Source organism: Canis lupus, chromosome 36, assembly GCF_011100685.1.
Source record: "Canis lupus familiaris isolate Mischka breed German Shepherd chromosome 36, alternate assembly UU_Cfam_GSD_1.0, whole genome shotgun sequence".
Taxonomy (NCBI): domain Eukaryota; kingdom Metazoa; phylum Chordata; class Mammalia; order Carnivora; family Canidae; genus Canis; species Canis lupus.
This window is the reverse complement of record NC_049257.1, coordinates 6,908,349-7,168,166: the sequence shown is the minus strand read 5'-3', so window position 1 is coordinate 7,168,166 and position 259,818 is coordinate 6,908,349. Positions and strand designations below refer to the sequence as shown.

Below are 259,818 nucleotides of genomic sequence, written 5' to 3'. Positions count from 1 at the left end.
TTACGCAGCTTATGAGTATTATAAATATAGATCTAGCACAAGAAAAAGGAAAAATAGGAAAATATTTACTCTTTAAAGTACAGTGAATTAATTTAATGTATAAGGCCAATAAAATAATTGTTACTTCTGCCAGATGGTATTTTACATTTTGATAAAAAGATATATTCTTAATCATATATGTCAAGGAAAAGCGACCATATGTTGTTAAACACTTCCAATTTGTCATTTGATTTAAAAGGCACTACTGATGTTGCCATAAATTTTTTTGGTGATGTGGCCTAAGTATCCTTGGTGTCAATAAAATTTAATCTTCTCAAGTAATTTCCATATTTCTCTTTGACTGAGTGAATAATTCAACAAAGAATTTTTCTTAGCATCTATGAAGAAAGGACACCATAAAGAAGATAAATTAGAATCTGGAGTTTATATTCAAGTTACTACAGTATAACCCCTGTTTTCAAGAAACCTCTAAAATTTAATTTACTGTATTCTAGCAAAGTAAATAAAATAAAGACTCAAATGATTCCAAACTGATGTCCCCTCAGTTTAGAAACCCAATATATTCTTACAATAAAAAAGGTGATTATTTACATTACAAAATTATTTTGCACATTAAAAAAGGGTTTCTAATGAAAGACACTTTACAGAAGACATAGAAAATAGTATTCAATCTCTAATGGAAAGAGGGAAATTGGTATTAGATGATTATTAAAACAAAGGTTTGTATGCCTTTGTTTCCTGGACCTTTTTGAAAAGGGAATTTGTTGGTTCCTCTTACTTGCCATTTTCCACCCATTTCTCTTTCACTCTACAAGGCTTTATGTATGATTTTATTCAGGCTTAAAGTTTAAATTACTGGGTCATCTGGGTGGCTTGGTCAGTTAGGCATCCAACTCTTGATTTCAGCTCAGATCCTGATCTGGATTATGGGATTGAACCCCACATCGTGCTCCAAGCTCACTGCTTGTTCCAAGCAAGGAGTCTGCTTCTCTATCTCTTTCTCTCCCTCTCCCCTCCCACCTTCCTTCCTCTCCTTCTGCCACTCCCCTCCTCTAAAATAAATAAATCTTTTTTAAAAATAAAGTTTTAATTACTATGTACATTCTGAAGACCTGCAAATTTCTAGTATCTGTGCCTATCTCTTCTCCAGGTTTTTCATTGTCATATGGCTATATTATTATTTATCCATTCTCCAGTTGATGGACATATGGATTGTTTCCAGTTTTTTGTTATTACAAACGGGGCTGCTATAAATATTCTATGTTTTCCATGTCTATTTGCCCAAAAGATTCTCTCTATTTTTTTTTTTTTTGCCCAAAAGATTCTCAATGATATATACCTAGAAGTTAAATGGCTGGGTTCTAAGGCATGCATGTTGTCAATTTCAATAGCTAATACTGAACTGTTTTCCAATTTAATCTTCAAACTTTCTCATCGCTTTACATTATCACCAACATATAACTTTGTTAGACTTCTTAATTTTTGCCAATCTAATGGGACAAAAATGATATATTTTTTTGCTTTAATTTGCATGTTCCTGACTGCTAATAAGTTGAACATCTTTCATATGTTTGTTGGCCATTTACATTTTCTCTTTTCTAAAATGTCAATTCATGACTTTGGCACATTCTTTACTATGGTGTTATGTGTCCTTTTCTGCATATTTTCAAACTCTTCATTTTGCACTTCGGTAAAATGAAACCCAAAGAGCATACATCACATGGGAAAGGTCATATTGTTAGTAGAAAGTCACAGTCATAGGAACCATTGGGTTTTTTGTTTGTTTGTTTGTTTGTTTATTTTGGTGGAAAAGAAACTCATGTGCAACTAATGGCATTTCCTTCTATGTTATAATTTTATTTTTCTAATGTGGAAAGAAATATAATATTAAATTTCCATGGCACTCTAGATTACATTCTATACTACAGATTGCATTTGATCACATCCTTTCTGAGCCAGGCAGATATACAGGCTTAGAGGTCCACTGAGATTGGAGTGCTGTCCCAAGGATGCAACACCCAACAGTAAACATTAAGAAGTCATAGATTTGTCCATTATATTTTATTTTATTTTATTTTGTCCATTGTATTTTAAATAACACGGAGGGGATCCCTGGGTGGCTCAGCGGTTTAGCATCTGCCTTTGGCCCAGGGCACAATCCTGGAGTCCCGGAATCGAGTCCCACGTCGGGCTCCCGGCATGGAGCATGCTTCTCCCTCCTCCTGTGTCTCTGCCTCTCTCTCTGTCTCTCTGTCTCTCTATGTCTATCATGAATAAATAAATTAAAAAAAATAAATAAATAACACGGGAAATTTATTAACAACTATCCTGGAAACTCAAATTTGGGGGATGGAGTGAGGGAAGTATGTAGTGTAATAAATCTTCTATTCATTGTGATCTATCTACTCATTATCTAAAGTGATTGAGAGGTAAAATCAAAATGCAGTGTATTTTTTCTTGTTTATCATGAGTTTTACAGGTAGTATACAAAATAATTTTAGATAGTCCATGGACAATTATCACAGTAATAGGTATATACTTATCTTGATCCATACTAGAAAAATACTTAATAGCATATTGGATCTGTGGTTTAATGGCTATTATTGCTTAAGACGGCACTCAATTCTTTTAAAATCATCTATTAAAGAAAAATATTAAGTAAGCAATAACACAAATAGGATGTGAGTGGGAAAATTGTGAAATGGTGAATAAATGATAAAAATTTCAAAAACACTGATAGTTATCCTGGTCAGAGGTAAACCTGAATTTATAAATTGACTCCAGGGGTGCCTGGTGGCTCAATTAGTTAAGCATCTGATTCTTTTTTTTTTTTTTTTTTTTTTTAGCATCTGATTCTTGATTTCGGCTCAGGTCACAATCTCAGGGTTGTGGGATCAAGTGGTACATCAAGCCCCACATTGGGCTCCACACCCAGCAGGGAGTCTGCTTCTTTCTCCTTCTGCCCCTCCCCTTGCTTGCTCTCTCTCTCTCTCTCTCAGATAAATAAATAAATAAATAATAAATAAATAAATAAATAAATAAATAAATAAATAAATAAAATAAATTCACTCCATCACTTTCTATTTGCATGAAATTGGGAAGTTATTTACCTTCCTTGACTATAGTGGTTATTTTAGTTATTTTTTTTTAAGATTTTATTTATTTATTCATGAGAGACAGAGAGAGAGGCAGATACACAGGCAGAGGGAGAAGCAGGCTCCAGGAAGGGAGCCCGACGTGGGACTCAATCCCGGGTCTCCAGGATCACACACTGGGCTGAAGGCGGCGCTAAACCGCTGAGCCACCCAGCTGCCCATTTTAGTTATTTTTAGTCGCTTTAGCAAATACCAAAATAGTAATGGCTTCAACAAGCTATAACATTTTCTCCTATCTCACATGCAAGTTCAAGGTGGTGAGGGAGTCAGGGTGGCACTGCTCCATGAAGTTCTCTAGAAACCTGGAATCCTTCAGGACAATGAATCTTGAGAGACAAAGGAAAGGAGCTCTCTAGTTCCCCCAGTTGTCCCAGCTTACTCTCTGGAGAGTTTCCAGGTCTCAGTACAGGAAAGTAGAACTTAGTCAAAGCCAAGGGTCTACCTGAGTTGAAGAGATAGAGGTGAGAGTTGGGGAAACCCGGTTGCTAGAGTTCGCGGGGCTGTGTACCAGAGAGAAGAGAGGTTATGGGGAGAACACCAGAGATATGTAGAGAGACTGCATTTAGTAATCAGTTAAGTGTTAATCAACAGTGTGTGTGGCTAGATAAAGAACAATGTGAAATGATTAGAGGGACAAGTGACAAGTTTGTAGGGGCTAGGAATAATACCTATTCCCAACAGCTAGACTAAGTTAAAAATCTTCAGTTGCATCAGTGAGAGCACCCAAGAAGGGGATGCTTCATTAGTGGAGAATAATTAGCCCTAGACTAATTGTGGGTCTGGTCCTACTTAAAAAGCTTAAAGGCAAGACCCCAAAGGATCAAAGTGTTTCTACATAACTGAACCAGATTCACTATTAAGATATCAATTCTCTCTGAGCTAATTCTAAAATTCATATGGAAATGCAAAGGACTTAGGTGAACCAAAACAACTCTGAAAAAGAGGAACAAAGCTGAAGAACTTATACTACCTGACTTCAAGTCTTACTAAACAACTGTAATAATCCAGACAGTGGTATTTGACAGTTTTAGAATCAAATCTCAGTTCTATCTCTTACTTATATTGTACAAGTCACCTAATTTCTGTAAGCATCAGTTTTCTTACCTGTAAAATCAAAACAATAATATGAACAACCTCATAAGTATATGTGACTAAATGAAATAGTGTATATAATGCCCTTAGCACAGTACTGAAAGGCTGACTTGTTATGAATAATGGTTGATAAACAAGAAATTTAATTTTAATCTTTAAAGAAAGTCTAATTTCCATTTAATCTCCATCATGTTTTCTCTGTTCATTCCAAGGAGCTGCCCCTTTGTCCTACTTCTCGCCACTTTCATGGTTAGATTTGGTGTTTAGGATGTATTTCCCTCCACTTACACCTACCCATTGTTGTAAGGCTCACCAAAATCTCCATCTTTTCCATTTGTATACTTCCTAAAACCCTCTCATTCTGGTTCTAATAAGCGCGTGCAAGGAAGTAATGTCTTCCTATTTTTGGCATTGACAGGGCCCCTTTTGGAATCCAACTAGTCTAACTTTTATCACCACATTTTAAGAAAAGAAAAAGCAATAGTAACCATTGTTTAATAATAGAAAATATGAATAAAAGTGAGAATAATTTGGGAGATTTTCAACCTAGAAAAAAAAAACCTAAGGATTGAATTCAAATGAATGCTAAGTTATTTCAAGAAAAATGTTGAATGTCCTCTATTCCACATTAGATACAGAATGATAAGTTTAAGGAGCTTTATCAACAATAAAGATTTTATCAACTGTAAGGATAGCATGAAGCATTTCTGTTTTGTTTTTTGTTTTTTTTTTTTTGTATTTCTGTTCTTAATACCTTTAAAATAAGATGTACAGGCAGATACCCAAGATTTTGAGTGATAATGTCCTATCTTTCATTTACTACTTGGAGAGTTTGTAGATGAAAGAAGCTAAAGCACCTCCCTAAAATTGTTAGGGTGCAGAGTACCCAAGAAAAGTAGGAGAGTGAAGCCTCTGGATTTCTACACTACAATTTTTTTCCTTTTTCTTTTTTTTTTTAAATTTTAATTGCAGCACAGTTAATATACAGTGCTATATTGGTTTCAGGCGTACAATACAGTGATTCAACACTATGACTTTTTTTTTTAAACTAACTTAAGTGATCATTTAGAGACATTATGTGTATTGTTGCTTAAGAAAATTGCCTATGTCCGATCAGTACTGAAGATTAACTGTTTTTTTTTTAATTCCAGGATTCAAAAACATATAGTGCTGTCATTTACTATTTGTTTCAATATGTAGAATGCTGTTTACATAAAATTTTACTCTCTTCTTAAGGATTAGAGTAAAATATTTTTCTTAATTTCATAAAATCCTCAAACTGACACTTAGATTCTATTTTAAAACTAAAAATATTTAGTGACTCATTGGTTAGGACTTATATAAAGCTCTGAGCCTTTTATAAAATAAACCTGATCCTCTTACAAATATGAAAATTAAATCAAAATGTGTGAAGTATTAGAAAATGTTGCTCTAGTTAAACTTCAAAAGCTTTCTTAGCCTCTAATGAGGTAGCTTAAACAAGATCATTTTTGTTAGATGTCATTAATTGGGTCTATAAAGAGTTCTATTATTAGAGTATAACTATTTTTATAATAAACTTATTTATTTGTAGATTAGTTCACTAAAACCCCTTTAATCTTTGTATTAGTTTTCCTGGCATTTCGTGATTTCTCTCTATAATTATTTTGTTTAATAAATCAAGCAATAACCCTAATGCTTTAAAATGTTAGTGTAATAGATGAATTTCCTAACAATTGGGATGAAAATGAGCTCATTCATGGAGAGGATTTAATATTCATTCACAAAATGACAAGAGTTCTTTACAGATAGATGGTAACATTTTATAATTCTTTTTTTTTTAATTTTTATTTATTTGTGATAGTCACAGAGAGAGAGAGAGGCAGAGACACAGGCAGAGAGAGAAGCAGGCTCCATGCACCGGGAGCCCGACATGGGATTCGATTCCGGGTCTCCAGGATCACGCCCTGGGCCAAAGGCAGGCGCCAAACCGCTGCGCCACCCAGGGATCCCAGATGGTAACATTTTAAATAATTCTCAGCCATTGAGTAAAAAGTTTGAAAGTGGTAATTCTGAGACTACAAATAACTTGATTAAGGATTAAATAAAGACCAGATTATTTTTCCTTACCAGGAGATAATTTTTTATTTTATTTTTCAAAGCATTATCAAGCTATTAGTGCTTAACAAGAGCAATTGAACTATCATTGTTCTGACCAAAAAACATTTTAAAATAATATTCACATACAAAACATCAAATCACATATAAATATATAACCTTTTATATTTTTTATAGGTTTTGTTTATTCACGAAGGTTTTATTTGTTTATTCATGAGAGACACAGAGAGAGAGACAGAGACAGAGACACAGGCAGAGGGAGAAGCAGGCTCTTCACAAGGAGCCCGATACAGGACTCGATCCCTCGGCCCAGGATTACGCCCTGAGCCGAAAGCAGAAGCTCAACTGCTGAGCCATCTAGGCATCCCCTATATATAACCTATTAGATAGATAGATAGATAGATAGATAGATAGATAGATAGATGATAGATAGATGATAGATAGATAGATAGATAGATAGATAGATAGATAGATAGATAGAAGATTCTTTTTTTCATGAAGTAACTTTATGAGACTGGCAGGCAAAAAAGGCTTTCTGGTCTTGTAGTAATAACCAAGATATCTCTGCTATAGAATTGCCTCGAAGGTGACATCTCCTTATACAATATTTTGGATTTGGTTATACAATATTTCTAATGAATTGTTAATTGTTTGGAGTAATTTTCAAACCTAAAACCACACACATACATTGTATATTTCTTTGAAAAATCTATTTCAGGGATCCCTGGGTGGCGCAGCGGTTTGGCGCCTGCCTTTGGCCCAGGGCGCGATCCCGGAGACCCGGGATCGAATCCCACATCGGGCTCCCGGTGCATGGAGCCTGCTTCTCCCTCTGCCTGTGTCTCTGCCTCTCTCTCTCTCTGTAACTATCATAAATAAATAAAAATTAAAAAAAAAAAAGATTTCACAGCATAAAAATTTCTAAACAATCATAACTTCCTTCTTCAAAGACTTTATATTTAAATCCTTGATCTATCTGAGGGCATCTGGGTGGCTTAGTCAGCTGAGCATCCAACTCCTGGTTTCAGTGAAGGTCATGATCTCACGGTGGTGAGATGGAGCCCCAGGTCAGGCTCCATGCTCAGTGGGGAGTCTGTTTGAGTTTCTCTCCCTTTATCCCTCTTGTGCTGTCTCTCTCTCAAATAAATAGAGTCATAAATAAATAAATAAATCCTTGATCAATCTGGATTTTATTTTATTTATTTATTTTTTTTTTTAAGATTTTATTTATGGGCAGCCCAGTGGCTCAGAGGTTTAGCGCCACCTTCAGCCAGGGGCGTGATCCTGGAGACCTGGGATCGAGTGCCACATCAGGCTCCCTGCATGGAGCCGGCTTCACCCTCTGCCTGTGTCTCTGCCTCTTTCTCTCTCTCTGTGTCTCTCATCAATCAATAAATAAAATCTTTAAAAAAAAATAAAAAAATAAAGATTTTATTTATTGATTGATGAGAGACAGAGAGAGAGAGAGAGGCAGAGACACAGGAAGGGGGAGAAGTGGGCTCCTCGCAGGGAACCCAATGCGTGACTCTATCCCAGACCGTGGGATCACACCCTGAGCTGAAACAGGCACTCAACCGCTAAGCCACCCAGGCATCCCTGGATTTTATTTTTGTGTAAGGAGTAATGTAGGTCTCCAAAATAATTTCTCAAGATTACTATCTAATTATTCCTCCATTTATTTATTTTTTAAAAAAATATTTTATTGGGACACCTGGAGTACTGGGATCAAGTCCCACATTGGGCTCCCTGTGGGGAGCCTGCTTCTCCCTCTGCCTATGTCTCTGCCTCTCTCTGTGTGTTTCTCATGAATAAATAAATTTAAAAAAAATATTTAAAAATACGTTTGTTTGTTTGTTTGTTTGTTTGAGAAAGAGTGAGAGAGCACAAACAGAGTGAGAGGCAGAGGGAGAAGCAGATGCCCTGCTGAGCAGGGGACCTGATGTGGGACTCAATTCCAGGACCCTGGGATCTGACCTGAGCCGAAGGCAGATGCTCAACCAACTGAGCCACCCAGGAACTCCTTTTCCTGTGTTTATTAAGTATTTGTGTTTACCCTACTGATTTGGACTGCCACCCTCTCCTGTAATAAATAAACCCATTTAATGTAATAAATAAACCCATTTCTAGTTTCTGGTACTTTAATTTTTTTATTTTTATTTTTTTAAAGACTTTATTTATTTATTTATTTATTTATGAGAGACACAGAGAGGCAGAGACACAGGCAGAGGGAGAAGTAGGCTCCATGCAGGGAGCCTGATGTGGGACTCGATCCCAGGACCCCAGGATCATGCCCTGGGCTAAAGGCAGCACTAAACCGCTGAGCCACCCAGGCTGCCCAGTACTTTAATTTTAGGGATAATTCTATCTCTCCCCATCCTTCAGAATAAATATTATATTAGAGTTCTGCCTTTTTTTTAAGCTATGAAGACTCGGTTCTATATTACTAATTGTTAGCATTCTGTGTATCTTTTCATACCACATGTATTATTGCCAACTGTGTAAAAAATATTGACATATATTACAGCTGTAATCAAACAAGAGATATGAATTCTGGAGCCAGAATAGGGCCAATTATGCGATTTAGTCAATAAGATTGTTGTGAGGATTAAATGACTTAATATTTGTAAAGCACTTAGTAAATGTTAGGTGTTATTTATTATTAAAATTATTGCATATAGGCCAGAATTCAATTGATTTATATTATAAATCGTATATTATACATTTAATCTTTTTAAAAATTGCTACCCTTACATTTACATGAATATTTAACTTACCAATGTCTAAATTTAGTCAATATCTCACTTCTCCCAAACCACAGATCTTAACATACTTGAACGCCAATAAATTCCTCTTCTGTCTACCATGTTATTATTGTTCAGTTCCATCTTACTTTTGGAATTCCCACAATTAATCCCTATATTTATTTTTTCTTTTAAAAAAAGATTTAATTAATTAATTAATTAGAGAAAGAGATAGAGAACACAAGCACAGGAGCAGAAGGCAGAAGGAAAAGCAGACTCCTCACTGAGGAGGGAGCCCGACGTAAGGCTCCATCCCAAGACCCCAAGATCATGACCCGAGCTAAAGGCAGACGTTTAACCAACTGAGCCACCCAGGCACCCCATATTTACTTTTTTTAAAGTATAAAACAACAAAAAAAGTTTCAGTACCCTTCTTCAAATAAAAGATTCAAGTTATTATTTCATCAGTTCCAAAAAAAGTTCTCAGCCCTTTTCTTTTCCTTGCCTTTCTCTCCAATCCTTTTATCTTGGAACTTCTATTGGTTGCATGCTGTATTTCTCACTTATTCTCAAACCTCTTAATCTGTATATATACAGATATATATATATATATATATATATATATATATATTTCCCATGTTTTTTTCCCTCTGTGCTAGATTCTAGCTCATTTTCTCATTCCTATCTTTCAATTCACTACTTCTCTCTTCAGAGTCTAATCTTTTTCTTTAAAGAATTTGTTTGTTTGTTTGTTTGAGAGTGTGAGTGTGTGAAGAGGGGCAGAGGTAGAGAGAGAATCTCAGGCAGACTCCCTGCTGAGCAGGGCTCAATCTCACAACCCTGAGATCAGGACCCGAGCCGAAATTAAGAAATCAAGAGTGGGTCGCTCCACTGACTGAGCCACCCAGGCACCTTCAGAGTCTAATCTTTCAGATCTGTTAGTTTTCTTTCTTCATGGCATCTGGCACTTTCCAGCTGTGTAAATTCAAATCCTATGACTCTGCATGGTTCAGGAGCATAACATGTACTCTAGGTACTTATGCTTCTGTCCACTTGGCTACAAATTCCAGGGTGTCTACAACCTCTCTCTTACCCTGGAGAACTACATCAATTATAGTGATCTTTGAGTGACAGAGAAATAATCTTTTATGTTTTAAATCACTAAGATTTAACCACTAAGTGTTTGTTACTACAACATAAAACTAGCTAGCTTCTTCTGCCTGTGTCTCTCCTGCTTGGTACATATTTCTTTTCTATCATTTTCTTGCTGGAATTTTGACTAGAAGCCTTCTGTCAGTCAGAATCCCAGCGGGAAAGAGAAACACATTCAAAAGGTGTCATCAAAAGACAATTTAATGAGGACTCTCATTAAGACATGTGGGCAAGTTTAAAGGAATTCAACTAAAGCACCTGCCAACAGGAAGCCATTACTATCCCTAGACTGGAAGGAGGAAGGGGAAGTAGCAGTTACCAGAACCTGAGATAAGATCTGTAGCTGTAGGGGGATGGGCCATCTGACAGGAACTATGGTCTTACTGGAATTCAGACATTCTCAAACTGAGACTGGCTTCCAGATGAGTCAGTCCTTAGGGGCTACTCTCCCAGGGCAGAGAGCAGGGTCAAGAGCAAAACATATCCAGCAAAGCCTCAAGTCCTTGCATATCCTGCTCTAGAATAACGACTCAACAAATGATGTCTAAGGAGAAATTTCATGGCCAAATCACATCTTGACAATGACCTTGAAAATTATAAGAATCAGGAAAAATGCACTGACATCAGGGGACCACCATGGGATCTTCAACCAAAAAAAGCCACATGCACATTCCCCATGATTTGTGCATGTGAATCTGAAAATTAAAACTTGAGAAATGAAAACATGAAATGGATATATTTACATATAACTGAATAAAATTCCCAAATAGAACAATCGGTGTATTTCCTCTTAAAAATCATCTTCCTGCTAACACCATAGGCTATAACTATGGATACCAAGCAAACTATTCACCCTAGTTATTTTGGGCTCCTTCAGTACAGGGAACTAACTGTATCAGTCTTTGGAACCCGAACATCTAGCACATTTTTCAGGAAATTGAATGAATGAATGAATGACCACTAAGTATAAAACAACTATGAAAGATGGAGAGTGACAGGAATTTATTTCAGATATTGCTTGGATAGTTTATATCTGTGCTATTAACAAAGCCAGCTCTATCCTAAAGGATGTAGATAATTCATAGGAATGGGAACAGAAGTTTACTCTAGCCCCCCTCCCTTTTTTTTTTGCTTTTAGGAGTAATCTCTTAATTCATTCCATGTCCTTAAGGTGGGGGTGAGGAGAGGTGAGGGTGGGGAGAGGTGGGAACCTCTGGGTGCATGTGGGGTAAAATAAAAATTTTTAAAGAATTATCTGTGAATTCAAGTAAGTGAGAGTTATATCATTATACAGATAAATATGAATGTGCTGTAACTTTATAAAAGTAAATTATTTGTCAATTTTGCTGCTTTTTAAAAATTAGTAACACACATTACTTTTAAATTCATTGTGAGACACAAACCAATGGATCTCAACGGGAGAGTAAGATGGGGATTAGGATTGGGATGCCTGGCTTGACCAGTTGGTAGATCATGTGACTCTTGATCTCAGGGTTATGAGTTCAAACCCCATGTTGGGAGTAGAGATTGCTCAAAAAAAGAAAAAAAAAAAGACAAATGCTCTGGAGCATAAATAATTTAGCTAATTATTTATTTTGTTGTAAAACTGAGTTGTGAAGTTCGCAAACATGAGAACCCATACAGCTAGTTTACAAGGGTTAGGGAAAGATTATGTATTATCAATTATGTCTATGTTCTGCTGAAGGCAAACTGTAATCTAATGCTTCTTGACAGGGTCTACAGTGGTTTATAATAATTAAGAATCAATTTATTTAAAAAACAATTAAAAATAGTTTTTTTCTTATATTTAAGTTATTTTTCTAAGACAAGTCACATTCAAGTACTTTGAAGAATTTTAAAGTGATAGGTATCATTTGATATAGAAATTTTAATAGCAGAGTTTAGAAGGATATAGATGGATTAATGGTTTTGACAATTTAAGAACATAAGCCTATTAGATACTTTGTTTCCAGATATCAGGAGTAAAGCTAAAGAGGTTCTTAATTTTTCCCCCCAGAGTTTTGACAGAGTTATTCATCAAAACTAAAATGTAATTATGGCTTAGCTTTTTTAAATTATCAGGAAAAAAGAATAGAAGAAAGAAAGAAAAGAAAGAAGGAAGGGAGGGAGGGTGGGAGAAAGAAAATGAAAGAAAGGAAAAAGAAGGAGAAGGAACATGCCATGATTATATGTTGAATACTATGGATGTCTAGGGGGAAAAACTGCTCTAGGAAATGTTTTAGAAAGATTTTCCTTCAAGGTTTCTGATCACTTTCAGTAACTTATCTTCTCTTGTTTTCCTTCGTTAGAAAGACTCACAAATAAATCACTGTGCATTTAGATTGAGTCCATTTAATAGTAAAATAAGGTGGTAAATCAGCTACTTGAATGACGTATTTCACTATTTCACAAGAAAATATCAGGGTTCCCTATTGCTTAACATAAAATAAATCTTTGAAAGATTATTCCTTGCATAATGACCTTAGTCATTCTTGTATGATATCTTCTTACTTTCCATATTGACCTCGACATCAACACAGCATGTTAACTTCCATTTTAATGCTCTTAGCTTCTATGCCTTTTGGTTCCCTCTTCGTCTTTTTTTTTTTTTTTTTAATAGGCTCCACACCCAGCACAGAGCCCAGTATGAGGCTCAAACTCACAACCCTGAGACCAAGACCTGAGCTGAGATCAAGAGTCAGGTTCTTAGCTGACTGAGTCACCCAGGTACCCCCCCCCAATTTTTTAAAGTAGGCTCCACACCCAGAGGCCCCTCTTCTTTGTCATTTTATACCTATCACTCTGTTCTAGATCTTACTCAAAACATCGTAAATTCTTCCGTTTCTAATCATACCTCATTTAAAATATTACCCTCAGTACTTACTCAGTTGTTACTATCAATTAGAATTATCTATATTAATGAAAAGGTCAGAGGATTAGGAACTAAATATCTACCATGGCCAGGCAATGTCACATAGAGTTTCAAATAATTGACATCATTAATTCTTTATAGATGAGAATGTTGTGGCTCTGAAAGTTTGAACACTAAAATAAGTAGCAGAACTGGGATTCAGGGGATCCCTGGGTGGCGCAGCGGTTTGGCGCCTGCCTCTGGCCCAGGGCACGATCCTGGAGACCTGGGATCGAATCCCACATCGGGCTCCTGGTGCATGGAGCCTGCTTCTCCCTCTGCCTGTGTCTCTGCCTCTCTCTCTCTCTCTCTCTCTGTAACTGTCAGAAAGAAAGAAAGAGAGAAAGAAAGAAAGAAAGAAAGAAAGAAAGAAAGAAAGAAAGAAAGAAAGAAAGAAAGAAAGAGAAAGAAAGAACGAACGAACTGGGATTCAACCCCAGGACCATGTATTTCCAAACCCTATCTAGTCTCCATCCAAATGCCTTCTACTGGCTCTTAATCCAAGATGGAGGCTAATTCAAAAGGAATTACTATTTAACTTTGGAAAAAATTGATTTTGTATTTACATTTGAATATAGCAGTGTCAGAAATTATAGAAAGATATATGTCAAATCAAATTATGAACACACACAATAAGCTTTTAATAGAGATGCACAAAGCACCAGGATAAGCAATAACACCTCTTCTTGAGCTTTTGATTGGGCGGTAGTTTTAGGTTTGGAATGACATTTAAATTATTTTCTCTGCTAAATATTTTCTGCTGTAAGTAATCTGTTGTCATATCAGCTGCATTTTGTTTAATTATAAACAGAAACTATATATTTCTTCAATATTATTCATTCCCTGAAACGTTTAGTTATGAAGAATACCTATTTAATAAATATTTATTGGTTAACTATAACTAAGCAGAAAACTCAGGTTTCCTCAGTCCTGGCTAATTTCTGAGTGTATGATAATGTTACCTGTAACTACCTTCATCAGAGAACAAGGACTTCTCCTGCATCTTCATATTTTTAAACAGAGCTCTGACTGTAAAAACAAAACAGAGCATTCCCCACAAAATGTATATATGTGATAAATAACACATCTATGATCAATGTTCAATAAATTTTTCTCTTAAACTGTATTGGCACTGATTTTTTTCTGTTATATTTCCCATCTCTCTACTATTTATGTTGACACTACTTTTATCATCTTCAACTTCTTCCTCACTTTGTGATCTTCATTAGTCTCAGTTCTTTTGAAATTTAATGAATATGTTTCATTTTAACGTGTACTTTTTAAAATAGACATTTTAAAAACTTTTAACAAATCCTCTGTATGTAGCCAGTTCCATATTTTCCTAATCCAGGGTCAAACAATTACCCTGAAACTATCGCTTTTTTGCCAGTAGATGGCGTCTATGCCTAAGTAACACAATCTCTATTTTTTTATTTTAAGTTAAACTATTTGGAAAAATCCTTGTCTTCCTTTGAGGTAAATCCCATAGTGAATCTTCATGATAGGTACAATTTATCTCTTTAAGATTTAAGACTTGTTAATTCCAAACAATCTGGATTAAAACCTTTCTAAATGGAGCTATATGATTATCTTCCTTCTTAAGCTAGAGCATATAAGCCTGTTTCCTGATGATTAATAATGATCACCATAAATATGAATTACGGTACTACATAAGCATATAGAGATTATTCTAGTGTTTGTACATTAAATGGCTCCAGCTAACTATGTTTTTTGAGCTTACCCTTTATAGTATTTTAGTACAGTCTAGTATTTGGGAGCTTGTGTTTTAATAAGCATTTTTTCTCTTTTTTCCAAGTATTAATTCTTTATTTTTTTTTAAAGATTTTATTTATTTATTCATGAGAGAGGGAGAGACAAAGGCAGAGGGAGAAGCAAGCTCCCTGCGGAGAGCCTGGTGCGGGACTAGATCCCAGGATTCAGGCATCACAACCTGAGCCAAAGGCAGACACTCAACCACTGAGCCACCCAGGTGCCACCCCCCTCCCCAAGTATTAATTCTTAAAAGTGACTGCTAACACCAAATGTCTTCCTTCCCCAAACATTGTTTAGAAATATTACTACCTTGGGGCACCGAGGTCAAATACAAATCCTATTGTTGAATTACGTAGCCTTTAGTATGTTTTATGGCATCCATTTTGAGAACTGAGACACTTTGATAGTTCTATTTGCTTAATAAGTGATTTATTTTAATATATTGATTATATTTATAATTAACAATTTAGTTCTAGAGCATTCAAAAATTTGAATGCTATTTACTATACCCTTTGACTTCCTTCTTTTAATTTTAGTATTAATATATTATTGACCCCATTAAGAGGACTCCAGGTCTGAGAAATTATTTATTATAGGAAATTTCAGGGCTGCCTTTTTACACTTTGCAGAACTATTTTTATATGTCCAATGAAAAAATATTTTTGTTTATAAAAGGAAATAGTTGAAGAAATTTGCGATGAGCATGTATATTAATCCATAAAGTCATCCTGAAACTTTAACATGCATCAGAATCAAGTAGATTTTGTTACACCTGCATACACATTCCAGGGCCTCACTTCCAGAGGTTGTATTTCAGTTGGTATGAGATAGAGACCAGGACTCTGTATTTTAAATAAACATCTCTATTGATTCTTTTACCTCCCTGTACTTCTGAGTTCTTAGCTGACACTAAAGAAGAAATTCTCATTTGAATGGATGCAAAGTTGAGTGTTTTATTTTTGGATTCAAAAGTAAGGTGTGTAAAATCTTAAAAAGAAAAAAAGAAAGTAAAAAACAAAGGGGTGCCTGCCTGGCTCAGTTAGTAGAACATATGACTCTTGGTCTCAGGGTTTTAAGTTCAAGCCCCACATTGGGTGTAGAGAGTACTAAAAAATAAAATTTTAAAACAGAAACCAGGGATCCCTAGGTGGCGCAGCGCTTTGGCGCCTGCCTTCGGCCTAGGGCGCTATCCTGGAGACCCGGGATCGAATCCCACATCGGGCTCCCAGTGCATGGAGCCTGCTTCTCCCTCTGCCTGTGTCTCTGCCTCTCTCTCTCTCTGTGACTATCATAAATAAATAAAAAAAATTAAAAAAAAAAAAAAAAAAAAAAAAAAAAAAAAAAATAAAACAGAAACCAAAAATTCCCCACAAATTAAGATGTGTTATACAATTATAACTTACGTGAAAGGATATTAATTTTCATATCAAATCCTCTTACAAAGTAGGGTGATACTGAACCTTCCACTTCATACTTATTTTCTCGATAACGTTTGCAGACATCTCTTCATAATTCAAGTCACATTTATTTTATTTTTTTTTTCAAGTCACATTTAAAGATGGTAAACTAAAATCACTTCAGGTTATTATTTATTAGTAAGATTTTCTAATATGCAATTATAAGAAATTAATTAAAATTAAAATTACTACCTCAGTGTTTTAAATACTCATCCTGACTTTAAAAAAACAAAAAACAAAAAACAAAAAAACGCTCTTTCTAAAAATCAACTTTCGCCCTCCTTACCTTGTAGTAACACTTTTCCACGCCTTTTAAGTGACCCTGTTTTGAGCAGTGTTAACACTTCAGAAAAATTTCCAGATATGTGTCATGTATCTTTTGGTCTACTTTAAAACAAAACACAGTCTCCTTGTTATCCTCCCTTGCTCAACCAATATATATTCCTGCCCCTGTGTTTATACAGTACATTCATTAGTGGTTTTTACTTGTCTAGTCTTTTGGGCCATAAAACTTGAGTTTATTATCCTCCAGGTGATGAATCTTATTTACAAATTAATTGCAGATCATGTGTGGGCAGCATGATTGCTGATCCTGCCTAACGAATACATTTAGTGTTTAATTTTTTTTTTCTGTTGCTATTTTCTAATTTGAAGTGGGTAGACCAAAACCAATTAATTCTATTCCAGTTTTTCAGTACTTTGCTGCATGCTTCTTCTGTCACTACAGATGCTTATGACTCTTAATGTATGGCTTTAAATAACATCGATATTAGAGATGAGCTGGTATTAAGCTACATGCTCCTGATAACTGCAGTTTTCAGGTAAACCAGAGCTGCTAATTACCTTAAGACATTTTAGGTCACATACTCATAATTTGAATTAACTTATCTTGAACAAAAGTGCTTATATTCAGATTGCTTTAATAATAATCCTAATCATAGAACTAGACATCCCTAAGAACATTAAAAAAAAATAGCTTAAAGACCATAATACCTAGTTGAATGTGATTTTCCCAGAGGGAAGTTTTCTAAGGTTTTTCTTATTTTCTGAATATAAATTTAAGAAATAGACGTGTGGGATATTTTAGATGTGGAAATTAGTAGGTTTCTGTACTTCTCAATACGTAGTCAATCAAGAGGTGTGGATGAAGTGGAAGAGCAACTTTGCACACATGAAGACAAGCATTTACTGAGGCTATCATAAGATGCCAAAATATCTGGAGATTTTTACAGTTTTTGACCAAGATTTTAGCAATGATGAACTAAATGACAGATAAATATTAATATAAGTATGTGATAACACAGCCATAACCCTAAGACTATAAGAATCTAGTTTATAATAGAAGTATCTTTATTTTTTTCAAGTCAAAAAATTTTGAACTGGTTCCATTTCATAATATTAAACTCATGACACTCGAGCACCCCTAACCTTCACATAAATAACAGACCACCAGATAGCAAAAAACTATGTAATGTTAAGTAGCACTAGATACTTGAAACATAAGGAGTAATGTTATAACATAAGGAGTGTGATATAAACAGATTTAAATATAACCATTGTTTAACATGCATTATATTTCTAACACCGAGCTAGCCATGACTATATAGGTTATTTCATTGAATCCTCAATCTTATAGATATTCTGCAGATGAATGAATAGAAACTTATTGCTGGTTTATTAGTTTTCCTGTTCCCAATTATATATACCCCGGCAGAAGTAAGCATTACTATCACTAGAATTATTAACTTTAAGGCTGTGTGAGTACTGAAGAGATCCAAGCGTCAGATGGGTGCTTGAACTGGATGAAGTTAAAATTCATCCAACACCAAGATTCTCTAAATTTATGTAACACTGGTCTGTTTTAGATTGTGGAGAAGCCTTAAAAACCATACGGCTAGGGCACAAAACCAGCAGGATAACATGGATATGAGGCAGAGACCAGGTTCTGGTGCTCTTAGGCCACATTCATGGCAATCTGTCCAAAAGAGTTTGGAGTTGATTATGTATACAAGATTAATTGTTTGTCCTGAATTGTCCACATTATAGTAAAATAATCACCTAATACATAAAACATGAGAAAAAATTGGCTAGAAAGGACTCTTCCTCCCCAATTTTTTTAAGCAGTCAGCTTTATACTCTCACCTACAGAATGAGCAGAGGTTAGAACATTCTAATTCTATTTCTCTGTAGGACACCAAAAATAGAAGCAGCATTGAAATAGTGCTGTGACTAAGCCTAGCCTCACTGTTGCATGTTTCTAATTGCATGCACTTCAAGGTTTGAATTTTTTTAGAAAGCTATTAAAAAGTAGGAAAGTAGGCCCTACAGTATGACTTAGAGTTTACTTTTCAAAATTTCAACTACTTAAAATTCATTAGTATTTAAGGCAGTGTTATTTTTCACTTCTTTTTACTTTATTCCTTTTCATTTTTATAAATAGTCTCACAGACAAGTTATATGCTCGTGTGCATGGGCTTTAAAAAAATAATAACCCAGAAAAAAAGATGGCCAGTTGGGAAAAAATATAGAGGAGAGACTAAAAGATATGTAATAAACTTTGTTTTGCTTTAATATTATCTTTTAGCTACTTTATGTGATAATCTGTGTTTGAATAAATTCCAATGGCAAAGAATTCTTAAGTGTGTGCTCCAATGAACTGGGAAAAAAGTTCGGTTTTCCTGCTTAATCTCACATGTGTTTGCATCCTTTCTGAAGGAGAATCGCTTCTTTGTGGAGCAAGTGGGTTCTTGGAATCAGTCCTTAATTTCTCACTCAAGTTCATAGTAACCACTATTTTTTGCGTGTGGTAAAATTTATATAAAATTTCCCACGTTAACCATTTTCAAGTATACAGTTTGGTGGCATTAAGTACATTTACACGTACAATCACCGCACCACCATCCATCTCTATTCATCTTTATTTAAATAGTTTAATAGATGGTTGTTGTTACTAGAAATGTAGAACTGGGCCTTTGTTGCAGCTTTCTTGAGCCCTGCTTGCCCTTTCTTAGCTGGCTTCCATAAACTAAGTTTGCCAAAGGCCTTCGAATCTAAAAGGCGTCATTTGTTTATCTGTCTCTGCTAGCAACACTTACTAACAGCACGAGAGAGATAAGAAGTGATGGTGTGAGAAAGCGGATGGGCCAAAGCAAAGTATGAAGAGTAATAAGGATGTTGGCAGGCTCAAAGATGTTTTGAACTTTCTGTAAAATTACAATCACATATTTGAAATGAGGAGTTTAAAAAAAAAACCCTCTCAAGCTAAAAATTAAAGTTTAAAGCTATGAAATACAGCAGCATAGAATTTTTTTCCTCCAGAATATGAAATATAGCACAGAAGATGTGAATTTATATATTGGGGATAAAACTTGTGAAAATGTCGATTTTTTGTGCATTAATTATTTGTATAACTGAACGAATTACCATAGATATTGAATCTCCAAAAGAGCTTCATTCGCTTGTTCTCACAATGTGTGTGTAAGATAAGGCCAAAGTGACTCTTCCAGTAAACATTCATTCCGTAACTCAGTTTTCAATTGAGCCTGAACATATATCAGGTGAAAATAAGATGATCCAGATCCGTCAGCATTGACGTACATGTAGGTGGTTCTTTTATTACAATTTGTGAAATGCTAGCAAGTGGCCTTGGTGAGGGAATCTCACACGGAGAGAGATAATCGAGGCACAAGATGGCAGAAACAAGTCAAGTTGTGCAGTTTCGTGAAGTGACCAAGTATGATGTATTTTAAATAAACAAGGCAAATTGTTGGCCTATTCAAAGGCGAGGTGCTACAGTACAGCATTTTAGTGCAAATTATTTGATATCTTAAAAGCTATTTCTTATTACTTCTTTTCAGTCTACAGTGACTGACAACACTTCTGAAGTCACTTGTTCCCATTTGAGTGGCATTTCATTAAAAAATCCCAAGCTAAGACCCCTCCTAGTCCATTATTAAGTACTGCAGTCTACATCAAAACTGTCTACAACCATGAGTCGTGTGTGTTTATGTCTTTACATTAACTGCTTTTCGATTGTATTGAGAAAATTTACTTTTGTTTTTCAATTACTTATTGGATTCTAAGAGAAACAGTTGTCAGAAATAAGTTTACAGTGGTGAATGGCTGCCTCAGTAGGTGTAAAATCAATTTGTGATTTTTATTTAAGAAAAGGGATATGCCAACTACCCACTGTTCCTTTAGTTACTGGATTTGGTAGTGACGGTATACCTAATTCCAAGGATAAAGTTTTGTTTTGTTTTTTTAAAAAAAAACAAGAGTATGTACTTTATCACGAAGGCAATCGTATCATGAGCTGTGGTGACTGACATTTTTGAGGAAAGACTTTTCCCCCCAACCTTCTGGCTTCATGTATCTCAATTTACTTCTTGAAATGATAGGATCCTCTTTTTATCCCACAAGTAAGTCTATTTCAGAATCAAAGTCCACAGTGGAGAACCAACGAAGGAGCATATTAAGTGTTAACGTGGAAAAATGACCAAGTCTACAGAGGAAGCTGAAGGGCCAACTACCCACGCAGATGTCACGCTAAAATAGAGCTTAGAGTTCTAGGGTTTTCACTTTTACATCTCTCTCGAGGTCAACTTCTGCACTTCCGAATCCCTGGCTAACGTGGCACAAGCAAGAGCAGCAGGTCGACGGACCGTCTAATAGGGTCGTGTTGATGCCAATCCTCATTGAGGCAAAGGACCTACGGCTAACCCGGCTAACCCGCCGAGACTCCAGCAGGGCCACCTGAGGCGTGTGGGCTCCCGCCCCAACCGCACCAAGCGTCGCGATGAATTTGCCACGTGGACGATTTTGATTCAAGTAATAACCGGAGAAGTACCAGTGCTTGCAAATCCCCAGAAAACAATTTAATTTTTACCCAAGGCACAGTCCTCACGGCCTGCATCTGAAAACAAAACTGTTGGGTTGAAGTGGAGCCAACTAAGCAAAAACAAATGGTTGCGGGGGGCGCGGGCCGAGGGGTCAGGTGCTCGGGGCCTACCTGAGGAGGGCCGAGCGGCGACGAGCCGCTGAAGAGCAGCTCTGCTTGCTGCCTCTTTTGTTCTTGCCAGGGTGCCCATTTTTAAAGTATTCAAACAAAGAACCACAGACCGCCAGTCACACCATAATACCAGCTTGTGTTTACGTTTTCAGCTCTCCGGATCGTGATCCTATTCAGTGCACACAGAGCGGGCGCCCGCGAACGCGCGCCCGTCCGCCGTCAGGAGGCCTGCGACTGTAAACACAAGCTGGTATTTTGCTGTGATCACGCTAATATGGCGGCTTGCGAGGTCGAGGGGCGGAAGGTGAGGGACGGATCCACAGCTTCCGTGCTTTTGTCAGTTTGAGGCAGGCTGCTGACGCAGGGGCTGCCTGTCAGGCTCCAGCAGCCCAGCTCCCCGGGGGTCCGAGGGCCCGGCCCAGGCAGGCGGCGGCGTCTTCCGGGCGGCGGCCGCGGCCTTCGCGACCCGCCGCGCCCCCGACCCGGAGGGCGCTTGGCGGCCTGCTCGGGACGCGCCGCGAGTCGGCCTGGTCGGCGGCGCTCGACCGCTCGGCCCCTCCTGCCCGAGGAAAACCACGTCGGGGCTGGGTTCACCACTCGGAGGGTCCGCCTCACCGAGAGAGTTGGGCAACGACTGTGTCATCGGTCAGGGCGCTCCAAGGAGAAATGGACCGAGTTTGAGAAGTGACTCAGAAGACTTCCCCCCCCCCACGTCTTGTGGTTCAGCGATTGAGGTTGCCCCCTAATGACAGACACGTGAGGCATCTTGAGCGGAAGCTGTGTTGGATGACATCTGGATTCTGAAGTACTAGGAAGCACCCTCAGGACAAAAAATGGTGCCCCAACTCCCCCCAACAAGAATGAGAGAAAGCAGATTTACTAGAGCTCAATGCCTATTGAAACATAGGCTATAAAATACAGATGAAATTCGTTTTATAGTCTCGTTTATACCTCCACGCAGATGCAGGTAAATACGATCTTTTTAGTCTGTTAATTTTTTAAGAGTATGATCTTACTAAAATCCTCAATGTTGGAAAAATAAATGGTGATTTCAGTACGTGGTATACATTTGCCTTGCTCTTGGCTCTTTTTGAATGCAAGTTACATGAGGACTGGTTATGTTTCTAGTCAAGTGACTTAAATTTTCCATTTTGCTGACAACACAGACGTTTCTTTCGATGTATATTCTTTAAATGTGTGTGCAAAATAGTCCTGAATAAAAATTGGTTGTCAAACTGTGTTTCTTTGTTGTGTGTGTTTGTTGTTCCGTGTACAGAGATGGAAAACAGAAAGAAAGGTTTCTTCATACGTCCAGTTATTTCTAGTTCATCAGAATCAAGCTTGAAACGAAGCTCAAAGGAAGTAAGTGTTTTATTTTGAAACAGGCCGATAATAATTGTACATAATAATATAAATACATATATATATATATATATATATTTAGTTGTCCCCGTAGACAGCAATTATTCCTGTGACAACACTGCAATCGTTAGAGTACAAAATTCAGGTAGCCCTTTGGTCCATTATCATTCATATCATTATCTTCAAGTTGACTCCAAGCATGGAATTAGTATCTGCATGTCAAGATATGTGGAGTCTCCTTCTCTTAGAAGCCTTCTCTCACCAATTCAGAGCAACTGACCACTCTGTTCCCTATATGTCCCCACATGCAAGAACCTATTCAATAGATGCACATAACTATCCATATAATAGGCAAACCTACAAATACATAACAAGAGTAGATAACCCATATTAGCTTATTTTCACTCAATTCATTTCAGGTTTATCTTGTCTCTTCTACTAGACCATCAGCTATTTAAAAATTTGAACTACATTTAAACAAGAGTTTGAGCTCCCACTACATCATTTATTCTGCTCATCTTATAATTAATGATGGCAGTACTGATTAAAATGGAGGTGAGAAAATAGAATGTAAGGAGAGGTCAAAAGCCTGAACAATGGTTAAGACCTCGGTAGGATTTTCCACATTTTGACCGAGATCAACACATCTTACCTGGTCTGCGGCAATGTCAGTGACTTGAGAAACACAACTCTTGTAGAAGGAAAGTATATTTAAAGAATAAAGAAAATAATGTGAATGATTAAAAACAAATAAAACACCGCATTATTTCCTGCTGTGTTTTCCTGCTTTACGGTTTTACCTGCCTCTTTTTTTTCCTTGGAATGCTATAATAGAAAAATATATGAAAGTAGCTTTATTTTCTACTTTTTTTTTTAAAGATTTTACTTATTTATTCACTAGAGACACAGAGAGAGGCAGAGTCATAGGCAGAGGGAGAAGCAGGCTCCCCGAAGGGAGCCCGATATGGGACTTCATCCCAGGACCCCGGGGTCGGTCACCACCTGAGGACCGGAGCCGAAGGCAGCTGCTCAACCACTGAGCCACCCAGGCATCCCTATTTTCTACTTCTTTAGTTAAAAATTTTCCTTTCTTGGCAAGATGGATGACTACTGAATTTGAAAAGAGCAGAAGGGCTTGACTATCATTAGATTTCTTTTCATCTTATTAGCCTAGTGCTCTTTCATTTGGAAAGTAGCAATACATTTTATGAGATGATTATTTGATTAGTAGTTCCACTGACCAGATCAGATTCTGTGGAGGATAATGGGACATGTGATGCCTCCATTTTCTTAACAGTCTTATAAATTAGCTCAAAATGGCGTTAAATGAGACAACCTTGGGCCTCAATCTTAAACAAATTTTCCTCTTTTCAAGAACAAAATTTGTTCAGATTAAGTTAGGCTTCAGAGAAAATGCAAGACATGGTTTAAATATTCAGAGTTTCGGAAAGTGGAGATCAAATCTGTAGCTGACATCTACATGAAAGTTTACACAGCAAGTTACGTGTAAGCATTTGTAGCATTTTAAAAATTTATCTTTTTTGGAAACAACTTCTCATTATATGTAAGCAATTTTCCTCCCTATTCATTATTTAAAATATTTCTTATGTGCTAACATAGAAAAGAAATGAATTAATAACTATGTGTTAGATTGTATACAAATATATGTAAAAGTAGAAAGAAGTGACTAGCGCTAAATAGTGCTTTTGTACTTCTTTAAAAAAAGTTTTTTGGGGGGCAGCCCAGGTGGCTCACTTGTTTAACGCCTGCCTTTCGCCCAGGGTGTGATCCTGGAGACCTGGGATCAAGTCCTGCATCTGGCTCCCTGCATGGAGCCTGCTTCTCCCTCTGCCTGTGTCTCTGCCTCTTTCTCTCTCATGAAAGAATAAATAAAATCTTTAAAAAAAAAGTTTTTTTTTTAAGTAAACTCTACCCCTAACATGGGATTCAAACGCAGGACCCCAAGATCGGAAGTCACATGCTCTACTGACTGAGCTGGCCAGGCATCCCTCTTTGGTGCTCCTAATATTTGGTTTACAAAGGCATGGACAAGTTTAGTCTCAGAAATAAATAATGTCATGTGTGAGGTAGACAAAGAAATAAGAAACAACATATCACAACAGAACATACATTAATAAATATTAATCTCTAGTGAGATTAAAGCCATGTAACATGTCCTGAAAGAAAAACATTAACCTCAGTTTGATATTATTCAAAATAAGATAATCAGATAAAATGCTAACATAGGATATATCTACTCATTTAAAAGCGTTTAAGAAGTGTTCTGTCTCTGACTTTTGATAGAAATGACCAGCTGCGGGCAGCCCTGGTGGCTCAGCAGTTTAGCGCTGCCTTCAGCCCAGGGCGGGGTCCTGGGGTCCTGGCATCCAGTCCTGCCTTGGGCTCCTTGTATGGAGCCTGCTTCTCCCTCTGCTTGTGTCTCTGCCTCTCTCTCTCTCTCTGTCTCTCATGAATAAATAAATAAAATCTTGAAAAAAAAAGATGATCAGCTACATCTCCCTGGAAGTTTACCAAGAGAGACCAACAAGCCAGGTTTTCTGGTGCTTTCAATACCATGTGTATGAACAGTATCCACTGAGTTAAATAGAAACTTGGGGGTTTTCTGGTTTGTTTGTCTGTTTTTTTGCCACTGAACAAAGAGAGGGACATAATCTAAATGAGGCATTTTCTAGGCATATCTTTATTTCCCTTTTCCTGTTTTTAAAGAGGTTTTAGCTTTTTGTAGCTTGGTAATGGGTGGGATGTGTGAAGAGCGGAATGGCAGAAATGATGGAGAAGTGGAGAATAATTATAAATGTTTTACCTTATACTTTAACAATTGTTTACCAGGGAAAAAGTTTCTCTGTGTTAAAAAGTATTCTTTAGAAAGCTCACAGGTTTATTTAATTATCCAATTCATAAATGCATGCTTGTTCTCAAAAATTAAAACACAACACCAATACCTTAGAGTAAAAACTGAAAACCCATATCAGAACCTTGAAACATATGATTTTATCAACATACCTCTGTATCCCAGAGGTAAATAATATTAAAAGTGTTGTGCCTATCATTTCAGAACATATGCTTATTCATTTACATCACATAAATTATTTGGAGAATTTTGTAGTTTTTTTTTTTCAACTCTCAACAGTACATCTCGGCGATCTCTCCATGCACTAATGCATGGACCTACCTCCTTCTTTAGAAACCGTTGTGTAGTATAGATGTACCTTAATTTATTTAACTATCTGCCAATGATGGGCATTTAGTTCCTTTCAAATATTTCTGTTGAAAACAATGATGTGGTGAGTAGCCTTGTATACCATTCTTTGCGAGTATGTTTGGATATTTTACAGGATAGATTCGAAGAACTGGAATTACTGGGTCATGTGTATTAAATTTTGATGAACACTGCCAAATTGCCAACTATAATGAACGAAAACGCCAACTAAACACTTGAACTGTAGCTTTAAAAACAGCAAAGCTATGTCTGTAGCTTTAAAAAAGGCAAGGCTATGTCCAAGTTCAATGACTCTGCAAAGGTCCAGTTTTGATACCATCATATTACATTGTCAAGTTCACCCACCTGATAAATAGTATCGAGTGCTGAGATGATGCTGAGATGCCTCATGTGTTGCTCAGTGGTGGACAGTCAGTTCCAAGGGCAGGATAAACACTATCCTCACCCTTAAAATCATAGTCAGTCCTGACAGCAGAGTCCTAAGGATGCAATTTTCCTTTTGTTTTACAAAAAAAGGAACAAATGTTTGAATAAAACACGAAGTGATATAAAAGCAAATTGAGTTTTGAAATTGAAGTAGACTTCCTACCTACCTTATTTCCAACTTGTGCATATATGTGCCTGCATTGGTGATTCTCTGACCAGGAAGCAAGGCTGTCACTTTTGATCACATTCTTCTCCAAATGGGTTGATCTGTCTAGATCCAATGCAAAGAAAACCTTAAGGGATTTTCAAAACTAACACAGACATCAATACACTCTGACAGCGTATTAATAATGCAAATAAGAAAGTATCAATAGTTGGAATAATGCAATTTTAAAAAAGTGGAACCAACTGGAAAGCTTTCAAGCAGCGAAGGCTATTTAATCATGTAAAGATGAGTAAGCCATCGAAAAGTGAAAATAGGCCTTTGCTTGGGCCAAAATGCAGTCAGGCCTAAGAATAGCAGTAGTTTGAAAAGAATATTTATAAAAAATTAGGCAGGATTAACTAACCCATTTATAATACTCAAATGCACTGCTTCCTTACACATAGGTTACTTCACTAAGCTGAGACTTGGGAATAAACTGATGTGTTTTACACACACACACACATACACACATGTATTTCTTAGAACCATTGGCAGGGGATTAAATAAAAACAAAAGCACTGTACCTCATTCTTGCTTTCACCAAAACACATTTCTTATCACTGGATCTAAATTAATTGACAGGTTTGCGCTATATTTTTGAAAACCGACATTTACTCTTTCTTAAAAATTCTCATCACACACACACACACCAGCCAGTGCTTCATCAGACTGAAAGCAAAGGATATCTCAGCTCCTCCCAATTGCCCTTTTACAGAGAATTTCTTGGTTTTTATGTTACAGACCCCTTTTAAAATGCATTGAAGATGCCCTCTTTGAAAAAATCAGTTTTACAACACTAACAGATAACATTTAAAAGGGCATTTCAGTTCTAAAACCTGGGTCTTTGGAGGACAACTTAAAATATATGACTCTAAAATTAAGCCTTAAGGCAACGCTTAAAAATACAATTAAAACTCTGAATTTCTATGTTATAATCAAGGATAAATGGGTATAGTTTTGGCAACATTTTGTTGGATGCTTGTGAATAATAGCCTAAATTGATCCACAGAACATAACTAACCGAATGTATTTCTAATATATCTATTGCTATTTATTAAGAAGAAATAAAAGTAAATTAGGCAACTATGCTATATTGTTTCACGTTCAAAATGTGCATAAATATGTCAGTATATTGCTATGATTAAACTACATAATAAGTATTTGAGTTAATTTATTAAAGAATACTACAGATTAATGTGTTAGGCAACTTAAGAAAAATTCATAGGCTTACACTGGTTGGGAGGGTTAATCTGGTCTATCACTTACCTTCAAATGACAGTTTTAGCCAAAATGTAATTGTCTTTTACTTAAAAAATAAAATATTTCTCTTTCTAGAAAACGAAATAAAAAAATCTTTCTTGGTATTTATCTTTAGTGTTTCCTTGATCTAACAATCACTGCTACCTTATAAAAGTCACATGAGGAGCACCTAGCTGGCTCAGTAGGTAGAGCACACAACTTTTGATACTGGGATTGTGAGCTGCAGCCCTTATTGGGTTAGTTAAAAATAAAAAGAGGTTATTTAAAAATATAATCTTTTAAAAAAAAGTCACATCAAACTGTTGTAATAAAAAAAAATTATGTTCTTATTTAGACATAGAGGACTCCTGTTCAGCATCCTTTCTCTGAAAATAAATTTTGCCTTTGAATACTAACCAAGTCACATGTTAACCTTTTACAACTGAATAATGCCAACCCCTTTAGCTTTTCTCAAGGACTTAAATTAAATCTCTTTAGCTTTTTTCTGTCCTTTGAGTTCTCATCAGTTTTGTCACTTCCTTTACAGATGTGATCCCAGAGGTGCCAGGGTGGCTCATTTGATTGAGCTTCTAACTCTTGATTTTGGTGCTCAGGTCATGATCTCAAGGTGATGAGCACTGCCTCTGGTGCTCAGCAGGGAGTCTGCTTGAGATGCTCTCTCCCTCTGTCCTGCCCCTTCCCTCTCCCCCCACGTGCTCATGTGCTCTCTCTCTCAAATAAATACATACATCTTTTTAAAAAATGTGATCCTAGGATGCCTGGGTGGCTCATCGGTTGAGCATCTGCCTTTGGCCCAGAGCATGATCCTGGAGTCCTGGGATTGAGTCCTGCATCGGGCTTCCTGCATGGAGCCTTCTTCTCCCTCTGCCTATGTCTCTGCCTTTCTCTCTCTGTGTCTCTCATGAATAAAAAAAAGTAAAATCTTTAAACAAAATGAAAGTAAATTTAAAAATGTGATCCCAAACAGAAAATGATTTTCAAACAAAAATGTAATTAACATATGATACAGAGGAGAAAATTTCCCTTCCATGTTTAAAAATATTTAGGAAATCATAAAAATCATGTTTGTTTTCTCCCACATTGACTATTTATACTTTTAGATAAATCTTCAAGTCTGTCTCTTCTGTCCTTTTGCCCTGACACTCTTTACAATCCTATATTGTACTGAATGATTATGAATGTAACTTGCACTTCCTTTGAGTATCATTTTCAAAAACATGATCATTATCCTAAGTTGAATTATAATTTATTTTTCCAGGATACCAAGCACCATAATTAATTTAATATCATTTGAAAATTTGTGCGGTATTGCTTTGACTTTTTTTTAATAAACAGATAATACGTTGATTATTATGAGTCTTAAGAGTAATTCCTCAGTCCCTTCTTGGTAAGGCCTTGAAACAAATGCTCATCATTCTAAAAGTAGTATGATTGAGATTTTTTTTTCAGTTATTAATGATCTGAACACATGTGAAAGAATGAAAAGATTGTTTATTTCCCTGGAAAAAATGATGTAGTTAGAAAAATGCTGTTAAAAAAGAGTGACAGAGGGTAGCCCCTGTGGCGCGGCGGTTTACCGCCGCCTGCAGCCTGGGCTGTGATACTGAAGGCCCAGGATCAAGTCCCACATCCGGCTCCCTACATGGAGCCTGCTTCTCCCTCTGCCTGTGTCTCTGCCTGTGTCTCTATGAATAAATAAATAAAAATCTTAAAAAAAAAAAAAAAAGAAAGAAAGAAAGAAAGAAAGAAAGAAAGAAAGAAAGAAAGAAAGAAAGAAAAGAAAGAAAGAAAGAGTGAGTGACAGAATCACTTGGATGGCTCAGTGATTGAGCATCTGCCTCTGCCTCAGGTTGTGATCCCAGGGTCCTGGGATGGAATCCTGATTCAGACTTCCTGCGAGGAGCCTACTACTCCCTCTGCTTGTGTCTCTGCCTCTCTGTGTCTCTCATGAGAATAAATAAATAAAATCTTAAAAAAAAAAAAAAGAGTGACGGTGTAGGAGGTAATCTGCCTTTTTACATATTAAGGTATATTGAAAGCTATAGTGTATGGTGAGGAAGCAGGTACACATTTATTGAATTACTAGATGCCAGTAATTTATGATTTATATTATTGAATCTTCACAATTGACACATTTAACAGTGAAAAACCTGGAGTTTTAAAAATATAACTAGCTCAGTGAGGTATTTAGTATTTTTTGTTTATAAGTTTTCATTTTCTCCAAGTCCTTAACATGCCTTTCCTGGGAAGGCAATATATTTTCCTTTGCCATTCACCTAGGGCTTGGACTGAGCAATGGAGTGTGGATGGAAAAGAGAATACGCTGAGTTGAGATTTAAGGAGTATGGCCAAAATTTTGCCAGCCTTCTTGAGCTCTTGCCATTTATCATGAGAAGAATATGCACTAACAAAAGAGGCATGTGAAATAGTCATAAGGCTGACCAGAAGCCTGTAGCAAAGTCCACATCTAGCAGAATTCTGGAATGTCACAGTTAACCCAAAGACCCATGAAAAAGAAATAAATGTTTGTTGTTGTAGACCATTGAGATTTGGGGGAGTGTTTGTTACACAGCACTATTGTTGCAAAACCTGAACAATATTCTCAGAATCTCATGAATACAGATCATGCTAATACAGATAAATGAAACTGAAGATAAAAATAAAATCTGGAACAACTAGATTACAATATATCTAAGAAGTTAGAGGGGTGCCTGGATGGCTCAATAAGCTAAGTGTCTGCCCTCATCTCACACCATGAATCCAGGGTCCTGGGATTAAGCCCCACATTGGCCTCCCTGCTTAGTGGGGAGCCTGCTTCTTCCTCTCTCTCTGCAGCTCCCCTTGCTTGTGCTCTCTCTCCCTCTGTCAAGGTAATAAATAAAATATTTTTTTAAAAAACAGTGGGAAAATTATTGGTTGCTCAAAACTGTGGTAACATTAATCATTTGGAAAAAATATGGTTAGAGCTCTATCTTAAAAAAGAAAATCTAGATGAGTTAAAGATGTAACTGCAAAATATGAAAACATAAATACAGTTGGAATAAAACATATGAGAATCTTTTCTTACTAATCTTGTCATACAGAATGTCTAAGAATGATACCAAAGATATTAAATGAAATAATAATTTGCAAATTTGATCACATAAAGAGTTTATATGCCAAAAATGACGCAAAGAAGGTAAAAAGACTAATGATATACTGAAATATGTGGATATAACAAAGGATTAATCTTCTTAATCTTAAAGGAGCCATTTACAAGTCAATAACAATACAATATATGCTCCAGAAGAAAACCTGGAAAGGATAGAATAGCTAACTCACAAACAAATATGGAAATAACAATAGATCATAAACATGTGAAACACAATAAGTCTCCTTTGTAATCAAATTCTGGAAATTAAAAGAACAATGAAAAACCATTTGTCACCTATCAGATTATAAAAGATTTAAAAAATATGTCACAACATTCAATAACAGAAAGGCTTGAAAGCAAGATCACTATGACATTTTGGGGGCCAGTTTGGCTGTATGCATCAAAAGTCTTAAAATTGTGCAGACTTGTTGATCTAGCATTTCCACTTCTTAAGGAAATTATGTGTCAAATGTGAAAAGATGTTTTTAGAATATTCGTTGTAAAATATTGGAAAGTGCCTAAGTGTTAATCGATGGAAGACTGATCAAATTGTGAAACACCATGAGATAAAATATACATTTTAATGGCAGCCATTAAGAATTATGAAGATCTGCATTTATGGACAATTAAACGGCAGCAGTAATTATACATTACAAGAAAAAAAGGAGCTATTAAACAATATGCACAGTATGGTCTCATTTTATAAATATATGAAATATATATGAATAAAATTAATTCTTGAAGAATAGGCAAAATACTATTTTTTTTTAAGATTTTATTTATTTATTCATGAGAGACACACGGAGAGAGGCAGAGACACAGGCAGAGGGAGAAGCAGGCTCCTCGAGGGGAGCCCGGGGATGTGTGACTCGATCCCGAAACTCTGGGATCATGTCCCGAGCTGAAGGCAGATGCTCAACTGCTGAGCCACCCAGGCATCCCAGGCAAAATACTAATAATAGTATTTTTTTCTGGATGATAGGTTTGTAGCTGAATTCACATAAGGAAGTCTCTTTTTTTCTATAATATTTGAATGCTTCTTACAATGAGAATATTATATATTTATAGTCAGGAATAAGAGCAATAAAACACCTTCCTTTTTAAAGAGAAAAAAATATTTAAAATGGCAGTATCTTCTAATACAAATATGGAAAAAAGTCTACAGGATTCAAAATAGGTCATATCTCTTATTTCTTCCTTGTCTAGGTCCTCATAAATTATTCATGGAAATCCTATCTATACTAATAATTATTTTTGTTCATTACTCCTTTGCATTTCATTTCAAAAAATGACAGGTATTGTATTCTGCAGTCATTTATACTTTAGAATATTCCTCATAATTGCAATTTTCTTAAGCCATGTTTACATGATTAAAAAAAAAAGCATATAAATAAAAACAATTACATTGAGTAAAATCAGAGTATTTGTACATAAACCAACCACTTTAGCCCAAACTTAAATGGACAAATTGAGCTGACCAATTATTTTAGGATTATTTTTAAAGTTCAAGTTAAGAAAACTAAAGAAATCAATTATTTAAAGAAAAAAAACAAGAAATAGTCTTCAATGAGACAAATTAACTTTACAAACAATCACAGTTATGTAATATATATTTATGATATTGTATATTTATATTTCTGTATATCAATCTATAGATATAGATATATAATTAGGTATGTATAGGTATATAAAATCAAGGTAGGGACTCTCGGTGGCTCAGGGGTTGAGCATCTACCTTTGGCTCAGGGCATGATCCCAGGGTTCCAGGATCGAGTCCCACATCAGGCTCCCTTCATGGAGCCTGCTTCTCCCTCTGCCTGTGTCTCTGCCTCTCTCTCTGTCTCTCATGAATAAACAAATAAAATCTTTAAAAAAAATCAAGGTATAATAAACCACAGAGCTTGTGTAGGATCCATCTGAGAACAATTAAAAAACTTACCTGAGGGACACAGAAATTTTTACAAACAGTTCCTATGTGGGATAATGACAATATTATATAAAAGTGTACCGATTAATCATTTATAAGTTGAATGCAATTCTGGGGCGCCCGGGTGGCTCAGTTGGTTGAGTTTCTGCCTTCGGCTCCAGTCATAGTCCTGAGGCCCTGGGATGCAGCCCCTCGTCGGGCTCCCTGCTCAGTGGGGAGTCTGCTTCTCCCTCTCCCTCTGCCTCTCCCCCCAGCTTGTGCTTTCTCTCTCAAGTAGATAAATATAATCTTAAAAAATAATAATAATGCAATTCTGTTTAGAACTTCAGGTGAGTTTTTAATTCCAAACTGCCTAAAAGGACTACTTTGTAGTAAAAAGGAAAAGTTCCTCTTCCCCACAATGTTCATTCCCACACCCCAAGGGTAACTATTGTCAAGAATTCTTTTTGTTTATTCTTTCAGAAATTTTTTATGTGTCTATAAGGCACATATCTACATATGCATGGGCACTGCTATACACGTCTATGCTTTTGCTGACTTTAAATACAGGAGGGATAATATCATCTATACTGTTCTACAACTTGCTTTTTCCACTTAATGTATCTTGGGCATTTTTCCATAAGAAAACATATGCTCGCAACTGATTTTTGTAACTTGATAAAGTAATTCTGAAATGTATAAAGAATAAGTAAGCAAGAATAACAAAGACTACTTTTGGGGGGAGAATACTGAAGAGAGACTTGCAATATCAGATGTAAGAATATATAATCAAAGTATTGTGATAAAGGTAGAAGAATAGAGAAATCAGAGGAGCAGAAATTAATCTTGGGAGTAGACTCTGGAACATAAATTCTTTCAGCTTGATTTGAAATCTTTTTAAGTCCTTAGGAAAGAAGTATATCATTCAACAAATATTCAGGGACAGTTGCTGAACAACCGGAAAGAAATGATCAAATCATCACCTCATATGATAAGACAAAATAAAGTGCAGTTTGCTTAAAGCATTAAGTGCATGAAATCAAAACAAAAAACAAACCAAACCAGAGTTATCAAATATGTAGCAGCAAATATAAATGGAATATATAATCTTCATAAGGAGTATTTTCTAAATCCACAAGCATGGGCAGAGAGTTTAATGAAAACTTTTGAGAAATTGATCATTTAAAGATGAAAAAAATCAGGACATCTAGCTGGCTCAGTCTGTGGAGCATGTGACTCTTGACCTCTACACTGGGTGTAGAGTTTACTTAAAATTTTTTTTAAAAAAATGGAAAAGTTAATGACACAATATTACCTTGGATAAATAAAATGTATGGCACAGCGTTATTATGCTTATTATATAAAAAACTCTCAGAAATTAATTAAAAATAAAAACATCTCCAGAGAAAAAAATGAATGATGTAGAGAAAAAAAGCAAGCCACTAAGAAACAATATAAATAGCAAATAAACCTAAAATATATTAAAAATCTTTGAGCCAAAGTAAAAACTAGAAGAACAAAGATGTTTTTAAAGCATCACAGTAGATTAAAAACCTGGTAACATACAGATAAATAGACACCTTCATACCCTTCCATTCTGGAAGATATTTAGGCCTTATGTATTAAAGCTTCTGAAAAAATTTCGTGACCCTGAAATTCCCCTTTTGGGAATTAGTATGGAGGATATAATTGTAGATGTATGCAAGTATTGTCTACAGAGATGTTCATCGTAGCATTGTTTATAATGTAGGAAAATTAGAAACCACTAAATATATAGTTAGAGAACTTCTTAGGTAAACTATGGTGTACTATATAGTTATACAAAATAATTTTGGTAACAAACATTTAATGACATGGGAAAATATTTGTGATTTATTTTAAGTAAAAAAGTATAGCTTACAAATAAGATGCCATGTATTCTAATTATTTTTAATTACTGCACAGAAAAATACACTGTAATGATATACTTAAAAATATTGACAATGACTATCTCTAACTAGTTGGGCTATGGGCGATTTTTCTTACATTATTGCCATAATTTTCACAATAAACACATTAGTTTTATACTCAGCAATAATGTTATAAAAATACAAACCTGGAGCACCTGGTTGGCTCAGGCGGTAAAGGCAGTGACTCTTGATCTAAGGAATGTAGGTTTGAGATTACTTAAAAAAATAAAATCTTAAATAAAATACTTTAAACAAGTGTTTATGATGCAGACATTGAAATTTATGTCTTTTCTCAAGTGACTGGTTGCTTTGGGTCACTGTGTTTAGGCGTAAGCCCAGGTCAGTTTGTCAGCATTTCAATGAAAAAATGTACCAAGTAAATCATGAGAATAAAATTATATGGCGATTTTATAAAAATATCACGATTTTTTGTTAGACAAAATCATAGAGTTAAAATAGGCAATATTTTCATTTTTTAAAATGAAATAAATAGGGCAGCCCGGGTGGCCCAGAGGTTTAGCACTGCCTTCAGCCCAGGGCCTGATCCTGGAGACCCAGGATCCAGTCCCGCGTCAGGCTCCCTGCATGGAGCCTGCTTCTCCCCCTGCCTCTCTCTCTCTCTGTGTCTTTCATGAATAAATAAATATAATCTTTAAAAAAATAAAATAAATAACTATAATAATTAAAAGAATTCAATTAGCATTATGCACCTTTAAGTAAAGATTAAATGGCTCCTCCCTAAATTTAATATGTAATGCAACCTCATTTTTTAATTAACGGGAACACAAATAAGTACAGTTATAAAATTTAATACTCAGCAACAGATCATTTTTTTAATAAAAAATTTCTAAATATTTTCCCATAGACTTTCCCTAGGGAACAAATCATGCCACAGAATATAGTAAATAAACTCTAGGGAAAATTCGTCATTTTTTATTTCTAGAAAATGCCAACTTGTTGATTTGGTGACAAACGTATGCATACATATTGTATTAAAAATAAAATTAATATAAACCTAGTGAAATGTTAAAACTGTGAAGCATTTAGCAGCTAGTTAAAACTACCCATTCTTGCTCATGTATCCTTTCATTTGCCATTTGAGTTAGTAGCACAAACTTTGCATAGTCTTCGCATGGTTAATTAATATAAAATTGTTATTAAAGACCCCCCAAGTAGCAAATATTGAACAGGATACTATTTTAGGATCTGGTTGTAGATCTGACTACTCTGGCGGGCAGCGTGAGAAGCGGCAACCTGAATGACATGCAAGCAGGAGGGTCAGTTCCCAGCACAGCCTGAATGAGAAGAGCAACTCATCTTCCGTGAGCCAGACGCCTTTTGAATTTATCAGTGCGTACTCCATCGGAAACCAGGTGCTGTTCCCAAAGGAGAAAACACTGCCCTCCAGTGGTCTTCCCTGGTGAAATGGAAGTAGCTTCAGGTACCATGACTGCAGCACTTCACAAAACATTGTGTATGTATCTAGTCTCATTTCTGGCTAGGTTTCTTAAGCTGAAATCTCCATCTACAACTGAGCATAAGGACAAAACCTCCAGAGTCAGTTCTAGCATAAGAACAGTTACTCTGGTTCAATAGTCCTATTGGCTAGAAGGAATGGCTGTGGCCTTCTGGCCCCCAAGCTGACCATTTATCTGACAGTCACAATTGGATCACGTTACCCACCTATAGCTTCTCACTTCCCAGATAAGAAAAAAAGAGATTTCATCTCTATGTTTCCCTTGTTGGCCAATTTTTTCGCTAAAAGACATTTAAAATTGTACAGCAGGCAAAACCCCAGGGGACTGAACAGTGTTCCAACATCCTTAAAGGCTTCCCATCACTTGAAAAACCAAATTCTTCCTCCTGTTTCTTAAACTAACCAAAGTAGGCAAAAGCAATTTTAAAAAGTCTTTGTGTCTAGCATTGGAAGTTTCTCATATTTCACACCATTATATAAATGTCACTCTAACCTATATGTATCACAAATGCTACGCTAAATTAGGGCCAAATTTGCAACCTAGTTTAACTGGGTTTCCTCTTTTTGCAAATGCAGTTTTTGTGTCTGCATTTAGCAATGCATACAAAACTGTCCGTGTAGCTAACTGCTTCGAATTGCTAAATTTGAGGATGGATGTGTAGATCGCCTGAGTCTTTATGCCTGTGCCAAAGCAATCCTGTTTCTAGGCATATAAAGACTTCCTAATCAAATGGACCTCGATTACACTGCTAAATTCTTGGACTACTTCATTGAGTCTTTTGGATCGAGTAAAGGAAAAATGGAATTTTACGGGGGCAGAGATGGTTTCCTAACTTCCCATCCCTCTACCCTTCAGATGCCAGAATGGAAGTGCCTCACAGAAGAGCAAGGGCTAGTTCCACGGCCTTAGGGGCTCATCCGTTACCAGTTATGTGACTTAAACTTAGCCTCATTTTCCTCGTCGGTGAATAAAGATAATAATGACCCTCACAATCACCAGCACTGCTTCGACTATTAAAGCCATGCCTATTTCTAAAAATATTACTCTTTTACCATCTTAAGTAAAGGCTCCTCATTCAGTTTACTATCTAGAAGTAGTCCTGGGTCCTCCAGATACATTCTCCAAAGCAAATGCCCTGTGCTATTAAAATATTAAACAAAGTATTTTAACATCATATTGTTCAAATATGGCATCTTTAAGTAGGAATCAAGATTTTTCTTCTTTTCAGTCCCACAGAAGGTGGTATCTATTATTTTCACCTGGATTCACGAAGCACTTCAGAATAAAAAAATGACAGACATAAAATCATAATTATTGTGAAAATGGCTTAGGTATTAGACACATTTGGGGACATTGGACCGAACTACAAAGTCTTTGGTCTGGAGAATATATAGTTCCACAGCTATGCCTGTTCTGGTTGTTTACTCAACTTAGAAAATGTACTCTTCAGAAAGAAATATTGCTTCTTTTAGTACATTAATGTACCCTCCTTTCGGATGAAGAAAAACTTACAAACACATTTCAATACGGCACATCGTTTCCCCCGTCACTAGCTGTGGTAATGAGTTTTTACTGAGCCGAGGCCCCACATCTTCATCTGTTCCCATTGTGTACACCTGCAGCATTATAAAACATAGTTTCTATCCAGATAAATTAATCCAGTGCTGTCTTCACTGTCCATGACATCTCACCAATCACTGCATTATGATACTTTGTGTCATATGACAGAGAATCTTTGATTAATCAGAAGTTTTTATAATAGTACAAACTTTATGATTTAAAACAGAACATATTGAATTGAGACTATAACAATGATTTGATAAATATGCTATATTAGAAATTTTTGAGATGAAGTTCCATTTACAGATGGAACAAAGTACAGCTAGGTATTCCAATAGTGTATATATGTTACATTGAACCCCTGAATAAACATCATCTATGTATTAATAAATGCAAAGAAAATAAACTATGGTTATAACAGTTAAAACTAATCTAAATTAATCTCAAAATCTGACAATGTAACATATGAACTTGTGGCATTCTGAATTTTGAAAAATGCATCATATTTGTGACAGCATCAAAATAATCTAAAGTCAGAACACCTTTCCTGGATATAATTATATTATTATAATTCTCTACCTTGACAGATGACATTTTTAGAAAACTCTAAATACAACTTCTAGTATATGCACTAAAATAAAATGTTAACAGATAGACAACTCACCATAGTATAAGTAACACATTCAAATTTAGTAATTTATTTTCCAGGTGGAAACCAGGCTTCTTGGAAGACTTCAAACTATGCCAAATGGTCTGATTTTACCATAGAGGTAGGCACTAAAGGACTAAATTTACTTCTGTGTAATTTTTGTTAACTACATTTTACATGCAAATGTCTATACAACCATGTTAATGAAGTTATAGAGAAGGAAAGAAAGTTGGCATTCCCATTTTTCTGTTTTATTCAAAAGCAACTTTTCAGTTGACTTGCTATATCATTTTAAACCACTTTCATTTTGTCAAAAGAAAATAGAAAAGCCTAACAATGCTTTCAAATTGGATCACAAGTCAAGGAAAAGAATACCTTACTTATGAAAAGAATACAGGCCTGACGATTTTTTCTCCCATACCGTAAATCTTCAGGACATAGGCTACCTCTTTTGGAATCAGACCAAAAAAGTTCTGTTAATCATACATACTTAGCAAGTGCAATCTACTGACCCAGAGTTGGTCACTCAGTGGGAAAAAAAAAATATCCTTTTTATTAGGAGCTCAAAATTTTTTGCACCCAACATGGGATTGGATGTTTACTTGACAGTTATCAAAAATCTTCTTATCCAAGAAATATAAACAAATATCTTTACATTCTACGTGGGTGAATTTTCTATAGACATTTTGGTATTCGCGTATCAAAGCTCATATTCGCATTGAAAGTATTGCTTTCAAGGGGGATGTTAAGCCCAAATTTGTGTCCCTAGGGTCTAACACAAAGAATGTGTTTAAAATAAAGGCACACTTGACTTGTAATAGACCTGAGAGTGATAACATCAGAAGCGTAGGTGATAAAAGGAGAAAAAGGCAGCGGTAATGGTCACAGCTCTGCATTTATGGTCCATGTTACAGCTAGGACCTATGCAGTCTCACCCCAGAACATCTCGAGAATAATAAAGCAAAATAAAACCTCCTTCACTTTCACCCATGGAAGGGAATCAGGATCCTCACCCAAATTTCAAACTTCTGGAACTTGGAAATATCTGTAAAACCCCCCAAAAGCAAGGTTTCCAAAACCTGCCACATCCCAGGAATAGACAGACAGATCTTCCCCCCTGGAACTAGGACTATTAAGAATTCACAGATTATCTGAAACATTTACTAGTCACCCACCCCCATGCTAGAGGGAGAGGAAGACTCCAAGCCCTGGAGAAAGCCTGCTGTGAAAATGCCAGGTCCTTCTTAGGCCTTGGGTTGTCAACTTAATTCCGGCCACAGCTATTCCATGACTGTATCAGGGAAAACAGTGTACTTGTGTACTTGTGTGTATGTGTGAGAACTGGGGTGGGGTGGAGGTGGGGGACCAGGATGTCAAGACATGTAACAAATCCATATGATTTTTTTTTTCTTTAAACGTTTGAGAATGTTGTGTTTATACGTGCTGGGCAACATAAATCATAAATCTTGCTGGATTTCTGCTACTGCTGCGTGAAGCCCAGAAACGGCATTTCTGTCAATGGGCGGAAGAGATAGAAATCAAGACCCAGACAGGCAACCCCCCCCCCCCCCCCCCAGGACGTGAAGCTTGTTCCCACTGCAAGCTGGAGTGGAAGGAGATGATGACATCCAGAACAAAATGTCTTTGCCACGAGGATGCTAAAGCTCTGGCTTTGTGATCTCTGTGTATGAGAAAGCATGATCAATGGAAGGGACTTAATTTTCCCCCTTTTCTGGGATCAGAATATAAGGGTTTTTTAGTTATTTTTAAACTTCTTCCTGTAGAGTCCATTGCTGTGTTCCATGGAACAGACAAAACTCAGCAAGACAACAAAGACTTGATCTGCAGGAGAGAAGGTAATAAAGAGCAAGTCCTCTCCAGAGGGTAATTAATCCTTAGTCATTCATCCTGGAAGTCCCAGTTACCGGGAGGTTAATGTTCAGGTAGCTTCTTTCTATTTTCTTTAAAATTTTTTTAAACATTTTTTTTTTTTTTTGCAGAATGTTATACTATTAATTGCCAATTTGCATATGTGTGCAGCTGCTGTTTTGGCTCTGAACTCAATCCGATAAGCTTGCTGGAGGTATCGCAGAGCACTTGGCAGCTTTCCTATTTGAAAAGAAAGCCTCTCCCCACTACAGAACAGCTGATCGTCTATCAGCGATAGACCCTGATGGCGTGAATTACAATTACACTACTTTTCACACTAAATCTGGGTGATAGCTACTTGGAAAGAAGTTTCATCATTTTTTACCACAAACTGGAAAAAGAATTACATGGTCATGCTGTGCTTTTAAAGGCAGTTTGGTTCACTTTTGTCTATTTAACACCTAATTCCAAGAAGTCCATAGGCATCCAGAGATCTGAATGGCGCGTAATGAATTCACTGTTTAGATTGAAGATTTTTAAAATCTACCTCAAATTACATTTATTAACAAGGCGACCAGGAAGTGTTAAAGTTGTTAGACGCTTCATTTATTAAATAATTTGTGGGTATTTTCAGTTGTCATATCTAGAGTCATGGGGTTTGCTTATTTTTTTTTAATTAGCAATCCAAAACAATGCTACTGCAATTTAACAATTCATCACATAATCCTGGGCTCTTCAGTTCAGCTGTTAATGTTAGATAATTCAGATTGTTATTTTGATCTGTTTATAAGTGATTTAGGTTGCATTGTGCGGTGAGGAGAGCTGCAGCAGCCGAGGCGCCGGATCTCTCTGTTCACCGCGAGGCTCGGGATCGCAGAGGGCACTTCCGAGGCTGCACCTGGGGAGCTGGCGTCCACCGGAGGGAGCAAGCGCGGGGCCAGGGCCACTAATAGTGACTTGATTTGTTACCAGCCCTTGGTTCCCTTCGTCATTAATGTACATTTCCTGTCTGCGTGGAACACCGAGGAAGGCCTCCTCGCCCAAGTGCCTTCATGGGAGCCTCCATCTCTCGCATGGGTTCTTCTTCTTCTTCTTCTTTTCTTCTTCTTTTTCTTTTTCTTTCCTGGGACATCAGAAAGTACCTTCTTTCCTCTTCTTGCAAGAACCGACCACTCCTCGGAAGCCGTTAGGAGGCCCCAATCCTCCCCCCCCCCCCCCCCCACTGGCCATCCTAATCCACTTGCTCAAAACACAAGAACAAAGCAAGCCCCCGAAGAACCAGAGTTAGACCCACCTCGAGCAGCGCAAGTGCAACACACTCATCCTGACGTAGCTAACCTAAGAGGAAAGTAGATTGTTTTCCTTTTTTAGTCGCTAGCTTTATTAGATTTCTCACTCTCACAGATTATCCGAAGACTACCCATTGATTGATCGCCCGTAGAGCTGCATTTGGTGTAAAGAAAAAACTCACAGCTTTATTGGCTCCCAGGAGACAAAACAAACAGAACAAGATATTCATATTAATGCAAACAATGCAACAAATGAGGGGAAGCCGCGCGGGGCTGGGGCGCGGCGGGGCGGCGCGGCCGGCGGGGAAGGGCCTGGCGCCTCCCGCCCCAGCCCGAGCCCCAGCCCGAGCCCCAGCCCAGCCCCAGCCGGAGCCCCAGCCCAGCCCCAGCCCCAGCGGGAGCCGAGCGGGAGCCGAGCGGGAGCCGAGCCGGAGCCGAGCCCCCCCCACAGCCCCCCGCAGGCCTCCCCCGCAGGCCTCGCCCCCCCCCTCCCGCCCCCTCGCTCCGGGGCCTGGGCCCCGGAGCGCCCACCCTGCAAGGCAGGCGCAGAGGGGGGACCCCTCCACCTGGTCGCCCTCACCCCCCCCCCCCCACCCCCAGACCCACAGGGAGCAGAGCAAAACCCAACGAAACAGAGACCCTGGAGGAAAATCTGTTCAGTAAGACCTGATTTCACATCATTAGGGTCAAGGAAACACTAAAACCCAGGTTCCCAGGTAGCGCACGGGGCATCCGCAGAGTGCAAATGACTTGTTGTTTAGCTGAAATTCAGATTTAACTGGACATCTTGCATTTTTACTTGCCAAATCTGGCAATACTCACTACAAAAAAAAATCGCTTTTTTTTTTATTTTTTGAAGAAACCCTATGAGAAGCAAGGCTTGCTGTCTGACGCAACTTAATATAGGATAGTCAGGACTTTGCAATGGGACTTTGCCTTTGAAAGGAAACGAGTTGCCCCCACAGGGTGCACCCTGCAGGTGGGAGGAGGAAGAAATGGTGGAGACCCCTGGAAGTGCCCCTGTAGGTCCCAGGAAGTGGCCGTGTCCTTGCTGACTTGACTGGAAACTGGGCCGGGCTTCCTGCCTTGAGCGTGGCTCCCCTCAGGCCCGGGCAGGGTAACCCGATTGTGCCTGGAAGGAGGGGGGCTTCCAGCGATCCTGCCCACGTCACATCCCATGTTTCCTACCCTTACTATGGAGCCACATTACTCGTTGGTATTTATTTTATTTCAAAAGAAACAAAGTCGGGACTTGGAAACTTAAAGGCCGAAGGGAAGAGCAGAAATCTGCCTTAAAATGTATCCAGTGCTCTCCCCTACAAACCCATCTCATGCGGGCCTTACAGATGCTGAAAGAAAAGACTTTCAAAATGCCTGTGGCAAAAACCTCAGAAAAAACTAAACCGCGGGTCTTTGCATGTTGGAATGTGTGTGTGTGTGTGTGTGTGTGTGTGCATGCGCGCATGGGTGTGAGGGAATCGAAAAGCTGAACAGTGAGTGGAGCCTGCTGCTTGCATTTCTCCCTCAGTCCTGGTTAGTGAGAGCTTTTTCCAGGAAGCTTTATCACCCTCCCTGATACTTTGGATTCCCAGGGAGCTTGCCTTCCTTTTAAGCCAATTGCTTGAAGTTGCAGGAGCACACCCACCCGGCCGCCCCTCCAACAGCTGCAAGGGGGGCAACTACTGTCTAATGAGACCTGTTTTCAGAGTCCACCCACCAACACCAAGGGCAGATAATATAATGCTGAGACCTCCTCAGGGGCCTCAGGCCCATCTTGAGGCAAGTGAAGGCCAACTCTTGAACCGATGAAACATGCCTTTGGTTTAGAAAATGTTTTAGTTCTAGTTTGATAGTTCTAGAAAATATACAGGCTCACTTCCAGTTCATACTGGCTTCCCTTTTTTTTTTTTTTTTTTTTTCTTTACCAAACAAACGGTAAAGTGCTTGCTTCGGGAGCAAGTGTAGCCAACAAACTGTAACCCTCGGTTTAGAATTTAGACAAAGTTAGCGTTGTGGTTTGGGTGTCATGGTGAGGTTTAACTCTAAGCTTTAAGTTTTGGAGATACAAATCTTTTTTACTTTCTCTTCTTAGTTTGTGTCTCAAGCTTCAGAAATACATCCCAACACTCGCTGCATGGAGCAGGAAAAGAGGAAAATGCTTGGCATTCAGTGCACTGAAGTGTTTCTCCTTCCCGGCAGAAATGTCCAGAGGCCTGTGTTGGGGTGGGGGCACATGGGTAATCCCTAAGTAGTACACCCCACCCATGGTCAGGTAATGGCAGGCTCCCCACTGTCCCTGTGGTTTAGTATAATGGTTAGTCTCTTTGTGTACAAAAGACTCCTGATAGAATGATTTAAGCTTCCTATGAAGCCAAGTACTAAGCCAGTGGAAAAAGTGTACTTATTTTAAGGTGAAGGATTATTTCAGGAAAAAATAGTGGATTGAAGGGAGAGCATGAGTTGGGTTCTAATGATTTGAGTGGGTTTGAAGGACTCATTCATTCCCTTTAGATGCAGTTTATTTGGGGTTCATTGTTTGTTTGCTTCCCCCCCCCCCCATCCAAACAAAAAGAAAATTGGATTAGGCAATCTCTAAGATTTTGTTATTTCGAAAACAATTATTCCTTGAATTAATTAGTAAGTGATGACTTATCTTTTGTACACTGCTTCCAAAAGATGTAAGTAAGATATTTAGAGAATTTATTCATGATCTAACTCTAAACAACAAAGGAATCATGGGCACACTTCAGGTAATCCACGCATTCCAGATTCCAAGGGGTTATTCAAATGGGGGAGACCAGTTCAACATCAAGAGATACCTAAGCAGGTGCAAATATTCTGGAGAAGGGTAAGGGACTTAACCCTGAAAAAAACGGACAAGGGGATAACGTGTTCGAGAACTTACAGTTGAGTCCTCTTTGGGGATTGAGAACTCAGAAAGGAGAAGACTGCAATAAGGAGAAAGCTAAAGTTATTTAGTAAATATACGTAGCATCGTCATTCTCAATAGTCTAGTGTTTGCTGCATTTTAAGTGTATTAATTTATCCGTGAGGTGCTCTGAGGCCGGAGGAAGTTAGCAATCCAGTTGTAACTGGTTCTAGAAAAGGCCCAAGAAACTCACTTTTTACATCCTATCGGGGGGTTATAAAGTGGTATGTCTTTTAATTTGAGGCCCTCCTTGTACTGTGAGCTCCAACAAGCTTTCGCTAAACAGACTTCATTCACATTCTGAATCTGGTTTTTGTCTCACACATATTAAATTTTACAAAACAGAAAGAAACAATAGAGCTTATTAGGAAAAACTTGTTTTGAATAGTAAATTAAGCATAATGGAAATAGGCACATGTTTTAGCACGGTTTTCCCCCCTTTTTTACCAATTGAACATTTACATCTTTTTCAAAGTGCTGTGATTTTCCCCTTAAGTCTTAAGCTGGCATCACATACTTTCAATAAATGAGACTTACATCACTTGTATCTACTGAGAGGACTCATTGTAATATTGTGGATTCCAAAATGCGCAGCCTCCCTAAAAAGAGTTTTAAGCAGTCTCCCCTAAACCGTGTTAATCAACTCATTGTGGCGTTCTAAGAGTCCAGAGAACTACCTGATTTCAAAGATAGTAAATCAACTATCAGTTCTGACCGGTTTCTAATTGTACCCTGTTCTTGGAGACTGGAAACCGGTACATTCCGAGGGAGGTCCACCTGACTGGATGGGTTGTTACTGAGAGATATGCCCCAGGTGGAGGCATCTTCAAAGCCAATATATTTTCTTTATAACTGGTGTCAAATTGATGTATATATTAAAAAATCTTGGAAAATGATCTCAAAAAGGAAGTAACAGCCCAATGAGCCATATGTTCAGGGAACCTAACAGGTTTCCATTGGGACCAAATTTCACTTCACCTTTTTGTCCTTATGTGCAAATAAAAACTTATCTGTAAATACACCATTAAAACAACCACGCAAAATCGTCAAGTCTGTGGACTGAGAAGAAATTGCCTTACACCCGCAACAACCAAGACATTGGAAGATAAAGATTTTGATTAGATATTAGAAATACATACACAGCAAGCAACTGAACTAAATGTATTTGAACTCTGTAGGTTTATCACTTAAGAGAAAGATTTTGGTGGTATAGAATTGGTTAATAAAGAAAAGCCTAGTGAATAGTTAATGAATTAGTTAATTTTGATGCCGATGGAGCACCTGAATCTCCAAATTTACATTAATAAATGTAAAGTCAATTTTTTTTCCTGCTAGGTAGGCTGCTATTTTAACAGACTCAGGTGCTAGAGAGTTTGCCAAATGCCAGATAATGCTCTAGCACCGGAAAATCTCTGAGGCACTGAGGGCAGAGAGGCCTGCTTACTGGTTTTCCAAGGAGTAGAAACCCCCCTCCCCCAAAAAAACATCATACAAAATTCTTGAGGTAACTCTTGTAAGAATTCTCAATTTTAAAACTTTCAAACATTCTGTATTTTTGTGTTGTCGATCCCAACAATTTTGCATTTAGCTATTGTATTGGTATGTCTGGGCATCTGCTAAAAGGAAAAACGATTCACTCTGTGTGTTTGTGTAGTTCTTCATCTGATTAGATCAATGGTGATGATATAAAATACCAAAATTTACTCAGGTCATTTTTATTTTATTCTTTTGTGTTGTACTTTCATTATGACCCATTACAGAGGAGGGTAGAGAGAATAATATAAGTGAAACTCTCAGGTATAAATGACAGTTTTATGGAATCTTCTTCACATTTTAAATTGATCTTTTTAAAACAAAACAGTTGTGTGTGTAAATCGATGCAGTGGTAAAGGTCAGCAGAACAAAAAATTAATACTGGCTGGATTATCTTTCAGGGGCTTTCGTTTTCCATGTACGGTTTATGGGGGAAGGAAGTTTTATGATGTTAATTTAGACACCTGCTTAGCTAAATAGCACAGAACTCGTTGGAAGGAGCTGCTTTCTTAGTTCTGGGAAGCTGGGTTTCCTTTATCCCACTGAAGCCACAACAGCAGTGTTTCAGTGTTTCAATCTGTAAGGGTAGTTTATGTAAATGCATAATAGTAAAATGTAGGGTATGGGTAAAAGTGTATTTTAAGCAAGAGCTTCGAGCTCAACAATCAGCTTTTAAACTCAGAAAGTAGGAGGAGACGTTACTGAGACCTCAGGGCCCGGGCCGCCTCCCTCAACAGGCACAGCAGAGGCTCAGGGTTGGGGGTTCTCCGGGGGAGGCTGCAGCCCAGCTGGCTGGGAGGGAGGGGCAGAGGCCCGCGCGCCCGGGTCAGGAGGTCAAGCGAGGGCCCCTCGCCTTCCCGGCCTAGCGGGCGACGAAGGCTGGGGGCGGCCGCGGGGCAGAGCCTGAGCTCGGCTGCCCGCTCCCGGGGCCTTCCGGGCCCTTCCTCGCCCTCCTGCCTGCCCCTCGCGCCCCTCGTCCTCCGTGGAGGCGCCGGGCTCGCGGCCCAGGCCCAGGCCCAGCCCCGCAGCGGCGGGCGGCGTCGGCGGGAGCGCGGGAGCGGGGCTCGGCGCCCCAGGAGGGAGGCGGGGGCCGGAGCGCGGGCCTCGGCCCACCCGCGGGGGGGCGCTGGGGGGCGGGGGGTGCAGGGCTCAGGGCGGCTGTGGCCGCGGGGGGGCGCTGGGGGGTGCAGGGCGGCGGTGGCCCGCGAGGGGGTGCCGGGGGGGGGGCGCAGGGCGGGGGGCGGCGGTGGCCCGCGGGGGCGCCCGAGGAGGGGGCGCAGGGCGGACGCGAGCAGTGGCCCGCGGGGTCGCCCGGGAGGGGGGCGCAGGGCGGGGGGCGGCGGTGGCCCGCGGGGGCGCCTGGGGAGGGGGGCGCAGGGCGGGGGGCGGCGGTGGCCCGCGGGGCTGCCCGGGGAGGGGGCGCAGGGCGGGGGGCGGCGGTGGCCCGCGGGGGCGCCCGGGGGCTCCCGACGCGCGAGGGCCGCGGAGCGGTGCTGCCAGCGGCGGGCGGGCCGCGCGGGAAAGCGAGGGAGCAGGAAGCGGCGGCGGCGGCGGGCCGGCTGGAAGGGAGGGAGCGCCGCAGGCGGGAGGCGGGGGCGCGGGGAGGGAGGCCGGGGGAAGGAGGGAGCGCGGCGGGCAGGCGGAGGGAGGGCTGATTAGCATGCAGCAGCGCTCGCGCGCTCGGCTCCATTGTTTTAACACCTCCCCTCTCCTCCGCGCCAATCTGTCACCGTTCAGCAGGCGAACGCTGCTGCCTCAAATGCTGCTCTTCTCAAATGAGACGGATAATTAGTTGCCCCGCACGAATGCCGCACTCTTCTCACCCCTGATTGCTATCACCTTCTTGCTCCTGGCAGTTTTGACACCTCGTAATCAGCCTGCTGCTTTTCTCTTTTCTTCCCGACTTCTGCTTCCCTCCCCACCCCACCCCACCCCCCTTATTTATTTATTTATTTATTTATTTATTTATTTATTTATTTATTTATTTATTTATTTATTTATTTATTTATTTATTATTAGTTTAAATGCCACCCGGGTCCCCCTTCGGACGAGGCCTCCGCGGCGTCCGCCCGGCGCGCAGGGTGTCTGCGGGCGTCGCGGCGGCCTCGCAGCCTTGCGGGGAACACCGCTTCCGCGCGGAGATCTTTCCGGGCCGGGAGGCGTCGCGGGGGGTGGGGAGGCGCCCGTTCCTGCCCCAGGCGCCCCTGCCCCCCCGGCCGCCCCCCGCCCGCAGCCGCCGGGAGCCGCGGAGCCGAGGCCGCGGGGAGGGGCAGCCGGGCCAGGCCCGCACCCGAGCCGCGAGCGCCAGGCGGGCCTGGGAGCGGCGGACGCGCAGCCTCCCGTGTTTATAAAGTCTTTACCTTGAAGGTTAAAAGATGTGAAGAAGAAAAAAAAAAAAAAAAGGAAAAGGAGGGGCCTCGGGGGTGGAGAGATCCCCAGCTTGCCTGCAGCCCGCCGCCCTCCGCGAGCGGACCCGCGCGCCCGGCTGAGGGGGCGGGGAGCGCCGGGCTGCAGCGTAAGGAAGCAGATGTCCCCGCTGGCAGCAGCCGCGGCTCCGGGGAGGCTGCGCCGGGGGCCCTCCCGGGGACAGTCACCTCCCACTTCTCAGGCGTCCCGCTCACAACTGCCTCGGCGCGGCGGGGGCGGCTCGCTCAGGCTCGGCGTCCCGCGCGCGCAGCCTCACCTGGGAGCTGCTCCTGCCCGGCCACGCTCAGCAGCTGCCGGCACGCGGCCCGCACGACGCGGCCCTGCGGGGCGGGGGGCCGGGGGGCCGGGGGGGCCGTCCCGGGGAGCCGGAGCCGGGGACCGGCGGGGACCGGGCCTTGCCCGCTCGCCCTAACGCTCGCCCTCCCCGTGGCGGAGGGGGACAGAGCGCCGATGACACCTTGCTTTGAGTCACTTTCTGGGCTAGACTCGCCTTGGGTTGGCAGCAGGCTAGTAGATGTCAACTGTGTGAGAGGGGCTCTCTCTCTTCTAGAAAAGGACAAGGAAAACGAATCCCCGTTCACGAGATAGGTACAGTGGCATATTCTGGGTGGCACAGGCGGAGAAGTTTTTATTTTTAATCCCGTGTGTGCGTGTGCGTGGAGTGAGAGGGAGGCTGTGGGTGCGAGGTGGGGCGAGGCTCGGAGAATCCTCTAGGTATTTCCATTCAGCCCCAGCGGCAACGGAGGAGAGAAGTCCGCGCGTCTCAGAACCCTTCACAGTGAATACCTAATAATCGCTATGTCACCTTGGTGAAGAAGATGTCAATGTGATGTGCTTGGCACCCTGAGAAGTCGAGGCACCATTTTCATTCTTCCACGAGTTAAGGCTTTTTACTGGGGCACAGGGGCCTCTCAAATTCCCCCATCCTAAAATCCTCCAATTTTTAAAAACATTTCCTCCAAAGAAGGCTTAAATTCCTGTTTTGAAAGCTGCAAATCAATGTGCACTTTATAAAATGGAAGCCATGCCTCAAAGAGTTTTAAAAATCGGAGGCAAAGGGAAACCTGAAAAACAAGCACCACAGGGAAGAAAAATGAAAGAGACACCTTATTTTAAGAAATATTTTGCAGCCGTCGGATTTGGTATCCTCTCTCTCAAACGTCTTCCAGTGGCCATCAGGCTGCTGACAATGAACCACACATTTCTGAACAACAATGTAAATACTTATAAATCAATCAATAAATGTGGATACTCCTTATAGGGCTTTTTAAATTTGCTCCCTGGAAATACAAGTGTTTCTTTAGCAAGTTTAGTTTGAAAAATAATTACTAAATTCAAAGTGATCTACTACTCGTAATTAAATGTCACCAGATCTGATATCACCCTTCTACCATTAGAAAACATGAATGTTATAAACTTCCCCCAAATGTAATTTATTTCTTTATTTTTTTCACTCAAGAACAAAGAACACATGTAAAGATCACAACATAAGTAACTTTTTAAATATTTAACTAATTTTCATCATGTAGCTATATACATAGCAAAATTTAAAACCATGTATATTATTTAACAAAACAATCTAAAGTATTTAAATAATTCTAACCAGTGATTTTATCCCTGGGCAACAAATGTCTTAGGTTTGGCATTTACCTAGGCATTTATGTTGTCTGCTGTTCTGTATTACAGGTTTACTTAAAAAAAAATAAAATCGCCTATAGCATAAATAATCTAATTTTAGGTGAAAAACCCCATAAACATTTGACATCACCAAATTCAACAGATCTAACTAGAAATCCAAGCAATAAGCTTAGATGTTTGAAACAAACATAAATTAAGGCAATAAACACTGTAAACATGAATACAATGAACTACAGCTTTGTACAGAATGATCTTTTAAAAGAGAAGAAAGTTACAATGTAAGGTTAGAAAAAAAATTCATAGCTATTATTCACTAAATGATCTTGAACTAAGTTTGCAATCAAGTATCTATAGTATTACAAACCCAAGACCATCACCCAGACCTGGATGATCACATAGACTCATCCCACAGGACTGTCTTCAAGTGCATCTTAAGTCTCCCCATTAAAGTGGGAGTTCAGGTGCCGCAGGAAATCCCCCCTGGATGTAATGGATGGTGGGAAAACAGCTTGACAGAATTCACAGACCCGAGGGATAGGCAGCTCTGAGTCCCTGCCACCCAGGACCGAAGATAAGTCACTGTCTTGATTAGGAAAGGGCTTCCAAATGGGCTGCAGGAAACAAACAAAAACATCTTCTGTTATTTGTACTTACAATCAACTTACAGTGAATTTCAAATGCGGGGTTTTCTGCACGGGGTATGCGCATAAACACAAAATTCCCTCACAGGAAAGCAAAGTACCTTTCCATAGCATTAGCATGAAGACAGGACTCTGGTCTCGGTTCATTAAGGGCACAGCTGAACTTTGATTAAGAGTCACTGAAAACACATACATGCGCTTTATCTTCATCTAGTCAAAGATTTTCCAGTTTTACCATCAGCAAATTTTAATGTCTGTTATCATAATGGCAGTAGTTTTTGGAACAGTCAATAAGACCTTTTAAAAATTAAAATTTCTCTTTACTATTTTCCAACAGAAACCTTAAGTTATAGGGCTCTTATTAATACACAGTACACTAGACATGATGTGTGTAAACATGCATTCTGATCAAGAGCCATTTAAATTTCGCTACTTATAAGCAAATACACAATGAATAAAACATATAGGAATAGTGTGGTTTTGGTGAAAGAATTTTTAAAGTACTAAAATTCCACTGATCAGTTGTTTTTTGAAACCTCAAAATTTTAATCATTCAACAAATCTAACATAAGATGCATTCTTTTGACTTATTTTGCTCTTGCTATATATACTGCATAGTTTTGCCTTCTTTACTCTTTCTTGTGACTGAATACAGTGAGACTTGTCAATAGCTGCCTAATTAAAGAAGTATGAAAAATTCAAAGGGACTATCTCCATTATAAGCAACACATAAATACTCTGGAAATACTGCATTTATTCTAAAAAATCTAGTAGGGCAAGAAAAAGCATTTAGTTCAATAGTAGGTGCTCAATAAATGCTTGTTGACGGTCTTATTTTCCTGAATATTATAAACCAAATTATTTAAAAAATTCACGGGGATCCGTGGATGGCTCACAGCAGTTTAGTGCCTGCCTTCCGCCCAGGGCATGGTCCTGGAGTCCCGGGATCGAGTCCCGCATCGGGCTCCCTGTGAGGAGCCTGCCTCTCTGCCTGTGTCTCTGCCTCTCTCTCTGTGTCTCTCATAAATAAATAAATAAAATCTTTTAAAAAAAATTCACTTTCTTGTATACCTTGACACAAAGTAAATTACCTTCACACAGCTAATTTCTGATACTTTGAGGAGAATTACCTCAAAAACTCAATTTAAATAAAGAGACCCCTTTGGCCTCCTATGACTAATGTGTTTTTAAAGTAACAGCCTAGTTCAACACCTGATACAGTGTTAGTTTTCATTCCCTTAACCAATCTCCCATTCTAGTTAACCAATCATTTACAATAAACAAGTGTATTACTAATTGAAGCAATTGAGTTTCAAAACATCACTGTCTTCTTAAAAACATTTTACCGGACAGCTGTGTACAGTTGGTGTAAATATACAAAGTCTGCTAGGCACCGAGATATATTCAAATAGCAGAACAGAGGCTTCTAATAACACTGACTCAATTCCCTTTTTAAGAAGTGACAATTTTATCACAAAAACAGTAATATTTAAAATATTTTAAAGTTTGGGGTAAGATAATTTTCTTTAGAAAATAGGATTAAAAGCAGTGATAACTGTGAGAAATAAGCAAAAATAAGTTAGAGTTAACCAGATTTAAATTTTACTGTTTTCAGTTTAAACAAGAAGTACAAGTGATTAAGATGATCACTTTCATGGGAAACTGATATGGATATAAATAAAAGATTGTTCCGTTAAAGGTAATTCTTATTAAGATCTATAAAATAGGAAGAAATAAGCTTAGAAGCAATTTAGCTTCTAAATTTGGTAAGCCAACCTTCTACTGCCAATTTATCTTCAAAGTCCATGTTTATCCTTCTCTATTAGGAGTTACTGGTTCAGATTTGATCTTTTCATAGAATTCAGTTGGGACCCCACTCACTGACTCAGCAAAAGTAGGAAGAAAAGAAAATCACATACAGTAAAAATAAGCAGATATATTTTAGGCTTTGTTATGATAGCTGAATGTATAAAAAGGTATTAAGAAGTAGTGATTGATATAAAATAAAAATCTGAAATATGTAACCCAAATTTTTCACTTCTTTGTCATTATCAACAATTCAAGAATTTTGTATTTATCATACTAGTTTTATTAATACAAATAAAATGGCAAAATGTTCTTAAAATTTTAAGAAATATTCTTTCAATCCTAAACTGCAACATGGCCTTCAAAACAAACTAATTTCTTTGCCTTTTCTGCCAAAATATCAATTATCTAACCTTATGCCCCATGTCTTGTGACAGCTCAACACCAATTCTTCTGCATTTTTTAAGCTGAATACTTTTCCATCAAGTTGTAATCACATACCAGCTGTTTCCCTTGCTGTAGCATAGAAAGCAAATGCACAATGCAGGGTGCCATCTACTGAAACATGAATGCACAGACTAACTAGTAAAAGAACAAGCAAGAGATATAATGGGGGAAAAAAGTAACAAGCATTAGAACTGATGCACTTTACAGCTCCACAGGAATTCTACTTGCAATAAAAGAAATTGTTTAATTTGTTTCATTTAGTAATAACTATACTGGGACTATGATGTGAAATAAGGCACAATGTAGAACATAAGTGAATTTATAATTAAAGCTTATTGTCAGAGATGCCTAGTTTTTCCCACTACCAAAATATACCACAGCTTGACTACTGCCTCCTTTGTATGCTGATTTAGAAGTCTGTAACCTATACCAGTACTTAGAAAGGCAAAGGCTATTCATCAAGTTGTTGGATTTTTAAAAATAAGTATCTCAAGGCAAAGAGAAATTACACAAATGTGTGCAAATTATATAGATATTTACACCATTGTGTATTTTCACAAGCTTCTGCTTACTGTAACAATTATATATTTTTCACTTGCTTTCAGGCATTTTTTTTTTTTTAAACTAAAAGCATCATTCTCTGATAGAACCTGGATAAATGAGAGAGTAACTATGGACTGGGGGCTGTAAGTAGTCTTCAAGCTTTAGAAACATTGAAGTGTTTGATTAAAATCATACATATGCAGAGACTATTTGAAAAATATATTAGGCTGCATGTTCATTGCCAGATTAGAAACCAAAACCAAACCCTGCGGATCTACGTACTGTATAACTGAGAATGTAATGGAAGTATTAGATGAAAGACAGTTTACTTGTTTTGATAAATAGGAGTATATGATGCAATTATTTACTTATGAAAAACATCTATTCTTGTAAAGAGGAAAATGACAAACTTTTCAATAAAAAAATGCCATTTGTTTCACAGTATGAAATTTAACAAAGGATCCTACTGTAACACTGATGCTGAGTAAAAAGCTTTGAATAAGGCACTAAGAAAATGACATACACTAGGTATGGATAAAGCTACCATGTATTTTAAAATGTGCCCTACATTTTAAGGTACTTTATGATAGAGCTTAACCATATTGAGCTTCTAAAATTTCATGACATTTATTATAGGGCTTAGCTTTTTAATTAAAGTCCTTAACTGTAGCTAGTCATTAGTTTAAAACAGGATGTCTGATAACCTAAAAAGGATGCATATCTGTGCATGTATGGCAAAATGTGTGTTCACACATAATATATTTGTTAATGCAAAACGGTTACCTGCTGTGGTCCTCGGATAGCTTTTCCCGGAGAATCAAATGAAGCAAAAGGTACATCAGATGGGTCCTGAAGTAGTAATGTATTTACATATAATGCATTATGGTTTCCAGGTGGCAAACACAGAACTCTATCCAGAGATGTCCTGATACACGTGTTTACAAGATTGGAGGGTTTTGTTTTGTCAGTTATTTTAAGATTTTGTATAGCTGATGCTATGGGGTCAATTCCCTGAATTTGAAATAAAGTTTCTTCTGTTTTAACAAAGTTTCCCGGGTTGTCTCTGAACTCCTTATTAAATTTATCATGACATGATGTCTCAGTTACGACAGGACCAAGGATGTTGGGTCTTTCTGGAGTACTATGTAAGAAAGTAGAGTCATTGTCCGTAGGTGGAAACTTGACATTGAATTTAGAAAGTGATTCAAAAGAGGTATCTTCCTCATCTCGGCCCAGTCCTCTCGGTGTGACAGATGTGACGCACTGTGCACCTCTATTTATATCATCTTTAGCCTGAGGCTTAAATAGCGCTTCTTGTTTATCTGTTTTATCCGTACACTGTATAGGAAGAGAGCACTGTGTTTCTGCAGGGAAAAGAGCACAAAAGGAAAACAGTTGCATTCCAATCATTCTTAAAAATCTGAATGTTCAATGAGCTTTGGACAGATGAATATTATTTTTTCTATTAGTTTTCATAGCAACTGAAGGCAACTAGGATTTTTTACATTTGCTATCATCTTCCACAGGAATATTAACAGTCTCTAGTGGGTGAACTGGAATGTAGTTTATTAGTCACAGTTAAACTACTTTGTCTTTTCCTAGGTCTTTTGCTGTAAGCTTTGCATCTCGTTCACAGTTATACTGCTCTATGCTCAAAAAACATTTGCTTGTAGTGTATACATTTAAACATTTTGTCAGTAATGGAAGCTGCAACTGTGAGCTTGCTTAGACAAATAAGTTGTTAAAAAGGAAAATCCTTACTAGGCATATATAATATTATACAGGTTAAGAATCTACATGAATCAGGCCATTTATTACCCCTAATACCACTGTGTTACAAAGTATATCACCAATCAATTTAGCCATTGTGTACTCTCAGTAATCCATGTGAGGGAGTAGTAGTGGTGGGGGTTGGGGAGAAAGAAGACAGCAGAGGCAAGAAGGAGGAAATTTTGGGATGCGTGTTCAGAAAACTGTATGTGAATACATAATTCTCTCATTTTATATATAGCCTCTGAAACTAGTCGGTAGATACAGGTAGATACCATGGCCTCTGCAGCTCATTTAACTGGAAGCTGCTTATCTAACAAATTCAGCTCTCTAGAACAAATTCAGCTCTCTAGGACACAGGCAAAAGCTAGAAAGTAAGTAAATAGAGCTTCTGAGTCAGAATTAGAGCCAAAAGGCCCACAGATACATGCATTTTGCTCTTATTCTCTTTTTAGATTTATTCTAACAAGCTTGATGATATTTCCCTAGCTCGGAGCTGGTTAGAAACAGCAAATTAAAAGGTAGGGATGGGAGTTGTTGAAGACAGATATAGATATCAACAAGAGCTAAAAGCATGAGAGGAGACAAGAAAAACAAAAAAGCACATATAAGAACTCAGAAAACAGTATAGTCTGGGATAGTGCCAATAAGGGCTACATTTCTCAATGCATAGAAACAATGATCAAAACACTCTCCATGTTGATGATCCCGAGACATTAGAAAAAGCTAAATTGTGCTTCTGCAATCTTACCTAAGAAGACCATAAGGTTGGAGATTGGTAATATGTGATTTTCATTAAACAGACAAAAGGTAGAAATTTTTAAAAATCAGCACTTTAAAAAGGTCCTCAGAGAAGTGCCTTCACAAAAGGAGACTTTCCCAAGGACACCAATTTAAACAGAGAGTACCCTGTACAATGTCTGTCCGGCTTAGTAGGCACTTAACAAATATCAGTTCCTTTCTCTCTAGTCTTTACAGTCTCATGACACCTTTCCATCTTTTGCCACAGCACATTCCGACAGAAGGTATTTTCTGCTTGGACATGATGGTAGTACAGTGCAACCAACTTTTTTGGTTTACCTCCGTATATACCTACTACCTCTCTTTAGTACGTAGCATCTTATCTTAATGGTACTGAACTGCTTCTTTGCCTTTAAATTTAGATCATGTCCAATCCATTCTCTACATTGCTCCCTATTTTCTTTCTAAAATACAAATCTGGTCATGTTACCTTCCCAATAAAATCTTCTCATGGCTCTCCAAAGCTTCACCCCTCAGAAAAGTCATATAAAACTGTTCGTGTCTGGCCCCTGGTCACCTCTTCACGGTCTCACCTTTCACCACAACTATAATGGAGGTGAACTTTGTACAGTTCTCCAAAATAGCCATGTTCTCCTGTCTTTGGGCCTTTGCACACACTGTGCAGACTGCCTGAAGTGTCCTCTCTGCTAATCTTTACCTAACTTTATTTGTCCCTCATTTCTTGGCGTAGACATTAATTTCTCTGGATAGCACTCCTGGCTCCCCAAGACTGGTTTAGGCATAACTCTTGGGCCTTGAGGGTTAAACACTTTGCATTGTATTTGCAAGTGGGAGACAGAATAGTCTCCCATTAAAGCAGGTTTCTTAAGATCTTCAACTGTGTTTTGTTTCCCACTTAATCCGAGTCCCCTATCTAGTGCCTGGCAGATAGTATGCCCTCAATAAATATATTCTAAATGAATTTGTATTCTGTTCCCAACAGAGCCTAGTAATGTACATTTGCTAGATAATTTGTCTCTGACTAGGAGTGGTCTCAATTGAGACCAAGCTCAATTATCTGGCAGGATTTCTTTGTCCTTGAAGGTATCTTAAAGTCCATTAACTGTAGTCATTTTTTCCTGATAGTAGACTTAACAGTAGCTAGAAATTCTAGGAAATACTACTTTCTTTGTAGGTGACATTTGCTAACTGCAAAAATCAAATCAGGAAAATCAACTGTTGAGGTAACCAAATTCTATAACATGTGAGGAGGAAATGCTTATCAAAATGATCCTCACAAGCACAACAGGGAGATGATGAAGAAGCTTCTGCTGCTGCTAATGACAACTATTATAATAGCACTTCTATGTGCCATGCACTGTTAATACCATTGTTTGTGCCTTAATTCATTTCCTACTTAAAATAATCACATGGTAGGCACTATATTATCCCCACTGTACTTGTGAAGAAACAGAGACATGAAGAGGTTACTTCCAAGGCTAATCAATGAGTGGTAGATCTGGCACTGGAACCCAGGCAACTTAATTCTAGAGCCTGTGCTCTGAACCATTATGCTAAATCAAGCATGCTGGTTTCTATATATACAGAAGAGTCCCCAAAATGATAGAAATGTGTTCTGAATTTTTTTTCCCCAGTAGTTGATCTATTCCCCTTGTGAACAAAATCTACAAAACTCAAAACAGCTAAAAAAAGGCAGGTATTTTGTTTTTGTATAGCTAGTGGGCATACCTCAGCCACATTAAAATAATTTTCTGAATTAATCTGTTTAAGCAATGAGTTACTATCAAAAAAAAAAAAAAAAAAAGATTTTAACGAGGTGCCTAAAAGCACTTGTCATTCTGACACTATACTGAGAAACATAATCAGGTGGAGCAAATTGCTTTTCTATTTTGTTTATTTCAAGAACATTTATTTTTGCAAGGAAAAAAAGCAAAATGAGAAACATTTTTAGATTTCCAAATTTTAAGTACAGGCTGTCCATTTAGACTACTTCTAGCTTAATTACCTTGTATACTGACAAAAGAAAAAGATCTGATGTGGTTGTTTGTAATCTGCAATCCTATATTCTACTCTCTTGATCTCCTCTGAAAAAAGATCCTCCTTTATGCATCAAATAATACTTTTTATGAAGCCACATTTGCTTAACCATACAACTTATCTTTATCCCTTCTCAAGGCTATTGCTGTAAGTGAATGAGAAGAAAAAAGAAAAAGGGAATGTACACTTCTACCAACCCAGCAATTTTCCATGAATTATATATTTATCTAAAAGTTGAATTTTCACAAAAAATAACATGGGGACAATAACGCTAAATATACTCTTTTCAGCTGTATTATGCAAATCACATTTGAAATAGCTTCTTGATATTTTTATTCAATATAACATCCATCCTTAAAAAGTCTGAACAGGCATCTTTTTCCAAAATGCCTTTCTTTTTCTTTTTGACCTACTACTACCAGAATAATACTTAATATTTTGGTTTTTGTCTGGACCCAGGACAACTTCACCGAAGTTGCTGGGACAACAGATCTAAAATATTTCAAGAATAATCTTGTATTATTATTTATGACACATTTAATATAAAACACACACAAAAAATGTTAGGAAGCAGTTTTGGTGGGGAAGAAATTGAAGTTAAACACTCAGTGTTCTAGTTGACAGATACATACTCAGATTTAGACCTGTGCAATTTAAAAATGGTCAAAGTATTAAGCCATTGATAATGGGGTAGGTTCTCTGTATAACAATGAATATATCACCATTACAATGTTTTGATAAGATGCTGATGTTACAAAAATCACGTTGATGAATTCTATGCACTACATCTCTATAGCTAGTACATTTTAAATGAAAATAATTATTTTACTTCAGAAGTACTTAGTGCCTTTAGGCTACACAAAAGAACAATTTCTCATGAAAATAACAAAAATTCAGGTGAAAGAATCAGTTATTTTGGGGGAGGTAGAAGGGAGGGAGGAAAAGAAATAAATGATGTCTATCTATACAGATTGTATTGTTTCTCTACCACATTGTGTACCTTTTCTGAAAATAAAATGGTAGTAGTAGGCAAAAAGTGAATTTACACTGTAAAAGGATTTCTAAGTAGCCTAGATATAAGAGCTGTTAGAAGTGGAAAGTGATCTTTAATTAAAGGGGTATTAGCACTGCTGCAACATCTTTCAGAGTGAAAACTGTAAATCACATCTCTTGGGAATTGTATGCAGAATATCTCAAATCACAAGGGTAAAGGAGAATTTATCATTTTAAATGATCAGTTTACCTTTCCTTTGTTTACAGAAGTGCCTAGTAGCCAGATTCAAACCCTTGCTATTCATATGAAACTACTGAAGCAAACCCCAGTCTGGGGTTTTAGGAAAGGGTAAAGGTTTTAAAAAACAGACTCTAACACATCTATAAAACAGATGTTCATTTTAAGTTATATTTTATACTAAAATTTGTACTTTGCATCTCCAACAGAACTGGCCTCATGAAATGTGAAATGTTTACTTCTTAAATCAAATTATAAAAATCTATCCATAGCGTTCAATCAACTTTCAAGCAGAAGTTAAAAAACTGGTGTTATAATTTTACTTAGCTCATATTTGGTAGTACAGCTTCAAGGTTGCTTACTAACTTATGAATTAATGTTTAATTAAACTCCCAAATAGCTACTGAAGACTTTGAGAGGTATTTCCTATATTTATTTTGTACTTTTTCCAAGGTGGGACTTCTCATTAAGAAGATTAGTAATTACATCACTCATTTCACTCTATATACTCCCACAAACAATAAAGAGAGAAGGCCAATCATTAGATAACGTAATACAGTACAGAACTTAGATAGCACTTACCCATTATAAGTGGTAGGAGGCACAAACTGCGATCCTTAGCACTTAATAAGCATTTAGAAATATTTTTCCAATCAAAAAGAAATAAATTTAAATCAATCAAATTAATATTACTGTGTGTTAAATCAAACCTTACCAGTTGCAGTGGCTGGTACATTAAGTTTGCTTAAGTGGTCTTTTTGTGCTTTTGCTAGCATGCATATTCTATGAAATTCTTCTTTTAGATCCTGGAAAGTCTTCTCTATATAAGCCCTAAAAATAAATATTTCAAAATATAAGGCTTTATCGTTAGACATTTTTTATTATCATTAAACTTAAATAGCACCGTTTTATATACCATTATATACCATAAAATAATTATTGAAAGGTTAAAGTTTAAAAATTACTTCAAAATCCTAGAAAATGTCCCACAGAACTACTCTAATGTTTGGAGAGCCAGCACAAAGGCACAAAGTAAGTGATAAATTAAAAGTTCTAATACATACAGGTGGCACAGACTAGGATATTTACTTATTCATAAGCCGCTCTTTGGATGGCTGTCTCATTCTTATGCTAGAAATTCAATGATTTTTGTTCTCAGTAAACATCTTAAAAAGAAAAAATTAAATGTCCCTCATTTTGATAAGGTTTACATTATAATCTGTCCATATAAAATAATGTGGCCATAATACTTTGTCTATTAAATATTAGAGCTTTAAGTTAGTTTTCAGATCCATCTCTGCTATTCATTGTATGACTTACATACACCATTTTAACATGGAGGAGCCTTGGGGCAGTCTCTTTTAGTTCTAAAAGGCTGCTATTTTGTTACACTTGCAAAATTTTAAAATACGTAAATAAAAATATATTTCAATATTTGTAATTTTTAGAGTTGGCAAAAAAGAATATAGAACTACCTTTCATGGAATAAAGGAATGCCAAGACTCCTTGGTGAAGTTTCTTTTCTAGGAGAAGAAACTTCTTGTCTTCTTACCTTAAAGATACAAAATAATCACCACTTTAAATTGCTTCTAAACTCAAATGAGAACGGGTTAACAGAAAATACAATGGAAAATTCACCTTCCTCATTGAAAAACAAATTTAGGTAGCTTACAGATATACAGAGATTTTTTTTCTTTAAATGGGAACAATCAGAGGAAAAGGAAAATTAAGGTAGAAAAATAGGATGTAGACGAAGTGTTTCTGGTAACTTCTGTAATTACTATTTCCAGTAGTGACAATTCAAGAACTTTCCCAAATTCAAGTACTGAGGGCAGCCTGGGGTGCCTCAGCAGTTTAGCACCACCTTCAGCCCATGGCCTGATCCTGGAGACCCAAGATCGAGTCCCACGTCGGGCTCCCTGCATGGAGCCTGCATCTCCCTCTGCCTGTGTCTCTGCCTCTCTCTCTCTCGGTGTCTCTTATGAATGAATGAATGAATAAATAAAATATTTAAAAATAATTCAAGTACTGATTGAAACTGTTGCTCTGATTATTAAGGCTTGGTATCACCAGCAACGAGGGGAAAAAAAAACCTGTGTATATGTGTGTTTACTTCTTTCCTGTTATTGGCCTACGTTTAAAGACATTTAAATCAATGTCTTTGTATTCTGTTATAGATTCTTGGCTGAGGAATGCAGTATATTTAGAGGAAGAAAGAAAACCAAGCTACAGCACCTTAGCATTTAACAAGCAATTTTAAAGACCATGCAATGATGTATTTAGGCTACTTTCTGAAGCTAAGTTCTTGCCTTTCACTCCCACCCTGTGGCTTATTCTGGTATTACATTTATTCTGACACTTCAAAGTCCACATTGAAGAACATGTAATAAATCCACTGTATGGCTTAGATTTAAAAAAAAAAATCTTTAATCATACCTAGAAAACTTTGTGTATCTTCTAAAGGCATGATAAACTGAAAGATGTGAAGATGTCCTAATATTATACAATCATAAATTATAATTCTACCCAAAGTTCATAGGTCTTATTTAAGTTCAAAGTGAAACCGTGAACATTTGTTCTTAGCAACTTTTTAAGATTTAAAGTCATTGTAGCCATCATTAAAATGGATGATTTTACCTCTTTCTTACCATGGTATAACCCCTTTTAATTTGCTTTTCAAAAAGTTCTTTCAGTTTCTCAGGAGTTTCATTTGTTAAGAAAAAGGCTTGATTCCAGGTTTGTTTTTTTTCTAAATTAGTCTCTTCTCCAATTTATTTGTTTATTGCTCTACTTTTCTAGCTTTTTCTAAGAGTGTGTAACATTTCTAAAATAGAGTATTCCTTTAATTAGTAAAATAAAATCTCAGCAACCCAAACAATTTGTGATTTTATATATTATGTTGTCAGATTGAGGTAAAATGAGTATCATTTGCTGCTGCATACTTTTGTCTGGCAAACATTTAGGCCGTGTCTTCTTTTGGATTAGAAGTGTTTTACTGAGCTTGTAAAGCAGTCACATCAAAAGACATTTTCACACTCGTAGTTTGTTTTTAAAAGCAGTTGACAAAATTTTTCTTTAGTGTTACGTGCAATTAAAACACTCAATGGATTTTAGTGTGGACTAGGAAAAAAAGCAACATCTTAAAGATAACCAACCATTCAGGATGCCCCAAGTATGGAAATAAACTGTTAAAAGATACTATATTAAGGGGTGTCTGGGTGGCTCAATCAGTAGAGCTTGTGACTCTTGATCTTATTAGGGGTCATGAGTTCAAGCCCCATGTTGGGTAAAAAGTTTACTTAAAAAAATGGTATTAAATCTGTATCAACAAAATCAGAGAAGAGGTAATATTAAGAGAACAGAAGCATTTGACAATTTAATGCTAAACAAATCATAGTAAAATATGTGATTAAATGAAATCATTAATCTCCTTTTAAAATTTACTATGAGAAATCCTCAGTACAAAGCAAAATTATTTTATTAGGAGCCAGAAAGAACCAAAAAGTTCTGTTGACCCCTGAACTATGTGGAGTTAGAAGTGCCAATCCCTGTATATAAAATCCATGTATAACTTTTGGCTCCCCCAAAACGTAATTACCAATAGCCTACTACTGACCAGAAGCCTTATGGATAACATAAACACTCTATTAACACATATTTTATATATTATATACTGTATTCTTATAATAAAGCTAGAGAAAAAAAATTACAAAAATCATGAGGAGAATATGTTTAGAGTGCTATATATATATATAAACTGATATTTACTTTTTGTAAATATATAAACTGATACACACACACACACACACACACACACCACATAGAAGTAGACTCACTCAGTTCAAACCTATGTTGTTCAAGGGTCAGCTGTGTTCTGTAATTTTAACCTAAAAATGAAGATATTGGGCAGCTCGGGTGGCTCAGCGATTTAGCACCGCCTTCAGCCCAGGGCCTGATCCTGGAGACCCGGGATCGAGTCCCACATCAGACTCCCTGCATGGAGCCTGCTTCTCCCTCTACCTGTGTCCCTGCCTCTCTCTCTCTCTCTCTCTCTCTCTCTCTCTCTCTCTCCTCTCTGTGTCTCTCATGAATAAATAAATAAAATCTTTTTTAAAAATGAAGATATTTACAAAAAGTAGTAAAGATTATTCCAGTTTCCAAAGTACTGATTTGGGAATCATTACTTGGGATGATTGCTTCAGATGTTAAAAAATCTTTAAAAACAAAGGGCTTGGGGGTGAAGATGAGGAGATGAAAGTGAAGGAAAAGGTAGGAAAAGAATGACAGACTTTTTGTGGTTTGGCAAATAACCTGAGTCAACCCATTTCTCTAGCATTTAGATTTTTTTTTTTTTTAAAGATTTTATTTATTTGAGAAAGAGAGAGAGCATGAGTGGGGAAGGAAAGGGAGAGGGAGAAGCAGATTCTCCACTGAGCAGGGAGCCCGATGAGGGGCTCAATCCTAGATCATGACCTGAGCCAAAGGCAGCTGCTTAGCCAACTGAGCCACCCAGGTGCCCCCTGACATTTAGATTTGATAACTAGTATGTGTGAATTTATCCAGAAAAGATTCCTCAGGTAAGGGCTAATGGGAAGACTATCTTACTGAGAAATTTCCATGAAGTATGTAACACAGCCTTGCTTACTATTATTATTGAAGAAAAACATTACAGTTGTACTCAGCAGTACACTGCATCTTCTATCATTCACATCAAATACATCTCTTGATATAGGCTGAATGAAAATTTTAGGTCTCCAGCACCCTAAGAAAATATTTCAAAGGGACCTTTTAACATGTCAGTTCAACAGATGACAAAAATGGCAAGCAGTTCTCTGACATTGGGAAGCAGGGTTTATCTAGAATGGGTATGGCATGTCAATTCTATTTTCCATTGTAGCTATCTGATGCAACTTTCTGAGAACAATCATTTATTTTTCAAAGGACATAGAATTAGTATAGTCAATAGTAACTCCAATACTTTTCCCAGAAACTCAAGACTCACTTTTCAACGCTAAATTACTTAATAAAAACTATGCAGCTCTCTGAACATCCCAGAGAGTCAGTAAACATTAAAAGACATAACTTGTATTTTTCCTTCAATTCTCAAATATTATCCAGGCGGACCCTGCACTGCAGGAAGCTGAAGTTACTGCAACTTCAAATAAGAAAGCAAGGGAACTTTGAACGTTATATTTTAGGAGATTTTAAACGTTAAATCATTCAACAAATGAGTTTATTTTGAGGTACTGAAACTTAAAATACTTAACATTATAAACTGTTCCAAGTACTAGTTTGGAAATGCCGAACTTGTGGAATGAATACTGAAATAAGAGCTTTACACGTCGTACTTTTCATTTACACTTCCACTATGGCGCTGGATAAGTCATTCAACTAAATCATTAAGATAAACCCATTTAAAAACAGTTGAAAGATGTTGTGAAATGATTCCTTAAATTGCCTCTTATGTGAATTGGGAGAATTCTGTTTTAGTGTAAATCAATTTAAGTTTCTCATAGATGGGTATCATACAAAAAATATATGTTCCAGGGCCAGTTGAATATGCAATGATATTTAAGGAAGGAAAAGAAAAAGTGGCTAATATTTTTGTTAGTCCCAAACCAGATTTATTCTTAATGCAAAGATAATGGAAAATGTTTCTGTGTCTGTGTGTTGTGTGTGTGTTGGGGGTCCAGGATCTGTTAGATATCTACATCTTAAAGAAAGAAATGTAGGTTTTCCCCAATGCTTGCTATTTTTTATATTTAGCACTTGAAGTGAAAGCATTTTATTCCTTTTATAAACCAATCTGAAACATAAAGAAATGACTCACAATAACCAAAATATGGATTCAATCTAAGTGTCTGTAAATGAATGATTGCATATAGAAAATGTCATATACACACAAACACAATGGAATACAACTGACCCTTGAATATCGGTTTGAACTGTGCAGGTCTACTTCTATGCAGATTTTTTTTCAGTAAATAGAGTACAGTTCTATAAATGTATTTTCCTATGATTCTTAACATTTTATTTTCTGTAGCTTATTTTACTGTAAGAAGACAGCACATAATACATATAACATAGAAAATATGTGTTAGTTGGACTGTTCATGTTATCAGTAAGGCTTCTTGTCAATAGTAGGCTACCAGTAATTATGTTTTGGGGGGGGTCCAAAGTTACATGTGGATTTTCAACTATGTGGGGAGTCAGTGTCTCTGACAATATATATGTGTACACACACACATGCACAGACATACGTGATGAATATATCAAGCTTAAAAAAAAAGAAGGAAAATCATGTCATTTGAGACAACATGGATGAAACTGGAGGACATAATCCTATGTGAAATAAGGCAGGCACTGAAAGACAAATATTTCATGATCTCACTTATATGTAGAATCTAAAGAAGCCAAAAATCATAGAAGTAGAGAGTAGAATGGTAGTTGCCAGGATTTGGGGGGGGGGTGGGGAAATGGGTGGGATGTTGGTCAGAGTACAAATTTTCAGTTATGCAGGATAAATAAATTCTAAAGATCTCATGCACAGTATTGTGGTGATTATAGTTAATACTGCTACACTGTATACCTGAAATTTGCTAAGAATGTGTTCATCACAATGAAAAAGAAAGAAAACTATGTAAAGTGATGGATATGTTAACTGGGTTGACTATGGTAATCATTTACTAACGTATACATTATCAAAACATCATGTTGAGGGTGCCTGGGTAGCTTAGTCGGTTAAGTGTCTGACTCTTGACTTCGGCTCAGGTCATGATCTCAGAGTCCTGAGATGGAGCTTGGCTTCAGTAGGGAGTTTGTTTGAGATTCTCTCTCTCTCTCCCAGTCTGCTCCTCCTAGCCCTTCTTGCTCTCTTTTTTCTCTCTAAAATAATAAATCTTAAAAAAAAAAAATCACATCATGTTGTACATTGAAAATATATACAATTTCTAATTGTTAATTTTACCTCCATGAAGTTGGAGAAAAATGCAGTAAAATTTAAATTTAAAATCATGTTTTTTCTTAAAACATTTTAAGCAACCAAAGTTAGGAAATTAAATTGTGTTACGAAACTTTTAAAGATAATACTACATTCGTTAATACAATGTACACTCTCTCATATGGAACTTAAACTTTAAAAGCCTAACACTTAATAAAGGTGGTTAAGTTTGCAATGACACATTTTGAACTGCAGCAATGACTACCATTCTATTCCAGTATTCATATAAAAGATTCTCTCTAAAATGTAGTTAAGATGCAAAAGGAATATTTATTTTTAGGTGGCTCAGGCAACTGAGTGTAGCCAATATTTGATTATGCTTCTGGATGAGGCTTAGTAGAATTATGCCTCTTTAAAAAAAAATGGTTTTGTTTATTTTTAAAGATTTTATTTATGAGAGTGAGAGCAAGCACGGGAGGGAGGGGGGAGGCAGAGAGGAAGACACAGACTCTCTGCTGAGCAGGGAGTTCCATGTGCAGTTTGATCCCAGGACCTTGAGATTACGACCCAAGCTTCCGCTTACACTTAACTGACTGAACCACTCAGGCGCCCTTAGAATTAATTATGCTTTTAAAACAGAAAAGAGACTATGGAACTACTTGGAACAATGTAATTCAAGAAATAAGCCAAGGTGAGATAGGATAGATAGTAAAGGAAATATAACTGTGGAATAGTTATAAATACTAGTTTGATAAAGTTTTCTATAGAAAAAGAAATAAATGAGCAGTGGAAAAAAAGTAAAAACAAGAATTCACTTATCACTTAGATTATTGAAATTAAGAATGAAATGTTAAAGAGAAACTGAGTTTGAATATTTTCTTACGAGCTGTAGATATATTGAGACAAAGATGTCACAGTAAAGTCAAGCACTGAATACTGCTGAAATAGGGAGAAAGTGAGAATAGGGCTAAGACAAAGAAGAGATTAAGGTGGAAATAGCAACAAAATAATTACAAAAAAAGAGATTTGATGAGAATATAAAAGCATAGTAAAAGAAAAGTTTGAGGACAAAAGGCAAATAAAAAATACAAGAAAATTGTATTTGTAAGTATTTATGGCTGTGTGAAACCTACACTTCTCTAAACATCATTAATATTACTGAAAAGTGGAATACAAATCCTATGATTCTTGTCTGTTCGGCATGACACAGTGTGCCAGGCAAACCCACTGCCAGTACAGGAACAATTTCAAGGCAAAATGGGATCCATTCCAGATTTCTGAAGGAAGCAGCAAGAAAATAAACAATATAAAAATAAACTTCCAAGTTCTTCACAGGATTCTGGTTTAATGTAAATCCCCCAAAATCACTATCAATTCCACAACAAAACATTCTTTAAAAAAAAGTTAAAATTCTTTACCAGTACTGTCGTAATGACAATAATTTCAATTCTATTAATTTGAAGCAGAGTGAGATTGATACTTTCCTATGGTCTTCACTGTGTTCCTTTTGCACACCTTTCTGAATTTACTTTCTTAACAAGAAGAAATATCAAATTGTGGGGGTGTCTTTTTATGCAAAATAGAAAATGAATACCTTAAATGACCAATTAAAAAAAATAAAGTTTCCCATAACTCCCTCATCCCTTTTCCAAACATTACATTTAAAATGCACTTGGGAAAACCCTTTTTATTAACCACAGATTTTATGTAATACCACTACTATTGTGAACTGAAAATATCTTCATGATGTTATTTAAGCAATCAGCACATATTAATTACCATAATCTACATAATATTATGAATTAGGTACTTTGATCTTAAAATTTGCTATAGTAAAGAAGGCTTTGAAGAGGTCGAATAGGGGATCCCTGGGTGGCGCAGCGGTTTGGCGCCTGCCTTTGGCCCAGGGCGCGATCCTGGAGACCCGGGATCGAGTCCCACATCGGGCTCCCGGTGCATGGAGCCTGCTTCTCCCTCTGCCTGTGTCTCTGCCTCTCTCTCTCTCACTGTGTGCCTATCATAAATAAATTTAAAAAATGTTTAAAAAAAAAAAAAAAAAAAAAGAAGAGGTCGAATAATTTGTCTACAGTCCAGTAGGTGGAGGAGCTGTGACTGGAACCCTGGCCTTATCAGTCTAGGCTCTTAACTTCTCAGGTATAGAGCTTGGCTGCCAGTGAAACTCAGTAGTAGTTATCTAGCATGGTGAGGTAGATATAGAATGGTAACATTTACACATCGCACCAATGCAAACTAATTTTAAGATTCCAAAACCTGTCATACAACAAATACATTTCTCACTGAGAAGCAGTGATAAGCCAAGTTTTGATATTTAAATTTTGCCTGGGAAAAAACCTTTGGTATGGCCTTTTTTTGTGCTCAAGAATGTCCAAGTAGAAATTTACATTTGAAAATAACCTAGATAGATTTACTCAAGTTCTGCCAAACCAGTTCACTTGCTGACAGAAGCAATCTGGCAAGTTTCTTAACCAAAATTCCATAGTTTAAGTATTTCTCAAACTTACTAATAGAAGTTAATCATTTGACAAAGCATGACAATCAAGTATCTTACTGTTAATTCTATCTTCTCAAAACCTCAATTCTCTTCCTGCACTATCCCATTTCCTAACAGAGGACTGGGCCTATATTACAGTAGCTAATTTAAAACCCTTGTCTACCTATTTCACTATCTAGATCTACTTAGAGTTGGTGTGTACTCTTGAAACTGGATCACACTTTATTGACTCTCCATGTATTGAATAATTCTGGACTGTATCTTGAACATTATGAGTATGTTGTGGAGACATTACGGTACATGGTACCAAGGCTGGTACTATTTTTGTTTTTGTAGCCAAGTAACTTGGTGAGGCTCAAGACTCCAAATTGTCACTTCTTTGAAGAAGGGCAGTTCAGATTTCAGTTCAATCTTGTAACCCTAGCTGCAAACTGCTTCCTATTTGCCCCACACATCTACAGCCTCGGGTGCAGCCACAGACTTGGGCTGTCTAAACACAGAACTTAGGGTTCTCTTTCCTTCTCTGGCTTTCTACTGTCTGGGGCTCTTTCCCTCCCTCTGGTGACCAAGCTTATCCTGAGCTCATTCTCCTTCCTGCTTCTTCCAGCCAGAATGATGGTGGACTTTCTATTGGAATTTTAGCCACTGCAACTATGGCCACTCTCAGGACAAAACTAAAGAAAACTGGGAATTTACTCTGAGCTGATTACTTGGTCCACATTTGACTCGTTTCTAAAATATGCAAAGTTCAGTGTCCAGTTCCTCAGGGAGTTGTTCTTGTGTATCTCACCAGAGTTAATACTGTTAATTGTAGAGAACTGGTTAGGTATTCAGTCTTCTATACAGAAGCTGTAGCTCCCAAACTCAGGGTTTTTTTTTTTTTTTTTTTATCCCTCATTTTTCTGAGCTTTCACCATAATTTTCCAAAGAAGTCTTGCTCACAATCCTATGGCTTTTCCTAAAGCTCTCCTTCTGTTCACTGCTCACTTGACAGTATTCACGCTATTGACCATAATCTCCTTCTTTGAAACATTCTTTTGGCTTCCAGCATAACTTACTTAGGTTTTCTTCCTAGGTTTGATATTTTCATTGGCCCCTCTTTCAAGGCCATACACGTGGGCATTCTCTAAGGTTCAGACATGGGTACACTGTATTTCTCTCATATACTTTTATCATTCATTCTCATATCACATCTATGGAGTTTTCATTTTCTTTTTTTTTTTTTTTTGAGTTTTCATTTTCTACAGTCTGTTTTCAGACCTACCCTCTCTCTTGATAACCACTTTCATCTCTTGATTAATACTTTTATACTTGTTCTGTTGTCTACTATAGACCAAATTTAAAAACATAACCTAGGATTAAAAATCAAAAAACAAAAAACATAACCTAGGACACCTGGGTGGCTCAGCGGTTGAGTGTCTGCCTTTGGCTCAGGATGTGATCCTAGCTAGGGTCTGGGATCGAGTCCCACACTGGGCTCCTTACAAGGAGCCTGCTTCTCCCTCTGCCTGTCTTTGTCTCCCTCTTTGTGTCTCTCATGAATAAATAAATACAATCTTTTAAAAAAATGAAAAAACATAACCTAATTACCCTTTCCTTAAATATAGTTCACATTTTTTTTTTTAAGATTTATTTATTCAGGAGAGACACAGAAAGAGACGCAAGACACAGGCAGAGAGCGGAGAAGCAGGCTCCATGCAAGGAACCTGATGTGGGACTCGATCCTGGGAATCAGGGATCAGGCCTCGAGCCAAAGGCAGACACTCAACCGCTGAGCCACCCAGGCATCCCTGGTTCATGTTTCTATGGAGTGTTCTCCTTAGCATCAAAAAATCTTAGGGCAAGATAAACCCTTAAAGAAAGTGAGATTAGGCTTTCCTGGAATAGTAAAATACAAAACAAAAACTGTAGGTCTGACAACAGGCAATAAAGTGCCAAGATCTATTATTTTCTTCATATCAAAAAGGAAGAGAAATTTAAAAAGTAGGGAGGAGAGAGTTTTAGATTCAGCTTTAGAAAAAAGTTACCACTTTGTCCTCAGGACAAGAGGAGAAGAGAATGTTTAATCTGCTGCAGCAAGAAGGAAAAGCAAGAGTTACTGTAGTTATTTGGTCATCCAGCAGAAGTAAATTCCAGATGACAGGTTCAGGGAATATGGACAAGTCAGTGAGCTGCTGCAACATTATGTGGATGCAATGTAGAGGGAGACATACTGTTCTTAATATTAAATAGTGAAGAACAATTAGAGGTAGAAATAATGTGTGTAAACCCATCCAATATGGAATTACTTAGCTGAAAACTAAGTTGGAATACAAAAATCACAATAGCATTGCTGATAAACAAAATGGAAGAGAGAAAACAAAAGCTATCCATTTTGGGTAGACAAAAATCTTTCAGGGAAAAACTTGAGGTTACATAACATGGCAAGACCACCTAAGTAAGCAACAGAGTTCACAGAGTGTAACATATTAGCTGCAAATGAAAAATTAAGTCAGCTGAGCCTTCCCTGTCTCTCCCCCACCAAATTCTAGAGATATCTTTAAGGGGACTACAAATCCATCTAGAGGTTGTTAAAATACAAAATTGAAAAAAAAGCTAGCTGGAGATTCTGTGGTTAAATGAAGCTAAGTGTAGTCTGTTGATTTCAGATCCCATAATACATTTTTATGCCTTTAAAAATTATTAGAAAGAGTACATAGTATGCAGCATTTTACAGGTCGGGGTTCTGTGGAATATCCCAGGAAATGTATCAGGCACCACACTAGCTTTTAAAGGATTAGAATCAAAATTCAGTTTGTTGTAGATTTAATATACTGGGTATAGAGAAGTAACTGGGAGCAATTTATAGGTTTGTTTGTTTGTTTATTTATTTATTTATTTAGATTTTACTTATGTATTCATGAAAGACAGAGAGAGAGAGAGAGAGAGAGAGAGAGAGAGAGAGAGGGAGGCAGAGACACAGGCAGAGGGAGAAGCAGGCTCCATGCAGGGAGCCTGACGTGGGACTCGATCCCTGGTCTCCAGGATCACACACTAGGCCAGAGGCAGCACTAAACCGCTGAGCCACCGGGCTGCCCTAGGTATTATGATTTAAAGTATAAAGATCTAACTCTTTGGGCTTGGATTTAGTTGGTGGCAACATGGCTAAATATATCAAGAAGGTCGCAATCACTGGTAAATATAGGACCTGTCATGGTGCCCTCCTTGAGAAAATGATGAAGACTGAAGGACGGCTGGGTGGCTCAGTGGTTGAGTGTCTGCCTTCGGCTCAGGTCATGATCTTGTGGTCATGATCATGTATCTCTCATGAATAAATAAATAAAATCTTTAAAAAAAGAAGAAGAAAAAGAAAATGGTGAAGATTGAAACAGGCCAGCGTATCAAATTATACTTGCTCCTTCTATGGCAAAACCAACATGAAAACATGAGCTGTGGGTATCTGGCATTGTGGTTTCTGCATGAAAACAGTAGTGCCTCGACCTACAACACCACATCTGCCATCACAGTAAAGTCTGTTGACTGAAGGAGTTAAAAGACCATAGAAGCTCCACCATTTAAAACACTGTTAGCTTATAATAAATGGGTTAATTTATGTAACAACAGAATAAAGGATAAAGCTGTAGAATAATTATTTAAGAAAGGACTGAACAAACTATATGACTTCTATGCATAAATAAGGGATCCTGACGAGATGTTAGAGTATTCTTAGTGCATGATATGATTTCAACAGAAGGAAAAGTGAAAAAGGCAGTATTTTTCTGAAAGAAAATTATAATCTGGTAAAAACTAGTCTTCAAAATATGGCTCAGTATCCCTGAGGTCCTGAAATCCTTTCAAGGGATTCACTGTTGGGAGAGAAATCTCCTTGGGTCCTGAGTGTTCCTGTACATTTTTGCTGTGTATGCCAAGAATACAAGGCTCTGATTGCTCTTTACCTGGGATATTTCTCGGGACTGTGTTTGCAGGGGACAAACCTGAAAGATAATGTCTCCCTTGGACAAGGAGCAGGCTGCTAACTCCTTGCTATAAAATGATAGATCTCCTAAGCTCAGTGTTCCTCACCTTTAAGGCAACCCACCGCATATACAAGCATCCATCTGGGTCTTACTGCATTACCCTTCCCCCTCTACAGGAGGGACCAAAGCAAATAATGCTTTTGCTTGCTGTGATGTGTATAATGAGATCTTTTTTTTTTCCCCCTGATTCTGGAGTCTTCTTATAGCATCCCTGAAGCACTAAGTGGCTTACTTACTAGCTTATAAGTAGGGTAAAAATCAAATCCCTGACGCTGAAATCCATGGAGTCAACTATTATAACATTATTAGATGTTATTATTTGCCTTTTTCACTCCCTTGGCATTTATACTGATGATGCAAAAACAATGGTGAGTGAAACTGCTGGCACCTGAGTATGATCAAGGCCATGGTACCAAACTGGAGTCACCATACTCTTTAATGCCACACATTTGGGGCAGCCCAGATGGCTCAGCGGTTTAGCACTGACTTCAGTCCAGGGCCTGATCCTGGAGACCTGGGATCGAGTCCCACGTCAGACTCCCTGCATGGAGCCTGCTTCTCCCTCTGCCTGTGTCTCTGCCTCTCTCTCTCTCTGTGTCTCTCATGAATAAATAAATAAAATCTTAAAAAAAAAAAAAAAAAGCCACATATTTGGTTAAAAAAAATCCCTGGGGGAGTCTTAAGATATCTCCTTGATGAGACTGTAAAAATTATTAATTTTAATAAATTTTGATCCCAAGTTGATAGCTTTTAAATATTGTGTGAGACAAAATAGGAAATACACAGAAAGGACTTCTGTTTCATACCAAAGTATAAGGGTTGTTTGGGGGAAAGCACTGGTTCAACCATTTAAGTTGCAAGATGAATAGTCACTTTTTAAATGGAACACTATTTTCACTTGAAAGAATGACTGACATGCAAGCTATGGTTATCCATTCTTAAAAGCAAATGAAGTTAGCTTCTAACTTTAAGGAAAACAGCTGACAAGATTTGTGGTCCATGAAAAAATTTAAGTTTTCAACCAAAAATTAAAATCCCGGGGAATGTACACCTGTTATAGCAAGTCTGACAAATGTTCAATCTTTAAAAGACTTTTATGGTGAGATCCATATGATGTTAGATGTGACTTTAAATACTACATCATAAGTCAATATTTGAAAGATCTGCATAGTTCAGTGAACCAATATTTTCCAAATGACCAATTCATGAAGCTACAAAATCATAGGTTAAGATAGACCACTGGCTTTTAATGCAGTAGAAAAGTTCACTGGTTTCAGTGTTTATAATGCCGTTAACACTTAAGAGACTACTACTACTTACTGAATTTTGGTATAGTACCAAAGGAGAATAGCCACAATTTCTAAAAAGGTTATTAAAATATTCTCCCCTTTCCCAACTACCTATCAGAAACCAGATTCCATATAATTCAACCAAAAACCAAAATAATCAAAAAACAACAGATCACAACACATCAAAGGCAGAAGCATTTCATAACACTGAAAAACAAATGTCTTCAAAACAGATTTTGAGATTTTTAAGGGTGAAGATTATAAGAGAAACTAGATTCTTTTGCGGGGCTAGTCCTACCTACTGAGGTTGAGAGAACAGACTTTTATGCTTGGGTCAAGAGAAACCAGGGCTGAACCGAATATACGGTTTTGTGGTCTCTGCAAAAAAGTAGAAAAGGGAAAAATGGGAAATGTGAGGAAGGAGTTAAAAAGGGGGAAGGTAATGAAAGCCATCATTAGAAAGAATCAAATTTGTTTAGAAGCCAGGGAAGAGGGCAGCCCGGGTGGCTCAGCGGTTTGGCACCACCTTCGGCCCAGGGCCTGATCCTGGAGTCCCAGGATTGAGTCCCACATCGGGCTCCCTGCACGGAGCCTGCTTCTCCCTCTGCCTGTGTCTCTGCCTCTCTCACTCTCTGTCTCCCATGAATAAATAAATAAAATTAAAAAAAAAAAAAAAAAAAGCCAGGGAAGAAAATTTAAAAAATGATATGCCACTTCTCATTTTTTTCCCCTCAAAAATTATTTCCGGTTATTATAAAAACAAAAACCCTAAAATAATGTATTGAATTAAAAAACAGACTAAGAACAGTAAGAGGTTTGGCTGGATTAATAATTCAGATTTGGGGGGCAGTTGGGTGGTACAGTTGGTTAAGTGTCTCTTGTCTCTTGATTTTGGAGTGGGTCATGATCTCAGGGTTGTGGGATTGAGCCCTGCACAGGGCTCCATGTTCAGCAGAGTCTCCTTGAGATTTTCTCTCCCTCTGCCTCTCCTGCTTATGCACTCTCTCTCTCTCTCTCTCCCTCTCTCAAATAAATAAATCTTAAAAAAAAAAAAAATCAGATTTGGAGGGGTTCCTGGGTGGCTCAGTAGGTTAATGTCCAACTCTTGATTTTGGCTTAGGTCATGATCTCAGGGTTTTAAGATCAAGCTCCACGCTCAGCTGGGAGTCTGCCTGAGATTCTCTTACCCTCACCCTCTCCCTCTGCCCCTCCCCACTGTGTGCTCACTCTAAAATAATAAATGAATAAGTCTTAAAAAATAATTCAGATTTGGAAGTAGTCAAAATGTCTGCAATATAAATTTCAATGTAAATATTAAGTGATTTGGATATCAATACATATTTGTTTCTTAAGTTTGTGATATATTTACTGTAACACTGGAAAAAACTCTGAGCCTTAATGAACTGGTTTTCTTCCTTCGAATTATTATTCTACCAGAGAGTCTATAAACAAAGACCAGTCTCCAAAGAGGAGTGATATAGAAATGTTAAATGTTAAAAGAAGGTATATTCAATCCAGTCTCTAGAAACAAAAATTGGAGGAATAGGACATTTGCTCTGACTGAGAAGACAGGGTAGAGTGCTTACATACATTTTTCTCTAATCCTACATAAATCCCAGCTTAGGCTGGCATGTGCCATTATATAGATAGTACAATCACTACTTTTATCTAATAAAAGATGATGAAAAGAAAGAATTCATCATTTGAAGAATATAGTAACTCTTTTTTTTAAATGAAATTGAGTTATATAAGTGACTTTGTTTCAAATACTATGCATTTAGATGATGTAAGCCAAATTTGACTTTCCCACAGAAATCATTTGATAGTTCTGTATCTTGATTAATGGTCTGATTTCTAGCTTTCACTCAAATGATGAAAAATATATTTATCATATATCTGCATATGACAATTATTTTTTAAATAAGCATGTAGATTATTTTAAATCAGTTCAGTACATCATATAGATTGGTTTTATAGTTTTTAATGGACTAAAACAGAAATTTCTAAATAAAGCAGTGTCTGTCTGCCTCTGTAATATATATCTTTAAGGTAAAACAGGTGAGTTTTTTTGGTTGTTGTTGTTGCTGTTTTTAAGTAGACTCCAGAATGGAGCCCAATGGGGCGTGAACTCATGACTCTGAGATCAAGAATGAGCTGATATCAAGAGTCAGATGCTTAACCAGCTGAAGCACCCAGACACCTCAAAATAAGGTATTTTGATAGAACTACATCCACATAAGTAAACAAATCTAGAATCTAGAAGAGAAATCTAGAAAGGTTTCTCTATACCTTCTAGCTAAAAAAAAAACCCAACCAAGGGGATCCCTGGGTGGTGCAGCGGTTTAGCGCCTGCCTTTGGCCCAGGGCGCGATCCTGGAGACCCGGGATTGAATCCCACGTCAGGCTCCCGGTGCATGGAGCCTGCTTCTCCCTCTGCCTGTGTCTCTGCCTCTCTCTCTCTCTCTGTGTGACTATCATAAATTAAAAAAAAAAACTCCCAACCAAATTATTAATGACTCCAGATCCTAAACTGCTAAAGGAAGAGGGGGAAAGGCTGTTGAGTACTATTCCAAGAGCTCTTCTTGCAAAACATAACTGGTTTCATACTATGGTTTTGCTGTTAGGGCAGTATTTTAAATTACAGATGGGAGACTTTATCAGCTACATTTTCACAAAATTGCTATATGTATTGACATTAATATGTCAAAGTATTCATAATACAACAGTCTACTATAAAGCTTTTATAATGCATATAAAACAAGGTACTTGAACAATATACGACAACTTGAATATATAGTTTAAGAGACCTGCAATAGAAAAAGTGAGGAGCTATAGAGGGCCTAAACTCGGAGAGAAAGCCACAAGTGGGAACTGCATCTGAAATCCAATGTATATGACAAATGAACTGTTCAAGAATGGGGATGCCATCCAAAACCTAGACTCATGAAGCTAGGATTTTAAAAGTTACAGAATTCCAGAAAGTAAAGCAGGGTTAAAGTTCATATCCTGCCTGCTAAAACTGTCATAATCAACAACTAGAGGAATACACCGATGCCTTTCACTGAAGGACCACCCACAGAATAAAGTACCATCTACAGAATAAAGTAACAAAATGGTAGAGAGCATTCTGTCTTCTGAAGCCATGATTATGTCATTTAAAAAAGATTACAGTAAATGAAATGCTCTTTTAAAATCCTCAGTTTTAGCCCTCAGTTAATTTATGTATGTATGTACATATTTATGGATATATCTATGTATGTAATTTCATAGGGCTCGAACTCATGACCCCAAAATCAAGAGTCTGACTGAGCCAGCCAGGCACCCCAACTTTCAGTTTATATAATGTTAAGTTATTCTTTTTCCATTAAAATCTTGCAGAAAATTTACATATCTGTGCCCACATTACCAAAATATAAACGTATTAGAATGCATTTTCTTTTCTCTATTTGAACTAAATGTCGAGCCCCTACTCAAGCCTAACTTCAGCTCACCAGGAATTTTTATTTTTAAATTAAGGTCCTACATGTTTTATCTGTAGCATTAAATTATAATTAGTGTTTCATTTTATCATATAATCAAGACCTTGCCTCATCTTATAATGTTTGCTAATTGCTTTGGGTCTCCAAATCCTTGTTTCTCCAACTAGATTATATATAGCTCCTTAAAGGAGATGGATCTTGTCCTCCTCTTTTTTTGTATTCCTGTCACTGACTAGCAAGACTGGGGAAATAGGAATTCAAATACTTCTCATCTAAGTGACTGACAAGTGAATTTTTAGACATCAACTTTCTTCAAACATATCGGAGCCTCTGTATAGACTAGAATTGCCAGGTATCGCACATCTTATTTCCTTAATGTTAGCACTGATGGCAGCTCCACAGCCACATCACTGTTTTACTCTTCTAAACCCACAAAATCTTCGCTGCTCCTCAAAGCTACCATCTACCTGGTTATCTAATAATCGTAATGACAGCTACATTAGAAATGTGCCAACTAACTGGAATCTTTCAGTAATAACTACATTCTTTGTATTTTTACACTTTTGCTGGAAGCATGTAAGTTAGATGAAAAAAGACACATATAAACTAGAAATATATACAGAAAATCAGAAATAGGGATCCCTGGGTGGCGCAGCGGTTTGGCGCCTGCCTTTGGCCCAGGGCGCGATCTTGGAGATCCGGGATCAAATCCCACGTCGGGCTCTCAGTGCATGGAGCCTGCTTCTCCCTCTGCCTATGTCTCTGCCTCTCTCTCTCTCTCTTTCTCTCTGTGACTATCATAAATAAATAAAAATTAAAAAAAAAAAAACAAAACATAAGTGCATCTTTAAAAAAAAAAAAAAAGAAAATCAGAAATAAAGCATAAAATCAGCTCTTTGGACACATAAACACATGAGTACTATTTAAATAAATAGAAGTTAAAATAAACTCAGACTATACTTTGTATCCTGGATACTAGAACCTGAAATGACTTCACAACAATTAGTAATGTTGGTTTTATCTATTAAATCAAGACTTTAAGCCAGAGGGCAGGGACAATATCTCTTTGTTCTTCCAGTAGCTCAAAACGTGAGGTAGATAGTTCAGTTATTTAATGAATGAGTGAAGAAAATGTATCAACATCACCAAATTCTACGTATTCTATATTATCATCACTCTCTATATGTTTTCTTGTATCCTCTCTATCTAGACTTTCATGTAACATCTACAAAAACAAAAAATAGAATCTTAGAAAGAGGAGGGCAAACAATTTTTGTCAAACCCTAGACATCTAGAATAGTATTTAGTTTGGCAATTGAAGTGCTTCTCATAAGCAATATTATAAAAATCTCTTATTTCCAAGATCTTTTTTTATTATTTTAATTTTTTAAATTATTTCCAAGATCTTAAAAATGACACAGTATATCACAATCCTGGTTTTTAAAAAGGTAAACCAAACAATACCAATTTATATTTACATTAAAAAACACAATTTGTTATTTAAATAACTGCCTCCATGACATATGTTACTATGTCTGACAATGGTGTTCTACAAACAAGAGATAGTTTTGTGAAGAGTAAGTATGTGCATTTTTGTGTTATTTGATTTTCTACATATTTTGAAAAAAAGAAAGGTAACAATAGGCAACAGTTTCTTGATTCTCTAAAACACTGCTCAGCTATTCTTTGGCAAGTCTACACTCATGTTAGAATTTTTGAAATTGTTCTTAGGTTGAGAAGCTATGACATTTCTTTCTTCTGAGATTAACAGTGATAGGAGTCAGGAGATTAAATTTACTATTAAATTCTGCCAAGGTCCTCTACTTTTCACTAGTACTTATCATATTAATTAAACATTATGCCCCATGCCCCTGATCTCTGGTACCCTCTTCTGTACACCACAATCTACAATCCCACAATGCTTTAAAAACACATCTGAGGAGCTTATTTCTTTGCCTCTGGAGCACCTCATAACTTAATTCTAATGAGCAGAACAAAGCAGAAGTGAAGGTATGTGATTTTGAGAGACTAGGTCCTATAAAGCACTGTGGCTTCCTTCACTCTCTCTCTTGAATCTCTTACTTTTTACTTTGAGGAAGTTATTGGCCAGGTTGTGAGGTAAGGCCCACATGGAGAAGTCTCCTACCAACAGTCATGTGAGTGAGCCATCCTGGGCGTGGATCCTCCAACCACACAAACCCTTTAGATGACTGAAGCCTTTGCCCACGTCCTGACTAATCACAAGAGATCTTGAACCAGAACCATCTAGCTAAGTGACTCCTAAATTTCTGACCCGCGGACACTGAGATAATAAATATTTGTTGTTTTAAGCAGTTAAGTTTGGGAGGAAGATTTGGGGTACTTTATTGTATGATGGATAATGGAATGACCCCTTTGCCAAAAATATCTCATCAAGAAAGACTGCAAACATGGTGTACAAGAAGTGAAACTCAGGGGCACCTGGTGGCTCAGCTGGTTAAGAGTTCAACTCTTGATTTTGGCTCAGGCTGTGATCTCAGGTTCATGAGACTGAGCCCTATGTCAGGCTCCCCACTGCTTGGGATTCTCTCTCTCTCCCCCTCTGCTCCTTCGCTTCCCTCTAATAATAATAAAAAAAGAAGTGAAATTCAGGTTTCCCATTAAACTAAGTACTTTCCCCCTAATGCCTCTAAACTATATGCAGAATACTAAGGGTCATCCATTTATATAAGCTCTGCTGTCTTGACTTTAAGATTTATTTTTAGAGAGAACGAGCATGCACGCACATGTATAGTGGGGGGATGGCGAGGGGCAGAGGGGAAGGGAGAGAGAATCTCAAGCAGACTCCCCACTGAGCGTAGAGACCCATACAGTGTTTGATCTCAAGACCTTGAGATCATGACCTGAGCCGAAATCAAGAGCCTGACGCTTAGCCAACTGAGCCACCTAGGTGCTCCTTGACTTCGTTATGCCCTTTTAGAAATCAAAGGACTCTGGCATGCTCTATGTAGGAATACTATGAACACAGAATGAACTACAAATTCATGTTTCTCAAATTTTCTAAAAGAGCTTCTTTCTCAACATACCCTTTTCCTCCACTGTTTGTCTCATTCATCAAGACACTCAAAGTTGTCATTTGCCATAATGTCAATGGGTCTTTCCCCTGTCATATATCCTAAACAAATCCTAAACAAAATAAATAGTCTAAAGAAAACAAATTCTCAAACCATTCACCAAACAGAAGGAAAGGACTGTGGGTGGTTAGTAGCTTCCTTGTGTTATTGGTTCAAAGCATCTATTAACTTAGTTATTCATTACAGAGGCTAGGGCAACTGATTATGAATGTGGGAATGTGATTTCTAGAAATTATTTAGTTTTTAAGAAGACTAATAAAAGTATATTGAAAATGGAAAAAAAAAAAAAAAACACTGTAGCCTTAGCCATTTCTGCATACTGCCTTGTAGTTTTTATGTGTAGGTGCATACTTTTAGAAAATTGCAACTAATAACCAATATATTTTTTCATTTTGGAAAAATCCTGATATACCCAAAATCAAAGTTCTTTAGGAAAAGATTTTCCTTGTATTAACTAAAATTGAATTTAATTATAACTCAACAGGTATAGAATAAAATATATGCCAATTGAAAAGATTTTAATTTCAATTACTTAATTGGCCAACACTTTTCTAAATGTGGCCTAACTTTTTACAATATATAGCTGGCTCTCAAATATTCAATATTTTTCCCCTCTATTGTCTGCCTACAAATAAAGTTATAATGGATGCAGCATTACTAATTCTTTGGAAATAAGCCATCTCTAACATAATTTCTGTTACTTACATTTATGTTAGCCCAGGTATCCAGACATATATTTTACAGACAAAGACATCTTATAAAAACAAAACAAATGGAATTTAAAAAAGAAGTCTGTTGAAGGTTCCTGTTGAGTACTTACTGACTGAAAAATAAACTCTAAAGTGTTCATAAACAATGACAAATTCCCAAATATAAGATAAATTATTAACATATCTAGGAGCCTTTTACACCATCCCATTTGTTCTAACCAAGACTAATCTCTGTATTTTGAACTAGAGATAGTACCTTCAAAGAAATATTATAATGGAATATAGGAATTTTTGAATAAAAATTAATGGTAAATGGTAAATAATATTTAGAAGTCTCTGAAACAGTAAAGTGAAATGTAAATATTGTTTACTTAAGCACTAAATTTATAAGTCACCATTTACAGCAATTCAATTATTTTATACTATAATAGACCCAATCATAAAATTGTATTTCAGAAGTCAGAATCACTGTTTCTGAATCCTGTCTTTTGCAAAATAAATCTAAACATATTCCAGTGCAAGGGTTTCTTGTGTTTATCAGCATTTTTAGATAAATGGAAATTGTAGTCGGGTGAAGAGAGCTGAATGATCCAAATAAAAAGACAAAAATGATTTTTAAAAAATGAAATGGGAGATACTTTAAAGAACTTCCCATTCTAAAATTTTTATATGATATTAAAAAAACAAGATAGTCTTAGTTATGAGGCTTATTGGTAACTGAATAACCTTGGCACACAAAGCTTATATCTCCTACGTTGTCTAGAAGGAAAGAAATAAAGATAGCGTTCTTGATTTAATGATATCTTGTGGATGTTAAGAGTCCTCATTTATTGGGAGATCTTATATTATTCAAAACTGTGTCATCCTCCTAAAACCTAAGTCATTAAAAAAATTCCTTTCTAAGCATAACATTTCAATGATTCATAAAAACATGGAGAATTATATGCACCTATATATACACTACCTTGATTTAACAAGTGTTAACATTTTGCTTCAGCTCTTTTCTTTTTCTTTTTCTTAAGATTTTATTTATTTATTCATGATAGACATAGAGAGAGGCAGAGACACAGGCAGAGGGAGAAGCAGGCTCCATGCAGGAAGCCCGATGCAGGACTCGATCCCAGGACTCCAGGATCGCACCCCGGGCCAAAGGCAGGCACCAAACCGCTGAGCCACCCAGGGATCCCCCAGCTCTTTTCTTTAAAAAAAAAAAAAAAAAAGCTATAGCTACAACTGAAGCCCTCTTTACTACCCAGAGTCAGACTCTTTTCCCCCAACTGTAGAAGTGATCATTTTTCTAAAGTTGTTAACATTCCTGTTTTTATACTTTTACTATATACTTCTGTTTTTATAAACAATGTCATAATATTTTATATTTAAAAAAATTTAAATAAATCATTCCCATTTTATCATTTTGTAATTTCTACTTTTTATTCAACATTGTTTCTGAAATCTAGACATACTAATATATAAATATTTAGTTAATTTTAATTTTTCTAAAGTGTCTCATGGTAAAGGTGTGCCATTCTGCTACTGATGGATGTGTAAGTTGTTTCTAAACAATGTAGCTTGAACATCCTCATACACATCTTGCAAATACAGAATGTTCCTTTTTATATTGTTTCAATGAAGACTTTCGCATAAGCTGGTTAGGTGGATTTTTAAAAAATTTAAGCTCTGGCAATTGAAGAAAAAACTAGAGTGTCATTTTCTAATCCAGAATCATCTGTGCCTTACTATCTACTAGTTAAATGTTTTATTTGTTTGTTAAATGCCTGTGATATAGAAAAGAGAGAATCAGGAAACATGAAACAAATCTAAGCATTTATTTTACTTGGAAATAATGCTTCTATTTAGAAAAATCTAAGTCATTTGTTTGTGTATAAATACAATTTGCTTAAATTCTAATGGTGGATCTACCTCAGGAAAATAAAACAAGGAAGATGTGTTATATGTCAGCATTTGAATGTTGCTTTTTGCAGAAGCATTGGTAGGACTGAAAAGAATCTTCACCCCTGTTCCTGCCCACCCAAATTTGATAAAATACTGACTAATTCAGGAAGTCTGTGGAACCTGATTTCTCATTTCTTATTTCCTTTATGGAATAAACCAGCAGTGCAGTCTACCTTTAATTCCTTTTCTCTTGGTATTCCTGATTTTACATTATCATGTGGCTGATCAAGAATCAAATTATTCTTCCTTGCTTCACTGTCTTCAAGCAGGGGAACATAGCCAAAACTGTTATCTGCAAGACAAAAACCTCTTGGATATAAGTAGAGAGCCCCTGTTTTTAGGACCACCTGGTAAAATAAAAATAAACCAGAAACCCCAATTATAAAGATATTTTAAATTGCGAGCTTCGAAAATTCTTTAGATAATAATTACTTTGACAATTTAAATTTGCTATTTTAGATTTTTTTCATTCCCACTAAATACACAAAACCCCCACTCCCCAAAATCAGTGGTGTAAAAAATATATAGAACTTAGAAAACTAGAAGTTCTTTATAACTTAATAATAGCAATTAAACTTTTAATAAGCCATATTTCCAGGTATGTATTTCTTGTTTAAGATAATTATTTGCATAATTACTCCATACTTATTCTAGGAAAATTAGAAGACGCAGACATGCCAAAAATAAATAAATAAACAAATAAATAAAAACTGCCACAACTTTTATGACCTGTGAATTATTACTGTTAACATTTTGGTTTATATTTTTATCACAGTTTTTCTTTTCCTATACTTACAAATTCAAACAAAAATCTTTTTTACACATAAAATTATATACATTTTTTATCCTGCTTTGTTCATTTTTCTATGTATTATAGGTCTCAAGATAGTAAGTTAACATCTATAATCATCATTTTTCCTTGGCTACATAGCTGTTTGTTATATGAATGACTAATTTAACTCTGAACATTTACTTCTAACTTTTCATCATTACAACTTTTATTGTGGGGGCAGCCCTGATGGCTCAGTGGTTTAGTGCCGCCTTGGGCCCAGGGCGTGATCCTGGAGACCCAGAATGGAGTTCCGTGTCGGGCTTCCTGCGTGGAGCCTGCTTCTCCCTCTGCCTGTGTCTCTGCCTCTCTCTGTGTCTCTCATGAATAAATAAAATCTTTAAAAAAAAAAAAAAAAAAAGAACTTCTACTGTGATAAGCTTCCTTGCATATATAACTTTGAGTTCTATAATAAATATTTTCTTATGACATATTTTTAGGGCTTGAATTTTTCATTTAAAAGGTACAGACATTTAAGAAAGCTTTTGCTATTTACTGGTAAATTGTCTTCTAGGAAGTTTCATCAACTTAGAATTCTACAATATAGTATATGTGCATGTTCATTTCCCCATAACTCTGTGCAAGTATTCATTTCTTAAATAAAAATATGTAACTGCACTAGTTATTTAAAAATCAGAACTATTGAGAAATGATGGAGAAATAAAAAAGAAAAACTTAACTTCTACCTTTTTTTCTCCAAGAGGTTCAAGTAATACATAAAAAATTAATATGAACATACCTTGACTGGAATTCACAAGAAGCAACTGTGATTTTAGCTTGTCAATAATAGTTTGTTGAAGTGACAGCTGTTCCTGTTGCTCACGTATTCTCTGCTCATAGTTTTCAGTCTGCTGACATAAAAACCAGTTAGCCTGGTATTTACTAGCAGACGTGCATATACATTTACTGTCCATTAATTAATTATATATAGAGGTGAGTTGCTCGATTGCCATTTCTCAGGTATTGAGCACGCTGTTTGTGAACTAAAAACTGGCTTCAACAGTGTATTAATAGTCATTATAAACATCACTGATTTAAAACACTTAAAACACTGCAAAATTTAAAAAATCATCTTAATTAGTGAAATTTCAGTTCATAGTTCTTGGTCCTTCAAGCTAGTATAAAAATTGTAATTTAGAATTCAGTCCCTAATGAAAACAACAAAAAAGCATCAATGACAAAATGCATGTTATATTGTTCTATAAAAGTATATACTAACTTATTTTTTTAAATACCTAACTTATAAAATGTTAAGATTTCATATCTTTTAAATAAACAGTTTGAATTGGTATTTAGCATATAAAACCACAAAGGAAGTAGCACAACCTAAGTAGCATTTTCCCTATGAGAAAATCAAATGAGCAAGTACAAATTATAAAATTATATTTATCAGAAACTTCCTTTTTCAGATTAAGTTTTAAGAAGTCAGGAGAATATGTGGTTTATCCTTACTGGATATCTTTAATATCATAATTTCCCTTATATTTTTAATCCATTCATCTTGCTATTTTATTGCAATGGCTGTGAGAATTAAGCAATGAAAGAAGATAGCAGTTTGCATTAGAAAATAAGAGATGCTAACAAACCTTCAAGCAAATTTGAAAATGTTGCATTACAATTACTAAAGTTTAAATATATATTACCAATAATAGAGAATTCTTTATCAATTTTTATCACTGGTGCAACAATAAATGACTAAACTGTAAACTCTCTGAATGTAAAATAAGATCCTAATAATCTTGGAATGTCTTCAGTAGATACTAAAGAATTTGATTTTGAGGGGTGCCTGGGTGGCTCAATCAGTTAAGCGTCGCCTTCAGCTCATGATCCCAGGGCCAGAATGGAGTCCCACATCGAGCTCCCTGCTTAGCAGAGAGCCTGCTTTTCCCTCTCCCTCTGCTATTCCCCCTGCTTGTACTCTCTTTAATAAATAAATAACATCTTTAAAAATTTTTGATTTTGTTGTATTTTTTTATTTTGTTATATTTTTATCAATGTTCAAAATTAGTGAAATTATTATTTTCAGAGACCAATAAGCTTAAAGTACTTTGTAAGTTACACAGCTCTTCCTAGATTCCCAAAATAAATTAGCTTAGGAAATTAAAAAGTATATATTTAATTTATTTGAGAAAGAGAGAGAGAGAGAGAGAATGAACATAATGGAGGGGTGGGAGGAGGAGCAGAGGGAGAGGGAGAAGCAGACTCCCTGTGAGTGGAGAGCCCAACATGGGGCTTGATCCTGGGACTACAGGATCATGATCTGAGCTGAAGGCAGATGCTTAACTGACTGAGCCACCAGGTGCCCCTAGTTTAGGACATTAAAGCAAAATACAACATTTTCCCAAATAAAGGGGGAAATTTTATATGTAATACACTTCAAACAATAATTAACAGAGTGATAAGTAACTCAAGTGGTTTGTTATATCTTTGCATTATTGTCTGAGAGTAGTGTTATATAACCTTATACTCCCATAGAACTCTGTGAAGTAATTTAGACATAGGAGATATTTAGTACATGCTTGTTAGGAAAAAAAAAAAAAAGGAAATAAAGAATCCAGGTTAAAAAAAAAAAAGGAATCTAAATTCTATTAATACAAATAGAAGAATGTATGTTGTGAATCTATCTGGACCATATGATCTATAATTATGAGTCTCCAAACTAAATCTTAAATAACAGGGCCATGCCTTTCAGGACAAGACATTTTATTCTCACAAAAATCTATATCTGAACCCCTAGAGTGAGTAGGATTTAAATATCTACAGCAAATTCTGTAGCATCTTAAATTTCCCTGAGCTACACAGAGCTACCAGGCTGAGGAATCAGCAAACTTGCTGATGTTACTTCTTTTTGCTATCTACTTCTGTTTATTTAAACTTTCTCCAAAGAATTCAAAGCTCTTCATGAACACTAACCAGTAAATGCTTATTCTTTTACTATATTTTGATAGGTAAAAATATTCTACTATCCAGACATTAAGTAACCAGGACAAAAAACCTAGCAAATTAGAGACAGACCCAGAATAAGTGTGCAAGTTATTCAAACCTTAGCCCACTGTCTATTATATATATTTTTTTCCTGCCTTCATGGAAAAAAAAAAAAGGACTTGTATTTTCTTTTGGAACCAACTCAGAAGTCTTTGCCAGGTAATATTCACCTTTTAGTCTCTGGCTTAAAAACATACTTTAGAACACCTACAGATAAAATATTATAGAAAACGAGTAAGGCTGAAAATGTTATTTATTGGGTGGGAAAGTTTCAAGTTGAAGTTTTGAACTATTAAACTACTTAATAAAGTACTCAGTAAACTCCAGTAAACTCTATAATAACTTAAAAACTGATATTCTGAAAGTATAGCAGGGGAAAAAGAATAGTAATAGTCCTTGTTCTCTTACTGCTTTTTCCATATACTTACATTATAGCAATTATAATATTTTAGTCTAATTACCCATTAAAGCGATTATAATATTTTAGTCTAATTACCTATATTTCTGATTTTGCTTTAGACTATGACCTCTTCATAGTCAGAGGCTAGAGGCTATTTTCTTCTGACATCTCTAAAGTATAGAGTGGCTGGTACATTTTAAGATGCTCACTATATTAGCTGAATAAAAAGACTTTAAGTTGCTAAGTATCACAGAAACAGGCATGACTTCAGAAGTTACCTGAAAGAATGGAAAAAAGACTTTGCTTTTATTTTAAAAGGGAAACAGGAAAAATGGAGAGAGGTCAACAGGTGAATAGATAAAAAGAAATTAAGTTTGAGAAAATGGGTGCAAAAGATAGGCAATATCTGAATATTTTTTTGTCTTTTTTTTTTTTTTTAAAAAGAGAAGCTTATACCATCAGAAAAAAGGTACTAATTCAAGAAAAGAAAATACATAATCAGAAAACAGTATAAAGATTTTGACCACAAGGCTATGAGAGGGCAAGTCCAGAAGAAGATACCGCATCCAACTGGGAAATAGCCAGTAAATTTCAATTTATTTGCTGTATTTGGAAACTGAAACAAGAAGTTTTTTTCTTTTTATTAAATGCTTTTGTTCACTGAACAGATATGAATAAACTTATAATCTGAAAAATCCTTTTAAAAGGTCAGATAATTGTTGTACTGTCACAGCATTTTTTAAAAAACAATACAATTACAAACCAAGTGCATTCCAGCCCTATCAAAGACCCCACAAAACAGAAAAATCACTAACAACCACATTGAAAATGTACAACAGCAATGTCTTGTCAACACTTCTGTACAGAGCACAGACATGACAGCTAAAACAGACAGAAGAGAAGATGCTTTTGACAGCCAGTGTGTGTGAATGATTCTTTGAGTCAGATGGCAGCAACAAGTTACCAACTAGGAGATCTGCATGACAACTAACCATCCATCTGTATCAAACACCATCTGGCCAAGATGACTCTGGCTTCTGTGTATTTGACACTCCTTCCAATTCCAAAGACTAGCAAAACAAGTGGTCTATCAGCATCTAAAGAGGTAAGCAGGTACTTAGGTACATGTGCCCATGTGCCATAATGTACTCTGTACTCTTTCTTAGTGTTCAAAAGCAAAACTTAAAACAATGCTGATCAATATAGTACACATTTTAAATTTATTGAAAATGGTTGTCCATACATGCCCTTCTCTGATCATAAACAAAGCAGAAAGCTTATCTTTAGAACTGTCCCTTTACCCAGGGAAAATTTCAATTCATCTTCAAAACTAAGGCAGCATATTCTCTATAATTTTGGATATACAGCTGCTCAAGTTTTCATGGGTTTCATAAATATTAAAAGAGTTCTATAAATTGAAATTTTTTTCCTACTGCTGACACTGAAAACTGTCATTTTTCATATTTTCCAAAGTACTCATTTCCTAGATGGGTGAACAAAAGTTCAAGTGCCCTTTGTCATGGATGGTACTTGGAAAAGGTTCAAACATTATCCCTTTTCATCCTCAAGAACTAATCCAATATTCTGAAAGATACCATTTTTTCCCTCCAGGTATAAAGACAATAGGAATTTAATAAATTGAATGGGTTAAAAAAAGAATCTCAATTTAAAAACCTTTCAGACTGTTCTAAGATTAACAAAGAGAACAAAAGCTTTATAGAAGGCTACTACAAATGCTCTCAATAAGGAAGCATTTCATGAAGTAAGACAATTAAATAACTGTCCCAATACACAACACTTTGATCACAAACTGTCTGATTTTGAAACTCTGGGTAAACTAAATATCAACTTCAATTTTAAGTTAAAAAAAGAGATTGTATAGGATTAGCAACTCAGAGAGCCTGGTTTATATAGCTTATTCTTCAACAATTCTCTGCTATGTTTTCTTGTAACTAGGTTACAAACCCTGCCCTCCTCTTGTCCTGGCCCCATCAAGATTTACCTAGACCTGCAATGTGACAGATCAGATTATCAATTTAATTATCTACTATTTAGTTACAGTGCTACCACCAATTTGTCAGCATGCCAAATGGTACCAATTTCTCAGCATACTAAATGGTAAGGGATGACATTTTTATTTTATGATCTTGTGTTTTTGTTCTGATTAACTTACTTAGCCTCTGAGCTTTGTTTTTTTTTCTTTCTGAAATGAAAATGATTTTTGCCTGAAGGGCTGAAGGAAATGGCATGTATAAATTATCTAGTACATAATAAGCTCTTTGCAAACGTTAGTTCCTTTCCTTTAATAATGAGCAAGATATATAATATCTGTTACGATAACATGTAGTGTATGCATCCATTAACTAAAGCCCTAATTACCGCTGAACATGGACGATATGTCACCAGACTTACCACACAAATTCCCAATGCTCTAAATCAGTTTTCTCAGTCTTTCTTCTAGTTCATTGTAACCCAGGACTCAGAAGTTTCTTTTTGAGAAAGCACTGTGGTACCTCCATTGAATCAAAAGCATTCTGTCAAGCAAAAAAACTAAAAACTCTGGTTGTTCAAGGTTTATAAAGAGAAAAAATAGTAAAAAATAATTAAGGAACAATTAATGGCTGTTAAAAATTACAAAAGCAGCACATTGTTGAGAAAATGCAAAAAAACAACAAAATCACTACCACAACAAAACCCCACATATGTACAAGGTAAAAAGTCTTTTCCTTTTACTGTGACTTCCATTCCTCCTCAGAGTTAACTACTGACACTTTGGTATGCACTCTTGCAGAACTTCTGCACATGTATATACGTATCTTACTTTTTTAAAAACCGTGAACTGTTCTGCAACTAAAAAAAACAATACAATCATCATATGATCATTTCACTGAATACTTACTATGCACCAAAATCAGAGAGCTCTATTTTATTTCATTTTAGTTCTTTAGTCTTCTACATAGATTATTTCCCACATTTTACAGGCGAGAAAACTGAGGCACAAAGCCGTACAAACTAACCCACCCAAAGTTTTTCAGGAAGCAGTGAGGCTGGGATTCGAATCCAAGTTTGACTAACCACTGAAGCCCAGGTCTCTAACCACTATGGCACATCACCTAAGTATATCCAATTCTACCAAGATCCTCTTTTTTTTTTTTCTTTTTTCGATCCTCTTTTTTCCATATATTCTCCCCTTGAACAATCTCATCCGAAGTGGAGGTTATATACCAGACTCTCAAATTACATATTCAAAATTGATGATCTCTTCCCTCCAATTTCCCTTTCTCCCTACTCCTTCCCACCCCAGTTCCCTGCACAATCAGGTCCTTTGCACTCCTTCTCTGTACATGGTACCACTATCTATCTATACAGATATCCACTACCTATTATCTAGAAGGCTATTAACAACCATTGACATCTACTTGTTCTACAGTCAATCTGTTACCAAGTGTCAATTTTAATCTTGAATTTCTTTCAAATTTATTCACTTTCTTATCCCCAGTGTAAGCCACCACCATTCAAGCCATCACAGCCTTAATAAACTACTGCAGTAGCTTCATTGCTCTCCCTAAATGTATCAGCCAATCCATCATTTAAACTGAAGCCATTATGTTTTGCAGAATGCATATGTAATCACAATACCCATTCGGTCCTCCCACTCTTCCCCCATAAATACCTTATAGGGTTTCCTACTGTTTTCAAAATACAGAACCCAAAATCCTCCATATAGCCTCTAAAGATCCTACACAGTCTTGCCCCTGATTCTTCTCATTGTCGTATTTTCCTTAAACTTTCAATTCTCTGATATCAGTAAGTCTTTATAACAAAAGTCCTTATACCTGGAAAGCACCAATCCTGCCCTTTCAAAAATCACTTCATAAAGACTATCTTCTTTATCTCCTAGCTTAGGTCAAGTCCCTAACAGATGTTCTAACAGCAGTTTACTTTTCTTCCTAATACTTATCAGAGTTTGAAAATTTACATTTATGAGATTACTTGTTTAGTCTCTGCTTTACTAGATGTGCCACCATTCCATGAAGCAGGGACATACATGCTTATAATTGTGGACTCAGCACTTGATACAATGTACTGAGTAGGTGCTCACAATATCTTTGAATGAACATAATTTAAACATTCCCAATTATTAACAGATCTTCTTGAACTTGTATCTTAGCATACCTGTCTAAAAATTTTGATAGGACATATTTCTGGAAATAAAAACCTGGAACAAAGGATGCAAATATTTTAAATTTTGATAGGTAGAAAATAAGTCTATGGCAATGTACTGACAATGTACAATAGAAAAAATAAAACTTCCATCAGAAATGGCCAGAACCACCTTTATTCTAATACTAGTAGCTTCTGTATAAAAATACAAGCATCAACTGCTCCATTTCCATGGACACCTACACAGAGATTTTGGGGAACAAAGGAAAAAAAGAATATTAAAAAAACAAAGCCCTTCCCATTTTAAGTCAAAATAAAGGCATTTTAAAATATAGTAATACCTATAATAAAGGTATTTTATGCCTTCATACACACCTAGAAAACATATTCTAAAGCTTTTAGAGGTAACATAAACTTGACATTTTAACATTTCAGATGGGTCAAGACTAACTCTAGGATAAAGCAGTCTGACAATACAATCTTTAATGGCTTAACATTTGTCAGGAAAATGTAAAATGTAATTTATGACAAAAAGTGCATGGCCAAATTTAGTCTTATTTGAGGAGTTCATCTTAGACTCATTTGTTAGTCAGTAAGGCTCTTTACTTAGCAAATGAGCTGGCTTTAAATATTCTGTATCCTTCACTTTTCTTAGCAGTACAAAGAAAGGAAATTTTCTTTGTAAGCACCTGAACTATCTTACAATTAAGAGATTTCTACCTTTTTATACAAGACATTGTTGATTTTCCACTTTAACCAAAAACTGGCAAGAAGAGACAAATATGTTTTATTCCGCATCTTTTTTTTTTTTAAGTTTATTTATTTTGAGAGACAGTGAGAGCATGATCAGAGGGAGAGGTTGATAGAGAATCTCTAGCATACTACATGCTGAGTGTGGAGCCCGACACGGGGCTTGATCTCAGAACACTGAGATCATGACCTGATGAGCCTAAACCAACAGCTGGCTGCTTAACCGAATAAGCCACCCAGGTATCCCTCCATGTATGTCTCAACAAAGGAGATTTATATTTTCTTTTTACATAATGCAAAGATCTTGGGAAAAGCAGATTAGCTGTAGGATGTTTTCTGAAACTTATTTATAAATATGGTAATCTGATTTTAAATCACAATCAACTTTAAAATTTTCAAATGTTTCAACTGTTTTACTACTGATTCTTCTCTTGGCAAGATGATCAAAGAAACAATAGAGGATACCTAAGTCTTTATGAAATATATTTGCTTTTTTCTACAGAACAGTAGCAGAAATGGGTAAGAAGCAACTTGGTATAAGCAATAAAACTGATTAAATATTTAAGTCTACATAATGGGCTTGTGTGACATTTGGAACTCTCCAGCAACATGAGCCTAGTCAGTCAAGAGATGTGGCAAAGACTGCTAATTATTCCCCCACATACATTTTTGTTTTTTTCTTTTAGTAATATAGGCTTTTACCTGGGCACATGGTCATCCAGTAGAGGATATATTTACCAGCCATATGTCTAAGTTCTGTTCACAGCAGGTCAACAGAAGTGACCTATACAAATTTTGGACTGCCTTATTAAAAGAAAGCTGTCTGCTCTTCAATGCTTCTCTGTTCTCACTGGCAGGGAAATGTTAACAAGTAGAACAGCCACTGTGATTCCAGACAGGGAAACCATATTTTAAGGATGGTAGAACTGCCTTACTATCCCTGGCTACGCATCTCTGGACTGCTGCATGAGAGGATAAACTTCTATTTATTTATAAACGTCTTATTTAAGCACAGTACTTCTTGGTCTCTTGTTAACAATAGTTTATCCTGTACAGTGACTAATTCAAGGACCAAGCCAACTCTACCACTGTTCTATATAAGAGTTTCTTCTTTTATTCTGTAAGTGTATCCAAAAGCTGTCCATGTCAGGGGCTACTGTGTTTAAAACATCCCTCTACTTTGGAAAAACCAGAAGGCCTCTTAGTATGGGTACATATGCATGCTTACACAAGGCAACAAACAGAACAAGCGATCATCAGATTGTGAGCCCTTTAAAGTGCATGCTCTATGTTTTAATTATCTTTGAATCCCTAGCATTTATTAACTGGCATATCATAAATTGTAGTATGAATGAAAGAAATATTAGTAACTAGCATTATACTCCGGCCTCTTTTCATAAGACATGTATAAATCACAAAAGTAAGGATTCATCCAAGAAAAGAGGAGCTCAAATTAGGTTATTCATAGTAATGGGAAGAACAGTTTGAATACCTACAATGGGCTGTGATTTAGCCAGGTTAGTAAAACAAGTCTGGATTCAGGTAACCCTAGTTTCAGTATACATTCTGCCACTTAGGCTAAAAAAACTTATTTCTGAGTCTCAGTTTTCTCATTTGAAAATGGGCTACCTATGTCTACTTTGCCAGGCTAGGAGGATTTACATATAAACTATGTGATACTTGTAAAATACATTCATTCAATGAATATTAATTTTTCTTTCTTTTTTATGATGTAATAAATTTAAGGACTGAATGAGAAGAGGATGCAACTGGTTCGGCATTATTTGGGGTTATGTGACATTTTAGTATAGTCTAGAATAAAGGCTATACTGGAAGGAAAAGCTAAATATAGTTGTGTTCTAAAAATGAGAGATTCTAATACAATTTAATGGCATGGTGGCAAGAGTACCTCGGTATAACAATGCTAAAACTATTTTAGGGCCAGAGTTAAATAAATATACTTGACGGTCAACAGTAGGACACTAGTTAATAGAATGAGGAATCACTCTTTGAAATTTAAGTAAGGCAATTTAGGATAAATAAAGGTATTATAATTCTACACAGCAGTTTCTAAATCTCACTCTTTTGAAATGATACAGAGAAAAAAATCAGTGGTCTGGGCATCTAGTTTAATATACCTTCCAAGTAGCAATGAGATACATTTGGGTATAGAGCTCAGAGGGCAGATATGGAGTAGGGGGATAAGTTTAGTAGTCATTGTCATAGTTATCTGAAATTATAGGAGAAAATAAGAAGTGAAGAAAATCTTGAAAAACTAATAATACTGTCCTGGTAGTAGAGAATAAACCCACAAACAGATTAAGGAAGAGGGACTCAACAAGAAATGAGAAAAATCGGATGCTATCTGGAATGTTAAAAAAAAAAAGTTTTAAGGAAGAGGCAGTGCAAGAGCTATAGTCAGCCATTAAATGGAATGCGGTAGCTCTATTATGTATGAATCTGAAAGACTACTGATGATTTTAGATTTAAAAAGTTATAGACATAATATTTACTGTCAGGTAGATTTTGTGTCAAATTAACAGTTCCATTAGCTTTAGTATTTATTAGATACGTGGTTGTGGGCAAGTTATTTCACCTCTCTATACTTCCTTTTCCTCATCTGAAAAAAGAAAATACTTCCTCACAAGATTTGTATAATGATTAAATCAAATGACTGTATAAAGCACTTGGTAAACATAAACTTTGATAAATCTTAGTGATGATGATGGTGAAGATAAAGACATTTAAAAGAATATATTTATTAGAGAGAGAGAGAATGTGTGCATGCATGTGCACACGCAGCAGGGGAGGGACCGAGGGGGAGGAAAAGTCTGAAGCAGATTCCCTGGCTGAGTGTGGAGCCAGAAGTGGGGCGTGATCTCATGACCCTGAGATCATGACCGAAGCCAAAACCAAGAGACCAATGCTTAATTGACAGCAGCACCCACACCCCAAAGTTAGACATTTTTGAAAATCTTAACCTTTTTCAGATTAGCACCATTCTATTTTTCAAAAAGCATGATTCACATATTCTGGAAGAATATGTTTCAAAGTACTAACAATGCTTACCCCTGTGGAGTAAGGGAGAAGACAATCACTTTATATTCTGTATATCTTGAATTACTGCATTTTTTCAATAAGCATGCGCTGCTTTTGTAATTTCAGCCGTAATACTTAAAAAGAAAATCACTTACCTACCCTTATTTGACTTTTTCCCCTCATTAATTTCTAATACACTTAGATACCTTTGCTTGACAGGATGCTCTTAAATGGATGTAGCTCAATGACTTCCTAGAGAGGAGTCTTTTTTTTTAAAGATGTTATTTATTTGAGAGCGAGAGAGAGAGCGCACGTGTGCGCCTCCACGAGCACAAGCAGGGGATAGGGGTAGAGGGAAAAGGAGAAGTGGACTTCCCACTAAGCAGGGAGCCCGACGTGGTACTCGATCCCAGGACCCGAGGATCATGACCTCACCCAAAGGCAGATGCTTAACTGATTGAGTTACCAGGTGCCCTAAAGAGGAGTCTTAAATTGTACTTTTTTACATAAAGACTAAGAGAAGAACTGGCTTTGGGTACCTGGGTGGCTCAGTGGTTGAGAGCCTGCCTTTAGCTCAGGTTGTGATCCTGTGGTCCCGGGATCAAGCCCTGCATTAGGCTCCCGGTGAGGAACCTGCTTCTCCCTCTGCCTATGTCTCTGCCTCTCTTTGTGCGTCTCTCATGAATAAATAGATAAAAAAAAGAACTGGCTTGGAGTATGGACAACTAAGTGGTAAAAGGCTTGTGAGTTTGTATAAACAGATGAACAGCAATAAAACACAGCTAGTAAGAGAATCCAGGTTATACTGATTCTTTTCTTTTTGCAACACTAACTCTCCATTCCCTTTCCTCAGCCTCTAGGAACCACCCTACTACTTGTCTCTATGATCTGACTACTCTTAAGTACCTCATATAAGTAGAATCATACGTGTCTTTTTGTGACTGGCTTATTTCACTTAGTACAATATCTTCAAGGCTCATCTGTGCTGTACTGTGTCAGAATTTATTTATTTTTTATGTGTCAGAATTTAAATTCCACTGTATGTATATACTGCATTTTGTTTAACTATTTATCCATCCATGGACATCTGGTTGCTTTTGTCTTCTATTATAAATAAGGCTGCTATAAACATGGATATACAAAGATTTCTTCAAGTCCCTGCTTTCAATTATTGGGGTATATACATAGAAGTGGAAGTGCTGAGTCATATGATAATACTGTTTATTTTTTTGAGGAAATACCATACGTTTCCCACAGTGGCTATACCATTTTACATTCCCATCAGCAATGTACAAGAATTCTAACTTCTCCATATCTTTGCCAATGCAATGGGTATGAACTTGCATCTCATGTGGTTTTGATTTGCATTTCCCTAATGGCTAATAATGCTGAGGATCACTTTATGTGCTTACAGGTCATTTGTGTAACTTTTTGGAGAATGTCTATTTGCTCCCTTTGCCCATTTTTTATTTAGTTTTTTTTTTTGCTGTTGTTGAGCTGCAGAGTTTCTTTATATATTCTAGATGTCAATCCCTTATCAAATGTATACTTTGCAAATACTTTCTCACATTCCTTGGGTTGCCTTTTTACTGCTAGTACTATCCTTTGATAAACAAGTTTTAATTTTGTTGAAGTCCATATTGCCTAATTTTTTTGTTGCCTGATCTTTTGGTGTCTTATTCAAGAAATCACTGCCAAATCCAATGTCAAACTTGATAAGTTTTAATTTTGTTGAAGTCCAAATTGCCTAATTTTTTTTGTTGCCTGATCTTTTGGTGTCTTATTCAAGAAATCACTGCCAAATCCAATGTCAACTTTCTCCCTATGATTTCTTCTAAGTGTTTTATAGTATTAGCTCTTGCATTTAGGTTCTGGTTTAAGTTAGTTTTTGTATATGGTGAAATGTAAATTCAATCCATGAACATGGAATTTTCTACCATATGTTGATGTCTTCTTTATTTTTTTCAGCCATGTTTTGTAATTTTCAGTATATACATCTGTCACCTACTTGGGTAAGTTCATTTCTTAGTACATTATTTATTTTGATGATATTGCAAATGGAATTTTAATTTCCTTTTCAGATTGTTTAATGTTAATGTACAGAAATGCTACTAATTTTTATGTTGATTTTGTATCCTACAATTTTGCTGAATTTATTAGTTCTAACAGTGTTTCTTGGAGGAATCCTTAGGGTTTTCTATATATAAAATTAAGTTATCTGCAAACAGGGATCATTTTACTTCTTTTCCAATTTGGATACTGTTTTGGTTGTTTTTTTTTTTTTTTTTTTTTTTTTTTTTTACCTAATTGCTCTGGGTAGGATTTCCAGTAGTATGTTAAAAGTGGTAAAAGTGGGCATCCTGTCTTATTCCTGATCTTAAAAACCTTCAGTCTTTCACTATAAAGTATGATGTTAGTTGTGGGGTTTTCATAAATGGCCTTTATTATGTTGAAATACTTCCTTCTATTCCTGGTTTGTTGAGTGTTTTATTTTTTAGATTTTATTTATTTATTCATGAGAGACACAGGCAGAGGGAGAAGCAGGCTCCATGCAAGGAGCCAGACGTGTGACTCGATCCCAGGTCTCCAGGATCACAATCTGGGCTGACGGTGGCGCTAAACCGCTGAGCCACCTGGGCTGCCCTGTTGAGTGTTTTTAAAAGTTTTAAAAGGGTGTTGAATTTTGTCAGCTGCTTCTTCTGCATCAATTGAAATGATTGCGTGGTTTTCCCCATCTTCATTCTGTTCAAGTGGTGTACTACGTTGACTGATTTTGTACGTTGAATCATTTTTGCATTGCAGGAACAAACCTCACTCAATAATCCTTTTAATATGCTGTTGATTTGGTTTCCTAGTATTTTGTTGAGGATTTTTGCATCGATAGAAGTATTAGTCTGCAGTTTTCTCGCAATGTCTTTGTATGGCTTTGGTATGAGGGTAATGCTGGCCTCATAAGAGTACATTAAGAAATGTTCCACCCTGTTCAATTTTTGGAAGAGTATAAGAAGAACTGGTGTTAATTCCCCTTTGAATATTTGGCAGAATTCACCATGAAGCCACTAGGTACTAGGCATTCTTCGTTGGGAACTTTTTAAACTCTTGTTAATCTCTACCATTTCCTTCTTTCTGCTAGCTTTAGGTTTAGTTTGTGCTCTCTTATCTAGTTTCCTAAGGTGTAAAGTTAGGTTACTGATTTGAGATCTTTCTTCTTTTTAGGTTAAGTATTTACAGTTAAAGATCTCCCTCTTGGCATTGTTTTCACTGCATCCCATAAGTTTTGGTATGCTGTTTTCATTTTCATTTGTCTCAAGACATTTTCCAATTATCCTTGTGATTTCTTCTTTGACCCACTAGCTGTTTAAGACTGTGCTATTTAATTTCTACATATTTTTAATTTCCTAGTTTTCCTTGTTGTTGATTTCTAGTTTCATTTTATTGTAATTAGAAAAGGTATTTTGTATGATTCCAATCTTTTAACAATTATTAAGTCATTTTTAATGGCCTAACATATGGGCTAGCCTGGAAACTGTTCCATATGAACTTGAGAAAAATGTGAACTGCTGTTGTTGGGTGGGATGTTAGTTCCAACTGATCCTACGATGTTGTTCAAGACCTCGTTTTCCTTACTGATCATCTAATCTGGTTGTTCTATCTCTTACTGAAAATGTTGAAAGTATGGAGTCTTTTTTTTTTTTAAAGTAGGCTCTATTCCCAGCGTGGAGCTCAATGCAGGGCTTGAACTTATATCCATGAGATCAAGACCTGAGCTGGGACTAAGAGTTGGATGCTCAACTGACTGAGCCACCCAGGTGCCCCAGGGTACTGAAGTCTTTCTTCTTTTAATATTGTCAATGTTTGCATCATATATTTTGAAGTTTTGATGTTATAATTATTATATCTGCTTGGCAAACTAGTAATTTTTTCATTATATAATGTCCTTTATCTCTGTAAAAATCTTTGATACAAAGTCTGTTTTGTTGGCTATCAACAGACACCCTTGCTCTCTTTTGGTTACCATTTCATGGAATCTTTTCCCACTCTTTTATTTTCAACTTATGCATGTGCTTAAATCTAAAGTGAGGCTTGTAGACAACACGTAGTGTAATTCTGTTTTTTATCCATTCTGCTAACCTATGTCTTTTGATTAGAGTTTGATTCATTTACACTTAAAGTAATTACCAATAGAAGTACTTACTTTTGCCATTTTGTTATTTGTTTTCTGTATATCTTAATAGTTTTTTATTCTTCATTTCTTCCATTGCTGCCTTCCCTCTGTGTTTAGTTGATTTTTTGTAGTGATCCATTTTGATTCTCTTCTCCTTTCCTTTTGTGCATACTTTGTAGATATTTTCTTTGAGGTTACCACTGAGACTACATACAACATCCTGAAGTTATGACAATACCTTAAATGGATACCAACCTAACTTCAATTGTATATAAAACTCTCCAATTTTGTAGCTCTGCCTCTCTACTTTGTTACTGATGTCACAAATTGTACCTTTATATATTGTGTACTCATTATTATAAAGATTTATTTATTTGAGAAACAGCACAAGCAAACGCATACAAATGGGGCGAGGGATAGAAGGAGAAACAGACTCCCTGCTGAGCAGGGACACGTCCCCCTCCATGAGGGGCTCAATCCAGGGACTCTGGGATCATGACCTGAGCCAAAGGCTAACTCTTAACTGACCAAGCCACCCAGGTGCCCCCATTATAGATTTAAAGTAATTTTCCTATACATTTGTCTTTTAAATCCTGTAGAAAATAAAGTGGAGTTACAAACCAAAATTACAATAATACCAATTTTTACATTTATCTATATATTTACCTTTACAAAAAACTTTATATTTTCATATGGCTCCAAGTTACTATCCAGGTCTAGTGGTAATGAACTCCTTCCACTTTTGTTTGGGAAAATCTTAATTTCTTCCTCATTTAAGGACAGTTTTACCAGACATATAGAATTTCTGGTTAACAGGTTTTTTTCTTAGAGCCCTTAAAAATATCATCCCATGAGCACTGGATGTTATACTGTATGTTGGCAAATCGAACTTCAGTAAAAACAAAAACGAAACGAAAAAAAAATCATCCCATTGCCTTCTAGCCTGCAAGGTCTCTGCTGAGAAATCCACTCACAGTCTTACAGGGGGCTCCCTTGTACATGATAATTCCCTTTAATGGAAGGCTCTTTGGATTTATCCTACATAGAATTTGTTGAGCTTCTTAGACTTTTTTTTTTTTTTTTATATCCACCATGTTGTTCCCCAGATTTGGGGAAATTATTTCTTCAAATAATCTTTTTTTCTTATTTCTTTAATTTCTCTTCATCTTCTCCTATAATGTGTATATTGCTCCACTTGATAGTATCCCATAAATCTTTTAGACTCTGCTCACTTTTCTTACTTCCTTTTCTTTTTGCTCCTCAGAATCTATTATTTCAAACGACTTGTCTTTGAATTATAGATTTTTTTTCTCCTGCCTGTTCAAGTCTGCCTGCCCCAGAACTCCTCTAATAAAATTTTCAATTCATTTATTGTATTTTTGAACTCCAGAATTTGTTTCACTACCATTGAGAATGCTGCCATTCCCAACTCTGAGCTCCAAGTCAAGTGAGACAGCAAACAGTCCCTTGGATAGACCACAGAAAGGTCAGGATATTTCAAACAAGTTCCACCCTGCTACTTTCTTCCGGAGGGAGAGAACCAGGAATTTGGGCTAGTTCATCCCAACTGCACCACAGCACATTGGGCAGGGAGTGGGTCAAGGGCAAGGAGAAATGCCATGTAATTTCCTATAGTTTTGAATATGACTTTTTCTCGACTAGGTGTCTGCCTGGTTGCTGAATTATCACTGATTTCCAGAGCTCCTATAAAATTATTTCAATCAATCTGAACAAGGGTCTGCCACTTCCTAGTTTGCCACCTCACTGATGTCACTCACTAGACCAATTCTTTAAGGGTGTTAGGAAGGACAGGTAGGCTCAACTGACAGCACAGCTCTTAGGGCCTTTTTGCCATCAGAATGACAGGCAACTTCTCCAAAGTTGTCTTCTTGCTTCTCTTCTTCTCTTGCTCTATTCTCTTTCTTGTTGGTACTTTCTTCTCCTATCACTCCAAATATCTCTATGAAGAGGATTCTCAAATTGGTATTTCCAACTGGTACCATACCTTAAAGATTCCATTTCAATTGCCCGATCATCATCCCCTGATTAATCTTACATGTGAAGTCAAAATATCCAAATCAACCAAATAATAATTTCCTTTACCAAAATTACCATTCAGAGCCTTTGCTCTAATTTTCATACTGTAAGTTTGAGAACTTAATATCTATCCTATTACTAAAGATTCTCAATGAAGAATATTTAGCTTGTTTTACTTCAAAGTTCAATTTCATTTCTGAGAGTAGTTAGATTGGAACAAACCAGTGATTTAGACTTGGCATATCTGATTCTATAATTCAAAAAAAAATGTTCCATAAAATAAAATCCCAAAAGATACAAGTCTTCTCCCTATAATATTTAAGAAAAAGGTTAATATAAAAACACATAATGAATGAGAGCAAAGTATAAAACTATGTCAGAACTCCTATTTCATCATGCTACAGAGAATTTGTAAAGGCCAATAAACTTGAATTTCAGAAAGGCTGGTATCTTGCTTTAAAATGGGAATTATTGGGATCCCTGGTGGGGCTCAGTGGTTTGGCACCTGCCTTTGGCCTGGGGCATGATCCTGGAGTCCCAGGATTGAGTCCCGCGTTGGGCTCCCTGTACAGAGCCTGCTTCTCCCTCTGCCTGTGTCTCTGCCTTTTTCTGTGTCTCTCATGAATAAATAAATAAAATCTTAAAAAAAAATAAAATGGGAATTATTATGTTGTCTTCTGAGGATACAGATGTCTCTAGTCCCCTCATATGAAGCTGTCTACATCAAACCACAGGGGTTGGGCAATGGACTGAATAAGAAGTGGGAGAACAAGAAGATAAGTACTATCTCACCACATCATTGCTACTTCTGAACCATTAGCTCTTTAAATTTAAGCAAGAGGCCATCCACAAGGCATTCAATTATACCAGTCTCTCCTGGAAACTGTTTAATCTTACAACACACTAGTTATTCTCTCATATTCAAGAATTTTGGCTCTTCCTTTCACACAGTCTCCAGATGCTCCTAATCTTGTCACTTTAGGTGGTGACACCTAATCTGAGTTTAATTTCTCAATCCCATTCTGGCTACCCATTGACACATTATGAAGACAGAGATCTTAAACATCAATTCAAAAACTCATTAGTAATAGTTTACTACTAATAAACCTCTCACATTCTTTTACTCCTGTATCTGTTCTCTCACTTTATGGAGACTTCAGACATAAACCCTCTTTTTGTTCTTAGTCTATTAGACTCCCAGATTAACTTTTTTCTGATGTTAGTTTGTATCTCAAAGCACATAACTTCAATTGCTTTTGTACCCACTTTCTAACCACCTAACCATTCTTCTATTTTTAACTCTGCAATCTCCTAATCCTGGATTTGGCTATTTGCTCATTTCACTTCTGTACCAAGAAATCTGCTGGGAAAAAAAAGAACAACAAACATGGATTGATACTACCAAAAATTCATGGTAAATGCTGATGCAGTATTTTTCTTCTTATTTCTTAACCGAAGCTATTTCAATTCTTTACTACCACTTTCAGAATATCCTAAAATCACTTCAATCAGATGACCTCACCTTGTATTTCAATGAAAAAAAAAAAAAGCCTTTTACATTATAACTTTCTATTTTTTATTGAATAAATTGGACATGTAACATTATGTAAGTTCAACATTTATATATTGTAATATGATTGCCCTTGTAGCAATATTTATCACATTATATAATTCTAATTCATTATTATTGTCCATATTCATTATACTGTGCATTAGATCTCTATGGCTTATTCACTACTCTCAATGAGTTTACATCCTTAAACAGCAATAATTCTTATCCCCAACTCCTAACCCCTGGTAACCACCATTTTACTGTTTTTAATAGGTTTGACTTTAGATTCCACATATAAAAGATACATGAGAACTCTATCTTCCTGCCACCACCATTTCCTATCTGCAAACTTATCTTTGTGTATATCTGTTTTTTTTTTTTCTTGTTCCTTCCAGTTCTCAGGGGAACAGGTGTTTCTCCTCGTTTCATAGTCAATTCTTTAGCCTAGTTTTTTGAATCTCCAATGACCAACTGATGGGCCTTACTTCCTTCCTCTTATCGTTCAAATATTCTTGTTCAAATACACTTGAACTTGGAAATGATATTTTATTCAAGACTATAATTAAAGGCTTCGAGATCCATACAGGCAACCGTCCATTGGACAATTTCACCTGCATGTCCCACAGGTAACTAAACCTGGTAACTAAAACCTAATTACATATCTTATTTTCCCCCATCTATAAATCTGCATCTTCTTCTCTACTGTTCCTTTAAGTCATCAGCACCACCATCAATCCAGTCTTCTATTCTAGATACCTTGGTATCATCCCAGAGTCTATGTTATCACACTCAGAGTGGCTTGTATCCAGGTTCCACTTGCCTTCCATTCTATTTCCTAAATAAATTTCCTAAATAAGTATCTTCCCTAATTCATCCCTAAATGCATAAGTTCTCATGTTGACTGCTTGAAATGATTGTCATTTTTTTTATACTGAAGTATAATTTATATTATACTGAACATGGGTCCACTTATATGCAGATTTTTTCCAATAAATACAGTACATTACTATACATAATTTTTCTTATAATTTTAATAAAATTTCTTCTCTAGCTTACTTTATAAGAATACAATATATAATACATATGACATACAAAATATGTATTACTTGCTTATGTTATTTGTAAAGCTTCCAGTCAACAGTAGGCTATTAGTAGTTATATTTTTGGAAAATGAAAAGTTACATGCAAATCTCTCACTACGTGAAGGGTCAGCACCAGGTTATTAGCCCCTGCACTGTTCAAGGGTCAACTGTGTGTGTGTATATACATACATACATATATATACATATACACATATATATAAGTATAATATTTATTTATAATTATACCTTAATATAGATATATTAAAGTTCATAAAGTACACTTGATGATTGCCACTTATTTTTATGTTCCTGGCCTCTTAGAACATTGTTTATCATAACCATATGTGTTGAGCTGAATTCCACATTGCCCTCTATTCTATATCCCAACCTCAGGAAGACTTTTTTAAAGTATATATATATCATCCTTCAGTAAATTCTGATTGAATAAGAATACAGTATGAACTACATAGTCATATTTCTCATGACAGGGCCCTAATCTACCTTCACAGCTTCTTTTCCTGTATTGCTCTGATTACTGTTCTTGCTGGAACCATAGAGTCATCTTATTGTATATGGAATGTACCATATATTCACTCACTCTTGTGTTTTATTATATATACTGTTCCCCCTGCTAGCAGGATTCTTCTAAATTTAAGCATTGGGCTTGAGAGTGGGCTAACGACCTGATCCTCCAAGACTGATTTAGGTGCTTCTTTTTTTGTGCTTATTTGTTATCCTCCACAGATCTCCCTGTAGTGCTTAGTACACTGTGGTAGTAACTATTGATCTTACTTTTTATCTTCTTATCGAAAAGTTCCGTAAGGGCATTAACTATGTTTTGTTTCAGTATTTTCAGAACCTCATCAAGAACCCAGTATACAGTAGACATACATTGATTTTTCTTAAATAATTCAAGATATTTTGAGTTTTATATAAAAGAATATATAATATACATGTTCTCTTTTATTCTTGAGTACTTGATAAATATTAAAAAAAAAATTCCCTTTACCCTCCTTTGCATAATTGCTGATGTGAGCAAGGGCTTCTTGCATGGCAGTTAAAAGGTTAAATCTCAAGTTTTTGGTTGCTTACCACTGGCCAGTGCAGGCAGATGAAGCAGAGAAATTTCAACTTCTGTCTCAACCTAAGAATATCTCAATACTCCTCTTCCCTAATTCTGTTTCCGAATTTTTTTGTTTTTGTTTTTTAAAAAGTGATTATGTCTTATACCTGAACTGGAAAGGCAAATAAATCCAAATTCTAAACTTCAATAATTTTAGAAAACTCACTGTCATCGTTATGCTCCTGTTTCTCCTATGCATCCCTAAGGAAGACCTAGTTCATAAGTCTACCTATATAATTGGAAATATTCTTTTGTAATGATTTTTGAGAAATGCAGTGATGTACGTATAACATCCAGTTCTATAGATATGTCAAGGAGAATGAAGAGAACTGTGCAGTTCCTATATTTATGGAAGAAACTAAGAACTACATGGCTAGCATATTTCTTAGACTTCAGAATTTTAAAGCTAATAAAATCATTTTTCTTAAATTAGGTAACCAGTGTAAGATCTCCCACTTTCAACTGCCTGTTCAAACTACTGCTAGGTTGGCTGGCATCTGGGAACTTAACTTGTGAAAACATTTCCTAAGTGATAAAGTTGACTGTTGTGCCAAATTAATTAGACTGTATCTTGAAATTTATGGTGAAGACCTACTTTCTAAGAGTCTGAAATTTTGGTTGACATAGGTTATCTATGTGACCAGCTGTTAATAAAAACCCTAAATTCTTGAGTGTCCAATGAAGTTCCCTATATGTAGAAGGACTGCACATGCATTGATTGAGTTTTTGAAGCTGAAGGCAGGGTGTACTCTGCATACCGCCCCCGCAGGAGGGAAAGAGTATAGGAGGCCTGCATGTGGATCCCTTTAGAGTCTGCCTAATGTTTTACATTAAATGATTTGGCTGTGTATCTTTATCATGTCACTGTAATAAATCTTAGCTGTGAGCATTACTGTATGCTAAGTCCTGTGAGTCCCTCTAGATAACATACAGAACACAGACTATCACTACTAAATAGAGATAAGAAACAAGCATACAAATAGTCTATCATTATCATTTCACAAAAGTATGTGTTAGTAAAACTCTGCTCTATAATCCGACAGTATTAAAACATAGTGTGAGAATAAAGGACAGAATTTTGAATTGGATAAATTTAGCATCATAAAAAGTTCATTACATTCTTATTTTTCTCATTTTGCTGCAGACCAGTGAAGACCTAATCATGGACCAACAGACATTTGCCTGGGAACTACTAAATTTATGCCTAGGAAATATACCTTTCTTCTAATATACCCTTTTTAGAAACCAAAAATTAAAAATTACTTATGGAAGATAATGCTCTTTATGAACTCGTCACCTCAGGTCACAATGTTTTTTTGTTTTGTTTTGTTTTGTTTAAAAAAAAAAAATCTTAAATTCCATCTATTAATATAGATTTCTTGTGTTTCAGTTATACTTCTTCAAGAAAGCTTCTAATAATAAAATATTTTTCAGTTGCAAAAGATTCTCAAATTTCCATTTACCAAGATAAATAATAACTTTCAAAACCAAAACCATATACCTTTTGCTGTAGTTCTCTCACTGCAGAATCTCTATCCATACATGCCTGTCGAAATGCTTCATAAGCTTTATTGAGTTGCTCGCCAATATTTTTATCCATTCCTCTCTGTTCTGTAGCATCACTATAAAGGATGGAGTAAATGACAGGTCTGGAAAATAATCAGAACAATTTAGGTAGCTATTAAATGATATAAATCTCATTTCTAAAATGCATCTTAAAGACAGTTCCATACAGTTTATCATGAACATTATAGCACCAAGTACTGTAAAGGTTTAGAAAGGCATACAAGTCTCATTTAAAATCCTGATTAGAAATCTTAAGAAAACTTAACTTTTTCATTTTTAAATATTCTTTACTAATGTTCAAGGAGCAAGTGGGGTTCTGGTTCATAAAGATGCTACTTTGAAAACAGTAATCTAAAAATGCAACCTTAAAATGGAGAAATATAAAAGGCCACTTGTTATTAATACTTTATTATAGAAATGCACAAGATTAGCAACGTGGGAAGGGATTTCTTTTTACTAAACGGACAGTTATTCCCACTTACAAGGTGAATTCTTGCTATACTGAAATTAGAGCAAAATTAAATAGATAATAAATGTTTGTGGATGGAGTTCACACTGTTGTTATCGCAGAGCAATTAAAATGTGTGAAAATGCTCTTATTTTAGCACAAAATCTAGGGAGAGTTGCTGTTGGATTCTACATTAAAAAAGAAAAAACACATCCCTTCAGTCCTACCCACAATCCCTATTAGTTTTCCAACCTCCCTGCTGTTTCTGAACTACAGGTGATTTACTGAGTGGATGTAATTTGGTTTTATCATCTCAATTTGCATAACATTTCTAACCACATTCCTTGCCTCTGGGCAGAGGGTCATGTAATGACTCTGATTTTTCTGATCCAGCTGTAAAAGCCAAACCACAGGACTTTTCTCTTAATCTCCAGAAAGCCACAGAATAAAATTCTCTATCAGTCATAAGGGGCTTAGGGGTGTCAAATTATTTCACTTCTTTATGACTGGAAACCCTTCATAATCTCAGTCTCTAATCTTTCATCTGTCATTTTGGGCATACTATGATTTTTTAAAAATTTAAGTATTTTATATTAAAATATAATTCATGTAAAATTCACCATATTAAAGTGTACATTTCTGTGGCTTTTCATCCAATCATCACCATGATCTAATTCCAGAACATTTTTATCACTACATAATGAAACTTTTTTTTAATAAAATAATTTTTATTGGTGTTCAATTTACCAACATACAGAATAACACCCAGTGCTCATCCCGTCAAGTGTCCCCCTCAGTGCCCGTCACCCACTCACCCCCACCCCCTACCCTCCTCCCCTTCCACCACCCCTAGTTCGAATGAAACTACTTTTTAGCAGTTAGGCCCAATTTCCCTCTCCCATCAATCACTAATCTAACTATAGATTTGCCTATTTTGGACATTTCATATAAATGGAACCATACAATATATGGCCTTTGTGTCTGACTTTTTTCACATAGCATAAAATTTCTGAGGTTTATCCACGTTGTAGCATGTAACAGTACTTCACTGCTTTTTTTTTTTTTAATTTTCTTTTTTAATTTTTATTTATTTATGATAGTCACAGAGAGAGAGAGAGAGGCAGAGACATAGGCAGAGGGAGAAGCAGGCTCCATGCACTGGAAGCCCGATGTGGGATTCGATCCCAGGTCTCCAGGATCGCGCCCTGGGCCAAAGGCAGGCGCCAAACCGCTGCGCCACCCAGGGATCCCACTTCACTGCTTTTTAAGTCTAAGTAATATTCCATTGTATGGATATGCCACATTTTGCTTATCTATTCCTCAGTTAATGGACATTTGAATTTTTTTTTTAAAGATTTATTTATTCATGAGAGACAGAGAGACAGAGACAGAGACACAGGCAGAGGGAGAAGCAGGCTCCATGCAGGGAGCCTGATGTGGGACTTGATCCAGGGTCTCCAGAATCAGGCCCTGGACTGAAGGCGGCCGGGCTGCCCCTTGTTTAACTTGTTAAGGAATTGTCAAAGCTGCTTCCAAAGAATGTGTACTATTTTATATTTCCACTAGTAATGTGTAAGAGTCCCAATTTCTCTACATCTTCACTAACATTTGTCATTAAATTATATGCATCCTAGTGGGTGTGAAGCAGTACCTCATCACAGTTTTAATCTGTATTTCCCTAATGATGTTGAGCATTTTTCCAGTGCTATTGGTCATTTGTATATCTTTCTTAGAGAAATGTCTATCTAGTCAAATCCTTTGTCCACTTTTCAACTGGGTTGTCTTCATATTGTTGAGTTGTAAGAGTTCTTTATATATTCTGGAAACTAGAGCTTTATCAGATATATGTAATTTGCAAACTTTTCTCTCATTCAATCTATAGATTGTCTTTGTGTTTCCTTGATAGTGTCTTTTGACAAAGTTTTTAATTTTGATGTCTGATTTATCTATTTTTTCTTTTGTTGCTTTTTTCAATGTCCTATCTAAAAACTTGCTGCCTAATACAAGGTCATGCAGACATTCATCTAGGTTTCCTTTAAAGAATTTTATGCTTTTAGCTTTTACATTTGGATCTTTGATCCAGACTCAGTTAATCTACATACAGTATAAGGGAGGGGTCCAAACTCTTTCTGTGCCATGCAGCTATCCTGCTGCCCTAGCAGTAAAGGCTATTCTTTTTCCACCGAATAGCCTTAGCACTCTTATCTCAATCAGTTGACCATAAATTACAATGCTCTTTAAATATCTAGGTAATATTTCAATCCTATCAGCCAGTCTTTCATTTTAAGTACTAAATACATTCCTAAGTCCTTTTCAGGCTTCTAAAAACAATTTCAAGATTTTTATTATGGGGTTAGAGTGTTACAGCTTTCTGAAGAAATCAAAGAATGGTAATTTTTTTAGGCATTCCACTTAGAAGTTTGTTTCTACTGCTACCTCTGATAGATTAAAAAAAAAAAAAGATGAAATACTGTTAGGATACCTAACATTGCCGGATCTCTGATGTGCCATAGACACTACAGAAAAATAAATAGCATTAACTCAAAGTATCACTGTCCAGTGATTCATTTGGACACTACATCATTCAAAGGATTTAAGGCAGCACATAAAAATAAAAGTTAAGATTAAAAATAAGTAAAAAAAAAGCAGCTGTTGGGGCTATAATATAGTGTAAAATGCTAATGCAGAAATTAGAGGTTTACGTAACTATGTGGTTCAGTTACCTATCATGTCTTAAAAAGCTGTATATCATGACAAACTGTTAATATTTTAAAATCTGAGACAAACAAGAACCTTGAATTGGAAACTCATCCAGTTTCTTATTTTGTTCTATCACTGGATGATCCTGACCTTGGTTCAGGGTCGGTAAATCTTTCTGAACCCATTTCTTTCTCTCTAATACAAAAAAGATGTTTGGACTTGATTTCGAAGAAACTTCTTTGTTCTACAGTTCTTGAGTCAGTGAATCTAAAAATGGATGCCTGTTCCATCAAGAAGGTGCATTCTTGTTTTTTAAAATGTAAATGTAGTACTAAAAATAGCTGCATCATATGCAAGTAAATCATGCGGAGGCTTCACTTCGGGTCCTTGAATTAGATCACACAAATGTCACTAAGAAGAGTTACTGAGTAAATTCCACATGGATGCATCCTATTTCCTGAAATAAGAATGTACGCTGGAGAAATACGACTGAGGTCAATACAACTAAATAAATGATACATTTAATTTCTATCTCACAACCAAAAAGAGAATTGGGTGTTAGATCAGTGACACTGACCAGAGAAAAAGGAAACAGTCGCTGGGATTCAACTAATTAAATTGGACAGATTTCAAATATTAACACCCTGAACTTTAAAGCCACTTGTTCCTCTCCTTTTTTTTTTAAAGCATTTGTTAAGTGTAAAATTAATTTCACAATTTAAGACGCAGTCACATTTCAATTACATTTTAGTATGCCTGCTATAAAACCTGCCAGGCTCCAGGGAAATGGTTTTATTTATAGTAAACATGATCAAACCCAAATCTCATTGCCCAAACCCAGGAGATCCAAACTAAAGCAACCTTTGCCTTGGAAGCACTCTTCTCGTTATGGTTTCACAATTTAAGTGTATTTTTAGGAAAGCTTTCCATGGTAATTTCTTTATTTCTGGGTCTGATTTGCTGATTTCCTTCCACTTCATGAGGAAAAGATTAAGCCACTGATGCCCCAGAAGGTACCTAGGCAAGCAGAATGCAAAGCACCCCCACCCAGCCAGGGCAATTCCCCTAAAGTCAGGATAGTCCCTACCCACCCACATCTGTCCCTGTGACGGTAGTTCCCTTTATCCCCCTGGGTGGTTCCTTTGAGAAGGAAAATGAAGGACAGCAAGTTCCTGTTCTGCCTCCCAGGTCCAGTGCATGCCCACCCAGTAGGAAGCACCAAGAAACTCCCTGGGCAGCAGGCTGCTTCCTCTTTCATTAATCCCTTCGTTCACTAATGAAACTGTTCTAGGGTAGGAGAGGCAGCCTACACAAAGGAGATAATTTTATCTTCCCTTGGTAAAGTTTCCCAGCTCCAACAAAGGTTTGCCAACTGCTAGGGCCAAACACTGCCAAGTAGGAACAAAGCCTGTATTGAGCACCAGTGACATAGTGAGAACAAAACAGACAAGAAACCTATCCTCATAAAGGCTCTGTTAGCTGTAACTTAAAGTGTATATATATACATGTAACCCTGAGGTATCCAAAGGCTCTAGAAACGGGAGAGGAAAGTGGTCCCATCTTTTTTTGCGGCTTAGGAAAGGCTTTGAGAGGTACGTAACACTTGCACTGGGCTTCGAATTAAGGATAGGAGTGACTTCACCTATTCCTTTTATTTGATTATCAAATAGCAGTCATCCTTTCTAGAATGGGTTCTCAAGGACTATAAAGATGTTTTTCATGTTAGATAATATCCATTATTCATTTTTAAAAAGTGAGTTTAATAAGCATTTCTTTATGCATTGTTCAGCTTGATTTTTCTTCTTTTTAAGATTTGAGAGAGAGAGCATGCACATGCAGGGGAAAAGGGGGGGCAGAGAGAGAGAGAGAATCTCAAGCAGACTCCCTGAAGAGTGAGAAGCCCCACATGGGGCCTGATCTCAGGATCCTGAGATCATGACCTGAACGGTAATCAAGAGTCCGACACTTAAGCAACTGAACCACCTAGGTGTCCCTTGATTTCTCGGATCATACAATCTGCAAATCTGAGACAATTCTCCAGTATAACAATGATGGTTACTAACAGAAATGATTGATTAGGCTAGTGCTCTTCCCATAATGCTTGAAAAAAGTAGCAATGGGAATGAAATAAAGGAGAAGTCTGAATTTATCCTTTTTTAAAAGATGGATAGACCTCAACTTTCCTTTATTTTAAAATAAAGTGGCTAAATGATATAACCTCCTTCAACTTTATGATTATATAGCATTTGTAAAGAAATAGAGAGTATAGAAACTATTGTTTGGCAAATATGGTGATATACTTTTCCTCATATGATATCATAGATTTAAAAGAAGTAGTCATTTTGTTTTCTATTGTACTAGGCCTTGGTTACAAACCAGCTGATATGGCACTTAATTTCAAGATGGTGCGAAGCACAGAGTTAAGGGTCCTGGAATTAAAGAGAGGGTATGGAAATATGTGACATAAAAATACGTGAAATACCACTGTGAGGATGACAATTTAATAATATTTCTGCATGTCCTCCTAACACTTCACTAGATAGAAAAAAGGCTTTGGATTTAGATATCAGATCTGCAATTTTCTAGCCATTTGCTTAGCTTCTCTGAATATTAGTTTTCTTATGATATATAGTTTGCAGTGTCATGAAGATTAAATGAAACCATGTATGAAGTTTATATGCTATCTGTTCCTCAATATCTATTCTCTTCTCTAGTATTCCTGACTTTTAACTGGTATGGTCACATGACTATGTTCTGTTCCTTCTTTTCTTTCTCTTTCTCTCTCTCTAGCAAGTAAGTAAAACTTTGAAGAGGAGCTCTTCATTTTTTTCCCTTCCCCAGCTGGATGTGATGTTGTGGTGAGTCACCTAGAACACTATGGTGAGGACAACACTTCAGGGATGCAAGAACAAGAATGAAGGCGTCTAGCTCCTTGACACTGGGGGGTGCCAGGTCAGCCCTGAACATTTATACTTTAAATTGTAATATGTGAAAGAAATAAATTTCTGTCTTATTTAAGTCACTCTCTTAAGAGACAGGCTGAGTTGTTTACTAACTTGTACAAAAGTTAACACTGTTTCAGTGCTGAATGCATGGTATGTGCTCCTTTTTTCCATGGGAAAGAGACAAAGTCTTTGCCTTTTCTCTAATTAGAGCCTATAATTTAGTAAGGCAGACAAGCATGAAAATGATTAATTATACTAGCAGGCCAATTATAAATGTATAAAAGTATAATCATATTTTGGTAAGGGTCTGGGAAGCACAGGGGGAAGCATTTGTAGGAATCTGCCCAAACTGAAGATTTACTGCATATAAGTTTTACCTCAAAAGAAAAAAGAACTGTTAAGTAAAAGGTATAAACAGGGTAACAGCTCAAAAGGAAGAACAATTAGATGAGAGGGATTGTGAAAGGTTTCACAGAAGGTCTGACACTTAAACTAGGCATATAAAAATATGAGGATTTCAATAGAGAATGAGAGGGAGAAAAGAATATTTATTCCCTCTGAAAGAGCAGAGGCATTGAGAAGTCACCTAGTATTGTGCATTTATGGACTGGAAGTATTTTTTATTTATGGAAGTCTAAGATGTGTACAGAGAGGACAGATAGATGAGGGTGTTAAGACAGAACAGTCAGAGCCACCATGTATGATTATGCTACACTACGAAAAGCCTAGAAGGGTACCATTCATGCAGACCGTAATTGAAATCGATCCCCCCCACCCCAGACTCAAAGAGTGTACCAAGTGCATAAACTATATGCAGCAGACCCTGAATGCTACTCTAATAAATTTAGACTTTAACTAGACATTAAGAAGTAATGGAGGATTTCTGGGGTGCCTGGGTGGCTCAGCTGGTTAAACATCTGATTCTTGACCTTGGCTCAGGTCATGATCTCAGGGTTCTGGGATTGAGCCCTACATAGGGCTCTGTACTCAGCAGAGAGTCTGCTTCAGGATTCTCCCTCTCCATTTGCCCCTCTCTTCTCTCATGCACACATACTTTTTGTCTCTAAAACAAATAAATAAATCTTTTAGAAAAAAGTAGTATTGAAGGCTTTTCAAGCAGGAGATAAACCTATTTTAGAAAGGCAAACTGGATACCCATTTTGGAATACAAACTAATGAGGGAGACAAAGTGAGGGTATCTACTGGAAACTATTGCTGGGACTCCTGGGTGGCTCAGTGGTTGAGCGTCTGCCTTTGGCTCAGGTCATGATCCCGGGGGTCCTGCTTCTAACCTTCGCCTATATCTCTGCCACTCTGTGTCTCTCATGAATAAATAAATAAAATCTTAAAAAAAAAAAAAGGAAACTATTGTATTCTGGGTAAAAGATGAGCTTGAACAAGGGCAGAGAAAGTGAAAGATGAATAGATTCAAGAGATATTTCAAAGTCAGAATCAACAGGATTTGTTGGCCGAGTGGATCTAGACAGGAAGGCAGCATTTAGGTACCAGCAATTCTGAATCAGCTGGCCTGGGATGGGGTCCTGGAACCTGTACTTTATTTATTTATTTTTTTAATTATTTTATTTTATTTTTTAAAGATTTTATTTATTTATTCATGAGAGACACAGAGAGAGGCAGAGAGACACAGGCAGAGGGAGAACAGGCTCTGTGCAAGATGCCCGATACGGGATTGGATCCTGGATCCCAGGATCACTCCCTGAGCCAAAGGCAGACGCTCAACTGCTGAGCCACCCAGGCGTCTGTGGAATCTGTATTTTAATAAGCAAAATAACCCAGATGACTTTGTTTAAGATGGTTCACCAGCCATATTTTTCAAAATACTCGGCAGTGAGGGTAGCCAGATAGAAAAACAGGAAGAAAAATGGGGAAGAATGATATTGAATACAATTCTGGATAGAACTACAAAAGACACATAATTAACAACAGGCAGGAAAAATGTACTAATTGATCAATAATGAAATCTACAGGATCAAATGATTATTAAGTATGGCTTCTCTCCTGGTTATATTCTTAAAGTCCTGTTTTGAATATCCTCTGATACTGGTAAGTCCCCGGACGGTCAACCAAGCCCAAATTTTTTTTTTACTAAAAACAAACAAACAAACCACACATTTTTGCAAAGAAAATAGTGGAGAAAGAAGCAATACTCATTATTGCATCACTTCTGTCACAAGATGTACCCTCTTTTCCTCCCAAATATAAGGCAAAAAAGAGGATAGGGCCACTTATTATATGGACAATGTCAGAAGGTAAATAATAAACTAGGGAATGCATAAAACAGCAAGAAGGCATTTTAGCAGAAGTCTGTTACCTTAGGCAAAGAGATTATTAGGCAAAAGGCAGGAATGTTATCTAATGCTCTGTTCTGTTAATCCTTATATGCTGTTAAATAACAGGAAAAATAACTCTCTGGTAGAGTGTCTGAATGTGTGATCTTTTTGAAATCTCCTTCCTTCTACTCTGCCAAATTTATGACAAGAAAATAGCATTACTAATGATCTTTCACAAGATTAGGATAGTTTATACCTGTCTTCCGGTCTTAAACAGAAAAGCTTGAAAAAAAATATTTTCAGTAATCTTAAAAAAGTCCCTCCCAATCAGAACACAATAATATACCAGATGTCACAGTCTGCACAACATTCATAAAAGGCAAAGTTGTTTTTTAAGTAGTTAAAATTTCATGAATTGGGGCACCTGGGTGGCTCAATTAGCTAAATGTCTGTCTTTGGTTCAGGTCATGATACTGGGGTCCTAGAAAGGAGCCCTGCATCAGGCTCCCTGCTCAGTAGGGAGCCTGCTTCTCCTTTTGCTCTGCCCCTCCACCCTGCTTGTGTGTGCACGTGCATGCACGGGGTCTCTTGTGTTCTGGGTCTCTCTCAAATAAATAATCTTCAAAAAAATAAATAAAATCTCGTGAATTAACAGATTAGGGACCCCTCCAGCAATTCTTGAGTCATATACTGTATCAGAACAAAAAAACCTACTATGAAGGGAAAGAGCTCTTCTATGAAGATATAAAACTTCAGGAAACAGAGAGGGGACCTTTCACCAAATGGCCAATTTTCTCTTAAATCATATTTTAAATTGCTGAACGGTCATTTAGTCTCAAGAATATTACCAATGATAAATGGGAACAGGCAAAGGCTTACATAATTATAAAGCTGCACTCTGTGCTTTTAACCACTGACACAGGACTCCCCAGCTCTTCATACCCCTGCTTTTAATTTCCCTGAGGACACTTCGAGGCTGTTGGGCAAATGTTTGCAAGTCACAACTTGTTTTATTAGAAGTAATTGTGAGAACTCCAATGAGAAAATAAATAAGGTTTCAGAGATTTCCAGATCTCTATTTCCAGTCATTCCCAAGATGTTTAGGGTGTGACTTTAAATGTTTAGTATGATAAAAGTATAAAGCCAGTGTATAATACCCTACAACACACTTATTCTAGCTGTTGAATACCCCTGAAGACAGGACCCCCAAATCCCTGGGTATGCTGACAAACCAACCTCTCAAACCTCCATCTATGCCCAAATTGCCCAGTTTCCACTCTTTTCAAAGCCAGTTTTTCTCAAATGTGAATATTCAGACCTAGTAAATCTTAACATTTGCTGTGCTATCCTCCTGTGGGGAAGCAAGAGCTTATTAAAACTTTTTACTTTTTTTTCTCTTTTACTTCTTTTTGTATCTGGAATAAAGAAAAAGATGCTGTAAAATAAAGATCCCAAACTTAATTTTTTTTTCCAAACTTAATTTTTAACCAAGACCACATCTTGTGTAAAATATATTAACTTATTAAGACAATGTGAACATCACAAATCAAAATAAAAAGGCTTAGTCAACCAAAGATAAAATCAGATTTGGGAGTACAGAATACATCCTTGTTGATAGGGGAGAGTGAACAAGTCATTTTAACCTTTCTGTGGACCTCAATTTCCTCATCTGCCTCAGTTTAGGATGTTTAATATGTAGAATATACCGTACAACATGATACTATAGAATCACCCAGGGTGGTTTTAAAAAACAGACTGGTAAACTCTGTCTAAGACTTCTTGGATAATTTTGGGGGGAGGGTAAAGGGTAAAAAGAGGGAAGAGCAGATGTGAGACAAATTTAGTCACTGCCACAGGGGGTCAAGTCACATCTGGGAAAACACTGTTCTCTGTGTAACACTATGCAAATAAGTGCCAAGGCAAAGAAATGTTGATAGATAGTTGAGAAAGGGCACAGAACTCAATCCAGGGAGGTATTTCCTCACGGGAAACATCAGGGATGGGGAGGGACCGATACCTACTGAGGTAATATTACTTGTCGGGTGTTTATATAAATTACCACATTTTAATTTTTCTTCTGCAGGAGCATAGATTACCTTTCCTTTCTACATAAAGAAAACAAGCTTCAAAAGATATATATAAGTGGACTAAACTGAAAGAAGTAGACAATGGAAGACCTAGATAAATCCAGGTCTTTCTGATATAAAAGTCCAATCTCTGGCTCTTTTCACTCTTAGTTTTTATTTTTAACCAAAGCTATACATCTCTATATCTTAAGGGGTCAAGGAGTTTCACAAGGCTTAGGAAAAACTGTAAATCCCTTGCTCTCCTCTTTCCCCTCATTTCCTGCTTCACCTTGGCAAAAATTTTCAGCTCTTTTGGTTCTTTCTGGTATTTACCTCGGTATTTCTCAATAACATGCTAATATTGCCATTATTGATTTTTCAGTTTTACTGGTCTTTCCACTATGCAAAGTAAGGATTCAGCTCACAGCTTTGCTATGTTCTCTTCTAGCTTCCATTTGTTTTTGTTGAAGTCCAGGGCCGTTTTGATTCCTGATCTTGAACTCACCTGGAAGTTCATTATTCACTTCTTGGAAATATTCTTCAATTACTTTTTTGGGCAGTTCCATTACTTCTGTATTCTTTGTGAGACTCCTCTATCTGGATGTTGAATCTTCTTCTTCTTTTTTTTTTTCTTTTAAAGATTTTATTTATTTATTCATGAGAGGCACAGAGAGAGAGAGGCAGAGGGAGAAGCAGGCTCCACGCAGGGAGCCCGACATGGGACCCAGGATCACACCCCAGGCCGAAAGCAGCGCTAAACCACTGAGCCACTGGGGCTGCCCTGGATGTTGAATCTTCTGAAGTGGTACTCTAATTCCTCCAACCCACCTTCTTCTTAAATGAATTTTTTTCTGATTTCATAGAAAAAATATCTTAAGCCTGCTGTCTGGTGATCATTATTATTCTGTCAAGTGATAGTCAACCAATCCCAAATAAATAAAATGATCATCAATTAAGTAGTGGTGCTTCCAGAGCTCTATGGAGCCTGGGGGTGTTCCACTAGCAACTGACCAGCTCAAACAGAACAAACCAACTTTGATTAGTTATATACTTTGGGATTTCAAGTTTGAAGAGAATCACAGATTTAAAGATATCAGATTCCTGCCACCTCCACCCACAATGATTTATAATGCTTTCGTAAGGTCTATTTTTTGTGGGGTAGTAGAGACAGGATGGGTGACTTGAGAGGTGGGAAAGGCCCCTCTGTTGGGTTTCCCCCACTGCTGAGACTATTCCGTGTCCAGCTAAGAGTTCTGCCTGCTTACACTTGTGGTAAGAGGCCACTTCAAATCTAAAGAAGTCTCAGGATGGGGGGGGAGGAGGATCACCTGGAACTACCTCTTCCACTCCTTCCTAGAAAAGAAAGTCACCAGTTTTCCCAAACCATTGGGGTATGAATACTAATAGGCATTCACATTCTATTGCAGAAAAGTTGCTGCCTTAGCAAAAGTAGTGGCAAATAAGTTAGTGGAAGATACTCCCTTTTTTGTATTTTAGTTCGGCGTTCAACTCTTCACCCACGAAAATCATCAGAAGCAAAGAGAACAAGCCAATAACATAGTAAATACACTTAAATAAATGGACATCCTCTGTCTCAGGGTAAATTTTTAAAGAACTCAAAAGTATGTGTGTTTTTCCTACTTGAAGAAAGAAAATGGAAAAGAACTGTCACTCCTATAATTTAGTTCTAATCATTCCCCACTTTTTTTTTTTTTTAATTTTTTTATTTATTTATGATAGTCACAGAGAGAGAGAGAGAGAGGCAGAGACATAGGCAGAGGGAGAAGCAGACTCCATGCACCGGGAGCCCGATGTGGGATTCGATCCTGGGTCTCCAGGATCGTGCCCTGGGCCAAAGGCAGGCACCAAACTGCTGCGCCACCCAGGGATCCCTCATTCCCCACTTTTAAGAGAGTTCCATAATGCAAGCAACCAATCCCCAAAATGACAGTTTGCATTTCTGGTCTCACTTTCCCATATACCCACAGCATGCTGCCCTACAACTGTTACTGTGTTGCAGTCAGGAAGCTGAAATAATAGAAACTTAAATACCACTGATCCAGCAGTGTCAGAATTTAGATTTTTAATTTTTTTTTCCAAAAGCTGGTGGTTGGCTAAATGTATCAGGATAAACAAGGCAAGACAACCTTCCGATGATCAACCCAAAAGCTCCAGACCAGATTCTCCATTTTGCTGGATGTCAGAACTTGGTGAAACTTTTTGTGCTATCTCCTAAGAGTTAAAAGATTTCACAAAGACCACACCCATGTGGTCTCAGCTTTGCCTTACTTCCTTTTTTTTTTTTTTTTTGTCCAGTACTTCTTTCTCTCAGACTGTCAAATTCTATGAGTTGAAGTACACAACCAAACAGTATAGCACCAAAAGAGAAACTGGGCAAAGCACATGATGTTCTACTCCAAGGTAAACAGAAATATGGCACTGCTCAGTTAGCTTGCTCATCTTCCTAACCAGTATCCTGAGTAAGGGTCATGTTAAAATCTGGAAATGGGGGGGGACGCCTGGGTGGCTCAACGGTTGAGCCTCTGCCTTCGGGCTTGGGGCATCCCACATCTGGCTCCCCAGAAGGAGCCTGCTTCTCCCTCTTGGTCTCTCATGAATAATAAATAAAATCTTAAAAAAAAAAACCAAAAAACTGGAGATGGGGGTGCGGCTGGATTTATGCAGTTTAAAATGGTACTTTAACATTAAAAATCTGTTTTCATAAATCATATAAAGTAGTGCTCTACAGAATATTCTTGGATGGGGGAACTACAAGAGAACATTTATATTCAGTATGAGGAGGTGTAAGAAGACTATGGGAAGGAGGAACAAATATTAAATCTCCTAGGATGTGTGAGATTTTAACATTTATGAAAAAGGAGATAAGGATCTTTATTTTTTTTAAAGATTTATTTATTTATTTGAGAGACAGAGCACGGAGCAGTGAGGGGCAGAGGGAGAAGCAGGCTCCCCCATTGAGCAGGGAGCCTGATCCCAGGACTCTGGGATCATGACTTGAGCCTAAGGCAGATGCTTAGCCAACTGAGCCACTAGGTGCCCCACATAAGGATTTTAAAAAGCCAAGAACGAACCAAAGCAAAGGCATTTCTAGTTTAAAGAGAATACGTGAAATCATGAAATTATAGTAAATGCCACATAACAAATGGCTATGAATACTATAAGCATTTAAATATGCCATAAGAACAGCTGATTTTACTCAAGCAACTTGAAATAACAACATATTCTTGAAGAAACCTAAGTCCCTGATTTCTGTCCTGGCAAGTCACTCTAGCAAAATTACCTGGTTGTGTTTATTCTGCTGCTCCCAAGAACAATTCTGTAAACCTCACTCTGAAAATATTTCAAAGATTTTTAAAACTTAAGTAACCATCAAAATGGAACTCATGGGGGATCCCTGGGTGGCTCAGCGGTTTGGTGCCTGCCTTTGGCCCAGGGTGCGATCCTGGGGTCCCGGGATCGAGTCCTGCATTGGGCTCCCGGCATAGAGCCTGCTTCTCCCTCTGCCTGTGTCTCTGCCTGTCTCTCTCTCTCTCTGTGTCTATCATAAATAAATAAATAAATAAATAAATAAATAAATAAATAAATAAATAAATCTTAAAAAAAAAAGGGAACTCATGTTATTTTTCTTCGCTCAATTCCCAATACTTCCTTACTGAAATGACTTGAAAGACCCTGTTTTTTCACAACCTATTTTTAATAGATGCTTTTTTTTTTTTTTCCAAAGCAAAAGTACTGGTAGTAAGTGAAAGCTAATGCAGATCATTGGTGCTCAGTTTACTCTCATAATTTAGTATTGATAATTACTATCACAGGGAGTATATCTCTGGGTAAAAGGAAGAAAATCCAAGTTACCATACAGGACATTTCCCCTATGAGATAAATGGTTATCGTTATTTACTTACTAGACTCTTATCCTGGAAACAAAGAAAAGAAAGAGAGAAAGAAAGAGAGCGAGAGGAAGGAAGGAAGGAAGGAAGGGAGGGAGGGAGGGAGGGAGGGAGGGAGGGAGGAAGGAAGGGAAGGAAAGGAAGGAAAGGAAGGAAGAAAAGAATCCCTTAGGAAACGTTTTTCTTGGTTACACAACAATCTAAATACATTCAACACCACAAAACTGTACACTTCAAAATGGTTATGATGGTATTTCGCACTTTATGTTTTACCATAATTTTAAGATGTTTTTATAGACTAGGGATTGAAAAACTATAATATATGTACTACATATGTCCAAAGGCTTGTTTTCAGTTACAAAGGACCTGGTACCACTGCCTTTTCTGTTCTTCCTCAACTATTCTAAAGAGTGTCAAATATTGCATCTAGTTCAAAAGACTCTAATTAGCCAGCCAGCCACAAGGCAGTTCATTTAATATTCTCTGCTATCCTTTTTTGAAGATGACTTAGAATCTTGGTCCCAGACTATAAAGAGATTTTTGTTACCTATTCTAACTATTAACTTTGCCCAGGACTGAAAACCACAGTAGCAAGGAGATGGGGGGAAGGTGAATGGCAGCCACAACATAAATCCTACAGGAATTAGACACCAAAACTTGGCCTGACCTAATGAAACACAAAGTAGGTGAAATTAAACAGTAATACACATGCTTAAAAAGTGTAAGGAAATAAAAAACCAAACAGTAGTAACAGCTTATCAGTTAACACATCATGTCAGAATAGTTAGAATAGTGAAGTTTTACATCAAAAGCTATTTTTATTTACCATTTACTTTTGGATAGTGAGCATGGCTTTTAAAAACATGCAACGTCTTTTGTTGTTATAGAGCACACTCCTACTGTATGCCAATAATTATTTTTTTTAGATTGATACTTGATTAAAATACTCAAATATGCAGGCATTCACATAATGTTTTGAAGTCCTCGAAAGTTCACAGGTGTATACTGCTAAGTTATATTACCTGCTTATGGTCATATTCTTGAAAGTGATCAAAAGTGTCTGAAATAATCATTTATAAAAGGTAATAACTCTACCAAAGAGAACACATTATCCAATATTAACTATTAGCAAATTATAGGTTAGTAAAAAGGTGGTCTTTGGTTAAGTGGCTTGTATTTATTAAAAGCTAGCCCTGTTCTATGTGTGTGCACATGTCACACACATATCTACTGTGCTAATAATTTTCACTTCATGTTAAATAAGTACAGGCTGGCTAGGCTTATGTATTTTTTTCACCTACTCATTTTGAAACCCTCCAAACGGGATTTGGCTACAGTTGAATGTTAGCTTGGTTATTACCTCTAAAGAAAAAACTTTCCCAACAAAATTGGGAAGTTAATGACAACAAAGTGAAATTAATGCTTTCTCAGTTGAGTGTCATTCCTGGTTTCCTTCATGGCAGAGAACTTGTCCACGCTGATGTAACACCCTTTACTTTACAGTATAACTGGAGTAGAGGAAAAGAAAGAACAGCAATACATTTTACTATCGGCTTCAGCCTACCTATAGTATCTTCTCTGACCACGGAAAAATAGTGGGAGGAGGAGAAAGGAAGAAAGAAATGACCAGGATCAACACAGAAGTTCTTTGTTTTCAACATAAATTTAAACTCTTTCATTTATTTGGATTTACTCAGAGGAGTTTTTGTTTGCTTGCTTTTTGTAAGTTCTGAGGCTTTTTGTTGAATATTGTTGCTATTTTCAGACGAACAGGGTTTCATGAGTGAATTCTTTCAAACCTTCAAAGAATAGGGAGCACTTATGCTGTTTAACTACTTCAGTGCAGAGAATAAAAGAATTCTCAGTTCCTTTTAGTCAATCATCATACCTCTAACATCAAACTTTGGCAAAGATAACATAGAAAAAGATGACTACAGATGATATCCAATTACTGATTTTAAGTAAAAATGTTACCAAAAAGAAACCTACATGCTTAAATATTACACCATGACCAAATGTAAGGTTGGTTCACAAACTGGAATTCAACTAAAATAACCCATCAACCTAACAGGTCAAAGAAAAGCACACACACAATAGGTCATGACAGATGCCAAAAGCCATATGATAAAATTCAACTTCCATTCCTAATAAAAATGTTTAGTTAAGTAGTAATGAAAAGACACCATCTTAAGAAATATATAGACCAAATGAACACTCAATCTCTATTATTCAAAATTGTTCTCAATATGCCAGCCAGTGTAAACAGACACATACATACAACTGCAGTCTAAAATCCATTCTCTGTGGGGCACATGGTTAACCATCTGACTCTTGATTTCGGCTCAGGTCATGATCCCAGAGTCATGAAATCAAGCCCCACTTCAGGCTCTGAGCTGAGCATGGAACCTTCTTAAGAGTTTCTCTCTCTCTCTCTCTCTTTCTCCCCCTTTGCCCCCTCCCACCTTGCTTCTCTCTAAAAAAAAAATAAAGTCTGTTCTCTGTAAAAATCCTAGTAAGCTAGAAATATTAAAGACATTTCCTTGATAAATAGAATTTACTGGAAATTAATAGTAAACCCCATATTTAATGATGACATACTAAAAACAAACTAAGAAAAAATACATGGATAGCCAGAATCATTGTTGTTACATATCACTGTGCTGGACAAGCCAGCAATTCATTAATCCAAAGAAAAGTATAAGTAGAGAAAAGATTACATTTAGATAACTTTTCCTAGAAAATTCAAGGGAAAGTTGGTCAGATATAGAATCAATCACTCATCTACATACTAGCCACAAAATATTAGTTAATAGCTAAAACCTCAAAAAAGGATTATTTTAATGAAACATGAACAGTTCAAATTTTTCATCAAAAAGAATGCAAGAACATTCAAGAAAATTTTGAAAAAGATAAATGAAGGATTTGCTTTACGAATTACTAAAAAGTGCCATAATCAGGAGATTGGTATTTGCATGTGAAGAGATGAATTGTACAAAGCAGCAGAATAATAATAAAAAAGACCCGTGTGTAAATGGAAATTTATTATACTAAGTAGTATTCTCGTCAGGAAGAATTGATTTCAACAAATGATTTCAGGAAAAACGGCTAAATCCCTACCTATATAATGTACAAAAATAATTTTCAGATATTTTAATGCATAAAGCGTAACAAAACTATGAAAGAATTAATAGACAATATAGGAAAGTATTTTAGTAATTTTTGAGTGGGAACTGCCTTCATAAGTGATAAAAAAAAGCCTGGGCATTTTATTTATTTTTTTAAAGATTTTACTTATTTATTCACGAGAGAGAGAGAGAGAAAGAGAGAGAGAGAAGCAGGCTCCATGCAGGGAGCCTAACGTGGGACTCGATCCCAGGTCTCCAGGATCACGCCCTGGGCTGAAGGCGGCGCTAAACCGCTGAGCCACCTGGGCTGCCCAAGAACTGTCAGTCTTTGGGTTTAAAATGCCCAGGCTTGGGGCAGCCCAGGTGGCTCAGCGGTTTAGCGCGGCCTTCGGCCCAGGGCGTGATCCTGGAGATCCGGCATCGAGTCCCACATCGGACTTCCTGCATGGCGCCTGCTTCTCCCTCTGCCTGTGTCTCTGCCTCTGTGTCTCTCTCATGAGTAAATAAAAATAAAATCCTAAAAAAAAAAAAAAAAAGACTGACAGTTCTTGAAAATATCGGCTACATATTTCACAAAGAATTACTATATCTGTACGCTAATAAAATGTAATTTTGAAGAATCATGGACAAAATAAGAGATGGCCATTACGTTACAGCGCATCCTGTAGACAATCCCACGCGGACACGAAGGCTGAGCAGAGCTATGTATGGCAAGACTTCTACCACATATGCATATATTTTTTGTCTGCAAACGCAGAGAACAGAGTAGTAGGCATGTATACTCTCGCTTTCCCAGGGAAACGAAGTAACACGTGCACGCACATGCGAGGGGTGCAAGGTCTTGGAGCGCCGCAACTGGGTGGAGAACTGAGAAGAAAAGTTTCTTTTTCTTCACAAATTGTTGGCTTTACACACGGCGCTGTCATTTCGGGGTCTTCCTCGCCTCCCAGACGGTGAAGCAGTACTTTTTCAGTCGAATACGGCGCTTGCTCCTCTGCTACCCTCGTTTGACACGTGTGCATTCCACGTCGGGAAGGAGCCAGATCGCGGCTTTCTGGTCCACCTTCAGGGCACCTCACTTGCGTAGCTCCCGCCGCCCCTCGGGGCCGCCCGTCAGAAGCCTCGCGGACAGAGACGCGGGGCACCTGGGCGGGCCGGGCCGGGGCGGGCCGGGGCGCTCCGGCTGCTCACGCACGGCGTGACGCGGACACGCCCCCCCCGAGGGCCGGGTTGCTTCGCGCGACCTTCCTCCCCGCCCGACGCGGCTCCTCGGCTGCGGCTGCGGCCGCGGCCGAGACCCTACCTGCCGCCGGGGGCCCCGGGTCAGGCCGGCCCTCTCCGCGAGCCCCGGGGAAGTTACCCCACTCGTCCCCGACACGGCCGTGACGACAGCGCACAGGAAAGCAGAGAATTGGGCAACCGCCCTGGGAAGGACAGAAAGACCCACTTCAAAGTTTTCGAAAGAACAGCTTCCCGGAAGACAACCTTGCCCGCGGGGAGCCTGGACCCCGGGGCCGGGGCCGGGGGCTCTCCGTGCCGCACGTCGCAAGCCCCGCGTCCCCTCTGGGCGGCGGGCGGCGGGCCCGGAAAGCCCCTCCCGGGTCACCCGGGCGCTGCCCCTGCACAGCGTCCCTCCGCGCCCCGGACCCGTCGTCCCCGCAGCTCCTCGGCTGCCCACCCTGCGGCCCCGCGCCGCCCTCGCTCCCCCGCGCAGCCTCCCCGCCGCCGCGCTCCACGGCTTCCCACACAGACCAGCTCGTCCGCGGACTTTCCTACTCACAGTTCAGGGAGCCCGCGCCCGTCCCTCACGCCCCGGAGCCGCGGCGCCGGCCGAGGGAGGCGACCGGAAGTTGCTTTCCGTTCCAGTTCAGAGGGCAGCGCCTGCGCGCGGAGCTTTTAACCCTTCGCCCTCCACCCGCCAGGCCAGGCCGGACCCCTCCCGGCCCACCCCACCGCGCCCCGCCCACCGCGCCCGGCCCCGCCCACCGCGCCCGGCCCCGCCCACCGCGCCCGGCCCCGCCCAGGCCCCGCCCCGGCCCCGCCCCGCCTCTGGGGGCAAAGGACAGCCCCAGACAGTCCTCAATGTCAAGGTTAAAGGTCACCTGAGGGCCGTGGCTAGATTTTTCCTAAATAGAAAATAGCCGGGTCTAACATGACCCTGGGGATTAGCGCGAAGAAGAATCATCTGAGACCCTTGTTAGAGATGTAGATTTACCAGTCCACCCCTACAGATCTTCGAGTTCAGAGCCACTGGGGTGAAGCCTGGAACCTGCCTTTTTGTCGGATCCTCACGTGACTGTGATTAAGGTGATGAAAGCCCACACGGAGAAGCACTACACAACCGGCCCCAAACACACACACACACACACACACACACACACACTCATTTGGTTTTCCCCAGCTGTAACACCTTTCACTAAATGTACTTCCTAAAGTTGGATGGTTGCTAAAGACAAGTAGACCTTTACAGAAAATTCTCATGAACTAAAGACTTCCCCATCATTCCATTTCCTAGCCAAGCTTCAGTATTCTCCAAGATAGAAATTTTAGATACCTTTAGAAGTGTTTGAACTCTCAGGTTTAGCTCTGTTACCTACTGGCTCAGCCAGGTTCCTTAACCTAATGAACCTTAACTTTTTATCTGACAATTGGAGACAGTGATAACCTACTTCACAGGATGAATGATTGTGAGGATCAATCCAATAATGTAAACAAAAGCACATGGCAAATTTTAGAATGCTCTTCAAATGAAAGGTATTGTCCAGAGTCGCTCATGTCAGGCTGGCTCTTTGGCACATCAAGATCTGCCCTTGGATTCCTTGGACTAACACAGAACAGTCAAATCCACTGCACATGTGGAAACTTCCTGAGAGCTCTGAAGTCTAGAACTTTCAACGTTGACTGGAGCATGATTACATCTGGCTGAATGCATGTAGCACTCTCAGAAGCTTTAGGAATGAGCTATTTTACTTATTTAACTTAAAAATATTTTAGAGATCTCACCGCTTTTGCACATATCTGACATGGGATGATGGTGTTTGAAAAAGACCTCATCACCAAGCACAAGAGTACTAAGGACATTGAAGTAATAGTTTGATAGCCCTGATTAAAATGACCTTGAATGCTGTGTGTTGTTATCAGGCACAGCCTGCTAGATAGCTTTATATCCACAGACTTTATATCCACAGCTTTATATCATAGCTTCATATCCACAGACTTGACAAAATTTCTAAAGTTGAGGACTTTCTTTTCCTGGTGATCTTGGCCAAGCCATGTCTGAATAAGTCTTCAGCCAATGATTCTTTCTTCATCCTGAAAGATTCAAGCCTAGCTCTGGAATTCTTAGGCTCCCTTTTTTCTATCTAGAGTCATATAGTCCCATATAATTTAGAAGCTGCTATCCTCTCAGGGGAGCCCAGCATTTTGCTCTTTCTGGAATTGTATTTTTTTCTCTGTTAGAGCAGGAGGATCAGGTTCTGGTTGCCACACTTTTTCCTTACACTTCTGAACCATGGGTGTTTGTACTTCTTCCCTTAGGCCTGTAAATCCAAGGATTTAGGGCAGCCCAGGTGGTTCAGCGGTTTAGCGCCCCCTTCAGCCCAGACCGTGATCTTGGAGACCGGGGATCGAGTCCCTACGTGGAGCCTGCTTCTTCCTCTGCCTGTGTCTCTGCCTCTCTCTCTCTCTCTCTGTATGTCTCTCATGAATAAATAAAAAAATAAAACCTTTAAAAAAGAAAGAAGAAAGAAAGAAAGAAAGAAAAGAAAGAAAAAGAAAGAGAGAAAGAAAGAAAGAAAGAAAGAAAGAAAGAAAGAAAGAAGAAAGAAAGAGAAAACTCAAGGGACACTTGGGTGGCTCAGTGGTTGAGTGTCTGCCTTCGGCTCAGGGCGTGATTCCGGATTCCCGGGTTCAAGTCCCACATCGAGCTCCTTGCATGGAGCCTGCTTCTCCCTCTGCCTGTGTCTTTGCCTCTCTCTGTGTCTCTCATGAATAGGTAAATAAATAAAATCTTTTTAAAAAATCCAAGGATTTGAAAATCTACCAAGTTATAGTACATTTTTAAATATTGGGCTTACTTTTAAAAGTCAAAGCCAAAGCATATTGCAATAACTGTTTAAATAAATAGAAACTTCTCGTATATAATGTTGTAATCAGTTGAACAGTTTCTTGTAATGAGTTAAGTATGACATTAAAGTACTGTTTTCTTTAAGAATTTATTTTTTTATAGCAGTTTTAGGTTTACAGCAAAATTGAGTGGGAAGTACAGAGACTTCCCATATATTCCCTGTCCCAACATAGGCAGAAACCTCTTCCATTATCAACATCTCCCACCAGAGTGGTACCTTTGTCACAACTACTAAATCTACATGAACATAATAACATTGTCTCCAAAGTCCATAGTTTACTTTAGGGTTCATCTTTGGTGTGTACATTCTATGAGTTTGGACAGGTATATAATGACATGTATCCATCATTGTAGTATCATACTATACTAGACTAGTTTCACTACTCCTCCAAAATCTTCTGTGCTTTACCTATTCATCCCTCCCATTCTCAATACCTGGTAACAACTGATCTTTTTACTGTCTCCATAGTTTTGCCTTTTCCAGAAAGTCATACAGTTGGACTCATGTAGTATGTAGACTTTTCAGAGTGACTTTTTTCACTTAGTATTATACATTTCAGTTTCCTCCAGGTCTTTTTATGGCTTGGTCGGTTATTTCTTTTTAGCACTGAATATTATTATATTGTCTGGATGGACCACAGTTTATCCATTCATCTCCTGAAGGACATCTTGGTTGATTCCAGTTTTTTAGCAATTATAAATAAAGCTGCTATAACATTAATGTGCAGGTTTTTGCATGGTCATAAGTTTGCAACTCCTTTGGGTTAAAAAAAAATATATATATATAGTATGTTTAGGTTTGACAGAAGCTGTTATCTTCTTAAGTGACTGTACCATTTTGTATGCCCATTAGCAATGAATGAGAGTTCCTGTGGCTCCACATTCTTGCCAGCATTTGGTGTTGTCAATGTTGTAGATTTTGGCCATTCTAACAGGCATGTTTCATTGTTTTAATTTTCACTTCCCTGATGACATATACTGTGGAGCATCTTTTCATGTGATTATTTGCCATCTATATATATTCTCTGGTGAGATATCTGTTAAGATCTTTAGTCCACTTAAATTTGGATTCTTTGATTTCTTGTTACTGAGATTTAAGAGTTCTTTGAGTATTTTGGCTAACAGTCCTTTATCAGATGTATCTTTTGCAAATATTTTCTCCCAGTTTGTGGGTAATCTTTTCATTCTTGACAGTGTCTTTTGCAGAGCAGAATTTTTTTTTTTAATGAAGTCTAAGTCCAACTCACCCAAGTTTTAAGCAAATTGAGAGAGGTGCTTTGATGATTTCTGATTGAAATAGTGGAATTTAATAATACACTCAGAATAAAAAACTAAATGCATAAACATTTTGAATGTGGATGTTAAAAGCTTTGAATAAGGAATAAAAAATTAAGCATACACATTTCTTAAGTATATACTTTTCTCTCATTTCAATTTCATGATGTTGTACTCATAAAGAGAAATGGCTTCACATTTATCCAGTGTGTGAAACATGGATGAATACTGGTGTAAATACATGAAGTTTAGGCTAAGATAATGTCAAACATTTTCCTTTCTCTATAATGATGATACATTTTTTTTTAGAATTGACATACAGTATGTTTTACTAAGGTTAGGAATTAAGTTGAAACATTTATTTATTAGTCCTTTAAAAGAATGACATAATTTCACTTCAATTTTCCTTTACTCATATTTATATACCTTAGGTTAGCAAGCAGTACTATGAGTTAGAAGGGGATGTAAATGAGAACTACAGGCTCATTAAAAATATTTTAGGTTCTATTTTCAAAACTGCTTAATATTTTATTGAGAGTTCTGAATATAAATCTCAAGACGCAGAAAGCTGCCAGTATAAACACTTACTACAACTTGGAATGTCAGGTATGCATCAATGATCTCAGTCAAATCTTTGATGTGAAGTATCACTATTAATAGAATCTGGTTGACTTCCGATTTAGGATGACATCTGGACTAGCTGTTTGTGTTTCAGACTCTAAATTAAATGTCTAATAAAAAATCAGAAAAATATGAGAACTCATAATAGCATCGAAAGGAAGAATTGATGGCCAGCTCCAGCATGTATGGCTGAGCAGGCTGTGCCCTATACAGAGCACCCAGCTGACAGGGTTGGTCACCAAGCTTTGCCCTCGTGGGCTTGCCAAGCTTTGCCCTCGTGGGCTTGAGTCTTCCACAAAGGAGCGCCTTTTTCTAAGTCAGAAGAAAAGCATCAGAAGAGTAGCTATGACCCTGCTGACAAGCATCCATGTGACAAAATTTAACAGAATTTCCAATTATTTCCAAGAATGGTGGGGCAGAAATGGGCGTAACCCTTGTTGCTTGAGAATGAGGAAATCTGCTTGCCTGAAGAATAGTAATAAAACTATCTGCCTCACGGCACCTGCTAGTAAATTGGGCAGTAACCCCACTACTATGCGTGACCTGCACATAGTATTTGACACCTCCTTGCCCAATGTCCCCCATTAGTATTTCTATTATCGTTTTTGGAGCTGTGGTTTGGAGTATGCCAATATAGTCCCAATGGAAGTGGATAAATGTGACATTCTATATTTGAGGATATGTGAGGCCAATAATGAAAGGGGATAAGCAGACAAAGCTGTGTGTTCGACTATCTCTGAGACTTTGATTTTTCATATATAGATCCTATCAAGGCCCAGGGTGGGATCCTGGAGTCCCGGGATGGAGTCCCACATCGGGCTCCTTGCATGGAGCCTGCTTCTCTCTTTGCCTCTTACTCTCTCTGTGTCTCTCATGAATAAATAAATAAAATCTTAAAAAAAATACCTATGGTGACAAAATTAATAAATGTAAGCTTCAGGCCAAAAATGTCCCTATGACCTATGCATGTCTACTTGTCTCTCAGCTCCATATCTGTGCTGAAGAACTAGTTAAAATCAAGTAGATAATGTAAAGAACCAAGGAAAATCCATACATCTGGTTAGTAAGGCTACAGGATGCTTGGAATGAGAAAATACAAGACAAAGCATCCCTTTGAATAGGTTATATTGCATAAAGAAAGAAAACAGAGTTCTCAAAATACAGAGAAAATGAACACTTTGGAAAATGGTTTATCAGAAGCATAAGTAAATGGGGAAAATCTACTTTGCATTTTCTATGAAAAAAGAGGTATCATATTAGATAAGATATTAGGCTAAGAAAAAGAAGGATCTAGTTAAGAGGCAGGGAGAAATAAAAATAAAGTTGGATAAATTAAGGTTGTAAGGGCATAAAACATGCAATGGCAAAATTAAAATATTATTTGAATGTAATCAAGGATGGAAACAATACATCAGAATTTTCAATCAATGATTAGAACAAAAGCTTGAAAAACTTTCTCAAATGATAATGGAAAGGACAAATAGAAGAAAACCATGAAATGGGATAGTGGGAAGAAAGTGCTCCAGCTTCTTCCTGAAGAAGACATCAGAGTAAATAGAACAGAAATAGCAACAAAAGATACATCAGAAGATATATCCAAAGTAAGTGAAGATGGAAAGGACTCAATAAGTTGAAATGTATTAATGAAAAGAGATCAAACACTTTGACATATCCTGATAAAGATTTTGGTATTAAATGCTTTTTCAATGTATTTATTTATTCAGCAAATATTTTTTGAGTGCTTGCTATGTCTTAACAGTTAGGGATACTAAGATGACCAAGACATAGTACTACATTAAAAGAACTCAGTGTCTTGTGGATCACATATAGAGAAGAAGCAGGCAATTGCTACACAATCTGATATTATAGGGTGCTTTGAAAATACCCTGGAGAAGCCTGAGTCCAGGCTTCAGAGGGTACGGGAAGTTTTCCTATATCTAAGGTTGGGGGAAAATTAATAAGAATACAGGAAGAAAAGAATAAATTACTTGCAAAGAATGAAAAATAGACTATCTTCAACAATAAACTTCAGGAGCTGATTAGAATAACATCTACAATTGCATGGAAAAGTTTTAACTTACAAAGTCTATACCCATCCAAGTTATCATTCATATAGGAAATGAAAACAAAGATATTCTTTGATACCTCAAGGTTCAGAAATATACCACCCATTTCCTGAAACAGTTGAAGGTATACTTCAGTTAGTCAGAAGGGAATCAAATTTTTCAAAAAAGGAAGGGTAAAATTTTAAGATAAAAGAAATATTTGTAAATATTGGAAATAACTGTGGGATTAAGTAAAAATTTGTAGCAAATATAATGAGGCGTTAAAAGTAATTTTGAAGATATAAGGTACAAGTGTAAGTAAATAATTTGTTAATAATATAGTCTAAAATTCCTGTTTATAGCAACCAAAAATCAAGTGGGTAGAAGAGAGGTGGCAGGAAGTGAAAAGGTCTAATTAACTAATTTTCTTATCTTCTATTTATAAAAATAAGGATATGATAGATAAGATGTCATTTTAATTATGATAATTGGATACCTATTATTTTAGGGTTTTTTAAATGTGAAGGTAAATAACTACAAGTAGAATTCAAAATTGTATGTTTATTTTTTCACATTAATAGAAGATAAGAAAACATTGCCCCATATAATAAAGATATAAAACTCTTACTTCCTGACATTCAGTCACCCAATAAGGTAACTCATGTGAGTACTCTTTTGCAACATTTCTTGCATGCATATACTTTCTGTCCTCATTGTTACACGGTGTCTTCATTGCCATTCTCTGTCCTTCTTGCCAGCCATTATTCAAGCCATCATCGATTCTTATGTACCATACTAGCCTCCTAACTGTTCTCCTCACTTTTTCTCTTGTCAAATTCTTTTTTTAAAGTTTTTTATTTTTTATTTATTTATGATAGTCACAGAGAGAGAGAGAAAGAGAGAGAGGCAGAGACACAGCCAGAGGGAGAAGCAGGCTCCATGCACCGGGAGCCCGACGTGGGACTCCATCCCAGGTCTCCAGGATCGCGCCCTGGGCCAAAGGCAGGCGCCAAACCGCTGCACCACCCAGGGATCCCTCTTGTCAAATTTTAAATGTTATACTCAATGCAATAGTAAGATAGACTCAGATCTATCCAAAGCACATTATAATCAAATTATTGAAACAGTTGAAAGAATCTTGAAAGTAATAAAATAAAGATGACTCATTATGTACAAGAGATCCCCAGTAGGATTAACAACCAATTCCACTTTGAAATCATAGAGTCTAGAAGGCAGCAGAATGACATATGTAAAGTGCTTAAAAAAAAAAAAAGATTTCAATCAAGAATTCTCTATCTGGCAAAACTATTCTTCAAAAATGAAGAAAACATTAAGATGCTCTGAGGTAATCAGAAGGATTTCAGTGCTAGTAGATTTACTTACCCTATGAGAAATTATAAGGGAAGTCCTTTAGGGTCAGATAAAAGGCTACTAGACAGTAATTCAAAGCATTACAAAGAAAAAAATTGCTAAAGACAATTACATTGGTGAACATGAAAGCAAGCATGATTGCATTTGTTTGTAACTTCTCTTTTTGTTTCCTACATGATTTAAAAGCTTTAAAAAATTATAAACCTATATTAATGGGTACATAATCTATAAAGATAAAATCTGTGATTACAACAACATAAGGGAGGAACTAAGCTGTATAGTAAAGCTTTTGCATATTATTGAAGCTAAGTTGGATAGTTATAAATTTAAAGCTAAATTGGATGGTTATAAATTTAAATTGCTAATTATAATCCTCATGATAAGCTCTAAGACAGTATCTAAAAAATACATAAAATAAAATGACAAGGGAATATAATGGTACAAAGCAAAGAATCAATTAAACACAAAAGAAGGCATTAATGTGAGAAGTGAGGAACAGAAAAATGCTATAAGGCATACAGAAATCCAAGAACAAAATGGCAGAAGTAAGTCTTTCTTCATCAGTAATTTCTTTAAATATAAATAAATATAAATGAATTACCCTTTCTAATCAAAAGGCAAATCTTGGTAGAATGGGTAATATAACATGATCAAACTATATGCTTACTACAACAGACCTACTTTAGAACCAAAGACACAACTAAGTTGAAAGTAAAATAACGGAAAAATAATGGGTTCCATGCAGACAGTAACCCAAAGAAACATGGGGTGGTTATATTAACATCAGACAGAGTCTTCCCCAAAGATTGTATTTATTTATTTGAGAGAGAGAGAATGAGAGCAAAAGAGAGAGCATGAGTGGGGGGCAGTGGGACAGAGAGAGAGGAAGAAGTACACTTGCTGCTGATCAGGGAGCCTAACATGGGGCTCAATCCCATAACTCTGGGATCATGATGGGAGCCGAAGGCAGATGCTTAATCAACTGAGCTACCCAGGGGCCTACCAAAAACCTTACAAATCAAAACCCGTTACAAGAGGGTGCCTAGGTGGCTCAGTCAGTTAAGCATCTGCCTTGCTCAAGTCATGATCTCAGGATTCTGGAATTGGCCCCTCATGAGGCTCCCTGCTCAGTAGAGAGTCTGTTTCTCCCTCTCTCTCTGCCCCTCCCCCCATGCTCATGCTCTCTCTCGCCCAAATAAACAAAATCTTTTTAAAAAACTGTTACAAGAGACAAAGAAGGACATTAGATATTGACAAAAGAGTCAGTAATCAAAAAGATATAATAATTATACATATTTACACACCAAACAATAGATCCCTCAAATATATGAAGCAAATATTGATAGAATTGTGAAATAGTACTACAAGAACAGTTGGAGAATTTACTATACCACTTTTAATCATGAATAGAAAAACAGAAGATTGGGACGCCTGGGTGGCTCAGTGGTTGAGCGTCTGCCTTTGGCCCAGGGTGTGATCCTGGAGTCCCAGGATTGAGTCCCACGGGGCTTCCTGCCTGGAGCCTGCTTCTCCCTCTGCCTGTATCTCTGCCTCTCTATCTCTCATGAATAAATAAATAAAATCTTTAAAAAAAATAGAAGATTAAAAAAGATACAGAACTTGAATGATACTGAAATCAACTAGACCTAACACATATACAGACCATCCCACCCAACAACAGTAGAATATACATTCTTTTCAAGTATGTATGGAACCTTCTTCAGGATAGATCAAATGTTAGGCTACAAAAGTCTCAATATATTTAAAAAGACTGAAGTCATACAAAGTATCTTTTCCAACCAAAATGAAATGAAGCTAGGGGTGCCTGGGTGGCTCAGTCACTTAAGAGTCTGCCTTCAGCTCAGGCCATGGTCTCAGGGTCCTGGGATTGAGCCCCCATCCCTGCTCCATGGGAGTCTGCTTTTCCTTTTACCACTCCCCCTGTTTGTGTTCTCTTTCTGTGTTGAGTAAATAAAAAAAAAATATTTGTTTAAAGATTTCATTTATTTATTCATTAGAGACACAAAGAGAGAGAGAGGCGGAGACATGGGCAGAGGGATAAGTAGGCTCCATGCAGAAGCCCGATGTGGGACTTGATCCTGGGACTCCAGGATCACATCCTGGGCCAAAGGCAGGCGCTAAAACACTGAGCCACCCAGAGATACCCAATAAATAAAATATTTTAAAAACTGAAACCAAAAAAACAAAATAAAATGGAGCTAGACATGAGTAACAGAAGGAAAACTAGAAAATTCAAATATATGCAAATTAAGCAACACATTCTTAACTGATTAAAAGAGGAAATCACAAGGGAAATTAGATTTACTTAGAGATTAATGAAAACAAAACTGTACTATACCAAACCTTATCGGATGAGTGAAAGCAGTGCTCAGAAAGAAATTAATAGTAGTTAACATCTACATTAGAAAAGAAGAAAGGTATGAAGTCGATAACCTAACTTCTACTTCAAGGAATCAGAAAAACAAGAGTAAACTAAACCCAAAGCTAGCAGAATGAAGGAACTAATAAAGATTAGAGCAGAGATAAATGAAATAGAGAACGACAACAAAAAAATAGAATCAATGAAGTCTAAGTTCTGCAAAATTGACAAAACTTTTCTAGATTTATAAAAAACAAAGAAAAGAATAATAATAAATAACTAAAATCAGAAATGAAAGTGGGGACATTGACACCAATCAAATAGAAATAACATGGATTATAAGAAACCACTATGAACAATAATAGACCAACAAATAAAATAATCTAGCTAAGAAAGAGAAAATCTGAACAGATCCATAACAAATAAAGAGATTGAATCAGTAATCAGAAACCTCTCAAAAAAGAAGAATGCAGAGCCAGATGACTTCACTGGAGAATTCTATCAGACACTTAAAAAGAATTAGAACCAATCCTTCTCAAACTCATAGGAAAAATAGAGAAGGAAGAAATACTTCCTAACTCATTTTATAAAGCCAGCATTACTGTGATATCAAAGCCAGACAAAGACAACAGAAAAAAAAAAAACCTAAAAACAAAAATTCTTTATGAATAAAGATTTAAAATTCCACAAAATGCTAGCAAACATAATCCAACAGCACATTAAAGAGATTATGCATCATGACCAAGTGTGATTTATCCCTGGACTGCAAGGATAGTTAAAGAAAAAAAATTATTCAGTGCAATACACCACTTTATGGAATAAAGGAAAAACAACTCACATGATTATCTCCATTGATGAAAAAAGGCATTTGACAAAACCCAACACCTTTTCATGATTAAAAAAAAAAACAAGACTTAGAAAACTGGAATAAAAGGGAACTTCCTCAACATGAAAAAGAGTATTTCTGAAAAACCTACAGCTAACGTCATACTCAGATTTCCCCCCTAAGATCAGGAACAGAAAAGGATGCATCCTTTCACCATTACTATTTAACATTGTCCTGAAAGTTTTAGCCAGAGTGATTAAACAAGAAAAAGAAACAAAAGGCATGTAAATATGAAAGAAATTAAAATAAGGGTGCCTGGGTGGCACAGTTGGTTGAGTGTCAGACTCCTGATTTTGGCTCAGGTCATGATCTCAGGACTGTAAGATCGAGCTCTGTATCAGGCTCCATGTTCAGCACAGAGTCTGCTTGAATTCTCTCTCCCTCTCCCTATCCCCTTCCCCCAGTGCTCTCTCTCTCTCTCTCAAATAAATAAATAATTTTTTTTAAGGAGAGAGGTAAAAATATTTATTTTTTATTTTTTTAATTTTTTTAAAGATTTTATTTATTTATTCATGAGAGACACAGAGAAAGAGAGAGAGAGGCAGAGACACAGACAGAGGGAGAAGCAGGCTCCATGCAGGGAGCCTGACGTGGGACTCGATCTCGGGTCCCCAGGATCAGGCCCTGGGCTGAAGGCAGTGCTAAACAGCTGAGCCACCTGGGCTCCCCTATTTCTTTTTTTTTTTTTTTAAGATTTTATTTTTAAGTAATCTCTACACCCAATATGGGGCTCAAACTCACAACCCCAAGATCAAGAGTTGCATGCTCCACTGACTGAGCCAGCCAGATGTGCTAGAGTAAAAATATTTCTATTTGCATATGACATTATCTTATATATAGAAAATCCCAAAGAATCCACAAGAAAGTTAGTAGAGCTAATAAATGAGTTTAGCAAAATGGCAGGATGCAAGAGCAATGTTCAAAAATCAGTTGTGTTTCTATTCATCATCAATGAACAATTAAAAAAGGAAATTAAGAAAATAATTCCATGTATTATACCACCTCCAAAATAAGAGATCTAGGAATAAGTTTAACCAAAGAGGGAAAACACTTGTTCATTGAAAACTATAAGACATTGCTGAAAGAAATGAGGAAAGACCTAAATAAATGGAAAGATATTGTGTTCTTGGTTTGAAAGAACTAATATTGTTAAGATGATGGTACTTCTCAACATGATCTACAGATTTAATGTGATCTATATCAAAATTCCAATTTTTTGGGGGGGGGGGTCAGAAATGTAAAAGCTGATCCTTAAATTCAGATGGAACTACAAGGGGGCCTTGTAGGTTGTAACCAAAGGAATACTGAAAAAGAAAAATAAAGTTGGAGGACTCATACTTTCCAATTTCAAAACTTACTACAAAACTCTGGTAATCAAAACAATGCTGTATTAACATAAGGATAGAAAATGTGATCAATGCACTAGAATTGAGAGTGAAGAATAAACCCATACATATTTGGTAAATTGATTTTTGACATGGTCACCAAGACTATTCAATGGAGAAAGAATAGTCTCTTTAACAAATGATGTTGGGACAACTTACAGCCATAGTCAAAAGAACGATTTGGACCCTTTCCCTAACATTATATACAAAAATTAACTCAAAATGGATCTAAATATAAGACCTAAACTCTAGAACTCTTAGATAAAAACATGAGGCAAATCATTATGACCTTGAAATTGGTGATAGATTCTTGGATATGATACCAAAATCATGAACAAGAAAAGAAAAAATAAGCTTGACTTCATAAAAATTATCAAGAAACTGGGCATGGAAAGACATTATCAAAGAAATTATCAAAAGACAGTCTATAGAATAGGAGAAAATATTTGCAAATCATATATTTGATAAGACTTAGAATCCAGGATACGTAAGGAACTCTTAAAGCTCAACAGCAAAAAGACAAACCATTCAATTAAAAAATGGGTAAAAGACTTAAAGATATTTCTCCAAGGAGAATATACACATAGCCAACAGGCACTTAAAAAGATGCTTGACATCATTAGTCATTAGGGAAATGCAAATCAAAACCACAATGAGGTACCACTTCACATACACTAAGATAGTAACAACAACAACAACAACAACAACAACAACAACAATAATAACAGAAAATAACAAGAATTGGCAAGAATGTGGAGAAATTAGAGCTCTTATACATTTCTGGTGGGCATGTAAAATGGTTTGACAATTGTGGAAAACTATTTGGTTGTTCCTTAAAATGTCAAATGGAATTACCATATGATCCACTATTCCACTGCTTGGTATATTCCCAAGAAGAATTGAAAACAGGTATTCAAAAAAATACATGTAAATGTATAGTCATAGCAAAACTATTTACAATAACCTTGAAGTGAAAATAGCCCAACTATCCTACTCAACAATAGATGAATGGATAAATAAATTGTTGTTTTATACATACAATAGAATATTGCTTGGTTATAAAAGGAATTAAAACCTGATATATACTACAACATGGATGAACCTTCCAAACATTATGTTAAGTGGAAGAAGTTAATCAGAAAAAGTCACGTATTATATGATTTCCCTTATATGAAATATCCAGAACAGGTACACCCATAGAGACAAAAGACGGATTGCCTGTTGGCAAGGGTTGAGGGGAACAAGAAGTGGAGAGCACCAGCTTAATGGGAACAGGGTTTCCTCTTGGGGTGATAAGAGTGTTTTGACATTGGACAGAGGTAGTGATTGCACAAAACTGTGAATGTAATAAATGCCACTAAATTGTTCATTTTAGAGTGTTTTAATTTTGTCATGTGAATTTTACCTTAATTTTTTAAAAAGGCAAAGAAATAAGAAAATTTGAATAAACTATGGACTGAGGTAATAAAAATGTACTGATACTGGTTCCTTAATTGTAACAAATGTACCATACTAATATAAGATGTTACTAATAGGGGAAATTATGTGATGAGGTGAGGCAGAGAGGTATATGGAAACTCTCTGTTGTGTTTGCTCAGTTTTTCTCCAAATCTAAAACTGTTCTAAACAAAGTCTATTAACTGAAAAAAAAAACTTTGCTGTCCTAAATAACTTTTGGATCAAAGAGGAAATAAAACTGCAATTAAAAACATAAAATAATGATGATGTGAAAGTGACCTATCAAAAGTTTTAAGATGTAGCTAAAATGGCGCTCAGAAAATTCTTAGCTTTTAAAAAAATTCTGATCTAAAATAAAAAAGATTTTATTTATTTATTTATTTATGAGAGACACACAGAGAGAGACAGAGATATAAGCAAAGGGAGAAGCAGGCTCCCCACCATGAGCCTGATGTGAGACTGGATCCCAGGACCCTGGGATCATGCCCTGAGCCAAAGGCAGGTGTTCAACCACTGAGCCACCCTGGTGCTCCATTCTTAGCTTTAAATACATTCATTATAAAATGGGAAAGAATAAAAATAAATGAACTAAGCATTTAACTCAAAAACTGAAAAACAGAAAAGTAAAATACTGGAATCTAATACAAGACTTTAAGAAAATACTAATCGGGGACGCCTGGGTGGCTCAGCAGTTGAGCATCTGCCTTTGGCCCAGGGCATGATCCTGGAGTCCTAGGATCGGGTCCCACATCAGGCTCCCTGCATGAAGCCTGCTTCTCTCTCTGCCTATTTCTCTGCCTCTCTCTCTCTGTGTCTCTCATGAATAAATAAATAAAATCTAAAAAAAAGAAAAAAAAAGTTAAAAAATAAATTTATATAAAAAAAGAGAAAATACTAATAAAGATAGAGGCTCACTCAGTTTAGCTTCCAACTCTTGATTTTTGCTCAAGTCATGATCTCAGGGTCCTGAGATCAAGCTCCACATCAGGCTCCCTGCTCACTGGGGAGTCTCCTTAAGATTCTCTTTCTCTCTCTCCCCCTCCTCCCTCTTAAATAAATAAATCTTTTAAAAAAGAGAAAATACTAATAGAGGTAAAAGCAAAGACTACTTTAAAAAGAGCTAATCATAAAAATGATATATCCAAAAGATAAATTTTGACATGTTCAATTAGGAAAAAAAAAGAGGGAGAAAACAATGAGTAAAATCAGTAATGAAAAAGGGTTATCTACATTGTTATGGAGATGGTAAAAAAGTACAAGGGAATACTGTGTATATTAACACCTAACAAAAATTTGATGAAAAGGATCATTTATGAATCACCTAAACTGCGTGAAAAAAATGGCATAAAACCCAACTAGATCAATAACAATAGAATATATTGGAAAGCTTTTAAAGAATTACTTCTAAAAGTGGGTGCCCATGTGAAGATTTTGCTCTTTAAACATTTCAAGGAGCAGAAAACTCTCATTAAACTTTTTTTAGAACATGGAAAACTGGTGTTTTATAAAAAAAAATAAAAATACAGATTAATTTACTTGTGAAAATGAAAGCAAAAGTTCTCAACAAATTACAGACTTTTTCAGCATACATTTTCTTACTATAATTGGGTATAAGATTAATTAATTTGGACACACATTTTGCTGTTGGTTATAATACAGTTGTGGCTTGCAACTAGCACAGTCATCACAGGGAGAAAGCTTTTTTGCACAAAGCGTAGGAACAGCTGCTTTGTTTGAGTATCTGGTTGCTCCGCCTGGATAGGGTTCCTTGGCTATGCCACATTGTTTTCATTCTTTTCTGTTAATTTGAGTTGTGAACTGAATTGTGAAACCAAAATAATACAGAAGAGACATTTAAGCATGCAGATTAAAGAGAGAATGAGGAAATGTGTAAGACTGGCTTGGTTCATTTTGATCAAATAATTTATTATTTTAACTAGGGCAATAACTAAGTAGACTTTATAATTCTAAACCTACCTTTATTATGGAGGCATGATTTTTGATAATGGAATTTTTAAATAATACAATTCCTGTATTATGTAAGAACAGAGCACTACATACCTTAAAGTAGAAAAACTATACAACTGTCTCTAATAATACCAAAAAAGACATTGAATATAGGTTAACATGAAGTCGTGATACACCTTTAGTAAAATAGAGTGAGAAGTAGATTTGGTAGTTATATGGTTTTTATGATAAATATATTTATCTCAAACCAACAGCTATCATCATTCTTAATGTTAACCGCTAGGGAAATTCCCACTGAGATCAGAACAAGACAAGGTTAGCTGCTATCTCCTCTGTTATTAAACACTGTTCTAGAAGTTTTGATGAGAAGAAAAGAAAGGTGAAAAAATCATATTTTTCTTATCTAGGCATCACATGTGAATTACCCAAAATGATTTAGACCAAGCAGAGGATCAATACAATAGCTGCATACAAGATAAAAATATGAAATCAAGAACTTTTCTAAATGCTAGCAGTAATGAGTTAGAAAATACAGTGGAAAAAGTATTCAAATAACATCCCTAACCCTATACACAAAGAAGATAAAATATATGAGAATATATTTTATAATAAATAAAGAACCTAGGTGTTTCCCAAGGCCTTAATACATGGAGAGAATAAAAATATGTGCAGACAGGAAGGTTCTCTACTGAAAGGATGATCATTTTCCTCTAATTAGTACATAAGTTCCATGAAATCCCAACTAGAACTTTTTTGGCAGAATTTAACACATTGATTTAAAATTTTTCAGTTGGCTATCTCCTTCATTGTCACAAGTGTTTAAGAGAAATTAACTGGATGTTGCTTTGGGGCCCTAACTAACTGCTTGCAGGAACCTGTCAGATTGGACCTAGCATACAGCCCCATGTCCCCTGCTGCATGGAACTAGACTAATGTGTGCACCTGGGCATCATGGAAGGAGTCAGGAGAAGGGTGGGGGAGTGAGCAAGAGATCTAGGAATGGCTTCTAAGCTCCTATGAATGACTCGGCTGCTCTGTGACCTTGGCCAAGTCATTGCCTTTTCCCCCCATCATCTTGCACTTTGGAAAAGACATCTCAAAATATGATTTAAATTGTAAGAGGTCAGAGCTGGTAACAGAGAGTCATAAAAAAAAGAAGCACTATAAATTCAGGTTTGAGCCCTGGCTCTGCCACTTACTAGCTGGAAGATCCTGTGATTGGTTTTTCTCCAGCAGATATTCAATAAATGACAGCTATTGATGTTGATAATGATTTTTGATGTTTAATCTTTTCAAACTATCAACTTTTCTTAGGATTATTCTTAAGAAAATACTACATAATCTTTAATATTCGCTTTCGATTGTGAAAATAAAGGCCAATTGGTTCTAATAAGGCTGGATTACTACAATGGTGAAAGTTTAAACATTCTAGGATTGGAAATGCAAAGCTGTCTATAAGGTTAATATTCCACTGTAAACAAATATTCATAAATGTGTGTTTCTTAGGAGTTGAAAAAATACTTTGAATTAATTTTTGAATTTTTGAATTACACACTGGATCAGGCCAGAACTGATCTTTAAAAATGTAACCCCCCCCAAAGTACAATTATATAAAGTATTAGTTTACTTTTCAATCTAGTAAGCTATATACCATTATGTTATAAAAAACGCTCATTGGAGAAGGCTTATATATTCCAGATACAATCTTAAAGAAATCATTTCAAGTAGAGACACAAATTTGACCTTAAAAGTTGAGAAGAATATAAAGAGATCACAGTATTTAAAAATATTCTTTAGCCTTGGTTAGGGACTCCATCTTTTAAAGGCCAAAATTTCCAATTATAACAATAAATATAAAGATATTATTGAATCATGTCATAAATTACTCACTTTGCAGAAGCAAGAGTAGAACAAATTTTCAACACTTCAGTCTAAGACATCCAGGCCAACATGCTAGGTTGAGAATTGGTAGGAACAACTAAAATTTTGGTTACCTCTTCTCCAGGTTCTAGGTCTTTCTTCACAGACTAGTGCTCTTCAAAGATAATAGTCCGTTACAGAGCCTTGAAGCTTAATCTGCAGGCTCTAGCCACACTGCTCAAGCTGTCCTGAGGTCTCCCTTGTGTTGAACTGGGAACTTCCACTGAGAAATCCCCTAAATTGAAGACTTCCTTATTTGTAGCTCTCAACAGCCAATCATGGCGAGATATTGAAATGAAGTAAAGACTACCAGAAAATGTTCTGTAAACCACCCGTGACTATAGCTCTGACTTCCTTTAGAATCAAAGCTTAAAGAGTTAAGTATTTTAACAAAAGTCCAAAAATTATAAACACCAAAAATATTTTTGGATTAACCACATTTTCCTATAAGAAAATGTTAAAGTCTGTTTGATAAATGGCTTTTTTAATAGCTTTGAAGAAGGTACTTTTTTTTTTTTCTTAACGTCAGCAGTATATTTATAAACAGCAGGCAAAGGCTAGATTTCAGTGTGGTTGCCTTTGCTTCCAGTCGTACAGAGATCACGAAGATGATGCCTAATAATAACGAAGTTTGTGGTGGATTCTAGAGCATCGTCTCAGAGACTGAGAAGAAAGATGAAGGGAAAAAGTCTCTTAAGAAAAGCTTTCTCCTTGGGATCTAAGGTGTCCTGTTCACACGAAGCAGTGCATATATGTTCCATGAAATGCTTCACCAATGCATCTATTCTTCCCAGGTTACTTGGAGCAAAACATCAAGTTTTATATACAAATGGAAGGCAGCATATGCACCACAGACATCTTTCTTTGTTATAGAATTTTAGAGCTGGAAATGTCCTGAGACACCATATGTTCTGTTTCCTTTTTATTACAGATGAGGAAACAGAAGAGGGGAAATGCTCAAAGTCATAAAGAAAGAGGCAGCTGAGTCTTTTGAATCCAAGTGCATTTCTTTTTACTGTATTAAACTCTTGGCATACCAGGTTACCGAACAGGAAAATGACTGTAACAACAACGACAAAAGACAGAGAGTCTCTGTTCAATTCCTGCATTTTGCAAATGAGGAGTTTGGGACTTTACTCATAGTTCCACTGTTAGAGGGACTAGAATTTACAACTTCTAACTCTCAGTCTGTTTTCTTTTCTACTTTAACCCACTGCCCTCCTTAAAGTAGATGTTAAGTAAACCTGAGCTATTTCTGCTCACGATGAAATTATTCTATGAAAAGGAAATACTTTCAAGGCATAATAAGCTTGTAATGAAAAGCATTCCATCTACTTATCTAACATATAATGAAGTATGAAGTTCTTTCGGCACCTTGTGTTTCACAACTATCTTACTGCTTGTATGCAATGGAAAAATAAAACCTATCTCATACTGTAAATATAGCAAAATAAGACAAAAAAGTGGAAGGACAATTTTCTTCTCAAAGAATTTATCTTTTTTTTTTTTTTTTTTTTGCATGAGCAGAATTTTAAAAACACAGCTTTTTTTTTTTCTTTCTTTCTTTTTTTTTTTTTTTTTTTTTTTTTTTAAAGCAGTGCTGATGTCTTCACTGGGAAATGCCCCTTTGGTCTCTCCTTTCCCTCTTCTATTTGCTTATTTGCTTTGGCATGTGAGTTTGGCTGATGCCCAAGCTACAGCAAAACTGGCTAGTCCTGGGTAATTTGGTCTCAAGCTGGTGGGGCGCTGTTCATGAGAGGGTCTTAAGGCAAGACAGAGAAGCTGTAGTTAGAGATCCTTTTTAAGGAAATTCTGCCCGAGAGCATGGAATTTAAAACCTGTGCCACCAAGCAGTTCTGGCTCTAGGCAAAACATGTGAGACAGATGGAAGTTTTTATCTTTGTATTCTCTAGCAGTTTCTTTTCCTATTCCCTCCCCCTCCTTTTTTCCTCCCAGAGTCATAAACCATGTGACCAGGCAGACAGAAATATGGAGCTTACTTTGGGGGAGGAAGGAGCATGCTGGCACCAAGCCAGGATGGCAAAGGTTAGAGTACAATGACCAAGGTAGGAGGAGATGGGAAAGTGCTCCAAGCCCTTATTAGAGAATGAGAGGCCAAAGTCAAGTTCTCATTTAGGCAGAGGTGAATGGCCAAGGAGTTTTTAATCAAATAACAGAGATATCACCATCTTGGGGCAGATTTGGGTGAAAGGTTAGCTAAGAATTCTGGGAAAGCAGCATCTTCCCTGGGGAAAGTGGAAGGCAAGAAGGCCAGGGCTCTTCAGTGCTGACTGGGATTCAGGGATAGGCTCTCTGCTCCATGAGGGGACTCAGGCACCTGCAACTCTGGCCTAGAAGCTAGTTCAGCAGCTGGGCTGCATGTGATAGGTGTCCTCTTGAGGAACTTGGTTCAGATGATCACATGGGAAACTTCAGGGTAGATCCTTGTTCCAGGCATGGTATTTGTGGAAGCAGCAGAATTTTCTGGCCTCTACTGGCTGGCGGACTGATGCTCTAGGATTTTATTGACGCAGGGCCAAAGCAGGGCTGGAACCTGCAGGGATAATAGATATTCTTTTTCTGCTAACACTCCAATCTCTATAAACTGCACTGGAGGGAGTAGTTTGTATCACTAATTTGCAACTTAATATAAATTTATGTCAAAGTACTGCTTCTCTGGTGGGGATATTTGCATTTTATATCTTGGAGAGTTGTAGAGTTAGTTAAAGGTGTCCCATTTAATGGAATTTCTAGCCATAATGAATGGGGAAAGGAGATGTGGTCGAAGTAGGAAGAGATGGGGAAGGGGATGTAGCCTTACTCTTTACAGTTCTTATATTAAGCTGTAACCTAAGCTAATGACTGGTCTTAGTAGGAATGTGTAGCAGGCTTGCTCAATTATTTATTCGATAAACATCTATTATTTACTACGTGTTAGTGTTTCTGTGTTTGGTCGAGGGATTATTAAAAGGCTTTTTCTTGCCCATGAGGGGTTCATGATCTTCAGGAAGGAACAGATAGGCAAACGATATTTTCCTGTGCCCACTGCCAAGGGCAAGAGCAGAGATGCAAGGTCCTATGTGGACCGAGAGGCAGTCCCCAGAGCTTGAGCAACTCATGAAGAGAGTTGCTTTAAATATCCAGGGACTAAACAAGCAAAAGGACCAAGTGTTAAAAATGTATTTTATGCCTTTCCATTTTGATTTCTTTGGGGCTAAACTTGTGACTTTTTGCTTGTTTCCAAAGCTTTATAAGTAAAATTTCTCAAAAAAAAATCTTAATTTGCTTTTTAACATTGTAGAGGATTATTTATAGTCTTGATGATAGACACTGTTTTAATGTTCTTGGTATTTTTCCTTAAAAAATAAATGTGTGAGGAACACAGATAGACTGAGCGGTTAAGAAGTACCTCAGACCTGTTATTTTTGAGAATAGGAATAAAAGTAGGGCCATGGTTTCCTAGTACTCTGTCTTCTTCATCTTATGATGGCTACACATTTTTGATTATCAAAACAAAAGAGGATACTTAGTGATGTATGATAAAAAAATTTGATAGAACTAAAATCCAAAAATCCAAACTTGACAAACTCAAATTATAGGCCAAAGCCAATGTGAACTTTTTAAAAAAAATATTTTATTGGGGCACCTGGGTGGCTCAGTGGTTGAGCGTCTGCCTTCAGCTTAGGGCGTGATCCTGGGGTCCTGGGATTGAGTCCCACATCTGGCTCCCTGCGTGGAGCCTGCTTCTCCCTCTGCCTGTGTCTCTGCCTCTCTCTGTCTCTGTGTGTGTCTCTCATGAAGAAATAAATAAAATCTTAAAAAAAAAAAAGATTTTATTTTTAGGGGCTCCTGGGTGGCTCACCGGTTAATGCCACCTTCAGCCCAGGGTATGATCCTGGAGTCCCAGGATCGAGTCCCACATCGGGCTCCCTGTATGGAGCCTGCTTCTCCCCCTGCCTATGTCTCTGCCTCTCTCTCTCTCTCTCTGTGTCTCTCATGAATAAATAAAAATAAAATATTTTTTTAAAGACACAGAGATTTAAAAAAAATATTTTATTTATTTATTCATGAAAGACACACAGAGAGGGAGAAGCAGGCTCCCCGTGAATCTGATGTAGGACTCAATCCTGGGACCCTTGAGATCATGACCTGAGCCAAAGGCAGATGCTCAACCACTGAGCCACCCAGGTGCTTCCCACATGAACCTTAACAGTAATTATAAAGTTGTCTAATTACTAATGCCATTCCTACCACCATCCTTTGTTTGTTTCATCCTAGAAACAAACAAACAAACAAACAAACAAACAAACAAACAAACAGGGGAAAATGGCCTAAGCCCAGAAAGGGGATAATGACATGCACTTTTGTAGAAGTCATACAAACACAACTTAAGAGTTTTATTTAAGGTAGTAATCTGGGGATGCTAAAAAGCTCCAAAATGAATAGGACCTTAAGATGTCCTCTGGAATAAGGGAAATGCTAGTCTTGCTTTCAGATCTAAATTTCTGGGTACCACTCTTTAAGATGACCATAGATGAGCTAGTTGTAAAATACTCATCCATATTACATGTGTATGACTGCAGGAATGGAGAATGTTTAGCTTACAGGAAATGAGAAGGAAATTACAGTGTTCAAATGTCAATTAAATTCTCCTATGTAGCTCCAAGGTAGGCCTCAGACTAGTTAGGTAGGAACTACAAGGGACAAATTTTGGCTCATTATAGAAAGATCAACATTCCACTAGTAAGAAGATGAGATAGATAACCTTGGGAGGTAATGAGTTCCCAATTTCTGGGAAAAATCAAGGATAAGATGAATGATCACTGCTTGGGAATCTTGTAAGGGCATTGAAATCTCAGATGAGATAGTAATGGCTAATACCTTTGTAGCATTTACTGTGGGCTTGTCTCCATTCTAAGTACTTTACATGTATTATTTCATTAAATTCTTATAAGTATGCTATGAAGAGAATGCTCTTTTATAGACACAAAGAAGCATAAGGCAGTTAGCTAGTTTAACCAAGTGCATGTAGCTTAGTAAATGGAAATGCAGGCATCTGTCTTCAAAGTCCATGCTTTTAACAACTTTACTGTAGTGCAGTAAGCATGCCCATTATAACTTTACGTAATACAGATCCTCTCATTCACTGAAAACATGGAATTTTAGAGGAGGTGATAAGAAGTTCAGATGTTTTCCCTCCCAATTTTTATTTCTTCTTATGCCCAGTTTTGCAAGCTTCCAGTTGATGAGAAATTAATGAACTGAGAATATACCACCTCTACTCCCTGTTCAACATGCACTAGTTTGGCTTTAGGGTGGGCTTCTAAGAACAGTATAATCAGAGACAACAAGATGATGTGAAAAGAAAAGGAAAACAATGTGGGAGGGGGTTCTTGCTGAGAGGTGGAGGCGTAAATTAGACGTGATAATTTCATAAGTGCCAATTTAGGAAAATAGGGCAGACTTGGAGCAGATTCAATGTCATTAGTTAAAGAAGATGACAGTGCACATTTTGTTTGTGATTTACTTATCCTTCAATTTCTTTCCTTTCTAATCTGTTATGTAGAGTGTAGTGAGTTGCACACACAAACAAACTCCACGATACTTTCTACAGGGTACAGGGTGAAGTCTCTAATTCTCCACTAAAAATCTCTATAAGTTGACAAAATTTCATCAGGGAGTAAAGGCACCTCACCATAGAAAGGTCTGTTTCAGGCATTATGTATTCTACTTTCTCTTTTAGTGGCCAAGGTAACAATACATTCAGTTTATTGCCAAATGGCCTTTTTATTTTGATCTATGTCCTGGGATTCCTCCTCCAAGGTTAATGAGAACCACCGACCAAAAGAAAGAGTCTCACAGGCTTTTTTTTTTCTCTTACCTGAGAAACTCAGAAAAATGGTTTAGATATAAGAATAAAGAAAATAAAAATAACTTGGCTCCTTCACAGAGATCCAGAATTTGTAAATGGTAGAAAATAAATTTGCATTACCAGAAACATATTTCTTTTGGATTTATGAATTTATGAAATTGAAATTGCTGTGAGATGCTTAAGGTCATCAATAATTTTCTGTGCAAACACACACAGTACAGTAATTTTGTCCTGATACTGTTTCTAATATTAGCAAGATTAATAGTTCATACTTGTAATTCTCTACAAATGAGAAGATTAAAAAAACCATGTTAGCCCATCTATAAACTCTAAGACACAATGACAAGAGGATAGAAATTAGAGAGAAGAGAAGAGAGGGAGAGACAAAAAGGATAATGCATAAACTCCGCATTTTTTTTTGTGGCTTTTGTAAGTCAGACTTTCAAAGATAGCTGCCCTTTGGAAACTGTTTGGCTTGACTCCAGGGGGACACACTGGGAGTCTTAACTAGTTGAAGCTCACAGAGAGATTTCAAAGTTCCTTGTGTGTTATTTATTCTTTGGTTTACCAATTACCTTTTAATTTGACCGTATTTGGAGGGATGCCAGAGCCATGATGAAAGAGTCAATAAACATGGTTCTAAGTAAAATCATAAACTACTGTTTGAGGAGGAAAGATTGAAGTAGAGCTAGAAGTATAGAAATAATCGCCTGTGTGTGTTTGTGTGTGTACATGCTATTCTTTAGATAATCTGGTTGAACCCCTTCACTTCAAAGAGGAAGAAACTGAGACTGAAAGAGGTTTTCTCAATATCAAACAGCTGATTGATGGTGTTGACAGATTCCCACTGGCATTGGAGAACCTAGCTCCAAAGTACTTGATCACCTCTGACTATAATTCGAGGATGCTATAAAGGCCTGAAAACCAAGTGGGGTGTAATTAGAGAACTTCTTCGAATCACTCTATTGGTGTGTGCATTGTCTCTTGTCATTGGGTTTTGGGTTTTAAAATATTATTTGAATAAGGAAAAAAAACCTTCTAGGAACACCTCTTTTCCATATCTTTCATTTATTCATTAGTCCTTCATTCATCCATTGCTTTACGCTGATCACCTTTGGGAGAGGGCACCACAGAACCAAGCTCTTTGTTTAGCACATCAGAGGAAGGGAGAATTATCTCTTTGTTGAGAGGCAACATGGCAGAAGGGTTAAGCGCATAGGTATCCAAGCTATATTGTCTAAGTTCCAAATCCTGATTCCATTCTTGAATAGCTCCTTGTCGAAATCTTATGGTAGTTTTGAGAATCAAATGGGTGAGTATATGTAAAGCATTTAAAGCACTGAGCACATGGCAAGACTGTATAAGAGGTTTTCTGTTATAGTCTTTATTATTCCTTGCTATATTTTTACTCACTGTCTCTATAAAATCATAATGTGAATATGTACAAGGATTGCAGGAAAATTTGACAGAAGGAAATTAAATTATTTAAGCAAGATATTTTGGTTCATCTATGCAACATCCATATTGCCTTTTTCCCATATTCCCTCTTACAACTTATATGCTGTTTGTGAAGTTAACTCCATTCCTGATAATGTGAGTAAGCTAAGATCTGAGTGAACCCCAGTACTCTTGTTTAGAATACAGAGTTCTGTTTTTCACTGAGAGTAAACAAGGACACACTACCCTTACTATGTCTGGAGGCCAGCCTAACTCTACCAAAAGCTTCAGCCTTAGGAAAAGCAGAAAGGGGGTAGCCAGAAAGAGTGATAGACAAAAAGGAGTCTTTAATAATACTGCGGAGTCACTGAAACAATCAATTTTGAAGCTACCTTTACTTCCTGACTTTGCAATTGTGTAATTCCCAAAGTCCTCTTTCATTGTTTAAGCTAGTTTGAGTTGGATTTTCTGTTATTAGCAAGTGAAATTTTCTTGCCATACTACTCAATACAGTAAAAAAGGAGTCACGAATAACAGTAATGACCACAGAAAAATAGCCTTTTGGAGAAGTTGCTACTTTGTGAACACTGTCCTAGGTACTGATCTTTACAACAACTTCTTGAGATAGATATTATGATTCTCTTTCTCTGTTACTCAAAGTTTGGAACTCTGAATGCCGTATGCAAAATAACACGACTACAGATCCTGTATTTCCAACATGGCCTGTTTTGTGCTATTATGTTTGCAGAAAGTAACACATAAAATCTAATTAAATAACAAAACTCCCAGAAGAAAACATAGGTGGTAAGTTCCTTGATATAGGTCTTGATGATTTTTTGGATTTGATACCAAAAGCAAAAGAAACAAATGCAAAAATAAACAAGGGGAACTACATTAAACCAAAAAGTTTCTGCACAACAAAGGAAACCATCAACAAAATGAAAAGACAATTTACTGAATGGGAGAAAGTGTTTGCACATCCAATATCTGAGAAGGGGTTAATATCCAACATATATAAAATTCAATGACAAAAACAAAACAAAAAACCAAAAACAGTCTGATAAAAAAAGAGCAGACCATTTGAATAGTCATTCTTCCAAAGAAGACATACAGATAGCCAATAGACACATGAAAAAAAAAAAAAGCTCAGCACTACTAATCATTAGGGAAATGCAAATCAAAGCCACCATGAGAACCACTTCATACCGTAGAAAGGCTTAGAATGGCTGTTATCAAAAGACAAGAAATAATAAGTGTTGGTGAGGATGTGGAGACAAGGGAACCCTTGCACATAGTTAGTGGGGATTTAAATTGGTGGAGCCACTATGGAGAATTTCCCCCAAAAGTTAAAAATAAAACTACCATGTGATCAACAAATCCACTGCTGGGTATTTATTTTTTATTTTTAAAGATTTTATTTATTTGTTCATGAGAGACACAGAGAGAGAGGGAGGCAGAGACACTGGCAGAGGGAGAAGCAGGCTCCATGCAGGGAGCCTGACATGGGACTCGATCCCAGGTCTCCAGGATCACGCCCTGGGCTGAAGTTGGCGCTAAACCGCTGGGCCACCGGGGCTGCCCTATTTATTTTTTTACAAAAAGCACTAACTCAAAAAGATATCTGCATCTCCATATTCATTGCAGCATTATTTACAATAGCCAAGATATGGAAACAACCTAACTTTCATCAATAGATAAATAGATAAAGAAGATGTAGTGTATATATACAATAGAATATTGTTGAGCCATAAAAATGAATGACATCTTGCCATTTGCAGTGACATGGATGGACCACCAGGACATTATGCTAAGTGAAATAAGTCAGACAAAGGCAAATTCTGTATGATCTCACTTGTATGTGGAACCTAAAAACAAAAACAAAAACCAAACCCAAAGAAACAACAAACAAAAAAAATTGAGCTTATTGATATAGAGAACAGATTAGTGGTTGCCAGAAGTGAGGTTCAAGGGTGTGTGAAGTGAGTGAATGAGGTAAAAAAATACAAACTTCTAGTTATAAAATAAATAAGTCATTGAGAGTTAATGTAGAATATGGTAACTATAGTTAATAATACTGTATTGTATATTTGAAAGTTGAAAGAGTAGATCCTGCAAGTTCTCAATATAAGAAAAAAATTGTAACTATGTATGGTGATGGGTATTAACTAGACTTATTATGGTGATCATTTTGCAATATATACAAATATTAAATCATTATGTTGTACACCTGAATCTAATATGATGTTATATGCCAATTATATCTCAATTTAGAAAGCCTAATTAGGCAAGTCCCTCGTCCCTGTTCCTCTAGACAATTTTTTCCCCTAGACAATTTTTCCCCTAGGTAATTTTTAAAACTAAATACAGAAGATATTCATTTGAGCACAATAATACTGAAACTTGACAGCTGATTAAGGTTCTTGTATATCTAGGTTTGAATTTTTATTTTATTTTAGTTTTTGTTGTAGGTTTAATATGAGAATCTATTGTTCTAGGATTTAAATGCTTACTGCCTTCCCCCACCGCCCGTCTTGTTTATTATAACCAAGATATAAGGCTCATTTGCAATAGATTACTCTGGCGGAAAGCCAAACTATCTCTCTGGTTGTTTGCATTTCCTGGGTTTTTATTTTTATTTATTTATTTTTTTAAATTTATGATAGTCACACACACACAGAGAGAGAGAGAGAGGCAGAGACATTGGCAGAGGGAGAAGCAGGCTCCATGCACCGGGAGCCCGATGTGGGACTCGATCCCAGGTCTCCAGGATCGCACCCTGGGTCAAAGGCAGGTGCCAAACCGCTGTGCCACCCAGGGATCCCTTTCTTGGGTTTTTAAACAAATGCTTTGAAGATTTATTCTTTAGGGATGAAGATCCCTCCTCTTAATATCAGTCATGGTCCAATCAGAAAACAGACCCCATTTAGTAGTTTGAATAGGGAAGGTTTAATATAAAAAGTTATTAACTATAACAGCTGGTGACCAAAAAGGAGTAAAGATAACAACAACAAAAAATAACCTAGGACTCAGAGAGGTACCCAAGGAAGGAGCAATGTGGAAAAGAACCCTCTTCTCCAAGGCTGGAACTCAGGCCACGTTGGAAAAAGTGTGGCTTCAGATCATTGGATTGGAAGAATTTTGCTGGATTGCCAGGCCAGAACTGATCCCTAGATGCTGGGGCAAGCAGGAAACACTTCTAAATGCAGGTGGGTCAAGGCTGAGAGGCCGACTTCTGGGACACCCCTGTGACTCATTGGGAAACTGTAAATAGGGATGCCACTGAAATTTGATGGGAAGTCATCCATATGTGTGTCACTGGATGAACCCTACACATGAAGTTGGCAACAATGAGACAGGAAACAGAAGAAGCAAAAGGAAAACACCAGACTCAGTAAGAGAACCCCAATTTCTTTCATAGTGTTTCTCCAAGTCCCCATACTGACAAAGGTTATTCTCACTGAAAAGGAGAAATATTTCAACATTCTAGCTCCAGTTTTTCAGGGTAGACAATAAAGGGTAGCTTTGGAACTGGGAGGCAATATATATTTTAGCTGGTGCACTTCTGGATGTAGGGGATTCTTTTTCATATATTCTGGTATGTCAGTATTTAACAGTAGCTTTTATGTAAGCATATTATCTATATTACTCAAAGGGAGGTAAACCAGTGTTAACTATAAAATGTCTTTTCAGGCATGATCCCCATCAAAATCTTGGGGCTTCCCAAATCTTCCTTGACTGAGGTCTGAAATAGGTTTGAATTTTATTTGTAACAGAAGACCTTGAATCCAATCAAATCTATCTCATTAAGGACAACCATTATACTGTTGTAGGCCATTAAACCTCAAGGTGGCTGAGACTCTAATGCTAACTATTGACAAGGGGAATGAGGAGTTTTTGAGACACTAGGATGGAGGTGGTCTCTGAAAAGGAACATGGGTGAAGAATGAAAAGACTACAAGGACAAAAGGCAGTTTTGCCTATTTCTCAATTTTGTCCAAACTGATTACATGGAGGGATGCCTAGGTGGCTCAGTGGTTGAGTGTCTACCTTCAGCCCAGGATGTGATCCCGGGGTTCTGGGATTGAGTCCCGCATCGGGCTCCCTGAATGGAGACTGCTTCTCCCTCTGCCTATGTCTTTGCCTCTCTCTCTGTGTCTCTCGTGAATAAATTTTTTAAAAATCTTAAAAAAATAAACTGATTACATGGAAAGAGGCAGGGGATGAAATTCTTAAAGAGTCTGGGAAATTGGGCAGAAGTACAGTTACTGGGAACTTTGTATATAATAGGATGGCTCACATCCTTTCAGGGGAAGTAATAAATGACTGAATGATATCAGAAGGTGGAAAGTCCTCGACTGCACACAGCAAATGAAGGGAAGAGTAACTCTATGGTGTCTCAAATGTCCCCCAGCTCTAACATACCAATACTTTCTGATTCTGTTCCCAGGCATGTTTGAATTTCTCACACAGAGCTTGTTTGTAAGGGGAGAAGACACAGGAGAAAATTGAGAAGAAAAGCAGGTGGAGGGAAGGTTAAGGCAGGAGAAGGAAAAATGTGAAAAAGGATGGGTGCATTTAGGTCAGCTACACAGAGAAGGCTCTGGCCCAGTGTGCAAGGAAGGGTGAGATTGGGGTCTTTAGGAAGAGAAATGAAGCTATCCAAACAGGGACAAATGCAGTATGTTTAGTGTTCTATTTGTTTTGGATTTTCTTGTCTTTTTATTTTTTTTTTTTCCAAGTAGGCGCTACACCCAGCCAGGAGCCCAATGCAGGGCTTAAACTCATAACCCTGTGATCAAGAGTCAGACACTTAACCATTGAGCCACCCAGACATTCCTGGACATCCTATTCTTGGATTAGATGTTCCTTTTGCCCCAAGCTGAAACTTTCCCCTATCATTTGTCAGAAGACTTTCCTGTCTCTTCTGAACATTTCTAGCACTGAGACTCGGAGACATATAGTTTAGTTTACCTTACACATTCTTTCATTGTTCTGTAATTGTATTTTGAGGGCAGAGGCCATGACTTGCATGTAATTTGTACCCTCACAAACAAGAAGTACTATGGCTCTGCTAGGCACTTAATAGTTCGCGATATATCTGGTACATAAAGAAATATAGGATTGGGTTTGACACCTGACATTTTCTATTACTGCTCAATAGGTAGTCACACAAGATGAGTTTATATGACTGAAGGAAGAATGTCCTCTTTGGCATTATACATTAAGAAAAACTTTTTATGGTAGCAGGATTCTTATTCAAAGAAATAAGAAGTTAAAGGATTTCATTCGCTCTTCTTTTGAATTGATTTTCACCCAGAAACTTGAGGAAACTACCCAGTTGAATACTTAGGCCCAATACACTTGTAAGAATTATAGTATACAAGATATTAAACAAATTTATAACATACTTAGTACAAGCTGAAGTCATTGCTAGCAGGACTCCAGGCTTTCTTCCAAGATCTTCAAAGTAATTTAAAGTGCAAGATGAGAGAGCCAAAAATAAATTAATAAAGAAGATAAATAAACTATATTTATTAACTTCACTGTGCCAGGTATCACATTAATGGCTATATACAAATACATTATCTTACTGAATCATCTCAAACACACTATGAAGTAAATTTTATTCTATTCTACAAATGAGAAAAAAGAGGTAGAAGAGTCACATAGCTACTCATATGGAAGTGGGATTTGAAGCAAGGCCAGTCCAACTCTGGAGCCTATGCTGTTACTACCACATGACACAGTCTCTCTTAAGAAGAGAATCTATAATAATCAGAATCAGTAGAAAATTCACTTATTTAGTTTAGGCCCATGACATGGATATTCTCTAAAAGTAGGGAACATTTCCATGGGGATTGGCTGGAGTGGAATAGGGGCTTGTCAAGGAAGCTGCCTGGATAAGAACTACAGTTTTAGTCCAGTTGCTGACCCAGTGGAGGGGGTGAACAGGTAAAGACTTTCTCAGTGGGCTACTCCTTGCTAGAGGGAGGGGTATGGTCTGGAAATGGGGGGTGGTGCACAACTGGTCTAGCTTTGAAGACTTGTACATTTTTGAAGATAAAAGTAAAAAATATTTCTTAGAATTTCTCATTACATTTTTATATTTGACTTTTGTCAACTGAGGAGAAATCTTTGGTATACAACGCTCTTTCTGAGGCTTTGGAGGAAATGATTATTTAATAGCTAAAAGCTCCAATTGAATAGAATAAATCATTTTGTGCTACTGTGTGGGACACAGAGAAGAATGATATATTATAATATAATCTAGTGGAGAGAAAAAAGATTGGAGGCAAGATCAGTGAGGAATAACTGTTTGATTGTAAAGTTGGCAGGGTATGGGGCCTGACTAAATGTGAGAAGCTGGGGAAAGGGAGTTGTTGATGAGGCTACTGGGTTTCTAACGAGGTGACTGTGAGGGTAGCGGCTCCATGCCAGACACCATTCTAGCAGCTACGCATAAATAGGTTATTTCATAGAATCTTCTCAAGCACACTAGAACCTAGATAAAAGGAAGTAGAGAGGAGAACAGGATCATGATGGCAGAGAAGAGATGTTCAGCTTTATATAGACATTTCTATTTAGCAGCGAGTAAAGCATTAATGTGGAGATACCCAGTAAGTAGCTGGGCATGAGGTCTATCAGGATTTCCATTTACCCATAGACTATTGAGGCAGGAAGTCCTACCAAGAGGCTGAGGAGGAGACTTCATCTGAGGCTTTGTATCTTTAGTCGCCATTCCTTTTTGCAACTCTTCTACAAATGATATGAAACTGAGCTCTCAATATTCTCACTTATTCTCTAGCTACTGAAATATGACCAAAGCCACAAAGGTAGCATTCCTGTCTAAACATACATTTATGTTAATGAGAAAGGTCACTTTTTTTTCTTTCTTGTTTTTCTTTCTTTTTTCCTGTCTTTCTTTCTTTTTTAAGGATTTTATTTATTCATGAGACACACAGAGAGGCAGAGACACCAGCAGAGGGAGAAGCAGACTCCCTGTGGTGAGCTCCACGCAGGACTTGAACCCAGGACCCCGGGATCATGCCCTGAGCCAAAGGCAGACGTTCAACTGCTGAGCCACCTAGGCATCGAGGTCACTTATTTTATGTGGGGGGAAATTGTTTATTTTTCTGACAAATGATAAGAAGTAATATGAGGCTGCAGTATTTCAGACATTATGGAATGTCAAGATTTGAAGATGCAGTTTTATTTCCTTTTTCTCGTGTGGTGGTAAAATTTCTGAAAAGATATTGAACTGAGAAAAAAAAGTACTGACGTGAATGTTTAATTTTAAATTGGACAGAGGTGTGGTTCAGAAGTTTTGTGTAGCTATAAGACACATAGCATTTAAGTTAATATGCAGACGAATTTTGGGGTGCCTGGCTAGCTCAGTTGGTAGAGCCAACAACTGTTGATCTTGGGATTATGAGCTCAAGCCCCACATTGGGTGTAGAGCTTACGTTAAACATAAATAAATTAATAAATAAATAAATAATAAATAAATAAATAAACAAAATAATTTTTCCCTCCAAAAGCTGGCTTTTTTTTTAAAGATATATTTTAGTTTGTTAAGTCTGCCAAAACAAAATACCAGAGACTAGGTGGCTTAAATGGCAAATTATTTTCTCATGGTTCTGGAGAAATCCTGGGGAATGGAGACAATTGGGCATCTGCCCTGTGAGAGACTCCCAAAGTCAGGTTATCACTCCAGCCAACCATAGTACAACTTCTGTCCCAAACCTCTCCTACCTCCTCACAATCCCAAACCATATCTGAAAGATGCAGAGGCAACATAGTGAGATAGAGGTTTGTGGAATGAAAGAGTAAGACAGGAAAAGAGGGCCATAAAGGAGGAAACTGTTCTAGATGTCTCTCCTTGGCTTGCAGATGTCTGCCCTCTTGTTGCCTCTTCCCGTGGTGGTCTCTCTGTGCAGGCATGCCCCTGGGGTCTCTTTGTGTGTCCAAATATCCTCTTTTTATAAGGACATCAATCAAGTTGGATTAGGGCTTACTTAATAGCCTCATTTTGACTTACTTCTTTTAAGGCCTTGTTCCCAAACACAATTAAATTCTGAGGTACAAGTGTGGGACAGAGGGGGGGTGTTAGGGCTTCAACATATGAATTTGATGGGACATAGTGTAGTCCATGACATATGAATGGAACTTAATTTCTTTTTTCACCACTGCCTTTCATCTGTACTATTTGCGTTTTTCCCTGACACTTGATAAAGTCTGGGTAAATTCCAAAACGTCTCTAGTCCCTTTGCTGTTTTCATTTATTTTTTATTATTTTTTAAAAGATTTATTTATTTATTTATTTATTTATTTATTTGAGAGAGAGCAAGCGTGCGCGCAAACACCTGCATGCATGTGTGAGGGAAAGGGAGAGAGAGGAGAGAGAGAGAGAGAGAGAGAGAAGCAGACTTCCCACTGTGCATGGAACCCAATACTGGGCTTGATAACAAGACTCTGAGATCATGACCTGAGCTGAAACCAAGAGTCTGACACTTCACCGACTGAGCCACCCAGTTGTCCCACCCACCTTGCTGTTTTTAATGTGCCATCTTCTTTCAGGTTTTAAAAGGTCTTGTTCTATATAAATAAAAAATACTTTTTTTCCAGTTTTGATTCAGGACCTGTAGTAAGAACAGAGGCAAAAGAGGGCCTGGTAAACCTCCTCAGTCTTTTCCTGTCTTGCTCTTTCGTTTCCCAGACTCCTGTCTCACTGTGTTGCCTCTACGTCTTCCAGACATGGTGCGGGGTTGTGAGGAGGAGGGAGGGTATGGGACAGAAGATGTACTACTGGTTGGCTGGAGTGATAACCTCACTTTGGAGACCTCTTGCAAGGCAGATCCCAGTTGTTTTGAGACATTTGTCATGTCCCTGGTGTGAACTATACAATCTCTATCTGGCTTCTTACTATTGCTTCTCAGTCCCTTTGTTTTGGAACCTTGACTTAAACCTGGTTACCTCCCACAGTATCCACTTGGGCCACCAGAACACCTGAGTCATTGCTCAACTCTAGAAGTATGGGCCACTTCCACAATGACCCCCTCTCCTAGCTCTGTTTTCAAGGCCAGGTCCAGGTTGGCCTCTAAACTTTTCCAAGTAAGAGTCTTTGTACCCCATTAACTTTGGTGGACACAAGCCAGGCTCCCTGAGAGATTCTTTGGAAGCTCTCCTTTATCTGGTTTTAAGGGTTGTGTGTTTGTAAATACCTTTCTGAATTCTATCAGAGATGCATAGAGGAAACGACTACACGCTGACTATGACATCTTTCTGAACAACTCCCCCACTACTCATTATCTTGCCTCCTTTTATTTTCAGGGTTGAGTTTCTAGATGAACTTTTTGGGTGACTCTGGAGCAAACTTATAGGTAATATGATTCTTAACTGTTCTCTGCTCTGGAGCTTCAGGTGAGAATTGGAGACAACAGGAACAAGTCGACTTATACTGTTGCATACATCAGTAATTTTACTATTGAGATAATTTAGACTCAAAGTTTAGATGCAGAATATATCTAAAAACAGATTGAGATGGCTTAATTTACAGACTTTTTTTTCTCAAAGTATTGCTTCAGCCAATAGAGTTGGACCAGTTTGGTGTGTAGAATTAGCCTCAGAGACTTTCATCATTCTTTCAGGATGGTTGCCTATAGACAGGCAAAGAGAAAGATAGAGCAAGTGGGAGTCATTTTGTAGGTTACAGCCCATAGAGGAAAACATTTCCAAAAGCTCTATTTGAGGTTTCTTAGGCCTTCTTTCCCAGAAAGCCAGAATGAAGAGGCTCCACTCAGCATCCATCTATGCCTGGTCTTTTGTATTCTTTATCCTCAAATCATGACCTAATTCTGATCTAGTGTATTCTTAATTTTGTCATAATCACCAGACTTGAACAGCCTGCATTCCTGTGCTATTTCTGCTTTACTCTTCATTACAATCTGGGCCTGATTCCTGCTCCTTCTTTGCTTGGGTTCTGGTATCTGTGGCCTTGAGTTTGCTTCACTGTGATTCATCCCATTGTCATGACTCAGAAGGAAGGATCCTGCCACTGCTTTCACAATTTGCTAACAAAGATTTCAAAAGTTAATATATCTAATTCTAAAAGTCTTTGCTTTGATTTCATCTTTGCTATTATTGAAGTCATTTTAAAAATGGAAGGGGAGCCTGGGTGGTGTAGTTGATTGTTGACTCTTGGTTTTGGCGAATCCTGATCTCAGGGTTGTGGGGTCAAGTCCCCATTCTGGCCCAAGGCTTGGCACAGGCTTTGCTTGAGAGTCTCTGCCCCACCCCCACCCCCCATACTCTCTTCCTCTAAAATAAATAAATAAATCTTTAAAAAAAATGGAAGAAAATAGATTTGCCTTCTCTTCAAAGCCAACACAAATTCTTAAAAATGATGGCAGAATTAGATCCCGACAGAGACTCAGAATGTTGTTCCTCTTCTAGGTACTTGTACTGTGTGGGCTGCTCATAAATGGCTCATAAATGCAGCCCACACAGTGTAAAACAGTCTGTGGCAACTTGATGGAAATCAGAGATTCTACTTCTGGAAAAACTGAAAAAAAAGGAAAAAGCTCTGTTTCTTCTATCAATAGATAGGAGATTGCCATAACTTGGACCTGATAAAACCCATCTACATGGACAAGCAGGTAGGAGAAGAAAGCTGAGATGGGACAAACAGATATAGAAACCGGCCCTCCAGGACCAGCTGGATGTCTACCTAACAGAGCACAAAAGCATGATATGCACAGGATTGGTTTAGGCAGGTATTGGTTTTCAAGCCTGGCTCAAAAAGAGCCGGTTTATTCTTTGAGCAAAGACCCCAGTCTTTGTCATTGGCAAGAAAAACATTACCTGATGTCCAAAGCTCCAGTTACGTAAGCCTGTAGTAGCTAAAGGACAGTTGTCTATCATAAAACTTTGATCAGACCATGTGAAATGAGAAGGATAATGTGGTGATTTTTCCTTTTTTAGCCAGATTTATTCATTTTAAGGAACTGCTTTTCATTCTGAGATTTGTTCCCTCCTACATTATTTTTTGGTATCAATACATGGTTTAAAAAAATTAAACAGCAGTGTTAGTGGATAGTTGTTATCTGTTTTTATATCTTTGCTTAGCAAATTAAAGATTAGCAACCTTATTATTGGTCCCCAAAATGTTTTTGAAAATATTATTAGTTTATAAAAATCTAAACATTTTGGAAGTTTTGAGCTAATAAGCCACAACACTATCCAGTGCAATACCATTGACAAAGAAACAAGAAACCTAATCATGAAGAGACCCTGTTGTTTTTTGAATGGTGGCAGAGTGTGGACAAAAATACATCAAATTCCAGATCCAGTTCCCTAAGTCAACAGCAGGAGCTGAGCCCATTATAAACGTCACTCGGGAGTTTTCTATCAAAGCTACTTCTGAGTACCATTTGAAATTGTTGTTTTCTTATTATTCATAGTAAACCAGGCAGACAACAATCGAAAATTCTATGAGAAATATTGACAAAGCACAAATCAGGATTATATAGTTACAAAATAAAAGGAATATTTAATGTTATCCTAAGTGTGTCAATACTTAAATACACTAGTTATTATCACTGGCAGGTTGGTGTCACAAAGAAAGAGATGCTATTGAATTGTCTCTCCAGGCTGAACCAAATCACCCCCCTTTGGGAAATGCCCCTACTTGGAGCTAATGGTTTCCTCCTCTGAACTCCCATTATATCCTTCTCAGGGAAGCCAATATTGGGTATTGGGTGGGGCCCTGTGCTGGGAAGCATTCTAAGGTGAAATATGGGCTCAAAGGCAAACAATGGTATGAATGGTCATTGATATCTGCCAAGGGCTCCAGAAGAGAAGTGGGACTTATTTGTGGTGGCCGTGTATTTACCATTTCAGGTCAACACTCTCATTTGATATTTACCATATACTGCTCCAGATTGTATTCACCAGCTTATTCATACAGAAAACTGTTTTCCATTGTGGTGCTTCCTGTGAACCGAATATAAAAGTAGGTTTCCATAAAATGGATTGTACTTTTCCATAGGAGCAATGCTTTAATTGTGGGATGCATTCCACCCAAAGACTCCACATCAAATATACCAGAATGGCAAACAAAGAATGTCCCGCAAAAGAAAAATAGTCTTGAAACAAGAGAATTGTGCTCTGCTCTAGAATTTCGAGGTGAAAAATACCATCTATGTCTTTGCTACCTTAGTGTGCCTGGCTGAGCAGCAGCAGCAACAGCATTAGACTATTCAAAATGCAGAATTTCAGGGCCCTGCCTCTGTATTTCTCAACCAGAATCTGCATTTGGACAATACGCTGTGATTCTTACGCTTTTGAAGAAACCAGGACCCGGAGGACTCACAGACAGAAGAAAGTCTATTATGACCACGAGATGGGGGCATTCTGAGTACAAGGTGAGGAGTGGAGCCAGGTACAGCTGGGACACGGGGCAGGCCAAGTCATCAGGAGGGTTGAAAGGAACAGCTGCATCATTGGAAACGTTGCCAGGCTGAGCCTGGAAAGTCACTGCAAACTCATAGGGCTTCTATCTGGGAAGAGATGATGTAACTCTTCTAAGTTCCCAGCCAGTGTTTTGGCTGGAGTTGGGACTCAAAGACTAATCAGTAGGGAGCAGGGCTCTGAGGTACAATAAACAAAAGGGGAGAGAAGTAGTCATGTCCCTCCATCCCACTTCCCTCAGGCTGCTCATTAAAATCATCTGGGGAGCCTCAGAAACTCTCCTGTGCCAGGGTACCATCTCCAGAGATTCTGATTTAATTGGTTTGAGGTCTGTCCCAAATGTCAGTATTTTAAAAATTTCCCTAGTTTATTGTTATGTGCAAAGAGCATTGCAAAGTCTGTAATATTTTATTTCTTTAAAGACTTTTAAAATAAAGACCTGCAGGGGAAAAATAATAAGTATTTACATTCCATAAAAAAGCAACTGTACCTCAGCATAAATGTATACTATATAAATTAATATGAAAACTAGAGTAAACATTTGATTAGAAATTTCTTCTTATTGTGTTAGAACCTAGAATGATGAGGTGGGGAAGGGAGCAAGTTTGAAGATCTACCTATTTTTTTAAGCTACAAATAAGCTATTGTGTTTTCATTTTATTTAAATTTACTGTCACAAACGGATACTCAAAGTACAAATTGGGATTAAGAATTGGGAGGCCTGGATGTGCTCTGCGACCTCATGCTAGTGATTAACTTGATGAATGCATGGGTGAAGGTGGGGAATGGGTGTTAATTAGACCGCCTTGAAAAGGAGCAGCTCCACAAAAGGCTAATCTTGGAAATGAGGAAATTCTTTTCATTAACACCTAGTTGGCAAATTCCTAGGAAGGAAAGGAGCAAAAAACTCACTTGTATTGGGTACCCGTTCTGTGCTGGGCTAAACTTAATCATTTTGTTTTCACAACTATTTCGTGAATTAAGTATTTTTCCAAGGAGGCTCAAAGAGACTAAGTAACTTGGACACAGATAGTAAATGGCAGATTGGGATTTGAAGTCAGGTATGTCTCCAGGGCCTATGGTTTTTCTGTGGCACACATGCTGTGACCCCTACTGTGAGATCATATGTTTTTATGTCTGTCACGATATTTCCTACATATGATACATGGCTGACAATTGTTTCTTTAAGAATCTGCAACTGAATTGCACGTGAAACACGGTAGATGTGTACAGCTGTGATCCAATTTCCCTCACTTCACAACACTCCCATCATCCTCTTTCTGGTAAATCTTTGACTTTTCCCATCCTATGATATGCTCCTTCTCTGCCTGTGGAGCTAAAGAGTCAAGTGTTGGCTTGACTCAGAGTCTCTAAATTCTGTAGCCACCGATTCTGGCCTGGCAGTCTTTGCAAATTTGAGTGGAGGGCAGATCTCCACCAGATCTCTTACGTGAAGACACCCAAGAGAATTCAGTGAACTACATGGTGTTTGAACCTTGATTTGAGTTAGATCCAGGGGGAATTAGAATAGAGTTGTAGCCTCAAACACTCTAATCCAGAAATTAGTTCAGATTTAATTCTCAATGTGTTATGAGTTTGTGAGACCCTGTATATTTCTGAAAATTCCTGGGACTGACTCTTCTCAAAGGTTAATTCTGGGGCTGTCTCTTCACTATAATCTATTTAAGACTACTTGCTTGAAAGCTATAGTTTTTGCTGGATTTGAACTAGAGGCAGTGCTAAAAATGAGCAATTTTATAAAAAAAATCAGTCATTAAAAACTTAAAAATACCTGCAGGGTGGGTTTGGCTGTAGAAGCAGTCTTGTGGTGGTTTGGGACAGCTGTATGGGCGCATGATTGTCACAAGTTATGGTTTCAATACTAGGCATGGGTGTGAACATTCATTAATCTTGGTAAGGGTTAGCTAAGCAGAAAATACAGTATTGAAACTCATCTGAAGCTTAGCCAGTGCATTACTTTGGGATAACCCCACCTCCAGTTTAATGTTTGACTGGTTTCCTCTTTATTGAGAGTTTAGATGAGAGGTACAATAATGATCATGATAATATTTATGATTCTTTATGTAGATGACTGTCTTGGCAGTGTGTTAGGCACATGTATACTGTAGCCCTGAAATCTACAGCTTATGAAATTAAAAGTTCATAAATAGACTTATCATAGGTACATAGTGTCAGCTTACATCTTACACTCTATATCCTGAAGGTGCAATGCCATTTTTAGAGACACCAGCATCATTATTACTGAGTTTCCCTGGAATTGTGTTTGGATGGGACAGACACTAAAATTGAGGATTATTTCCCTTTAGTCAGGGGAATCCAAGTCTTACTCCATTCCAGAGTCTGTGTGGCCTGAAGAAGTTGAGCACTAAGAGTAGTTTTGGCAGGATCTGATCCAAAACTTTTATTTCCCAGTACAGTTAGAAGAGCGGGAGCGGGGGAGTGGGGGGAGTGCTAGGAAAGGGAACAATTCTGTATTCACAGGTTGTCTGTTATATTAAAGCTCTTCCTGGGCAGGCATTTTTGATGGAGTGAAAATCATGCAATCAAAGAGCTTTAAAAATAGACAAACATATAGCAGATTTCTTCTCCCAACAGAGAATGTACACTCCCTTCCAGGTGTTACCTCAACAAAAGAACAGATCTGGTGAGCAGAGTTCTGGCTGGATGTTGGCTGCCATTCAACCTCTTGCCTGAGCTCTTGCATATCGCAACTTCGGAACAAACTTTCAGGGCAGCCTGACATAGGATTTAATTTTATTTGTATTATTTTACTGCTTATAAAATAAAGGGATGGTTTAAGAAGAGTATTTCATCTTGAGATTTTCAATATTGTATGTTTTCAACTTAAAAGTAGAGGACAAAATTCTCTCTTTTTAAGTTGAAACTCTAAGAACAACTACAAAAACCAAATATGCCCAATCTTGATAGGCCAATCAGTGGCTTTTGCACTGCAGAGCAAAATTCATGGTGAATTGTAAGTTTGGCTAGATGACCTGTAGGTTTCTAGAGAGGAGAAATGTAGGTGCGTTCTGGAGAGTGCATCTTTATGCTCTTCCTTGAGATATAGTGAATAGATAAAGGTACTTGAGGTCATTAGGGGAGGGAGAAGAGGGAGAGAATTTTGATTTCTAGTTTGAGAAGTCTTGATGGTATGTGGTTGGATATTACAGTGAGAAGATAATGAGAAATTAAATGATTGTGATACGTTAGACTGAAATCTGGCTCCATCAGAAATCAAGGTAACTCGAGTTAGTCATAGTCACCTACTGTCTTGTTTCATAATACCTGCAAAATAGTGCTGTTAATCTATTTGGTAGACTTGTCAGAAGATTCAAATTGCAATTTGGATTCCCAAATTCTATCACAATCTCTTTCTTTAGCTTAAATTCTAGGAAAACTATAATATTACTATATTTACAAAAACAGATGGAAGGGGCAATTCACTTACAATTTTTATAACTCTGACCTTTTCTTAGTTTCTTTTTTCTAATACATACTATGTTTAGTTGTGGTATAATGTGCATGCAATTCGTGCTCTACATTTTTTGTTTATTTTCTCATAGATATTTTCATATTATTTAGTAGTTTTCATAATGATCATTTGTAACAAGAGCAAAATATTCCATTGAGTGTACTAAATTTTAGTTAATATTTTCCTGTGGTTGGATATTTAATCTTTGCAGACCCTGCCTTTTGGTAAAGGTAATCAGGCTATTTATGTATATATATTATTAAGATACATTTGGTCTTTAGAAATCATTCTACTTAATTAAAAATATTTTTGCCTCTTGCCTTTTCTTAATAAAGATTTTATTTATTTATTCATGAGAGACACACAGAGAGAGGCAGAGACACAGGCAGAGGCAGAAGCAGAAGCAGGCTCCCTGCGGGGAGCCCAACATGGGACTTGATCCCAGAACCCCAGGATCATGACCTGAGCCAAAGGCAGATGCTCAACCACTGAGCCACCCAGGCGTCCCTGCCTCTTGTCTTTGCTTTTTCCCTTTCAGTGAATGGCTTATGCTTCTGTCTTGTATTCTATAACTTAAACTAAATATAACTATTGAAGTTATGGTGACTATTTTAAAGGAGCAATTCTCAAACTTAGTGGCTGTCAGAACCCTGGGGTGCGTGTTAAAATGCATATTTCTGGCTCTATCTTCAGATGTTCTGATTAACTAGATCTGGGGTGTGGGCCTAGGCGTTCTCGTGCAGGAGTTCTAGAGCACATGTGTGAACACTGACTTCAGGGCATCTTTTAACACGTGTGGTATTAGAATTGACCATAGAATGCTGGAGACTCTGTCTGAATTTAGGTAAACTTCTAAAGATAGTCTGTGCAGTCTGATTATTCTTGTATGTATCAGCAGAAAATCTAGTTTTGACTTAATGTGAAAACTAGGTAGGCGGCAGAGAGGAAGTCAAGACTGGGGGAATGAGGAAGAGATCGGCTACCTCCCAAGCAGAAGACTGACAGGGAGGCAGCCCTGCCAACTGCGTGTGTAGATGATGAAGGGTGTGAGAAGACATGAGAAGGGCTCGGGGGTTGTAGATCAGTAGTCTTTTCCAGCTGTAAAGTGATGTGATAAAGAGATAGCAAAGGTATGTAATGTTTTTCAAGAAATCTGAACAGTGATTTCATATGGAACAGAGCATTTAAACATATCTGGTCAGCTTTGTAGTTTGATGACACTAATGGCTTTTATGCAGGTCCAGCATTAAAAAAAAAGACAGTAACTCTATCTTTTTTATTTTATTTATTTTTTAAATTTTATTTTATTTTTACTCTATCTTATCAGAATGAAATATCTATATGTTTATCACACTTCCTCTGAAGGCATCAGGGAATAAAATGTGATTAGAAACCAGTATGTTTTTTATATGATGTTTTTCTATTTTAGAGTGTCCATCATGAAACTCAAAGCATTTGTCAGACTGTTCTTTTTTCCTTTATTTCTCAAAATAAGCAGTGAGTGGGCAGATATCACTCCTATTTTATAATCACAGAAAGAGAAACACTGAAAAGTGAAGTTCTTTGCTTATAGTCCCATACCAGCTAATGCGATCTCTTTTCCCAGATTCTTTGACAGTTGAGGTCACGTTTCTTCAGCCTTCATAAGTGCTACAGCAGGCTTAGCACCGCTCAGAGACAATTTGCCATGTGTCTGTCACATTTCTGCATGTCTTGGGACCAGAGACATGGACTGCCCTTTGCTCTGGAATGTCTTTTCAGGGAGGTTTGTCTAGCAGACAGCCTTTGAAGATAGATAGAGATAGCGCTTCCTCTAAAGTGAAAGGCAGGCATGCTTGCTGTCCAGGATGAAAACTCCAAGTTCCCTAAGCTCAAGTTTCCTTTAATGAAATGCAACCCACTCCATGCACAACCACCAATCTAGGCCCATCAGTGTAGCTTCTGTGGGACTTAAAGACAAGGAAGAATGATAAAAATATGCTACTTGGGCTTGCTTGCTGTGTCATGAGCAATAAAGTCCTTTGTCCCTGATCCAAGAGTCTCACGTCATCAGCCAACAATCAGGAAACTGTGACAGGCTAACTTGTTATTTAATCAATAGAGTAAAATCTCACAACTTTCACAGTTCTTGATAACCACAAAACAGTGTTCAGTTAATGTTTGTGGAAGGGAATGAAGACCCAAATAATAGCCTCTAGGTCTTCTGACCACAAATTCATGGCACTTGGAGAGTCAGCATTGCCCTACATACTGTAGTTGAGGAGGAAATACCAGCAACCATGCATTCCCTGGGAGAAAAAGACACCTAAGTAGAATGAACTGCTAACAAATGTGGTTAGTTTATTTTGCTTGTATTTGAAACTGTGGAGTTTGGAATCACAAACTTGTGACCCAACAAATGGCATATTACTTTATTCTCTGTAAGTTACTGAGAAGTTAGGAAACCAAAATCTCTGTCATCATTGTGCTCCTTTTTCTTCTTCCCAGAGGTTTAAATTTTTACCCAGAAAAGGGGTACCTGTGCGGTTCAGTTGGTTGAGCGGCCTGCTCTTGATTTCAGCTCAGGTCATGATCTTAGGGTGTTGGGATTGAGCCCCACCTGGCTCTGCACTCAGCTTGGAGTCTGCTTGAGATTCTCTCTCTTCCTCTTCCTCTTCTTCCACCCTCACTCTCACTTGTTCTTTCAAACAAACAAATAAATAAGATCTGAAAAAAATGTTTTGGTCCAGAAAATGGGCAAAGCCAGTATGGCCCATTATGGTCTCTAGTGATATGTTCTCTGTTAAAGCCAGTGAGGTCCCCTTGAAGTAGCCTACTCTGTTTCTTCTGCTACACTTGGCATAGACATTTCTGCTAAAGCTCTATCTAGGGAGGAAGGTTCAGGCTTTATGCTCCTCACTTTCTTTCTGGATGTGGGGAAAGCTTTTCTGTCAGGCCAACTTTCCCCCTATCATTCTCATAACATAATACCTTCAAAGAATTCACAATTTTTGAAAAATGAGTATGGAAGGAAACATTTGGATTTATGGAGCAAAGGAGTCCAAAGGGCATGACATTTTTTTTCAAAAGGGATGATGAGGGAAAAGTAATTTTAATTTTTTATTTTTTAAAAATAATTTATTTATTTATGAGAGACACAGAGAGAGGCAGAGACACAGGCAGAGAGAGAAGCAGACTCCATGCAGGGAGCCCAATGTGGTACTTGATCCCCTGACTCTATCAGGCCCTGAGCCAAAGGCTGATGTTCAACCGCTGAGCCACCCAGGTGTCCTGGGAAAAATAATTTTAGAAAAAAGCATGTTTTAATATCTTAATGAATTCTCCTGCCACTAAGTATTTTTATCTTTTCTTTCTTTACATTCTCCTGGGATCCTTTTCCCTAATAAAATTAGATGACCGTTTTTACTGTATGGCGTGGACCATTTGAGACTGTAAGCTCCAGGATGGTAGTCTAGTGGTAGAAGTGGGATTTAAGAAAAGCGATGGCACATACAGAGAGCAAGCAAAAACAATGGAAACCTGCAGATTGGTGCCTTTGGCTCCTGCTCTCTTGGTTCTCTTCAGCTAGTAGCTTTTTCTCCCTCTCTCAGGCTCCCAAGGTGAAACCCACCAGCAAAATGCCTGCTTAAGCAACACTTTTACATTTGAAGACTATGTAAATGACAATAAAACACTGGCAGGATGTGCAGATTCTCTTGCATACAAGATTCAGAAAGGAAAATATGGTCTGTCTTGACTCTCACTGCTGTCAAGTGTTTAAATTGTCCTTCCAGCATATATTTAAAACACATTGTCATTGCAATGTTACCAAACAGTGAGCAAGTCAATGTATCTGAGACCACACAATGATTGACACTTTATAAGTCAAACAGAGAGACATGGAGCCTCATACTGCGACTGCTGTTTCCAGCTCTGAGGTCTGCTGATACAGTTTCTGACAGTGTGGAGAGATGTGTAATGCTGGTTCACACCCACAAGCTGTAGAGTCAAAAGGTAGCCTCCGCTCCTTGGTGGCTTGGCACATGCTGCCTTCTTGGGTGGGAGAGAGCCGAGACAAGAAGCAGTGATGCCACTAACACACTTTCAAGTGGTTGTTCTCTTTTGTGTGAAAACTGGTTTGGGGAGGGGGGTGGTTTCTTACGTTGTTACTTTTGGCCTCTTACTTTATTTGGGTTTGGAAGTGATGAGCATGGCTGGGTTCCATGCTCACGTGGGGTCACCTACAGACTCACAAAGCAGGCCAAGGGGAGATGTGGGCCTTCTGGGTCTCACAGTCAGAAGTGAGCAAGGTCCTTGCCCTCAATTCAAATATTTGCTAAGTTTCTCACAAGTCATCAGAAGAATTCAATTAAGGTTCCACTTTTAAAAACGGAATTTGCACCTGAAAAGAAAGATCAGACTAACCTTCACAGTTAGAACAAAGTTCTAAGTAGCTACCCCCACCACCACCTCACCTGAATGAGGGGTGAAGTACTTTTCCACCCTTGGATTGCAAGCCAGTCCGGAAGGCAGAAAATACATTTTTCATCCTTGTGTTCTAAAAGTGTAGCTCAGTGACTGGCACAAAATACATATTTGATAAATTTCTGTCAAGTGAGCGAAGGAATGAATGCCAACAATTAAGTAACAGCGCAAATGAAAAAAGAGCCTTTGAGGTTTCCTGGGTCTTGTTTCCTGAGGTTACTCTTTCTATGCCATTTTTTTAAGCTCTAATGACTACATCTCATTTTATTACATCTTTGATTTTTTTCTAATTAAGCTTACCATGGTTCACAAACCCTGAGAAAATAGCAAGGTTATCCACTAAAGAGTGTTTCTTGACCCTCATTCCCTTAATAGGCATCCCTGGCAATGTTTTTGACTTCCCAAAAGGGTTGTTACATAGATTTTATATTATTTAGATGGAGAAAGAAGAGAACAACATGATCAATGGAATTAAGGCTTTTGCATAATTAGGAAAAAACACCCTTTGCCTGGCACAATTTCAATCTTCTTTTTCACCAGCTGCTAAGTCATTTTCATATCCCTAGCTGCTTCCTCCAAGCGCAAACACACCTGTTCTCCCAGCACAGTACCCATTTTGTGCTGGCTCCTTGTGAGCAGGAGATGTGAGTGTTTTGACTTGCATCAGAGAACTGAATAATCATCTCTTTATTCTGGGATAACAACAGGCCTCTTTGGCAGAGGTAGGCAGCTGAGTAGTGGTCATTCTCAGAGATTTTCTCCTGAGACTGTGAGCTGGGCAGTTCACTTAGTAAGCCAGTGTAGGTATAGCCATAAGCATGGACATCTCTCTCTCTGAGCAACTTGTTGCTCTATCAATCGGTGGAAGCCCCTCTGGCTTGGTGGTACTCATGCAATGGCCAGAGCTCAGTGTCCGGTGGCCAGTCTGGAAACAATCAATCTTGTACTTCCACGTCTGCTGCAGCCGAAGTCACCAACAGGTTGGGAATGGGCAGCCAGTGTGACACCTCTTACTCCGGCGTTTGGGGAAAGAACTTTAATGCATAAAGGCTGCACAGCTTATGTGTAAATGAGAGCAAAGCAACAGCCAGTATCAGAGATGAAATGAAGGAGGTCAAAGTTAGAGCCGATGGTGTGCTGATTGGTAGGGATATCTGGCAAAAGTAGGGGCTATTGGCACCTCTGCTATTCCTATTATACTCCCATCAGGTACGGATGAATTACGTGGGATTCGGGAGTTTCCGTGTTCAGCAACCTTACCACAGGCTGTTCAAGAGTGACCGAGTCATTTTTTATCAGGAATTGCTTTTAGGTCCCCAGCCCCGTCTGATTTAAAATAATTTCCACAATAGTGGTGTCATTCTGAGGATTTCTTTCCATTGTTCCATTCTGTGTTCCTCCCATCTGGTTAGTATACCACTCATCTCAATTAGTGAAATGCCATCCCGTCTGCTGTGCCTTGCCAGCAAGCCATTCAGTTCTCAAATCACTTCTTCACCTCCATCATATAGCTTCGTATTTTGCAGTAGGAAAACTGTAACATAGCACATTCTTCTCCTAACAGGGAAAAGTGAAATCCGTTACAGCAATGCTAATTGAGCAGAGTTTAACATTAGCTTTAATTTAAAGCAGCCCTCCTGAGACTACCTAGCATATATACCCAGGGTGTCATGCATTATGAAGCCACACTCCCTCTCAATTAGCATCTATTTATTTGGGAACAACACCAAGCAGCAATAAACAGGCACAGCCTGTTCCTTTTTCTCAATTCTGCCCAGCAGCAGCCTCTTCACTGGAGACTTTCTGTACCAGCAGGAGCATCCTTTACGTGGCTGGGTTAAACCAAACTGAGGCCAAGTAAAGTGTCTTGTTGGGCATCTCCCTCCCAAAGCTTAAGTGTGATTTTCCTTTTTCTGATTTTATTTATTTATTCATGGGAGACACAGAGAGAGAGAGGCAGAGACACAGGCAGAGGGAGAAGCAGGCTCCATGCAGGGAGCCTGACATGGGACTCCATCCCGGGACTCCAGGATCACACCCTGGGCCAAAGGCAGAGGCTTAACCGCTGAGCCACCCAGGGATCCCCATGCTACTTTATTAGTTTGGTTGAAAGGGTTCATGTTAGACTTTCCAGGTAAGCATTTTTAGTTTAGGTAGGGCTTTAAATTGTTTTCTTTCAGTTTTTATTTCACAAACATCAAGCACCAAAACAAAATGTTTTAAAAGAAGGAAAAGTAACTCACAATCCATCCACTCAACTGCACTAAATCCTAGCACCTCTGTAACTGCTTCATCCAGCTGTGTCAGTTGTCCTGCTGGTGAGACCCCGGTGCATTTACAGATGCATGGGATTGATATATCTGAGAGTGTCCGGATAGGGTGATCTTCACACATTCAGTCCAAACACAGAAGCTTTCTGTTTTTTTTTTTTTTTTTTTTTTCTGGTTATGTAGATCAGAGCTAGAATTTTAATAAATAATGAATAAAAGAGGTGGGAAAAGGAAAAAAAATTCAAGGGAAATATCAATAATATCAAACGTCTTCTAGGCCCCATCTGTTGCGTAGTCCATTAGGCTGAGAAATTGCAGGGAGCCCTAATAATAGTACATGTGATTGAAATAGCACCTTCCCAACAAAGAGCTTTGCCATCACTAATCTCACCCGTCTTTACAATATCCTTATGGAGTGAGTGCCTGGAACAGGTATTATTTTCAATGTTTTACAAATAGGAAACACCACAGCCCAGGGTCTAGTGATTCAAGCAAGGTCACACTGTTGGGGGGGGGGGTGCAGATACAGGATGTGTACCAAGTGCTTAACAATGGTGCACCTTTGCAGCAGCTACACTGTCCAGATGTTGGTAGAGCCTGGCCCAGATGTAATATAACGACAGGAACAGTATTGTTTGTTAACTCATTGTGGGCAAAGATCAGATTCTCTGCCTAAGGGAAAGCTGGTTGCATAATGGTGCTATACGTTCTTTCTAATGCGTAACAAATGTCCTTATAGCCGGAGTGAAAACACTTAAAGTCCTTTAGCACCAATCTGTTCTTTTGATAGAAATACATGTTTATCACAGTTCTCCCCTCCCTCCCTCTTTTTTCTTTCTCTCTCTCTCTGTGTGTGTGTGTGTGTGTGTGTGTGTGTGTGTGTGTGTTTAGGTGTGGAGCTTTTTGATATGCTGGTCAAATCTGAGCTACTGTTCTTAGAACAAATTAGGCAAAAAGTAGCAGTAAATCTGGTCAGAGATAAATATATAACGAAAGTTCTGTCAGTCTCAGAGACACTGGCAGGTTCCCTAGGGGTAGGCAGTTGGGTGCCATCTTCCACTATCAGAAAATATTCGTAGTTGGAAGTCCAAGTAGACTTGGCTGTGGGCAAGACCACATTGCTTCTTCACAAGAAAAATAGAAGGAGAACGGTAGCTCATTTAATATTTAAGAAGCATTTACTATTTCAGAAAAGGAGGGCAAATATCCCATGAAAAAATATTCTCTAGATTTCTGTTTTTCTCATTTTATAGCTCTGGAAGCAAGTACTTCATAGATTTCTTCAGTTCATTGAGTCAATCAACAAATATTTTTTTAGCTCCTCATCACATAGTCTCCTACTATGTGTCAGATCTTTATGTAGGTGCTGGGACAGAGGAACAAAACATCCAGGGTGTGCATGGGGCTGATATTTGAAGGGAGAGATAGATAAGAAAGAAAAAAGTGGGAATGACAGAAAATAAACATAGAAAACCAAACAAGGGAATAAGATAATTAGAGATTTTTAAAAAGTGCTCTGAAGGACATAGGGTAAGGACATGGAGAGAGATAGATTGAGAGAGAGAGTGAGAGAGAGAGAGAGAGAGAGAGAGAGAAAGAAACTGGGAGAGGTCTCTATAGGCAGGGTGGTCAAGGAAGAATTTCCTAAGAGGGTGACATTGAAGTTGAGGCCTAAAGCCACGGTTGACGTAGCATCTGTGCTATTTATGCGTTCCTTAATCTCACCTGGATTCTCCGTTCTATAAAAGTAGAACATTTCATTATCGATTCCTTTGGAATAAAGCTTGTTACCTAACATACACCTTGGTTCTCATAGACCAGTGATTCTCAGGATCCCTTTACACTCTTAACAGTTGCTGAGGATCCCAAAGAACTGTGATTAATGTGGGTTATATTAATATTTTCAGTATTGGTAATCAGAAATTTAAACATATTTATTCATTTATTTTAAAGTAACATGATAGGTTTATTGCTGTTCACATAAGTAACATAGTTTGTATTATATATTATAATTCATATGTAAATTATTTTTAAAAACAAAAAAAGATCAGCGAGGAGAGTAGCTTTGTTTTACAGTTTTGCAAATCTCCATCTTTTTTTGGCTTAATAGAAGACAGCTGGATTCGCATGTCTGCTCCTGCATTCAATCTGTTGTGAAATGCTGTTTTGGTTGAAGCGTATATTAAAAAAAAAAAAAAAAAAACAGTCTTAGACAGCTTTGTAGTTGGAAAAGAGAGGACCTCATGTACCCTCTGAGAACCTGCTGCCATAGAGTATATCTCAGTATAGCTCAGGATATCTACACTGCAATTCCAGGAAAAGTGACAAATATTCATGGGAAGTAGATAGCTGGTGATCTTAATCATCCTCACATTTATTACTTTCAAATGGTTTACATCTCTCGTCGTTATGGGCATGCATCGGGTTAAACTCAGATAGTAATAAAACTCAAATCCGACTTCCAGCAGCTTATTCCTTTTAGAGCAATTTACAAAGTGACTTTTAAATCTCCGAACGTAGAAAATGTAGCAGGTGGTAGAAATTTATACACTAGGACTCATATTTTCACTTTATTTTCTACAACTGATTTTATCGTACTCTGGAGACCTCCTTTCCACTGATGTCAGAGCGCATTGGCTATGCCTGCAGCATAAACCTTCATCGTTGCAGGTTCAAAACAGTCTCTTGTAGGCAATTACTCAGTCTTTTTAGGGTTTCTTCCCCGAGGTGTATTTTTAAAAATTTTTTATTTATTTATGATAGTCACACAGAGAGAGAGAGAGAGAGAGAGGCAGAGACATACGCAGAGGGAGAAGCAGGCTCCATGCACCGGGAGCCCGACGTGGGATTCGATCCCGGGTCTCCAGGATCGCGCCCTGGGCCACAGGCAGGCGCCAAACCGCTGCGCCACCCAGGGATCCCCCCGAAGTGTATTTAAGGGGAAGCTTATGCTTCAGGGCTCCTCACCTGTCTCACAAGTCCCTAGGAGGGGCCCTAGCAATTCTTCATTTATGATTTTGTATTCTTTTTCCCAAAGATAAGTCCTTATTACATTGTATAAGCCTCAGGCCCTGCAAAACCTGGATTTGCTCTTCCTTTCCCCTTCTCAAGTTTCTTTCCTTCCCTTTCCATCTTCTCAAGAAGGCACCTGTGAGGGGGATGCTAATCATCCTTTTATGCAGAGGGAGGGAGAGGGCCGTCTCCCCTTGTGCTCTTGCAGAGGTGCTCTCCTGGGCTCATCTGGGCAGGCACCTGGCTTAGTAACTTCTCTCTTGCTCAGGTGTCATGTCAGTCAGGGCTCCACGGGACTGTGGGGCTTCTCTGAGAGACTTTGGGCCTGCCCAGAAGCAATGCTCCTGCTCCGGGAGCCGGCTCTCCTCGACCAGCCTGAGTGTGTCTGTCACTCAGCCCATCCAAAGTTTGCCCCTGAGGAGGTGAGGGGAAATGAGAGCGTTTGCCATGATCCCTTGTTCTTTCTTCATCTCCCCTTCCCCCTCCTTCTCCCCCCGCTTTGTTATCATCTTAATCATTTTTAAATGTATGGTTCAGTAGTGTAAACAGTCACAAATCTGAAACTCTCTACCCACAAACAACTTCCCTTTCTCACCCTCCCAGATCCTTCACAAACACCATTCTATATTCTGTCTATAAACCTGACCACCCTAGCTACCAGACACAGCCTGCATCCTTCCTTGATGGACTTATTTTAGTGTAATGTTCTCAAGGTTCATCCATGTTGTAGCATGTGACAGGATCCCTTCCTTCCTTCCTCCCTCCCTCCCTCCCTCCATCCCTCCCTTTCTTTCTCTCTCTTTCTTTCTTTCTTTCTTTCTTTCTTTCTTTCTTTCTTTCTTTCTTTCTTTCTTTCTTTCTTCTTTCTTTCTTTCTTTCTTTCTTTCTTTCTTTCTTTCTTTCTTCTTTCTTTCTTTCTTTCTTTCTTCTTTCTTTCTTCTTCTTTTTTTTAAAGATCTTATTTATTTATTCATGAGAGACAAAGAGAGGCAGAGACACAGGCAGAGGGCTAAGCAGGCTCCATGCAGGGGACTTGATCCCAGGACCCCAGGATCACGCCCTGTGCCGAAGGCAGGTGACAAACCGCCGAGCCACCCAGGCTGCCATGACAGGATCTCTTTCTGCTTTAAAGTTGAATTAAAAAAAAAAAAAAGTTGAATAATACTCCATTATATGCATAGATCATGTTTTGTTTATCCGTTCACCCATTGTTGGACATTTGGGTTGCTTTCACTTTTCGGCTCTTGTGAATAGTGTTGCTATGAACATGGGAGTACAAACGTCTTTGAGGTCCTGCTTTCAACTCTTTTGGATACATACCCAGGAGTGAGATTGCTGAATTATACGGTAGTTCTATTTTTAGTTTTTTGAGAAACCTCTATACTGTCTTCCATAGCAGTTGCCGTCAATCCCACTAACAGTGTGTGAGGGTTCCAATTTCTCCATATTCTTGCCAACACTTGTATTTTCTGTTTTTGTTTTTGGTAGTGGCCATCCTAATGGGTGTGAGGTGATACCTCATTGTGGTCTTGGTTTGCATTTCTCTGATGATTCGTGATGTTGCACATCTTTTCAAGTGCATGTTGGCCATTCATTTATCTTCTTTGGAGAAGTGTCTACTCAAGTGCTTTGCCCATTTTTCTTCTCTTCTTTTTCCTGACATCTCCTTCCATCTTTTATGGGTAAGGAAATTCCCATAGCTAATAGTCTTCTCTAAAATACGGTTGTTGTAAAAAAAATGTTGAATAGGGTGCCTTAATGGCACACATTTCCTGCTCTCCACTCTACCCCTAATTAACTTCCATCTTCCCTGCTATGATTCTGGTTCAAGTCCCAATCATATTTTATGTGAGCTCTGCAATAGCCTTCTATTTTGTTTCCTTATCTCTGGTCTTGATCCTTTCAGTGTAACCTGTTCCTCGTTACTGGAGTGCTGCTATTTACAAAACATTCTCTTGACAACTACTTACTGTTTAAAACTTTTCAATAGCCCTCCTTGCCTGCAGTGAAATGTCTAGATTCCTTAGTTCAGAATATAATAAGGTTATTTATCATCTGAATTTTGGTTATTGGAATTTGTGTCTCTACCATACCCTGAACGCCTTTTTTCTCCTAGCATGGAATTGCTTCTGCTCCTGTAATAAATCTCTCAAGGGCAGGGTACGTACGGTATTACTCATCTTTGAATCCTTATGTCTTACATAGTGTCTGATACTGGATAGGTACTTGATAAACATATATTTAATTAATGAAGGCAAATAATCATAATTATCCATTTTATTATTTTGAATTTTATTACATTGGCTTTTCCTTAAGCTGGAGCTAGAATTTATGTATGTATATATATATACATAAATATGAAATATTAATACAGGGATACATAACATTTTGAGTTAGTTCTGCCATCCTAAAAATCAACACTGAAAATTAATAAAATTTGAAGAGTAAAGAGGAATGACAGCATACCACAAGAAATTTCTAATCTGTTAAAAATTTCATAGCAGAGTTCTAATAAAATATCCTAAATAGCAAGGAATTACGTAGGAAGAGGGACTCATTCCACATCTAATTTTATTTCTCATACATTTTAATGGAAGGCGCTGCTGTTTTCACTGCCAATTTCCTCTTGTTTCAGATTAATGATCCAGGGGTTTAATCATTTAGGGCATTAAGATCTTGATATTTAAGAGACATTCTTCCTCATTTTACCACGACTTCACTTGCTTGCTGAACCAGATATGAGGGAACCAAAGAATGCACCACGTACCGTGCTTTCCAACTGTGTGTCTGGGACCTCAGCTCCATGCCCCATCGTGTTGACCATCAGGAAGCATTGTCGTGCCTGAGTTTCAAAAAGCCCTTCCAGCAGCACCTTATGTCTTCTTTCCCCAAATGCCCCTGCGCCTCAGTGTTCCTCAGCCAGTATTTACCTGGCAGGGAGATGTGTCTCATCTCTTCCGTGTAACTGTAGAAAGTGCTACACAACCATAAAGGGGGTGTCATTCTTCTGTTCTCTGCCCAAAGTCTCTGCCTTTGGCAGCTGGCTCCTGATGGGCCTGGGAATTAGCTGCAGATGTTTATGTCACCAGCAGTTCCTTAGGGCTCAGTTGGAAAACTGACATGTCTCCTTGGCAGTCGGGGATAGAGGTTTTTTTACAACCTATCTTTTTTTTTTTTTTTTTTAACTGCCTTTCTTTTTGTTAGGTCACATGTTTTCCAGAATCATGGTTAGGTTTATGTTAGTTAATATATATATTTTTAAAAGCTTCCTTTTATAATGTAAAATCTGAAAATCCCCAGAACTTGAACATGGCCTTAGATTTGGGGAATCTGTGAACTGCGCAGTTTCTGACCTTCATTGGGTAAATTTGGGTAAGTCATTTGACCAAAGACTCTGTTCCTTTATCTATCACATGGGTTTATTAACACTTGACAAAAGGATTTTTTTTTAAAGTCTCAAAGAGATTCTTTGTGAGCAAATGCTTTGAAAGGTATGAAGCATTGTACAGTGTATTTTTTACTTGGTGATATAATGATGTATTTTTGGACCTTTAGTTATCAAATTTCTGTTAGCAGTTACGTGGATGAATCTTTGTTATATTATAATAATCAGCCGTCTCAGTTAATTCATCCAAACATCTGGTCAAATCCATTGTAATGTTGTTTTGACTGAATTGATGAATAGGCCTGTGTAGAGAAAGTCCAAAATAGCCTGGAAATTTAACTTTGCGATTTAATAAAGAAGCTTCCTGTTTGTCTTGTTAATGGCACCTGTATGACTCACTCCTCAGCCAGATGTTGTACTTCATCATTTCATAATGTGTCATTTCTGCGCACTGACTTTCTTTTCATAGTTTCTGAAGCAAAATCTATTTCATCCCATCACCAGGATATCGTTGGTGACAGCTGCGACACCTGAATAGGTAGCTTTAGCTTTCACATGGACACAGAGATGGAAAATTTTCTCAGAAAGGAGCCAGCAGGGAATGAAACATATGGCAGGAAGTGGAAGAAGTAAAGACTAGCTTCTACAACAAACCCCTGCAAGTTTTGACAAGGCTCTCTGATACACTGTCAAACCATCCCAGGGCTGAGAGGCAGGTAACTTCTCTGTTTCTAGTCTGAACACTAAGATTTGCCTGAGGAAAGAACTTTCTTCTGTTCTTATCCACAATGCTAAAGGCAGTGGGTTCTTTATTACTGGATATGATAAAGAAATGGTTTGTAACCCTAGCTGCTCACCAGATTCGCCCGCATTGATGGTCAGGAGCCTCCTCCTCTCCCTCCAGCACCACCCTTGGATACTTTAATTCAGTAGATCAGGGAGCGGGCTCAGGCATCTATATATGAAAGATGTTCTGGTAACTCTGACGTGCAAAAAGCTAGGCAGAAATGTATTAGAGAATCCAATTTTCTAAATGGATGATTGCTCTAGACTAAATCTCCTGCCAAAGCTGAGTTTATCTGAGTGTATGCAAATCTTCCTTTGCAGGGGTCAAAATCAGAATTGTATACAGGGACCAATAGGTAAGGTGACTGTGGGAAGTGGCTCTGTGAAATAAAATAGGCAGTGGTGGGGACTGTGTCTAAATGGAGAGTGAAACTCGCCTGAAAGGTACTCTGGGTGACTAAACATATCTGTGGGCAGATGTAGACCTGGAGTCTGCCATTTTAACTGAGTATAAATCTTCTAGGGGTTGAGGGAGTTGGGGAGATTCTTCTCATGCCTGGAGTTTTCTTCAGCTTCTCCAGTGCAGAGTAACTCAGTACTGTTTCCTTTTTGAGGTTTTAGCAACAATGTTAAGACATGAAATGTAAGAGGCATATCTCACAGATTGCCTTTTACAAAGATGGAGGAGAGGAATATGACCAAAATGGATCCATGTCCTTCCCTCATTTCACGGCCCAGTCTATCCCATCTGACTACATATCAGAGCAAGTTTGATCAAATATAGAGAAGCAGAATATGGGAACTTGACATCCAGGTTATCTTGATTTCTTCTGCTCCTGGGTTCATTCCTGGTCTTGTAGGACAGTGGTAAGGAAGCGTCAATAAAATAAGAGAAATATAAATGAATAGGAAGTACTTTGAGAAGATTTAAAAAACGATTTTGAAGTTAGGAGTATTTTAGGGGCATCTGCTGAAAATGTTGCCTTACTGTGGTATCCGTTTTTTCACTTTGGGGCAATGAAATTTTATGAGTCACTAAATACATATTTTGACATCTGGCTTCACTGCTTTTTTTTTTTTTCTTGAATGCTGTAAATCCTCATCATAAGAATTTCCTTCTTGTCAGTCTTCTGATACTACACTTTCAGTCATTTTCTGGGTGATTTACAGACAGTTGTACCTAACTGCCTTAGCTCTTGGTTTCCTATGAATTTTGGGTTACAATAAGGCACGAAGGCAAGGAATAGAAAGGTCAAAATTGATGTGAGGACTGGCTAAGTTTTGGCCTTCTTTGGCTGTGTAATTTTTATCCTCGTGCCTATATAATATAATGTAAATTTTTATATCTCGCATTATTCAGTCATGATTCTTGCAGATTTGAAGATTCCCTTGCCTTAAAATTCCATTCTGACACCTAGTCATAATTATAGCTACTGATTTTGGAACTCCAATCCATGTGAGAGCCTGAGATGCTTTAATTTTGAAATTGTCTGGTGATTTTGTTTTGTAGAAAAATTAATTTTACATTGACATAAGATAATGAAGGATATTTTTACGAATAAATTTTAAAAATTCTTTTTAAAAAAATTATTTATTTATTCATGAGACACACACACACACACACAAAGAGAGAGAGAGAGAGAAAGGCAGAGACACAGGCAAGGGAGAAGAAGATTCCCTGCCAGGAGCCTGATGTGGAACTCGATCCCAGGACCCTAAAAACACGACCTGAGCCACCCAGGCTCCCCCAACTTAAAAAATTCTAAACTAGATATTTATGATTTTTAAAAAAAGAGTTTTAATTTCTATAGCTGAGAAAGTATGCCTATGTTATTTGGTACACGGGACTTGTGAAGAGGTAACCAATAATCCTCTCCATTAGATAACCTTGTGGGGAGGTACACAGGGAAGAGTGAGTTTGCAATTACATGTGGTGAGAAATTTAGGGTAATGTGAAGTCCCAGCTCTCTAAGAACCACCTTGATTAATGAAGCTGAGAACGTGATGGAATTCCTGCATATGTATATACACTTTTAGGAAATAAGCTCAGGATCCCTCCGAAATACCTTAATATCTGATATGTCAACATTGAGCCTTAGTTGGTCATATTAATTCCTTTACTGATATTGCCTGATCTTAATCATTGCTGCCAGAATGTGCTTTGTGTGACTTACGCCTTGCATTTGCCAGCAATCCCCCTGGGGGTGTATAGAGGCAGAGTTAATTGCTGGAGCAAACTGCAAGAATTCTTGAGGACTACCATGTTCTCCTGGCTGCAGTGAGAGGCTTGGAATGGGGGATCACCCTCAGGTGTTAGCTTTTCCCAACAGGTCTAATTTCCAGTTGAGAACAACTGAGCATTTGTTTTAGAATCTGTGGAATGGCTTTTGTCTTCTGTTTGGTTTGGTTTGCTTTCACTTTTGACTCTGGAATTGATGTGGAAGGTGATACAGCCCTGGAGAAGATCCCAACCCCAGAAACTTTCTTAGCTGCTCTAGGGCAGGCAGATCTTCAATCTGTTTGCCTCAGGCCAAATGACCACTTTTGTTTTCCTATCTTTCTTAAAGAGAACTGCTTTATTAGGTAACTTGGCTTTGACTAGGACCAGTTAATGAAACTGAGGTCCAAGCCAGAGCTGCTTGAAGTAAGTTACTTTTTTTGTCTCATAGGCTGCCTCCCCACCACTCACTGATTTGTACTCTCACTGACATCATATATATGAAGTTCATAAATTTGATGAAAATATTAGAATATGTATTTATTTTACTTCCTCTTGCTTTTGATCAGAGCTTATCCAGACAGCTGCATCACAACAAGCCCATTATTGATTATTTATGAAGATACCCTAGACATGGTAATTATTAGCTTTTCTTCAAATCAAATAGGCCTAGTCATAGAACTGAAAAGATTAATATGAGCACGGGCAGCAAATGAAAAAAACTGGGAAGACCAACTTTAAATCTGATTAAAATGTCTAGTATACTGAAATTGAGGAGAAGATGTAAAATTAAGAAAGTTACAAGCAGGAAATGGCAAACACCAGCTGAGGCGATAGGGAATGCCATATGTTATATGTTCTTCATGCTTTTTTTTTCCTCTTGCTTTTTTCAAAAAAGACTATATATAAAATACACACATTATATATATACATGCATACATTACCCTGGCACATGTATCATTAAGGATCTCCTTGGAAAGGCAAGTTGATATATTTATTTTTTGGAATAAAAAATCCAAAGTTATTTTCTGCAGCATCAGGTTTGCATTTATACCCATGACTCTATTCATTGTTAAAGATTTAAAATTCTAGTCAGTTTTCTTTTGGTTTTCCTGTTGGATTTTATCTGTCCAAGTTCTGAGTTCTGCTGTCTCTCTGTGTTTCTGTTGATGAGAATCCAAGGAATAGTTTTGGAGCCTGTTCCCATCTATTCTTCCCACAATATTTGTTTAACACAGGATAAACAACTGATCACAAAGGATAAACAATGATAGAATATTCTTAATCTTATTATTAGGGCCATGAAAATCTGGGCCGCACTTATTACGTGGAGGCAAGCGTGAATTTTGTTTTATTTTAAAATATGGAATTAGCTTTGAATGTCAAAGTGAGTTATCCCATTTATGTTCCCTGTTCAGATTTATTTTAAAAATTTGACATTTTCCTCCTGCAATTCACTGTTTAGAACCCGTCTGCATATTTATATTCTTTCATCGTATGCTGCTATAAACAATAATCAATAAAGCATCCAATAACAAGTCTAGAGTTGCTAGTTGTTAAGAAAATCAGCAGCTATTGCAAAAGGAGCAGCTATTCATCCTATCAGCTTATCTACATTTCTCCAGGCCTTAGATGTCTTTGACCTCCCTTAGATGTGTTTGCCTTCCAGATGGCAACAGCAACTAAATTTTCTCTACATGTTCTGTATTCATGATTTCATAGAGCTTATCCTTCAAAAACAAACAAACAAACAAAAAAATCCCTTAGCCCCGATCAACAATTTATTATCAATTCACAGATTTGCAAACTTTACAATAATAATGCTTTTCATCCTTATTACAAAACAAAAAACAATGATGGTTTGTATTTTAGAAAGGAGACTTCCACTTAAATGACTTAGCTTTATTCTCCATCTTCATTCTGTCATTGTGTTCTTCTGGAACCTGTGGGCACTGCTCTCCTTTTGGGGAGACAATGAAGTGGGCTCTATTGAAACAAAGAAATATGTTTCATTAGTAGCCAACACTTTACTCTGGATGTGCCATTCTCTTCTGGAAGACCCATTTGCTAGAAAGGGTTCTTAGTTCAGTCGAAAACTGACAGTGACCTACTATGGTAGCTAACAATAAAAATAGACTGTAATGAATGCTTTTTAAAAAACATTTTCTAGACAATGATAACTTTACTATAGCTACCTAGACTAATGTTTTAAAGGGAATTTAGTGATGTGGATGCAAACATTGTAGTAATACCTAATTCAGAAAAATCAAAAAAGTTCTAAGACCTAATTGGTTGGGGCTTATGCAGAGCTATGTCTACAAAGACATGCACGATCTTTGGATTATTCTACAAAGTCCTGAGTCATTGGAGATTTCAAGTAAATTCCTCCTCCTCTTCTTCTTCCTCCTCTTTCTTTTTAAAAAATAAGTGCATTATTTACCTATTTCTTAGTTGTCTATTGTATTTCATAAACAAGAATTTTCATAAACAAGAATCTAGGTCAGGAAAATGGAAGCTGGAAGTAGGGAAATAAAGCTTGCTCTTTTTTTAAAATTTTTTTTAATTTTTATTTACTTATGATAGTCACAGAGAGAGAGAGAGGCAGAGATACAGGCAGAGGGAGAAGCAGGCTCCATGCACCGGGAGCCCGACGTGGGATTCGATCCCGGGTCTCCAGGATCGCGCCCTGGGCCAAAGGCAGGCGCCAAACCGCTGCGCCACCCAGGGATCCCAGCTTGCTCTTTTTATATCATTAATAAAATAGTATTTATTAAGTACACAATCCTAGGATAATTTGATTGACAAATGTATTAGACCTAGCTAATTCTTCGTCCTAGTCTTTACAAGAAGAGATGCAGAACAGCTGCCAGGAATCAGTGCACCCTATGATTCTCAGAGGAGAAAGAAGAAAAACGAAAGGAAATTACGGACTAAGCCAGGACACACGATTAAGAAAGTACAACATTGTGTTTAGAACTGTAGTCTATGAGGACAATTGAATAAGAGAATAAATTATTGAGAGTAAAGCATGTGGTAGGTTTTGGAAGTGGGGAGATGACAAAAAAAGAAGACATTTGGGGACCTTAATGCAAGATGCAAAGTGAAATAGAAATATTCCTTTCTGTCATTCTCTTTTTGCTTCTTTCCTTTCCACCAAATCACCCATGTTGAAGGCCAATGAAACCAATCACTTTGGGTTGGTTTCTCATGAAGGTGTACACTAGTCATCCAGAATGTCAATATCCCTCATTCAGAGTGATTTTGATAAATGTGCTTAAAGAAATAAATATTCCCATTTCAACTAAATCATTTGGTGAGAACTACATTATGAACCATATCACTTCTCCCCTGAAAAAGTGATAGTAGAATTTTTGTGTACTTATATATACTGATAAATGGTATTTCTGTTTTTGGGGTTTTTTGTTTTTGTGTTTTACAATGATATTTACATTCTGTGTGATGTTCAGGTACCAGTATTCCAGAGGTAGAAAGATAGATGAGAAGGCAGGCAAGAAGAGGGAAACATAAGAGAAGAACATAATTTGGTAACTTTTCCAGAGAACTTGTGCCTACTTCTTCTTTTTTTTAAATTTAAATAGTAACATTTGTTTAATGGAAAGGATGTTGTTTTGCTGACACTAAATCACAGCTTACAACATGAATCTGGAACTGACAATTATGACCCAGGTTCTTTCCAGATGGGTAAGATTACATATCTTGGCGGGGGTGGGGGGGGTAGTCTGGGGGCTTTGTTAACTTAAAATTTCCACTACTTTTCTTCTATTTGAATCATCACTGGTAACAGCACATGGATATTGTCTTTTATTGGCCCCTTATTTATCTCATTCCTTGCTGAAGAACCAATAATGAGAAGATAATTTACTAGTATAACAACACATGAAATTTATGCTCTAAATCCTATTAATAGTAGTAAGAAAAGGTCACTGATACAGTCTGAAGAACCTGACCTATCTAAAACCTCAAAGTAATGCAGGATCTGAAAGATCTAACCCTGCTCCTCTGGTGTGGGGCATAGATCCAGACAGAAGTGATAGAAAGAGTCCAAAAGCTGTTAAGAGAAAAGAGAGAAGACTAGATGGCCAAGATCCCGGGAGTCTATCTGGTGGACTTTGGACTGCAAGTGATTCAATGGAGAAAAGATAGACATACTACGTGCTTTTCTCTACATCCTTCTGATGGGTCCCAAATCAGTTTTTTAGGGTACATGCCCCCTCTCCCTACTCTGAGGCTGGGGCAACTCAGGGCTTACACTTCCATGAACAGAATTCTACACTTGTATTTCACTTTCTCTCAGCCCCAGGGCACATTCACTCTGCTTCCACTCCTACACTTTTCATCTTTGATGATTAGAAGATTGTGCTTTGACAGCCCCAAGATGGAAAACACAAACTCAGCATGGAACACATGATGCTTGGTTACCTAGATAATCTAGAATATGTTTATATTTATATTTATTGTGTCTTCTGTTTATTTTTTATTGAAGTATAATGAACAAATATAAACTATTATTTTCAGGTATACTTCACAGTAGTTTGATAGTTTTATATATTATGAAATAATCCCCACTGGGGTGCTTGGGTAGCTCAGCTGGCTAAGCGGTCAACTCTTGATTTCAGCTCAGGTCATAATCTCTGGGTCATGAGATCGAGCTCTATGTTGGACTCAAGCGCATGGAGCCTGCTTGAGATTCTCTCTCCCTCATCTTCTGCTGCTCTCTCCACTCACACTCTCTCTCTCACTCTCAAAAACAAAAACAAAAAACCCCACTGGAAACACATAAACAAAAAACCTGTAAGTTTAATTACTATCTGTGGCCATGCAAAGCTATTACAATGTTATTAACTATATTCCTTAGGTTGCACGTTATGCTGCATATAAGTCATTCCATAACTTATTTCTTTTATAAGTGGAAGTCTGTACCTTTAAAAAAATTTATTTATTTATTCATGAGAGACACACAGAGAGAGAGGCAGAGACATAGGAAGAGGGAGAAGCAGGCTCCCTGTGGGGAGCCCAATATGGGACTTGATCCTGGAACTCAGGGATCACACCCTGAGCTGAAGGCAGATGCTCAACCACTGAGCCACTCAGGCACCCCTGGAAATTTGTACTTCCTAATTCCCTTCCCCTCTTTTGCCTCCCCTAAGCTCTCCCTTCTCCGGTAATTGAGAGTTTGTTTCCTGTATCTGAGTTTGCTTCTGTTTCATTTAGTTTGTTCAATTTCTTGTTTTGTTTCTTAAGAGTCCACATATAAGTGAAATAATACACTATTGGTCTTTTTCTGACTCATTTCAGGTAGCCTAACATCCTCTAGTTGTTGTTGCATCCATGTTGTTGCAAAGGGCAAGATTTCATTTTTTTTTAATGGCTGAGCAGTATTCTACTGTATATATGGAAACTTCTTTATCCATTCATCTGTCAATGGATAGTTAGGGTGCTCCCATATTTTGGCTATTGTGAATAGTGCTGCATTGAACATAAGAGTTCATTTATTTCTTCAAACTGGTCTTTTGTTTTGTTTTGTTTGGATAAATACCCAGGAGTGGAATTGCTAGATTATATGGTAGTTGTAATTTTTATTTTTGGTGGATCCACCATTTTTCACAGTGGCTACACCAATTTCTATTACCACTAACAGTCCGTAAGTCCATAAGGGTTCCCTTTTCTCCACACCCTTGTCAACACTACTTATTATTTTTTCTTTCTGTTAACAATCTAATAGCTGTGAGGTGGTATCCCATTGGGGTTTTGGTTTACATTTCCCTGAACTTGAGCATCTTTTCATGCGATTATTGGTTATTTGTATTTTCTTCTTTGAAAAGTGTCCATTTAAAAAAATCAGCATGTTTGCTTTTTTGTTATTAAGTTGTGTAAATTCTTCATATATTTTGGATACTCACCCCATATTGGATATATGATTTGAAAATATCTTCTCCCATTCAGCAGATTGGGTTGCTGTTTCATTTAACTAATGGCTTCTTTGGCTGTGCAGAGGCTTTTTAGTTTGACATAATTCCATTTGTTTATCTCAGCTTTTGTTGCTCTTGCCTATGGAGACTGGGCCAAAAAAATATTGCTAAGACTGATGTCAAAGAGGTTACTGCCTATGTTTTCTTTGAAGAGTTTTCTTTAAGGAGTTTCATTCTTTTGCATGTAGCTGTCTAGTTTGCCCAACACCATATATTGAAAAGACTGCCTTTCCTATTGTATTTTCTTGCCTCCTTTGTCATAGATTAGTTGCCCACAAATATGTGAGTGTATTTCTGGGCTGTCTAGTCTAGTCTAGTCTAGTCTATTGATCTATGTCTGTTTTTGTGCCAGTACCATACAGCTTTGACTCCTTTAACTTTGTAGTATAGTTTGAAATCAGGGAGGGTGATACCTCCAGGTTTTTTGTTCTTTCTCAAGATTGCTTTGACTATTTGAGATCTTTTGTGGTTCCCCACATACTTTAGGACTATCTGTTCTAGTTCTATGAAAAAAAAATCATTGTATTTTGATGGGAATTGTGTAGAATCTGTAGATTACTTTGGGTGGTTTGGACATTTTAACAATGTGAATTCTTTTAATCCTTGAGCATGTTATGTTTTTCCATTTATTTATGTCATCTTCAATTTCTTTCATCAATGTCTTATAATTTTCAGAGTTCAAGTCTTATCTCTTTGATTAAATGTATTCCTAGGTTTTCTTTTTTGATGCAGCTGTAAATGGGATTGTTTTCTTAATTTCTCTTTCTGATATCTTGTTATTACTATATAAAAATGCAACTGACCTACAGTGTGTTTTTTTTTTTTAAGTTTGGTCTAATTGGTTTTTCTGTTGTATATGTTCCTAAAAGGAGTTAATCCCTATGAATGAGGTTTTACCTTATAGTAGGGTGTAAGTATTACTGGGAAAGTCCTATCTCTTCCAAAATATTTTAGTTTCTTATTCTATCAGTGTCTATGGTTAAACTATTCAGAATTGATTTCTTCAGGTCATCAAAAATGTCCCATTGAAATGTAAATATACTGGGGAAGATAACATCTTGAGCTTCTAACAGTGGAAACCAGGGTGGGTGGGGGTGGACTACTTCAGTGAGATAAAACCTATCTAAATGTCATATAGCCTAAGTGTGAGGATGGAAGGGACAACAGTGTTCCAAGAAGATCATTGATTAGGAAGGTGAGAAGTTACGTAGACAGGGAGAGTTGTAACTTGCTGTCTAAAGAACTAGTTAGCAGTTCAATATAGCTTCCATTCTAGAATTGAACAAACTGCTTAAAATGACTGCTTTGGGGGGGCAGGTTGAAAAATTTCATGTTGTTCATTGTCTTACTGAGAGTCATATACAAACAGGCTTACTTTCTATTTTAAAATAAAGACAACAGAGGGTTGTGACAGAAGCACACTGTGATTGTGACCATGTGTGAAACCCAAATATAGGCCAAAACAACATTTCTACCTGCCCTGCAGGAGCTAAGACATTTGGTGAACTACTCTCTAAAACATAAAATAAATTATAAAAATTCAGTAAATATAAAGAAAAAAATACATGTAGTTTCATCTTCCAAATACAACTGATATATTTTAGAATATATATTTCTAGCCTTTTCCTTTTAAATTAATAATGCTTCTTATTATCTTATGAAGGAAATAGTCATTGCAGAAACTTTAGACAATTGAGAAGGTGTAAAGAGAAAAATCACCATAAACGCTACTAGTTAGAAATGGCCACTATGAGCTTTTGGGTATATTTCAATCCTGGATCTAAAAAAAACTTTGAAACAGTATATAATATTAAATGGTATGCTATTGGTTGACCTCAAACTTTATTTTGCTCTGCTTCCTGGATACATTGCCATTCAACTAAAATCCACACTTCCCAGGTTCCTTTGAGGCTGAGTGTGGCCAAATGACAGGTTTCTCACCAATAACACACAAACAGAAGTTATATGTGCAATTTCTGGTAATTTTTTCTAAGATAATTGCAGGGAATCTGCTCCTGTTTCCTTCCCACTCACAGGGCCTGATTGTTAAGAGAAATCAGGAGTTCCCAGCTGAGCAGGAAATGACACGTGCACTCCCCCCAGCTTGAGTCCTGCTCGTGCCCTTCATCTTAGAGTACCCATGTGCCCTTTGGGGACTTCTGAAGGGGTACTTAGCAGAAGGAAGACTGGGAGTTTGTAACTTTGAAGTTTAGAGCTAATGATCACTTGGATTTACTGGCCTTCCTTAGAAACAAGTTGATGGGACCTAGGGGAAATTTGGATTTATAAATATTTTTATAAGTATTCTATACATTTATAAATACTCTAAATATCTTCATAAATTCTTCACATTGGTATTGCTATATATCTCTATTTCATTATTCTTTGAAAATATGCTCTTTAACATTAATATGATAATTTATCATAAGGATAAACAGTTATTGGACATTTTAATTGTTTTAATTGTTTATTACTAGAGATAATTTTTGATATATAACCTTTTTACTTTCACTTACTAATTTCATACTTTGTATAAAATGCTAGAAGTAGAATTACTAGGTCTAAAGGCATATACACTTTAAGGACTCTTGACATTTTTGGGGGTTAATAAACTGTGACCACAACTGTGGGGTACTGGGATGGACCTGTGAGTCTCTTCCTAAAAAATAAATTATACATATGGCATCAAGGGAAGAAATCATGTAATGTGTGTACAAAGATCATAAAAAGTCCCTCATTATTAAGAAATTATGCTTGTTTACTCTCTAATGTTTCTATTAGAGAATAGAATGGGACTTGCCTTTCAACGCATTGAATAAATAAGTGAAGGAATTTGAGACTGATATCACCATGGCTTTTGGAAAGAATCTTTCCCCCATTTGAAGCAATTGTCCATTTACTATCTTGGCGCTTGACTGTGGTCTGATATCAAATGATTTCCTGGTAGCCATTTCTGAGACCAAGAGTAGAGGTCCAGAGGGAGGTCTTAGACTCCAAGTATCCCACCTTCAATAGAGGCTTAGAAGTTGTGTGATATTATTTGAATGCTGCTTAGTATTGTGTTAGGGAATAAAGGAAGAATAGAAGGACTTGGCTTAAAATTATTTCACTGATGAGAAAGCCTAATAAAACTTGGGTCAGTGGGGGAATCAACCCTAGTTCTGGTAGCTCATACAACATTAGTGACTGTTTGGAGGCTTCAATTTTACAGATGAAACCTAAGCCCAGGGAAGGCATAACTGCTTCCATTACAGATGTGCCACTTGCTCTGAATTTTTACATTCTTATTTTTCTCTAACAGAAGTTCTTGTTAGTAAGACTGTATTATTCCAATTACTGTAAATGCTATCCATTGCAAGAAAGGAGGTAACTTCTTAGCAGGGTTGCAAGCCCTGTGAAATGTACACCAGATCTAGATAGTGTGAAAGTCAAATTCTCCACATCCTCCACTCCAGCTTGGTTTACACCATTCTGAATCCATAGGCTAGCCCATCTATTTGCATATTGCTGTAGAAAGCAAGGCAATGACCAAGGCAATGACCTTGGTTTCTTGCACTGGATGTAAGAACAGGAATGTAGTTTCTGGAATGTAATTAGCCTTATGTTTTTGAATGGTGAATATAGTCATCATTACCTGTTCCCTCTCTCATCCAATTGTACTATCCATCAATATTGCAGTGGCAGGAGCAATATACCCAGATTTCCCCACTGCCTGTGAGTTGGCTAACAGCTGATCTCAATATAGCCTCCTTGCTTGCTAGCAATTGGAGGAACAATTATATCACATGCTTGGACAGGCCAGTGAATAATTGGCCAGGTTCAGTTTTGAGTGCCAGCCCTGCTGTTCTACAGAGACTATAAAAATAAAGAAAACTAGAGTCTATAGTCTATAGTCAAGGTCTATAGTCTGTATGGCCTCACTAGCAGGCACTAGCTCTTCATTTTCCATTTCTCACTGCATTCCTGAGGTCAGACATCATGCAAAATGATATTAAAGATTGTCTTGGAGTAGGTAGGGGTATAGAAGGAACCAGGAAAATTGTAAAACAAGAGTAATAATGGGAGTGGGGTGGGGGCGTGTAGAGCCTGGAGTGGAGAAGAGCTCACCAAAAAATGTATGATAGGGTTATAGGAATTTAAGAACTTTGAAACTAGATAGAACAATGGAATAGAAATGGAAGTCCAGAAATGGACCCAGATGTTGTTGAGAATTTATTGTGTTGGCATTTCAAGTTAGAGGAGCAAATACCTATTTTCAGCAAAAATGTTGGGGCTCTGGCTAGCCATGTGCAAAATATAAAATTGTATCTCTCCACAGCTGAAATAAACTTCAGACCCATAAAATATTCGATTTAAAGAATAAAATTGTAAGAACACTGTCAAAAACATGGGCAATTAAAAGAATCTTGGAGCAGAGAACACTTTTCTCAGCATGACACAAAATCTAGAAATCATAAAGGAAAACATTTATACACTTGACTAGTAAAATTTAAAGACTTCTGAAAAAAAGCACACTATTAATAAAGTTAGGAGACAAATACTGGGGGAAATAACTTCAGGAAATGTGGCAAATAAAGAACTAATTCCTTTAATATGCAAAGAACACTTACAAATCAATAAGAAAAAGATGAATAACCCAATGGAAAAGTAGGCAATGGATACAAGCAGCTGAAAGTCACCTGGGATGGTTGAAATGGGATTAGAGTGGGGTGGAAAAGTCTTTGAAATAGATTCTGGGACCCACAGTGAGGCTATTGGACTTGTGGGAATCATATGGAGAGTAGCGGAGTCACCATCTTCAGACAGCTGAATACTGCCAGTCGCAGGCAGTAGGGACTCCCATGGGAGCTCAGCCAGTGCAGACCATCTGTCATCATCCAGAGAACACCACCCATAGCCTGTGCTGAGAGACTGTTCGGCTGTTTCTGTATTATCACTCTGGTGAGTGTCTTGCACAGAAAGTTGCCTGCACATGGCTTGTGAATTATTCGACAGATGTGACCCCCAGCTGTGACTTGATACTTTGTCCAGCTCCATCTTATTGTCCCATGTAGTTTCCACCCTCCTGGAAATGTAGTGCAAGGTCTTTGAGATCCAGAGGACCCTGGGAATCAGGAAGGGAAAGCCCAGCATATGTATTTAGGGAGGCCTAGCTAATGATACAGCACAGCCTTTTTTTACATATATGCTTGTTTATATAAATATACTTTCTGGAGTGATACACATAAAAGGAACTGAAAGGATGGGTGTCCTACAATATGGAGTTTATAATGATAAATGTATATTATCTTATAATAAAAATTGTTGAATTAACAAAGAAATGCCCCCCAATCCATTTTAATAAAGTTTAGGAACTGTTGGGGGGTCTGAGTGGCTCAGTTGGTTATGTGTCTGCCTTCAGTTCAGGTCATGATCCTGGAGTCCTGGGATCGAGCCCTGTGTGGGGCTCCCTGCTCAGTGGGGGTCTGCTTCTCTCTCTGCCCCTCCCCTGCTGCTTGGGCTCTCTCTCTCTCTCTAATAAATAAATAAATAAATAAATAAATAAATAAATAAATAAATAAAATCTTTAAAAAAATATAGTTTAAGAACTGTCACAGAAATGAATATTACCTGTCATTTGATAGACTTAATTATTCCTATGTTCTGAATGTTTGGAGATACTTCAGGATCACAAGACTGAAGCCACAACACATATTTGTAAGAGTTAAGCCACTGTATGTTCTTTACAGAGTTGAAGCCACCATGCATTCTTCAAGATCAATATTCTACATGATAAATAAAAGGATCTAGTTTGAGTGCTTCGCTTGTAGGTCTTCCTCCTACTAGTTAAATGATTTTGAGATCTAACCACTTTTTAGCTTCCACTTTCCCATTTGTTAAGGGAGAATTATAATATTAATACTTATTTCTCTGGGTTACTATGAGGCCTAAGAAAGGTAATACATGAAAGCACTTTATAAGCTGAAAAGTGTACTTAACTACTAATCATCAATCATGACAATGCCCTAGGAATCATACAAATAGAAGTTTTTATTATTATTCAGAGTATTGGTATAGGAAGCTATACTTTGGCTCATTCATTATATGATTTATTGTATGAATTATTTGAGAGAAAAAATTTCTCTCTACGGGGGGGATGCCTGATAATGAGCCAAGTTAGAGGGCTCTGGAGAGATCCCATTGGGCCCAGGTTGAGGTTATGGAATCAAGGATTTGAGGACCAAGATATGAAACTATTTTTTTTTATTTTTTTTAATTTATTTATGATAGTCACAGAGAGAGAGAGAGAGAGAGAGAGGCAGAGACATAGGCAGAGGGAGAAGCAGGCTCCATGCACCGGGAGCCCGACGTGGGATTCGATCCCGGGTCTCCAGGATCGCGCCCTGGGCCAAAGGCAGGCGCTAAACCGCTGCGCCACCCAGGGATCCCAAGATATGAAACTATTAAAGTGAAAACAGGTAGGTAACGCAAAGCAGTGGAGGAAGAGTGTGGGAGGTGATTTCTTTCATCACCAAGAAATTTCCACTGCTAATCCCAATGGCATAAGACAAAAGCTGCTTCCAAAGAAACTGGCTCACACAACTAGGAACTAGTGTCTGAAGCATTTATGTCTTTAGAAGCATGGTGGTGTCAACCAGCCACTCATCCTAGATGGGCAGCTTGGCTGAGCTAAGAGTTTGTGTGGATTATAAGTCCAGTAGGTAAAAGGTACCTAAGGAGTACTCATTGGATCCTAAGTGATGCATTGTTTTTTTTTTTTTTTAAGATTTTATTTATTTATTCATGAGACACACACACACACACAGAGACAGAGAGAGAGAGAGAGAGGCAGAGACACAGGCAGAGGGAGAAGCAGGCTCCATGCAGGGAGCCCGACGTGGGACTCAATCCCAGGTCTCAGGATCAGGCCCTGGGCTGAAGGCAGCCCTAAACCTCTGAGCCACCGGGCTGCCCTGTATTTTTAGTGATGATTTGAATATGCAAACATCCAAGGATGAGCTAGTAGAACAATTTGAGAACTTTGGCATCTTTTTTTAATTTGAAAAATTGAAATAAAATATTAATTTTTTTGGTTCTCCACAAAAAAATAATCCTGAGTTTGTGCAGCATTCGTCAATTTCCATGGACTAAATACTCCTGCCACAGGCAATTTCAAGCTACCAATGTGGCATTACTGAATCTAGGTTTGGGAAGAGATGCACACAATCAGCTGCTGTGTTGTGAACTGTTGCAAACTAACTTCACCAATCTCTGGAGAGATCTCAAAATCATTATGTTGAGCACAAGAAGCCAGAATATACACTGTATTATCCCATTTTGATGAAATTCAAAATATCATGTTGCATATAAGAGTTGTGTTCCTTTTGATTGCTGAGCAGTATTTCTTTGTGTGAATGTAGCACCATACATTTATCCATTCACCTGCTGATGAACATTTGTCTTATTTCAAGTTTTGGCTATTTTAAATAAGGTTACTATGAATATTCTTGCACAAAAACTGCTATGAACATTCTTGTACGAGTTTTTTATGGACATATATTTTCATTTATCTTGGGTAAATACTTAGGAGTGGAATTGCTGAGCCATAGGTACAGCAATTGATCAAAAAAGTTCACATCATTTTTGAGACATTAGGTTTCCAAAACGAGAAAAAGAAACGTGAAAGCAAGGATATCCAGTTTCCTCTCTTGAGACTCTACTTTCAGTGCTACTTTTATACACCCTACCTGAGATTAGAAGAGAGAAAGCATGACAGTTTGTTTATTCAATTATTAGTTCGTTAATAAATATTATTGAATGCCTACTATGCCAGGTACTATGATACACATAGGGAATACAACAGTAAATAGCTCATGGTCCCTGCCCTTAAAGAATTTACAGTCTAAGGAGCATCAAATCTCCTTGAACTTCTTGATTTCTACCACATTTTTCATCTGTAAAAGGGACAATTATAAAGCCACTATTGGTTATTGGAACAGAGAGTTTCATGAAGAGTGACTTCCTGACCACCAAATCCAGCCAGGTTTGAGAATTGTCAAGAATGTTGACTTGGACTTGCCTAAGGTTACTTTTACTTTGTCTTATTACACAGCCAGCAAACAGATGTGTACCTGAAGTTTGGTGGTCTCAGCAGTCCTGGCAGAGGGAAGACCCCAGTCAAAATAGCCCACAGCCGTGGGTTCTTTGCCCTAATTCAGGATGGCTTTGAAGGATGCCTTCAAGAGAGGAGTATGGTTCTGCTCTTTCCCCACCTAAGACCAAATCTTGCTCTGCCAAAGTTACCTACTCCTGTGTTTTATTCTTTATTTTGTCACTGAGCCTACTGAAAGTTTCCATGCGGGAGACCCCATATGCTATTGTTGAGTTTGCCAACACAAAGATAATATTTCTTCCTTCTAACTCTCAATCTCTTATTGGAGACAGAGAGTATGGTGGGTGTAAATATCCTCCCTCCGGGAGAGGCAAATAAGTGGTGAGAAGATATCCCTCAAATGTTCATGATGCAGCCGCAAAAGTATCCTCTCTATTTTGAGGATGAGGATACTGAGGCTGAGACTTATCTGTGCTATACAATTTGAACATGGGTCTCTATGGATGCAAGGTTGGGCACCTTCCTGACTCTTTGTCGGGTAACATATTGAGAGCTAAGGAGAGAGAGATCTTTGTTTCTTCTAGGAAACCCAATGGCTAACTAAAGTGTTTGTCCATTTGGAATTCTTGTAATGTTAAGCTAGTGACCAGAAGTGGAGTTAGCCCTCAGAAGTGTTTGCCTCCTTGAGGGGCCATTTGCTAAAGGCTTGTATACATTTTTCTTGTTTTAGTTCTGCCAGGAAAAGAGACAAAGCCTACTTGCCTATTTGCCTACTTGCCTACTTGCCTACGTTGCTGAGGGCCGTCCCTTGTTACCGACCCCTGGTACAGATCCGAACTGGTGGGGATACCAAGTTATAAATGGTTGTTAGTCACAAATTGGTCAGAAATGGTTATGAATGGCTATCACGTGGCCCGGATTCTCCTCCAGAGGAAGCCCTGTGTGGCCCTCTGTGTCTGAAGAGAGACTTGGGGAGTGTGCAATTGGACGGTGCAAGGAAGAAGGTGGCTTGGTATGAAAACTCTGCTTCGAGGCATAGCTCACTGTGCCAGAATTTCCTGCCAATGTGTTGTTGGGGGAAAAAGCTGTGTGGTTTCTTTTTTTTCCCCCCTTAAACAAAGCTTTATCTGTAATCACAAACCAGCTGGAGGAAAGAAAAAACCCTGTAGAATTGAATTCAAACACCAGCAGTTATTTGAAGACAAATGATTGACTGAACTTAACGTTTTTTTCCCCAGCAACAAGTTCTAGTGTGAAGATAAAACCTCGGTGAAGAGCAGCAAGTTCAAGCAGCACAAAATAAAGGAGAAAAACGTACTTTTATTTTGGTCACTAGTAATTGCTCAGTTTAGGTTGTTCTTGTGCAGACTTTTTGATTCAGTATCTTATTTTAGATTTACCCAAAACAAGGATGTGAAGCAGTTTGGAGTTAAAATATGAAATATGTCAATCTGCAAACATAGCCACTGCTGGAAAGGGGCTTTTTCCTGCTCTTTAACCTTTTCCGTGTAGATTCAGCCGACCAAGAGAACACAAGGGGAGGGGGTACATCACGTTTTACAGAAAGTGCCTTGCTTGTTTACTTAGTAGGTCTGCAGCAATTTCATGTTTTCTTATCTCATTTCTTCCTTGGTAATTGGCATATATACATTTTTTTCTTAGAGGAGCATATGGCATCCTTACTTGTAAACAAACCCTGCAAACCTCTTTCCATGTTGTGGAGGTCTGAACCGAGCTGTAATTTTATTGAGTCATAATCATGGAAGCACAATGCAGTCCCAGAGATAACAAAATTTAACTCGTAGGCATAATAGGTAAATTGTAAGGAACTGGATTAACTGGGTTTTATGTTGCCAGATGACTCAGAGTATGTACAATGTGTCTGATGAAAAAAATGAAGTGAGGAGATCTAATTGCAGCAACCTCAGTCTGCAGACAAAGCTAGGAAACATGAAAATGATACAAATAAAGAGCTGCTGTGTTTGAACTACAAATCTGGGTTCAGTGACTCTCCAAGGAAAACTGAAGTTGTTCTTGGAGCAAAACAGATTTTTGCTGGAACATTCCTATTGTCTGAGATAAAAAGACAAGACTGCACACGATTTTTAACGACTTGCTTTGTCTTAACTCAGTAGGAAAGGGGTGGCTATATATGGTTACATTTTGTAGTCGTGTCTGAAATTTTCACATGGAAATTTTGCTTGACAATCATTGTCTTCAATATGCTCATCACAATTGCAACACACAAACGACATTTTCCTACTTCCTAAATGTGTAGGTGTGTAAATGTCGTCATTCTAAGTTAAAAAAACAACAACTATAATGCTTAAAAATTCTGGCCTTGAGTTGGGAAAGCCAGTTGTTCAGAAATCATAGTGAATATTTATAAATTGGTCGTGAGAAAAATCTTAACAGTAAAATTTAAATATATCATTTTTTTGTACTGTGACACCTATGTACACGCAAAGAGAAAGCATAGGTGACTAAGTGAAGAGGTTGAGTGGGTGCTTGTCTTTTTGCCAAGGGAATCATTCTAGTACTTTGAAGCTGTGTTCTTATGGTATCCTATAAAAGATATATAAGACATAGAGAAAATGTGAGTTGCCCATATCAAAGAATAGGGGGAGGAGAAGAGGTGAAGTTCAGGAGGGTCCAGAGATCTTCCCTTACTCTCCTCTCTCTGCCAATCATCCCTCAAAGCTGCCATCATGTTCTAGGCTTTTCTAAAGATTTCATAGAAATCTTAGAAATTGACGTTAATTGACAGCCATCCACCTTAGCTGATTTAACTAAGAGGGAGAGATAATTCCAGGCCCTTTCAGGAATTCTGAGCTAAGTGGTTTCAGAGTAGGCTGAGAAAAAAACCAAAAGATGTTATGAGATGTGTTAGAATCCCTGGGGGTAACCTCAGGACTCTCAGGCAGGGGACTGAAGATTCAGGGTGGGATAAGACAAACCCCACGGCTGGTACTCCACACAGAAGAGAAGAGTCAAATGTAGTTGGATCTCTGGGCATGGGCAGGCTATGGGAGATTCACTTCATTAATTGTCCCCACAATTTCTGCCTCTGTATTACTCAAATAAACAAAATAAGCTCAAGTGTATATAGTAGTTACCTGAGATAAATCTTGTATTAGAGGTCTTAGCCTTGGGTACATATTGGAATCTCCAGCGGAGCCCTACCAAAATACTGATCCTTGGGTCCTACTTTTAAAAATAAAATACTGATTTAATTGGTTAGGGGTTTTGGAAATAATTTTCTAGGCCTAAGATGGAGCTGCTCTTGCCCAGAGTGCTATGGGAGTAAAATAAAATTAGATAGCTCTCATCTCCCTGTAAATACTCTGCTTGACTAGGAACACAGAATATCCAGTCAGCCAATCCCAAATGCCAAGCCAAACCTGGGCCTTCTCATTCTAAACAGGGTCAACTGTGTGCCCCCAGCCAATCTGAGATTTTTAAAGTTTTCTCTTCCTTGTGTTTTATTCTTTATCCTAAAAAAGTTTCCTGCCTTACTTCCCACTTTTAGTTGTCTGAAAGGGGACTATCAACTTCATGGATTATTAGATAAAGTTTGTATTACTTACATATATGTAGGAGTATATGTATAATTGTATGTATTTTATATTTAGGTGAAAGCCACTGCCTATAACCTTCATTGAGTATATTTAGGTAAAAACATTGAAATAAACCTTCTCTAAGAAGGTAAAAAAAAAAATCAAATTTAATTTTGCACTAGTATTTCAGGGTTTGATAGCTACCAAGCTTTAAGAGTTGAAAAACGCACGTTCGAGACATATTTAACAACCAGGGTCGGCTTCCTTCTGAAATCCATTTTGAGCAGCCTCATCAAGATGACACTTGCTGCCCTTTACCCCAAATCCTTGCTCTAATCCTTCTCTCATAGGAGTCACAAGACACTTGGCAATTGCATATTTGCCTGCTTATAATGAGTAAATAGTGGGCAAATCAGAGGTTCTTAGGAGCTAAGGATAGCTGGTAGTACCCTATTATCTGTAAGATAATTCGATGCTTCTTTGAATCATTTGAGGTTTTTTGTGTTGTTAGTACTTTGCTTTTCCTTCTCCAGATAAATAACATCTTGTTCAAAATCTATTAACCAAACATAGCTGAAATATTTTGTTCAACAAATACAACGTCGCTTAGGATTTAGATATAGATGAACTAAAAGCTTGGAAAATCTGAGAAGAAAAGAAATGGCTGGAAAACACTTTTGGTTTCCCCCGGGTAATGGTGAAACAACAGGAAAGAAGTAAAATCAAGGGACTTTTGGTTGTACTATCAAACCTTCCTGAATGTTTAGAGATATTATTTTTGTGATAATGTCTAAGGGATTTTAGTGTGGTTTTATATCATTGGCCCTCACTACAGGCTAGTTTAAAACAGTCTTATGATTCCTACTCTCGGTGGAGGCCCAGCCTCCTCATGACTGTGATTATGAATTTTCTCCTAGGACTATTTTTACATTATTTGCAGATGTAAGGAGTTAAAGTTGTAATAGGGGAATATAGGAGGTGGGCTAGAGATTTGGGGACCTATCCATATCCCAAAGGTGGCTGACCAGGGCACCGCTTTTGATCCTATCTGAGCTTCAGAATCTGCTTGCAAAAGAAGGATACTATCTTGTTAAAGAAAGAAAAATTTACCTAGAGAAGATCATCATGCCATGCTCTTAGATCAGATTCTATAACATTAGTTACTAAGCCCATTAGACTGTTGGCAAAATTCTTACTGTTTTACCTCTAAAGAATTTGTTATTATTCTCCCGCGTGAAAGGAAGTAAGGAAATCTTTAGTCTTTAGGACAGTCTTGTCACTGGGACAGAGAAAACCAAGACCAGAGGAAGTTAGGTTGCCAGACTCAACACTGAGTTTAATTTGTAGAAGAGCTAAGACCAGAGCCTGGTTCCCCAGCCCCAGGTCCATGGCTCTGTTCTCTTCCCAGGTGGTTATAGCTTTGGAATGAAATGAAGAACCTCACCTGTCAAGCTCAGAGTATAAGAAAGTAGATTAGAAGCTATGAAAATATTAAAGAAGTCTTGTTCTAATGGTATTTATTAGAGAAGGAAACCACACGTCATTTACTCTGAACTAGATGGTATATAGATTAGTGGTGAGAGTATATACAGATTTCTATAGACTTCCTGGAAATAAGCATTTGACAATATGCACCAAAAGCTTTTAAAATGGACACATCCTTTGACCAAGCAATTCGACTTTTGAGGATTTTGCTAATAAGCAAAGTCATGGATGTTCACCCAACATGTATTTATCTTATAAAAAAAATGGAAATTGCCAAAATGTCCACAGAAGCAGGATTGCTTGGTAAAATACTATTTTCATTATATAATATAATACAATATAATTCAGCCATTAAAAAAATGCTCTTCAAGCATGCTTAAAGATATGGCAAGATGGTCATGATAAATGGTAAATGAAAATTAGGCTCACAAAATATTTTGTGGGATAGAATCTTGATTCTTAAGAAAACAATATATTTATATCATATAAAGACACGAAGAAGAGGGACGCCTGGGTGGCTCAGTGGTTGAGCATTTGCCTTTGGCTCTGGGCATGGTCCCGGGATTCCGGGATCCTTAAAAAAAAAAGAAAGCACAAAGAAGCTTATAAAGATAGCAAAATGTTGGGTGCTACCATTAGGATTCAGTTTTACTTTTTTTTATACATTTTTGTATTTTCCAAATTTCTTTCAGGAACCTGTATAACATAAGTTATGCAAAATTATACAAAACAAAAATGTTATTGAAAATATAGTTTGGATGAATCTTTTTTTTTTAAAGATCTTATTTATTTATTCATGAGAGACACACACAGAGAGGAGGCAGAGACACAGGCAGAGGGAGAAGCAGGCTCCCTAAAGGGACCCTGATGCAGGACTCTCTCCCAGGACCCCAGGATCACGACCTGAGCCAAAGGCAGATGCTCCACCACTGAGCCACCCGGGTGTCCTGGATGAATCTTAAAAAGAATTTATCTCCACGTTTTTTTAGACAGAAGACCATTTGTTCCTGGGGAATAAGACCTAGATTTTCCGCCCTCAGAGACATTTGAGAAGAGAAACAAGAGGCCTTGTTATAAAGGACAGCCCTGCTAGAAATACTCTGAACCCAATATACGTGAGGCTCTTTGGGCCCAACATAGAAGAGTGACCATTTTAAAAGTGCACAGGGGTAGGAACATCTGAGCCTAACACAGAAAACAAAGTTAAAAAAGCATTAAATTTAGATGCTAAGCATTATTTCTAAACTACTAGCCCTGGTGTCTAAGGCTACACATTTCTGAAGTTTACAGAGAGCTTTTAAATGTCAGCATCATTTTTAGCCCAGAGCTCTTTTCTTACACAACATCTAAAAATATCTATTAGTTTAAATTGTCAGCATGCAAAACATTTGCTATGACTTTTCTCATCATATCACTCAAATCATGTCAGAGCTAGAAATAAAAGAAAATGCCTGGATAATCTGGCAATTACTAGTATAATTTGATGAGATTTTTCACGGGGGATATTTAATGGCAACTCAATAATGTTGTTTATAGTCATAGGGAGCCTCACGAACAGTACTATCTGCCACACATGTCCACCTAAGGTGTCCCATAAGCACTTCAAACTCATAATGTCTGAAACTAAACTCATAATCTTTCTCCACATTTGTTTTACCTTTTTGAATTACCTAATTCTTTCAATAGTACCAGCATCTATTTAGTTGCCTAGACCATAAACTCAAATCATCCTCTAATTTCTGAATTTCTCAGCTGGATTACTATAAAAACCTGTAAGTGATCTCTAAATTTAGGCTTGACCTTTTCCAATCCATTCCCCACTCGGTAGATGGAGTAAATGCTCTAAAAAGGAAATCAGATTATGTTAATTCTTGATTATAACCCTTTACTGGATTCCCAGTTTCTTTCTTTTTTTTTTTTTTTGCATTTCTTTTTTTTTAATAATAAATTTATTTTTTATTGGTGTTCAATTTGCCAACATACAGAATAACACCCAGTGCTCATCCCATCAAGTGCCCCCCTCAGTGCCTGTCACCATTCACCCCCACCCCCCGCCCTCCTCCCCTTCCACCACCCCTAGTTCGTTTCCCAGAGTTAGGAGTCTTTATGTTCTGTCTCCCTTTCTGATACAGTTTCTTCAAGATCAGATGTAAGCTTCCTAGCATGACCTTCAAGGATCTCTACCCTGTTTACATCTTCAGCCTCTACACTTCCTGGCTGCCTAGATATGCCAACCTCTTGATTGCCACGGGACTGCTTCCTTCTCAAATTTCAGCGTGGATGGAACTGGAGGGTATTATGCTGAGTGAAGTAAGTCAGTCGGAGAAGGACAAACACTATATGTTCTCATTCATTTGGGGAATATAAATAATAGTGAAAGGGAATATAAGGGAAGGGAGAAGAAATGTGTGGGAAATATCAGAAAGGGAGACAGAACGTAAAGACTGCTAAGTCTGGGAAACGAACTAGGGGTGGTAGAAGGGGAGGAGGGCGGGGGGTGGGAGTGAATGGGTGACGGGCACTGGGGGTTATTCTGTATGTTAGTAAATTGAACACCAATAAAAAATAAATTAAAAAAAAATTCAGGACCTAGCTTGGATGCTGTCTTCCTTGTACTCGTGGCTGTTAAGTGCCCCATCCAGTAGCTTCCCAGGCTCCATGATATAGCACCCTATGTTGTAGTTGCCTGTTCACTTGCGTATCTTTTCTGTTAAAACTACAAGGTCCTGGAGGAGAAAGCTTAGGTCCTGTCCACTGTTATAACTCCAGCATTTACCACAGTGCCTATTATTATCTTTAGTTAAAAAAGAATCCTCCCTCTTCTCATGCCATTGGCAGCAATGGAGGATTGGAGCATAAAAGATTGCCTATCCAACATTCATGCTGCACACGCCACCCTCATCCGCACCTCTGTCCCTGCCTCCACATCTCATCTTCCTTTTCTACAGCAGAAGCCAGATTGCATTTACATATCCGTTTTCCAAGAATGTCAGAGGAAGCTGGCTCCAAACCATATTGTCTATGATAATTATATTAATCCCCATCCCCTTGCGTTGGTTTAAGACTGGCCACATGACTCCGTTCTGGCCAAGGAGGTTTGAGTAATCTGATGAGGTCTCCTGTGAAAGATTTCCTTGCATCTAAGAAAGAGATACAGGAAGAGGTGCCCCATGTTACTCCTCTTGACATTTTTATGACTAAAGCCATTGCAGGCCTCTTGTTCCCATAAAGGGAACCAGCCTGGGAACTGACACGGTAACAACGCCCCAGTGGAGAAGTGGAATGGGCGTGGGCCCTTTTGATGTAACTGAGCCACTGATCAGACCACTTCGAGTCCAGACTTCCATGCTCCAGACTTCCGTGGGCTTATAAATTTCCTCATTGCTCAATTCATTTTGAGTTAGGGATTTCTGTTATTTACAGACAAATACATAAAAAATGATTCAAAGAGAAGTTACCAAATAGGCCTTGCTCTACTGAGAATTATTATCCTGGTATAAAAAAAATTGTTTTTTTTCTACTGAGAAGTGTAAAAGTGGACCTAATATAATTGTATAACAGATCTGTAACAGCAAATTAATATCTCCTTACATTGGCTTATATATTATTTACATATTTTTGTTGGCTTGTTTGGTGGTTCATGCAGTAACCAAAGAAAAAGATGATTGATTTTTTTGGAGTTAGAAACAACAGAGAAATCAGACTTTGCATTTTAAGTGGCTGAAGTCAGGAGCATCTGAGTTGGTAAGCCATAACCTAACTATTGAAATGAAATAAACCAGCTTTTAAACTATTTTATGTATCTCATTCTTTTTCTGAGATAGAGGTAGACATAAAGTCTCTTACATGCCAACAATTAGAGGAAAATTGGGAAATACAAACAAACGTGAAAAAGAAAGTAAAAAGTCACCTATAATTCTACCATACGCAGCTAACTAATTTTAATACTTTGATGTATTTCCTTAAATCTTTAAAGAATCAAATATGCATAATATAAATGAATCTGTATTTTTTACTTATATACACTTATATTTAAAAAATATATATATATAGCCTTGAATCATGTTTTTCACGTAATATTTTTTCATGAACACTTTTCCATGAAATTATGTGTTTGTCAAAACTACGCTTTTACATAGTTATATAATACTCCACCACCTGGACAGATGTACTGTTATGTTTTCCTCATCCTCTATACTTGGCTATTTCAGGATTTTCTCACAATTTTTTGCTATTTAACGAAGTAATAAAACAAATAATGGGGGGGGGGCTGCCTGAGTGGTTGTATTGAACACCACCAGTGACAATGGCATCCTGCAAAAGAATTTTCAGTAAGCAGAAGTTAAGTAAAAATCATTATAGGGCTGAGTCACCTAAGTGTTCAATGGATTAAGCAACTGCCTTCAGCTCAGGTCCCTGGGATCGAGGCCTGCGTCACTGCTTGGGGCGGCGGGGGTGGGGGGACCCCACTTCTCCCTCCCTCTGCTACTCCCCCTGCTTGTGCTTGCTCTCTGTCTCTCCTAAATAAATAAAATTTTAAAAATCTTTAAACAAACAAACAAATAAATTGGGAACAAAGTTTAGATTATGTCCTTAGGGTAAATCTTAATTTATGCTGGTCTGTCTCTTTGCCATCTATTCTGATTTTTTATTTTTATGCCTATTCTTACATTAGTCAGTATTACCTTTTAAAAATTATTGTGGTTTATAATATATGTCAGTTTTAGTAGAGGAGTTACCTAACACAAATTTTCTTTCTTTCTTTCTTTTTTTTTTTTTCCAAATCTTCTTTTAAATATATCTCTTATCCTCATGTTTTTCTTCTCGGTCATTTCTTTAAAAATTGGCCAAAATTCCAAAAATCTAATTAAACCTTTGATTACATTATTTCAAGCTTATGTATTGACTTGGTAATAATTGACATCTGTATAATATTAAATCTTCTTATGTCATTTCCTTTTCATTCATTGTGGCTTCTTTTATGTCTGTCAGAAATATTCGAAATTTTTTCCTTATTACTTTTTCAAGCATTTTCCTTTGCTTTTCTTTAAAAAACTTTTTTTTTTTTTTTCAGTGAAAAAACTTTTTTTTGTTGTTGTTGTTGCTATTGTGGCTGTGTGGGAAAAGTTCTTAAAAATATGTTACTGAAAGCTTGGTTCTTTTATTACTAGGCTATTTCTCTTAGTATGTTCACTTTGGCATTTTCTGTTAACAAAATTTTATTTCCACTAGGTATAAGGCAGGAATAGTAGCATGTGCTGAGACCCAGTTCTGTCACTAATGTAACAACTTATACAAAGTGAACTCCTTATCTCATTTTATAAATCTGAGAATAAATATTTAATATGCCTGAACATATGCCATTTAAAACTTCAATCATTGTGTTTTAAAAATTAAAATTATACTCTAAAGGAGGTAAGTTGTGAAACAAATTTTTTTCTTCTTTATGTATAAAGCAATATAAGACAAGTTGCATTTGATTTTAGAGACTTGATGGCTCATATAATTATGTAGAACTAATTAATTCAAAATCTGTTTATCAACAGTAGTCTGTAGCTACAGCATTTTCTCCCAGAGGCATTAACAAAGGCTTATCACCTGCTTTCTTGTTGCAGTTTGTCTCAAAGGCAAATCAATACGAAAAATATACAAATGCTATTCCCAGAACTAACACTTTCAACAATTTACAAGAACTTTTAGTATCTGATACCAATTAGTTTTCTTAGCTTAAATTAAAACAGTTTTATTTAGCCATGAAACGTGTCAAAATAATAAGGATCTTAAAGGCATAATAAAGTTTTCCCCAGGAATTTTTGAAAAATTTAGTAAATACACACACGTATGTATATTTATTTATTTATTTTACATATATATGTAAAATTTTAATTATTATATTTTTAGGGTAAATAACTATAACAGATGGTTGAGGACAAAAGGATATAAAAGAAAGCTATTTTATGCTTTATAAATTAAACAATATAATGTTGTTTGCAATAGCACATGCCTATAGAAATAAAAGTATCTATCATGGGCATCATGGGCAATATCTTCCTTTGTATAAGATCACCAACACAGCAGAAGTGAGTTATCAATAAATGCATGTGTCTGATTTTTGATAGGGTTCTTTTTTTTTAATTGAAGTATAATTGGGGCACCTGGGTGGCCCACTCAGTTGAGCGTCTAACTCTTGATTTCTGTTGATCAACTCTTGACCCCAGGGTTGTGGGATCAAGCCCTGTGTTGGGCTGTGTGCTCAGTGCAGAATCTGCTGGAGATTCTCTCTCCCTGTTCCTCCCCACCACGCTCCTTACCCCAATCAATCAATCAATCAATCAATCAATAGGTAAATAAAATCTTTAATTGAAGTATAACTGACATACGATATCCTATTAGTTTCAGGTGTACATCCTAGTGATTTGATATTTTTATACCTGATGACATGATCCCCACAATACATCTAGTTACCATGTGTCACATCCTAAGTTATTACAACAGTTTTAACTATATTGCCTAAGCTGTACACTATATCCCATGACTTACTTATTTTACAACTGGAAGTTTGTACCCCTTTAGTCCCCTTCACCTATTTTGTCCGGCCCCCAACGTCTGGCCTCTCTCCGGTAACCAACAATTTGTTTCCATATCTAGGAGTCTGTTTGTTTAGTTTTGTTAATTTGTTTTGTTTTTTACATTTCACATATAAGTGATATCATATGGTAATTGTCTTTCTCTGACTTATTTAATGCAGCATAATATTCTCTATGTCTATCTTTTTTTTGCTACAAATGGCAAGATTTCATTTTTTTAATGGCTGAATAATATTCCATTGTGGATATATATATATACACCACATCTTTACCCATTTATCTATTGATGGACACTTAGGTTGCTTCCATAGCTGAGCTATTGTAAATAATGCTTCAATGGACAGATGGGTGCATATATCCTTTTGAATGGGCATCTTTGTTTTCTTTAGATAAATACCCAAAAGCAGAGTTGCTAGATCATATGTAGTTGTCTTTTTAATTTTTTGAAGAACCTCTTGATAGGGTTTTCTGATCAAGAAATTCCCCCAAACTTTATTCCAATTATACATTACTGGATGTTCGCCTGTTAGAACACTAGAGTGAAACTTGTTCTGGGTTGGAGAGCTGATATTTATTTATTTAAGAAAAAAAAAGAGAAAGGAATTTCAGGAATTGAAATTCTTCTCTTCCTCTATTTTTAAAAGATGCAGTTGTCTTTTGAAAAACGAAAAGGGCTCCCTATAAGGTAAGTGAGTTTTAAGTGATGGAAGCTTATTTTCATAACTGCCTTTGCGGGTTCAAGAAAAAGTTCCTATCAGGTTCTGGCTTATTAGCCTCAAGTGCCTGAGCATTTGACCCTTTGTCTTATCGTTCCTGCCACACAACCCAAGGAATTGTTACGAGTTTCCCTATGCCAAATCCAAAGTAAACTATAATTCCATAACATACCCAAACCAAGTATCTGCACCTCTTGGTTGAGAGAATGGGCATGAATCCCAAAGCCCTGAGGGGACTACATGCTTAGGTATAAAAGCCAAAGGTACCCCAGAACTGATGGCTTCCTTGAGTCAAGAGGTCTGTGTTTACTCAACATCATTTTTTGTCATGACCATGCACTACGACATCGACATCAGGAGCTATGCCTGGGAGTTAGGAGATCTCTATTTATATTTGTTTAATTGTTATTTGTATACTGTGCTGTAACTTGTTCTGATTCTTTCTTAAAACAAAGTAAATTTGGAAACAGGTGAAGTCTTTGGTGTCTCATGGGTTTGATTATTAGTCTGAACCCAAGTCCAGCAGAGTGTTGCAAAGGCAAATTTTCTTCTATCCTCAATCTCTAAAGCCCAAGGTGTCTCTAAAGCCCAAAGTGTCTACAAAAACGTACTTAATTAATGAGTAGGCAAATTCTCATTATGATTTAACATATATGTTCCTCCCAACATTAACTCAGCATCTCAAACATTAAATTATCAATGACTCCAGTGATTTTCCAAGATGTTAGAAGTTAAGAAAGAAAGGGGCTAGACACCACCCCACCCCTCTGCCACACACACAGTAAAAATTCTTTTTTTTAAAAAATATTTTATTTATTTATTCATGAGAGACACAGAGAAAGAGAGAGAGGCAGAGACACAGGCAGAGGGAGAAGCAGGCTCCATACAGGGAGCCTGACACGGGACTCGATCCTGGGTCTCCAGGATCAGGCCCTGGGCCAAAGGCGGCACTAAACCGCTGAGCCACCACGGCTGCCCCCACAGTAAAAATTCTATGATAAAATAGCATTCAAATACTAGTCCCTGGTTCGATTTCTCCCAATCTCACACTACAATGTCTATGAAACATTGACAAAAGACAAAAATCTCACATTACCTCATGTTAAAAACTAAAACTGACAGATAATCTATTTGCTAAAAGCTGTGAACAATTTACCCATTACCACAAGCCAAATAAGAGTAGATTGAGCAAGACAATTTGTGACCTAACCAATTTTTGCCTCCTGAAATAGAACAGGCCAGTTAAGCTGAGAGGAGGTAAAAGCCAAGTATTTCTCCATTGACCTTGGTAAATTGACCCCCTTGGGCGGGGGGGAGGCAAGGAAGGGGGGAAGAATGGCATAGGAATTTAAGATACTCTGTTTTCCTTTATCTTCACTTTTCATAAACATTCTGGTGAGAATCAATTCATAAACATCTTACAGGAAATGAGATTGGTGGTATGTCATTGCATCTGGGAACATTTGGTCCCCAAAAAGAAAGCATTGTCGTTGAATATAGTACTTAAGAGCCAAACAGACTTGCGGGTTGACTCTGGGTAAGTTATTTAACATCTCTTTTCTCAACTGCTTCATCTGGGATTGCTGTAAGTATTAAATGAGATAATAGCTCAATTCACAGGGCCTGGTACGACGCTTTGTTCAATAAAAGGTAGATTTTATTTTTATTTTGACAAAGAAGAGCGGAAACTGAGAAAGTTCCAACAGTTCTAGTGGTGTGTGTGTGTGTGTGTGTGTGTGTGTGTCGCAGATTTAGCTTTATGTCCTTCAGTGTATTAGGGAATCTAGCCATGGGATGAGAGTGGGTTCAACTTCAGCCATGTACTGTCACACGAGATGGGTTATCTGTGAGCTATTGGCCATGGCCAGGAACGCTGCACATCAGCTATAGGCAATGAGGGATCACATCATGCCTAAGAGGATAGGATTTTGCAAGCCACACACCCTATCATTTGGTAAAAGACAAAAGCCTAGACTACAACAAAAAACTAACATGGGTTATGGGTCTCTGAAAAAAAATACTGCAAGAAGGAAATGGTTTGGAATCCTAAGTGATAATGCAAGAAGACGTGGCCTCTCTGAAACAGCAGGAAGCTGATTAGTCAGTCCCTCAGCCACTGCAGAGTTTAGTATTTCATTCCTCCTCCTCATCTCTACCATCTCTACCTTGCTTTCTGCCGTCATTCCGAGTGCCTTCAGCCTCTTTGTGGTGACCCATCAGTCATGGACTGAATTGTGTCCTCCCCAAATTCTTATGTTGAAGTCCAAACCTCTGGTATCTCAGAATACAGCTGTATTCAGAGATAGGGTCTTGAAAGAGTAATTAAGGGAAAATGAAATCACTGAGATGGGCCCGAATCCAATATGACTGGTACCCTTCCAAGAAGAGAATGGAACCTAGACCCACAGAAGAAAGACCATGCGGAGGCACAGGAAGAAGCCAGCCCTGTATAGGTGGAGGAGAGGAGAAATCGACCCTGATGACACCTTGATCTCAGATTTCTAGCCTCCAAAGCTATGAGGAAATGAATTTCTGTCATTTAAGCTCCCCGGTCGGTGGTGCTTTGTTGGGGCAGCCTTGGTAAATTGATATACCGTCGGACAGTCTGGACTCTCAGGTTCTTTATTTCTCATCTGCAGGGACCTTCACTTTCATTTCTCTTCAGCCCTCCCTCTCACTCCCCTGGGGGGCACCCTGATGTTGTCAGGATCAGGAGCTGCTTGCATTGAGATCTATTCAAATCCGTACTGTTTACTAATCTGTGCCCCTATTACACTGCCTGGCAGCCTTCCCACTAGTCTACCCCCACCCCCTCTGCTTTTTAATCTCACTTATCCCGAGATAAACCCCAATTCCTCTCTTCCAGCTCCTTGGTCTTCTTCCTTTTCGACTTGATCCAGCTGTTCATCCTGTGTCTCGTGGGTACCTTTAAACTTCTATTTTCTTTCCATTGCAACAGCTTTGCAAAAGCCCCACCCAGCTGCCCGTCTTCCGGGGGCCGTGCAGCATTTCTGAGCACTGCCGGAGGAAACCACAGGACCGCACCGTCTGTGGAGTCATAGCAAAGTCATGGGGGCCCTCACCCTTGCCCATCACCTCTCCCCTTCTTCACAACCACCATCTCAAACGTCCTCGGTTCTCCTTTTCAAAACCCAGACCTCACTACTTCTCCACCCTCCCTATTAGCAGATGACTGTCCTTCCTATTTTGTAGGGAAAATAAAGGTCACCAGAGAGAAATTTCCCCGCAGCCCAGCCACAAACTTGCAAACTTCTCTGCATTCTCACTGCTCTTCTCAGATCCTTCAATTTGCAGGTGCTGATGTGCTCATCTGCCTTCTTCCATTTAATCGTTTACAGCTGCTTGGATTCTGTTCCTCCAGGGCCTTGTGCTTTTCATCATTCTGGATTTCCTTTTTCATGTTACCTCTCTCACTCCCCTCACTCCACTTAGGGTTTTTTTCTGGTCATCACTTAAGCAGGCTCAAAATACCCCAATAGCCCCAGGCACCGCTGGGTGGGTGCCTCAAGCCTCAGGGTGCTGGGGGAAAAACGTTCAGGTGAGTGCCACCAGAGGCAAAATTTCCAGGTGCAAATTTCCAGTGACCCGACTACTTATATTGAGCTGAATTTTCACTCATGAGTGAAAGAAATGAAAAGATTTTTCTCACATGGTGGGAGGCTCAGAAAATACATCACACGTAAGAAGAATAATAACAAATATTATATATTTGATGATATAATTAGCAAACAGCATTGCCTCTGTATTGGGCATTGTTTTAAGTGCCCATATTTTAACTCTTCTAATACTCAACAAACTTCTGAGGAAGATACATTTTTAATCCTATTGGAGAGCTCAGAAAATAAACCATATATGAACAACACCCCCGCCAAAAGCAGGCTTTTGCCCGGCACTTACTCTTATGAGTTCTTTGCGCTGATAACTCATTTATTCCTTGGACTAACACTGTGAGATCTGTATTGTGACCATCTCTGCTTTGCAAGTGTGACTTCCAAGGCCTTGCGGTTGGTAAGTGGTAAAGCTAGGATTTGAACCCAAGCATGTTCAACACTCTCTACATGCTCCTCTACTTTTTAAAAGAATTCTTTTAAGTGCTCAAAAAGCAAATAAAAATTAAGACCTGAAGAGGGAGGAAGTCATGGATTATGACTAACTTCTGTTCTATGAGAAGGCTCTGGATGCAGGCTTCCTTATTCTAAGTACCAGCTCCCCCTTACCAGTTTTGTGATCTGAGACTGATTCTTTAACCATCATGTGTCTCAATTTCTCATTTATAAGAGGCGGAATAGTGAGATTATTGACCTCAATGGTTGTTGTCAGGATTAAATAGGATTAAATATAATAATGTACATAAAATACTTATAGTGATGGTTGAGAATGTATGTGCTAAATCGCACTAGTACTATTTTATTTTTCTTATGCATCCTCAACCATGAATAATTGATAATAAACAGGTGTGAAAGGGGATCTGCCAAATATGTCCCAAAAAATTTGCAGAAGTGGCTTAAACCCTTTTGGACTGCCCCTTGGCATCACTGCAATGGATCTTCAGCAATATAGCTCTTAGCCCCGGGCCACAGGGGACCCTGACCAGGTCTTACACTTAGAGGGCCCTTTGTCTCACACATAAAATAGTCATCAAAGAACACATGGGGGCCTCTTTCACTTGGTGATTCATTCTTATGACCGACACCATTCAATTTCAGAGAAGTGTTTCTCTAAAATCTGCTTGACGTCCTCAAAACAAGTCAACTGTTCAAATGGCATGAGGGTGTGTAGATTGAATGAGTATTGATATTGGAGATACTGCACTAGCTAAAGCCCAGTTATTTAAGGACTGAAAACACTTAGATATGAGAAAAATACAAATGGATTTACTTGTCAGATTCTTCCTTTTAATTAGCATCAATGAAATAGATTCTTATATGATGATACATCCCAGTGGTACCACATGTCTATTTTCTTGCTTCTCTTCTTGTTCCAGTTTATGGTTCCAGAAGTACTCATAAATTAGCACAATATTGAAAGAGTTTCACTAGGCCACAGAATTTCTGCAATATTAAATAATTTATACTACTCAAATTTGTATATATATATATATATAGCCTTAAAATGTGGGACGACTGCTGGGCGGCTCAGCGGTTAAGCTTCTGCCTTTGTCCCAGGGCATGATCCTGGAGTCCTGGGATTGAATCCCACATCAGGCTCCCTGCAGGGAGCCTGCTTGCCCCTCTGCCTGTGTCTCTGCCTCTCTCTCTGTGTCTCTCATGAATAAATAAATAAAATAAACTTACAGTGCATAAAGCATGTAAAGAATATTGATTCTTTACATTACTGAATGGACCCACATATTACTTTGAGAGAAGATAAAATTTGTAATATACATGATAGCTATGTATAAAGTGAGAGCAAAAACATTTTGTAATATTGTTTATAATAATAATTTATCTTATATGACTATTACAATGTTTGAGCAAGATGTGTATATCATATTCACTTGTAAATCTATTGTACTAGTAATTTGAAATTTTCTTTCATGATTACCTCAGCAAAGATTCTTCAAATTGTGACTAACAGAAATCTCCTTAAAAAAAAACAGTGACCCAGAGCAGATGATCTAATTTGGCATTACTGTCAATAAAGCATATATAATGTGAAAATCTTGATTATAACAGCAGTGTTTAATGATTCTATTGAAATTAAAGCAAGAAAATTATATAAAATACATATATGATCATTTATGAATAATATATGTTTTTTTCTATGTTTTTGTTTTATTTATTACTCAACATCACTGACCTCCCAACAGCATGCATGATAAAAATTAAATTCTGGGGCACTTGGATGGTGCAGTCGTTTAAGCATCACACTTTTGGTTTTGGTTCAGGTGGTGATCTCAGGGTCGTGGGAATGAGCTCCATATCAGGTTTTGCACTGAACAAGGAGTCTGTTTAAATTTCTCTCTCCCTCGCCCTCTGTCCCCCCACTGTGCACACACTCTCTCTCACTAAAATAAATAAATCTTTAAAAAAAATTAAATTCAGTTGTTTTCGGTATTTTGCCAAATCTAAGTTATAAAAAGTCATAGCTTGACATAAACTTTAAACATTTTTGGTAATTATGAAGATGTATTTGTTAAGGTAGGAGAATAGACTATATTTTAGCTAACTGCTTGCTGGCTTGCTTTTTACTTCAAAAATAGTTTCATGTATGGTATGTGGCTCCCATTTGTGCTGCTGCCATGGGTCCTACAACTGTTGGGGGTAAGCCTGGGGTCATGGTTTGGGATTATGAGTTCAGGAATTAAATGTACATTCTCTTGGGGCTATTTTAAAAAAAATTTTTATTTATTTATTTGAGAGAGATCAAGAGCGAGAGATCATGGAGGGAAAGGAAGAGAGAGAAGCAGACTTGCTGCTGAGCAGGGAGCCTGATGTGGGGCTTGATCCCAGGACTCAGAGATCACAACCTGAGCCGAAGGCAGATGACTGAGTCACCCAGTTGCCCCCATTTCCTCAGTTTCCAACTGGAGTAATTCCAACACTATCCAGGGATGTAGTAAAAATTTATGTTTGGAAAAGGGCCTTGATGAGCATTAACAAATGTTCTATAAAATTAGAGGGAAGAAAAAAAATCAAATTTACCATTTGATAACTCAATATAATTACTATCTTGCAACCCAGAGACTCTTATGAGTCACTTACGCATGGTTATTGCATCTCTCATATGTATTGGAAAGGAGGGGCTGGAGTATATTGTGAGGACAAATAACCCCAATGAGTGGCTTCAAATACCCAAGGTTTATTTCTTGCTCACATAGGTGTATTTCCTTCTCCAGAACCCAGGTGACAGAGCTTCTGTCATTTGGAAGGTTGCTGACCTCCATGGCAGGGGGAAAGAATGCTTTGGGGGGTCTCACACTGGCCCAGAGCATCACACATCACTTCTTCTATCACAATAGCTAGGAATGGTACGTTGTCCCACCCACCAGGGGAGCCAGCAAATATAATCCCATCTCGGACCAGAAAGGGGTGAATCAGAAATATTTGGTGAGCATTACCAATGATGAGTGTGGCATTGCTATTTACATGAGGTGGTACTGCAAACCCTTAAAGTCAATCAAGCATTGACCAAGAAGGCTGGGTGGCTGACTTGGTGTGACTGGGGGTATCAGGCTATCTACCTTCATTCATCCTCCTCAACGTGTTCCGCTAAAGCCTCCCATTCCTTCATCAGAACTTAGGACTTGAGCCAATTCCAAATAATTTTGTACTCTCTTTTAAAATGCAAATAAACACTAAGTCTACTATAATTTCAGTGTGTTCATCTGGTGGTTTTGGAGAGCTGGTTGCTGCAGGGCTCTTAAAAAGTTGTTTTTGAAAGGCTAAAATTCCTGTCCATGATTGAAAAGGGATGGCTGAAGGTAAGTCATCTGCGTCACTATAGTGCCCGGAGTGAATCCTGACCCCTTGTGCTGGGATTTACATGCCTGAGCACCACATATGGCCTTGCAGCCCTGGACCGGTCAGTTGTGGGACTCATTCTTGTCCGTTTGAGGAAATAGGTCCCAGGAATCCCAGTGTGGGGAATGCTTCCAACCCAAAATGACAAGGTGCATGCTGAACTGTGGTGCCTAATACAAATAGAATCCAACTTTTCTCTTCTGGTAGTTGTCCAGGAACTAAAATATCTTTTCTCTTAAACATTTAAAAATGCTTCTCATTATCTTTAAAAACATCTTAGAGAAATATATTCTAGGTTGCTTTCTAATTATGCAACAAAAATCACTCCTAGTTCTGGTATGTTGGTTAAAAGTCAAAACAGCTTGTATTTGAATACAGCTATACACATACAACATTCAAAAGCTGTTTTCGTCATGATAATTAGACATTAAATTGTGATTTATATTGTTAAATACTGATTTGGAGTTAACTAAGTAACAGTCTGGAAATTTACAAGTACTTTAGAATATTATGCTATATTAAAGTATGCCCACAGTGTATCACGTTTTCTTTTTTTTCCCTCTCAAATTTAGTGGATTATTTTAATTTGCATCTTAAAATATTTTGAATAGGGAAGATGTATATGTAATACAAATAGCTAAAGTCACAAAAGTATTTTTTAGGGAAAAGTAAGTGTTCCTCCCACCTCTGTCTTCTAATCCTTGAATTCCTCCCTCCCTCAGCAATAACCACCACTGTCAGTTTTACTGAGTTTCCTTCCAGATATTCTATATTGCTATAAATTTTCAACTGGTATGTGTGGGAGGTTATTCATTTACTTTTACACTTTTTTACTTAACACAGTAGCTTAGAGATTGCTTCATACCACTCTATACATAGCTGCTTAATTCACTTAACTACCTAGTATTCTATTGTATTGATCTGTCGTAATTTATTTACCTGGTTTTCTTTATTTTTCTTTATTTTTTCCCCTGGTTTTCTTTAAATGCATGTTTATGTTGTTTCAAGTCTTTTGCTATATGTACAATCCTGGAAAGACATTCTTACACTTAAGCATTTGTATATATGTGTGACTTTATGTAGGACATAATTCTAGAAGTGGAATTGCCAGATCAAAGGCAGGTTTTCTTAATAGAAATGTTGTTAACATGAATTAAATTTTAAACCGTGTGACAGCATAAAATTGAATTTTTTTTTTTTTTTTTTTTTTTACCAACCCTGGGCTAACAGTCAAATAAGACATGGTTCCAGATCTCAAGGGACTTAAATATTGGCAGCTATTGAGAAACTATGTATCTTGAAAATCATTCTCACATTATCTTTATAAAATTTGTTTAGCAACCATAAAATTGAATCTAAGAAATATTTAAATGCTCCTATGTACATGCCTGGACTTTGAAAATTCCCTAACTGTGGAAAATGCTTATGTTTTTCCTTTAAGAGTAAATGCATTTTCAAGTAAATGTTCTTGTAAAAATTTCACCGGGAAGAATGATATCAAAGCTGTTAAAAATTCCATAAACAGTTGATAAAGTCAAACAGTGATGTGTTTCCTTAAGGGCCTCACTGAGAAGTTTTGACTATAAAATTACCTTCCAAGAAGGTACCCGGACTCTTTAGAAAACCTTGCATGATTAGGGATGATTAAAGAAACCATAAGCAACTTCCTGGGAAATAGTCAAAATCCATTTTCCTACAGAGGAAGGGTGTGGTTTCTCAGAGCAGCACAAGAAGGGTTAAACTATCATTCTTTCCTGATTATTTCATATCACTTGTATAAGATTGCTAAATGTCAAAAAGTGTTTATTTTTTTGCTAACAGTATAAAACTGAACATACTGTGAGACATAAGGTAGCAGGTGTCTTGGCTCTAAACTATCAAGTCTGTGGGCATTCTGTTATAACAGGTGCTCCAAAAAATTTGAACAGATTTTAACAAGAGCTGTATGGGCTTTTTAATTAGCCTGGTTATTCAGCATGTGTAAAAAGCATTAGGTATATGCTTAAAACATCATAGGGTCTGAAAAACAAATGCTTCACATAGTCACTCTCTTTCTGGCTCCTCTTAGCTTTCTGCTATTACATTTGACGTATGTGTTTCTTTTATCACAGAAATTCCCCCATTTGAAGCAGGAGGCCACCAAGAACGATCATCGATAACAGTGATAGAATAAGAGATCCAGAAAACTGTTCTGACTGTTACACAGATACTCGATACACTTTTAATAGAACTCAGGTTTGACACATATTAGAAAGCAGCCTAACCCTCCCCGGGAGAACCTCTTTTAAAAAATTTATATGCCTCACAAACGAACTATTTCCAGAGGACTTTTCACCAATCTCTATAATAGAAAGAGATGAGCTTTCACTTGGGATTCATGTTTAGGATTTTAGGAATAAGTAATGACAAAAACGAACTCAATTCTATCTATAATTTAGTTAGTTTTCTAGGTCATTATGTTAATTTATATATTAATTTGAGACTATCTATGTCTTTTTTGGTTTTGAAGTGCTAATGTTACATTTAATCTTTGGGATCCAAGTTTGCAGCGTTAGTTCATTTATCGAACAAATATTTACTGAAAATCTATTATGTTGAGTGTGTGTGTGTGTGTGTGTGCATGCGTGCGTGTGTGTGTGTGTGGCATAGAAGAATGTAAAACAGAGTTCCTGTCCTTAAAGTACTTTATATATATTATAAAGGAGAATGTGGTGGACACCTCAGTGGTGTTATAAACAAGCATCCTATGGGAGTTGAAAGAATGGGAAGATTTACATTTTGTGAAACTGGGAAAAGTTTCGTTGAAGCAGGTGGTGATCTTTGATCTCAGTGTTGCAGCTGGGTAGAATTTTGAAGTCATGATGAGACCTAGCATTTGAGGTAGGCTACACTCCAGGTACAAATGAAAGGTCATGGAGTCATCATTTATGATTATGGCATATTTTACTGCGACCAGTGTTTTGTCTTTTTATTTTTTTTATTTTTTATTTTTTTGTCTTTTTAGATATACAGAGATAAGGTTTAGATTCGTTTTAAACTAAGCAAGTGAAAAGATGCCAATGATTGATTGCTTATTGTGTGCCTAGTCCAGTGCCAGAGCCTTACCCACTTTGCCTTAGTCGATGTTAGATGCCTTAGCTGACGAGCCAGCCCAGGAGGGGTAGCATTGCACCTGTTTTACAGATGAGTCTAAGTTAAAGAGCTTATACAAGGCCGTGTGAGAGGCAAGTGTTAGTGTCAGGATTTGACTCAAACCCTTCTAGTGCCTAGTTGCATGCATTTCTCCCACAGCATGCACCACATCCATCAGATTTAAAACTAGAAGGAAATTTCTGGATCATCCTTGGGGATATAGTTCATTTATTCTTGGTAGAGGCAGAAATTGGCTCTTGAGGGTTGTAGTAGCCTTTTCCAGAGAAACAGAGCCTATTGGATGGATGGACGGAGGGATGGATAAACAGATGTTATAAAAAGAGATGAAGAATAAGAACTGGCTCATACGGTTATGAAGGTCAAAAAGTGCTACAATCTGCTGTCTGTAAGCTGGAGAAACAGGGAAGTTAGTGATGTAATTCAGTCTGATTTTGAAGTTCTAAGAACTAGGAGGGCTGATGTATGAGGCAGGAGTAAGGATTATGTGGTCCTTAAACAGTTTTATTTACACTCTTCCCACACATCAACATTTAGTTTATTAAATTTGTTGACGATCAAGAAGGGATTTTTTCCTCTAACTTGTTGACATAAATGATTCTATTACAGTTAGTTTTTATATATGTGATACTTTCATATATACCACCCATATGGATACAATGAAATGTGTTCTTCCCACAATCTGCCTTTTCCATTATCCAATGCTATTACTTTTTTGTAAATTCTCTAGGGTTTCTTTATATTTATAAAGCAAAAACAAAAAATATTTTTCTGTAACTATAAAGTGGCATCTTAACTACACTTCTGCATCTTTTTCCTCCTGAATAATTTATCTTAGAGATTGCTTTATATTGCTATGTAGACAGCTTTATACTTTTTTTCTTAGTAGCTGCATAATATTCCATTCCGTTATATGGATGTACTTTTGTTTATTTAACTGTATTCTTTTTTCTTTAAGTTTAAAAACATACATATATATATATATATATAATCACATTTTAAAAACTTATTTATTTACTTGAGAGAGAGAGTGCATGAGCAGGGGGAGGAGCAGAGGGAGAGGGCAAGTAGACTCCATGCTGTGTGGAGTCGCTTGATCTCATGTCCCTGAGACCATGACTGGAGCCAAAACCAAGACTCAGATACTTAACTGACTGGTGCTTTTTTTAATTAAAAATTTTATTTTTAAATAATCTCTACACCCAACATGGGGCTGGAACTCACAACCCTGAGATCAAAAGTCATGTACTCTTGATCGCACCTCATATAATCACACCTTCTTTATCCATTCACCATTGATGGGACTTAGGTTGTTTCTATAGCTTGGCTATTGTAAATAATGCTGCAGTGAACATGGGGGGGTGGGGTGGGTGCAGATATATTTTCAAGCCAGTGTTTTTGGTTTCTTCAAATAAATACCCAGAAGTGGAATTGCTAATCATATGGTAGTTGTATTTTTAATTTTTTAAAAAAGATTTTATTTATTTATTCATGAGAGAGAGAGATAAGCAGGCTCCATGCAGGGAGCCTGATGTGGGACTCGATCCCGGGTCTCCAGGATCACGCCCTGGGCTGAAGGCAGGCACTAAATCGCTGAGCCACCGAGGGATCCCCTATTTTTGATTTCTTGAGGAGTTTCCATACTGTTTTCCAGAGTGGCTACACCAGCTTACATTCCCACCAACAGTGCACAAGGGTTCCCTTTTCTCCACATCTTCACCAACATTTATTTCTTGTCTGTTTGATAATAGCCATTTTAACAAGCATGAGGTCGTATCTGGTGGCTCAATCAGTGAAGTGTCCAACTTCTGATTTTGTCTCAGGCCATGATCTCAGGGTCATGGGATCAAGCCCTGCATGTGGCTCCCTGCTCAGTGCAGTCTGCTTCTTCCTCTCCCTGTGCTCCTTCCCCTGTGTGCACTTTCTCTCTCAAAGAGATAAATAAGTAAATAAAATCTTAAAGAAAATAACCTTTTATATACATCCTGCTGCATGTGTGCAAGTATATCTGTAGGCTATACTCCCAGACATGAAATTTGTCAGGGCCTATTTGTTGATAGCTTTTGCTAGGTTCCCCTTTCTAGAAACAGTGCCCCAATTTATATTTATACCAGAAATGTTGTAAGAGTACCTGTCTCTTCACATCCTCGTCAAGAGTATGTTAACAAAGTTTTTAATTTTTGCTAATCTGAGAGGTGAAAATGGTATTTCAAAGTAGTTTTAATTTTTGTTGTTTTGAGTGAAGTTGAGCTTCCTTACATGTGTTTAACTATTGTTAAAGAATGTGTAAATTGATTACATTCTTTGCCCTACTGAGTTGCTGATTTTTCTTCTAGATGATTTCAAGGAGTTCTTTATTTATTTTAAGAAGTCTCTCCTATGTGGATATAGACGTTTACTCCCATTTGGCACCCAGTGATTTTTATATTGAATAATTAAATATAAAATTGTACTTTAAAATTTTGTTAGCATTATGAATTAACATTATTGGAAAAGATTGCTTAACGTAGCTTATCACACGCCAATTCCTCATATTAAACCCAAATAGGGATCCCTGGGTGGCGCAGCGGTTTGGCGCCTGCCTTTGGCCCAGGGCGCGATCCTGGTAGACCCGGGATCGAATCCCACGTCGGGCTCCCGGTGCATGGAGCCTGCTTCTCCCTCTGCCTATGTCTTTGCCTCTCTCTCTCTGTGACTATCATAAATAAATAAAATAAAAAAATAAATAAAAATAAATAAATAATAAAAACCAAATAATTGTAGCCCTTACAAAAAAAAAAAAAATCACACCTGTGAGCAAACTCCAACATCCTATTTAGCAATACCCATTTGCTTTACCTGTTCAGAGTACCAGCTACTTGTGCTGGGGCAGAGGTAGCTTTGTCACTTATTTGGCAAATGCTCTGTAACAAATAAATGACAGATCTAGGAAAGTGCAATTTTCTAAGCCTGCTCGTTAGAACCAGCTTCCAAGGGACAGGAAACAGGAGAAGGTTATGTTCAGGGCTTCGCATAGTAGCTAGCATTTAGGGCTTGAAAACTTTTGTTAAATAAAAAAAACTTAAATAATAAAATAATAAAAACTCTATTATTTATTTGTTGTGTCTAAAACTCCTCACTGTAGTTACTGGGATAGCAAGGACTTCCATTCTTGGCTGGTATTCAGAGGGCTCAGCGGAAACCACAGGGGCTGGAGGAGGTTTCCCCGCCTGGCTCTATTACTTTGGACTTTATGAACTTGTCATTTCTATAGGTCACGAACAGTTGGCTATCGGCTATTCATACGTTTCGATCTGTGTCTGGGAGCCCGGGGCGGCTAGAGAGCCTCTATTTAGCCCCGGCAGCAGCGAAGGCTTCAAGCTGGGGCGCTGCGCAGGCCGGGCTTGCAGGTACCTCGGGGCGCTCCTGCGGAAGCGGGGCCGCAGTACCCCGCAGTGGCCACTAGAGGGGGCATTTCTCTCGGAAATGGGAAGGTGCCGAGCGGTTTCCAGCGTGAGGGACGCGGAGGCGGGCGGGGCCGCGCGGGCGGGGGCGCAGCAGGCCCCGGGGTTCCTCGCTAGCGGCGCCCGCCCCCGCCCCTGCCCCCGCCCCCCGTCACCCATCACCCAGCCCAGCCGCCTCCCCCGCGGGGGTCTGCACAGCTGTTCGCCTCCTTCGCCCTGAGCCCGAGGGGCCCTGATTACCGGGGCTTGTCCTGGGCTGGGGGGGGGGTGCAGGGGGGGGGGCAAACGGGCGCAGAGCCAGGCGACCCCCGTCCAGGCCCGGCTTCTCCGGCCACGTGCCCCGGGCCCGGGAAACACTGCGGCGGCCGCGGCACGTGACCCCACGTGACCCGAAGTGGCCCAACTAGAGGCACCCCCTTTTTGTTTTTAAGATTTTACTTATTTGTTCATGAGCAGCACAGAGAGAGAGAGACGCAGAGGGAGAAGCAGGCCCCTTGCAGGAGCCCGACGCGGGACTGGATCCCGGGACCCGGGGTCACGCCCTGGGCTGAAGTCGGCGCTAACCGCTGGGCCACCCGGGCTGCCCGACTGGAGGCATTCCTAGTCCTATTAGAAATGGGAAAAAGAGAGCAACTCTGTACGACGAGCTATGCCTATTCTTCCGACGCGGAGGGCCGGCCGGCTGGGCTGCTGGGCGCGGGGCTGGTTGCAGCTCGGGCCTCGCCTCCAGCCCGGGGCGGTTGCAGCTCGGGCCTCGCCTCCAGCCCGGGGCAGTTGCAGCTCGGGCCTCGCCTCCAGCCCGGGGCGGTTGCAGCTCGGGCCTCGCCTCCAGCCCGGGGCAGTTGCAGCTCGGGCCTCACCTCCAGCCCGCGGCCGGTTGCAGCTCCGGCCTCGCCTCCAGCCCGGGGCGGTTGCAGCTTGGGCCTCGCCTCCAGCCCGGGGCAGTTGCAGCTCATGTCTCGCCTCCAGCCCCGGGCCAGTTGCAGCTCGGGTCTCGCCTCCAGCCCGCCGCTGGTTGCAGCTCGGGCCTCACCTCCAGCCCCGGGCGGTTGCAGCTCCTGTCTCGCCTCCATCCAGCCCGGGGCGGTTGCAGCTCCTGTCTCACCTCCAGCCCGGGGCGGTTGCAGCTCCTGTCTCACCTCCAGCCCGGGGCGGTTGCAGCTCCTGTCTCGCCTCCAGCCCGGGGCCAGTTGCAGCTCCGGCCTCGCCTCCAGCCCGGGGCCGGGGCCCCCGCGACGAGCTGCCAGACGGCGTAGGGGCCCCTTCCCAGGCTCCCGTCTCCCCAGATCTGCGCAAACACCCAGGCTAACTCCGAGGCTTTCCTTTGCCGGTTTGTGCGGACTCTCTCCCTCCTCCAGCTCGCAAACAAGCCATTGTGTCCTTTTCATTTGTTATTCTGGGAAAGAACCGGGCTGTCCCCGCGGGTCGCGCCGTGCGTGGTGCGTGCACAGGCCCAGGGCCGCGGCTCGCGGGCAGGGGTCTCGGGGCGTCGCAAGCGAATTACCACGTCTGTAATTTTCAAGAAGACAAGAGAACAGGGGGGAAAAAAAGACCCAAGAAATCTAAGAACGGGGATATTGGGCCAAGCTCTGGTAAAAGGCACATAATTCACTTCAAACATAGTGGCCGGCTCGATTGCCCTGTTTCATTTCTAGAACAGAAAGACTTTGCAGGTAAGCTTGTGCCCAGGGAGGGGGCGACTGCCCCAGGCCGTTTGAGCTCTTAGGGCCAGAAGTGAATAATATTCAGAGAGTGGGTCTTGAATATTTGTGTGTTCTACAAAACCATACGTGGAGGGAAAGGTTGTAACGTATTGATTTGGCATCATAAAAGCTCTAGACAGGTTTTGCAATATAATGAATTAAAGGGAATAGTTCTCGGGGTGCCTGGGTGGCTCAGCAGTTGAGCATCTGCGTTGGGCCCAGGGCGTGACCCGGGGATCGAGTCCCGCATCTGCTCCCTGCATGGGGCCTGCTTCTCCCTCTGCCTGGGTCTCTGCCTCTCTCTGTGTCTCTCATGAATAAATAAATGCAATTCTACTACTATAGCATATGAAGTACCTCACTGACAATAAATACGATAAATAGGGATTGGGATGTAGATGGAAGGAGATGGGCTCTGCTGGGGAAAAGCGGGTGCAAAGTGGCTGGTACACTCTTCCCCGCTCAGAGCCCTTGAAACAGGAGCTGTGGCCACCTCTCACCACAAGCCCCCTTCAATCCCTAGAGCAAAGCAGGGGGGAACCCAAAAAGGATTGGAAGAAGTGGAAAGGGGAAATGTGTATTAGGGCACAGAGGCGCTGGGGAGACAAAGACACCCTTGGAATGGTCCAGAGGCTTCGATTTTAATCCTGTTTGCGGAGGTCACTCTGACCACATCTGTGGATGATGCTGTTCAATCAGCGAAGGGAAGAAGCCGCGTTCCTGGGTTAGGGGCCCACGTGGGGCCAGAGTACCTGCGAGGTGGAGCCCAGGTGGTTTGCATCAGCGGCTGATTTCCATCACTGCCACGCGGCCCTCACCTGCAGCCAGCACCGGGGGACCGCCTGTGAGGCTGTGAGCGTTCAGAGGGAAAGAGAACATCTGGGCTGCTATTTGTTTTTCTTATCTTGCTCTTACGTTTCAGAGTGACCCTTTGTTCCAGTTCCCTTGAAATGGAAACAAATTGGAGTTCAGGGCATTTCTCTGTAGTGACTTGTATTTCACAGGAATGTGGGCTTTCGAACAAGGAACTCAAGAGTTTAAGAAATTCTAGACCTCCTTGATGAGGATAAGCCACCTGTGACATTACATGCATTTTCCAAAGGCCTGGGAGAAGACGGGAGGTGGGCGTGTTTTTCCAGATCGTATAACGCATTGTTGGATCACCATAAAACTCCAATTCTTATACATTTTCTAGATGGGAGGTGGGGTGTGGGAGGCAGCTTAGACTGTTTGGCATCTTGTTCGTATATTTTGTGGGGGAGGTGCTGATTCTCTTGGATGCTTATGAAGAAAACAGAGGCACTGGCTAGAAATGCCATACAGGGCCTAGATGATTTTCAATGCATTTTTCAAAGTCTCTAAGTGGATTCCAAGTGAGTCCAAAAGTGGAAAAGTGAGTCGTGCTCTACAGTAGAGCTATCCTTAGTGGAACTCTCGTAACCACTAGACTTCATCTCAAGGGTCAGGCCATGGATGCGCCCCCCATGGATCTGCACCACTGAGCCTGGGCTCGTCCTTTAGGGCCCCGTCCTAAAATGAGGACGTGCCGCTGTGTTACTGCATCACAGGCACACACGCTGCTGCAGAGGCCTCTCATACATTCGAGAAGGCTCTACTTTTTTGTATCTTTTCCAAACATTCCCCATATTTATCCTGCCAATTGCTTTGCTTCAATAAGTCAGTTTTTAAGAGTCTTTCCACCATGTATTTACTAAAGAAAGACTTTACTCTTCCAGCCTGATGTGAAATTCCTCCCCCAGGAAGAGGAGAGACTATGGAAAATTTGATTACTCCTTAAATTTCTAAGGATGGTAAGAGTCTGTTTCCATGAAGATACAGTTCTTTGGAGGCTTTAGTAAGGCTAGAAGATTCTTCTCCTTACCAAGGGGAACTGGAGACTCACGGGGGCATGAGGATATTTTCCAATGTCATAGAGACTAGACCTTGAATACAAAGGCGGTCCAACCCTCTCGAAAGTTCTAGGAGGAATCTGAGCTAATGAAGCTTCCAGTTCACTTTCTCCAGTGAAAACCTGGAATACGAACAGGACCTTGTCAGTCTGGAGCTCTCTGCCTGGTGGCCAGCGTCTAAGCTCTGGCCTCTGTTCTGCAGTCGGCCACGTGAACCCATGTCTTGCTTGGCCTGACTAATCCTAGAACAACTGCGTGTCCCAAACTGTGTCCTGAAACATGTATCTATTTCCTTTGTTACAGTACAAATGCGCATCGCTCGATGTTCGCAAAGATAATACTTAAAATAGAAACCTAAAACCTGATGGGCTAGAAAGTAGTCCCTGTTCTAGATGGGAGCAATCAGCTTACCCGATCACTTGAGAATTCAAGGGACATACCAGTCACCTAATGCCAGAGGCTGGGTTGGCAGGTGGAGTCCATACGGGTCACAGTTCAATGTTGACACCGGTCAGAGAGTGCAAGGGTCCTAACAGTGTCAGGGGACATTGCTAGGCATTAGAGCTTTATCTGGAGCCTGCGGTAGCAGCTGTCCTTTATTCCTGCTCCTGCCCTCTCTTCTCTGACCCATCCTGAAGGCCTAATAGGATCACCAGGACAAGTGTGTTTCCCTGGGAGAAGGCATCTCCTGCAGCCAACATTTCTTGTTGTCTGTGTCTAAATAGGTGTCAAGCCAGCTCTCACCTGGGTCAGGCTTGTGCGGAGTCTGATGCCTCTCAGGAGAATGCATACCCCGACCCCTTCCTGAGAGAGCAGCTACTACTCACTAAACCCTGACTCGGATCCAGGCCTTCCTAGGTATTTCATATAGGATGCCTTATTGTCTTCGATCCTGCAATGTTCCATGAATACGTTTATCATCACCATTTTACTGCTGAGGAAATTGAAGCTCCGTGAGGTAAAACAACTCACCCGGGATCACCTAGGCAAGAAGAAGTGGAGCTTGGTTTGAACCCAAGTGTGTTGGCTTCCAAAAACCTGTAACTACTCTATATAACAGGTAGAGAAATGCCTGCAATGAGATCTACATTAGGTAAGATTATTTACACCAAAAAGGGTTTTTTCCCCCCATACACACATACATTAAACACAAAATTTTCCTGAATAGTGAAATCTTTTGGTATATTTCAAGCACTTTCACTTTGAAAAGATGGAGGCCACACTACAGGAAGGTGCCCTAGTGCAGAAAGCCAGCGGCTACAGCCTGCAGCTTTTGTGCCTGTTTTCTTAGCAATGCTCAAGAGTATTTTTTCTTCACTTAATTATTTCCCGTCCTTTTATCCTTTTATTTGAATTGCTTTGTTCTTCATTTCCTCACACTACCATTTTAGAACAATTAAAAAAAATTTTTTTTTTAGGCAATCAAAATGAGAACTTATTGCCAGATGACCTACTTCACAAGAAAGTCAGTTAGTTTTCTCAGGTCTATGGAATATTACATAGGCTAAGACCTGGGACTTCCACGAAGAAATGGAGACTATTAAACAATAGAACAAATAAAAAAAATAGTCTTTAAAATTTTTAAAAAAAATATTTATTTATTTATTTATTTATTTATTTATTTATTTATTCACTAGTGACACAGAGAGAGAGAGAGAGAGAGAGAGACAGAGACCCAGGCAGAGGGAGAAGCAGGCTCCATGCAGGGAGCCCGACGTGGGACTCGATCCTGGGACCCCAGGATCATGCCCTGGGCTGAAGGCAGGCGCTAAACTGCTGAGCCACCCAGGGATCCCCTAAAAAAATTATTTTTAAGTAATCTCTACACCCAACGCAACATGGGGCTTGAACTCACAACCCCATGGTCCAGATGCAGGCCCTACTAACTGAGCCAGCCAGGAGCCCCAGGAAAATGAATAGTCTTTTAAAAAACTTAACCTGCTCTAAAAATTCTTTTTAAGGCCACCATAGTAACGGTGTGTTCTCTCACACTACCATCTTAATTAAGTTTTTCAAAGGTGATAATACCTTTTCATAAGTTCTCGGGAATACACTGTTTTCACCACTATCCTATTTTGTTCTAGAAACAGAGAGATCACACAACCAATTTGAGATTCAAGAAGAGACTTTGAAATACTAGCAGATGAAAGCAACAGCTCCGAACTAACACCCCACAGACCCCTCCCCTTCCACTGCGCAGCGGCCGTTTTTGCTGGTGGCCTTGCTGGCAGGAGCCAGCGCTGCCCCCTCCCCACCCCGCCAGTCTACTGTGGACCCTAATCCCATTAACGATCCATTTGTTTCTTTTCCTCTTGCTTCCACAAGAGGAAATACATTATTCATTGATAACCTTTCTCCTCCTTTTGTGTTTTATCAATAGTGTAGACCGAGTTTCCTGTTGTCTCCCAGACTGTGATAGTGGCTCTTTTGGTGACTCTGATGTGAAATTACTCCACTGTCATCAGATATTAACAGGGCTCAAGTCTACATCTGGGTAGAAGCTCTAGGATTCTCTCAGAACTCCAGCTGTCATTCTTAATGGTTCTCAACTGACCCACTTATGCAGAAAGCTGGCGAACCTCTGTTCCGTTCACTTGGGAACATGCCACTTGCCTCTTGTTTACCTAACAACCATCCTACCAGGTACTACGATCTCCTTCGAAATCACAGGGGCTGCGAGCTGTGAGCACATCTTTTCTCCATACTACCTTTGATCATCAGCACCAACAAAATAAAGCTGGATCCTAGGAGCTACAACGGTGTCTTTAATTGGCTGGGCTTATTCTATTGTATTCCAGACTGGGGTCCTTGGGGGATAGAACTCAGCATCCTTTTTTTTTTTTTTTTTTTTTTTTGTGCCAGTGAAACCCTGTGTAAAACAGTTGCTCCGTCCTCTGCAGAGTCACATGTGGTTTCTTACATTTAACTGAGCAAAAATTGAAAGCCATAGTTCCAGCGCTCAATAGCCAAAGGGTGCCTAAGTGACTACTGTGTTGGACAGCACAGTAGGCATTTCCATCACCTCCGAGAGTTCTAGGCCACAGCACTGGTTTAGTAATAATAAGAGCTAACATTTCTGGGTACGTGTTATGTGAGGCAGTGTTCTCAGCGCCTTACAGGTATCAGTTCTTTTCTTCCTCCCCACAAACGTGTGAGTCAGGTCCTATTATTTGTTCCGTTTATAGAGGAGCAAACCCAGGCACAGAGGGATTATTTATATCATAGAGCCACCTGCATCCACGGCTAATATGAGGAACGGACAAGGCGCACACAGGCCGCCTGGCTCCATAGCCCTGATACCGTCACGCTGGACTGCTTCTCAAGGTGCTGAGGCACAGACAGCCCCAGATCATCCTCGACCTGAATACATGCTTTGATTTAAAAAGAACAAAAGACTGTGAATCTAGTAATCATCCCTCCCCTGTCCTTCCCAGTCCCTGCTCTTGGCGGGTGGTTCACCTTCGTGGCACAGGAAGGGACGGGGCACAACACCTGGCTCCCTCAGTCTCTTTCCTTACTGCCTTCCTTGGCTCTGTTTCTTCACCGATTTCTGTCTCCTTCCTTTGTCTCCTCCTGGAAAAGGCAAATTCCTTGGCTGGCGGTGCTCACTTTCATCCTTTCCTGCCTCATGCAGAACCAAGCTGTCATTATTTACCTTCTCTCTTTCTCATCAGCTTCTGTTTCTCCCTCCTGTAAGATTCTTTGTCTTTGAAGAAAACATACGCAGGCCTTCTCTTCCCTCGCTCTATTAAACATGCCAGTCTAACGCCTTGTCCTGTAAGACTCAATGGGCAGCCCCTGCCCAGGCCCCTTGGTGCCATCACCTTTCCCTGCCCCAGACAGACGCACCTAACGCCCCTCTTCGGTGTCCCCACTGCCTTCTGCCTTCCTTAATTGCACTACTTACCACACCATGTTGAGGGATGCATTTAAATTTCTATTTTATCCAATTGCTTCCTGTTTGAGCGTTAAGGATCACGTTCTAATGGTCTCTAGAGCTCACCGACTAGCACAAGGGCACAATGTAGGCACTAGATAAACACTGATTGGAATGTAAGCATTTATTCTAAAAAGGAAAAAAAAAAAAAACCCAAGCACCTAAACATGTCAACTTTCTTTTGACTTTATTTTTTCCTCTGATATTGGCTTCTGATATTTTACCTTCAAACTTCTTGGAAAATTTATCTACCATCTTTTATTTGTTGCCACTTGGTCTCTTGTGATTTGGCCTCTCTGTCTGTTGAAGAAAAGACATCCTAAACACAAATGCAATGTCTGTGCCTTGATGATACATTTTTGAAATTTTCAGTGTTCGATAATGATGACCGGTCCGTGAAATCCTTTTCTACCTTGAATTCTTTTCTCTTTAGCATTTGAACTCTCAGTCCTTTTTTGGTGGAGTCGTTTCTTTTTGATCTTGTCCTTCTCGGCTAGCTTCTACTTTTCTGCCATTCATTAATTATGGGTCTCCTTTAAGCTTTAGGATATTTTCTCTCTCCCTTTGAGGTGTTATAAATTTCTATGACTTCAATTATATTCAAATGATTCTTGCATTTATATTCCAATCATGTCATTTCTTGGCATCTTTGCCTTATGACCTGCCAGTTCTTGAAATGTAACACTTGTAAACTAAGTTAATCATTTTTGCTGTTAAACTTGTTCCTCTTCCTGACTTTTCCAATTCTTCCAATGGCATTGCCACTTAGCATGACCATTTCAGTCTCCGACTCTTATGTGCCTTTTGTATCTCCAAACCCATGTTCCCAATAAGTCATTATATCCTATTGAGTTTTCCTTTGAAATTGCTCTCACTTCTGTTCCTTTCACAGGGCTGCCTTCCTAATTAAGACCCTTATTTAGCTCTTGGCTGTACTATTGCAAATATCTCTGAGCATCTCGCCCCCCCCCCCTCCTACCGCATCCTTCGCACCACTGCCAGAGTAATCTTCCCAAACAACCCTGATTATGTCTGATTATGTCTTTTCCTTATTCAAAATATCTGTAATGACAGCTCCATGCCTATTTAATAAAGTCCATATCATTTGCTTGACAGGCAAGGACCACATATAACAGTTTTTCTTTTCATTTTTCTCTCCTCTTGTTTTGCCTCCTGCATAAACCCTGAATCTTGTTGTTCCCCAATACATTTCAGAGTTCTTTACTTCCACGCTGTTGTATATTTTCTCCCTTGCCCCCGTGTGCTCTACCCCTTCTCCAGCTCCTTCACTGAGTGAAGTATTTTCAATGCCCTGTCCCAGTGCCATCTGCTCCATGGAGCCTCCCTTGCCGACTTCAGCCAGGAATGGTCTCTTGCACAAATAACTCTTCCACAGCATCTTATTTGGCTGACATGCTTGTCATCTGATCATGTGTCTTCTAAGACGTGGTAGTTCCCTGAGCATTAAGGCATGCTTCATTCATCTTCAACATTCCTCAAAATATTTCACTAAGGGCAGATGCTGAATTGATATTTGTTGATGATGGCAAGTACCCAGCTTTCCTTGCTATACTCCGTTTGGCCAATGTATAGCATTAGCATCTTCACTGAGAGAACTTCCACTGGAATAAATCAAGGAGAAATGGAAAACTATCACCTAAATAATGGCAGAAGCTCAATGGAATGTCTGTCATTGAATTCCTCTTAAATTCATTATGGATGGTAACAGAGAATAAACAGTAAATGAAGACTTGAGGAGAGGAGAGTTAAATATTGATCTTGACCTTTCTGTAATACCCATGTATCCTTTCCATTCCATAGTTTCTTCTTTAATGGGATCAGCATCACTGTGCTACCTCAGAGGAACCTTGACACTTTAAAGGGTGAAGGTTATGTGGCCATCACTCGAACCCATTGTGCAGTCTTTCCTCTGAAACTTTATGACTCCTCTTGAATAATACCCCACTAACTAATGTACACCTGTTGCATTTGAACAGTGGCTCCAAAAACATATGTCCACATCCTAATCCCTGAAATCTATGAATATTACATATATGACAGAAATACCATCTTATATGGCAAAAGATGTGATTAAGAATTTTGAGAGAAGGGCAGCCCGGATGGCTCAGTGGTTTAGTGCCGTCTTCAGCCCAGGGACTGATCCTGGAGACCTGGGATCGAGTCCCATGTCAGGCTCCTTGCATGGAACCTGCCCCCCTCTCTCTGTCTCTGTGTATCTCTCATGAATAAATAAATAAAATCTTTGGAAAAAAAAGAATTTTGAGAGAAGAGCTTAGCCTGGGTTATCCTGGTAGGTCCTAAATTCAATCACATATATCCTCATAAGATAAACACACAGAGAAGACGTTCAGAGAGGAAGACAATGTGAACATGTAGGCAGAAATTGGAGTGATGTGGCTATAAGCCAAGGAAACTAAGGATTGCCAGAGGCCATCAGAAGCTAGGGGAGAGGCATAGAAAGAATCCTACTCCAACGCCCTGAGAAGGAGTATGGGCCAGTGCCTTGATTTTGGACTTCTGGTCTCCAGAAATATGAGACAATAAATTTCTGTTTTAAGCCACCACATTTGTGGTCAATTCTGTGGCAGCTGAAGAAAGCTAATAGACCTATCCCGTCCTATTCTTATTCTGATGTTTAATATTTGCTTCCATGTTTTGGCTTTCTCATGAGCTACTTGAGGAGTTGTTAACCACCACTGTGCTTGAAACTTTTTCATTCAACAGTTATTTATGGAAACTCTACTATGTGTCAGGTACTGTTTTCAGTCCCAAGCCTACCAAAATTATTAAGATTCCATTCCTGCCCTCAGGAAGACCATAGTCGTTTGGGAGGCAAGGAAATCTAAGTGAAAAGGGGTAAGGAAGACTTCCTGGAGGTGGTGCCATATAAACCAAATCCTGAAGTTTGAATTGGGGTTAACTAGGCTGTTTGAAGAGATAAAACAACTTTAGGCAAAGGGGACAGCATAGACAAGGTCACAAAGGCCAGACTTTGTGATATATGTTCATGTGTGAGAATCTACAGAGCTGTTGGAGATGCTGGGCTCAGGGAGTAGTGGGTACCAAAGCTGGAAAGTTAGGGAAGAATCAGATCAAAGAACACTTCATATGGTAAAATGTAGGGAAAAACAGTTTCAATCCCTTAACTAACCCCACACAATGGGTATGAGATTTTAACCACTAGATCAGTAGGTGGTCCCTGAATGACTTGGTGTTAAAATGGACACAATTTATAATAAAAGCTATTAACATTTTTTTTAAAAAGCAAAAAAAAAAAAAAGTTATTGGCGTTACTGTGAAAAAAATAATGTTTTCTTACCAAATAGATGTGTGAACCTGTTGTCATCTGTGAGACTATGATGATGCTATATGTGAGGTAAATAAAATTTACAGACACATGTTTTTAAACACAGGACAGTATAATAGATATTTTACAACTTGCTACCTTTCGGATTGCCTTTATGAGGTCTATAGAGCAAGTCTGTTCAATGTATGTGTACTAATTAAAAACCTCTGAGTATCAAGACAAAACCTTCCAATTCTTTTTATTATGAAAAGAGGAAAGGAGGTGTCATTGCTTCTCTGGTCTATCTTACTGCCATGAGAGTTGGAGAGGTTGGTTAGGCAATGAGACACAATACTGCTCTCACTCGGGGAGAGGAACAGCCTCCACATGGTCTGATTATGGCTTTCATGCTGTTAGCACTAAGTTCCCTGGGATCAGGATCAGGTGAGAACTCTGTCTCCACACAGGGAACCTCTAGCTGAGAGACATAAATGAAATTAAGTGCTTCTTGTCGCTGGATCGAATCTGCTAGGATGCTGCATATCTGATCTGTGATACAAGGTGAAATCAACTCTGTTGCAAAAAAATATTTTCTAATTGTGTCATTTTAGCAGATTAGAGAATGCCCTACACGTAAAAGTCTCCAAGTGGGCATGTTAAAGTGAAGTGAGCACGTCTCTAGGAAATGTTTACTGTGCATCCATTGTTTCGTGCCTTGCCAGACATAAAGGAGGTACATGATTTCAGCTTATGAAAGACTCAAGAGTTTGGGTGGGAAAGAAAAAGAGAAGACGCTTGACAAAAATACGTAATTATATGAAGCAAGCCTAGTGTGACACTTGGAAGTCCTTAAGTGGAAAGTCCTGTTGGGCAACCAGATTAAAAGGTGAAAGAGGTGGGGTGTGGGTCTGACTCAGCCTTGAAGGACTGGATCTGAGTTGGTGTGACAGGAGAACAGCTTGCATGGAGACGCGGTGTGGGATTAATAACAAGTGAGCGTGTTTATGGGCTGAAAGGACTCCAGGTTGACTGGAGCAGTGGATCACGGTTCAGAGCAATGAGATGTTTGGGGTGTATAAATTGGATCCAGTTTGCTAAAGATCTTAAATTAGCTTCCTATTGTTACCATAACTTTAGCAGTTTAAGCAACACAGTTATTATCTTAAAGATCTTAAATTAGCTTCCTATTGTTACCATAACTTTAGCAGTTTAAGCAACACAGTTATTATCTTACGGTTCTGTAGGTCAGAAATCCAGTGGGCTCAAGGGGTTTCTCTGCTTGAAGTTCATGTGGCCAAAGTGAAGGCGCTGGTCCACCGCACCCTGGGGGTAGAGTCCATTTCTGGGCCTCTGCAGGTTGTGGCAGAATGGACTTCTGTGTGGTTATAGGACTGAGGTCCTTGTCTCCTTGTTGGCTGTCGGAGGGAGGTGGCCCTCGCTTATGGCCCCTTCCTCCATCTTCAAAGCCAACAATGGCAGCTTGACTCTTTCTTCCACCTTGAATCACTCCTGTGCTTCCCCCTCTGCCTCTCTCTCATTCCTCTGCTTCTCTCTTTTACTTTCAAGTACCCATGTGATTACATTGGGCCCACCTGAAGAATCTTCCAGACTCTCTGTTTTAAGATCTGCAATCCTAACTCTATACCCAAGTCCCTTGTGCCATGTGAAGTCACATATGGGGGTTGTAGGGATTAAGTGCCAAAGCTGGGGGTTCGAATGTGATCCAAAAGGTAATTGAGGAGCACTGGTAGGTCCTTGAACAGGGCAAAGGTCTGTGGTGACACAGGGAAAACTGATGATAGGACGACTTCACCCTGCGATCAAGAGTCACAGGCTCTACTGACTGAGCCAGCCAGGTGCTCCTAAGAATTTTATTTTATTTTATTATTTTTAAAAGAGATTTTATTTATTTGAGAGACTGTGTGTGCCTGGGGACATGAGCAGCGGGGAGGGGCAGAGGGAGAGGGAGAAGCAGACTTCCCACTGAGCAGGGAGCCCAATATACGATTTGAACCTGGGAATCTGGGATCGTGACCTGAGCTGAAGGCAGATGCTTAAGCAACTGAGCCGCCAAGGTGCCCCAAGATTTTTTTTTTAAAGTAATCTCTACACAAAGTGTGGGGCTTCAACTTATGACCCTGAGATGACAGCACTGCTTCAAACCAGTTTTATTTAACTATTCATGCAACATTGATTCAGAGGAGAGGCTGAGCAGGTCATAGGAATGGGAGGGATATATGTGAGGTAAATAAAATTTACAGACACGTGTTTTTAAACACGGGACACTGGTGGCTGTTTGGGGCCTTAGTTGGGCTCAGGCAATTCTGCTTTGACCCAAACTGTGAACTCTACTCAGTAGAAGAAAAGAAAAGCTAAACTGTACTCACCCTTCTTAGAAGGTAGTTCATCTAACACCTCCGTGTGGCCAGGCTCATTCCTTCCCAGCTCGGTGTGGTTCAACAAAGGATTCCTTCTAAACATTCGGAGGATTTCTCTTGAGAGTTCTAAAATAAGCACTCTCCATCTCATTACCTTTCCGATGATGTTTGCGCCCCCTTTTAGGAACTGACACCTTAGCCACCCCACCAGGGCTCCCAGCCCTAAACTGCCTCTGGTGATATGTCTTCATTTATTCCCTCATGGGTGCTCCTTTGTGTCACTACCATTTCCGGGGCTGGGGTTGCTGCAGCAAACTAAGCCCCTTTGTGCATGCAGCTTATCTTTGTGTAGGAGAAGAGAGTCAAGAATCAAATAAATATATATCAAAAGATTCCAATATGTAGAAAATAATCAAGTGGGTTAGGAGGATGGAGAACGATGTGGGCAGACACTTGAAAGAGGTGAGGATTGAAGTCTGGGTGAGAGTGTTTCAGGCAGAGGGAAGAGCAAGTGCAATGGCCCTGAGGCCCAGGAGGAGGGGGCCTACTAGGGGCATTCGTGGAAAGCAAGAGGGACACTCGTGCCGGGCTGGAGCAGTGCGAGGAAGAGTCGATGTGTGGGCCGCGCTGTGATAAAGTCACCGAGCCGCGCTAGGCGACGTTCTGAAATCGGGCCTGTAAGCTCTTATACACTGTTTGCTCCAAGATTTTAGTCTGATTCCTGTACAGAAGGATTTATTTGTCTCAAGAAATTTGGACCAAGGAACAAAATAACATATTTCAAGTTCTGGGTATGGATTGCTGCGAAAAATTAACTTGTTATATGCATTTATTGACTATTGTTTATGACATAAACAAAGCTGCTCTTCTTCTATAATAAGAAGGGTTGGTAATATTGTACCTTTCTTATTTTCCATCCTCAACATTATTATACAATAAAGAGCTGAATATATAATATTCTGCCGAGAGGGTAATGAGCAGGATTCAATCACACATTTAAATGAATTTAAAAAAAATTCTGAACCCTGTCCAAGTTCTTCCATCTAAGCATCACTTAAGAATCTGTTTGTTCAGTTGAGTTTCATCTCTGCAGCTGCCAAGCCACTTCGGTACTGCCAGCTCGACTCTCTGATTGCAAAATAAAGGGTGGTCACTTCACAGTGGATGTGAAAAATAAGAGTGTTCCGTGAAAAGAACGCCCTCACAAGGAATCCTGGTAATGGAAAGCTGGGGGCTTCCGGCTGGTGCAGCCCCTCAGCCCGAGGGCAGTTCATTCAGGGGGGTTTTCTCACCTTCCCCACTTCTCAGCCGTCTTTGGCGGCGGGGTGTGTGCTTTTGGAAGATGGATGCACTTTGCTGCAGCTTACATTCATAAATATTTTTGTAGTATAATAGGTTGTCAAAACAAATCTGTGTTTTCCATTTGTGTGTGCGTGAGTGCGTCAGTAGGCCTCTTCATCTTTTTGTCCATCTAGGGGTAGAGCACACATGATTCACTTTTCCTCATTGGGGTGTTTCCTTATGGTGTGGATCTAGGCAGGACTGAGTCGTGAGGAACAGGTAAGTGGGTGGCCATATGATCTGTGCTGCAGCTCCTTTGTCTTTATTTCCATGGTTCTGTGTTTCTGCCGAAAACCTGTGGTGGCTTTTAAGCATTTCAACGGGAAAATCCCATCTGAAGCTTGGCCTTAACTGCATCATTGAACCGTGAAGGGGCAGTCAAGGTGGTCTTACTGATCGCGGTACCCTGCCCGTGTGCATGTAGCATTGTGTCCAGAGCATGGGCACCGTTGCATGGCTTTGGAGTCAGAAGACAAACAGAACTGGGGTGATGTCCACCCAGCCTCATTACTCATTAGCTGTGTGACCTTAGGTGAGCTCCTTAACGTCTCTGAGCTTCCACTTCCTGTTCTGTACAATGAGAGAGCTAATGCCTCCTTCCTAGGGTGGCTGTGAGAATTACATGAGATGATATGAGTAAAGCACTTACTGCAGTGCCTGCGCCTGCTAAGTGCTCTGTAGATGGTAGTCATTTTTATGATCATCATTTTTCTTTGGCTTATTTCATTTTGATGGCACAGCAAGCAGACTTGGCATAAAGTAGCAGTCTTCCTGGTGCGTGGAAATATAGGCCCCTGGAGGATAGCGCGTCAAACCCTGAAACCCAACATATACCTTCCTTTGCATATTCACAATATTTTTCTCCCTTCAAGTAAACCTGGAGAAAACATTTTGTTGCTTGCTGCCTGAATTGGCCAGCAGTTCTAGTTTCCAAGGAGATTGTAAATGGATGTATTTGTGTATGCTGATTTGCCTCAACTTTAGAAGAATTCCTCAGGGAATTCTTCAAAAGAAACAGAACATAATGGAGATGTTTTTTCTTTTTGCATAAGCTGTAGAAGTGTGTGTGTGTGTGTCCTTCGTGATCTAAAAGTTACTTAGAAGTGGTCAGGCAAAATGGAAAGATTTGCTAATGAAATATTTATCTCCCTATGACTGCAATTTTATGTCTCTTCAAATTAATTTATCTGGGGCTTTTGCTGTTTAGAAAAGCATTTAGTGCAATTTAGAATTACAACTCGGATATTCTATACCAACTGCAGTGCTTGATGTAACCCTCTAACTTCACTATGGTTACATCACAAAGGAGGGTAGAACTGAAGTCTGTTTTTCTACTCTAGAAAATCCCAAGCACCTGTTCAGTGTCTATCCTAGATAGGTATTCGATATTAAGTAATTGATAGTAAAGGTTTCTTCCTGATGCACAGTTTTCATTAGTGGCTTGGAGTGAAGAATTGTACATTAGTATTTGAAAAAATCATGGACCGCTGAGCAGAGGATGCAGCTTTCAAAGGCTCTTGGTTCTAATTCTCGACTAACAACGACAGTCACATGACATTGGCCTCTGTTTCCATTCAGCCCGTTGTCAGAGGGACTAATAAACTGATATGCCTCCTAGCCTCATAAGGAGAATCGTTGAGGTGCAGTGTTTTCTGTATCTAAGTGCTGAAAGTCTTCACTTAGAACCCGGTGTTGTTCTTTTCCCAGAACTCCCCCATTTTTCACATCTGTAGTAGTGATCACCCTTTATTTCACAGTCAGAGTTGAGCTGCATGACTGAACTGCCTTGGGTCCAGGACTGATTGACCCATTCATTCATCATTCATCATACATTCGTTCAGCATTGAGTGGCATAGTCTGTTATAAAGGATATACGTCTTAGGGTCAAGAAGATTGGGATTTTCATCCAGACTCTCTCACCAGCATTGTGATCTCAGTAAAATTACTTACCTTTATGGCTTCCAGTTGACATCTATGGACATAGGGTGTTGTGATGAATGCACATGAGAATAAGAGAAATGCCTGCATAGTGTATTTCTCTACAAATATAGCTCATTTCCCACCAACTGTGCACGTCGTGCATCCAGGGGGTTAACTTAGTCCTTATCCTCAAGAAGGTTTATAATCTAGATGGGGGATAAGTAAAAAGGAATAATTATAATACTAAGTTTAAGCAATAGCTGTCCTGATTTATGAAAAAAATGGCTCTGAGGGTAGTTGGGATAAAAAGAGTGTGTGATAACCAGGGTTCAATAGGAGAATCTAATGAAACATGGTTGGCAGCCAATCTCAGCCTCTTGAACTGGAGCTCCGCCTTGGGCAATGCCTTCTTCTCCAGTGGCTAAGTTGTAGGGAGACCACAAAGCTAGAGCTCTCATGGCTCTTTGCTATCAAGGGGATTTTGTTTAGCTCTGTGTTAGTAATGTTGGATTAAGTATTAGTAAAAAGTTTTCTCATCTACTCCTGAGTAGATTCAATGGCACATTAATGTGCTTCTGCTTCCATTATCTTTAATATTTTTAATCCAAAATGTATGCAATGGGTTGGGAGTGCTAGGGGATGTGCCCAGCCCCCATAAGCAGATTCATTACCACCCCATCTGCCACCCCAAATGCTAAATCCCAGGAACACCACTGTTTTGCAGTATGTTATATTTTACAAGACTTTGAGGAAAGAGAAACACAGAAAGATAGTGGCAATCACTGCAGGGCTAGAGAGACAGAGAGCATAAGGTTAGAGCTAAAACTTCTAAAAAGCAACTGGAGTGTTGGAAAAAAGGAACAGAGGGAAGAATTGAATACGTTTACCGGGGAATTAATGAACAGGCTAAAGGTATTATGTAGGCAGAGAGCATATGGAAAAGGGGGAGATGAATCATGGAAGAAGGCAGCCAGTATTACCACACAATTTATTCATTTCATCTTGAGAAGCGTAGTGTGTGTGTGTGTGTACATACACACACATATGTGCACACGCACAAGTTAACTTTTTCATTTATACATGGTTGGAGGAAGAAAAAGTTACTAAGTCCAGCCCGTACTATATGAGAGAGGAGAAGGGTGTCTACCGCGACAGTGTCATGATGGCCAATGAGTTCTGCAGTGCTATATCTAAGTCCATCTTCTGGGGAATTCTCTAGTAGTTATAAAGAGAAAACCATAGAGCACAGGGAGGGGTTGCAGAGGGCTGAGATCTGTTTGAAGGTGGCAATCTCTTTTACTTCCTGGCACTTTTATTGTCCTGAACCCCCACTTCTGGAATTCAATACTCCCTGTCATGCCAAATGTTTGGTGTTGCCCAAGCCCAAATAGCTTCTGGTAGGGGTGTCTCTTGCAAGAGTACTATAGAGTGAAAATGCGAGGCTTGGAGGGATTGAAGATTTCTGAAAGAGTATGGCAAGGCGAGGCAAGTTTGAAAGCCTCTACAACCTGAGGCTTTAGAGGGAGGGAGGGGAAAGGAAACTTCTCCCTAAGTATTTCTGGTAACAAATATTTTTTGTTATTGGATGTAATTGTCGTGTTGAGGATAGAGCTAAGGGGACCGTGTGGAACAGGTGAGGATGGGAAAAGATAAAGAGCATAAGAGTCTGAGAATGAAAGTGAAGGGGGAAAGTCCCAGAAGGGGCCCAGAACAGTTGAATAAATGGCTGAGCCTGGAAGCTATAAGAAGAGGCTCCAAGAAGGTGGGCCTGCCCGAGGCCAGAGGTTGGTCAGGCATGTAGCTGTCCTGCTAGCCTACAAACGGAAACCTCCCGAAGTTGGAACGGAACAGCCAGCACAAGCCCAGGTAGCAGAGCAGTGACACCTGTACTAAGCCTAAGGGCTAGAACTGTGTTGTTCCTGTAGGAGCAAGTTTGGGAACGGTCCTTCCTGGCAGGATATTCTCTACACAGCTTGGCTATTTCAGCTGTGTTCCAGCACTGTGCACTGCTCCAAGTTGGTGTATGGAAATCATAATCCAGCACAGAGCCTTGAAAAAGCTCCTGACCATAATGAGTTCTTAGCTTACATTTGAGCAAGTAAAGAAAATGTAGCAGTTTTACGTAATTAAAAATGAAAATATAATTTAACAGTGTCAAAAAGATAAAAGAGTAAAAATATCTCTAAAACAAGAACAGAGGGCAGCCCAGATGGCTCAGCGCTTTAGCACCACCTTCAGTCCAGGGAGTGATCCTGGAAACCCGGGATCGAGTCCCACGTCGGGCTCCCTGCATGGAGCCTGCTTCCCCCTCTGCCTGTGTCTCTGCCTCTCTCTCTCTCTCTGTGTCTCTATGAATAAATAAATAAAGTCTTTAAAAAACATAAAACAAGAACAGGGCTTATGAAATAAGATGTTATAAATCAAAGATATTATAGAAGAAAACCAATTAATGAAGAATAAGGTTGTTGAAATAACAAAACGAAACATAATGGACTGGACATAATGGAAGAGTAAATTAATGAGGCATAAAATTGACTTGAAGAAATACTAAATACTAACTGATCTAATATTTAGTGAGTGTTTGCTATGTGCTGAGCATTATTCAAGCAGTTAACATGTATTATCTCATTTAATCCTCACGAGAATCATATACATCCCCTAAGTGATTTGGCAAAAGTCACACAACCGATCCTGAATGCAAGAAGAGCCCTGGTATTTGACCACTGCACTATAATACTAACTTCCAATATTTGTCGAAATTTACCATAAAGAAATAAAGAGATGGAAGGAACATTGAGATGGAATAAATCCCAGACCTTATAAATAAAAAGCTGCATTTGAACAAATCCCCAGGTAGTTGTTACACTCCGTACTGGTTGAGATGAGTCCTTTCATCATTAGTCCCAAGGAGAGATGCTGCAGTCAGCATACTTGGACTGAGAAAACAATTTTCCTTAGTGAAATTTCAAAAAGTCCAGGAGAAAAATCTGGAAACTGGAAAGCCAGGTGGAACTCCTTGCCAACTCATGTGTTAAACAGAGGAACACACTTACCCTAGTTTCTATATATTTCAGTCAGCCTGAGGCCCTGGAGGCCTCTTGTTCAGTTAGATGGTAGCTTCCAGAAACAAGAAGAATGCTTGCTGGGAGACAAGGAGGAGGGATGAGGTGTGCCTCGGGCCGTGGGCTGCGAATGCATGGAAATGTGAGTGTGTCTGCGTGTGCCCCCTTCCGCCTTGTGATGGGGGTGCAGCTATCAGAGAATGCAGCACGGTTTACTTGTCTCCCTCTCTTTTAGACTGTGAGCACCTTGAGAGTTAGAACTGTTGTCTTACTCTTTGTACCTGTAAAACCGTAGCACGGTTCCTGGCCTATAGAAGCGCACAATGTATTTTTGCTTCTGCTGTTGTTGAAGGCTTAATAAAATTATCTTCCAGTCTTTTTTCTTTTTTTTTTTTATTTATTTATGATAGTCACAGAGAGAGAGAGAGAGAGGCAGAGACATAGGCAGAGGGAAAAGCAGGCTCCATGCACCGGGAGCCCGACGTGGGATTCGATCCCGGGTCTCCAGGATCGCGCCCTGGGCCAAAGGCAGGCGCCAAACCGCTGCGCCACCCAGGGATCCCTCCAGTCTTTTTTCTTAAGGTATAATGAGCGAATCTCTTCTTTCATCGTCTGTTGAGAACTCCCTTGAATACTCTGGGCGGATGGACACACAAAAACATTAGGAAACACTACTCAACAGTCCCTAGGACAATTTGTCAAAATAGTTGTCATTCTGGATGCCAATGCCAGGTGATAGGTGGTGGATGCCCGGTGCTGGGCTGAGAAGGGTTCTGAGGCTGCCTCTGGGCCCTGGCAGGAAAGAGCACTCCGATTCCCTAGTGATGTGTGTCAGGGCAAGGGAATGGGAGGGAGCAGCAAGTGCCACATATTTGCCCTGGGAAAGCCCCATCCGCCAGCCACCTCTGAAAGCCAACCAAGGCTGAGTTAGGGTGACATGGGCCGTCAGTGAGGGCCAGTTCTTTGACAAAGCTCTTAAATGCCGGGTTACCAAACTTTCAGAAGAGTACCTTGTTCTGAGGTGACATGAGAAAATCAACATGGACTTGGGATCTTCTTAAACTGAACCACACCTGTTTATCTCGATTCCTAGCAATCAAGGGAGCCATAGTGGGACAAGCTGATCAGAGGAGCCTGTGCCAGTTTATGTGAATTTGATTTCTGAGCTCCCAAGATCTCTGTTGGCAAGACAGGATTTCTGAGAATTTGTCACCATTCCTGCTGGCGTATAGGGTGGAGGACTGCTGCGCCGGTCGGGGCCCCGCACCCTGCTCGGCTCTTCATTTCTTCCCCACTCTCCTCAGCCAGCCACAGCATTAGGGGCTGAGTCCGCTTTCATGAGACTGACTTCACGGCCTGTCACCTTTGTCAGGTCGTTGCCTGTTGTCCCATCAAAGATTTTACTTGGCGGGGTCCCTGGGTGGCGCAGCGGTTTGGCGCCTGCCTTTGGCCCAGGGCGCGATCCTGGAGACCCGGGATCGAATCCCACGTCGGGCTCCCGGTGCATGGAGCCTGCTTCTCCCTCTGCCTGTGTCTCTGCCTCTCTCTGTCTCTGTGTCTCTCATGAATAAATAAATAAAACCTTTAAAAAAAAAAAAAGATTTTACTTGGCGGTTTTACTTTTTTTTCTTTTCGTGTTTTCTAAAAGTGCTTTCACTTCCCAAGATACTTAAAGGCCTCTAATGTTTTCCAGCAAGGCAAAGCATTAAAGGGCCTGAGGATGACAGACAAGGGCTTAGGGAATTGTAAGATCAGACGTATGATGAGATGAAAGAGTCACGGGGCTCTGTTTGGCTTAGTTATTATATTGAAAAAATCATGGACTTCGGTATCTGACGGCCCTAGGTAGAATTTTGACTTTCTATTCTACAATCTGTGAGTTGAGAAAGTCACTGTTTCCTCATCTGTAAAATGGGCGCAGTAACACACCTTCAGGATGCTGAGTGTATAAACGTGTGACACATTAATAACGTCTCAGCAAAAAATGTGACTTTTCCTTTCTTCTATTACCTGGTTTCACTGCACACGAGCTGCTGGTACCAATCTTAATTTTAAAGGAGCCCAGAGTGAATGTGTGACGGGCACTGGGGGTTATTCTGTATGTTAGTAAATTGAACACCAATAAAAAAAAAAATAAAAAAAATAAATAAAAAAAAAAAAATAAAGGAGCCCAGAGGAATATTCGGCCAAAGTTTCATGTTCAGACTCCCAGAGAGGGGATACTTCCGTACTCTAACCTGTTACCTAACCCAAATCTCTCGTGTTTTAATTTATTCCGTAACGTGAAGAAAAGCTGATCCTCATGCTGATCAGGCCACCCTGCCCCCAGAAGACCTAGATGTGGGGACTGAGGGCCTGAGAACCATAAAGCTGGAGTAGAAGGTGGCACCTCCTGGGTCACCTGCCTTCGGGCCTGGGGCCGGGAGGAAGCCCTCCCGCTCATGCGGCCCTGACCCCGACCCCGCGGGGGCTCCGTCGGGAGAAGGGAGGACATGCCCTCAGCTGTGGACCTCGCATCCTGAAGAGGGGAGGCTGGCATCTGTGATGCTGGAGGGTCTCCGAGGTAAGATCTTTCCCAGTCTATCTGACCTGTGAGAAGGTGATGGAAGAAGCTGGGGCGCCCTCCAGTCGTCAGACACGGACCCAGGAGTCTCCGTGTCGCCCTCTGTCCAAGTCGCAGGGACCAGCTTGCTTCTGGGTCACCGCTGAGGCGCAGGTAGCAGGGGGTGAGGTACGAAAGCAACTCTTTGTGTGGCACCCCCGGCCCCGGCCTAGTCCTGACATCCGGAAAGCGCCAGGATGACTGACTTCCCTGGGAGACTACTGTCCCCCCCCCCCCCCCCCCCCCCGGCCGTCCCAACTCAGGAACTTGGAGCTCACGTGGAGTCTGCTCTTCCCTTCGCTTTTGGGTTTAGGGTGGTCGCTGTGAGAGGGGCCTGAGTGGGACGCCTGGTGAAGGAAATCCTCCAAGAAAAGACATGCCATGCAGACTTGGGAGCACCAAAACCAAAGCCGTCGCGGTTTGGGGGCTGAGATGGCTTCAGTGGGCCCGTTATTTGTAGGAAATAGGTTCCCACAAGAAAGCCTCGGTGCCCCCAGGGAGCCAACACGGGCGTTTCTATGGCTACTGCGCTCCTCCTGCCAAGCAGCTTAGTGACACCGCGAGGACCCAGGAACTCCAGGCGGAGGCAGGGCCCTTGCCAACAGCCGCTTCATGGTCTTGACATCAAAGGGAAGCAAATATGGGAAAATCCAGAGAGGAACCCATTAGATTAGTGAGTGAGGCCGATGAACCCCTTTGGGGACTAAAAACAAACAATAAATGAAACAAACAGACAAAAAAACCCCAAGAAAAAGCGATGCCCAGAAAGGAGGAGAAAAAGGGAAATGAGCACGAGTGTCGCAGGGGCCTATGGAGCTCCGGGAAGGAATGGCGCGCAGTGTCACCGGCTAATTACTGGGTAGGATCTCCTGCCAGAATGGAGGAGAACACAACCAAGGGGAATCAGCCTCCCTCTCGGGCACGTACTCGCTTCCCCAGTTAGGCCCCTGGGGCTCTGATTTCTTGGCTGCAGATGGGGCATGTGGGGTTCTCATGATTTCCCTTGCTGCGGCCAGCGTACCCCACGCCGTGTCCCCGGTGCCACCTGACGACAGCCCGGGCCCGAGACACCGAGACACCTGAGTTGGGGCAGAGCTATAGCCAAACCAGCTCAATTTCAGACCGAATTTTCCATTCTCACTTCACCTCACTGCCCCGGATCAGATGATGGCAACCTCTGCGCCCTTCCACAGCCACCGAGAGGCTGAGGGGCCTTCCAGAACACTGGGCCTGTCAGCGTCTCCATGAGCTAAGCAGTTGTCTCTTCAGAGCCAGCAGGTCAGTCCTTCAGAGTCCCTGTCACCACCCTCCTCCCCAAACATTTGCACCCCAGTGCCGCGCCACCATGTGACCAGATCAAATGGCCTTTCTCCACATTTAGGGTATAAGGACACAAGTGGCGTTTAGGACACAGGAAATGTGTCTTTTCCTTAAATGTCTCATGATTATGGAGGATTCTCACAGGTTTTGGAGTCAGGAAGTCTGTGTCTGCATTCATGACTTGCAGTCATGAGGGAACCTTGAGAATTGTGTTCTTTCCTGCCATTTGCTTTTCTGGAGGTCCTTGCTCTTTCCCTCCACCGCGTCCTTGTGCACTTGGTGCAACCCTTAGGGCATTCATTATGCTCTATGTTACCACAGTTCGAATTCTTGATGTCTCATTCCCTATAGATTATAAATTTGGAGGCACAAGGGATGGCATTTTATTCACCTTGGTTTTTCATCAACATACCAAGCAAGGTGCCTGGCACATAAATGTTTGGTGAATTCTCAGAGTCTAGCATGGGAACCATGATAAGGCAACAGTGTCTCCCTGAAGGCAGGTGCCTGGTGGCCCCATATTAAGTCACCTGTCTCAGTTTGTATTGCAGCCTCGGCCGGTATGGTGAGTCACAGTTGAAATCTCTCATTTCAAGTTGTTTGAGGGTCAATTTGTATGCTTTGTGTTCTTCAGCTTTTCTTTGGGTTATGGTCCTTGGGGTTTTTTATTATCATTTTTCCTGGATTTTTTTGCCCAGCCCTCTGATACTAAAGATGCCATACACTGACTCCTGTAACCTCAGGAGTCTTGAAATCGGGATGATCTGGTAGGAAAGATTGGAGCTCTAATCAAACAATGGCTTTTAAAGTGTCAAATGCTCCACTGGGAAGCAGTCATTTGATTAATGGATACAGAGACATTTTTTTCCTTCTATTACTTTTTTCCTACTTTGCTTTAAAGTAGAAATGAAAGCTATTTACAGTAGGTATGGTTATCTCCTTTTTTCTAAGTGTATCAGGAAATTTGTAGACTACTTTGGACCTCTGTATTACCAGAGGCAATTAATTAATTAATTGAATTGGTCCTCATGGCACCACATTCATAATTTATAATGTCAGTGATAACTTATGATGTCAGCAACTCCTCAGGGTTTGATGGTGCTCAGTTCTGAGAAGAGTATTAAAGAAATGCAAGCCATGGCGATAGTAGACATTTGTGATGATTTTGAACTGCCCAGGGCTTGAACCTGTTTGCAGAGTTTTCATCTTGTGAGACAATGTCTTACCATCACCAAAGAAGGTGAAAATGCCAAATGCTTGTTTTTCTGGTCCTTCCTGCAGCCACAGAATGGACATGTGACTTGATGCTATGGACTGAACCGTTGTGTCTCTCCAAAGTTCATATATTAAAGCCCTGACCCCCAATGTGATGGTATTTGGAGGTGGGGCCTTTGCAAGTTAATTACGTTTAGAAGAAGTCATGAGGGTAGGGCCCCATCATGGGATTAGTGTCTCTATAAGAAGAGACCAGAGAGTTTTTTCTTTCTGTCTCTGCCATGTGAACCCACAGGAAGAAGAAAGCTGTCAGCAAACTAGGAAGAGGGCTTTCAGCAGAAACCAACTCTGCTAGTTCCTTGATCTTAGACCTCCCACCTTCCAGAACTGTGAGAAATAAATGTCTGATGTTTATTCAAACCACCCAATCCATGATATTTTCTTATAGCAGCCAGAGGAGACAAAGGCATCTAGAGTCTACCATCTGGGTGCGGTCACCCCCTTTTTGGGAAGCTGATGAAACAAAGAAACTTAGAAGACTTGAATTCTATCCTAGGAAGGGTGTTGATCACAGCAGCGGCCACACAGAGGTTTCTGAGGTTTTTGGGGCAACAGTTCTATTTGCAGTGTCCTGTGTCCAGCAGTGGAGCTGTTGGCAGTGTACACTGGGAGGGCTGTGTCCAGTGTTACTAGGAATTTGTCTTCACAGGGCCAACCAGTAATGTGGTGGGAACTGGGGCCTCACTTTTGGCCATATAGCCTCTAAGCCTAATTTTCTAAGCCTCCTACAGTTTCTGTGCCCTACATAAGACATATTAATAAATTCTTTTTCCTGCTTTAATTAGTCAGAGTTAGTTCCTAATACTTGCCTCTGAGAACTATGATTGATCCATTGGCCACGCCCTCTGCAATTTATAGTCTTGGGTTGGAGGTGACTTACATACATGAAACATCTGGAATATATAATTTAGTGCATAGTTTTGTCCAGTACATTGTGCTTGCTACTAAAAATATTACTGGAATGGAGAATAGGAAGAGAAGGTCTAGTGTAATGGTTCGGCTCCAGACTAGATTCAGGAATCCCCAACTGAAATGACTTTAAGGGCTATGCAGATAAAGTAAATAAATTCAAAAGATGGAGGTTTGGAAAAATTAAGCAAGATAATGTTTATAAAGCACAGCGCATTGTTTGTAGTAAATGCACAAAAGTGGTATCAAAGTGATAACGACGAGGGCTAAGGCAATAAAAATAGCCAGGACTTAGTCAGTGCTTACTGTGAGCCAGACCCTGATCTAGTGGTCTATTCGTTGGTGACCACATGGCCAGTTTGCCTGGGGTGAGCCCTGGGGTATCCCGTTTAGTTTAGCATTGACCTTGGATTTTTCATTTTTTGACAGTATTTTTAAAATTAATAGTTGCATTAAAATAAGTCAAAATAGCTTTCTATCATTGCTTTGCCTAACCTATGATAGAATCAATCAATGGCAGCTCATCTCTTTTTTTCCAATCCCTTCCAGACATGACATAAGTAACACTTACTTCCCATGGTCTGCATTCAGAATGCTTATTGTTAAAATGAGGTGCTCCCAGGCAGGAGCAACCAGGGACAGCTAACTCCTTCCAGGTTGAGTGGAGTTGGGGAGGACAATTCCATTTGTTGTTCCTGCTGGTGGCTTGGTGACCTGATAGACATACCAAGGCCCATGAGACATAGCGCACAAGACAGGTATTGGGGACAATATGGTTGAGAAACTGATTAAAGCATGCGAATGTGTACCAAGAATGATTACTCTGCTTATATTGTTATTCTGAATGTTCAGAAAGTCACTATAAAGTTCAAAAAATTGTTTTTGGCTTTAATGTATGTGGATATGTATTATTTTATTTTCTTTGAAAGAATTTATTTCTGAAATAGTTTTTGAATAGAACTATTTTATAGGTCCACCAAAAAATAAAAAAAATGTTGATCAGTAAATAAATATTTCAAAAATAGTATGTATTTTACTTGTTTTTAGTGCTGGTTTTCACTTTCGGAAGTATTTATTTATTTATTTTTGAAAGCTTTATTTATTTGAGAGAGAAAGAGAGAGAGCAGGTCAGGCACAGGAAGAAGGAGAGAGAATTCCAAGCAGACTCCATGCTGAGCGCAGACCCCTGCATGGGGCTTGATCTGACTACCCTGAGATCATGCAGGGCATTTTATTTTAGACAATGAATTATAAGGTCACCTTACTTCTTTTTATTTACTCATTTAATCTTCAGAATTACCCTCTGAAACAGATTTTTCTTTTGAAGTTTCCATTTATAGTTAAGGAGCCTGAGGGCTAGTGATGTACCATAAAATAATTTGCTTAACACACTTAGCTAGTCAGGAGCAAGCTAAGATTTCAAACTTGGCAATTTGGTTTTAGAGTCTTTGCTCACAAACATTACTCAAAAGTAGATTTCACAGAAAATGTAGGACTCTAGCCCAAAGACCTGCCCTCTTCCCCGACCCAGACACTTATTAGCATAAATGTAGGGCAATGCACTTCCCCTCTCTGAGCTTCTGATTCTTTATAAATGGAAGTGCTCCTGCCTATCTCATAGAATTGCTGCAAGGATTCAGTGAATTAACATAAAAGAAAGTGCTTTCGTAAGCTGAAGGTGCTGTACAAATTTAACATCATCATATGTAGAACTTTTCCGTAAATCTAATGCAGCACTGTGTGGGCTGATGCCCCAAGCTGAAATCAGGGACAGGTGATTTCTCTTTGTTGCTCCAATTTTTATTTCCACTTGACTAGATTGGAAGATAGCTTTTCAAATGCATGTAGAGAAACACACTGTGCTCTTAAATATCAAGGACCCTTATACTGATAAAAGGAAGCACAAGCATGTGTGGTTGAATTGTCCTGAGGACACAGAATCTTGGAATCAAGGGACCTGATGGATTTAAAATCTGGTCTACTCCATTAGAGGCATCTGCCGGCAAAGAACCATTTTGTACTTGTGTCTCTGATTTCTTGGACTCTTGCTGCCTAAAATCTAGGTGGAAACTGGAAAAAAGACCCATATCACTGTGACTGGCTGATGGGCTTTTTAATGATCCCATGAAGGGAAGAAGATGATTTCCTGTCCTCATGGCCATTGCTCAGGTCTAACCAGTACTCCTTGGACAACACAGGAGTTCTAATTACCTCGAGTCTGAATTCCTCTGACCCATTTGCTTTACGGTGCTACATAGATTTTTCTGAAATGTAAACCTCATCATTCCACTGTCCTGCTAGCAATCCTTCAGTAACTACCCTTGTCCTTAGGATGAAGTTTAAAGCCCTTTGCATGGTGGAGTAAACATCTATGATTTTTTTTTTCCTGCCCCACTCACTCCACATGGTTTGGGTGGATTTGACTAAATTCCGTGGAACCAAGAGTGGTGATGTGACCCAGGCCTGGCTAATCATAGCATTAGGGATTAGTTCAGGGATGGGCATAAGATCCAAGCCAATGGAAGTTGGGTTGGGAGTTAAAAAGAGATTCCTGATAACATCAACTAAGTCCCGTAACCAGCTATGTTGAAAAAGTAATTTACCTCTTGAACTTGAGTAACTTGAGTTCCTGCGTTCCACATTTTATTATTTAAGCTATTTGAATTATTTTTCTATGACCTAAAACCAAAAGATTCTTAACTAACATAATAATTCATGAAGTTATTCATGCTCTGGCAAGGCTTACCTCTCTGACTCATCTCCTTTTTTCTTGATATACTATGTTGAGTTCCCCAACACACCATGCTGCTTTATGCCTCTGGGTCTTTGCACAGGCTGTGGTCTCTACCTACAATGCCTTTCACTGTCGTGCTCTTCTTCTTCACCCTCCAATCTTATTCTATTCACCATTCAAAATATCACTTGAGAAGGATGTCTATCAGAAGACTCCCCTGAAACCTCAGTGTGATTGAGTTGCTGCTTCCTGTGTTTGTTTTCTCAGAACAGTTATCCCTCCACAATGTAACCACTGGCATATTTCTTGCTCTTCCTTTTTTACATTATAAGTTCCTTGGGGAAAGGAACTATGTCTTATTTTACTGTGCATCCCTACCTCTTAGGGGGACAATGTTATGAGGTTCAATAAGTGTTGATTGAATGAATAGAAACAGTTCATACATGGCTAAAATTTTCTCTAGTCCAGATCATTTTTGGCACACTAAGGAAATTTATCTGATGTGATGGGGGTTCTATGCCCTTCCTAGCCAGATTCTATTTAGATTAAATTATTATTTAGAGCAAATGTTACTTCATACCCTAATACATTAAAATTACTCCTTCTCCAAGACAGAGACAGTCTTCGAATCAATGAGACTTGGATGGGTGTCTCCATTAGCCTCCAAACAGGTCTAGCTAGGCTGATCTCAGAATGAGTTGCTGGCAGGAAATCTCAGAATGGATCCTGACTAGTTGGCTTGGGAGTGGTTGGATGTGATAAGCTCAGGAAATGATGTAACTGTCACAGTGCTTCTAGAGAGTTATTCACCTTCCACTCATTTCTCAACCCACCCGAACTGGCTCCTACCCCTTCTGTAGAAACAGCTCTTGCTCAAGTCATCACTATACGATTGTCACAAATCACATATGCATATGCATTTTGGTCCTTCTTTGAGCGCTCATCAGCATTTCAATACACACCACTGCTGCCTATCTTAAACACTCACTTCTCTGGTCTTTTTCTACTCCAGCTTTACGCTTACCTTTCCATGCCTCTTGTGTCAGCCTCTTTTTCAAGTTCATCTCCCTCCACACAGACAACTGGACCCTCAAGCCTCAGTCCTGGCCTTCCTCTGTTGACATTCTCCATTCTCTTCTTACAAAATCTTATCAGCATCCAAGCCTTCAATTATCCCCACTATGTACATGACTCACAAATTTGTATCCCTAGCCTAACTTTTCACTTAAGCATCAGACTTGTTTGTATAATCGTTCCCTAACAGCTCTACTTAGATGACATTTCAAACTCGACATGTCTAAAACAAAACTATGGATCTTTGGTCCCAAATGTAGTCCTCAATCTGTGTTCCCAATCTCAATGGAGAAGGACTATCTTATATCCAGTTACTAAAGTTAGAAACCCAAGTGTCATCTGTGATACCTTCTTTTCTCTTTTAGTCAATCCATCTGTAGGCCAGTTGAATTTATGGGAATATCTTTTGAATCTTTTCATCTGCTTGTATTTACCACTGCTACCAAATCAAAGCTTTTGCTCCATTACAATCATCTTTTGAATGCTTCTCTAACTTATACTTTTTCCCTCCTTCAGTATATTTTCAACCCTGTTATGATAATCATCTTTTAAAAACGTACATCTGTTTTGTGTCACCACACTGTTTAAAAAATCTTCAATGGCATCCCATTGCTCTTCACTGGACAGGCCCTACGTGGTCTCACCTTTACCTATATTTCCTGCCTCATCTTGTACTTGTATTTTTGGTTTCTTAACTTTCTCTTCTTTGGGTCACATTGGCTCTCATTCAACCATTCCTTTTTGCCATGCTGCCCATTTTTACATTACAGACATTTTTACATATTCCATTCACTCCCTTCTTGATCTGATTAAGTCCTACTGACTCTTCAGCTTTTAGTTCAGTGGTCATTTCCTCAGAAGAGCCTTCCATGGCATGACAGTCTAGGGCTCCTCCGTGCTCTCATGGTTCTGAGCACCACCCATTCATAGCACTAACCGCAGTTCTAACTGTACCTTTATTTGTACGATTATTAGATTATAGTCTGTCACTACTACTAGACTGTTTGCTTCATGAGGGCAGGGCATTCTGATTTTACTTACCTTTTCCCCCCTAATTATTTAGGTAATGGTACATAATATACCACTCTAAAATTTCACCCTCACATGAAAAGATGTTCAATATCATTAGCCATTAGGGAGATAAAAGTCAAGATCCCAATGAAATACCACTTCAAACCCATTAGCATGGCTATAATAATAATTTTTAAAAAGGAAAATAGATGTTGGCAAGCATGTGGAAAAACTGGAACCTTTGTACATTTGCTTGAGGGAATGTATAACAGTTCAGCTGCTGTGGGAAACAGATTGATGTCTCTTCAAAAAGTTAAGCATAGCATATATATGACCCTTCAACTCCAATCTGAGGAATATACCCCAAATAACTGAAACAGGCACAAACAAGTACATGTATATGCATGTTACTAGCAGCACTATTCACCATGGCCAAAAGGTGGGAACAGCTCAAATGTCCAACAGACACATGGATAAAAAAAATTGTGTTATGGGCATACAATAGAATAATATTCAGCTGCAAAGAAGAGTGAAGTACTAACAGGCTACAATGTGGATGAGCCTCAAAAATATTATGCTAAGTGAAAGAAGCTAGATACAAAATGGCACATACTGTGTGATTCCATCTGTGTGAAATACCCAGAATAGGCCAATCCATAGAGATGAAATGCAGATTGTTGGTTGTCAGGGACTGCAGGGAGGGGGAAATTGGGGGAGAAATAGCTCAATGGATGCAGATCTTCCTTTTGGGTGACAAAAATGCTTTGGAACCAGACAGAAGTGGTGGTTGCACACATTGTGAATGTTCTAAATACTATTCAATTGTTCATTTTAAAAGTTACTTTTGGGGCACCTTGGTAGTTCAGATGGTTAAGCATCTGCCTTCAGCTGAGGTCATGGTCCCAGGGTCCTGGGATCGAGCCCTGGTCAGGCTCCCAGCTCAGCTGGGATCCTGCCTCTCCCTCTCCTCCCCACTCATGCTATCTCTCCCTCTCTCTCTCTCAAATAAATAAATAAAATCTTTTTTAAAAAGTTACTTTTATGTTATGTAAACTTCACCTCAATAAATTATTTAAAGAGACATTAATCATTTATTATTTTACATGAATCTACATGGTTGGCTAGACTCAGTTCTGCTGATCTAGGTGAAGCTCATTGATCCCAGATGGGCTCATTCACGTGTCTTCAGTTAGCTGTGGGGTTGATTGGGGGTTACATGATCTAGAATAAGTTTAGCTTGGATGACTTGACCATGTTCCCTGTATCTCAAGGCAAAGAGGGGGGCAAGACCTCTCGAGAGCTAAACTCAGATTTAGCAACTCTTTTCCTCTGTACTCAGGTGGTCAAAACAAATTTCAAGACAAGCTCAGATTCAAGGGGTGGGGAAATAAACTTTACCCTTTTATAGGGAGGCTAAAAGGCTAAATTATAAAGGGTTGGGATATAGGAGGAATGGAGGATTTGGGCTATTTAGCAACTGATACAATATAGTTTTTATCCTCATGCCTGGCACGTAGTGAGCACTCATTCCACAAATATTTGTTCAATTAAAAAGTAAATCATGACATATAGGCCAGAAGTGAAGCTGGGTTCCCAATTCAACATTTGAAATTATGAGCTCTTGGAGACTGAAAGGAAAAGAAAAACAGGATTCCTGGGGTGTTTAAGACCTTCTCGGGTGATTTTACCTTTTCTAATTATAAATCAGAAGCCTTTTCAGCATTGGAAGGAGGGTGGAAAACCCCTTCATCATCTTCTCTGGCCTAGTTCCTTTCTTTTACTCCTTGTTTTGGTCAGGGTTTGCAGGACTTTCTAGTGCTAGAATTCTGAGTTAACAAAGTTTAGTAGCTACACCAGTTACCTTAAGAAAAAGAAAATAGGGCAGCCCGGGTGGCTCAGCGGTTTAGTGCCGCCTTCGGACCAGGGCGTGATCCTGGGGTCCTAGGATCGAGTCCCATGTTGGGCTCCCTGCATGGAGCCTGCTTCTCCCTCTGCCTATGTCTCTGCCTCTCTCTCTCTCTGTCTCTCATGAATGAATAAATAAAATCTTGAAAAAGAAAATAGCCTGATTTGTGCTAATTTCCTTTCGACCATGGTCAAAGTCACTGAATGCAGAGTTGGGAAAAGGTGCTCACATGTGGCCCATGAGAGTCCGTGGGAGCCAAGTCTAGTATACCACTGGTATGCCTCTGTCACTCAGGGCCTGCTTTACCTCTAGCTCTTCTGGAACCATTAGAATCAGTGATCTGCTATGGTTTGTTGCCCTGCCATTTAAATTGTTCCTTTCATACATTCACTTAACAGACAATTATTGAGCAACTCCAATAGATCATTATGTTAGGCTCTAGGGATAAAATGATGAACAGCACAAACATGGTCTCCACGGTTCTGGAGCTCCCCTTCTCCTAACAAATTATACTCCCAGGTCCCCTCAAGGGAGTTTTGTACCTCTGACATTTGTCTCAGTGATGCCCTGAGAGGGTGTTAGTGTGGCGTATCTCAGCCTAGAGGAAGATTCCAAATTCTTCACTTACACACAATTGTCATTTAGCAGTTTTTCTGGACTACTTTCTGGGTTGGAACCAAATATTCAATTATAGCTCAACAATATAATTCAATTTTGATAACATTGCTTCATCACAGTCTGAAAATTGAGAGGTTATTTTAGAACCAAGGAGAACCAGAAGAAATCAGAATGCATTTAATGGTTACTGTATCACATAATATCCAACATAGTGTAATCAATATGTAGCACTCTGTATAAATAAACCATTTAGATTCTTACACATCTGAAGGAGAAAGAGGGCACCATTCCCAGAAGTTCCTTCTTTCCATTTGTCAAAGCATAGTTCACACCTTTGGGGAATCAAATATTCATTTAAAGCCAAATACTAAGGCTCATGTTATCCTTTTTCTTCCTTTATTTTCAGATGTACATAGTTCTCTTTTGGTATACCATTAACCATGGACATCTGTTTTTCATTTTACTATGTTACTGACACTCAGTGTCTTGTTTTTCTTCCAAGGGAGGGGAGGGCTGGGTTGGTGAGGATAGTCAATATATAAAATATAACAGCTATTGCAAAAAATATGTATGTATTTTTAGATAATTGACTGAAGTTCCTAACACAAAATATGCCTTAGTGAACAAAAGAAAAAATTGTGATTTATTTACTGTGTCTAAGACCCAAACATAAAGCTTAGTACAATCAGTCATCTACATCACTGATGTCTTTAATATTAATTGCACTTGGAAAAGCAGCAGAATAGCAAACTTTGGATGAGGCAGAGCAGTCAGGAAGTGTATTTTCAGAATACAAAGTCGCTGGCTACCCTTGACGTATGTAGGGAGATGGAGTTGAGAAATACTAAGTCATCCCGGGAAAAGAATGCACCTCACTCACCAGCCAAAGTCACAAAGTTAGGAATTCTGGAAAAGAGGAAAAAGAGACCACCGCTGGGGCAATTTGGTTTAACAGACTGTTATTTCCTCACGCAAAATACATTGCCTTCCTGCCAATTCTCATGAGCATGTAAAGAAAAATAACCACTTGCACAATTACTTTGGGCACCAATGTCATTATGGGCTGTGAATGATGGGTTGTAGGGAAGTCCTGTGGACTTCCCTACATCCCCCTCCAGGGATGTAGAGTAGAAAGATCTGTGTTCTGCTAAATTTCATCAGATCTGGTGTGTGTCTTCAAATCAGCATTGAATGTTTCTATTTGACCTAGAACTGAGCGCTGGAAATATTAACATTAACTCTTAGTATCAGAATGAATTCCTCTTTGCTCTTCATTTCTATAACACGTTACTCTACTTTTAGTGGAGCATACCTTCCATCTAACCTGAACTGAGAGTCCCTTGAGAGTGGTGACCATCCTGGTTCATTGTAATGATCTCTTTGTTCTTGATTGGTATGGAGTGAACATCTGTTTAGTTAAAGTCAGAGGGAACAAAGTTATTTCACAGACTTTGCAGCCCCCCACTGATTGTACGTTTTCTGTTTAATTAATGGAGCCTTTGGTGGATCTACTATCTTGGCCCTCCCTGGTATACTTCTGCCTCCTGGGTCTTAGTCTCTCTTTCTGTAAGGGAATAATAACATCTTACCTATTGAACAGGGGTTTTTGTAACACCAAATATGAGAGCATGTAGAATTCTGAAGATTTGGGAAGGGACTTTGAGTATCTGTACTTTGAGCAGAAGCCCCTACATCATCCCTACCCAGTGGTCATTTGGCTTCTACTTGGAGGCCATTATTGGTACAGTAGCTGGGATGTTTCAAAGCCATATGTCTACAAACAATATAACTTTCTTTGTTTCTCAATGATTGAACAGGAGTATCTCTCTTAAGTTGCCATTGTACCTAGTGACAGAAAAATTAATCTAGTCAGTTCCAGGGTTTTTCATTATCTCAGGTTGTAAACTCAGCGGTTCAGTCAAATCCATCTCTCTGATGGCAGGTTTTAATGCCATGCATGTTTACATACTATCAGGGTATCTGAGAGGCATCTAGTCTTGGGGAATGTAGTATGTTGATATCCCCTGCACTATCTAATCCTGCCTGGGCATAGCCTCTTTTCACACTGGTGTGCAATGCAAAAATCCTAAATGTCCAAGTCCCCGTTTATCTCAAATTATTGACTTAGACCAGCAGTTCTCAAGTAGGAGCCATTAACACACTTAAAAATTATTGAAAGCCCAATAATTTTGTTTTTGTGGATTATGCCTATCAATATTTACTATATTGGTATTATAAGAGGGAATTTTGAGATATTTATTCACTTAAACACTAAAAAATTATCACGTTAATGAAATGACATATTGTTTATAAAAATAACTGTATTTTGCAAAAGAAAAAAATCAGTGAGAAGGATAGCTTTAAAAAACATTTCTTCTGGGATGCCTGGGTAGCTCAGCGGTTAAGCATCTGCCTTCAGCTCAGGGTGTGATCCTGGAGTCTGGGGATCGAGTCCCAAATTGGGCTCCTTGCATGGATTCTGCTTCTCCCTCTGCCTCTCTCTTTGTGTCTCTCATGAATAAATAAATAAAATCTTAAAAAATTTTCTGTAAATCTTTAATGTCTGGCTTAAGAGAAGAGAACTGGATTCTCATCTTTTTCTGCATTCAATCTGTTTTGATATGCAGTTTGATTAAAGCATATAAGGATAATCTGGCTTCATGCTGATATGTAGCTGGAAAAGAGGAAAATTTAATAGCTTTTTCAGATAACTGTCCATATTTTTCTTTAATACTATATCCAAACTCAACAAGTTGTAGTTTCTTAAATGTTAGTTGCAAAGTAAAATCTGAAACTATAGGAA

At 38.5% G+C, this 259,818-nt stretch overlaps 1 protein-coding gene and 1 long non-coding RNA gene across 9 annotated transcripts; one reads left to right on the top strand and one right to left on the bottom strand.

Moving 5' to 3' along the window:
• Positions 1–21,908: 21,908 nt before the first annotated feature.
• On the top strand, positions 21,909–41,955 carry LOC111094188. Of its 2 annotated transcripts, none has more exons than XR_005384599.1 (6): positions 21,909–22,353; positions 22,663–22,748; positions 36,085–36,342; positions 38,615–38,676; positions 40,340–40,411; positions 41,216–41,955. It is a non-coding gene; the product is annotated as an uncharacterized LOC111094188 (long non-coding RNA). The 2 variants fall into 2 exon arrangements; XR_005384598.1 differs by lacking the exon at positions 41,216–41,955 and adding an exon at positions 40,556–40,994.
• An 8,059-nt stretch (positions 41,956–50,014) lies between these two features.
• TANK (TRAF family member associated NFKB activator) lies at positions 50,015–144,325 on the bottom strand. Of its 7 annotated transcripts, none has more exons than XM_038584650.1 (9): positions 126,445–126,594; positions 125,968–126,088; positions 107,117–107,264; positions 85,058–85,169; positions 83,663–83,781; positions 60,953–61,029; positions 60,193–60,308; positions 54,461–55,041; positions 50,015–50,851 (listed from the first exon to the last, which is right to left on the bottom strand). In XM_038584650.1, the coding sequence occupies exons 3-9, from the start codon at positions 107,213–107,215 to the stop codon at positions 50,672–50,674; spliced, it is 1,284 nt and encodes a 427-aa protein (XP_038440578.1). In that variant the 5' UTR covers positions 107,216–107,264; positions 125,968–126,088; positions 126,445–126,594; the 3' UTR covers positions 50,015–50,671. The 7 variants fall into 7 exon arrangements, 6 of the variants coding, with proteins under 6 accessions (XP_038440578.1, XP_038440579.1, XP_038440576.1 ...); XM_038584651.1 differs by having other exon boundaries at positions 85,058–85,166; positions 126,445–126,592; XR_005384597.1 differs by lacking the exons at positions 125,968–126,088; positions 126,445–126,594 and adding exons at positions 53,101–53,269; positions 125,487–125,770 and having other exon boundaries at positions 50,714–50,851.
• Between the last annotated feature and the right edge of the window lie 115,493 nt (positions 144,326–259,818).

Excerpts from the sequence above, each read along its gene's own strand:
- TANK (XM_038584646.1), bottom strand. The coding sequence starts at position 125,686 with ATGCACACGTGTCAAACGAGGGTAGCAGAGGAGCAAGCGCCGTATTCG. Across the intron at positions 60,309-60,952 it reads ATTCCTTTATTCCATGAAAG|GGCTTATATAGAGAAGACTT; the intron begins GTAGTTCTATAT and ends ATTTATTTTTAG. Across the intron at positions 55,042-60,192 it reads TGTACCAGCCACTGCAACTG|AAACACAGTGCTCTCTTCCT; the intron begins GTAAGGTTTGAT and ends TTTTCCCTGCAG.